At 43.3% G+C, this 243,793-nt stretch overlaps 1 protein-coding gene and 1 non-coding gene across 5 annotated transcripts; both read left to right on the forward strand.

Annotated features, from left to right (window-relative positions):
- Positions 1-58,786: 58,786 nt before the first annotated feature.
- Positions 58,787-58,942, forward strand: LOC117368738. Its single transcript, XR_004540989.1, has one exon.
- A 52,598-nt stretch (positions 58,943-111,540) lies between these two features.
- SEC14L1 (SEC14 like lipid binding 1) lies at positions 111,541-239,989 on the forward strand. Of its 4 annotated transcripts, none has more exons than XM_033960773.1 (18): positions 111,541-111,828; positions 111,999-112,060; positions 115,819-115,909; positions 176,232-176,381; positions 182,609-182,740; positions 187,935-188,063; positions 190,634-190,868; positions 194,860-194,969; positions 196,182-196,371; positions 201,556-201,644; positions 205,258-205,328; positions 210,141-210,312; positions 214,664-214,798; positions 215,828-215,962; positions 226,881-227,132; positions 230,861-231,039; positions 232,765-232,866; positions 239,757-239,989. In XM_033960773.1, the coding sequence occupies exons 3-18, from the start codon at positions 115,847-115,849 to the stop codon at positions 239,779-239,781; spliced, it is 2,169 nt and encodes a 722-aa protein (XP_033816664.1). In that variant the 5' UTR covers positions 111,541-111,828; positions 111,999-112,060; positions 115,819-115,846; the 3' UTR covers positions 239,782-239,989. The 4 variants fall into 4 exon arrangements, with proteins under 4 accessions (XP_033816664.1, XP_033816662.1, XP_033816663.1 ...); XM_033960771.1 differs by lacking the exon at positions 239,757-239,989 and adding an exon at positions 234,077-235,846; XM_033960772.1 differs by lacking the exons at positions 111,999-112,060; positions 239,757-239,989 and adding an exon at positions 234,077-235,846.
- The last annotated feature ends 3,804 nt before the right edge of the window (positions 239,990-243,793 follow it).

Consider the following 243,793-nt stretch of genomic DNA (forward strand, 5'->3'; position numbering starts at 1 on the left):
AGTCGGCGACGTGCAGGCCGCTGTGAACAGGAGCGGCAGCAGGACCATGAGCCCTCCTCCCGCCATCCACCGCCAGCGCCGCTCCTGTCGTCCGATGCACCTAACTGGCGCATACGCCTCAAGCCGCGGCCACGGACGGACACAGCACACATGAGGTCCCCACAGGAGATGAGGCGCCGCTGCTAACAGCCAAGGTAGGTGCTGGGAAGAAGGCTGGGGACTCACGCATGCGCACTCCTGCGACCACAGACCTACAGCACACGGAACAAGCAAATAGGAGTGCACATGCGCGAGTTAGCCTTTTATTATATAGGATTCTATACATGTTTGTTGCTGGAAACTACTTATATTGTGGGAGTGTGTGATGCAGTGGTTAGAGCCACAGCCTCAGCACCCTGCGGTTGTGGGTTCATATTCAACACTGTTCCTTGTGACCCTGGGCAAGTCACTTAATCCTCCATTGTCCCAGGTCCATTAGAAAGAGTGTGAGCCTGCCAGGACAGATAGGGGGAAAATGGTTGAGTACCTGAATGTACATCACTTAGATTATAAGTGGTATATAAATACTAAAAACAGATATTAAGTGGTCTATAAATGTTTTAAATAAATTTCCATTGCAGTTGTTTCATTTCCTTTGTGTCATGAGCTGTCTGGCATTTGTTTCCTGTGCTAAAGTATGCTACTGTGTTATCACATGCTAATGATGTTTTTAACATACTTGATTAGTAAATAGGCCCCGTTCCATAAAATGGGACTTAACATGATAATATACCGTATTCTTCGGTCTATAAGACACACCTATGAGTAGAGGAGGAAAAAACCAAGAAAAAAAAATTTGGTTCAGAATATTTTTTTTCTTGGTTTTTCCTCCTCTACACGTAGGTGCTTCTGGTGGTCTAGTGAGTCTGGTGCTGGAAGCCCGAAGCCCCCCCCCCCCCCCGGTACCTTTTTTAACTGGCAGTGGCCCAGCGTGACCTCCTGCTGGATGGCTGCCTTTCACATTGCAGAGCGGCGCATAACGCAATGCAGGACTGGGCAGGAAGCGCAAAGGTCACGCTCCTGCGTTATGCGCCGCTCTGCAACAAAAAAGGCAGCCATCCGTCAGGAGACCACGCTGGACCACCGCCAATTAAAAAAAGGGGGTGAGGGGAGGTGTATTCACTCCATGAGACGCACCCCCTTTTGGGGGGTTGTAAAAGTGCATCTTATGGAGCAAAAAATACGGTAATAGATGATGACAGAGAAAGACCTGCAGCATCCATCCAGTCTGCCCAACAGTATATGATACGAAAACATATAATGCCTGATCTTGGTTCTTGCCATTTTCAGGGTACAAATGATAGAAGTCCGCCTGGCACTGGCTTAATATTCAGCTACTGGAGTTGCCATTGAAGTTCGTTCCAGTCCAACCACATCTGTATAGCTATGATCAGGACACAGACCATAGAAGTCTTCCTGCCACTAGCCTTACTTTCTACCTACTGGATTTGCCACTTAAGACATAAGAACATAAGAAGTTGCCTCTGCTGAGGCAGACCAGAGGTCCATCTCACCTAGCGGTCCGCTCCCGCATTGGCCCATCAGACCTATTGCCTGAGCAGTGGTCCCTGACTATTTCTATAACTTACCTCTTACTCCTATCCCTATAACCTACCTCTACTCCTATCTGTACCCCTCAATCCCTTTGTCCTCTAGGAACCTATCCAAACCTTCTTTGAAGTCCTGTAACGTGCTCCTGCCTATCACAGCCTCCGGAAGCGCGTTTCATGTATCCACCACCCTCTGGGTGAAAAAGAACTTCTTAGCGTTTGTTCTAAACCTGTCCCCTTTCAATTTCTCCAAGTGTCCCCTTGTACTTGTGGTTCCCCATAATTTGAAAAATCTGTCCCTGTCTACTTTTTCTATGCCCTTCAGGATCTTGAAGGTTTCTATCATGTCTCCTCTAAGTCTCCGCTTCTCCAGGGAGAACAGCCCCAGCTTTTTCAGTCTGTCAGTATATGAGAGGTTTTCCATACCCTTAATTAGCTTAGTTGCTCTTCTCTGGACTCCCTCAAGTACTGCCATGTCCTTCTTGAGGTACGGCGACCAGTACTGGACACAGTATTCCAGATGCGGGCGCACCATTGCACGATACAGTGGCAGGATGACTTCCTTCGTCCTGGTCGTGATACCCTTCTTAATGATACCCAACATTTTGTTTGCTTTCCTTGAGGCTGTGGCGCACTGCGCCGATGCCTTCAATGTTGTGTCTACCATCACTCCCAGGTCTCTTTCAAGGTTACTTACCCCTAGCGGTGAACCCCCCATTTTGTAAGTGAACATCGGGTTCTTTTTCCCTACATGCATGACCTTGCATTTCCCTATGTTGAAGCTCATTTGCCACTTTTTGGCCCACTCTTCCAGTGTCGTCAGATCCTTTTGGAGATCTTCGCAGTCTTCCGTGGTTTTAACCCTGCTGTATAGTTTGGTGTCATCTGCAAATTTAATGACCTCACATTTTGTTCCCGCCTCCATGTCGTTAATAAATATATTGAACAGGAGCGGTCCCAGCACCGACCCCTGCAGAACTCCGCTCGTGACCCATTGCCAGTCTGAGTAATGGCCCTTTACTCCAACCCTAAGTTTCCTGTCTGCCAGCCAGTTTTTGATCCATCGGTAGACCTCCCCTTGCACCCCGTGTTTCCACAGCTTCTTAAGCAGTCGTTCGTGTGGTACCTTGTCGAAGGCTTTTTGGAAGTCAAGGTAAATGATGTCTATGGATTCCCCTTTATCCACCTGGCTGTTTACCCCCTCAAAGATGTACAATAAGTTTGTGAGGCATGACCTACCCTTGCAGAAGCCATGCTGACTCGACTTTAGCTGCCCATTGTTTTCGATGTGCTCACAGATGCTGTCCTTAATCAGCGCTTCCATCATCTTTCCCGGGACCGAGGTCAAGCTCACCGGCCTGTAGTTTCCTGGGTCACCCCTTGAACCCTTCTTGAAGATAGGCGTGACATTCGCTATTTTCCAGTCCTCCGGAACCTCTCCAGTTTTTAAGGATAGGTTGCGTATTTGTCGAAGTGGCTCTGCTATTTCATTCCTTAGTTCCTTGAGTACCCATGGGTGAATGCCATCCGGACCTGGCGATTTGTCGCTCTTTAGCCTGTCTATCTGCCTGAGGACGTCCACTCGGCTCACTTCTAGTTTGACCAGTTTATCATCCTGATCTCCATTTATGATCTCTTCGGGTTCCGGGATGTTGGTTGTGTCCTCCCTCGTGAAGACTGACGTGAAGACAACTAAGTTCTTTTGAATCCATCTCTTTCCATATAGGCATGCATTCTTCAATTCAGTTATTAGTTTCATCTCCTCAGTCTCACTTCCTATTTAAGGAACTGGAGCTCCCCATCCCTACCCCTTCTTTGCATGCTCTTCAAGAAAACAAAACAAAACACGTGGTCAGATCTGAGCTTTCCCCCAGTCCTGCCTCTCTTTTAAAAACATTGGAGGGTCCTGGGTTCGCCGGTCAACCTCCTATCCCACAGTAGTTAAAAAAAAAAAAAAAAAAGGTGATTGCAGGTACCCAGCTACCCCCCTCCCAACAGCCAGAAGTAGAATTCCCCCGTACATGCTTCTGGTTTGATATCTAGATCAGTGTTTATAATAATGCAATGTTAATCTATAATTGCTACACTGGCTGTATTCAGTGTAGCCTTAACAGATCAATGTTGAATTCCACTTTGTAAGCAAGTAAGCCAGAGGTCTGCTTTAGACTTGGCATGGGAAATTCTAGAGGATAATGAGGGGCAGTCAGAGAAAGAGGACTTGAGACGCAGCTGAATTTTATTTTAAGGACAGGTGGAAAGATGAACCGGGAGGCAGAGCCTTAGATTGGACTAATATTTTTATGATAGGCATCTTAAACGAAAGAATACATTTTATTTACAGGTGTACACCCCACTTAATTCTAGGTGGCTGCTTGTACAATTGGCTCCTATATAGCCAGTATGAAAATTGGTCACTGAAAGATGTGGACAGTCCAATGAACGGCAAGGGAGACGCCTATTCAACCATCGAGAGGATCTTTATTCCCAAATGCAGTCCCAACAAGGATCCGAGTTTCGGCGTAATCGAGACGCCTTCCTCAGGGAACACTCGTGTAAAACTCACGAAACTCGGATCTTTGTCGGGACTATGGGCTCCTTTTGCGAAGCGTTAGCGTTAGCGGCTTTATCGCACGCACATTTTTAGCGTGCGCAAACTCCCGCGCAAGCTGAAAAACTACCGCCTGCTCAAGAGGAGACGGTAGCGGCTGGCGTGGCCGGCAAATTAGCGCACGCTGTTACGCGCGTTAAACCGCTAACGCGGCTTCATAAAAGGAGCCCTATGTTTATGAATAAAGATCCTCTCGTTGGTTAAACAGACGTCTCCCTTGCCTTTCATTGCACTTGTCTGTATCTCAAGATGAGGTGGTGTTCTTCCTCTCTGTGCTCACTGAAAGATGTGACATGTTTTCTCACAGCTGTGCAGGGGATTTCCTGTTTATGCTGCTTTTAGGAATTCCAATAAGCCTAATCTATGAAATAGATTTCCTTCACAGGCACAGAATGAAAGAAAGCCCTTGAAAAATCAGGTGTCATGTATCTTGTGTCATTTGCAGTTAATATGCATTGGGCTTTTACAAATCTTTACGAGTCCTTTTAATTTCAATGTGGCAATACAAGTACTTCTTTGTGTGTTTGACAGGATAGGTCTTGCTTTATTGAAAGCACTTGTTTCTTTCATTCATCTCTTTACCCTAATAGGATCCGTGAGTGATTGATGTGGATCGGACTTCCTCTGGGAAGAGCTAATCACAGAATACATCGCACTTTCAGTCTTTCATGTTCTATCACCTCCGCTGCTCCATTTGTTCGTCTCTTCGTACTCAATCAGAAACTAAACAATTAGCTACGTGAATTCTTTGGACGTCCAACTTTAGCACAGAGAGGAGGGAAAACTAAAACACAAGATCTTCTTTTTCCCAGATGCACAGTGGTCCAGTTTATCTTGAGTTGGTTTTTTATTATTATTATTACTAGTCTTTAAGCCCGTTACATTAACGGGTGCTAGAATATATGTCTGTCTTTCTTTCTTTCTGTCTGTCTCCCTCCCACTGTCTTTCTTTCTTTCTCTCTCCCTCCAGTTGTCTTTCTTTCTGTCTCTCTCTCTCTGCACTCTGTGCAAGCATTTCCCTCCCCACCCTACTTCCCTGTGCAGCAGCAGCATTCCCTCCCGCTCCACTTCCCTGTGCAGCAGCAGCAGCGTTATTTCCGTCCCCCTCACTTCCCTGTGCAGCAGCCACAGAAGCATTCCCTCCCCTTCCATTTCCCTGTGCAGCAGCATTTTCCTCCCCCCATCCCATTTCCCTGTGCTGTGTGTGTGGAGATGTCAGGGGGATGTCGGGGGAATATGCCCTTTCTCCCACCTACCTTTTTTTTTATCATGCAACTGGCACAGAGTAAGTAAACAGCCACTCGCCACGTGTTGGAAATTGAACGTGCGCATGCGCTGAATTTTCTTTGCTTTACAATTCTCTGCCGGCCACTGGCACAGCTAAGCGTACATGCGCACTTCTATTCTCTGCCGGCCACGGAGCTACAGATCATGGATCACGCAGGTAGGAGTGCGCATGCGTGCTTAGCGTTTTATTATTAGTGATTAACTGCCTTTTAATGGAGAAATTCACCTAAAGTGGTTTGCATTACATTGAATAGTAATTAGATACTCTTGGGCATTTTCTCTATCTATCCCAGCAAGCTCACAATCTAACTGTGATAACTGAGGCAATAGAGGGTTGGGTGACTTGCTCAGGGTCTCAAGGAGCAGGCGGAGATTGAGCTTGCAGCCTCAGGGTGCTGAGGGAGCTGCTCTAACCACTAGACCACTCAATTCAGTAGCCCATAAGGCTGTGCATTTGTGAGTGCACATTTGGCTTGTTTGGACACCTGAAAAATTGTAAGTGCAAGAAAATTGCATGTGCATTCATATACCTATGATTTAACATGTATACAATCAACATGCGTGACAATGTTCTTGGATGCACAGAAGGCATGCTGAAAAAACATAAACATGTCAAATGAACCACAAAAATGCCAAAACTCTGAGTTTGATAATGCGAGGCAGGCCGGCCTAGCAAAAGCCCCGAGGCTGCCCGGGCTAGCGGATGCTGGACAGGGGGAGTAGGGAAGAGAGAAGGGGTATTACTGAACAGGGGAGGAGGTAAAAAGGAAGGGAGAAGGGCTACTGCTGGACAGGGGGGAGCAGTGAAGGGGTGTTGGTGGACAGGGGGGTAAAAGGAAGGGAGCAGGGCTACTATTGGACAGGGGGAGCAGGGAAGGGGTGCTGCTGGACAGGGGGAGGGAGAAGGAAGAGAGAAGGGCTACTTTTGGACAGGTGGAGCAGGGAAGGGGTGCTGCTGGACAGGGGGGAGGTAAAAGGAAGGGAGAAGGGCTACTGCTGGACAGGGGAAGCAGAGAAGGGGTGATACTGGACAGGGGGAGGGAGAAGGAAGGGAGAAGGGCTACTTTTGGACAGGTGGAGCAGGGAAGGGGTGCTGCTGGACAGGGGGGAGGTAAAAGGAAGGGAGAAGGGCTACTGCTGGACAGGGGAAGCAGAGAAGGGGTGATACTGGACAGGGGGAGGTAAAAGGAAGGGAAAAGGGCTACTGCTGGACAGGGGGAGCAGGGAAGGGGTAATACTGGACAGGGGGGAGGTAAAAGGAAGGGAGAAGGGCTGCTGCTGGACAGGGGTAGCAGGAAGCAAAGAAAGAAAGGACTCAGCGCCCCATTGTGCTAAAAGTTTACACATCTATTCTAGCACCCGTTAATGTAATGGGCTTAAACACTAGTATCCAATATATAGAGCCTCACAACCACTCCATACAACACACTTTCAATAGTGGAACGGTCCAATATACTGTATAATGTTTATTAAGAACTGGCTCACCCTTGCATTTCTCTCATACTTAGGACTCCTTTTACTAAGCTGCGATAGCGTTTATAGCGCACGCAGGATTTTAGCGCGCGCTAAACCCGTGACATGCGGCTAGAACTAATGCCAGCTCAATGCTGGCATTAAAGTCTAGCGCGTGCGGCAATTCAGCTTGCGCTAAAACCGCTATCGCAGCTTAGTAAAAGGAGCCCTTAGGAAAATGTTACATTTCAAAAAAACAGCACCATTCATACTTCTTTTGCAAAATGAAAGATGTGCCCGAGAAAAAGGTTGTCCAAAATCTATTGTCACAAAAATGTTCACACTGTAGGTGAGAGCTCTTTTCATCCAATCAAAATAGTAGTCCAATTTCAAAATGTAGTGTTCTTACAACATAACATGCATACTTCCACCATTGAATTTCAAAAGAATCAAAATGAAGTAATAGTGCCAGTAAAAAACAATGCTTTAAACTGGTTGAAATCACTAAGGTAATCTGGTCTATATAAATCAATGACCCAACAGAAGCGACCCTCCAGTGTGTGTAAACATGAAATGTTATGGAGGCTTAATGCCGCTATTGTTTCCTCATCGGAGATATGCTTGAGCACAAATGGAAGAAATAAAAATAAAAAAATAAGCTCATGAACGTATTGCCAGAGGATGTGGTAAGAGCAGTTAATGTAGCTGGTTTTTAAAAAAAGGTTTGGACAAGTTCCTGGAGGAAAAGTCTATAGTCTGCTACCATTTGGGTTTTTATCAGGTGCTTGTGACTTGGATTGGCCTCTGCAAAGATGGGATACTGAGCTAGGTGGACTATTGGTCTGACTCAGTAAGACTATTCTTATGTTCTTAAGTCAAATTTGTATGTAACTCAGATCATATAAGAATCTTTATGAACTGTACAGTATTTGTGTATATATGTACAGTTTATAGCCTCTCTTTCCCTACTTCCCCCATCCCGTACAGCAGACTCTCTGTCACCCTCCCTTCCCACCACCCCAGCCTGTGCAGAAGATTCTGTCTCTCCCTCCCTCCCTTCTTACCCCCAGCGCGTGCAGCAGATTCTGTCTCTTCCTCCTTCCCTTCTCATCCCCCAGCAAGTTTACCTTTTCTTCAGGTTGACGGCAGCAGATTCCACACACTGACCCAGAAACTTTCCCTCTGTCGTATTTGCATTTTGCGTCAGCGGGAAGGCTTCTGGGTCAGCCGTGCTAGCATGTAGTAGCCGCTGCCGGCAACTTAAAGAAAAGGTAAACGGGATGGGAAGATAGGAAGGGATGGAGACTGCCGCTTCAGGTCCTCACATTCGTAAGTTTGAGTCCGACATAAGTCAGATGTTTGTGTAGCGGGGAGTGCCTGTATACTGAAGTCACAAGCTCTCCATGTTCTGTCCAAATGGAAATAGCCAAAAATGTGATAGTGCTGCAAGAGCAACGCATCTCCAAATAAATGGCATCATGACAAGTGTTCAATTCAGACACAAAATCCCTCAAATGTTCCTCAGATCCCTTCCAGATTGGAAAAATATCATCTATGAAGCTCCACCACTGTGTCACCTGATTGTACCACCGAGAAACATAGGGCTCCTTTTACTAAGGTGCACTAGCGTTTTTTTGCGCACGCAGGAAGTTACCGTGCGCTACACCGCACGCTACGCTTCTAGAACTAACGCCTGCTCAATGCTGGCATTAAGGTCTAGCGCACGGCAATGTAGCGGGCGCTATTCCGCGCATTAAAGCCCTAGCGCGCCTTAGTGAAAGGAACCCATAAACGTGGCTCTCTTCAAAATAGATTAATTCAAGTTAATTACCAGCTTCTTCAGTTCATGCTTACAAAATTGTAAATTTAATTTGCTTATATATCCGCAGATTATATATATATGTGAATAAATATATCAACATATAAAAAGTGCTCAGTGTCTTATCTCTTGCATGCGAGCCACAATGAGATCATTTAGGGACCATCATCGCACTTTTAGGTCCCTTGTTATACATTATTTCTGAGATGAGAAAATTCAATATTTTGCACATCTGCACTTTTTGCACAATTTGGATATTTTTATTCACTAACTTTCATTGGAACAGCAAGCCTGCAGAGCCACAAGAGTTGACCATTCAAGACATACAAGATAAGTGCAATAATTTATTTAATAGTGCATAAGAGACAGTATTAGTACTTGTTAGATGGTCTTGCACTACAAGATCAGAAATAATGTATAACAAGGGACCTAAAAGTATGATGATGGTCCCTAAATGATCTCATTGTGGCTCGCATGCAAGAGATAAGACACTGAGCACTTTTTATATGTTGAAATATTTATTCACACACATATATATATATATATATAATCTGAGGATATATAAGCAAATTAAATTTACAATTTTGTAAGCATGAACTGAAGAAGCTGGTAATTAAGTTGAATTAATTTTAAAGCACTACCGGCAATTTAGAAATTTACACTCCTTTATATTTATAGTCTCTTCAAAATAGTCCATGAATAAAGTGGCAATAGAAGGTGAAAAGCTGCATCCATAGCCACCCTGAGCTTTTGCAAAACTTTTTTTTTAATCATTTTATCCTGGCATATCCCAGAACACAATTTATGTTCTGAGGGAAAATTTAGGGCCGTACAACCTAGTCTATCAATTTCAATAACAATAATGTAAGAGAAAGACTATACTGGGGATCATTCGACTGTAAACTCTTTTCAGGTACAGATAACAGAACAATTCCTCTCCAATTATTGCAGTCCAATAAATCTTCTTTCTTTCGCAGCTTTACAATTATACCTTTTTTCCCCATCATCTGATTTTTTTTTTTTTCTTTTTTCCAGGCTGTATTACACAATTGCAGTAGCTATTCTATCATTTGATTTGATCCTTTCTTTGGGTCCTGCACAGATGTTGTCTAATCCTGGCTATTTTCTGTTCCTCAGTCCCTTAATAGCTTTGATTTTCTCATCCATTGTAAATGGCCTGGTTTCTGTCTGCAGCAATGGGCTCATCTAATGCTGTTTCAGGCTTTGGGTGGTTTAGTATTTACTTAAATTGTTCTCTTTAATGTTGGACTTTTCTTTTTGCATCTGTAATGATTTTGTCACCTTTGGGGCATAGTTTATAGCAGTGGTCCCCAACCCTGTCCTGGAGGACCACCAGCCACTCGGGTTTTCGAGATAGGCCTGATAAATATGCATGAGGCAGATTTACATGCCTGTCACCTCCATTATATGCAAATCTGTCTCTTGCATATTTATTAGTGCTATCCCGAAAACCCGATTGCCTGGTGGTCCTCCAGGACAGGGTTGAGAACCACTGGTTTATAACATGGGCTACCATGAAGATGTGTTACTTCACGAGGTCTAGTTAATAATAACTAAATTGCACGCCTCAACAGTAGCCCATGATGACAACCTCTTCCCTTAATTAAAGAAAAAAGATTTGCCTCTAGATATCAAAATCAATGTTATATGTAATAAAGTGAGCCAAGCAGAGGACAATCAAACCATTGTGACATCACTGATGAGGTTGGTTCTCGTTCTAACTCAACGGTGCATGGTGAACATCTGTAGTTTTTCAACAATACTCATCCCGCCCTCACATTTTATTACTTCCCCAAGGTATCTCTCATGTGTCTAGTAGCCTATGTCAGGTGAAGTAGTCTTTGAACAGGACTGGCTTATCAGGCAAATTAAGCCAATTTAAAAAAATTGCACGTGGATTCCAAAGTTAGGTGTCACGAGGCATCCTTGTTTAGGGCACCTAGCGGTGTCTAATGCAGACATCCTATACAGAATCTGACCCTAATTGATTCATTAGCCAATTTAGTTATGCGCGCATCTCAATAGAATAGAATGCTAGGTATAATCAAGAAGGGTATTAAAACCAAAATGAAAGAAGTTATCCTGCCATTGTATCGGGCGATGGTGCGTCCGCATCTGGAGTACTGTGTCCAATATTGGTCGCTGTACCTTATGAAGGATATGGCGATACTCGAGAGGGTTCAGAGGAGAGCGACACGTTTGATAAAAGGTATGGAAAACCTTTCATACACTGAGAGATTGGAGAAACTGGGTCTCTTTTCCCTGGAGAAGAGGAGACTTAGAGGGGATATGATAGAGACTTACAAGATCATGAAGGGCATAGAGAGAGTAGAGAGGGACAGATTCTTCAATCTTTCAGAAAATAAAAGAACAAGAGGGCATTCCGAAAAGTTGAAAGGGGACAGATTCAAAACGAATGCTAGGAAGTTTTTCTTCACTCAACCTGTGGTGGACACCTGGAATGCGCTTCCAGAGGGCAGAGTACGGTACTGGGGTTCAAGAAAGGATTGGACAATTTCCTGTTGGAAAAGGGGATAGAGGGATATAGATAAAGGATTACTGCACAGATCCTGAACCTGTTGGGCCGCCGCGTGAGCGGACTGCTGGGCATGATGGACCTCAGGTCTGACCCAGCGGAGGCATTGCTTATGTTCTTATGTTCAAGATTGCGTGCAGTTTTACACACAGACATTTGTCTGTCATTTATAGAATCCGTGGGCATGTGTCTTTATGAATATCTTTATGTGGCATCTTTGAGCAACCAATGAGTTAATTATTTAGTTGACACAGCTGAACAAATCATGCTCTGTTAATTTTTTCAGTTGAATGATTTTTAGGCAGCTCAGCCTCCGGCAAGAACAAGCCGGGTTCAGGCCCAACAGATTCTGTGTAGATCAGATTTTCACATTGTGCAAAGTATTAGAAAAGGTTCTCAAGTATAAAATCCCAGTAGTTATAAATTTTGTGGGTTTAGAAAAAGCATTAGACAGTTATCAGCAGAGCTATCTTATGGAGTATTATGAAATCATGGCGCACCTGCCAAGTTCATCAGAGTTATCGAAAGGCTGCATGAGAACAGTAAATGCTGTGTCAGAATAAAGGATGGTTATACGAATAGGTTTAAAGAAGTAATTGGAGTCAGGCAAGGCTGTGTCTTGTCACCATTATTATTCTGCTTGGTCGTGGACTGGTTAGCAGAATGCAGTAGGAGTCAAAATTAGAGGAATCACGTGGGTTGACAATATGTGGTTAGAAGGCTTGGATTTTACAGATGATGTAGCATAGCTAGCAAGTCTGCTTCAGGCAATGTAGACCAAGACACATAAAATAATACATATTTGTGAACACATTGGATTAACTCTATCTAGAATAAAATGAAGTTTATGGTTATAAACATAGTAAATAAACCAGCAATAGCCTTATCTCAAAAAGGGTATAACGGAATTAGAAAAGTTTCAAAGAAGAGCGACCAAGATGATAAAGGAGATGGAACTCCTCCCATATGAGGAAAGGCTGAAGAGCTTGGGCTATTCAGCTTGGAGAAGAGACAGTTGAGGAGGGATATGATTGAGGTTTACAAAATCCTGAGTGGCGTAGAATGGGTACAAGTGAATCAATTCTTTACTCATCAAAAATTACGAAGACTAGGGGACACTTGATGAAGTTACAGGGAAATACTTTTAAAACCAATAGAAGGAAATATTTTTTCACTCAGAGAATAGTTAAGCTCTAGAACGCATTGCCAGAGGATGTAGTAACAGCAGTTAACGTAGCAGGTTTTAAAAAAGGTTTGGACAAGTTCCTGGAGGAAAAGTCCAGAGGCTACTATTGAGCATGGAATGTTACTACTATTTGGGTTTTTGCCAGGTACTTGTGACCTAGATTTGCTACTGTGAAAACAGAATACTGGGCTAGATGAACCATTGATCTGACCCAGTTTGGCAGTTCTTATATTATTAACTTTAAAAAGTGCCAGAATTCACCCTTAGGAAGTCTGGTAACAGAAGACAATACTAAAAAAGAAATTCAAATTAGAGTTGGTATAGTGCAGTGGTCTCAAACTCGCGGCCCGGGGCTTTCAGTATGTTTATCATAATCACAAAAGTAAAATAAAATAGTTTCTTGATCATATGTCTCATTAGCTATAAATTACAATATTATTATTAAGACTTAGCCAAAAGGAAAGATTTATAAACTATAAAGAGTTTTACCTCATGTAAAATTGTCATTTCTTTACCAAGACATTAATTATTTTTTTCTGAGGCCCTCCAAGTACTTACAAATCCAAAATGTGGCCCTGCAAAGGGTTTGAGTTTGAGACCACTGGTATAGTAGCATCAGGTGTGAACAGTAAATTAACAACTAAGGAAAGACTAGTGGGTCGATATTCAGCCATCAGGTATTGAGCATTTCGTTCACCACCAACAATGTTATTCCTGGATATTCAAAGCTGGGACCTGTGTAGGCTCCAGTTTTGTATATCCTGTTCTTTTTAAGTGGGCTAACACATGGAGAGGCATTTTGGATATGATGTCCAAATCCATGTTCGGACATTTGGCAGAAGACACCACAAATAATCCAGTAGCGAATATGCCCATTTTCAAAATTGCAAAACGTCTATCTTGTTTTTTTTCAAAAATGGCCATTTTTCAAATATGCATTTATTTTTTTAAAACCATTTTCGAAAACCAAACACAAAAAAACAACCCACCCAAAAGAAAAACACATAAAACAAGCCATTGGGATGTAGGAGGGGCCAACATGTTTAGTAGACTGGCCATACACATATTGCAGCAGAGCAGTGGGGCACCTTAAGAGGCACAAAAAAAGGTCCCAGCTACACATCTTACCATAGCCCCCTTGTATTGTATGATAAGCCCTCTAAAACCCACCAAATAACTACTGGACCCAACAGTACACCACAGCAAGAGCCCTTATACCTGCAGGTGTCACCTATATGATGGCACAGTAATAATAATAATAAGATAAATAATGAACTTTATTCTTATATACCGCCCTGCCATAAGTTCTGAGCGGTTAATATAAAAGACCACTGGACATTCAGTGGTGCATACAGACAATTGAAAAAAACCCATCAAATTTACCTGAGAATGAACGCTATGAGGCTCATAATCGAAAGAGAAAAATGTCCAAAAACCGGCCTACGTTGGCACTTGGACAATCATAAACGAAAGACGTCCAAGTGCCGATAATCGAAACGGGTTTTGGACGTGTGTACAAATGACCTAGGCCTTTCCAGTGCCGCTGAACGACCAGAGCTAAACGGGGCGTTTCAGGAAGAGTGTCGAGGGTGGGATTTGGGCGGGATGTGGGTCGTGCTAGACTTAGTCGTATTGAATGTATAACCAAAAGTTTTACAACATAGCCGGAACTTGGACGTTGTGACTTAGGCCATTTAAAACATGGTCTAAGTCACAAAAATCTATATAAAGTGACCAGATAAGCACTGCAAACACATTGTACAGACCCCCCTCCCACTACCCCAGTAATAACCGACCCCCCCCCATAAAAATTGTAATCACAACTTTAAATATCTGCCTCCAGAACATCAGCACCTGGCAGCCTGCCATAGGAAAGCCTAGTAGAGCTGCACAGAGGCAGCTTAAGTTGTCTTGGGGGTGGGTTAGGGACCCATGGAGAGGAGGACCCAGGCCCATAAGCCACTGTAATTAATGGTGAAACATGTGCACTCCCCCAAAAAAACCCTAACCCTTTTGTACTGCCATATAAGTAGCTCCTTCATCCATAAGGGCTATTGGGGTTGTAGACATGTAGGTATAATATGTTTTGGGAGTGTTTTGGGAGGCTCAGCATGACCTACAAGGGAGCTGTAGTGAGATGTTTATGGGGCACCCTTTTTGTGAATTTCATAGCAGTGCCCTATAAGGTAGCCCACTAGTCAGGTGCCATGTCTGGGTGTCCAGTCCATCACTTTGCTGACCACTCCCACGTCCAACAGGGCTTATTCTAGGCGTTTTTGACTTGGACGAATATTTGGATGAAAATGTGGTATAAAGATGGACGATTTAGCAGCTTGGACGATCAGACAGCTGGACGTATAGTTAGACGATTTTCAAAAATATATATATATTTTGGTCATATTTTTCGAAAATGTGTCCTAAGCTGTGTCTGACTTTAGACGACTTGCAACTTAGACGAAAACGGACTTAAACATTTCTTTCGATTATGCCCCTCCACATATTCAGCGAAGCATACAGACAGTTAAACGTTCATCAAGTTTCACAATTTTCAAATAATTTAGTTTTTAATACCTTCCTAAAAGGGTAATAAGACTCGGCTAAAGGAATAAGAGAGCTCAACCAAGCGTTCATTTTCCCTGCTTGGAAAGTAAGGGCTCCTTTTACTAAGGTGCACTAGCGTTTTTAGTGCACGCAGGATATTACCGTGTGCTACACAGCTAGAACTAATGCCAGCTCAATGCTGGCGTTAGCGTGTGGTGCACGCTATTCCGCGCATTAATGCCTTAACATAGCTTCGTAAAAAGAGCCCCAAGTTTTGGGTGGGCTCACATCTTCCACCATAAGTATACTAGTTACAGTGGGATAGGAGTCTGGGGGCTCTTCCCTGCCATCCACTGCACTGACCACCAGGTTACTTCAGAGACCTTCTCACTGCTCCACTAGAACTGCCCATAACATCTGAATCTGGCATACAGAGAGGTATGTACTTTTTTATTTTATTTTTTTTATTTCACTCAGCACTAGCGTTGGTGTTCAAGGTTATTCATCAGGGCATTCCTTGGTATCTAACACAAATAATGACACTCTATTGGTCGTTCGGGACCTTAAGGTCTGAGGGGGCGATCCGACTATCATTGACAGATTTTTTTTCAAAAGCGCATTATGAAAGTAAAAGAATATCTGCAATTTCTTTAGCAGGAGTGACTTTATGGAAGAATTTAATAGGACCATCGAGAGCACTTTAAGATCTTCAAAAATTTAAGAAAGTATTTAAATCTTCTCTATTAAAAAGTATTACAAGTACTAAACAGTATTCAAAAATACTCAATGGAAGCATTTAAATGATTATTGCTATTGATATGCATAGATAGCGATGTTAGGAATCTCTCTCTTTGACGAAACTAGTGTAGGTTTTGCTTGTTTGTATGATGACAAACTTCCCCTAAATGTTAAAAGTTGATGATTTAGAGAAATACTTTCCTCGTTTTTTTCTTTTTTTCTATTTTCGCATTATCTGATGCACCATTATTTTTACCTTATATTAGAAATCATTGGTGAACCGTGAATCACGTGTGTTTCTATGTTCTCATAGGTGAAGGTCGGTCAACGAAAGGCGGTAGAAGGAACCGCGTAGAAGGAACCGCGTTGACAAAAATTTGCCGAGAAGCACTAAAAAGTTAAAACAGTGGATTCAAACAAATACCTGTTTGGATGATCTCCTGGAGAAGCTCAGTTGTGAGTGAAACGGAGACGCTCTTTGAGCTGGTTACCACCTATGAAGGCGTCTCCGTTTCACTCACAACTGAGCTTCTCCAGAAGATCATCCAAACAGGTATTTGTTCGAATCCACCGTTTTAACTTTTTAGTGCTTCTCGGCAAACTTTTGTCAACGCGGTTCCTTCTACGCGGTTCCTTCTACCGCCTTTCGTTGACCGACCTTCACCTTTGAGAACATAGAAACACACATGATCTAGAATACCGTGTTATCCAGTCATCTCCATTGGGAACCTCAGGTACCTATGCTAAATAAGCTAAGTACATAGAAATGATAGAAAGCCTTTGGAACCCAGGAGTAGTGGCTAAATGATATGTAAGCCTTAATATCAAGATGGTGATTGTGATTGAATGACTAATACTCTATAAAAAATAAACAAAAAGAAAAATAAAGTTTGAATATAGTCAATATAGGGCAGTGGTCTCAAACTCGCGGCCCGGGGGCCACATGCGGCCTGCCAGATACTATTTTGAGGCCCTCAGTATGTTTATCATAATCACAAAAGTAAAATAAAACAGTTTCTTGATCATATGTCTCTTTAGTTATAAATTACAATATTATTAAGACTTAGCCAAAAGGAAAAAATTATAAACTATAAAGAGTTTTACCTCATGCAAAATTGTCATTTCTTTAATAAGACATTAACTATTTTTTCTGAAGCCCTCCGAGTACCTACAAATCCAAAAATGTTGCCCTGCAAAGGTTTTGAGTTTGAGACCGCTGGTATTGGGGTAGAAAAAAGAACCAATGACAGCCCATAATAGGCAGTTCTGACAAAGACAAGTTCTTAACACCAAACTGCGAGCACTTGAGGTTTCTACATCCCCATTAAAGTCATAGTCATACATATGAGAACAAAGAAACAGACATGATTCCTACAGTGTATGGCACTCTGTGTGGTCACACAGGTCACAAACCCCAAAAGCAAGCCTTAAGCAAAGACTAGTTATAAGGGATTCAACAGGTTCAGAACAAAAAATTCTGCATAGCACCTTATCTGCACCCATATAATTTACCACCCCACCCCACTCCCCTTTATGAAGCCACATTCACATTTTTGTTGCCAGCTACAGCAGTAAAAGTTCCGACGCTCATAGGAATTCTATGAGCGTTGGAGCTTTTATCGCCGTGGCCAGTGATAAAAAAAACACTAACGCAGCTTCATAAAAGTGTGTGTGGAGGGGAGTTAGTTTTAAAAAGTTATAACCCAGTTTTTAATTGACAGCAAGTAAGAACAAAGTGATAGAACAAATGAAGCCACCCTCATCTAAAACGGAGCAGTTTGGGGGGAAAAAAATGGAAGTTGAGTCAATTCTTTCAGACCTTCAGATGGTTACGCTCCCTGAACATATTAATATAAATTTTGCGGAAACTGATTTTAATGATGGCTTCACATGCATCAGTCAGGAGAGATATGAAGGTCTGCCTTTGCTAAGGACAGACTTTGCCACAGACAGCCATCTGCCTGGATGAGGAATGAATGGTCACCGAGGAACAGAACAGAGCGCTGTAGAATTAATACACTCTGGAGCAAGTGTTCTCCATAACTGGCCAACGCAAGACTTATTTTCAGCTGCTCCTGAGCAGACCATAATGGGGTTTAGTGTGAACATGAGGTTGCCCCTTGTGACCCACTCAAGAGGTGTCAGACATTCAGGCTGCCAAGCGGAATCAATTCTAAGTCATTTAACTCTGCTTAGCACAGTAATTTGCACAGAAGGGCAAAGTGCAAGCTACAAAGAGCAATGAGAAATTTCTTGGTGTCTTTTGAGTTTTAGTAATGTGAGGTGTAGGTTCTATGAGCATTAAAAATTCTCATTCGTTCCAAACAACTCAAACAGCCTTAGCACAGAGGGACCTCACTGCATGTTCATTACACTTGAGCCAAGCATCCAAAAGCCTCTGTGACCCCCAACACTACACAGGATGATGAGGGAATAATTTGAAATGCCTAATCTAGATATTTCTTATTATTAATATATTCAGTAGTGCTATACATATAGAGGGGCATAATCAAAAGATATGTCTAATTCCGATTTGGATATAGGCGCTCAATGTCCAAAGTCAGCAGCAGCAAAATGTCCATTCTCGAAAATTGCGTCCCAAATTTTATTAATTTTTTTTTTTTAATCGTCTATCTGTACGTCCAGGAAGTTGATCGTCCAGGTTGTCACTACGTCTATCTTTATACCACATTTTCGACCAAAAATTTGTCCAAGTCTGAAACATCCAGAACAAGAGTGTTTGGACTTGAGAGGGGCCAGCATTGTGATGGACTGGCCACCCAGACATGGCAAGAGAGCAGTGGGGCACCTTACAGAGCACTACTGTGAACTTCACAAAAAGTGTGCCAGATAAATATCTCATCAGAACTCCCTTATGGTGAGCCCCCCCAAAACCCACTATACCCACCTGTTTACAACCCCAATAGCCCTTATGGCTGCAGGTGGCACCTAAATGGCAGTACAGTACAGTTTGGGGGGGTTCTGGTGGGCTCACATGTTCCACCATAAATGTAGTAGTTAGAATGGCTTATGGACCTGGGACCTCCTCTCTATGGTTCACTAGCCCACCCCCCCAGACTATTTAAGAGACCTGTGTGAGGCTCTACTAGGCTTTCCTATATTAGGTGTTGATGTTCTGGAGGCAGGTATGTACGTTTTTATTCTGAACTTTGTGTGGGTGGGGTGACGGGGGGGGGATTCTTTACTATGTCCCTGCAGTGGTTATCTGGTCACTTTGGATACTTTCTTTGCACTTATACCTGCTTTTACATTGTCTAAGTCGCAATGTATAAATTTCGCCTAGGAAGTCTCGTCAAACATTCGATTATCCCTGCAGGACGACTAAGGGCTCCTTTTACTAAGCTGCGTTGAGGCATTAACGCACGGAATAGCGCGTGCTACATTGCCACACGCACTAGACGCTAACGCCAGCAAATCTACTCCATGCATATTCATTAGGGATATCCTGAAAACCCGACTGGCCTGGTGGTCCTCCAGGACAGGGATGAGAACCTCTGGTCTAAGTCACAAAAACCCACCTAAAGTCACTAGATAAGCACTGCAAACACATAAAACAGACCCCCACACACTACCCCAGTGATCACCGACCCCCCCCCCCCCATAAAAATATTAATCACACCTTTAAAATTCAGCCTCCAGACCATCGCCTGGCAGCCTGGCATAGGAAAGCCTAGTTGTCCAGCATAGAGGGGGGCTTAAGCTATCTTGGGGGTGGGTTAGGGACCCATAGAGAGGAGGACCCATGCCCATAAGCCCTTGTAATCACTGCATTGATACTTAAACATGTGCACTCCCCTATACACACTCACAACCCTTTTTTACTGGCATATAAGTGGCTCCTGCAGCCATAAGGACTATTAGGGTGGTAGATAAGTGGGTCTAGGGGATTCTGGAGGTGGTTCGGGGGCTCACCATGACCTATAAGGGAGGTTTAGTGAGGAGAAGACATGGCACCCTTTTTGTGAACTTCACAGCAGTACCCTGTAAAGTACCCCACTATTTAGGTGGCATGTCTGGGTGTTCAGTCCATCACTTTGCAAACCCCTCCCACGCCCAACAGGGCTTGTTCTAGGCGTTTTTGACTTGGACGAAAAGTTGGACGGAAATGTGGTATAAAGATGGACGATTTAGCGGCTTGAACAATCAGATCCCCAGGATGTATAATTAGACGATTTTCGAAACAAAAAACATTTTGGACGTATTTTTTGAAAATGTGTCCTAGGCTGTTTTGTACTTTGGACGACTTGCAACTTAGACGTCCCTTTCGATTATGCCCCTCCACATACAGAATTCAGTGGAAAATGTACAGGCACCAAATATCAGGGCCTCTTCATGTACGCACTTGCCAGTTAAGTTGCTGCAGTCACAAATGAAATCAGATACTCAATGCTGATCAGTGGTGTAGGGAGGTTAAATGGCGCCTGGGTCGGTGGCGCTGCCTTCCCTGCCCCCCCACTCATCTGCTCCTTCCCCGCTCCTTCCTGCCAAGTATGTGCACCCCTTTCTTTTCTTTATTACCTCTTTTATGTTCCCGGTGCGAGCAGCAACCCCAACGTGCCAGCGTCGGCTCTTCTTCTGATGTCACTTCCTAGGGATGGGTCCAGTAAGTGGCATCAGAGAAAGAGCCAATGCTGGCGAAGGCAGCAGGTTGGGATTGCTGCTCACGCCGGGAAAGTTAAAGAGATACAGGGGAAGGGAATGGGCGTGTGCACGTGGTAGCAGCAGAGAGGAGGATGGGTGCCGGCACCTGGGGAGGGCCAACCCTCCCCCCCTTACTAAGCCACTGATGCTGATCACTGGATGCAGCCAAGCATTGAATATCCAGTCTGACCGCCGAAGTCAGGCAGTCACCATGCAGCCCGACGCTGACTGAATATCAGGGGGTTGATATTCAATGGGACCTACATGTACATACCTGTCTTTGTAAAACAATGGGCAAACTCTACACATGCTCACTTCCACATATATTTGGGGGGAGGACAGACTATCTATCTAAAACGCGCCTCTGTGTGTTTCATTGTGCCATATAGTCAATATTTACAGTGACTGAATATCAAATTAAATTTGCTGATAACACATAGATGTTCAAAGTTATTAAATTGAAGGAGGATTGTGAAAAGTTGGGAGACTGAGCATCCAAGGGCAGATGGCGTTTCATGTGAGCAAGTGCCAAGTGATGCATGTGGGAAAGAGGAGCCCAAACTACAGCTGCGTGCTGCAGGGCTCCACATTAGGAGCCATCGCCCAGAGAAAGGACTTAGACGTCATCGTTGAGGATATGTTGGAACTCTCAGCTCAGTTAAGAATGTTCAAGGTTAAGAATTATCAGAAACGGAATGGAAAACAAAGATGAGAATGTTATACACTGCTCCCTCCGTATTCGCAGTTTTGATTATTCACGTTTTTTTTTTAGCTTGCTGGCTCTTCCCCCCAAATTATGTCAGCTTGCATAGAGAAATCGCCAATTCCAAGCATTTGCAGAGAAAATTGCAGATTCCCAGCACTTTCTTCACCGTGTTTTGCCTCTCCTTCAGGAACAGGCCAGGTCTCCCACCGCATTATTCGCGGTTTCACCATATTCACGATGGTTTCTAATAGGAAACCACGAATAACATATGAAAAAGTTACTTGCGGGTCTGTTAATCCCCTATCACAGCAAATACGGAAGGAGACGTGTAATGCCTTTGTATCATTCCGTGGTGTGGCTGCACCTTGAATAGAGTGTGCAGTTTTACTCACTGCATCTCAAAAAAGATATCGTGGAATTAGAATAGGTACAGGAAAAGGTGACAAAAATGCTAAAGGTGATGGGACAGCTCATCTAGAAAAGGCTAAAACATCTCCGTGGAGGTATGATAGAGGTCTATAAAATATTGAGTGGAGTGGAACAAGGTAAATGTGGATCACTTACTTACTCTTTCCAAAAATACTAGGTCTAGGGAACAAGCCATGAAGCTATTAAGTACTAGATTTAAAACAAATCAGAAAAAAAATGAAGTTAAGAGGTGATAGGCCCAGGAGTAAACTAAGAAAATACCTTTTTACAGAAAGTGTGATAGATGTGTGGAATAGTTTCCCAGAAGAAGTGGTGAAGACAGACTGTGTCTGAATTCAAGAAAGCATGGGACTAGCAAGGGGGATCTCTTAGGGAGAGGAGAGGAGATAGGGGATGTAGCAAATGGGTAGACTGGATGGGTCATTTGGCCTTTATCTGCCATCTTGTTTCTATGTTTCTAGATATATCTTCACTCAACGTGTAATTAAACTCTGGAATTTGTTGCCAAAGAATGTGATGAAAGCAGTTAGCTCAACAGGTTTTTAAAAAGGTTTGGATAATTTCCTAAAAGTAAAGTCCATGAGCCATTATTATGATGGACTTGGAAAAATTCATTGCTAGGATAAGCAGCATAAAATCTTGAAAGGTACTTGTGACCTGGATTGGCCACTGTTGGAAACAGGATACTGGGCTTGAAGGACTTCTCAGTGGCGTACCAAGGGTGGGGCAGGGGGGGCGGTCCGCTCCGGTTGCAGCCTTAGGTGGGGTGCACAGCCGGCCAGGTCCAGAAAATTCAGCGGTGAATGGTGTTGAAACAGCTCCTCCCTTTCTCTCTCCCTGCCCCTTACCTCCGTGGCACTCCGCCCCCCCCCCCCCGCCCGCTCGACAACAGGCCCAGTCCGACAAACCTCCCTGCCCTGTGGCCGCGAGTCTAAATTACCTTCTTACAGCATCTGGAGCATTGAAGCTGCGTGTGGCTGCCTAAAGGTAATCTCTGACGCAACCGGAAGTTGCATCAGAGACGACCTTTACGGCAGCCATATGCAACTACAATGCTCCGGCTGTTGTAAGAAGATAATTTAGACTCGCGGCCACAGGGCAGGGAGGTTTGTCGGACCGGGCCTGTTGTCGGGCGGGCGAGCGGGCGGGGGGGGGGGGGGGGGAAGCGCCACAAAGGTAAGGAGCAGGAAGGGAGAAAGGTAGGAAAGGTGGAGTGGAGAGGAAAAGACACTTAAGGGAAATGGGTAAAACAGAGGGGGAGAAGGACGTTGAAAGTACATGGGAAAGACAGAGGGGGGGAGAAGGACGCTGAAAGCACATGGGGAAGACAGAGGGGTGGAGAAGGACGCTGAAAGAACATGGGGAAGACGGGGAGAAGGATGCTGAAAGTACATGGGGAAGACAGAGGGGGGAGAAGGACGCTGAAAGCATATGGTGAAGACAGAGGGGGGAGAAGGACACTGACAGGACATGGGGAAGACAAGAGGGGAGAAGGACGCTGAAAGGACATGGGGAAGACAGAGGGGGGAGAAGGACCCTGAAAGCACATGGGGAAGACAGAGGGGGGAGAAGGACGCTGACAGGACATGGGGAAGACGGGGGGAGAAGGACGCTGAAATGAAATGGGGAAGAGAGAGTGGAGAGAAGATGCTGAAGGGAAATGGGGAAGATAGAGTGGGGAGAAGACACTGAAGGGAAATGGGGAAGAGAGAGTGGGGAGAAGACGCTGGCAGGGAAGAAGACAGAGATGCCAGACTATGGGGGGAGTGGAGGGAAGAAGATGGGTGCCAGACCAATTTGGAAGGGGGGAAAAAGGGAGAGGCACAGTAACAGAGCAAATGGAAAATGAAGAGAGACAGTGGATGGAAGGAATTGAATGAGAACATGAGGAAAGCAGAAACCAGGCAACAAAGGTAGAAAAAAAATTATATTTCTTTTTTTCTTTTTGCTTCAGGATAAAGTAGTATATTAGTTGTGTTGATAAAAATTTATAAACAAAGCCCTGCCAGCTGAACATCTCTTTCTCCAGTTCAGCAGCCAAAACTTTGATTTATAAGGAAGGAATAAGCTAAATATTGTAGTACTGAGGCTTGTAAGGATGCTGCGGGGACGGTGACGGGGCGGTGAATGGGATGGTGGTGACGGGGCGGTGAAGGGGACGGTGCAGTGACGGGGACAGATTTTTTTCCCCGTGTCTTTCTCTAGTGCTCATGTCAAAAGCTTCCCTCTGACTCAGCTTCCTGTTTCCGCTTTTGACTGAGCACTGCGTTGCCGATCTGAAGTTCTGTTGATACCAGGGGTAGAAGGAGGCCCATTGCCAATCTTAAGTGTCAGCGCGGGGGGGGAGGGGGGTTGCAGATCTTGTTGCCAAAATCGGAAAGGTGAGGAAGGGAAAAAGATGGGCCTGTGACGGATGGAGAGATTGAGAGAAGGGGGCAGATGATGGAAGTGGGGAGAAAGGGGAGAGAGAAGAGGGCAGATGATGGAAGTAGGGAGAAGGGGCAGATGATGGAAGTGGGGAGAAAGAAGAGGGCAGATGATGGGAGAAAAGGATTGAGTTAGGGAAATACTGGAGGGGGTGAGGGAAAGAGGTGGCAAGCTGTAGGTAGATAGTAAAAAAGGAAATTGATGAGAGGGTAGTAAGAACGTAATCTAGATGAATGCAGAAAATAAATTGAAAAGGAAAATGAGGGAAGAAAGGATTTGCAGAAGAGAGGTGTGGGAGAGGGAAGGAGAGGAGAGAGATGCCAGACCAATGGGGATGAAAGGAGAGATGAAAGGGGGAGGCATATAGTTTCTGGACAGGGCATAGAAGGAGAGAAGATGCCATATAGGGAGGGGCAGAGAGATGGCAGACAGTGGATGGAAGGAAGAGAGTAACAAGAAGATGAGGAAAGCAGAAACCAGAGAAGACAAAGGTAGAACAAAAATTTTTGATTTATTTATTGCTTTAGGAGACATGTGTCACTGTTTCTGTGGTGTTGCATTGTATGCAGAGTCCAGCTTCTTGCTGGTTCAATTTAACCTTTGTCTATGTATTTCTATTTTATCCCCCCTTTTACAAAACTGTGGAGCGTTTTTTAGCGCCAGCCGTGGTGGTAGCAGCTCTGATGCTCAGAATTCTATGAGCATCAGAGCTGTTACCACCGTGGCTAAAATCCACACTACAGTTTTGTAAAAGGGGGAAGGGTTAGTTTGTGATGACATATCCCATACTAGGCAAAGGTGTTTTCTGTGTTCTGTGTTCGAAAGACATGGTTTTCTGTTAGGATTGACAGTGTAGGATTGATCTGTACTAGTCTGGCTTGTTTAGTTTTACAATGGGTGAATTGATGTACTGCTCACTGCAATATGTAAGATGCTGCCTTTTCCTAGGTACTCATGTGTGACTAGTGGCTTGTTACTAAAAATCATGTTTTTCGTACAGATGGGGGGGGGTGCCAAAAAATGATGGGCCCCGGGTGTCACATATGCTAGGTACGCCACTGGGACCTCTGGTCTGTCCCAGGATGCAAACTCTTATGTTATTATCAATGTCTATATGTATTAAAAGCATCACTTATCGGGGCAAGTTCTGCTGAATTTATCTGAATAACTTTCCCACTCAGCTTCTTTTTAAATATGGACCTCCTGAAACTCACAAGGGAAAATGTATAATGACAGAGAGACCATGTGCTGTTAGCTCGAGGCAAATCTTAATTAACATCTGCCTCTTTAATTTCTCCTTCTCCCCTTCTTTCCTTATGACTGACCTCTTCCTTCTCCCTCCTTTCCTCTCTGTTTCTACTTGTCTTCATGCCTAAGCCACATTGTATAAACCTTCTGTTCCATTCAATGCTGACATCTCTAGATATTAAAAGCTAACACTGTGAAAAGAAGGATAAACATTTTTATTAATAAAAATATTTGCCCATGTTCAATGCCTTCCTGTTAGAACTCCCCAATGAGCATATCATCTTCTCTGGCAGCTTTGTACTGGCAGGTCACAGCTGCTACTCCGGGTATATTTTGTGTTTTGCTGCTGTTGCTTTTAACGCAGTTGTCTCTTGTTTGCATTCATGTCCCTTATGGAAATGCTAAATTATATCTAAAAAATACAAAGTCTAACCAAAAAGGATGACGGATAAAATTTTGTAACTGGTCACCCAGGTTTAGAGGCTGAGAAAACACCTATTTTAAGCCTGTTTACTAATTGCACAGTGATGCCTATGTGTCTTTGTAGAGTCCTAGGGACATGCTGGCAGAAATTACTGCTACATTCACCGATATTTATACCTCTTCAGAGCAAATGTTAGCATACAAAGGGATCCTTCTACTAAAGTGTGCTGAATTCTGAGCTTGGTGTGTGCTAACATAGCACAAAGCTCTATGGCTGCTGTACATTTCAACACCTTGCTTTCCTGGGTTGGGCCAGTGGTCCATTGGCCCAGTGTCCTGCTTCCAACAGTTTGGGTTGCAGGTGCCCGGAAGAACCCCACAGAGTCTCAAGATCCCCGAAGCCCATGTTGTGCATTTCAACACCTTAGTAATGTAGGGGTTGCTTTCCTGGGTTGGGTCAGTGGTTAGGAATGTAGGGGTTGCTTTTCTGGGTTGGGTCAGTGGTTAGGAATGTAGGGGTTGCTTTTCTGGGTTGGGACAGCGGACCACAGCCCAGGGTCCTGCTTCTAACAGTTTGGGTCGCAGGTGCCCAGCAGAACCCCACAGAGTAACAAGATCCCGGAACCCTATGGAGTAGCAAGATTCCATGCTATTGACCCCAGGGTAAGCACAGGTAAGGTGGCTTATGCGAGTATTCTATAAAGGGAGGAAGGGAGTGACCTACTGGTTAGAGCTGTTGCCCTAGCACCCCAAGGCCACAAGCTCAATCCCAGCCTGTCCCCCATGACCCTGGGTGTCACTCAATCCCTCCATTGTCACCTCAGTAACAACCATACAAAAATAGACAAATATACCCCCTCCCTTTTTACTAAACCACAATAGCAGTTTTTAGCGCAGGGAGCTGCGCTGAATGCCCAGGGCTGCTTTATACGCTCATAGGCTCCCTGTGCTAAAAACCGCTATTGTGGTTTAGTAAAAGGGGGCCATAGTGCAAAATATAGACAGCAGATATAAATTCAGACACATTTTGATCACTAAATTTAAAATAAAATCATTTTTTTCTACCTTGTCTGGTGATTTCATGAGTCTCTGGTTGCACTTTCTTCTTCTGACTGTGCATCCAATCTTTCTTCCCTTCTTTCAGCCTGTATGCTTCCTCTTCTCCAGACCTCATTCCCTCCCCCAACTTTTTCTTCCTCTCTCCCTGCCCTTTCTTTCTCCCTGCCTCCCTTTCTTTTTTTCTCTCTTCATGCCCCCTTTCTTTTTCTGATTCCCTTCTTTCCTTCTGTCTCCCTGCCTGCCCCCTTTCTTTCTTTCTCCCTGCCCTCCCACAAGCCATTGCCGCTGCCATCGGGGAACAGCACCCCAAGTCACCGCCATCGGGTAACATGCCCCAAAGCCGCTGCCGCCCTAAGCTCTCCTTCCCTGCATCTTCCCTGCATCGGGCTGACCAGAAATCCTCTCCCCGACGTCAATTCTGCCGTTGGAGAGGAAGTTCCGCCCAGCTAGGCAGCGATTGGCTGGCTCAAACTTCCTTTCCGACGGCAGAATTGATGTCGGGGATAAGCAGGCTGATCGGCCCGGTAGAATTTTCCGGACCTGGCCGGCTGTGCACCCCCCTTAAGGCTGCACCCAGGGCAGACCGTACCCCCCCCCAGCCCCCTCCTTGGTACGCCTTTGACTAGCCCACCCCACAGACTACTTAAGCCACCTCTGTGCAGCTCTACTAGGCTTTCCTATGCCAGGTCCTGATGTTTTGGAGGCAGGTATGTACTTTTTTATTCCGATTTTTATGGTGGGGGGGGTCAGTGATCATTGGGGGAGTGTGTGGAGGTCTGTGTCCCTGCAGTGATTATCTGGTCACTTTTGATACCTTCTGGGCATTTACACCTGTTTTAGAACATAAGAAGCGCCATCTCCGGATCCGACCTTTGGTCCATCAAGTCCTGCAATCCGCACACACGGAGGCCCTGCCAGGTGTACAACTGGCGTAATTTTTAATCACCCATATCCTTCTATGCCTCTCGTAAGGAGATGTACATCTAGTTTGCTTTTGAATCCTAGGACGGTCGATTCCGCAATAACCTCCTCTGGGAGGAACTCTCGTTAAACTTTCGATTATCACTGCAGGACGACTAAGTCTAGGTAGGCCCATATCCCATCTACCTCCCACCCTAACCATTCCTTCAAAAATGCCCCTTTTCACTCTGGGCATACAGCAGCAGGGAAAAGGCCTAAACTCCTTTTAAATACATCTAAAAACCGTTTTGATTATCGGCACTTTGATGACCTATCTTTTTGATTGTCCAAGTACCAATTTATGCAGGTTTTTAGACATATTTCCATTTCAATTATGAACCTCTGTGTGTATTTTCACACGCATATCCTCTGGGTAATGTTATTTTTTAAAAAAACGTTTTATGTGAGTTTATAAGATGATCCCTTTGGAAGGTTACTTTATAAGAAGGCGGCTAGGTCAAGAGGCCTAGCAGGCACCTATTTGGGTACTAAAGACAGTGTGCCTAGGTGTCTTTCTAATATACTAGAAATTTGGCCTTCAGTGCAATCATAGGCATTTACATCTGCTTTGTAATGTAGAGGAGTTGAATAAGTTATGGTGTTGGCGTATTGTCCTGAGTCATTATGCACTGGGAACTTCAACAGATGCCTTTCTAATGACAAAAATGGTTGTATCCCCTATCACTGAACCTCTGCCACATGTCTTGAGCACAGGCTTTGTATTCATCCACTGAAGTACACAACCTCCTTAGTTGCAAAAACTGGCCCGTGGCGGGGATAATGACTGTCATATTGCAGAAGATTGTTACTATCCGTGGGTTTATAGTAAAGGGTCCTGGTGAAGCCTGATTCACATACAGTAACGTTAATGTCCAAAAATGAAATACTGACACTGCTAGAACTTGGGGTGAATTTCAAATTAGGATCAAAGCCGTTCAGCCAATGAACAAAATTTGCAAACTCTTCAGCAGATCGTAACTAGACCAAAAAGATGTCATCATTAAAGTGTTTCCATAGATAGACATTTTTGAAGTGGTCTGGATATAAAAACTTCTCTCAAAGGCTGTGACATATAGACAGGCGATAGTGGGGGCCATCATTGCCCTCATCACTGTGCCTTTGGTTTGCATATAGTATTTGTCCGCAAACATGAAATAATATTTGGCCAGAGCAATTCGGGCTATAGTAACCAAGAACTCAACACGGACGGCCGAAAGCTCTAAATGGACAAGATGTTCATGGATGACTTCAAGGGCCTGCTGTTGGGGTAAGTTAGTATATAAGGCCATTATGTCTAAGGTAGCCAATAAGACCCCTGCAGGGATGGCATCACATCTCCTCAATGTGTTCAACATACAAGTAGAATCTTTAACATAAGACCGAGCGTGAGGAACCTTGGACTTCAAATGATGATCAATGAAGTCCGACAAGGGTTCTAACATTGATCTCATGCCGGAAACTATTAGCCTGCCAGGAGGATCCATAAGATTTTTGTGTATTTTAGGCACAAAATAAATGACAGGTATGGTGAGGTAATTTTGTTTTAAAAACCTGAACTCCCTCTCCATGATGGTCCGAGCTTCTAAAACCTGCACCAAAATAATGTGAATGTGTTCACTTATTTGTGCTGTAGGTTCCTCTTTGAATTCAACATAATACTAAGTATCCGATAGCTGGCGATAGGCCTCATACTCGTATTTATCAGCATCCAAAATCACATTGCCACCCCCTAAAATACACAAAAATCTTATGGACCCTCCTGGCTGCCCGATAGTTTCCGGCATGGGATCAGTGATCATCATTTGAAGTCCGAGGTCCTTCATGCCCGGTCTTATGCTAAAGATTGTACTTGTATGTTTTAACTCCTTGAGGAGATGTGATGCCGTCCCTGCAGGGGTCTTTTTGGCTACCTTAGACATAATGCCTTATATACCAACATACCCCAACAGAAGTCTTCCATGAACGTCTTGTCCATTTGGAGCTTTCGGCCGGCCGTGTTGAGTTCTTGGTTACTATAGGTACCGACTGAAGTCTCCATAACCATTGTTTGACTTGATTGGGTATTTTCAGTATTTTGAATGTAGGATGCAGCAGATTGTAACTACATGTTTTATTTTTTTCACAGACCTACCTTTTTGAACATCAAGTTTTCATGGGTTTTCCGAGGAAGCAGCCACGATACGCGTCAAAATCCAGACTGCGATTACATCTTGCAACCTGCTCAGATAAGTCTTCTGCATATATATTTGAATTTACTTTTTGGACTATTCATACACATGTTCCAGTGCAATGATTAAAGGACAAGACACAGACGTTCAAACATCTGGGCTTGTTCCATTGTATGGTCTGATACCGATACAATTCTGAGCACTGATGGAGAGGCATTGTTAGCACATGGTAACGACTTTGATAGCGAGGAAATAGGCACTTCTCTTTTGTTTCCTTTAAGCTATATTCAAGCTCCACCCCTGAGCCACCTCAGCACTAACTATTCAGTGCTGCAGCAGACGGTGGCAATATTCAAAGGCACAACCCATGCCTTAAGTATCGTTCAGTATTGGCAGATGGCCAGTTTAGCAGGGTTTTAACTGGGCAGAAGCCTCTCCTACCCAGTTAAACCCTTTTTGAAGATTGAATCCATAATACAGTGGTACCTCGGAATCCAAACGCCCCAGAACTCGAACGACTAGTTGGAATCCAAACTTTTTTTTGCAGTAAATTTTGTCTCGGAATCCGAACTCTGCTTTGGAATCCGAACGCCCTGCACATTGTATGTGTGTGTTTCTGCCCCAGAATCTGAATGCTGCTTTGGAATATTTGTTAATATTTTACCTTAAAATCCAGTGTATTTCCTGTTAAAATTTGAGTTTGTGGGACCCAGGAACGGATTAATCCAGTTTCTATTATTTTCAATGGGAAAAATTGTCTTGGAACTCAAACGCTTTGGAACTCGAACGGGGTTCTGGAACAGATTAAATTCGGATTCCAAGGTATCAATGTATTTTGCTTTGATGAGCTTTTGACTTTAGTTTCTTGGAGTGTACAGGTACATACATTATTTGTGGAGAATCACCGATAAAGGCATTTGTTTGTAACATGCCAACTGGAGTTCATGTACGTTTTTGACTTTTAGTTTTCTTCTCACTTAAATCTTGAGCTTTGCTTCCCCTAGCCATCACTGACTTAAGGGTTTTCCTATTTTCACCCCTAAAATCTTTTGTACTGGACCTCCAGGGTTACCCTTGCCTCCTAGTGAGGGGCTGGCTACAAATGTGAGCCTGCCGGGACAGACAGGGAAAAATGCTTGAGTACCTGAATAAACCCGGATAGTAAATAATATTTTCATTCATTATCAACCTACAAAAAATATGCCAGACATTGTAATAGCTGGAAATTTTGGTAACTATAGCAAAAAAGTTGGGGCCTATTTTATTTATTTATTTTTGATGTGCTCTACAGATATATGAAGCTTTGCAGAGTAGAGGTTTTCAATCAAATGAGAAAAACTTCACTTTTAGGCACTTGTTTTCTCATCTGGGGACAAGATATTTTGGAACTTGAGAGATTGCATCGCATCAACAAATTAACTAGAAAGATGGGAAAAAGCATGGAGAAAAATCATAAAAATAATTCATTTTTCTATACAAAACAGATTAAAGACAAAGAAACTCCATATCTGTATTTACTGTTTAAAGGACCTTTTGATTTTCAAATTCATGTAAACCGTTCTGAGCTCCCCTGGGAGAACGATACAGAAAACTGAATAAATAAATAAAATTTTACATAATGATAAACAACGAACCTAGTACAATAAAATTATAATCCAGAAACATAAGAATATTTGTTTGAGGCTCTTGCCTGGTTTCTTTGCCCTTGATCTCTGAAGTTATCATTCTGATTAGATAGTAAAAGTTCTCTTTTAATTGTGAAATAAGAGCTTGAAAGTGAGCGTGTTGTTGTAAGTACATCGTTGGTTGCTGAATAAGAGAATGTGTGAATTGCTCCATCCAACTGAGAATTTCTTATTTCTGGAACCTGATTGCCTTATGGTTATTTGCATTTAAGCTTATCAGTCAGTGTCTCTTTCACATCCTGTAATTCTATCCCATCATTTATTCGTTAGGCTAGTTTCTTAAAAATAAAAATAAAAAATCAAATCTGTAGTGCCATCTAGTGGCAGTTTGAAAACTTGTACTTTTGAAAGTAATCTGAGATGATTTACTGCCAGACCAGGAGTGTGTGATGTGTACAATGCAGGGGCAGAGGCAGTCATTCCTGCATCTCTAGAATTTAAGAGATTTGTTTTGAAAAAAAATGAATTGCTACATTCTAAAGGTCCAGATAACTGCCCCCGCAGATCAGATCCCTCGATGGACTCCTCAGCTTTGGGAAAGTAATAAAAACATACCTCTTCACCTAACCCCCTGTCCTTGACTGATGGATTACATAGAAATGTAAAATAGTACCAGAACTCAGTATGTGACATGTAAGGAAAACTTGGATTGTAAAATCTTGTACTGGCAAATCCAACCTTGTATGGCAAATCCAACCTGTAAACTATTCGTATGTCAATAAAGATAAAACTTGTACTGGAAAACATGCATTGTAAGGATAACTAGGGTAAACTGTAACCAGTAAACTGTATATTATGTATATTAGTATTATACCCCTAGTATGTATCTAGTTAGGATAAAAACTTGTGTCGTAAACTTGTAGTGAAAAATTATGGCAAATCGGATTATTCTTCCCAATGAGCATCACTTTGCATTTGTCCACATTAAATTTCATCTGCCACTTGGACACCCAGTCTTCCAATTTCCTAAGGTCTGCTTGCAATTCTTCACAATCCGCATGTGTTTTAACAACTTTGAACAGATCATTTATAAATAAGTTAAATAGCACCGGTCCCAATACAGACCCCTGTGGCACTCCACTGTTTACTCTCCTCCATTGAGAAAAAAGACCATTTAACCCTACCCTCTGTTTTCTATCCGATAACCAATTCCTAATCCACAACTGACCTTTGTCACTTATCCCATGACTCTTTAATTTTCTCAGGAGCCTCTCGTGAAGAACTTTATCAAAAGCTTTCTGAAAATCTAGATATACTAAATTAACTGGCTCACCTTTATCCATATGTTTATTCACACCTTCAAAAAAGTCCAGGGACAGGGAACTACTTTATGTACCTGAATATAACTCACCTTAAGGCACTACTGAATAGGTGTAAGCCAAACCCAATTCAATAAAGACAAAAAATTTGGTACTAAGCACATGAAAAGAGAGAGGTCTTCCCTCGCTGTGCAGATCTCTGTTTCAAAATATAATCAATGATTTGGCAGAAAGGATTTCCTTGTTAGGTTGTGGTATTGCTAAAGGGCAAAATCAGTGTGCAACTGAAAAGGGACTTTGAAAATGCAGACAGAAGTCACAATTGGAGAATTTTAGTGGTTACAGAGAACATAGAAGGTGATGATTCAATCAAATTTATAGAAATATTTCTGTCAAAATTACGGTTTTGCTGCTCGGAACCAACAGAGCCATGAGGCTACAAGAAAGAGGCGTTGCATAAATATATCCCTGATGCAGTGGGTTACAAGTCAGTCCCGCGAAACGTAGGCCTCGTTGGACGACTACAATTAAGTTTTAGCAACGGCGGCTACTTTGAAAAAGAGCATATCTAAATAGATTTAAGCTAAGTATAAGATACCACTACGTGAAGTATAAACCAGTTTAGTTAATGAATTTAAGCTTTGTAAGCATCTGATAAAATGAACTGAAATGAATTGCCATTAATTGAACTGAGATGAACGGTAATTATATAAATTGAGATGAACTGAAGTATTTTCTATAGTATTTTAAAAGCGACTATATGAATTGAGATGAACTGAAGCATTGTACATAGTATATCTAAAGCACTTTTGAAGCACTCTTAAGCACTTTAATATTAAGCACTTTATAATAACTTATAATCATTTTTATAGTATAAAATTGCGGAGTTCCCTGACGGTCCTGAGTAGTAGATTGGTAGGTGGATATTTAGCAATTTCCCAAAAGAACATGCAGCGTTTACAATTGATGCAAAATGCAGCGGTCAAACTGATCTTTGGGCTGAGGAAGTTTGACCATGTGACACCCTACTACCGGCGGCTGCATTGGCTGCCAATGGAGGCGCGCGTAAAGTTTAAATTTGCCTGCTTCTGCTTCAAAGCACTACACGGACTTGCCCCTAAATATATAACTGGCCTTTTCGTCTTCTCAGCCAACAGACACAAGAGAAGCTCACATTCCAACTTCGTTTCCCCCCCCAGTGAGAGGTTGTAAACTGAAAAAACACCATGAACATCTTCTCTCGCACCAAGCAGCATCATGGGGTAAAGACCTAGAACAATTGCTTTCGCCCACTACTTATGAGGAATTTAGGAAACGTCCGAAAACACACCTGTTCCTAAAGTATCTAAACAACTGATCCTCTCTTCTCTCTCTACCCTCTATAGCGATTAACTTGTTCTATTGATCACTCTCTCCTCAAAAATGGATTTCCTGTCCTATTAACCCTCTTTCTTCCTCCCCTCTTAAAGTCAATCAATTTGTACCTTTGCTTCATCTTTGTAAACCGCATAGAACTTCACGGTATTGCGGTATATAAGCTGTTATTATTATTATTATATTTATAGCTAAGATTGAAGAAGTTTTTTAGAAGATGTTTTAAAATTGTGATTTGAACAATAATTAATAGAATAAACTTGTAGTTGAAGGAGTAAAGTAATTTAAATTAATTAAATCAAATTAAATAATAAAGTTAGCTGGTAGGGAGGTGGGTTCCAAGCCTATGATGTTAAAAGGAGTGCAAGAAAAGATGGTTTCTTCTTCTTGAAGAAATCCCAAATATGGGAAAGATTAACTCCATGTTCTGAGGCTTGTCCCACAGTTTAAAATTTAAAATTGAAATATTAGAAGATCTGAATTGCAAGTCCACTAACCAATCTAATTTGTTTAATGGTTTCTGTCATATTTATATTGATCTACAAAATAACCATTCAACAGAAAGTTCTTTGTTGTATTGTCAAAATTACTGAACATTCAAGGGGGAACTTATCAACATGGGCAACCATTAAGATATAGTATTTTACTTTTAACCGAATTATTAATAGTGTGGTCTTATTGCATACAATGAGACCTGTACTAAAATAGCACGCGTTAGTGGTAAATTAATAATAACACGCTGTAACTGTAGTTCATATTGATAATGTCTCCTCACTCTATGAAGAACTCAGAGACTGAAGAGCACATGGAATGACTTCCGGCATTTTCTTTTAGATGTGTGAGAAATCAAGGATATCTTTCCCCACCAGTCCGATCATCAGACTGATTGCCAACCCAGGGTGGCAGGGTAGGGTCCCTATCCAATGACAGAGCTGCACACTAGGGGCCAAGACCAGTGATTCAGCCCTGCGCTAGAAGCTGAAACATCACAAGAGAATTCCAACTGGCCACCAGTATGTAACTATTATAATATGGGAAGGAAAGAAGATTTAGTTCTCATGCGATAACATCACATCACAGGAAAAAAAAATGTGTCTAGCAATGTGAGAGCAACTAAGAAAGTTGAAAGCAAGGTTCAGATTGTTTTATCCAGTCAGGATAAAAGTCGCTGTAAATAAGACTGAACACACTTGAGAATCCTGAAGAACTACAAGGTTATATTGATTCTTTCAGAAGACAAATGAAGACTCAATTTATATGCACAGAAAAAAAGAGATAAATGAGACAATGAGCTTTATGTATGGTTTTCCAGAGAAAGGAAAATGGTAAAACCAGAGGACATAATTTGAGGTTGAGGGGTGGTAGATTCAGGGGCAATGTTAGGAAATTCTACTTTACGGAGAGGGTGGTGGATGCCTGGAATGCGCTCCCGAGAGAGGTGGTGGAGAGTAAAACGGTGACTGAGTTCAAAGAAGCGTGGGATGAACACAGAAGATTTAGAATCAGAAAATAATATTAAAGATTGAACTAGGCCAGTTACTGGGCAGACTTGCACGGTCTGTGTCTGTGCATGGCCGTTTGGAGGAGGATGGGCAGGGGAGGGCTTCAATGGCTGGGAGGGTGTAGATGGGCTGGAGTAAGTCTTAACAGAGATTTCGGCAGTTGGAACCCAAGCACAGTACCGGGTAAAGCTTTGGATTCTCGCCCAGAAATAGCTAAGAAGAAAAAAAAAAAAAAAATTTAAATTGAATCAGGTTGGGCAGACTGGATGGACCATTCGGGTCTTTATCTGCCGTCATCTACTATGTTACTATGTTATGTTTTTCCATGTTGATTTTTTATTTGCACTGTTTTAAGAGTTGTTGGGACCGAGATGATAAAGGGGCTGGAACTCCTCTCGTATGAGGAAAGACTAAAGAAGTTGGGGCTCTTCAGCTTGGAAAAGAGACGGCTGACGGGAGATACGATTGAAGCCTACAAAATCCTGAGTGCAGTAGAATGGGTACAAGTGGATCCATTTTTTTTACTGCATCAGGACTTACAAAGACAAGGGGACACTCAGTGAAGTTACACAGTAATACTTTTCAAACTAATTTTCACTCAGAAAATAGTTAAGCTCTGGAACCCGTTGCCAGAGGATGTGGTAAGGGTGGTTAAAGTAGCTGGTTTTTAAAACAGGTCTGGACAAGTTCCTGCTGAAACAGACATGGGGGAAGCCACTACTTGCCCTGGATCAGTGGCATGGAATGCTGCTACTATTTGGGTTTTTGCCAGGTAGTTGTGACTTGAATTAGCCTCCATGAAGATGGGATACTGGGCTAGATGGACCATTGGTCTGATCCAGTACGGCTATTCTTATGTTCTTACCCCAGTTACTTTTAGTTGTTTCATGTGAAGCTACTATATTTTGAGAGATATGGGTCTGCAAGCAGATTTATTCCTATGAAATTTGAATGTCTGGCAGTTTTTCATATAACCTTAAGATTCACTACGTTGGGTCAGATCAAGCATTCATTGAGTCCAGCCTAGGTCACATGGATGAACCCAGCAGACTCTAATAAGGAATCTATTCTCAGTGGCTCACATATAGTTAGAGGTGGCAACTTTCTTTATTTTTGATAATAAACTTAATTATCATGATCACATTAGTAGTATTGTTAAAACTACCTTCTATAGGTTGCGTAAAATTCGATCTATTTCTAAATTCCTCTGTCCCAAAGCACTTAATATTCTTATTCACTCTCTGGTGATGTCTAAAATCGATTATTGCAATTCATTATTTACAGGAATTGCTTTACAAGAAATTAAACGATTACAAATAATTCAAAATGCGTCAATTAAATTAATAACAAAATCTAAAAAATTTGATCATGTGACACCACTCCTTAAAAAGGCTCATTGGCTTCCAGTCATTCATAGAATTACTCATAAATTATGTACAATTATTTTTAAAACATTAGAAAATAAGACTCCAGCATTTTTATTTAGGTTACTTATCCCATATTCAGTTAAAAGAACCTTACGATCTAGTGAACGGAACCTTTTATCAATTCCTTCGCTAAAAATTATTAGTACAAGAAGACAATTTATCTTCTCATGTACAGCACCCCAGATTTGGAATGCGCTTCCCATGTTTTTACGGGAGGAGAAGGTGTTTGGGAAATTTAAAAGCGAATTAAAAACCTTTCTGTTTAAAGATGCATTTGCAAATTAATTAAATTTTATTATAAAGTGTTATTTTAGTGAATTATTTTGCTTTTTCTTGTTTTTTCAACTTCCTTTTGTATTTTCCCTGTATGTTCTTTCTTTACTATAAAAAATGTATTTCATCCCCTCTTACCTTTTGTTTATATTATAATTAATTAAGTGTATGTAATGTTTTTGTTTCCTTATGAATGTATATTTTATTGTACATCGCTTAGAAATCCGATTAAGCGATTGAACAAGCCAACTAATAAACTTGAAACTTGAAACTTGAACCTCGACATCTAGCTGGCTAACAAATTTTGAGCCCTGACATACAGTGTGAAAATATCGTCTACAGATTTCTTTTGAAAGGGCACTGGGCAAGTGATGAATGTATTGCTGTAATCAAAGCTTATATAGAAACCTAGCATGCAGATACATCTTCTCATTTTAAATGTGAATTTTTCCAACACAAGGGGGCTCATTTTCAAAAAAGAAAACATGTCCAAAACGTGGCCTAAAGGGTCAGAAGGATGTTTTTCCTTGCCAAACCCTTCCAATTTGCTATTTTCAAAACATATGTTGCAAATAGATTTCTATGGTGCTTGTCTGCAGAGCATCTAAATCTTAAGGGGGTTTGGTAGAGGCATGGTTTGGGTGGGACTAGAATGGGTTTATGATCTGGAAATTTTTCTGCAATCAAACATTTTAGAAAATGTCCAGGGCACAATGTGAACGTTTAAGGCTAGACTTGTTTTAACAACAAGTACCAAAAAAGGTACCCATACTGATCAAATGACCACTGGAAGGATGAAAGCTTGATCCTCCCACAATCCTCCAGTGGTCACTGACCCCCTTCCATCCCCCCAATGATGTAAATGAAACATCAATACATACCTGCCTGTATGATAGGTTCTGATGTTATGGCCAGTTCTAGTAGAGCAGCAACCAGGTTCCTGGACTAGCCATAGAGATGGAGCTGGAATATGTGATGTGCTCTTTTCTTGACCCCAGTTCTCAGTGTACATGTCATAACACATAAAATTTCTAAGCTGAGTGCCGTTTATGGTTTATGGTTTTTATATCCCGCTTTATACAAAGTGGGTTCTAAAAACACATACATTAAAAAAAAAAAACCCACAAAATGTACACATTACAAATGCACATACATGCAAACACAATCTCTGCCCAGATTCCACTGCACCTGCATATAGATGAGACCTATGGCATAAGGTCTTTTGGTGTGGTGTGCAATTGGGTCCAGTAGGTTTGGGGTGGATTTTGGAAGGCTCACCATCACTATATGGAGGTTATGGTAAGATGTGTACCTGGGCCTTTTTATGTGAATTTCACTGCAGTGGCCCTAAGGTGCCCCACTGCTCTACTGGGATGTCATAAGAACATAAGAATTGCCGCTACTGGGTCAGACCAGTGGTCCATCGCGCCCAGCAGTCCACTCATGCGGCAGCCCCCAGGTCAAAGACCTATGCCCTAACCGAGACCAGCTCTACCTGCGTTCGTTCTGGTTCAGCATGAACTTGTCCAACTTTGTCTTGAATCCCTGGAGGATGTTTTCCCTTATAACAGACTCCGGAAGAGCATTCCAGTTCTCTACCACTCTCTGGGTGAAGAAGAACTTCCTTACGTTTGTACGGAATCTATCCCCTTTTAACTTCAGAGAGTGCCCTCTCGTTCTCTCTTCCTTGGAGAGGGTGAACAACCTGTCTTTATCTGCTAAGTCTATTCCCTTCATTATCTTGAATGTTTTGATCATGTCTCCTCTCAGTCTCCTCTTTTCAAGGAAGAATAGGCCCAGCTTCCCTAATCTCTCACTGTATGGCAACTCCTCCAGCCCCTTAACCATTTTAGTTGCTCTTCTCTGGACCCTTTCGAGTAGTACCGTGTCCTTCTTCGTGTACGTCAATAAGTGCTGGACGCAGTATTCCAGGTGAGGGCGCATCATGGCCTGGTACAGCGGCATGATAACCTTCTCTGAACTGTTTGTGATCCCCTTCTTAATCATTCCTAGCATTCTGTTCGCCCTTTTCACCGCTGCCACACATTGCGCAGACAGCTTCATTGACTTGTCAACCAGTACTCCCAGGTCTCTTTCCTGGGGGATCTCTCCAAATACCACCCTGGACATCTTGTATTCATGTATGGGATTTTTGATACCGACATGCATTATCTTACACTTATCCACGTTGAACCTCATTTGCCATGTCGCTGCCCGTTTCTCGAGCATAGTTATGTCGCATTGCAGATCTTCACAATCCCCCTGTGTCTTCACTACTCTGAATAACTTTGTATCGTTTGCAAATTTAATCACCTCACTCGTCGTACCCATTTCAAAATCGTTTATGAATATGTTGAAGAGCACGGGTCCAAGCACCAAGTCCTACGGCACCCCAATGGTGACATTCTTCCAGCCCGAGTGTTGTCCATTTACCCCCACTCTCTGTTTCCTATCCGCTAGCCAGTTTTTAATCCACGTGAGTATTTCACCCTTATTCCATGGCTCTCAATTTTTCGAAGTAGTTGTTCATGCGGAACCTTGTCGAACGCTTTCTGAAAATCCAGATATATAATGTCGACTGGGTCACATTTGTCTATCTGCCTGTTTACCCCCTCGAAGAAGTGCAGCAAGTTTGTCTGCTTAGCCAGTCTACTGAAAATGCTGGCCCCTCCTACATCCTAGTGGCTTGTTTTGTGTGGTTTCTTATGGATGGGGGGGTTCCAAATATGGTTCAAAAAGATAGACGCAATGAAGACAAGCACAACTGAGAAATGGCCATTTTCAAAACTAAAAGATGTTTTTCTGTTTCAAAATGGTCATGTTCGCTATTGGATTTTTGTGTGTGTTATACAAAACGTCCAACTTGAATTTAGATGTCATATCAAAAATGGGCTTCCATATAACTTTTATAAATAATATAGAGATGATGAAGCTGCAAAAATGCATGAATCAAGAATTGGGGATTTGGGGGAGCCTTTACTAACCACCAAAATTGCACTACCAGGCTCTAGAGCACAGGTGGGCAACGAGGGCTGCAATCAAGTCGGGTTTTCAGGATTTCCCCAATGAATTTGCATGCACTGCCTTCCATTGTATGCAAATGGATCTCATGCATGTTCATTGGGGAAATCCTGAAAATCCGACTGGATTGCGGCCCTCATTCCTCACCCCTGCATCTAGAGTCAAAGTTAATACAGTCTCCATTAAAACCAGTTAACTAAAACATCTGGAAGGAAAATGAATTGACGTAGAATAAAAATGTGAAATAAAAAATATCTGGAAATAAAGAAAAGGAATATGGATAACCATGACATGAATCTTCTGTACTTCTGGAATCCTATCATAATCTGTTCCACTTGTGTTCAAATCTTCACATAAAATAGGTTAATGAGATCAGTGTCCATGGTACTTAGCTAACTGCAGGTCTAAATTACCAGATCCTCTTTCTTTAAAAGCAACAAGCATGATCTTTACTTGACAGACCCACACAGATAAACCCTGTCAGTCTTCTGCAATAATTGGTTCCCCTGCTGTATCTCTCTTATCTGCAAGTTCAATACATCCTTAATTCATCTTAGGACTTGGTGCAGGATTCAGGGGAAGAAACAACAGACAGAAAACTACACAGCTGTCTTTGTAGTCAGTTTGAAATCAGTTTGCCAATTAATTTTTTTTTCTTTTCAAATGCAAATTGATATGGTGTTTTTGTCCGATAGCCGACCATCTACTTAGCCGTGGTTCAGCTGTGACATACTGATAACACTGTGTAAACACAAGGTCCGTAAAATTAAATAATATTGTTTTGGTACAAAAGCCCCTGCCGAGTTGGAGGCCAAAAGCACTGAAATGTCTCTTGCTTATTTTTGTTTACTGGCGCCTTGAGCGAATCAGACGGGGGAGCTGTCTGTAGTGCTGAATTTCTAAAAGGTCCTTTAAACCACTGTTCTTCAACCGCCGGTCCGCAGGGCCGGCAAGATTAAAATGACCATAGGTCCGTTTTCAGACCTCCTGTCCCGTTGTCCCCACACACAGCTTCGGGACACCGTCCCGAAGCTGTGCTCGGGGACAATGGGACAGGAGATCATTTCCTGTCCCTCCCTCCAATCACTGCCTAGCTGGCCCAGAACGTCCTCTCCGACGTCAGAATTGACGTCGGAAAGAAGACTTCCTGTTGGCTTTAGCAGCAGCGGCAGGGCGGTAAGAGCAGGGAAAAGGAAGGAGGGAGGCTTTTTTAATTTTGCGGGGCAGGGAGGGAAGGTGGTAGGCAGGCAAGCAGGCTGGCTTTGGCCAGAGAGGGAGGAAGAGAGGTAGACAGGCAGGCAGGCTGGCTTCGGGGGTGGGGGTGGGACAAAGTGTGGAAGGCAGTGAGAGAGTCATGGGAAGGAGGCACTGGGGGCATTAAAGACAGGAAGGGGCACTAAGGACATGGGAAGGAGGCACTGGGGGCACTAAAGACATGGGAAGGGGGCACTAATGACATAGGAAGGAAAGAGGGAGGGAATAGAAAGGGACAATTCTTGAGCCTGAGTGCAGAAAGAAAGAAAGAAAAGAAAGGATACACAGACAGAAGGAAACGCAACTAGAGACTCATGAAATCACCAGACAGCAAAGGTAGGAAAAATGATTTTATTTTCAATTTAGTGATCAAAACGTGTCAGTTTTGAGAATTTATATCTGCTGTTTATATTTTGCACTATATTTGTCTATTTTTCTATAGTTACTGAGGTGACCAAACTCGCGGAGATGGGACGGAAATGGGGTTTTTTAATTTTAGTCCTAGTAGTTTGCCGGTCCACAAAATAATTATTTTATTTCTGCCTGTCCACGGGTGTAAAAAGGTTGAAAAACACTGCTTTAAACAGTAAATACAGATATGGAGTTTCTTTGTCTTTAATCTGTTTTGTATAGAAAAATGAATTATTTTTATGATTTTTCTCCATGCTTTCCCATCATTCTAGTTGATGTATTGGAGTTTTAATTTTTTTGATGCGATGCAATCTCTCAAGTTCCAAAATAGCTTGTCCCCAGATAAGAAAACAACTGCCTAAAAGTGAAGTTTTTCTCATTTGATTGAAAACCTCTACTCTGCAAAGCTTCATATATCTGTAGAGCACATCAAAAATAAATAAATAAAATAGGCCCCAGCTTTTTTGCTATAGTTACCGAAATTTCCAGCTATTAGAATGTCTGGCATATTTTTGGTAGGTTGATAATGAATGAAAATATTATTTATTATCCGGGTTTATTTATTGAAAACTTCCAAGGACTGCCTAATTAATGGCAAGATGCAGCTGTGCCTTCTGCCTTTTTTCCTGTAACATTTGCTATTATTTCATCATGTAGTCTATGACAGTGGTTCCCAACCCTGTCCTGGAGGACCACCAGGCCAATCGGGTTTTCAGGCTAGCCCTAATGAATATGCACGGAGCAGATTTGCATGCCTGTCACTTCCATTATATGCAAATCTCTCATATGCATATTCATTAGGGCTAATCTGAAAACCCGATTGGCCTGGTGGTCCTAAAGGAAAGGGTTGGGAACCACTGGTCTATGATGATGTTACTCATGCCTGCAGACAGAATGTACAAGATGCAGGCTATGTTTATTATATCAAATACTAGTGTTTAAGCCTGTTACATTAACGGGTGCTAGAATATATGTCTGTCTGTCTTTCTTTCTTTCTTTCTGTCTCTCTCCCTGCCCCTGTCTCTTTTTTCCTCTCTTTCTGTCTCTCCCTCACGCTGTCTATCTTTCTTTCTGTCTGTCTCTCTCCCTGACCCCCTTTGTCTGTCTGTCTTTCTGTCTCTCTCCCTTCCTGCTGTCTTTCATTCTCATGTGCTGCCTGCCTGTCTTTCTGTCTCTCTCATTGGCCCCCCTGCCTGCCTTTCTTTGTCTTTCTCTGTGGCCCCCTTCTGTATCTCCCCCCCCACCAAGCAAACCAAGATTGCTCCCTGCCCCCCAGCACACCCCACCCCCCAAAGCAAAGCAAGTTTTCTCCCTGGCCCCTTTTCCCACTCCCCCACCCCCACTTTCCTGTGCAGCAGCAGCAGCATTTCCCTCCCACCCTTCCCTGTGCAGCAGCAGCATTTCCCTCCTCCCCCACTTCCCTGTGCAGCAGCAGCAGCATTCCTACATTCCCTCCCCCTGCATTTCCCTGTGCAACAGTAGCATTTCCCTCCCCCCACCCCACTTCCCTATGCTGCTGCAGCATTCCTTCCCCCTCCATTTCCTTGTGTAGTAGCAGCAGCAGCAGCATTTCCATCCCCTCCCCCACCCCAATTCCCTGTGCAGCAGCATTTCCCTCCCACCTTCCCTGTGCAGCAGCAGCATTTCCCTCCTCCCCCTACTTCCCTATGCAGCACCAGCAGCATTCCTACATTCCCTTCCCCCTCCATTTCCCTGTGCAGCAGCAGCATTTCCCTCCATCCACCCCACCTCCCTGTGCAGCAGCAGCATTTCCATCCCCTCTCCCACCCCACTTCTCTGTGCAGCAGCATGTTTGTTTCTGGCTAGCTCCCTTACCCTTTCCGATCCCCGCTTGCATCGCACAACACCCTCCTTTGCCACCGACGGTGACATGACTGCACGCCCCAGAAGCCTGAAGACGTCGGAAGCCGGGGCACGTGCGGCAAGAGGCTGCACACGCCCCAAATAGAATATGGCTATGGAACAGAAATCACAGCAGCAGGGATCACGCCGTTTTAACAGAGCATGCACGGGTAAGGTTTTATTATATAGGATAAATGCGGTTAAAGTTACGTTAGTCCCTCCGCATCTCTATACACATTTTTTAACTATCCTTTTAACCATTTTTATCTTTTAACAAATACATTTTTTCTTAGTATAGCTATATTTTTTAACTTATGGATATTTTATTTTTCAGTTTATTATCAATTCATATTGCGGTTTATTTCAATACCTTACTAACCCTGGTAGGTTTTCATTTTCATTAATACCTCATGTAATATTCCATTTGTGTTCACATCTTTTTCACATTCTCTTTGCATTTCTGTACGGCAGATAGCACTTTGCACAGATGCACTTTCAAGGGCCAGATTCACTAAATGCACTGATCATGTCCCGACCAGTTTGCAATCGTTCCCCGACCCGATTCACTAACCTTGTGGCCGATCCATCTCCCACCCGATCCGACCCACCCATGCAAATGAGGGGAAATTGCCTGTATAAGTAGGAAGGCAGCGATTCACTAAGCAGAAGAAACACTGATTGGGGTTGCCGATCTGAAAAAAAGCGACTGCTGAGGACTAGTCGCAACCGTCCTTGTCGACTCTCCTGCTCTCTGCCCCCCTGAAATCCTGCTCTCTGCCGCCAAATTATTCCCCGTATTTCTGCAAAAAGCGCAGTGCAGTGCGAGCCCGTGGTTTTAACCCGCAGGTTAAAAGTGTGTTCTGTTTTGGATGCAGCATGTTCTGTTCCATATCTGGCTAAAGCGTGTTCTGTTCTATTCCACTCAAGTAAACTGCAATCACCCCTCGCCCTTTATTTTGACCTCACTTGTGCCGAGAGCAAGCACATGCGCAGATCTAATCTAATCTAGTCTTCAATTTATATACTAGGTCATCTCCCAATGGAGCTTGACTCAGTTCACATGTAATTAAGACTAGAGTACATAAGAAGAAGTTTATGAGAGAAGTAAAAGCTGTATTATTATCATTTTGTTGATACTATAGTTAAGCTGTTTGCTGTTCACACAATATTTAGAGTTTTCAGGGCTTTACGAAATTGTTGTAGCTGGCCTATTAGAGTCAGGAAGTCCATTCCAAATCTCTACCAGCTTGAAGACTGACTAAGCTTCCCAGCAGATTTAAATCCTTTAAAGAAGGGGAAAGATAGCTTATATCTCTGTGTATTCCTTGTATCTACAGCATCCAGGATGGTTTGCGCATGCGTCACGACCGCTCTGCAGCGATCCGTGGGGTCACTGTGGGGCATGCATCCGATCACATTCATTTGCATGAGGACTCGTAGTGAATCGGTCGCCCTGCGAGACTTGCCCACGGATCACCCAACAACGGTGAGTTAGTGAATCTAGGCCATAGTTCTTCCTTCTCCTCTGAGTATCTACTGTAGTTCAATTAGGCTTTACTAGAACTGTAGTACCATGAGTCCTTGCAGCTACTTGGGGTGAGACTGTCACTACCTAGCACAGCTATCAGAGTGACAGTCCTCGGCCAGGGACCACAGGCTGCAGTTTCGCGTTTTGAAATCAAGCCCTGATCCCCCACATGGTTACACACATAAACAATATTGTCCGTAAGCCACTAGACCAGTCCCAAGGCACCGCAAGAGTTGACAGATTCATGAATCTTCTCTCTGCCTCACGATGCCTTTTGTCCTCTTTCTCTCTGCATTGTTCCCTCTTGATTTCTCTTATTATATTGCCTTATATTCTTTGTGTTTTCCCTGTCTGTGGTTTGCTGGCCGCAAAATGTTTGTTATTAACAGACTCACTCCGTTAACAACACATTGGTTAAAATAAGCTCCAAGGGCTAGGATGCATCTCTCATTGTATAAGAAGGGAAAATGGAATACATTTCAAATAGGTGATAAAGTGTTAGCTAGGAAGAGAGAGTTCCCAAAACAGAATTAGACTTCACAGGGCTCAGTTGTTATAATTTCTCTGAAGCTGTGTAGATAGGGCAGAACGATCCATCAGAAATGGTCTTGCCCGGAGCCTGGCCCCACGGGTAGGATTTGTACAGCAAATGATTATTTTGACAGCAAAACAATCTTGTAACAATTCAGCCCTAGCAAACCAAGGAAAGAAAAAAAAACAACCCACAGTCCAAAAATAAAAGAACTTGCGTATCCATCATCGTGCGAAAGAAATGCAGGTCAGCAGCTGAATGCTAGGCTAAGACGGTAATTGCCTAATAGCTGTTTAAATGTCGGTGGGGATGAACGTTGTTTAGCTGGAGAAAATAAGCTGTCAGGAGGGAAGCATGTTACAGAAAGAGGAAAAGAGAACGTGTTTACCTGACTATTCTCTGCACCCAGCAAATACAAAAGCAGCTACTGCTGCGTTGTTCAGTGTATAACAATAGATAAATGATCTACTAAAAATAAGTCATTGCAATAAACAATTCCTAGCAGTAGGAGAGTGCACATGCACAACGTTTAAACCTATCTGCCAGTAACTGTGCATCTACTTGTTGACTGCAGGTGGTTTCAGGGAGAGCTTCCCCACTGTGGCTTCAACAACTTGTGCCAGATTTGAGTGGTGGCAAGCCAAGACACTAAAGGATAAACTCTGCCGTCACCACCACCACCACCACCACCACCCCACACACACGCCTTGCTAATGGTTTATTTTATAGCATCCTCTGCTGCATACCATGAAAGGTAGTGAAATTATGATAAGGTAGGAGCCAGAACTAAAGCAATGAATAGGGAGAAGCATAACCAGAGAAAAGAACGTGAGAATGCTTCAACACAGGCTATTGATAGGATCTTACCTAGGACACTAAGGCCTAGATCAGGAGTGTCAAACTCAATCACATAAGGGGCCGAAGCCTAAAACGCAGGCTAAGTTGCGGGCCAAATATTTTATTGATACTTAGTTTTAGTAGAAGTATAGATCCTTCCTCATCCTCAGACACCTGTGGTGCGGTCAGGCACTTGTGTGGAGCGCCCTGCTCCAACTTAGCTTTTACACTGGGACTGGGCCCTTCGATCTGCAAATGGATACTGAGGCAGCGTGGTGAGGGGCTTGGAGCACCACTGGGACTGGGGCTGCACAGTCAGGCACTTAGATGCGGCACAGTCACTATGGGCCACATAAAATGGCCAGGTGGGCTGGATTTGGCCCCCCCCCCGGCCTTGTGTTTGACATGTGTGGCCTAGATGAATAAAAGTCAGTCGGTATTACCGACGGGATCGCTGTTGGCCGATTCACTGGTCAATTCCCCGACAGTGATCGAACGTGAATTCGCAGGCCTTGAGCATGCGCAGATGCTCAAGGCCCAGCAAGAAGAGGAGGCCGATCTTTGGGCACCGGCACCAACGCAAAGGACATGCCGGTGCCCAGATGACAGTAATCGCAGCGGGTGGGGGGGGGGGGTGACGAATCTCAGGGGGGATTGCCGGATCGCAGGGGGGGAGGGTGCTGGATTGCAGGGGGGGCCTTCGGGGGGAGCAATGCCGGTTCTCGTGGGGGGGGGGATAGAGCAGCGCCGCTGGCCTCGGGGGGGGGTGGGAAGTTGGCAGCGTTCCCGCTAAGCTGCGCTGGGGTGCGCTGGCGCACAAAATATTACCTCGCAGCGCACAAGTTTCTCGTCACAGCGCACACAGTGTAGAGCACAGTTCTTCAACCGCCGGTCCGCAAACAAAATCTTGCCGGTCCGCGAAGGATTCGGTCCCCGCCGCAACGAAAGGCCGGCGTCAGCTGACTTGCAACTTCCTGTTGCAGTCGCTGTGCCGGGACTCCTGCCTTCGCCGGGACTCCTGCCTTCCACCGCGTTTGCCTCCTGCCTTGTCTCCGCACCTCCAGACCAGCAGCGGCAGCTGTGTATGCTTTTAACTTCGGCACAGAGCTGCCCCTAATCAATAGTTTAGCGCGGTTTCATAAGGCAGCCTCGGGGCCTTTGCTAGGCCGGCCCACATCGCATCATCGAAGCGGGCCGGCTATCAAAGGCCCCGAGGCTGCCTCATGAAACCGCGCTAAACTATTGATTAGGGGCAGCTCTGTGCCGAAGTTAAAAGCATACACAGCTGCCGCTGCTGGTCTGAACTCTTGGGCCGCTGAAGGAGGGCAAAAAGCAGCTGTCCTGGAGGTTTCCCTTCCTCTCGCCTTTACAGGTTCCTTTTTTCCACCTTTTTTTTTTTCCTTCAAACGGCAACGGGCCCCAGCATCGACATCAATCAAGTAAGTTCCACTGTCAATCAAGCGGTTCTGCTCGGCCAAAGCTTCCCCTGTGACATGAGCCACCCTCAGGGGAAAGAAAGTGACCCACAAAGGTGAGGGGAAGGGGGGCAGATGATGGAAGTTGGGGGGGGGAGAGAGAGAGAGAGAGAGAAGGGGCAGATGATGGAATGGAGGAGATGAGAGAGAGAGAGAAGGGGACAGATGATGGAAGTGAGAAGAAGGGAGAGAGAGCAGAAGGCAGATGGATGTCAGTTGAGAGGGGAGAGCAGATGCTGAATGGAAGTGGGGAAAGAACACATACTGGATGGAAGGAGGAGATAAATAAAGGGGGAAGAAAATAGTAAGATAATGGAGGGGTGAGGGAAAGGGGTGACAAGCTGTGTGTAGACACAGTGAAAAGAGGGAAACGGGACTAAATAGTAAGAAAGAATTTAATTTAGATGGAGGCAGAAAATAGAGAAGGAAGACCAGAGAAGAAAAGGGAAGAGAGAGCAGAGAATGATCAGATCTGAGTGGAGGAAATGAGAAGAGAGATATGCTAAAAACCACAGGGGGGAGGGAAGGATAGAGATGCCAGACCATGAGGGGAACAGAAGGAAGATGATGGATGCTAGACCAAATTGGGGGGTGGGGGGGGGGCAGGAGGAGAGATGGCAGGGAAAGACAGACAGTGAATGGAAGGGGCAGATGCTGGACTGAAGAGACAGAGAAGGTTATCATGCTGCTGTACCGGGCCATGGTACGCCCTCACCTGGAGTACTGCGTCCAGCACTGGTACCTTAAGAAGGACACGGTACTACTCGAAAGGATCCAGAGAAGAGCAACTAAAATGGTTAAGGGGCTGGAGGAGTTGCCGTACAGCGAAAGATTAGAGAAACTGGGCCTCTTCTCCCTTGAGCAGAGGAGATTGAGAGGGGACATGATAGAAACATTCAAGGTACTGAAGGGAATAGACTTAGTAGCTAAGGCAGGGAGAACGAGAGGGCACTCTCTAAAGTTGAAAGGGGATAGATTCCATACAAACGTAAGGAAGTTCTGTGGTAGAAAGCAACATATTTATTTGGCTCATAACTTGCTGGCGCCCGATATTTTTAGCTCACAGTGAAAAAAGTTTGCTCACAACACCCGCCCACTTAGAGGGAACACTGGACTGGGAACATATCAATGCGAGTTTCCATTATTTCCTGTGGGGAAACTCGCTTTGATAAATGAGCATTTTGGATTACGAGCATGCTCCTGGAACGGATTATGCTCGTAATCCAAGGTACCACTGTATATTTATAATATTTATACTTTTAATTCGCATATTTATACTCACATTCACATATCTTATATAATAAAACCCTAAGCGCGCATGCGCACTTAGGGTTTCGTGTTCCCTGCCGCCGTGTTTTCTGATCCCTGGCCACATTCTATTTTAGAACGTGGCGGCAGGGAACACTCTGGCCACTCCCCTCCTCCCGCCCTCACTCACCAACTCTCCCTGCCTGTGTCCTGGCCGCCCCGATTGCCCTCCGTGGCCGTATTCAGCGGCTTGATGCGCTGTGGAGCGGCTCTGGCAGCGGCTGCTGGGAGGAGGGCTTCGAGCCACTGAAGCCTCTCCCCAAAGCGCAGCAGAGGGTCGGCCGCTGCTTCCTTGAGGATCGCGGCCAGCTATACCAAACTTTGCAGGCCGCACAGCACCTCAGTATAATGTTTCCTCTGACGTACGCGATCGCATCAGAGGGAACATGCTACAGAAGTGCAGAGCGGCCTGCGAGGTTCGCAAAAGCCGTCCGCGATGCTCACAAGGCTACATGCTGGACCGGAGTAGCAGGGAAGAGGTGCTGCTGACCTGAGAAGCAGGGAAGAGGAACCGGGGGAGCAGGAAGAGGTGCTGCTGACCGGGGAGCAGAGAAGATGGACCGGGGGAGCAGGGAAGAAGTGCTGTTGACCTGGGAAGCAGGGAAGAGGGACCAGGGGAGCAGGGAAGAGGTGCTGCTGACCTGAGAAGCAGGGAAGAGGAACCAGGGGAGCAGGGAAGAGGTGCTGCTGACCTGAGAAGCAGGGAAGAGGAACCGGGGGAGCAGGGAAGAGGTGCTGCTGACCGGGGGAGCAGGGAAGAGGTGCTGCTGACCAGGGGAGTAGGGAAGAGGGACCGGGGCAGCAGGGAAGAGTTGCTGCTGACCGGGGGAGCAGGGAAGAGGAACCGAGGGAGCAGGGAAGAGGTGCTGCTGACCGGGGGAGCAGGGAAGAGGTGCTGCTGACCTGGGAAGCAGGGAAGAGGGACCGGGGGAGCAGGGAAGAGGTGCTGCTGACCTGGGAAGCAGGGAAGAGGAACCGGGGGAGCAGGGAAGAGGTGCTGCTGACCGGGGAAGCAGAGAAGAGGAACCTGGGGAGCAGGGAAGAGGTGCTGTTGGATTGGGGGGGGGGGGGGTAAAAATGGGTTTGGAGCTGAGGCTGAAATAGGGGACATGTGAGAGGAGGCTTTACTAGCACCTGTTAATGTAATGGGCTTAAACATTATATATATTTATGTTTCTATATGCATATTCATATCTTTATATGCAATTCATTATAATTATGTCATTTATTCTGTTCCTGATGTAGGCAGATATAAAGTATGGAAAATCTTAATCTTTTTTAAATTTGAAATATTTCATCTTTTATATAAAGTTCATTTATCAAAGTCCTTCACTGATATGTTTAAAAACATATTCTTAATATGTGTTCATGTTTTTTCATTCATTTCAGCAATTCCCATTTCTTCTCCTCTCCTGATATATGGAATGTTCCATTAATTAGGGTCCGTTTTAATTTCTGTAATGCAATTCATACTTTTCCTTTATGTTCTTTTTTGATGTTTATCCTTTTTCTAGTAATCCTCCTTCTTTCTAGCAATCCACCTAACTTTTAATATGTGTTTGAAACAATTCACTTTTACTAGAATTCACTTACTTCAGTTCTGCTAGCTTCCTTTTCCCCCCTCTTTTTTTGTTTTGTGGCACAATCCACCAATCAGATCACATATTTAATTGCTCCTCCTTCAAATGCAGGTCCTTTTCCATTGCAAATGCAAGCAGTGTCTCACTTCCGGCTCACCACACACTTGGTAAGTGATTTTCACTCGTTTTTTACTTTGGTTTTTATTTTGGCTTCTGTTCTGTTTAAACATGCACAGCTCTTTTACACTGCACTTTTCAAGGATGTCATGGGTCTTTGATTTCTTCTAGATTTCGTTTTTCTCAGCTTTCATTTTTCCTCTAACTTTCACTGATGTCTTCCATATTGTTTACGGGCTGACCCCCTTTTGGGTTTTTTCTCTTAATTAGCAGTATTCAGCTATGCATTTTTATATCCCTTATCTGTTTTTTTAGTGTTATTTAGTAATGTGCAGCATGGTTCCTTTTCTGAGCCCATCTCCCACTATCACTTTTCTGTGGCTTCTTCTCACCGTTTTTCTTTCAATCACAGTTCACTGGGTATGCTAACTTGCATGGCTTTTGACCTGTTAGTTTTTCAATTAGGTTTTCAATTTAGACTCTTTATTGGAAGCTCTCACCCCCTCTTTTTTACTGCTTGGTCCCCTTTTTCTATCATCTGTATCTGTTTTTGGGTTTTAAAACATTCTACATAGCTTTTTTTAAAAGCATGCTACATGGCTTTGCTAATATGCTTAATCTTAAACTTGGCAGTAGTATAGAGTTTTATATATGGTTTTAACTCCTGAAATTTTAAATTCAATATTATTTTAGTTTTCCATGTACTCACCTTTATAGGACCCCCAGGGTATGTATTCTTCATTCATTTTTTGTCCTATATAGTTCCCTTTGTGTCTTTCTAGCTTGTTTAAACACACGTATTCACTGATCATTTGTTTAGCATGGTCTTCGCACGTCCACCATTTTTATAATACAATTAAGTTTTTCACTTCACTCTGCATTTTGCATAGACTCAAATATTTTCTGTTTTCACATATTTATGATATTTATCACTTTTTTCACCAACTCATTTTTATCAGTGCCATTTACATCACTGTGTCCTTTATCACATATCTTTCATACTCTTTGCATGTCAGATATCATTCACAGTTTCACATTTTATCACCACTACTATTCATAACTTACATGCATTCTTAATGTACCCCTCATTATTTATAGGACCCATGAAGAAGACTTTTTGTCAAAACGCGGACCATGTTGGGTCCTGTATCCCTAGCGGACTAGGTCCTTTAAGGCTCTTATGTGGATGATTTACTTTTAAGTGGATGGAATTATTTTATGTGGATGATTTCAGTGTACCTTTGGAACTTTGACACTTACAAATAAAGTCCATTTAGGAATATATCACTCCACAGAGGTTTTTTTTGTTTTCTCTGGATAATCATGATGTCAGCCACTGAAGCCTAAGAGAGCAGTTATATCTCATTATCCCAGGACAAGCAGACAGCATATGCTCTACATGTGGGTGACATCATCCATGGAGCCCCATCGCAGACAGCTTTTCAAGCAAACTTGATTGAAGCTCTCAAGCTTGCTAGTGCTACACCATTCATGCGTGTGCCTTCCCGCTCCACTAGAGGGCGCATCCCCTACTCGTGGTCTTCAGTTCTTAGTTTTCCGCGAAGCCAGAAAGCCCTGTCTCTCTTTTCTGCATTTTTTCTAAGTGCCTTTCTATCACCACGGCTTCTTTGTTTTAGTTCGGGAGTCGCTGTGCGGTTGCTTCTTGGTTTTTCTACTGCTCTTGTGTTTTGTTGTTTTTTTTTTTCTTTCGACTTGGTGACCAGGGGCTCCCGGTTTGCCGTGGCCGCGGCTGTTTCTTCCTTATGTCCTGGCCTCTTACTGGGTTTAAGAAGTGCACGCAGTGCGGTCGGGTTATTTCGATCACAGACCCGCACCGCTGCTGTATCCTGTGCCTAGGAGCTGATCAACCGACAGACTCTTGTCCTCGTTGTGCCACTCTTCAGTCTCGGGCTCTTCGGCATCGGGCCAGGATTGCAGAGCTCTTCACCATGAAGGCTGATTCCGCTTCGGCCCCGGTCTCGACCTCAACCTCGGCCTCGGTCTCGATGTCGGCCTCGAAGACCTCGGCCCTGAGCAAGTCTCCCTCGACCTCGGCGGCCTCGGCCTCAAAGACCTCAGCTCCGGGTAAGTCTCCTCTTCCTCCTTCAGGTTCAGTTCAGCTACCGAAGAAGCCTCCCTCGGAGTCTCTGGCCATCCAGGCGATGAGTGTAGTCCCGCCGGCCTCGATGAAACCACCGTCTAAGACCTCTAAGCATGCTTCCACCTTAAGGGAATACTCTTCCTCGAGGTCGCCCTCGGTGGAACGCACTGCTGCACCTTTCCGGCCAAATTTGGTCTCAGTGCCGATGTTCGAGGAGGTACTGAAGGCGATCATTTCCTCGGAGCTTTTCTCTGCTTTGGCTCAGCTTGCTCCGGCCTCGACCTCGCGCGTTGTAGACCAGCCTGAGTGTCGAGTCGAGGTTTCTCGGGGCAAGGTACGTCGGTCTCGGCGTCTGTCCTTGTCTGACTCCTCGCCCCTTCTGTCGAGGCAGGTTTCACCCTCGAGCCGGCCTCGGTTGAGGCACTGGTCGAGGCGTGTCTCGCCTTCATCCCGGCGGCTTGCGAAGCATCCCCGAAACTCCTCCAAGGCGGGATAGGTCTCCGGGTCCTCGCACTATGGGGTCCATTAAAACCTTGGATCTCACGTTGTCCAACCCAAGTCTGCTGAGGTCTCCTGTCTGGTCCGGGGCTCCGCTCCACGAGGTGCCGGTCTCGGGTGGTCCTGCCTTTTTTTCCCGAGGCTTGTCTTCGTGCAGGGGATCTCTGGGGTGGCTTCATCGGGCCTCGGTGGCCCGGACCCCGGGGTTCACCCCTCCGGGGACTTCTAAGCACATGCTCTCGTCCACCCCACCCTCCTCCTCCCCGTTCTTTTAGCAGGGCTTCCTTGGCGTCCATGCTTGTGGATACTGATATGCCAGCGCAGTATTCCAGGGAGGCTTCCCCCTCCTTTTCGGCGACCTTGCGGTCTCGTTCGATCACCCCCCCTTGAAGGGCCGTCTGAGAGCAGGCCCTCGTCCTTTACTAGATTTATTCAGGTCATGGGGAAGGTGTTACATTTGGACCTCCAGTCAGATTCCAAGTATACCAAGGAATATTTGGAGGAGATGGAACTTCCCTGCCCCCCTCGGGAGTCCTTGAGGCTCCCCTTGAATCCGGTCTTACAACAGACTTTCTTTCGCAATCTGGAGACTCCTTATGCTATCCCAGCCATTCCATCTAAAATGGAGTCTTGGTACCGTATAGTGCCCTGTAAAGGGTGAGAAGGCTCAGCTTTCCCACCAGTCTTTGGTGGTGGAGTCTACCCTCAAGAAGTCTCACCCTTCCAAGGTGTATGTGGCTGTCCTGCCGGGCCAGGAAGGCCAGACTATGGATAAGTTTAGGAGACGCCTATATCAGAACTTCATGATGGCGAACAGGGTCCTGAATTACAACTTTACTTTTATGTCCTATCTCAAGTTGTGTATTAAATTCCTTCCCTCTTTCGAGGACGATTTGCCTGTCCAGCGCCGTGCAGAGTTTCGCAGGCTTGTGGATACTCTGTCGCAGCTTCGGCTGTACATGTTTCAAGCTTCCTATGATGCGTTTGAACTCTCCTCAAGGGTCTCGGCCTTCGCGGTAGCCATGCGTCGTCTGGCATGGCTCTGCGTCGTTGATATGGACCCTAACCTGCAGGACTGGTTGGCCAATCTCCCATGCTTGGGAAACGAGCTGTTCGATGATTCCATCGAGGCTGCCACAAAACGCCTCTCCGAGCATGAACGCTCCTTTGCTTTCTTGGTCCGGGCTAAGGCAAAGGCCTCTCCGCCCAAGTCTTACAGGCTGCCTCCCCGGCGCTATCCGCAGAAATCAATGCCAACGTTTTCTTGCCCTCCTCCTCGGCATCCGCAGCAGCAGAGGGCACCTCCTAAGACTCAGACCCCTGTGGCGGCTAAGCTGACGCCGTCTTTTTGACTGGCCCGATGGGAGGGGGCTGGCCTCCTCCGCCCTGGGTCTTTCCCCTCTTCCTATCGGGGGACATCTCCATGCCTTTTACTATCGTTGGGCAATGATCACTGCAGATGCTTGGGTTCTCTCCGTCATCCGAGAGGGGTACTCCCTAAATTTCAGGGCTTTACCGCCGGACAGGCCTCCAGGAGAGCCTCTTTCCAACTGGGCGCAGCTTCCCCTACTTCTTTGGGACGCGCAGGCCCTCCTTCGCCTTCGGGCGGTGGAGGAGGTTCCCCCTTGTCAACGGGGCTCCGGAGTTTATTCCTGGTACTTCTTGGTTCCCAAAAAGACCGGGAACCTCCGCCCTATCCTGGATCTCCGGAAGCTGAACAAGTTCCTAGTTCGGGAAAAGTTCCGCATGCTCTTGCTTCCCATTTTGTATCTCTTGATGGACGCAGGGGACTGGTTGTGTTCCCTTAACCTGAAGAAAGCCTACACTCACATTCCGATCCACCCGGCTTCTCGATGGTTTCTTGGCTTTCAGGTGGGGGACCTTCATTAACAATATCAGGTCCTCCCGTTCGGGCTCGCCTCATCCCCACGGGTCTTCACGAAGTGCCTTGTGGTGGTGGTGGCGACCTTCCGGTCGCAGGGCCTTCAGGTTTTCCCGTACCTCGACAATTGGCTTATCAAAGCTCCGTCGAGGGAGGGGGTTATTTCAGCGACCCGTCAGACTATTCTCTTTCTTCAGCATCTGGGGTTCGAGGTAAACTTCCCCAAATCCAAGTTGTGCCCCTCTCAGTCTCTGCAGTTTATTGGGGCTGTGCTGGACACGGTTCGCCTCCGGTCTTCAGTCTCGGCCAAGCAGATGATGATCCTCTTGGGGCACATGGCCTCCACCGTTCATGTCACGCCGTTTGCCAGGTTACATCCTCAGTAGACTCTGGCGTCTCAGTGGCGGCAGGATTGGGATCCTGCTTCTCAGCACATTGCGGTGACTCCTTCCTTGAAACGCTCGCTCCGTTGGTGGGCCAGCTCTTTCAATCTGTCCAGAGGTTTGCTCTTTCTTGTGCCCCCGCCTCAGAAGGTTCTGACGACGGACTCCTCAGCGTATGCCTGGGGAGCGCACCTCAACGGCCTTTGGACTCAGGGTCTTTGGTCGAGTGCGGACCGTCGCTGCCACATCAACCTTCTGGAGCTCCGGGCCATTTACAATGCCGTGGTGGCTTTTTGTCATTTGCTTCAGGATCGGGTGGTCCTGGTGCGCATGGACAACCAGATGGCAATGTATTATGTGAACAAACAGGGGGTACGGGGTCCCTCTCTCTCTGCAGGGAAGCCCTTCGTCTTTGGCAGTGGGCGTTGCGCCACAACATCTTTCTTCGTGCAGTGTATATCCAGGGCGAGCAAAATTGTCTGGCGGACAAGTTGAGTTGCCTTCTTCAGCTGCACGAATGGTCACTCCATTCTCGCACTCTGCGTCAGGTGTTTGTTCGGTGGGGAACTCCGCAGATAGATCTGTTCGCTTCACCCCTCAATCACAAGTTGCCTCAATTCTGCTCGAGGATGTACTCCCCGGATCGTCTCGAGGCAGATGCTTTCCTTCTCGATTGGTCGGGCAGGTTCCTCTATGCGTTTCCTCCCTTTCCTCTGATTCTAAGGACGCTGGCACACCTCAAGTCGGTGCACGCCACCATGATTTTGATTGCTCCTCGGCAGCCGTGGTTCTCCCTTCTTCAACTCAGTGTCAGGGAGCCTCTGCTTCTACCTGTCTTCATTTCTCTGCCATCTCAGAGTCGGGGTTCGCTGCTGCATCCCAATCTGCAATCTCTGCACTTGATGGCTTGGTTCCATTCCACCTGACTCCTTCCCTTGAGTTGTCTCGGTCGGTACAAGATGTCCTGGATGCTTCTCGGAAGGCTTCTACTAGGCAGTGTTATTCTCAGAAGTGGTCTAGATTCATCGTGTGGTGTGTTTCCCGACGCGTTGAGCCTCTGTCTGCCTCCTTGTCCGCGGTACTGGATTACTTACTGCATTTGTCTCGATCTGGCCTCAAAACAACTTCTATTAGAGTCCATCTCTGTGTGATTGCTGCCTTTCATCGGCAGCTCGAAGGGAAATTGCTCTCGGTCCATCCGCTGGTTTCCCGCTTCATGAGGGGCCTCTTGAATATCCATCCTCATCTCAAGCCTCCCCCGGTGGTTTGGGATCTTAATGTGGTTCTCGCTCAATTGATGAAACCTCCATTTGAACTCCTGGATAGGGCCCATCTGAAGTTCCCGACTTGGAAGGTGATGTTCCTGATTGCTCTCACGTCTGCTCGCAGGATCAGTGAGCTGCAGGCTCTGATTGCGGACCCCCCTTTTACTGTCTTTCATCATGACAAGGTGGTCCTGCGTACTCATCCTAAGTTCTTGCCGAAGATGGTTTCGGATTTCCACCTTAATCAGTCTATTGTCCTTCCGGTGTTTTTTCCTAAGCCCCATTCTCACTCTGGGGAAATGGTGCTTCACACTCTTGACTGTAAGCGGGCGTTGGCTTTCTACCTACATCGTACCCAGTCTCATCGGAGGGATCCTCAACTATTCTTATCCTTTGATCCTAATCGGTTGGGACGTCCTGTTTCCAAGCGCACCTTGTCCAACTGGTTAGCTGCTTGTATTTCTTTATGCTACGCTCAGGCTGGTCTCTTGCTGCACGGTCGGGTCACGGGGCATAAAGTCTGGGCGATGGCGGCGTCTGTCGCTTTCCTCAGGTCCACGCCTATTGAGGAGATCTGCAAGGCCACCACTTGGTCTTCGGTTCATACCTTCACCTCTCACTATTGTCTGGATGTTTTTTCCAGATGTGACGGCCATTTTGGTCAGTCGGTTTTGCGTAATCTGTTTTCATAAATTGCCAACTTTCCCTCCATCCCATTTTTGGTTAGCTTGTAGGTCACCCACATGTAGAGAATATGCTGCCTGCTTGTCCTGGGATAAAGCACAGTTACTTACCATAACAGGTGTTATCCAGGAACAGCAGGCAGATATTCTCGCAACCCTCCCACCTCCCCGGGTTGGCTTCTTTGCTAGCTATCTGAACTGAAGACCACGAGAAGGGGATGCGCCCTCTAGTGGAGCAGAAAGGCACACGCATGCATGGTGCAGCACTAGCAAGCTTGAGAGCTTCAATCAAGTTTGCTTGAAAAGCTGTCCGCGACGAGGCTCCGTGGATGACGTCACCCACGTGTAGAGAATATCTGCCTGCTGTCCCTGGATAACACCTGTTACGGTAAGTAACTGTGCTTATTTGACATTGGCACAGGTTACGACTAGATAATACATTTAATTCATAATCGCCAAAAGAAAATGATTTGGTTTTCTTTTCAAGATGCCAGTGATGCATCTTATGGCCATGGGCATATTAAGGTGACTTCTTTGATTTACTACTAAACTTTGCCTGACCTGTGGGGGTATTTTTGTTTCATGTTTGTTTTTTTGAAATGTAGATCTGCCTTAGGTTTCGTTGTGGGTTTTCTAATGCAGGGAGATATTAGGGTGGTCAGTGTTCTTATGGTTGAGGTAATGGCTCCTGTGTGGCAGTACCTGGCAGCTTAGCCTTGACCTAGATTAATCTGTGGGCTTATTCCTTTGGGGAAGGCCCTTGCAGTAGCAGGTGTGAACATTCAAGCAGTAGTTTGATGATCATGTATGATACTGCACACACAACCTTTTTGGCTTTATGAAGATTAAGCTCAGGCCTTTTTTTCAGTGGCGTAAGTTATATTCAAGTATGATAGGAATTCTCCTGTCCCTGAAGGGCTTACTGTGTTTTCTGTTTGACACAATAGAGGATTAAGTAACTTCAGAAGAAAAAACGATCTCCAGATATGTGCAAAAAAATAGCAAACGGAGACCATTGTGCAAACGGCACACTGCAATAAACAAATTTATAAAACAATTCTGTATTCAAACAAACGGCAATCAGTTGCTGTAAAGGTCTTGATGTGGAATAGCCTGCATCAGGAGTCCCAATATTATTTGAAGCAACTCACAGGGTAGCTAGTAGTTCTTTTTCCAAAGTAGCTATAAGACAGAATCGGTCACATGTGAAAAATAAAAAAAAAGACCAAACAAGGTGAGCAAGGCTGATGCAAATTGTGGGTAGCATGGAGTCAGTCTTGCAAAAAAAAAAAAAAAAAAGTGAAATTTCTAAACCTTTGTTTCTAACCATTATAGGATTGCTCCACTTAGATCTTTTTTGTTTGGTTTGAATTAGGCAAGGGGGTTGGCAACCTTTTTAAAGCAAAGCGCCATTTAATCCTAAATGTTTGACCCAAGATTTACAAATAGCCGTAATGGGTAGAGAAGGGAGTTTGAAATATTTTAGGTCTCTCTTCCCTCCACAAGGTCTAATTTTCTGTCTTTTTTTCCCCCTGCAACCCTTCGCAGGGCTCTGCACATCTCGTCCGTCCCTCCTTCCTCTGACCCTCCCCCAATCTATAGCCAAGGCTCTCTCCTTTCTCCAGGCCCTGACCCTTTGATCTCCATCCCAACCCCATGATTCCCCAACCCCGCAAGGGCCTATCTAGATACCAGGTCCAGCGGGACAGGGTCTTCAGGACAGGAGCATAGCCCTCTCGTGGCATCTCAACCCCACAATGCCTCCACTCCACCATGTATAAATAGGCCCATCCCCGGTCCTACCAAAGTACCTGGTGGTCCAACAGAGGTCTTTGTGCAGCAGTGCAGCCCTCTGGCTCCTCCCTCCTCGCGTCTGACTTCTAAAATGGCTGCTGTGATCTTCCGTGGCTGCTTGCGGCACTTCTGTAGTACTGGGAGCTACTGCAAGAAATTGCAGCAACCGTGAGGAGGCAGGAACAATGCTGTTCTCTTACCACAAACACCCCCCATTGGATCACCAGATACTTTGATAGGTCGGGGGGGGAGCTATCTATATATGGGAGAAGAACCATAGTAGGCCTATTCTCAAATCTGTTACCAAATATTACTCAGCATCTAGAGTAAGGCGTAAACATTTGTCTTTGAATTTGTGTCTTAGCATTTCACACATTCTGCTGAATAAACCTTTTAGTCGTGTCCTGCAGTGATGCTGGTGCTGCTGGTTTGAGGTGGTTACCAGCATACTTTGAAGAATGAGGTCTTGGTATTGATGGGTCAAAAAAAATCGTGAGCATTTGAAGTTGTCCATGTTTGTTCTAAAGATCTGTGATCTTACTGGCAGGCTAGAATTCTATTTGATGGTATAGAGGGGTACAGATAAAACTGAGGTAGGTTATAGAAGTGGTCAGAAACCACTTCACAGGTCACGGACCTGATGGGCCGCCGCGGGAGCGGACCGCTGGGCAAGATGGACCTCGGTCTGACCCAGTGGAGGCAACTGCTTATGTTCTTATGTCTTCTGTGTTTTAATTAGAAAGCATACGTTTTGCCCTAAATATGCCATTCTTCTATATTTCTACCGCAGGAGCTGATAGGAGACCAACAGCAGGAAGAAAAGTTGGGCATTTAAAACTACAGAGGAACCAGTGCAAAAACTGCCATAAACTGTTGTATATTCTGCTTTCTTGTACAATAACCTCTGGAAGCTTCACAATAGGGTTGTGTAACTTTCAGCCTTGACTGCAGGGAACTCGCAATCAAATTCCAGCCCCTCCCTCTGTGGTCATATCCCCGTACACTCCCCTGGACTTCCAGTCTGGTTTCCTGCAGCCTAGCTGCAGGGTCATGTCTCTTCTGCTCGTGATTAATTTTCAATTTCTAGTCATTTTAATTTGTTTTTGTGCTGTGGATTCACCCTGCGGGAACATCCTTTGGCAGGAGATCGCAGACTTTTATATTTAGATTGTCTGCTTCTGGGGGATTACCTGTTAGTAAAACTGCAGGACAGATCGGGGATCGGGAGCTAACTCGCCCTGGGTTCATCCGCTAAGGGGAAGAGTGCAAGCTGTGCGGTTCCGTGGAGGCGGGATCGGGACCGGACTGCGTACCTTCCCTGTTCTAGAGGTCAGAATAGTCACTGACGGGGGTGACTGGGTAAATGAGGCAGTCAGAAGTGAAAAATCCAGTTTTCCCAGCTTCCTGAGTAATAGATCTCCTTCCTTGCTTGTTAGCTAGCCTGCTAGTTCTGTTAATTGCAACACAGCCACAGTGAGTACACTGTATGCATGTTTGTATTGGCGATTTGAGGGGGGGGGTTCTTCAAAAGTAGGTTTGGGGTGTTTTCCCTGCATGCTCTACCTGCCCCACCTCTAAAAATGCAAAATCGCCATTTTCCTGGGTTCCCTGAGTTTTTCCCAGGCTGTTTTAGGGCAAAATTGGCACCTGTGGTGGCCATCTTTGATTTTCTTTAAACTTTTTAAAAGTATATTTTGTGCACTTAGGAGCTTCGTTTTCGCACCAAACTTCTCAGATGGCCTCCTCAGGACATGATGGCATGAATTCTTGCCTTGTTTGCGGCAGATGGCTGGCGGTTTCGCAGCCGTATATCACGTACACTGCGAGGAGGCGAGGTGCGCGTGGATTCTGTGTTCCTTCTTCCGGGGAGGTCCCCCCTTGCCGCCTCCTTTTACTGGAGATGCGTTTGGCGTGACCGGTCCCCCTCAAAAAGGATGTGAGTGGCGATGCAAGAAATGCAAGCACAGTTCCAGGGGGCAGTCTCATACTTCTGCTAAGCACTCTAAACCTGAGCCACACAGAGCGGCCCTTGCCGCTGATGTATGTTTCCCACCTGAATTTGTAAATGTGATGCCGGGCTTTTCTGGTTAAAAAGGCTGTGCCTGCTTTTTCACTCAGAATCCAGTGCAGCAGATGGAATCTGTCCCCCTACCCCCCGGAATCCTGCTTCTCTCTATGTTCTTTTTCAGGAATGCCGGAGAGCAGATGAGTGGTCTCCGCCTTCACTTCTGCCTCGGTTTCTGTCCCTTTGTTGTCGTAGGTTTTTTTTTTCTGAAGTGCCCTCCGATGTTGCTATTCTAGAGGATCTTTAGGATCCCCCTGCCAGCGGGTCCCCAATTCTTGGGACTGCCCTGGCTGTGCGCAGGCTATTTAAGACTGGCCATTTCCTGACTTTGGTCCTAAGGTTCCTGAACCTGATTTCAGACCACTAGGAACAGGCTGAATGTTCCTTCATGAGTGATCAGCATCTGCTTCCTTTCCAGACAATCTATATTTGGCTCAGATTCTCTCAGAGGTATGGGAGTTCCCGGAGGGTCCTCTTACAGGTGCTAAAGACATGGTGCTTTTGTTTATTAAAACTTTTTACAATTCATTATGTTCTACAACTATACAAGGGTGAATTGAAAAGTTTCTGGCCTGACCAAGGAAGAACAAAATTAACATCACAATTCTATAGCCGTCCAGCAGATGGCGATGACAAACATCTCCAGTTAGTCAGTCTGATATCTAATTTTGTCTTTTTGAAGTGAACAACTGCTCTACTTTTTATTTAAAAAATGGACAAAAACTAAGTATCGCACCATTATAAAATTCCTCCATTTGAAGGGAAAATCGCCTACCCAAATTAATTCTGAGTTAGATGGTGATACGTCTCCCTCATTTTGATGTCATAATGGCTTCATTGTCCTCTACTTGGCTCGCTTATGCTACATTTTGATTTTTAGAGTAGCACAGTAGTTAAAGCTACAGCCTCAGCACCCTGAAATTGTGGGGTCAAACCCACACTGCTTGTGACCCTTCCCAAGTCACTTAACCCACATATATGCTATATATATATATATATATATATATATATATATATATATAAAACTCCTGTGCCATTGCATAAATTGAGGCCACTAGGACAGACGGCAAAAAATCATGTAAACTCTTCCGAGCTCCCCTAGAGGAACAGTATAGAAAATAGAATAGTGTACCTTGTAGGAGGTTGATTCTTTTTATTCATTCCCCTGTATGTGGCCTATAGTGGAGTCCTTGCTATGTGCGTGCTTGTATTAACATTTGAAGAAAAGAAAGCAACAAAGAATGTCATGTTCAACAGTGTAGTTGGCACTACCTGACTGTATCCTGTTTCAATGTTTCCTTCTTGTTCAACTGAAGAAGCAGTCCCTGGAGAGGGCGCAGGGGCCAGCCGCGATGACGAAGCAGGAGAGGAAGAGCCAGCAGCAGAGGAGTCAGCTGCCTCCGCCCAAACCCCTTCCCCTCACTCTCCTACCCCTCCTGTGGCTGACCCCATCCAACCTCCTTTCCTCTCTAAACCACCCCAGGACTAGCATGACCATCCTCAGAAGGGGGCATCCTCCATTCTCCCCCACCCTCTCTAGATGCCCCTGTCCCTGGAAACCTTCAGTTGGAGAGGAGGGAAGGACACGGAGGAAGCCATCTTAGTATTATTGGAGGAAATACAGTTATTGAGAAGGTGTGTGGACAGGCTGGAACATGCCTTCGGGAACCAGTCTGGTAACCAAAGGCATGCTTCTATCCAAGTGTCTGAGCCTCTCAATGACTGTGTCATTTGACCACCTCCTCTTTGAGGTAGCTCCAGCTGCTCTTAGGGTCACCTGCCCCTTCTCCTTCCTATTTTATTTTATATTGTATATAGTTAAAAAAAAATACTGTTAAAGTTCTAAATATTTTCTTATTAAAATTTTTTTTTACATTAGTTTATAGGTGTCCTGTGTGGTTTTCTCTGTCTGCCATCTTCAGTTTAGTGGACAGAGTGAAAGGGAGATACTTACACCTCCTGAACCCCTATCACTACATTACTACATCTGAAAGGGCCCTGGCCTTACTTTTGCAAATAAGCACAAGGTCACTGAGAAGCCTTTAAGATCTTTAGTGGTCTACATGATTCTAATACTTCCTAGCCACTCAAATCTATAATAATCACACTGTCCAGGAAAGCAGCATGCAAGTGTAACATTATGCAACTGTAGCTCGAGGAGATGGATCCCAGATACACTTGTAGGCAGTCAGACATATGATGCAGCGTAAGCTGCTCCTGGGTCCAAATGAGTGCCAGCCTACCTGAGGAAGGGGAGAATGTCACTTTGGTGCAATTGTAAAAGGTTTCATAAAGGGCTGCTCAGAGATAGTCAGGACACTGTCAGCTAGGAGAAATCAGGCTCTAGAAAAAGGAAAAGGATTGAGACATCTGGATTTTTCTTCCACTGAACAATAGAAGTAAGGAGGTCTCATATAGTAAAACGCTGATGTTTCTTCTTTTTAAAGCAGTGGAATTAAAAGCCAGATTTCATAGTATGTCCTCCTTTTTCTGGAACTATATGGTACCCACACCCCCAAACCTAAACAAAGCAACCTACATACACACACTGATTTGGTAGACCAGGTGTGTAACAAGGAAGGGATTCTGAATGGGGAAGGTTAGGAGAAGTGAGCAAAATGTCTCGGCCAAAGAGATTTCCCCAAAAAACAGCACAAACACACTGTAGTAGTGGGAAGCAGCTAATCACCTATGCACAAATATCAGGCATATGGAACAAGATTTGCCAATACCGCAGCAAGAGCTACATGACGAGGATGCCCTTGCATAGCCACGTCAGGAGGACAGTTGGTGTAGACCAGGGATCTCAAAAGTCCCTCCTTGAGGGCCGCAATCCAGTCAGGTTTTCAGGATTTCCCCACTGAATATGCATTGAAAGCAGTGCATGCACATAGATCTCATGCATATTCAGTGGGGAAATCCTGAAAACCCGACTGGATTGCGGCCCTCAAGGAGGGACTTTGAGACCCCTGGTGTAGACAGAGCCGTTGAAAAGGGACAAGAGGGGCAAGCATGTTAACACATTGGAGAAGTACCTCCAACTTGTCACACGGGCTAGAATTACCCTATCACTTCAGAAAAAGGAGGACAGATTGAGAAATTCAAGTTTTATATCTACTGCAAGCAAAGGAATTAAGAAGGACTTGTTCAGATATCTGGCCTTTGCAATTGAAAGCAAAGGAGGTTAAACCTCAGTCTCTCCTCCCTTTCCTGAAGCCATGTGTTAACCCTTTAATCTTGACCTGCTTAACTTAAATGAATAGTATGGGGTGGCACACTATGTATATATCAGTGTGGTGTAGTGGTTAGAGTAACAGCCTGAAGCTGTGGGTTCAAATATCACACTATCCCTTGTGACCCTGGCCAAGTTACTTTTAATCCTCCACTGTTCCAGGTACATTAGATAACTTGTGAGCTTGCCAGAACAGATCATGAAAATGTTTCAGCACCTGATTTATAACCTATTTTGAGCTACTTTGAGGGGATAGACATTATACTTAAATATCATAGTGCAGGAAAGAGCAGGACAGCATGTAGAAGCAACATACTGCTCTCTCAGGCCGTCAAGAACTGCACAACGATGATACCCTTGTGAAGCTCTTGGACATCTGAGCTAGAACAAGAGTGTGAAACATGTTAGCAATTTGGAAATGTATTTAATTCATAATAAGGGCTGCTCAGGGAAGACCATAGAGGGAAGTAATGACCATGCAGGTAGTATGAGCGACTCCCAAATGGAAGATTAGATTAGATGTTAGTAGATGTCTTTCAACTCCTCCAGTCCCGACTCCTCCAGAACTGCCCAAAGGCTTAAACTAGCCTTCCCCTCTCCACGCGGCATCCACTATTCAGGCAAACTGGGAAAATCCCTTCTCTTCAAAATCACAGGTCTTTGGAACGACCTCACCACCCTGCTGCGGAACCTGCGCTCCCTTCAGTTATTCCGCAAACAACTGATAACCTGGCTTTTCAGCAAATTGTAGCTCTATCCTTCCCCCCTTTCTCTCCCCCCTTCTACACATAAGTTCATGTAATCCTTTTTCTTCTCTACCCACTATTTTAAGTTCTTGTAAACGGTGTCAAGCTCCATTCTCATGGAGATGATGCGGTATATAAACTTAAGGTTTAGATTAGATTAGACAGGAGCAACATGAAAATTTGAGTGAAGGATATGTGGCGTAAGCAGACAACAAAGATTGCAATATAAAATGAGTCTTGGCTAGAAAATGTATATTAAAATATTGGATGATCCCTGATCCTCCGAGGTTTTGGCATTGGCGGAACCAATTACATCAGTTGGCCATTTGGGAAGCTAGAGATGCAGGAATGGTAAGAAAACGAAAGATGTTATTTATACAAATTTGGGACTCATATTTGCAAGATTTGCATCCTAAGGGTCGTAATGCGATTTTAAGTTGGATTTCTTAATTGGGCTTTTATTAAGTTAAATGAAGAGAGTAACATTGGGTAGAGAGTGCTATTGGATGAGTAGGGGTGGGTGTGGAGAGGGATGGTTAAGGTTTAAAATTATATAGATAAGTGGGGGGTTAAAGATTTTGGAATTTTTTTTTTTTTTAATGTATAATAATAATTGAAGCATTATTGATGTCTTTTGATGCTGTATTCAATTGCAAGTTTTGTACCCTAAGGGATGTAATGAGATTTTAAGTTAGATTTATTTATTTATGAGAATATCACTGGGTAGAGAGTACTGTTGAGTGGGTAATAATAATAACTTTATTCTTGTATACCGCCATACCCAGTGAGTTCTAGGCGGTTCACATTAGTTAAACAAGGATTACATGCGGTTAAGAATTGGTTGAACAGATTTACATTGATTGAATATAATTACATGTGTCGTTACATTAATTAAACATAGTTATGTGCAGTTAAGTAATAATTGAACAGAATTGCAGAGTTGGGTGTTAGTATGAGCAGGGATGCAGGCAGCAGAGAAGATGACATTGGGGAGAAGGATAAGGTGGGTCGGGGGGAGGGGGTAAGGCGAGGAGAAAGAAGAGGGGGTAGTGGGGATTCTTTGGGGAGGGGGCCTTTAAGTGTTGTGGCGTTGGAAGAGGTGTGTTTTGAGTAGTTTTCTAAAGCTGAGGTAGGTTGGAGCCTCGAAGATTAATTGGTAGGGGTGGGTATGGAGAGGGATGGTAAAGGTTCAAACTAATATAGATAAGTGGGGGGGTTTATTGATATTGGAATTTGTCTTTTATTATGTTTATTAATAATTGATGCAAATCGATGTCTTTTAATGCTGTATTTATTGTATTTGATGATATTTGCGTCAATAAAAACTGTTTGAATCTAATTCTCGCCTATTCTTCCTGGATTTGGTATTTGAGCTGCTAGCAAGAACTTGTATAGGTGCAAGCTGGTGTTCTAAGCCCAGTTATAGCAGACCTGCTCTGGCCTCTGGGATACACAATCGGGGCCATTAGCCACACTGAGGAGATAAGCATAGTCACCTGAATTCAGGAGAAAAGAGGCAAAATGTTAGAAACACACATATTGGAACATTGTTCAGTTCCATAGCAGCATCCTGCTGTATCCTCCAATGTTGCTGATGGCCTTGTATAATAATAATAATAACAGCTTATATACCGCAATACCGTGAAGTTCTATGCGGTTTACAAAGATTAAGCAAAGGTACAAATTGATTGACTTTAAGAGGGGAGGAAGAAAGAGGGTTAATAGGACAGGAAATCCATTTTTGAGGAGAGAGTGATCAATAGAACAAGTTAATCGCTATAGAGGGGAGAGAGAAGAGAGGATCAGTTGTCTAGATACTTTAGGAACAGGTGTGTTTTCAGACGTTTCCTAAATTCCTCATAAGTAGTGGGCGAAAGCAATTGTTCTAGGTCTTTACCCCATGATGCTGCTTGGTGCGAGAGAAGATGTTCATGGTGTTTTTTCAGTTTACAACCTCTCACTGGGGGGGGGGGGGGGAACGAAGTTGGAATGTGAGCTTCTCTCGTGTCTGTTGGAACTTTGTTCTCAATGAAGGCAGAAGCTATAAAACAGGAGAAGGCAAATGGAATGGAGAGAGTTGTGGAAGATATAGAGGACAAAGCAGGAATATCACAGCACACATCAACGTCTCAGCACTAAGAATCGACAGAAGCAGAAACGCACTGTTGCACTTCTAAAAAGAAGAGGCAGCTTCATCTGAGCCCTTTTATACTAAGGATGCCAAACAACAGATGCCAATTAGGCATCCATTAGGGGTTTCCTGCCAAAAAAACATGTAAACTGATTGGATGTCCTTTGGGTGTTTTCCCCTCAAACACCTGAGCTGAGGATCTAGTTTTAGTCACTGGCAACAGTTATCAATGAGTTCTTACACTGAAACGTTCCTCACCTGCTTAAGTCTATAGAGGTGCCAGTTATTTGACTCTGAAAGGAATTGCCTATGGCTCTATGGTTAAAGGCACTGCTTATAACTTCCAAATGTCATGGGTTCAAGTCTCAAGTATGGTTAGCACATGTTCGTGTCACTTAGGCATTTGTTAGGACTTTTCCTGCCACAAAACTTTAAAACTGATTGTGTCTTTTGCCAAACACACCTGGGCTGAGCCTTAAATCATCAATTTTCAGACCTTTTACATAGTCATTTCTCACCTGCTTGTTTTCTAAAGCAGCCCATTATCCTGACGCCCACCTCCCCTGCTCCCACACACGTACTTCAGGCAATGAACCCCACCCCCAATTCAAAAGCCAAGCTTGATTCACAAGTAGTCATTTCTCTGGGATACATATCGCAGGTCCTATGCTGTTTTCATACAGCTCAAACCTTTTTCCCTTTGTATATTGCATTAAAAAAAAAAAAAATGAATTCTTGACATAATAGCTGAAGCTCAGAGCAAATGGTATCTGATGTACAATTTTTACCTCATTGTGACATCATCAATATGCACCTACATGGCAGATTGTCGCATAAAAAGGAACATATGCAGGGGTATCTGACCATCCTTAGGATTTGAACCCCTGACCGTCAGAGGATGGAAGAAATGCCTTTAACTGATGAGCCACAGCTGCTTTTTAGTTAGGAGGTTGCTACCATGAGAGCTTAGGAGATCCTACCCATGTCAAGGTCAAAATTAATTTGCCTGGATACCGCAGAGTGCTGATAAAAATGGCAACGTCTACCATCCAAAACTCTCTTAGAGCAAATAGGTAGCTGTAAAAGTACTGGAGATGGGGGGGATATTTGCACCCATGACTTTTGGTCAATAAACACAGTGCTTTAAGCCACTGAGTTAGAGCTGCTTTCTTTCAGTTGCCTCTGAGATGATACATGAGATGATGATACCTTAGCAGGGCAGGAAAAGACACTTGCCTGGAGGCTGCTATGGCTCAATGCATAAAAGCCTTAGTCCCATCTTCCAAAGGTCATGAGTTTGAATCCCAAGAATGGTCAACTCCCAATTTTAATTGTAGCATTCTCCCTTCCAGGTACACCTTGATGATCTCACAATGAGGTCATTGTTAGAGAATGACACGGAGGCTTTTACCTGTTGTTAACCCGCCAAAACGGGAAGGGGGGGGGGGGGAAATGCTCACTGCAGGCACAGGGACAAGGCCATCCACCACCCCATGGAGCGCTGAATGACCTTATCCCTGCAGTTAAGGGAGGGAACTCACACAGCCCCCTCCTTCCTACCTACCGGCTGAATCTATCCGAGGAGAAGCTTCCGCCCACAGACACACACAACTGCAGGCAGGCTCGGCCGCCTTGAGCAAGTTACTATACTAACACACCATGAAGGTAAGAGGGAGGGATATTCTTGGTCCGCACGAGGGGTGCTGAAAGGCAGTGAGGTGGCAAGAGGAAAGGGTGGTGGTGGTGAGAAGACGCTGAAGGGAAATGGGGATGACAGAGTGGGGAGAAAACACTGAAAGGAAATGGGGAAGACAGAGTGGGCAGAAGACGTTGAAGGGAAATGGGGATGACAGAGTGGGGAGAAGACTCTGGAAGAGAAGAAGACAGAAATGCCAGACTATGGGGGGAGCGGAGGGAAGATGGGTGTCAGACTGTGGGGTGGGGGTGAAGGGAGAGGCACAGTAACAGAGCAAATGAAAGACGCAAAGAGAAGACAGACAGTGGATGGAAGGAATTGAATGAAAAGATGAAAGCAGAACCCAGACAACAAAGGTAGAAAAAAAAATTTCTATTTCTTTTTTTTTTTTTGCATTAGGATAAAGTAGTATATTAGTTGTGTTGATAAAAATTTATAAACAAAGCCCTGCCAGCTGAACATCTCTCTAGTTCAGCAGCCAAAACTTTGATTTATAAGGAAGGAATAAGCTAAATATTGCAGTACTGAGGTATGGATGCTGCGGGGATAGTCACGGGGACAGTTGAGGGGGGACAGTGGTTGCGGAGACGGGACGGGGACAAATTTTTTCCCCATGTCATTCTCTAGTCATTGTGAGCAAAATGTTAGAGCAGCTATTCTGAAAATATTTGCTAAATACAATATTTAAAATTGCCAAAACTTCCAGTTAATGACAAAAATGCGCCAACAATCCTGCGCAGAACTTATGTGCGCGGCCTTAACACAGTTCCTGTTAGCGCTCTGAGGGGGATTGTGGGGGGGACCCCCCACCCCCAGTAAACTTACAAGTGTTTGCGCTTCCGTTGAGGTGTGTGGGGGAGGGGGAAAACCCCATTACAGTGGAAACTGCCATTTTCCTTCATTTTTTGGGTATTCGGCAGTTTTCTGTGTAGGGGGGGTTCCCACACACCCCCAACGGGAGCGCAAACACCCCCCCCCCCTCAGAGCACTAACAGGAACTGTTTTAAGGTGGCGCGCATAAATCCTGCGCTGGATTGTCAGCGCAGTTTTGTACGGTTTGATGGGTCACGGGGTGGGGGGAGGTCAAATTTAGCCCTCATGTACCCACTCCTATTATAGAGCATGGATCAGCAAACACTTATTTTAATGTGACAATTGCCCTAAATCCTTTTCTTAGTTGTTTCTGCCTGTAGAGGGCGCAAACGTATCACCACACTTTTCAACCCTACTGTTCCATGTGGATAAACATACACTAGTAATTCACTTCAGAAATCAAGGTAATGTATGATGTAATCATTAACCACTTCTTTGTATCTAATTTTTCATCTTTTGATTTCCACAGATTCTAACCACTTCTCCAGTTTGCAGAGATGTACATTTTTGCACTATTCTAACCTCATCTACATTTCCATAGAATTGCACAGATTAAATGTAGGTCAGTTTGCTATTCATTTGATCTTGAAGCTGACTTCACAAGTCTTCATAACATTTATTGAAGCATTAATTATACCTGGAATACCTAATCCTAGAATAATTAACTTTCGCACTGAGAGGTAATGTCAACCCAGGATTAATGTGGAGCTTGCAGTCTGGAAGTCTATTAAGAGTGTAATAGTGATTTTGGATCATGTTCATATTTGATCTTGGTACTTTAGTAGAAGCAGGACCTTCTGTTGACTTACAATGGGCTGAATATTTTAAGAACCTCTTTGCCTCATAAGATTCCCCTCTGTCTCCTACATTGTTCAATCTTTATCTTGCTCCCCATGTGTTTCGTATTTCTTCTTTGGGGGTAAAATTATATAGCTATGCGTATGATATTATCATACTGATACCTGTAACAGCTTTCACAAATGACACCCTATCATTTATTCAATCAATCCTTGAGGTTGTTGAAATATGGATGAAGGATTTCAGGTTAAAGCTTAATCCAGATAAAACAAAATTTTTCTTGGCTTCTCCATCTGATTCGATCAAAGATGGCTCAGTAAGACTGAATGGCACAACTTATTCTATCTTGTCGATTGTAGAAATCTTGGGAATCTATTTTGATCGTAAACTCTCTTGATTTCCACATTAATTCTCTAGTTAGAAAATCTCATTTTTGTACTCTGTAAACTAAGAACAATTAAGTTGTACTTTGACTTTTTCTCATTTAGATTGCTGGTTTAATCTCAGTACATTGGATTATTGTAATGTGCTCTATCTTTCGATATCCAAGAAAAATCTAAAAAGGTGGCAGGTTATCCACAATACTGCAGTGCGTTTGATTTTTGGACTGAGAAGATCCGATCATGTGACGCAGTATTACCATAAACTGCATTGGTTGCCAATAGAGGCAAGAGCGATCTTTAAGTTCGGCTGTATATGTTTTAAGGCTCTCAGTGGGTTATTACCCAGTTATCTCATTTTAAATTTGCCAATAGAAAACATCTACGTGGTCTTCAGATCTTTGACTGTATATGTTTTAGCATATAGCGTATCAGGCAGCATTACGAGATAAACAAGTTAGTATACATCTTTCTATCTCTACTTCTTATCTGGCATTTAGAAAATCTATGAAGACTGATCTATTTGGCAAATATTTTGATTAATTAAATATGCTTATACTGTGTACACTTGTATTTTAATTTTTGTTAACCGCACAAAACCGCGAGGTAGCTGCGGTATATAAGAAATTTTAGATGAAATGTAGATATATCAATGCTTCCCAAGCTGTGAGTCACAACCCCAGATGGGTTCATAAAATCCTCATTTTGGGTCCCTCAGCGCATTGCCACCAAAGATAGAAAAGCTATCGTGGTCAATAAACACACAGTGTGGGCACTTGATGTGAGAGCTAGTAGGAAGTAGTTGCAATCTTTCTGCCCACTGCTATCAGTTAAATGCTACTCATTGCCAGTTCAAAATTATTATTCTTCAGCACAGCAATACCACCGTTCCAGCCATTCTCTTCCTCACCTCCAGAGCTATCCACTGCAGCTGCCAGACATTTCCTTGCCTCTGGCCCCACTGTCCTCCACCCCCAACCCCTTCATCCTATTCACAAGAGCATCTACTATGAAGGAAGAAATGAGCAGCTCTTTTCTGCTCCTTTCTCCTTTTTGATCAGGGATAACTCGATCTTGAAAAGTGGAATGGCAGTGGAGAGAGCCTAGGGAGGAGGAGAGACTGTCTTGGGCTGTGATGAGTATGGATAATTGGCCGAGTCTGGAGGGGATGTATGTAGGGCTTGAGGGAGAAAAAAATGAGCAAGGGACAGTGGGACAGTAAAAAAGCAATGGAGTTTGTGGAAAGGGAAAGAAGGGATGTATACAGAAAAGGGAGAGGAGTAAGCCTGATGGAGGATAAAGAGGAGATCTCTAGAGCAGGGTCAGCCCACGAGAGATGTAGGGCCATGTGCAGAGGCACCTTGTAAGATCTAATTTGTATTGGTAGGGGCTGAAAAGTAGGGCAATGTGTGAAAAGCACAGTTGTTAATGGTAGGGCAAGTTGTGATCCAGTAGAAGTGTAAGAGAAGGGGTGAACCTGGTTAGAGAGCAGAAGGGTGGTTGAACCGGGAACAGGGTTGTGGTGGTAGTTGAGAGAGAAGCTGAGCCTGAGAGAGCTGTCAGGGGGAAAGGGAGAGTAGTTGGATGAAGTAAAAAAAGAAAGTTCCCGTTCAGTGAGAGATTGGAGAAACTGGGCCTCTTCTTCCTTGAAAAGAGAAGACTGAGAGAGGACATGATCGAAACATTCAAAGATAATGAAGGGAATAGACTGGGTGTTTGATGAACATGCATACCATGGTTGTTATTGCTGTTGTATTTACTGTTGCTTAATAAAATAGATTTGAACATAAAGACAGGTTGTTCACCCTCTCCAAGGTAGAGAGAACGAGACGGCACTCTCTAAAGTTAAAAGGGGATAGATTCTGTACAAACTTAAGGAAGTTCTTCTTCACCCAGAGAGTGGTAGAAAACTGGAACGCTCTTCCGGAGTCTGTCATAGAGGAAAACACCCTCCAGGGATTCAAGACAAAGTTAGACAAGTTCCTGCTGAACCAGAACATACGCAGGTAGGGCTAGTCTCAGGGCGCTGGTCTTTGACCAGAGGGCCGCCGCATGAGCGGAATGTTGGGCACGATGGACCACTGGTCTGACCCAGCAGCGGCAATTCTTATGTTCTTAAAGTTGTGAGAGGGAGAGAGAGAAGTTGGGAAGAGGAAAGGGAGTGAGTTCAACACTGCATCCAATCACACGCTACCCATGAAAGTTATCCACCCACTAAAATCAGCTCACTCATGTATTGAACTGAAGCCCATCTACTCACACACACAGCCTTAATCCGGTCTCAAGATTTGCCCCTAATATAGATACTTTTCCCCCACCCACCTAAAAGAGACTGGCTGGTGGCTGTTACTGTGCTGCAGGAGTTTGAAAAGTGTTGTAAACCCGTGTCTTAGGCATTGTGAGAACATCAAATAAGTACTTTAAAAAGCAGAGGTTTGCATATGTATATATTCCTGAATTTTTAAGTAACAATTCATAAGAGATAGAAACATAGAAACCGACGGCAGAAAAGGGCCATAGCCCATCAAGTCTGCCCATTCTAAGGACCCACCCCTTGATTATACTGACCCACCCTCCTGCCTTTACACCCTTAGAGATCCCACGTGAATATCCCATTTATTTTTAAAATCTGACATGCTGTTGGCCTCAATCACCTGCAGTGGGAGTTCGTTCCAATGATCGACCACCCTTTCGGTGAAGAAATACTTTATGGAATCACCATGAAATTTCCCTTCCCTGATTTTTAGCGGATGCCCTCTAGTGAACGAGGGTCCTATAAGACGGAATATATCCTCTTCCACCTCGATACGGCCCGTGATATATTTAAATGTCTCAATCATGTCTCCTCTCTCTCTCCGTTCCTCAAGTGAGTACAGCTGCAATTTATTCAGCCTTTCTTCATACTGGAGATCCTTGAGCCCCGAGACCATCCTGGTGGCCATTCGCTGAACCGACTCAATTCTCAGCACATCTTTCCGGTAATGAGGTCTCCAGAATTGAACACAATATTCCAAATGAAGTCTCACCATGGATCTGTACAGCGGCATTATGACTTCTGGCATCCTGCTGACAAAACCTCTACGGATACAACCCATCATTTGCCTTGCCTTGGAGGAAGCCTTTTCCACTTGATTGGCAGTTTTCATGTCATCACTAATGATTACTCCTAAATCACGTTCTGGCGTGGTCCTAGCTAAGGTCTCACCATTTAGTGTGTAAGTTCTGCACGGATTTCTTGTACCCAGGCATTACTTTACATTTTTTAGCATTGAAGTTGAGCTGCCAAGTCGATGACCATTGTTCCAATAGTAGTAGGTCCTGCGTCATACTGTCAGGCAAAGTGCTTTTACCTTCTATGTTGCACAATTTGGCGTCGGTGGCGAACAATGATATTTTTCCTCTAGCCCTTGGGTCATATCACTTATGAATATGTTGAATAAGATCGGGCCCAAGACCTAGCCTTGTGGCACTCCAGATATTGCATGCATTTTCTCCATTGCATGCAAATCTCATGAATATTCATTGTGGATATCCTAAAAATCTAGATGGGGTGCTCTATACCAAGGGTGCGCAGTTCCTGTCCTCAAGAGCCAGAGCCAGGTCAGGTTTTCAGGATATCCTCAATAAATATGCATGAGATAGATTAGCATCTCGAGGCAGTGCATGCAAATCCATCTCATAAATATTCATTGTGGATATCTTGAAAACCTGACCTGGCTCCGGCTCTCGAGGACCAGAATTGCCTACCCCTGCTCTATACCAATTTTGCACATACCACTGCCTCAGAATGGCATAGATGTGCATGCATGCACTGAGAGACTAGCAAGAATGGCTGCAGGGTGAGTTTACAAGCTAAGACAAAAGTAGCAAATTCGTCATTCTTTTTTGTCATTCTCCTGGAGTGAAGAACAGAAGCAGCCCTCTAACAGAAAGACCCGGAGCCAGTGTGGTGCATGATTGGGCCTGTGACTGGAGACAGGATGGAAGGAAAAAGTAAGGAGCATGAAATAAGGGCAGAATTAGAAGTGATAGAGATGTGCATTCTACTGCAAATTTTAAATTGGATACTAAAAAGTACAACTGATGGGGGGGAAATATAGCTTTGTAGAATAAAGAGTTGTGTAAACATTTCAGTCGGTCAAAAATTGCATATAGTTATGACTGGGCTGAGCAGCTTTAAAAATTCTGGTGACCTTGTAATTTTCTCGGACTTCCCTGAGATTACAGCTCTACTAGCCTGTTTCCTCATAGGAAATCAAGATACAGAAACAATTGGCAAGGGGGTGTGAAAACTGAGCAGGGAGTCACTGGGGGATGAATAGCTCAGTTCTCTCTTAAGAAACAAAGGTGACAATCTTAGTTACACAGAGTTTGTACATAAATATTTAAACAAAACTTGGCAGGGCTGGAAGATCAGAAATGCATTTGATGGGAGAGTTTTCCCATCCAGATTTATAAGAACTGTAGTTAAGATCTATGCAGCACGGTTTTTTGTTTTTATTCCTGTTTGATTTTTCTTTGCTTGTTTTGCTATTTGCAAGAGAATTCATCAGCAATTGGATTTGGCTGGGTCAGCCGCTGGCAGCATGTAGTAAGAACCGCTGTCTGTGGCCTTTTTAAAAGAGATGCAGAGAGCAGATAGAGGTTTCACTGAATTATTGCAGGGAGGGGAGGCAGTACGTAGACATCTTGGAAGACCCTGGCCCGCTCCTAGAGGCACACCTAGCCAGTCAGATTAGCGAAGTTACTTACCTGTAACGGGAGTTCTCCGTGGACAGCAGGATAAGTCAGCCCCACTTTTGGTGACGTCATCTACGTTCCCAATTCGGAATTGCTCTCCCAGAGCTCAGGTGAGGCTTTAGGGAGCCTCATCTGAGCATGTGCAGGTAGCCTTATATATACCTGTGCTGTCCCTCACTAATCCAGTTTAGTTAATCCGCCCTTCCCAAACGGACGGATCACAGCTCTCCATTCAAAAAAAAAAAAAAAAAACCCCAAAAAACCCAGAAAGAAAGAAAAGAAGAAGAATGGCAAAAAAAAACCAAAAACAAAAAAACGAAAAGCCTGCAGGAAAACCGGGTTTCAAGAAGTGCCCAGACTGCAAACGAAAAATGAGCTCCTTGGACCCCCATGAGGTGTGTGCCCATTGCCTAGGAGAAGCACACCTCATGGCAGCCTGCCCTCAGTGCCTAAAAATGTCTCAGAGGGCTAGAAGAAATCTGCTCCAAAAGCTGCACACCATGGGGGAAGACCAGCGAAGGAAGAAGCAACCCCTGCTTACCTGCTGCCTCAGGAAGCCCAGCAAAAACAGAGTAGACTGCTCTATAATGAATATGCATGAAATAGATGCGTGGAGGACAACAAACAAGGGGAAAAATCCAACAGGAACTACAGCAAAACCAAGCGAAAAGCAAAAACAAAAAAACAACTGCAGACTATGTACAAGATGCAGGCACTGTTTATTTCAAACTCTAATGGTATATACAACCTTATTACCAACCGAGGGACCCGACACGGTCCGTGTTTTGGACAACAAACCTTCCTCAGGGGTCCGTGGTAGATAAGGTTTTGCAACAAACAGCATTAAAGGAAAAAACAAGTGCCCGAACGAGTGTAGTGCTGGATTGTAAAAAGCATTGCAATTTTAATGGAAAAGCCTTGGTAATAAGGTTGTATATACCATTAGAGTTTGAAATAAACAGTGCCTGCATCTTGTACATAGTCTGCAATTGTGTTTTGGTTTTTGCTGATAGATGCGTTGAGGGGCATAATCAAAAGAAATGTCTAAGTCTGATTTGAACATAGGGTGCTAGTCGCCCAAAGTTGGCAGCAGCAAAATGTTCATTCTTAAAAAATACGTCCCAAATTTTTTTTTTTTAAATCATCTATCTATACATCCAGGCGTTTGATCGTCCAGACTGCCACTACATCTATCTTTATATCACATTCTCGACCAAAAATTTGTCCAAGTCCTAAATGCCTAGTCCATTCGACGGGCCCACCGAGGTGCTGGAAGTGCCCCCTCCAGTTCCCCTGCAGCCCATCCTGCCCAATGACTCCTTGCCAGTGCCCACTCTAGTTCCAGTGGGCACCCGGCTGCACAACTTTTATTCAAAATGGGCAGAGATCACATCTGACCAGTGGGTTCTGGAGGTGATTCGGGACGGTTATACTCTGGAGTTTGCCTGTTCATTGCCAGATCACTTTCTTGCTTCTCCTTCTCAGGTGGCATGGAAGAAGCAGCCTTTCGCCAGACCCTCCAAAGATTGCTGGATCTCAAAGCAGTGGTTCCTGTGCTCCCTTGAGATTGTTGCACAGCAGGTACTCAATTTACTTTGTGGTGCCCAAGAAAGAGGGGACCTTTCAGCCCATCTTAGATTTAAAAGGGGTCAACAGGGCTCTCAAAGTCATTCTGGCAGTTCAGCCGGGGGAGTTTCTGACTTCTCTCGATCTGGCAGAGGCCTACTTGCATGTTCCTATCCGGGCCATGGGTCAGCACTATCAGTTCTGTGCACTTCTCTTTGGTCTGGCCATGGCGCCACGGACGTTCACCAAGGTTATGGTGGTTGTAGCGGTGGCGTTGTGCAAAGAGGGCATTCTAGTTCATCCCTACCTGGACAACTGGTGGTTTCGAGCGAAGTCGTACTGGGTCATGGCTTGGATGGTGGAGTTTTTGCAGTCGCTGGGCTGGGTGGTCAACCTTTCCAAGAGTCGGTTGGAACCTCTCTGCTCCTTGATGGTCCAGCATTTCATCAACATGTAGGATATTTTCATCAATAGGTATATTTGTAATAATTTTTTATATATTTTTCTTTTGTTTCTTCTTTGCTTTAGGCTACTTTTTATGGCTTTCTTATAATATGTGGCCTATGTATGAAACCAGGGCTGCTCTGAATCACTGCCACCACTGACAAATCTAAAGTATATTTTGTGATTTGGCATTGTGTTTATGGGCATTGACTAACTCCATACTTGCATTCTGGACTCCTGATGCAGGCTTACTTGCCAAAACACAACCGGTGCTGAGTCCAATGTTTGTTTATCCTATATTGGTTGCCAATAAAGTCTGGTTCATTTGAAGACCAGGTCCTCTCTGCTTCTTCTTTTTGGACTCCTTTCCAATTTATTTGCTTCCTCGCTTTGAATTTTATAGACCATCAAGGATTACAAGAAGTTCCAGCTTATTTACCTATCCTAAGCCAAATGGGGTCAGATATAAGACCTTTTTTGAAAGGACCTTAGCATTTCAGGCAGGCAAACTACAATGTTGACTCAGTGAATGTCTTCATCAAGCCATGTCGTATTGTTCTTTTCGAAAATTAGTAAAGAACATAAGAACATAAGTATTGCTCCTGTCGGGTCAGACCAGAGGTCCATCGTGCCCGGCAGTCCGCTCACGCGGCGGCCCCTAAGGTCCATGACCTGATAGTGCTCCTACCCTAAAACTCTCATACGCTTTTCGCTTAATGTCCTGTAGAGTAACCCTCTATCTGTACCCTGCAATCCCCTTCGCTTCCAGGAAGTTATCCAGTCCCTTTTTGAGCCCCAGTATTGTACTCTGTTCTATTACCTCATTTGGAAGTGCGTTCCAGGTGTCCACCACCCTCTGAGTGAAGAAGAACTTCCTTGCATTCATTTTGAATCTGTCCCCTCTCTGTTTTTCTGAATGACCTCTTGTTTTTGTTGTCCCCGCTAGTCTGAAGAATCTGCCCCTCTCCACCTTCTCTATGCCTTTCATGATTTTATAAGTCTGTATCATGTCTCCTCTCAGTCTCCGCTTTTCCAGGGTAAAGAGCCCCAGTTTGTCTAACCTTTCAGCATATGAAAGGTTCTCCATTCCTTTTATCATCATAGTTGCTCTCCTCTGGACCCTCTCAAGTATCGCTATGTCTTTCTTAAGGTACGGTGACCAGTATTGGATGCAGTATTCCAGATGTGGGCGCACCATTGCTTGATACAATGGCAGGATAACTTCCTTTGTTCTGGTAGTGATACCTTTTTTGATAATGCCCAACATTCTGTTCGCTTTCTTTGAGGCCGCTGCACATTGCGCCGCTGGCTTCATTGTTGTATCCACCAATACCCCCAGGTCTTTTTCTAGGCTGCCTTTCCCCAGCATCCTCCCTCCCATCGTATAGCTGTACATGGGGTTCCCTTTCCCTTTAATTCTGGTTTTATCCTATGATATGTATGTACTTTGCTTATTGTTCAGTTTCTTATGGTGTAAACCGCCTAGAACACTTGGGTAATGGCGGTATAAAATGGGGGGGAGATTGCTGGAAGACACCGGACTTGAGAGAGACTTGGGTGTGCTAGTGGATCCATCCATGAAACCATCCGCACAGTGTGCAGCAGCCTCGAAGAAAGCCAACAGGATGCTGGGCATCATCAAGAGGGGCATATCAACAAGGACGCGGGAAGTCATCATGCCGCTGTATCGAGCGATGGTGCGCCCACATCTGGAATACTGCGTTCAATATTGGTCGCCGCACCTCAAGAAGGACATGGCAGTTCTTGAGAGAGTCCAAAGGAGGGCAACGAAACTGGTAAGAGGGCTGGAAAACTGCCCATATGCTGAGAGGCTGGATAAACTGGGGTTCTTCTCTCTGGAAAAGAGGAGGCTCAGGGGGGATATGATAGAGACCTTCAAAATACTTAGGGGCATAGAGAGGGTGGACAGGGACAGGTTCTTCAGACTAAAAGGGACGACAGGTACGAGGGGGCACTCAGAGAAACTGAAGGGAGATAGGTTCAAATCAAATGCAAGGAAGTTTTTCTTCACCCAAAGGGTCGTGGACAAATGGAATGCGCTCCCGGAGGAAGTGATCCGGCAGAGTACAGTACAGGGATTCAAACAGGGATTGGACAGATTCCTGAGGGAAAAGGGGATCGTGGGGTACTGAGGGAGGTGCTGGGGTGTTGCATAAGTATAGACAGCTCACCAGGTCGTGCAGGTGCAATGCCGGAGGGTTAGGACATTGATGGGAAGATAGGACTTCGATGAGAAACCTAGGGGGCAAGGGGGCCCCTTCTGGTGATTAAGGCAGGTCATGACCTGTTGGGCCGCCGCGGGGGCGGACTGCTGGGCGGGATGGACCTCTGGTCTGACCCGGCAGAGGCACTGCTTATGTTCTTATGTTATGTTCTTATGTAAAAGAATAAATTTATTATTATTATTTTCTCTGTTTAGTATATTAAGTTTCGAAATAAACATAAATGCTTATAACTGAGCTACTATGAGTCCTTAAGACCCAATTTTGATTTATTGGTAAGACCATAAATCCAGGCAACCTACATAAACTATATTGACAGATTGACCAAAATAATTTGTGATGGCGATTGTAGCTGAATTTTACCTCTAAAATTTGTACTTCATTTTATACAGTTCAGTTTCTAGTGGATTTTTCCCACTTTGTTATGAAAATTCAACACAAAAGTACATGAATTTTGTTTTGTATATCTGGTAACTGATAGTTGTAGCACTAATCAGCACTGCTAGCCAGTAAGTACTCATTACCCATATTGCAATGGAGAATGTCAAGAATACACACTCAAATATTCTACCAATCCCAGTAAAAATCCATATTCACTGTTTGCATGCTGATCTAGTATCATAAATTCCTTTGAAATATTATTTTTCCTTTTGTTTTATTATGGTGAAAAAAAGGGAGACAGAATACCTGGCCCCTTTAATATACTTTTGTGATGGCCCCAAAATGGGCTTCTGGCTATGCCCCTGCCCTCAAGGCTATGCTCCTGCTCCAAGGCTGACAACCACACTATTTGAGGAGCTAGATGGCCCTGTGTATGGGTAGAGTTGAGGATGGTGTGCAGTATGTACAGTATATATAGTCTTGCATGCTCCACGTAGATTTTTCAGACTCTTAACAAGCATTTTATTAAAATACTACATCTAGCATTACCAGATTTTATGTTTATAAAATCTGGACCCAAGGCCCCGCCCCAAGCCTGTCCAGTTCCACCCAGCCCCTTTCCACCCACATCACGCCCCACCCACTCAAGTACTTGGAGCTGCATTGGGAGGGCATCTGCACATGTGCAGGTGTCACATGACATCAAGTGCATGCGCGTGACATTACCGTGATGCATCCGTGCGTGCGCAGATGCCCCCACCCCCGACGATGTCCCGCGCTGGTAGCTTTTCAAAACCCGGTTTTGAAATGCTGTCCGGACGCCAGGACATGACATGTCTGGGTAAATTTGGACATCTGGTTACCCTAACTACATCGGTACTTAATTGATAAGAAAACATAAACTTCATTCTTAAAACAATAAAACCAACAACAAAAAGAGAGTATTTCAAAGGAATTTATGCTATTGGACCTGGAGTTCTCATCCCAGTGCTTGGAACTAGAGAATGACACGGTGACAAAATTCATCACCGTTCCCGTCCCCGCGGATAACCACGGGAAACCATCTTCATGTCATTCTTTAAGGAGAGAGGGAAGAATCAGAGCATGAATGGGCCCAGCCACTGACCCTCAAGCCTTGCACTGAAGAATGCTGAGATTGAGCAGCAACATTCCAGAGCTGAGATTGTGATGTCATAATGCCTCATTCCACCAATGCCTAAGAACCAATCACATCAGTGATGTCACAATGGCTTCATTATCCTTGGCTCACATAAGAACATAAGAACATAAGCAGTGCCTCCGCCGGGTCAGACCATAGGTCCATCCTGCCCAGCAGTCCGCTCCCGCGGCGGCCCAAACAGGTCACGACCTGTCTGAATCACCAGAAGGGGCCCCTTTCCACCTTGGTTTCTCATTAAAGTCCTATCTTCCCATCAAAGTCCTCACCCTCTGGTCTTGCCCATGCACGACCTGGTTGGCTTTCTATACTTATTACCTGGTTAGCTTTCTATACTTGTGTTACATCCCAGCACCTCTCTCAGTATCCCATGATCCCTTTATCCCTCAGGAATCCATCCAATCCCTGTTAAAAATCAGAGTATGAATGGCCACAACCACTGACCCGCAGGCTTTGCTTTGAAGAATGCTGGTGTAGAAGGACAGAGGATGAAATAGACACTAAAAAATGACATGGGATTATTTACCGTGGTTATCCGCGGGGACAGGAACGGTGATGAATTTTGTCACCGTGTCATTCTCTACTTGGAACACACCTAACCAGTCAGGTTTTCAGGATACGCACAGTGAATATAAATGAGAGAATTTGCATAGAATGGAGGCAGTTCATGCAAATTTCTCTTATGTATATTCATTGTGGAGATCCTGAAAACCTGACTGGCTAGGTGCATCCCAAAGACTGGGTTGAGAACCCATGTACTCGACTATGAATGAGGAAGGGTCAGATTTATGTCAGGAACAGACATTAAAGAAAAAAATTACTATATATTTACCTATATAACATGACTCAAAAGTGCTTCCTTGTCCTGTAAGAATATTTCACTACCTTTATCACAGTTTTACAATTCCCAAGAAAACAGCTTGAAAGGAAATTTCAAATTACACCTCAAAAGAAGAAAGAAAGAAATAATTTCAATGCAAATGGACCCTTCTGACCCACAAAAAAAAAAAGAAAAAAAGAGGGAGCACAAAATAACAAAGGCAACCTTACAGTCAAAGAGAAGGAACAAATACATGCATGTAGGCAGATGGAACTTATGTTTGTGTTTTAATAAAACTGAATGTTCTCTCGGCGCAGTCAGCTAGCTGTTAATAACCTGCATTGCACCCAAGGAAGCCAAGTAGAAGCAGTAATTAGCACCAAACCCAGCAACAAAACACCTCAAGTAGCACTGACTCAAAAATGATTTGTTTTCCAAAGATAAGCAAGGTGCTGGCAAGAAAATATGCGGAAAATTCTGCAATGGTAGAAAGAACCAGTTAGTGCAGGTTCAGAAGGTTTTCACCTTTAATTTAGATTTCCTTTTTCACATCTGGAAATATCCTAAAGGTCTGGCCCGATAAATAAATTAGGGGCCCTTTTACCACTGCCATCGATTCACAGTCGGTATTAGTTTTTAATTTATATATGTTCAATAAATATAAAATATTTTAAAGCCATGGTTGAAGTTGTAAAAAAAAACATTGACTGCTGCGTTTATACACAGCATAGCGGAGGAGTCGTGAAGATAAGATGTTGATAATTCAGCCACGGGTATAGAAACATAGAAAACATAGAAAAATGACGGCAGAAAAGGGCCAAAGCCCATCAAGTTTGCCCACTCCATTGACCCTTCTCTTTGATTTTGCTCACCACCCCCTGCCCTCACCTCATTAGAGATCCCACATGAATATCCCATTTATTTTTGAAATCTAATACGCTGTTGGCCTCAATCACCTGCCGTGGGAGTTCATTCCAATGATCGACCACCCTCTCAGTGAAGAAATACTTTCTGGAGTCACCATGAAATTTCCCTCCCCTGATTTTCAGCGGATGCCCTCTGGTGGACGAAGGTCCTATAAGATGGAAGATATCCTCTTCCACCTCGATACGACCCGTGATATATTTAAATGTCTCGATCATGTCCCCTCTCTCTCTTCGTTCTTCAAGTGAGTACAGCTGCAATTTATTCAGCCTTACTTCATACGGAAGATCTTTGAGCCCCGAGACCATCCTGGTGGCCATCCGCTGAACTGACTCCATTCTCAGCACATCTTTCCGGTAATGTGGTCTCCAGAATTGAACACAATATTCCAAATGAGGTCTCACCATGGATCTGTACAGTGGCATTATGACCTCTGGCATCCTGTTGATAAAACCTCTACGGATACAACCCGTATACAGTTCAAAGTACGCCTTATTGCTGCGTTTAAATATCTTGGGCAATTTTATCCCTGTTCTTCAGATTTCTTTCTAAAGTAGAAACTATAGGCTCGGTCATATTAACGTTACCAGATAATTCTAACACATGACACTAAAGAGTTATAACTAAAGGAGTGATAAGATCACTCTTCCAAGCAGCCTAAACTTGAGAGTAGCAGCCTCACTGTCTCCAAAAACATGCCCAGTGTCTCTGATAGAAACCCTTCCTTCCAGAATTACTATGGGCGAGATTCACTAAGCAAACCGATCGTGTACCGCTCGGTTTGCGCTCACTTTCCTACAATAGCTCAATTCACTAACCTTCCTCCAGACCCCATCCGCACCCTATCCGATCTGCGCATGCAAATGAGTAAAAAGGCACGTACATTTCTTATTTTTCTTATGTACTTTAGTTTTTAATTAGTTCTTCCTTCTCCTATGTTTTCTGCTATGTACTCTAGTCTTAATTATTTGTGAACCGAGTCAATCTCCACTGGGATATAAACCAAAGATTAGATTAAGGCCTCGATTCATGAAACCATTTCATCCAAACCGACTGGCCTTTCCATTCCAAAAAGTTTCAACTGCTGAGGACCAGTCGCTTTACATCCTCGATGACTATTCCTGCCTAGCAACAGCCACGTGCATGTTAAGAACCCCATAAAAAATATATATATCTACCCCGCAAAAAAATCCAAAATATATCTAAACTTTAAATATATATAAACTTTCATGTACATAAGCGTTAGAAATATTTTTTTGGAATGCGCATAGCGAGCGCGGGAGTGAATCTCGGATTTGTAATGCGCAAGGCAAGAAAATCACGGATTAACCCCGTGCTCTCCTTGCGCATTGTACATTTCATATATCAATGCCAAATTTAAAAAAAAAAAAATCAAAAACAACTTTTAAGGGCCAGCTATCCCTCACCCCCTTCCTTCCAGCTAGATTGTCGCATGCATCTGACGTCACGGGGTCACCTTTGGTTGCTTCGTGCTTCATGGCAGAAAAAGCCGCACAGCCTCCTGGGATTCGAAGGCTGCATATAACAGCGTGTGATCCCAGTGCATTCAACTGCTGTTAACTGTTGTGCCTTCTAGCAACTTAATAGTTCTTTTCCTGAGAGAAATGTTCAGCTATTTGGAAGCGCGCAAAAAAATTCAAGATCGATCCGTAAAAAAGGACAAACTTGAAGAATTCCACAGCTCGCTCACAAACCTTCGATGCTATTTCTCCTTAAACCTCTCCAACAAATTTTTCAAAAAGCTACGGTCACAGCTTATACAGCTTGCAACAGCACTTAAGAAAAATAGCGGTTGGTAAAAAATAGTTCTTATATTGCATTTTGTACGACAACAATGCTTTGCAGTAGGCGCATTCGGAGCCCGCCAATGACGTCCGCAATTAAACACTGCCCCGTTTCTACGCAGTGAAGTCCTAAAGAGCTAGCGCATGCGTTATGTGCTCCAAAACCAACAAGGATATAGTGCGCACGCGCGTCGATCGATGTTACAGCGCGACGTGTGCACGAATGGGGGTGTGTTTACAATTTGATCATTTGCATGGACAAGCTTTACTGAATCAATTGGCCAGAATGACTCGGAAACGGATAGGACACGAATAGGATCGATTTGTGGACTTTAGTGAATCTAGCCCTATTTTCTTTAATGTCTGTACTTTTCAGGAAGCAGACTGAGGCTCTCCATATGCTCTGGTATAGCATTTCCTTCCTCTTCTGTTTCCCCTGCTATTAAGTAGACAGGCCAGCGGCAGTAAGCAGAAAAAGTTTTCAGTTTTCCTGAGCGTGACGCTGACAAAACGTGTATGCTGAAGAATCTCCCGATGAAGGTTCAATAACCAAAACACCAAAAGGGGACAGTAATGCTATCTGAGCCCAGGCGTCGGGAGTGAAAACATAGACAGCGCTGGAATCCTCTGGGATAGATAAGTGCAGTTTTACATGCTCTTAGTGCGATTTGCATTTTGTATGGAATGTTTTATATGTAATTAATTAAAAGAAATGTGTAGTAGATAAAACCGTGGAAATAGAGAGGTTGGGGGGGAGGAACAAATGATTAAAGTATTGGGAGTGGTGAAATGGGTTCTGAAATAGCTGTACACTATAAGAGGCCCCATGATCCCCTTCCCATGTAAGGTTTCTGATGTTCCTCTCCTTGGTTAGTTTCAGGTCTTAAGAACATAAGCAGTACCTCTGCTGGGTTAGACCAGAGGTCCATCATGCCCAGCAGTCCGCTCACGCGGCGGCCCATCAGGTCCAGGACCTGTATAGTAATCCTCAATCTATACCCTTCTATCCCCTTTTCCTTCAGGAAATCATCCAATCCCTTCTTGAACCCCAATGCCGTACTCTGTCCTATCACACCCTTATGAGTAACTCTAGTAAATAAGTATAAAAGACCCACTCAACCTCAGGGATGTTGACAAGAAGTTGTGAACACTGAATTCTTTAACCATTTTGGTATAGAAATTTGAAGACCAAGAAGTTCATGAAAGAACAATTGGAGTGCTTTCACTCCTTTTGAAGAAAAGAAGTGTATAACGGCTACCCTGGTATTCTTTCTGATGATATGCGATTTATGGGGTAGATGTATAATAGTTTGCTCTTTTTGAGTCTCCTATGTAATTTTTATAGATTAAGTAGAAACATGGCAGAATGAAGATTAGGAGAGGCATCACCAGTCAATTTGGGTGGATGTGACCAAGCTTCAGATGCCCCCCCCCCAAACAATACAGGGGTACATACATATGCCAACAGGTGAAACCACAAAAGAATCCATGGGTCCAACAAGGGATACAATAAGGGGCTTTTTTTTAAAGCAGTGTGGTGCAGTGATTAAAGCTACAGCCTTAGCACCCTGCGGTTGTGCTGCTCCTTGTGACCCTGAGCAAGTTACCGTACTTAATCCCCCCATTGCCCCAGGTACATTAGACAGATTGTGAGCCCACCAGGACAGACAGGGAAAAATGCTTGAGTACCTGAATAAATTCATGTAAGCCATTCTGAGCTCCCCTGGGAGAATGGTATAGTAAATTGAATAAATAGAATGAAAAGTTTCAGCCTCTGATAACCAGAGCTGCTATTGTGATGTCATAATGCCTCATTCAACCAGTGCCTAAGAGCCAACCTCATCAATGATGTCACAATGGCTCGATTGTCCTTTACTTGGCTCACTTTTACTACATTTTGATTTCTAGAGTGGCGCAGTGGTTAAAGCTACAGCCTCAACACCCTGAGGTTATGGGATCAAACCCACACTGCTCCTTGTGACACTGGGCAAGTCACTTATTCCTCCATTGCTCGAGGTACATTTGGTAGATTGTGAGTACACCAGGACAAACAGAGAAAAAGGCTTGAGTGCCTGAATAAATTAAACCGTTCTGAGCTCCCCTGGAAAAACGGTATAGAAACTGAATGATTAAAAACTTTGTCCTTTTTAAAGGTGGGGGGAAAAAGCCCCAAATACTTGGATCAGAAGAGCAAGGAACAAGAGCTAGGCAGTTTGCTGGTGCTCCAATGTAAAATATTTAATTTTTATGTATGATTTTTCTCTTTATTATTTAGCCACATCTTTTCATGGTAATTGCCGTATGAGTTTCTTCCTAACTTGCATTTTAGGATAAATTCAGCCCATCTGCAGGCTGTTCTTCCATCAGTTTGAAGCAGGCTTGGGGCTCAGGGCAATTGCCCTGGGTTTCACCTGCTAATTCTGGCCTTGGCTTGTGTCCTTTGGGTGACATTGCTCAATGTGCTCTTTCAATAGGGGAGGAACAGCGCAATGGTTAGGGCAGCAGGAACTAGGGAAGCTGGCATTCAAGTAACATAGAAACATAGAGTATGACGGCAGATAAGGGCCGGCGGCCCAACAAGTCTGCCCACTCAAGAACCCTCCCTCAACAAACCTGCCCACTCTAGAATCCCCTCTCCCACGAGAATCCATCTTTTAAGCATAACTCTGTAGCAACCCCATGTGTTTGTCCCATCGTCTCTTGAAGTCGAGCGCGTTGCTGGCCTCGACCACTTGGCATGGAAGACCAATCCATCGATCAATCACCCTTTCAGTGAAGAAGTATTTCCTGGTGTCACCATGAAATCTCTCCCCTTTAAGTTTTAGCGGATGCCCTCTTGTCGCCGTGGGACCTTTGAGAAAAAAGATTTCTTCCTCCACTTCAATGCGGCCCATGATGTATTTGAATGTTTCTATCATGTCCCCCCTTTCTCTGCGCTCTTCGAGAGAATATAAGCGCAGTTTGGCCAGACGTTCCTCATAAGGGAGATCTTTAAGTCCTGAGACCATCTTAGTGGCCATTCTCTGGATCGACTCCATTCTCTTCACATCCTTATGATAATGTGGCCTCCAGACCTGGACACAGTACTCCAGGTGAGGTCTCACCATGGATCTGTACAATGGTAGTATGACTTCAGGCTTTCAGCTGATGAAGCTCCTTCTTATGCAACCCAGCATTTGTCTAGCTTGTTTTCTGATACTTGGGTTAGTAATGTCACCTTCCATTGCCTCAGGCATAAATGTAAATTGTAAACTCTCTGGAGACAGGGAAATAACTGCTGTATCTGAGCTGTTACTCACCTTCAGCTCTTGTTTAGAAAGATGAGTAATTAAATGCCAATTTAAGAACTGTTTCCGCCATTTATTACAATTCAAACATTTCATCTGCCAGTAAGGGATGAGGGGAGAAAAGAAGCTACACCACATACCTCCTATTTACTCATACCCTAACATATCACAATACTGCTATTCCCTCCACATACACAAGCCCCTATTCCTGAATCTCGTCCATAGCAAACACTGCTTACCCCATTACTTTCTCAGTTACTCCTGCTCTTGACATCCACCTACACGTGCATCCTACCCCAGGCACCCTTCAATTTTCATACATACTCCCTACACCCTATTCTCCGTCCCCACTATCTTGGTCAACACAGTATGGTAGGGACCCATTGAGTTCATTGCTGGTTTCTTTTATAGTCCTTGAGCTCACATGCTTAGTTCAGGTCAAGCCTAATTGTTTGGGAATCTTTTTAATACTTCCATATTTACAAACATTCCCAAAGATGATGCATCCTAGTTATGTTTTGCAATAAGGTGATGGCATAGTTCTATGTTGTACATACTTTAAATTCTTTGGCTACGTGCATGGAGAAACAATGCTTTCACGTGAAACTCTTCAGGCAGGATGTGAGAGATTGATACAGGCAGTCCCCGGGTTAATAACGAGTTACATTTTTAAAGCTGCTCTTAAGTCAGATTTGTATGTAACTCAGAACTTGTAGATTTTAAGATTCTCGCTGCTTACCTCTGATCCCAGCCGACAAAAGGGCCATCTGCCCCTACCAATGTTTCCTCTAAGATACAACATGTACAACCACACACCATTCTTAATGTGGCCAGGCATCATTCCTGAATCTGCCGTAGGAGAAGTGCAGGAGTCTATGCCGTTGGAAATACTACTGAGTGAAATCAAAGGAAGCCACAACCGCGTTCTTAAGTTCAAGTCGTACTTAAGTCAGGTGTCTGTAACTCAGGGACTGCCTGTATATCAGTTTAAGCAGCCCCTATTGAGACTACTGTACCCCTATGCTGGAGTTTAATTGTCTATACAATTTATGTTCAAGGTATGAGAAGGAGGGAAACAAAATAGTGGCAGCTCTATGAATGCTTCAGTGAAATTCATCTAGTGACTTAGTTCTATAATACCAAATAAAATAAAACAAATTGGTAATTAGAACATTACCTTTGCTGAATGTATATAGTAGATGTGGAGGGGCATTTTTGATATGATGTCTAGGTCCGAGTTTGGATGTTTTGGTGTAGTGCATCCAAAAATTGGATAAAGAAGATGGTCATTTTCAAAACTGCAAAAATCTTTTTTTTTTCTAATGAACTTTCTAGACGTGTTCACCCTTAGTACATAAGAACATAAGAATTGCCGCTGCTGGGTCAGATTAGTGGTCTATCATGCCCAGCAGTCTGCTCACGTGGCGGTCCCCAGGTCAAAGACCAGCGCTCTAAATGAGTCCAGCCTCACCTGCGTACGTTCCAGTTTAGCAGGAACTTTTCCAATTTTATCTTGAATCCCTGGATGGTGTTTTCCCCTATAACAGCCACCGGAAGAGCATTCCAGTTGTCTACCACTCTCTGAGTGAAGAAGAACTTCCTTACGTTTGTACGGAATCTATCCCCTTTTAACTTTAGAGAGTGCCTTTCTTTCTTTTATAACCATTTTTGAAAAATAAAACATCCAAATGAAAAACGAGCTATTGACATGTAGGAGTGGCCAGCATATGTACTAGACTGGCCACACAGACATCCCTGTAGAGCAATGGGGTAACTTAGGGGTCGCTGCAGTGCACTTCACACAAAGGGTCCCACAGACATGGGAGAAGCCACTGCTTGTCTTTGATTGGTGGCAAGGAATGCTGCTCCTACGTGGGTTTTTGCCAGGCACTTGTGACCTGGATTGGCCTCAGTGAATACGGGCTACTGGGCTAGATGGTCTGATCCAGTAAGGCTATTCTTATGTACACATCCCACCATAACCCTCTTTTGGTGTATGGTGAGCCCTCCAAAATCTACCCCAAACCTATTGGACCACAACAATAGCCCTTATGCCTGCACTATGGGTACAGTGGGATTTCGGTGGGTTTTGGTAGTATCATACTCTTCACTACAAGTGTAGTAGTTATGGTGGGATATGAACCTCTGTCCCCTTCTCTAGAGTCCACTGCATTGACCACAAGGACCTACTTACTGTTGTTATAGGATTGGCCATAAAATCTGCGGCGGTCATACGAGCAGGTATGTACTGTTTCATTCACATCTTTGTGGGGTGGGAAGGGATCATTGACCACTGGAGGAGTGTGAGAGGGGGTCATGCTTCCATCCTTCCAGTGGTCATCTAGTCAGTTTGGGCACCTTTTTGACACTTATTTGTTTTTAAAACAGGTCTAGCCCCAAACATCCAAATTGTGCTCTGGATGTTCTTTGTGACAAGACCTGGAAGGTTGCAACAAGCTTGTGCCCTGGATGTTTCCTAAAGGGTTTGATTATGGCAGATAAACATTAAAAAAAAAAAAAAGGCAACACAGTAGTGGAGACAAAAACACCTAGATGGTCATTTTTTTGCTGTATTAGACGCACTTTAGCTGCTGCTACTACTATTCATGGGAGCCAACTTTGCAAAATGATCGGGGGTGCAAAACCCAATGGAAATTAGCCCTCTGTGGGCACAATTAAGGAGTTTGCTCAATATTGGGGGTGCTCAAGCAGCCACAACACCCACAGAGCTGGCTCCTATGCTACTACAACTTATCATTTCTATAGTGCTGCTAGACATATACAGCACTGTACATTAAACATGTAAGAGACAATCCCTGCTCAATAGAGCTTACAATCTAATTAAAACAGACAAACAAAATCTCTCTCATGCATATTCACCTAATGTAGCTTAGTAATAATAATAATAACTTTATTCTTGTATAGCGCATTACCATGGAAGTTCTATGCGGTTTACAGATGAAGAGACTGTACATTTACAGCGAAGTTACATTTTCGGCGATGCTACGTTTACATTTTTGGCGATGTTACATTTACGGTGAAGTTATTTTACAGCTAGGTTACATTTGCAGAGAAGTTACATTTGCTGTAAGTTACATAGAGCGGTGTTACATACAGCAGAGTTACCTACGGCGTAGATACAAACTGCAGTGTTCGATAAGGCAGAGCAGAGGCATTTGGTATGGGGAGTAACGAAGACAGGGTAATTAGTTGGATAGAGTGATCCATTTTGTTAAGCCATTTAGTGGCTGACAAGATTGGAGGAGTCGGAGAGTCTGGAGGGAAGTCGAGGTCAGAGGAGGAGGTCAAGGAAGAGGTGGGGAGAAGTTAGAGGAATTTGTCAAACAGGTAGGTTTTGATTGACTTCCTGAACACTTGGTAGGTGGGGGAATTGGAGATGAGGGCTGTGAGGCATTTGTTTCATTTGCCCGCTTGGAATGCTAGGGATCTGTCAAGAAATTTCTTGTAGAGGCAGCCCTTCAGGGAAGGATAGGAAAACAGGTAGGTGTTTCATGTATGAGAGGGGCCTGCAATTTCAAGATCAGACAGGTAGATTGGTGAAGAGCCTGCTAAGGTTTTGTAGCAGAGGCAGGTGAATTTAAAGTTGATTCTTGCCTCCACTGGCAGCCAGTGGAGTTTAGTGTAATAGGGGCTAACGTGGTCATATTTTTTGAGGCCGAAGATGAGGCAGCCGGCAGCATTTTGAACTATTCTTAAACGTTTGATGGGCATCTACATTTCTAAGGCCTGCAACTATGTTCTTAATAAAATAGACCCTAGAATGTGATGGCAGGAAAGACACTGTGGGGTCAATTCTATATATGGTACCAAAAAAAATGTTAGCACTATTCTATAAATCACTTCTGGAGTTAGGCACAGTTTATAAAATCACAGGTAGTACCAGTCCACATGACTAATATATAGGCACAACCAGTCACAAGCTAAGAAAAGGTACCAAGTCTTAGCGCATGCTTACTTGAGAAACGAGGCAACAATGCTGGTTGGACTCTGCTTCACACAGCAAGTGGTGGACGCTTGGAATGCTCTCCCGGAGGAGGTTGTGACAGAGACCACCATTCTGGGATTCAAGGGCAAGTTGGATGCACACCTTCTTGCAAATCACATTGAGGGATACGAGTGAACAAGGTGTCCATCAGGGAACACCTAGCTTAGCCTCCGCGTGTGCAGGTCGCCGGACAAGATGGACCTAAGGTCTGATCCGGTGAAGGCATTTCTTATGTTTTTATTGATCACATACATTTTGTTATTTGAAACGGTATATCTCTAGCAAATGAAATGAAAGATAGATGTGGTTTGCTGCATTTGAATCAACATCGTCTTGATTACTTAGCCAGCTGAATGACTCAGTTTCTAAGACTTGGTCCCTTTTCATGGATTATGACACATTTATGCCATGAAAACAGTGCGCCTAACTTTTGGGAATGCCCACAACCCACCCTTGCCCCTCCCAGGGCCATTCCTCCTTTTTGGTTCCACAGAGTAGAATTTATGCACCTCTCTTTATAGAATACACTTCTCCCTCCGTATTCGTGGGGGATGCGGGTGGACCATAGGTGCGAATATGGAAAAACTGTGAATAACTTTTTTAATGTTATTCATGGTTTTTAGAAAAAGCCTTCTGTTGTTATTATTGGAACCATGAATAACTTTTCTACAGCGATTTCTGGGCAGGCAAGCAGCGATTTCAGGGCAGGCATGCTGGGAAGAAGCCTTTCTCTATGGATGCTGGGAAGCAACGTTTTTCTCAGTGCACACCAGGAAGCAGTGAATTTGTGGGAAGAAAGCATGGTAGCAGCGATTTTTAGAGTGAATGGTAAGCGATACATTTTTTTATCAGTACAGTAAAAGGAAAAATAATTTAATGATGATGTAATTTTTAGGGGCGGAGTCAGCTTCCAAAAAATCGTCAATAAGTGAATCCGCAGATACGGAAACTGCGGATACAGAGGGAGAAGTATGCACCTAAAAAGATGCATGCTTAAATTCTAATTAGTTCCAGGAATTGTGGGTGACCAATTATCAGTGCTAATTAGCTCATTAATCAATTAAGTTGCACATGCAAATTGGGTGCATGCCCAAATTTGTGCACTTCACTCAAAGTGCCATATATATATAGAATCAGGGGCTGTTTATACAGTTTCATTCTTAGTGCAGTGCCAAAGATCTCAGTTGATATCCAGCTTTCTCATTTCTTCTTTGCAATGAGGCATCCTCTATGCTTATTCCATGCCTCTTTGAATTCTGTCACATTTTCTGCTAAGAAATATTTTAGGTTACACTTGCAAGTCACTGAACAATATCTGGGCGGAGAAATGGCAGATGAAGTTCAACGTGGAGAAATGCAAGGCAGTAAAAATAAGGAATACGAGTACAGAATGTCAGGTGCAACTCTGGGAAAGTGAACAAGAAAGGGATCTGGGTGTACTGATAGATAGGACCATGAAGCCGTCGGCACAATGCGCAGCAGCGGCAAATAAGGCAAATAGAATGTTGGGCATGATAAAGAAAGGAATCTCGAGTAGATCAGAGAAAGTTATAATGCCGCTTTATAGGGCAATGGTCAGACCCCACTTGGAATACTGCGTCCAACATTGGTCTCCCTATCTAAAGAAGGATATAAAACTGCTGGAGAGGGTGCAGAGACGAGCAACTAAACTAGTGAAGGGTATGGAAAAACTGGAATATGAGGATCGACTTAAAACACTGGGATTGTTCTCCCTTGAGAAAAGGAGACTGCGTGGGGATATGATCGAGACCTTCAAAATACTGAAAGGAATCGACAAAATAGAGCAGAGAAGATTATTTACATTGTCCAATTTGACACGGACAAGAGGACATGAAATGAAGCTAAGGGGGGACAAGTTCAGGACTAATATCAGGAAGTTCTGCTTCACACAGAGAGTGGTTGACATCTGGAATACTCTCCCAGGGGAGATTATTGCGGAATCGACAGTCCTAGGCTTCAAAAGCAAACTAGATGCATAGCTCCTTGAGAGAGGCATATAAAGATATGGTTGGCTATAAAATAAGCCAGGTGTATACCTAGCAGGGCCTCCGCGTTTGCGGATCGCCGGACTTGATGGACCGAAGGTCTGATCCGGAGATGGCGCTTCTTATGTTCTGCTTGTATCATATTATGTCTTTGGATGTTCTTAAATGTGTCTGCTATATTTACCTCTTCCCTCCTATGAGGTATGCAAAGTTAGACCCTTGAGTGTCAATTTGGGTTCTAGGTACAGGCTCTGCATCATTTTGGTACCATTCCCTGAACCACCTCGGGCTCTAGCTTTTTGCAGAAATGATCTATAAAACTGGCAGCAATACTCCAGATTTTTACCTTCTTTTTACAGCATGCCTCTCCCCATCTACAGTACCTCACAATCCCTTTGCCTCTGGCCGCACTGATTTGTCACTTTGTTTTTATTAATTTTGAGGTCATCAGATATGATCATTTCAAGTTCTCTATCCTACTTGGAGGAGCATTTTTGAATAAAAAGTCTAAGTCCAATTTGGACGTTTCCAGCTGAACATCCAAAATGGTAATTTTCGAATGGAAAACTGCTGCATGTCCAAACCTAATTTTTTTTTTTTTTTTTAAATCATCTACTTGGATGTCTTGACCACCGGATCATAGAGGCCACCAGAATGTCTAACTTTATACCCCATTTTCAATCAGAAAAATAGCCAGGTTGAAAACATCTTAATCCTGACCATTTGGATGTGGGTGGGGCCAGCATAGATGGGCTACATAGACATCCCAACAGAGCAATGGGACACATTAGAGGGCACTGCTGTGAACTTCACATAAAGGATGCCAGATGTATATCTCACCATAACTCCCTTATAATTTACGGTGAGTCCCCCCCCCCAAACCTACTATACCCTCCTGTGAATCACCCCAATAGCACTTATGGCTGCAGGTGGCTTTTTATGGCAGCAGAGTAGGGTTTGGGTGGGTTCACATGTTCTACCATAAATGTAGTGGTTTATGGACATGGGTCCTCCTCTCTATGGTTCATTAGGCCACCCACCAATCCAGTGGCATACCAAGGGGGGGAGTCTGCCCCGGGTGCACGACTTGGGGAGGTGCACAGCCGGCCAAGTCTGGGTCCTCCTGCCAGGTCCGGGTCCTCCTGCCCTTCCTTTCCCCCGGTCCGCGCCGCTGCAATCTTACCTCCCCGCTGCTGCTGCTAATCGCCGACAAGAAGTCTTCTTTCCGGCATCAATTCTGACGTTGGAGAGGACGTTCCGGGCCAGCCAGGCAGTGATTGACTGGCCCGGAACGTCCTCTCTGACATCAGAATTGATGCCGGAAAGAAGACTTCTTGTCGGCGATTAGCAGCAGCAGCGGGGAGGTAAGATTGCAGCGGCACGGACAGGGGGAAAGGAAGGAGAGAGGCGCTTTTTTTTTCACGGCAGGGAGAGAAGGATGTAGGCAGGCAAGCTGACTGGCTTTAGTACGGCAGGGAGGGAGCTAGGCAGGCAGGCTGGCTTTGGGGGTGGACAAAATCTAGAAGGTAGTGGGGGGACATTAGAAGAAGGCACTGGGGGCACCATGGACACAGGAAGGAGGCACTGGGAGCACCATGGACACAGGACGGAGGCACTGGGGGCACTAAGGACACAGGACAGAGGCACTGGGGGCACTAAGGACACAGAATGGGGGCACTGGGGGGCACTATGGACACAGGACGGGGGCACTGCGGGCACTATGGACACAGGACGGAGGCACTGGGGGCACTATGGACATGAGGAGGCACTGGGGGCACTAAGGACACAGGACGGAGGCACTGGGGGCACTAAGGACACAGGATGGGGGCACTGGGGGCACTATGGACACAGGACGGGGCACTGCGGGCACTATGGACACAGGACAGAGGCACTGGGGGCACTATGGACACAGGACGGAGGCACTGGGGGCACTAAGGACATGAGGAGGCACTGGGGGCACTAAGGACACAGGACGGAGGCACTGGGGGCACTAAGGACACGGGAAGGAAGGAGGGAGGGAATAGAAAGGGACAATTGTTGGGCCTGAGTGCAGAAAGAAAGAAATGAAAGAAAGGATACACAGTCAATTAATAGATGTCCCCTTTTGATGAAAAAAATAAATAAATGGTCACGTTACCTCTGACTTACTTTCTCTGCAGTAGAGTCGGCAGCCGTGCTGAGGTGCAGGAAGGTCCCGCGATGACTTATCTGCCGGCTCTGCTCCGGAAAAAGTAAGTAACATCAGAGGAGGTGGACCTGGCAGACGCAGTCATTGCGGGACTTTGCCACAATTCCCTGCGTCTGCCGTGTTCATCCCCTCCGACGTAACTTACTTCTTCTGGAGTAGAGCCAGCAGATGAGTCATCGCGGGACCTTCCAGCATGCGGCTGCTGAGTCCGCTCCAGAGCAATTATGTCAGAGTGGGGTGGACTGGCAGCCGGCAGCTACAGTCATCATGGGACCTTGCTGCATGAAGGAAGAGAAAGGAGCAGGATTGCTGGAATGGAAGAATGGTGGAGGGAAAGAAAGGGGGCAGGGTGGTATGGAAGGGTGGTGCTGATGGAATTCATGTACAGAGAAAGGGGAGAGACATAAGGGGGAAGGATATTGGAGGGAAAGAAAGGGGGCAGATGCTGATTGAAGAGGGGTGGATGGCAAGAGAAAGGGCAGACATTGGATGGTAGTGGGGAGTCTATGCTGGATGGAAGTGCAGATGGGAGAGATAAGGGAGCAAATGCAGGAAGGAAATGGGAAGAGAGAAAGAGGGGATCAGACGCTGGATGGAAGTGGACAGAGAGAGGAGAAGGTACTAGATGGAAGGGTTGGAGAAAGAGGGTACATGATGGAAGGATGGGATAAATAAAAGGAGGGCACATGATGGGGAGAAAAGGATTGAGTTAGGGAAACACTGGAGGGGTGAAGGAAAGAGGTGGCAAGCTTTAGGTAGACAGTAAAAAAGGACATTGATAAGAGGGTAGTAAGAACGTAATCTAGACAGATGCAGAAAATAAATTGAAAAGGAAAATGAGGGAAAAAAGGGAAAGGGATTGCTGAGGAGAGGTGTGGGAGAGGGAAGGAGAGGAGAGAGATGCCAGACCAATGTGGGTGAAAGGAGAGATGGAAGGGGAAGGCATACAGTTTCTGGAAGGGGCATAAAAGGAGAGAAGATGCCATATAGGGGAAGAGAGACGGCAGACAGTGGATGGAAGGAAGAGAGTTACAAGAAGATGAGGAAAGCAGAAACCACAGAAGACAAAGATAGAAAAAAATTTTCTATTTATTTATTGCTTTAGGAGACATGTGTCACTGTTTCTGTGGTGTTGCATTGTATGCAGAGTCCAGCTTCTTACTGGTTCAATTTAACCTTTGTCTATGTATTTCTATTTTATCCCCCCTTTTACAAAACTGTGGAGCGTTTTTTAGCGCCAGCCTTGGTGGTAGCAGCTCTGACGCTCAGAATTCTATGAGCATCAGAGCTGTCACTACCGTGGCTAAAATCCACACTACAGTTTTGTAAAAGGGGGAGGGGTTAGTTTGTGATTACATTACATACTAGGCAAAGGTGTTTTCTGTGTTTTGAGTATTCAAAAGACATGGTTTTCTGTTAGGGTTGACTGCAGGATTGATCTGTACTAGTCTGGCTTGTTTAGTTTTACAATGGGTGTATTGATGTTGTACTGCTCACTGCAGTATGTAAGATGCTGCCTTTTCCTAGGTACTCATGTGTGACGTGTGGCTTGTTACTAACAATTGTGTTTTTCATACAGATGGGGTGGGGGTGTCAAAAAATGATGGGCCCCGGGTGTCACATATGCTAGGTACGCCACTGCACCAATCTACTTAAGACACCTGTGTGCAGCTCTACTGGGCTTTCCCATACCAGATGCTGCTGTTTTAGAGACAGGTATGTACCTCTTTTTTAATCTCATTTTACAGTGGCAGAAGGGAGTCAGTGAGCACTGAGGGAGTGTGGGGGTGTCTTACCTTGATGCATGCAGTGGTCATGTGGTCAGTTTGGGCATCTTTGAGACACTTAGACCCTTCTAAAACAGGTTCCAAACGTATACGTTCCATTCAAGATGTCTTGCAAAATGTTTGATTATCGCTGTTTGATGATCTTTGATGATGTTTGATGATCTTTCACAGACACTACACTTGTGAGTCGGATGACTGCGGCTTCCTTGGGAGACCCTTGAGACAGCACAATCAGTGCGAAACATGTCGGGTCGGACTCCCAAGTCTAGCTGTGCATAGACGTTAAGTATACGATTTTATACAATTCACAATTGTCTATTTATTAAATTTATAAACTTATAAAAAACTAAATTAAACACAATCACAGCGCTAAAAACGATTTACCAATGATGAAGCACCACGTAAATCTCTCGCTTTAGAAAAGATTATTATTGCGGTGGAGTGGTGGGGCTGAGGTATTTCGAACAAGCCTATAGCTTTATTCTTGCTGTATCAACCCAGTCACTGTATATATTTACATATGATTATCGCTGCAAGACATCCATGTCTAACCCGGCCTTGAGACCACCCAAAGCCCGCCCATAACACACCTCCACCATGCCCATCTCGTGCTCTGGACATACAGATGCTGGAACACCTCGCTAGATGTATAGAAAGATGGTTTTGATTATTGGCACTTGGATGTCCTGGCAATTACGACGTCTAAGTGCCGATTTGAGATGCTTTTTGGATTATGTTTTTTGATTATGAGCCTGTTGTACTAATATCATTTTGAAAAATACTCACTTTTAGAATCATAGCAGACCCAGGTGTTGATAAAAATGCCATTTCTACCAAGTACAATGTTGTATTAGGAACTGTAGAGCCTGAACTGTCATTTTCATGGATCAGTCAGAATTTGGAGGTTATTTTAGAAGCTTCCACATCTGCATATGAAAATAGCAGGTTTACATATGTAAATAACCCAATGTATCTAAGTAGTGATTTTAGAAAAGCTATTGCTTCACGTGTCTATGGCACATAGCTTTCAAAGAGTTGTGGTTTGGATGAACAGGAAAAGTATGCCTGTATTTTATCCTATTTTGCAATGGAAATATCCCCATGCTTTGTAAAAATCCAGATGCTGGATTTGCATGTGTTCTGAGGCTCATGTGACACCTAACTGCTCATATGGTCCTATTAACCCTCTTTCTTCCTCCCCTCTTAAAGTCAATCAATTTGTACCTTTGCTTAATCTTTGTAAACCGCATAGAACTTCACAGTATTGTGGTATATAAGCTGTTATTATTATTATTATTATATGGTTCTGGGATTTGAAGAATGATAAAGAGCAATTGTGCTTGCCTCTCTAGCATTAAAAACAAAATCAAAAGTACAGTATCTAGAAGTGTATTGTGCTCCTTAATCAGTTCTTCTTGGATACCCAGTTTTGTAAAATCCAACATATACAGATGTAGGTTGCAAAATCACTGCTTATTCCTGTAATCACTAGCATTTATATGTTCAAAGGCTTGCACGATGGCATTCTGTTTGTAACACTGGGTTTTTGTTATTTTGGAAAATAGCTAGTCATGCTGGCTGTGCTGCAAAATAGATGTGTGTTTTTTTTTCTTTTTCTGCAGCTGTGGAAGTATTTTTACAAAATGCTCACTGCTTTGCAAGCCTTTTGTATAAATGTGCAGACTTGGATTTCCATTTTCCTACCTATATCATCTGTACAAAATTAGGCTTTTTTCATGTTGCTTTTGTTCCTGTCTTCAGGAGCCCCTCGTTAAATTACTTCATATCACATCATGTATGGACCCAGTTGTACCAAAGAGCTTTTTGGTTCACAGAGTGAAACAACCAGGTAATAGGAATTAATTATTGCTGCCTGTCTTGGTGACTTGGTGGTAGCTGGTGATAGGATTCAAGCAGACTATAATTCTGGGTGTCAGCCCCTCTCTCATATTCAATGTGAGCAATGTGTACACCTCTAGATATCATTTAATACAATTGCGCATCCGAGATCTATTTAGAGTAGCTATCAGTGAGGATAGCACATCACAGAAGAGTGAAATGAATGTTGCATACCTTTTATTTATTGGACTTCATCTATACCAGTCATGATTTTTATTGAGGGTTTTTTGTTGGGTTGTTGTTGTTGTTTTTGGGTGTTTTTTTTACATCCCCATGTGTTGCTTTTGTGCTTTCAGCAGAACAGAGAGGGATTTTGGATTTAGTTCATACTGTTTTTTAGCTGCATTTTTCCTGTTCCTAGAGGTATCACAATTTAAGTTTGTACCAAGGCAATGAAGAATTAAGTGGCTTGCCCAAGTTCATCACAAGTGGTAGTAGGATTGAACTGTTAGGCTATATTTAGCCTTAGGAAAAACAATACTCTAATTAATGTGAATTAAGGCATAGCTCTGCACAGTGGCCTATGACATAGGTTTTTGTTTTGTTTGTTTTAATTTTAATCAGAAGGTAGGTCTAGGACTTCAAACTCCCAGATATATGCATTAAATCAATGAATAGGCTTCAAAAAAAAAAAAAAGACAGCACAGACATAATAATAATAATTTTATTTCTTATATACCGCTATACCATAAGTTCAAAGCGGTTTACAACAAGATACATGCAATGAGAGGATGAGATGTTGACAACAAGATACATAAGTTCAAAGCAGTTTACAACAAGATACATGCAATGAGAAGATGAGATGTTTACAACAAGATACATACAATGAGGGTAAGAGGTATAATGGGAAGAGAAAAGAACTTTCAGGGATACAAAATTACAAATGGAAGAGACCCAAGGTGGTTTGAATCAAAAGGGTGTCTGTCAGAGATAAGGGCCACTTTTGATATGATGTCTAAGTCCGACTTTGGATATCTCCCGCCAGACAACCAAAAACCAGGGCAGCAAAATGACCATTTTCTAAACCTCAAGATGTACAGTTTTTTTGTTGGGGTTTTTTTTTTTTTAATGACCCATCTTGACGTCCTGGCCCTTAGGATTTTTATCTTTTTCACACATGTTTGATAATCAAAATGTCCACATGCAAAATGTCCAAAACAAGACCATTTGGACATGGGAGGGGCCAGCATTGTAACGGCCTGGCCACATAGACATCCCAATAGAACAATGGAAAATCTTAAGAGAGCACTGCTGTGAACTTCACATAAAGGGTGCCAGAAGTACATCTCATAACCCCCTTCTAATGTATGACGAGCTATCCAAAACTCCCCAAAAACCTACTATACTCACCTGTCTACCCCCACTAATATCCCTAACGGCTGCAGGTGTGCCCTGAAACCATCTCTCTCTCCCCCTTCCCCCTCCCTACTTCCATATTTGAACTTGATTGCTGATATCAGGGTATCCTGCAAACCTGACTGCCTGGGTTGGTTATTTATTTATTTATTTACTTACTTAATTTATTTTGTTTTCTATCCCATCCTCCCCAAAGAGCTCGAATGGGTTGCAGGTTAACATACATAATATGGAGTTAACAGGTTACAATTTGCCATAATTACAGTACAAGTTTTTTATCCTAACTTGACACATATTAGGGATCTAATACTAATATACTTAGAGGGACATAATCAAAAGATACGTCTAAGTCCGTTTTGGGCCTAAGTCGCTAGTCGCCTAATGTCGGACATGGGAAAAGGTCCATCACAGAATATAATTTTATTCCTCCAGTGATTTGTTTATCCATTTTAGAAAAATACATCCAAAATATATATATATATATATATATATTTATATATTTTATTTCATTTTCGAAAATCGCCTAACTGTATGTCCAGCCGTCTGATCATCCAGACTGATAAATCGTCCATCTTTATACCCCATTTTTGTCCAAAAATTCGTCCAAGTCAAAAACGCCTAGAAAAAAACCTTTTGAATGTAGGCAGGGTCAGCAAAGTGATGGACTGGACACCCAAACTTTGCACCAGAGTAGTGGGGTACCTTACGGGGGCACTGCTGTGAACTTCACAAAAAGGGTACCACATACACATCTCACCACAACACCCCCCAGAACTGACTAGACCCACCTGTCTACCACCCCAATAGCCCTTATGGCTGCAGGTGCCACTTATATGGCAGTACATAAGGGTTTGGGGGTTTTTATGGGGGATGCACATGTTTCACCATGCATGCAGTTGTTAGAGTGGCTTATGGGTCTGGGTCCTCCTTTCCATGGTTCGCTAACTAACCCCCCAGACTACTTAAGCCACTTCTGTGTAGCTCTACTAGGCTTTCCTATGCCAGGCTGCCAGGTGCTGATGTTCTGGAGGCAGATATGTAAAGTTTTTATTATGATTTTTATGGTGGGGGAGGGGGTCAGTGATCACTGGGGGAGTGTGTTGGGGTCTGTACTTTGTCCCTACAGTGGTTATCTGGTCACTTTGGATGCCTTCTTGTGACTTAGACCTGGTTTTAGATGGCCTAAGTCACAACGTCCAAGTTCCGTCTAGGCAGTGTTGTAAAACTTTTGGTTATACATGCAGTATGATTAAGTCTAGGATGGCCCACGTCCCGCCCAAATCCCACCCTCACCACTCCTCCAAAAAAGCCCCTTTTAGCTCAGGGCGTACTGCAGCACTGTGAAGGCCTAAGTCATTTTTAGATACGTCTAAAACCCGGTGCGATTATTGGCACTTGGACGACTTGTCTCACTGATCATCTAAGTGCCGATTTAGGCGGTTTTTAGATGTATTTCCATTTCGATTATGAGCCCCATAATATATAGGTTACAATTTGCCATTGTTACAGTGCAAGATTTTTCAATACAAGTTTTTATCCTAACATGGCACATACTGAAGATCTAGTACCAATATAAGAAACGCCTTCACCGGATCAGACCAAGGTCCATCTAGTCCGGCGATCCGCACACGCGGAGGCCCATTTAGATGCTCCTTTTTGGAGACCCGGATTTCCCGTATCCCTCAATATGATCTGCAAGAAGGTGTGCATCCAACTTGCGTTTGAAACCCAGCACAATATTTTCTGCCACAACCCCTGATCTACAGCAGGCAATATTCAGCACTAAGGACTGACAGAAGGCTCTTACAAAAAAGAGGTTCTTAGAAAAAGAGCTCTCATGGGGAGAAAGTGGTTGCGTTGAGAGGGCTCATTCATCAAAACAAAGAGAAGAGCTCATTTTTTTTTCACTCAGAGGAGACAATTATTAAACCACAACCAGCTATCAGTACAGGGACAGTAATATAGGACTGGGAAGTTCTCTGAAGAGTATCCTGCTGGCTTCAAAGGAAATTCCAGGCTGCTGATGTGGATGTGCTGCTGATTGACTGCATTCCTGTAACTACTGTTTTGTTTTGTTGTTTTTTAAAAAAAATATTTTTATATTAGTTACCACACGTGAACTTCCTGCCAACGTTAAAATAATTGCAGGAGTGCCTCAGGAAACCGTTTTAATTTTGGAACAATCCCAAAGCCTGTGGGGTTTGCTATTATAGGAGAGTTCCTGGAATCTCAAACCTGTACAGGCTCTGGAAATTCAGGAAACTCGTGAGCTTCAAAGCCTGTGAATTGGCCCTACCCCTCCCAGCTATGTCTTCTGTCACGCAAGACAATATAACTGATTATTCATGATATTCATGTCCTATTAAAATTTTACATATGTATCCCCACTACAAAAGGGGAATTTCTGGGGGCAGGTAAGATCAGATGGATCCCACCCAGTCTTGGGTTCATTCTGGAGGTGAGCGGGAAAGAGTGTTCCCTCAGGGCCCGAGCCTTCGCGAGAGAATTCTTTTCACATGAGCTGGTTCACAAATTATTTGGTAGTGATAAAATGATACGAAACAAAGGCTGTCTCCTGAGAATGAGAACAAGGGGCTCCTTTTCTTTCTGAAACACTCTTTATACCTTGAATCTCGTATCCTCTATTTCTTGTGGAACCAGATGGGCTACCTTCATCTTCTACCTCTTCACCACCAGGCCAGTATTTTTACAGGGACTGGAATAATGTATGTAAATTGTCATCTTCTCAAACAATATGAGAAAAATAGAAGGGCATTTTCAAAAGGCCATTCCAAGTCAGAATCGGATAATCCTTCTCATAACGTCCATAAAAATCCATCTCACAGCCATTTACAAACTGGAAATAATTGGGGTTTCCTGTTCAAAAAATGAACAGCCATTTTACAAACTGAAACGTCTAAATTATGGATACCAAAAAATCCAGGGACAAGAAAATCTGTCTGGCAGCATTTTAACCGAAATGGCCACACAGCCATCCTTCCAGAGCAGAGAGGTAATGTAGTATACTATAAACCAGGGCACACAGGTTCATATCCCCCTGCAACTCTTGATTTAAATGCTGAGCCCTCCAGGAACAGGGAGATAACTATTGTACACCACCTCAATAGCCTTCAGGCTTCAAAAATATTTAGGTACTGTAGGTATATGTCTTTTCCTGAAGGGCAGTATTCTGTTAGCATGATATTTCTGTGTAGCATTCTGTAATAATTTGGCTTATTCAGTTTTCTTGATAGTAAAAGGGGAGGGGAGACAGGGGTTTGTTGATCCTTGTATTATTTGCATTTATAAAATGACAATTGTACAGAATATTGTTTCTTTTTATACCTGAAAACTTGGCTCTTTTCAAAAATCTAACACTTCCTGCTTTTTGGTTCCCTGTCCCTCTTTATCTTCCTAGCTCCTTTCCTATAACCCTTTATTGTAGCTCCTTTTCAACCTAACCCTGTAAACTGTGCCGAGCTCTACGCTTGTGGAGATGGCGCGGTATACAAACCTAAGGTTTAGTTTAGTTTAATAAAATCCATTCAATATAAAATCATAAACATAGAAACTGACGGCAGAAAAGGGCCACGGCCCATCTAGTCTGCCAACACTAATGACCCACCCCCTAACTTCCTCTGTGAAGAGATCCCACGTGCCAATCCCATAACTGAGGCTTGTGCGGATGGGATCAGATGGTTTGCGGGGACAGGGTGGAAACAGGGTTTTTTAAAATTTCAGTCTTAGTAGTTTTCCGGTCCACAAAATAATTATTTTATTTCCACCGGTCCATAGGTGTAAAAAGGTTGAAGAATATACTGTGTCGACTTGAACCAGCATCAGATAGATCCAAGATGGCGATCTGAGAGCAGGACGCGCTGAGCTGCGTGTCCCAGGATCGTATTCGTTTGAATTTTCCTAGCGGTTTTTACTTACCGCGATGCCGAAGAGACGGGGCCGGAGTGCCGCTTCTGCCTCGCGGCGTCCTGGAGCCCCGGGTCTCGGAAACATACAGGATCTCCTGAGGCGCATGCAAGAGGCCACAGCGACGTCGGATGGCGGCCCGCAGAGGACACAGGGAGGCGAACCCGTTGTGGATACTCCTGGGCCCGATACCACGCTGAGCCCTGACGTTAGGGCACCGCCCCCGCAGCCCCAGACGACCAGCTCTCCCAGGGGCGGGGAAACCCCGGATTCAATGGTTTTCTCCTCTCCAGAGGCAAGGAAGGATTTACTGGAGAGCTTGGAGGTTGGGGCCCACTTTTCCAGGGCCCCCATGGAGATGTCTGGGGGAACACCATCTCAATCTGAGGGGGAAGGACAGAAGACTCCCCTCGAAGGACTTCAGGACGGTGAGCAATTTACACTTACACAAACTCCAATTGTACTGATTAAACCTGCAGTAGTGACTTTAGACTCTATTTGGGACTTAATGGCTGGTTTTGTTAAAAATATTACTCCTACATTTCAACAAATTGAAGAGAAAATTAAGGAACATGATAAGGAACTGAAGAACTTAAGAGAAGAAACAAATACTTCTAATTCATCAATTCAAAAAATAGAAAAAGAAATTGAATCATCGAAACAAATTCAAGAGATCTTAGTTAACCTAAGGAAGAAGATTGAAATGCTTGAGAATAACTCACGTAGCAATAATTTAAGGTTAATTAATTTTCCAAGACTCGAGTTAGTAACACCTAGAGATATGCTTAAGAGATATCTAATGGAAAATTTAGAGATATCCGAGGACTCATTACCACCATTTTCAAGGGTTTATTACTTGCCTGATAAAGAACAAAATCAACAACCAAAAGTAAAATCTTCAGATCAAGAACCTTTAAATATTTCACAGGTTTTAGAAACATCTGAGAAGGATTTAGCATCACCAGCCACTATGATTATCACCTTAGCTTTGCCAATTGACAAAACATGGTTGTTAAAACTTTACTTTAAAAATAGACAAAAAAGCTTTCTTGGTTATAAAATATTAATGTTCCCAGATCTGGCACGGGAGACGCAAAGGCGCCGCCGTGAATTTCTTCTTTTGAAACCTGGGGTTTTATCTTTGGGGGCAACTTTTTATTTGAGACATCCGTGTAAGTGTATTGTATATTATCGTACGTTTAAATATGTGTTTTTTGAACCATCACAACTGACTAACTTCGTGGCTATGTCTCGTCTGAATGTTAACAATCTTTGAGCCCTATAATTTAGATATTGTGACCCCTATCTCAATGCTATAGCTCTCAGTTTTCTGTTATTATTACTGTTCTTTTTTTTTTTTCTTCGCCAAGTTTCTTTAATTCTTGGATCTTAATTTGTGGACTTGAGCATAAATAGTATAATTGTTAACTTAGGAATTATATTACTATTGTATTTGATATCCATTCTATTCTTGCTTTCTGTACAAGTGTAATACTTGAAATTTAAGTTGAAAATAATAAAAATATAATAAAAAAAAAAAAGAATACTGTGTCCAGTTGAAGAAAACTGTGTCCAGTTTTGGTCGCCATATTAAGAAGGATATGGCTTTACTCGAGAGAGTTCAGAGAAGAGCGACACGTCTGATAAAAGGGATGGAAAACCTTTCATACGCTGAGAGATTGGAGAAACTGGGTCTCTTTTCCCTGGAGAAGAGGAGACTTAGAGGGGATATGATAGAGACTTATAAGATCATGAGGGGCATAGAGAGAGTAGAGAGGGACAGATTCTTCAAACTTTCAAAAAATAAAAGAACAAGAGGCCATTCGGAAAAGTTGAAAGGGGACAGATTCAATACAAATGCCAGGAAGTTCTTCTTTACCCAACGTGTGGTGGACACTTGGAATGCGCTTCCAGAGGACGTTATAGGGCAGAATACAGTACTGGGATTTAAGAGAGGATTGGACATTTTCCTGCTGGAAAAGGGAATAGAAGGGTATAAATAGAGGATTGCTGCTCAGGTCCTGGACCTGTTGGGCTGCCGCGTGAGCGGACTGCTGGGCAAGATGGACCTCAGGTCTGACCCAGCAGAGGCATTGCTTATGTTCTTATGTTCTAAAAGGTTCCAAATTTTTCTCAAAACATCTGTAGACTACAGGGAATATTTATGCAAGTTCCGTCTGTCAAGAAAGTTTCAAGTTTCAAGTTTATTAGAATTTTATATACCGCCTATCAAGGTTATCTAAGAGAAATGGACAATAAATTACAGTGCAAATAATAATGTGCAAAGGAACATAAGGTTAAAAAAGAGTCAAGGGTTTTGCTGAGGATATAAACCATTATTATGAAATGCAAGGGCATTCAGAACAAGTACAAAAGCCCTAAGACACATTATGTTTTTTATATATTCAATTAACAAGTCTTTATTGCTGTTTTTATAATGTATTGTAGCCAATGCATTGTACTTTGCAACATGCTACTTTTAAAAGCATTAGGTAATAGTTTTTACAAACACTAGGGCAAAAAATATCTGCTCGAGCTAAAGAAGCACTGCCTGGGCTTTGCAGTCCCCAGTTATGTCTAACACCAGCTCTAGCAGGATGCATATTTCAAATCTGATATATTCTAATCACAAAATAGAAAAAAAATTATTTTTTCTACCTTTTGTTGTCTCTGGTTTCTGCTTTCATCTTCTTTTCACTCTCTTCCTTCCAGCGTCTGCCCTCTCTGTCTCTTCAATCCAGCATCTGCCCCTTCCATCCACTGTCTGCCTAGGGACACTTAAACTCACCCAAGGTTGGATGTGGTTTCACCTGGAAGTGGCCTTAGGTGAGTTTAAGCAGCCCTAGGTGTCTTCCTAGGGCCACGATAGGTGCCTGAAATGCATGCCAGCAAAATGCAGCAAAGAAATCTCCCTGCCGTGATCAGCTGAGCAACCCTGGCAGGGAACCCTACTGCAAGCAGACTGGCAACAGGAATGCCCACTCCCTCCTGCCGCCACCCCCGAACCCTCCCACCCCACACACACTGTCTGCGGCAGGAGGGATGCCCACTCACATGATCCCCCCCAGAAACCACAATCTCCCAAACCTACACCCCCCCCATACCTTTATAAGCAAGGCCATCTGGAAGGATGCCTAGTCCTTCCAGCCGACAGGCCCGCCTCTTCAGAATGTCAGGCCTTCCCCTTCCCAGGGTCTAAAGCTCTGATTGGCCTAAGATCCATCCCATAGTAGGGGCTTTAGACACCTGGGCCAGCCGAAGTCTTAGAGATGCACTGGGAGTGACCTAAGACTCCGATTGGCCATATACCTAAAGCCACACAAATACCTTCTAGCAGGAGGCCCTATGGATCCTTGGAGCTAATGTGCAAAGCTTTAAAAAAAAAGCGGCCATGATGCAGGGTTCGCAGATATCTGTTTTAACTCCCACAGACTAGAGAATGACACAGTGACATAATTCATCACTGTCCCCATGGATAACCATGGTAAACCATTTCTATGTCATTCTTTAAGGAGAGAGGGAAGAATCAGAGTATGAATGGGCACAGCCACTGAACCTCAAGCCTTGCATTGAAGAATGCTAGTATAGAAGGACTGAGGTCGATATAGACCATTTATTTTTTCCCTCAAAACAAGGCAGGACCCTCCACGGATCCTTCCCCCTTCCCCCCCGGAACCCATTAAATATAGTGCAAAATATAGACAGCAGATATAAATTCTCAAAACTGACACATTTTAATCAGTAAATAAAATCATTTTTCCTACCATTGTTGTCTGGTGATTTCATGAGTCTCTGGTTGCACTTCCTTCTGACTGTGCATCCAATCTTTCTATCTCTCTGCCCCCCTTCTTTCTGTATTTCTTTCTCTCTCCCTACCCCCTCCTTTCTGTCTTTCTTTCTCTCCTGGCCCCCCAAGCCACCGCCTATTTCTCCAAACCACCACCGCACTAACATCATCATCGTGCAGCAAATGCACAAGCCTTCTCCCCAAAGTCATTTCTGCCGTCAAAGAGGAAGTTCCAGGCCAGACAGGCAGCGATTGGCTGGCCTGGAACTTCCTCTCCGACATCAAAATTGATGGGGAGGGGGGAAAGCTTGTGCAGTTGCTGCATGAAGATAATGTTAGTGCGGCGGTGACTTGGAGAAATAGGCAGCAGCGTCCCGTTTTTAGCTCGCCTGTCCCGCTCCTTCTGACAATTCGGTGGCCCGAAGCTGTGCGTGGGGACAATGGGACAGGCGAGCTAAAAACGGGACGTATGGTCACATTATATAGACACTAAAAAATGACATAGGATCGTTTCCTGCTGTTATAGAGGAAAACACCCTCCAAGGATTCAAGACAAAGTTAGACAAGTTTCTGCTGAACAAGAACATGCACTGGTAGGGCTAGTCTCAGTTAGGATGCTGGTCTTAGACCAGAGGGCCGCCGCTTGAGCGGACTGCTGGGCATGATGGACCACTGGTCTGACTCAGCAGTGGCAATTCTTATGTTCTTATACACAGGGACAGGAACAGTGGTGAATTTTGTCATTGTCTACCACTGACTTAATGGATCCATTATGATTTTTATGGGCGAGCGGTTAAGATCTGTGAGATCCGTGTTTTATCCCGTCCCGTCCTCATCTACACACTTATAGTGTTCCAGGCTTGTGCAGATGAGGACAGATCTTGCAGGGATGGGGAATAGTGTGACCATATGGCTCGAGAAAAAAGGGGAACGATTGAGACATCCGGGTTTTACTTCCATTGAAAGTAATGGAAGTAAGGAGAACAGATTGAGACATCTTGGTTGCTTTCAATTGAAGTAAAACCCGGATGTCTCAATCCGTCCCCTTTTTTCTGGAGCCATATGGTCACACTAGGGATAGAGATAGACAAATTTGTCCCTGTGTCATTCTCTACTAGTGTTGCCTAAGAGTACAGCCCGCCCCGAGCACCAAGTTTCTAGAAAGTAACCTAAAAATAATAATTATAATTACTGTACATACAAACTTTCTACTGCCTCTCCTCTTTCATTCACCCTAGGTCCTGGTTCCGTCTGCAGCAGCAGCGCCCCAGGGCCAGACGGCTCAGTTCCAAGAAGCCGTCAGCGGCCACCGCGCGCAGAACTCACTTAAAAAAACCTTGACGCCAGGCCGGGCCCACGTCACACGCCCTACGTCATACGTTCTGAGGCCGCGTTCCAGCCGCTTGCCCCTCCCCCTTTGCCCCGCTCCGCCGTCGCCTCTGTTCCGTCAGCTGCTGAGCAAACACCGTCTCCCTCGGGCAGAGGCGGCCGCTGTTACCCCGCAGCCACACACCCCCGGAGACGGCGTTCGGGGGGGAGGGGCGCCGGCGGCGACAGCTCCCTCTCTCTCTCGCTGCCCACTGCGGAAAGCCGGCTGCCGGCGGGGGGAGCGAGGCGCGATGGCGACCGGCTCCGCGACGCCTCTATGACAGAAAGGTGAGAGTGGGCGGACGCCTCTGTCCCTTCCCCCACACCCCCCCCTCGGCTCCCGAACGTCCTGGTCTTCGCGCGCTCGACCCGCTCTTCCCCCCCCCCCCCTCCTCCTCCTCCCCTCAGTTGGCATCGCTTCCGGCTCCGCTCTAACGCTCTCCCCTCCCCCCATTTAGATGGAGGACCTGAAGCTGTCCAGAGGAGGAGGAGCGCGCTCGCATCCGGAGGTCCCAGCAGGGTAAGTAGGCAGCGGAGTCGCCCCCCAATTTCCAACCGCTTTCCCCGTGACCCATGGCAACGCTCCCAAACTTTCTCTCTGAAGAATGAGCCTGTGCCCGGGCCATCGCTCACTTGTCCCCCATGCCCGGCGTCACTTTTCCAGGGCTTTGGCAGTGGATTCCCCTCCCCCCCCCACCCGGTGCGGGTCGTTTCTTTGTGGCCGGTGGGAAAGGAGGCGCCTCGTCCTTTTTCATTCACTGACAGCCAAGCCCGGTTGCGGCGGATCAGGCTGCCAACCCGGGGGGTGGTGAATAAATCATTCAAACCAGCAAAATTGGGGGGGGGGGGGAGCGGGGGTTGAAACACCCATCATTTTACTGTAATCTTTTTAAAGTGTGTTTTCATTTCACAATTTACATAGATAGCAGTTTTTTTAAAAAATAATATTTGTGCAGCGTTAGCTAGTTGGCTGCTTGCCAGAAATCTTTGTAGGGGATGCTTGCTTCTTTTTTCTATTTTTTCTTATTAATTTGATGAATCGCTTATCCATAATTTACTAAGCGAATTACAACGAGTTATAATAAACATATTAAAAAACAAACAAATAATATTAAGTAAAAAAGGGTAAAAAAAACCAGACTCATAAACAAACGTAACAGAAATACGAGAGGATAAAGGGGAAAAGTTACATCGTCAATGTTTAGAAAAAAGAGGAAAGAACCATTCAAGGAAAGACATAAGGAAGGATGGCTTGGCTACACGGCATAAATTATGTTTTTTTTAAAGACTAAAGGCATTTCTTTATTTGGTGTTTATAAATGTCACAAATCAGACTTGGAAATTGTATATTATTTCTATCATTCTTGACTATTGAAGTCCACTGAGACAAGCTGGAAGTGATTTAAAGGACATGTATGTTTGTTTCTGTTTGGGAGAAATAAGAATACAGTCGGGGGTTCTTTGTGAGACAGTAAACAGATGTTATTGCCCTACCTTTCACTGTTATGCCCGCAGTGTAATGTATCTTTAAAGGTTTTCAATATCTTTAAGTAAGAACTTTGAGCGAAGCTCTCCCTTTTAAATGAGCATAATTTCTTTGTGTTCTGATGTGCTTAATTTTGTTTCATAAATAGAAGCTAATTTATACATGGTGTGAAGGAAGCATGCAGTGAGCAACTTTTAGGTAAAGTAGCTATTTATGCCTGTGGGTACGCAGTACCTTTTCGGCTGTGCTTTTTCTGTAATTACAGATGTCATTCTTTATTTTCTAAAATAATTGGCAGGGCTCCCCCCCCCATAACATTCTTGACAGGTACAGTTAAGTTGACAAACAGTGCACTTCAGTAGCGCTGTTGGTTCCCAATAGCAGTGGCCAAGAATGTAAAAGTTTGCATTAACACATCCACATCAAAAACTTTAATATAGGAGTCATGCAAATGGGCTAATGATAGTGTGCACTGCCTTGTGGAGGGACTTGTGTTTGATTTCTGATTCGGGTTTTCTATCTGAAAGGTGGCTATTGAGGCAATTAATAAATAAATATTTCTTAGTTTATTAGCACTGAGGATACCGCCAATATCATTAGCCTCTAACAGGTAGATCTCATATAATGATGGTATCCAGTGGTTGGATCTAGGGCCCATGATCACAGGGCTCCAGAGGGAGTCTTGGTATATGTCCCTTGGTCATTTATCTGCTGACATTTATTATAGCAATAAAGACCTGCAAGGTTTGACCAGTCTGCCCAACAAGGTTTTCAAAGCTGAATCTGGCACTCTGATCAGGTGGCACAATGATTAAAGCTACATCCTTAGCACCCTGAAGTTGTGGGTTCAAACCCATGTTGCTCCTTGTGACCCTACATAAGTCACCCAATCCCTCCATTGCCCCAGATACATTAGATAGATTGTGAGCCCACCAGGACGGACAGGGAAAAATGCTTCAGTATCTGAATAAATTCATGTAGACTCTTCTGAACTCCCATGGGAGAACAGTATAGAAAATTGAATAAATAAATAAATTTAATACTGGTATACATGGATGCTCATTTTCAAAGCACATAGACTTACAAAGTTAGTTATGTTATTATGTAACTTTGTACATCTGTGTGCTTTGAAAATGAGTACCTTAATCTCTCTCCCTGCCAATTTTGGGGCCCATACCATTAAAGTCTGCCAGTTATATTGGGAAAGTGGAAACTTGAGAAAAAAAAAAAATCCTACCCCAAAAAAATCATTGGGTAGTTGTGAGTTAAGGCTTATGGTGCCAGACTCTAGCCTTTGTTCCAGTCCAGATCAGAAAAAGCTGCAAGATCCAAAAAGGAAAATCTGATAGGATGTCTCTTAAGATGAAGTTCTGAAGACATTGCTGTGGTGTTAAAAAGAGAATGCAAAATGTTTTTATAAAGATGTTGCTAACTGCCTCTGCAGCTCTTCCAAAATATGTTATCCCAAGGAGCAGGGGCTAAATCTGAGATTTAGAACTGGTTCTTTTGCATAATTGTATAAAGTACTGCTGTTCAGCTGTTAATCTGGTTCATCTTGCATGCAAGGCAAAACGTGTTTTTACTTTTGTAATTTTACCAAGGTTTTATGCTTGATACCAGAACCTTTAGTTAACACACTAACACATATCAAAACACTATTCATTCTTAGTTGATGGTGCCTATTTCCTACTTAGAGGGATTTACAGTATGTGCTGGAAAAAGATAAACCAGCTGATTTGGCATTTTACACTACTTAAGCCTCCTACTATATATGCTCAGCATGTGCACCGTTGATAAAGGTTTCCAGTAAGTCCCAAAAATTCTCTTTTGTATGCTTGAAACATTGTTTATCCTTAAGAACAAGATTTGGACTTGTCGTTTTGCTTCTTTATCTGTGCTTTTGCTTATAGTTTTTTGAATTGTCATCAAAGAATCTTTTCCTATAAAGTGTGCATTATGTGGCCTATATACAGAAAAAGTGTTGCATGTTGTTAGTAAATAGTTATCTTAGAGGCATTAAGGTTCCTAGTTACTAACAAGGAACCTTTATGCATTATTTTATTTTTGTGAAAACTTATTTAAATTAACTGCACTGGCTGCTCTATTTATATTCTTATTTATGATGATTTCTGATCTCAGATTCTATTTGATTTGCATTTTAGATTTACTTACCCTTTCCAAATCTTCTACTTGGTGTTGAGCTGTAGTCAGGTACCCAAATCATATCTGCCTAGGTAGGCTCACAATCTGATTTGTACCTGAGGCAACGGAGAGTGATGACCTTGCCCAAGGTTACACAGAGAATCAGTGAGGGAAATTGGATTTGAACCTTGATTTCCTTGGTTCTTCGTCCATGACTTTAATCAAAAACTACGAGAGAATGGAGGAATAACCTACTGATTATAATAATGTGGTAAAATTGAAGAGAACATTTTAGAAAGCTCTAAGATTAGTTGAGCAATTGTTGGCTTAATGATAGTGTTCAAGAAATTTAAAGCACATATATATTTTTTTTAATATGTTTAATCCTGCCTTGACTGCAGTCATTATAATGTGGCTGCAATAGGGTCATGTGGCAGTTCACTAATCCTCCATGCTGTACAGGTATTAACTCTTGGCCAAAATGACCACAATTATCCTCCATTTGAGTCTTAGCCAGAAGATTGAGTAAAATGATCACACATGGCATACTGTATGTTTGAGTGCTGAAAGGTATAAACTTGCATTGGTGACCAAAGACTATTGACTGAAAAGTCTTTCATGGTTTCTAATTTCCAGTGTCTGTGTTACAGGTTTGAAGAATACTAATAGACCTTCATCATGGTGCAGAAATACCAGTCACCCGTGAGGGTGTACAAACACCCATTTGAACTAATTATGGCTGTAAGTACTAGCTATTAAACTTGAATCTCCTGTCATACAGTATATGCTGTAATTTTTCTTCCCTGCAACCCCTCCCAAACATATGTGCAGCTTAGTCCTCCTTAAGCAATGAAAAGGCATTTCTGTAGGAGAAACAGGCTAAATAATACGGAAATTTTAAGAGTTTAATTTTATATGGGGGAGTTCATAACGTTTTTGATGATCTTCTTTAATAACTGGCCTTCTCCATTTAGAGACAATTATGTACTAATTTGCAGTATGTCATATGTTGGAAGCTTGCAGCTAGTAGCAGCATATCTCCATAACATATGGATTTTTGAGGAGTGGGAGGGTTCAGCATATACCGCTTTCTTTAGCAACTCTCCAGACCGGTACAGTTCACTGATGGGTAATAGCTTTTGGCTGTAATACAAGTAGCTGTGCTTCCCCCTAATATAGCAGTCTGTTCTCAGGTGTGGTAATCTGTTGATAGAACATAAAAATTGCCGCTGCTGGGTCAGACCAGTGATCCATCGTGCCCAGCAGACCCCTCCTGCAGCAGCCCTTAGGTCAAAGACCAGTGCCCTAACTGAGTCTAGCCTTACCTGCGTATGTTCTGGTTCAGCAGGAACTTGTCTTACTTTGTCTTGAATCCCTGTAGGGTGTTTTCCCCTATAACAGCCTCCGGAAGAGCATTCCAGATTTCTACCACTCTCTAGGTGAAGAACTTCCTTACATTTGTACGGAATCTATCTCCTTTTAACTTTAGAGAGTGCCCTCTCGTTCTCTCTACCTTGGAGAGAGTGAACAACCTGTTTTTATCTACCAAGTTTATTCCCTTCATTATCTTGAATGTTTCGATCATGTCCCCTCTCAGTCTCCTCTTTGGAAAGGAGAAGAGGCCCAGTTTCTCTAATCTCTCATGTATGGCAACTCCTCCAGCTCTTTAACCATTTTAGTTGCTCTTCTCTAGACCCTTTCGAGTAGTACTATGTCCTTCTTCATATACGGCGACCAGTGCTGGATGCAGTATTCCAGGTGGGGGCGTACCATGACCTGGTACAGCGGCATGATAACTTTCTCCAATCTGTTTGTGATCCCCTTCTTAATCATTCCTAGCATTCTGTTGGAAGTTGTTTAGTGGCCTTCTTAATCCCGTCTGGTGCCGGACTAAGCTTGGGGAGGGACCCTTTCGGGGGTCTGTCCGACCTCGGGGTTGTCACACTCGAGTCACGAGTTGAGTCACGAGTTGAGTCCCTCTCCCCATTTCCTCCACCTCCCTAAAATTTTTAAAGAGGTGCCTCAGCTGTAAGCCTTGCCACCAGTGGAATCTGTTCTGATAGAAAAAAAAGAAACCCTGAGGCAGTGCCAGTCTGAAGGGAGCCTTCAATTGTCTGTAATTGATTTTTTATTGTTAACCGGCACGGCATTTTTCTTTTAGCTAAGTCGCGTATTGCGCAAGCACTTTTAAAGGGAAAAAATACTCATTGTGCTCTAGATGTGAGGTCAGTGCGGCCAGCCTGTGCTCGTGGTGTCCTGGCTGCCACGAAGGGAAATCCTTGTCGGCCTCGAGTGCCGGCATCTAGGGATCCCCTTTTCGAGTGCCTTGTATACCAGCAGCTGATAGCAGGGAAGCCCGGACTTCCCTCACCGCCCACATAGGAATTCTCCCAGCCACCGACGGTCATGGAAATAAGGTTTCCCTTATCGCCGATGCTGCTAGGGACTTCCTTACCGCTGCTTCGACTTGCCTGCTTTAGCAGCTAGGACGGTTTAGGCTTCTCAGCCACTACAGGCCTCAGGGGTGTTTTTCTCAGCGGGCTTTGCTTTGTTTTTGGTAGGAAGCACCTCCATTTTGTCTCCAGGTTCAAGTGACTTTACCCCTGTATTGGAGAGACAGGGGTAAGGTTTCCGCTGTGTCCTCTTCTTTGGCAGTGATTCCCATTGGCCACCAGGGTTTTTTTCCCCCTGATTTTGTTTTAGCCTTATGCAAGGCTTATCTTCAGGTGGCCAAGGTTCCTGCTTCCACCCTGGGGGTCTCGGGAGGGGGGGTCCTCTGCATCCACTCTTGTTCGGCCCTTCCTCAGCGCCAGTTTCGTCCCAATCATCCAAGCGGCCGAGGGTCTCTTGTTATGATGATTTTTTGTAAAGGGAACAGTTTTTGCTTGATGAGGACCTGGACCCTTTAGTGGACCTCCAGGATCCTCTTGGTGGGTTGGATGCCGCTGGCAGTGGTTTTTCAGTTCTGCCAGCTGGCGAAGATGCGGCAGTGGTGCACATTTCTGCGGGAAGTCGGGTCATCATTTTGTCCTCTTAATGGGCCCTCATGAGGGGGACGGTGCTTCAAGGAGACTATCGTTTCCGCATACCTTCTTCAGAAGAAGCCTGTTCCGTAATTTCTCAAGGCTCATTCCACTCGGGGTCAGGCAGCTTCTTGGGCTGAGTCTTCTCTGGTGCCTCAAGTGGATATCTGTGAAGCCGCGGTTTGGTCTTCTCTGCATTCCTTTGTGCGACACTACCATGTGGACGTTCAGGTGCGTCGGAACACGATGATTAGTAAGCGTGTTCTGTTGGTGGCCCTCCGGGGGTCCCACCCATGATGGGTATTGCTTTGGACCGTCCCACCATTGAACTGTATCAGTCTGAAGAGGTGCTAATTAGGTTCTTACCTGCTAATTTTCTTTTTTTTTAGACTCTCCAGATTTGTATAGTCCCCACCCTGTCGGTCTGTCTTGTTTTTGCGGGGTTCACGTGAAGAGTGCGATATTTCTGCAGATTCTAGTATTTTTATAGGGTCGGAGAGATTAAAAAGAACAGCGGCTTTGGCTCAGCTGGCGAGCTGTGGGGATGTTTGCTGATGGGGCTTTTTTCTGTGCAATTTCCAACAGTCTTGTTCTATGTTAGTTGTTACTCCTGTTAGGAGTGTTGTTACTGTTATAATTAGCACTTCTTAGTTCTGCTTGGCTATTCGGCAGACTGCTATATTAGGGGAAGCACAGCTACTTGTATTGCAGCCAAAAAGTTTTTCTTAGTTTCCACCTGCTGGTCATGGTGAGCTTTTACTCATCAGTGAACCGTACCAGTCTGGAGAGTCTAAAAGAAAGAAAATTAGCAGGTAAGAACCTAATTTCTCCTTCAAAGGCCAAATGCATTATCTTAATAGTGTTTACACCTGTATCCCAGAGCTTTGTTTAGCAGGAGAATTGCATCCCCCTGACCTATTATATTTATTAACCCAGATGGTAATACTCTTCTGTAATTTTAGCTTGTGCAAGCTAGCGTGCAGACTAGTTAAGATATCTTTGGCATGCAAAATACCAATGTAATCCCTGAACCTATTTCCTCTTTTGCTTACGTAAATAATTTGCCCAGTTAAATTTGCTTACTTGAAGTGACTTTTACCACAAATTTAATATGTACAAGTTGTATTCTTGAGTATTTCGGCTAAAAAAGATGTCCTGTGTTCATTTTAATACCTGTGCCAAATTAAAGAATCAAAACGGGGACAAATTTTTCCCCGTCCTCGCAGGAACTCGGTTTCTTGAACCCGTCCCCATTAGTTTTGTCGTTGTCCCTTTCTCTGCCCCATTCTTGTAAGCTCTGTCATAACTACTGCTGCCCGATTCAGGAAAAAAAAAAATAGATTTGATTCAGCCTATTGAATCGATTATTTGATCCAGTTTTCCTGCCCAGTTGGGTATTTTTTTCAAACATCCTGGTGGGTTTATTTTATTGCCTCTTCACCCCTTTTATAGCCTCTTCACCCCCCTTTGCCCTCTCCTAACCACGCTGGTGCTGTGGTGTAAACAAAATAAACAAACAAAAAAGATTTTTCCTTTCTGTTAAATCCTAGCTCACGTTCACGGTCTAACATCACCTCTGCAGGATACACATTTCAAATCTGACACATTGTAATCACAAAATAGAAAATAAAATTATTTTTCTATCTTTTGTTGTCTGATCATTATTCAAATCATTTTGGACCCAGGCTCTGGTTGTCTTCTGATAACTCGCTTGCCAGGGTCTCCTGCCCACTTGTCGTTTTCTTCTTTCTCGGTGCTAACCATCAATCTTCCATCTCTGTCCTCCCCTTCTGTTTCCCTTCCCTCCCCCAGAGGTCTGGCATCTTTCCTTTTTTTCATCTCCATCCCCAGATCCACCTTTTCTCAACTACCCTTTCATCCAGCATGTCTCCCTCCTTTCCCACCACCCCAGGGTCCACAATCTCTCCCTTCCTCTTCCCAACTACCCTTCTATCCAGTATCTATATTCCCCCTCCACACCATCCCTTGTATCCTACTTCTCTCCCATTCTGTTCCTTCCCTCCTTAAATCCCATTGTCCACCATCTCTCTCCCTCTCCTCTGTTTTTAGACCCATTATTTCCCCCCCCCCCAGTCAGGCATATGCACGTCTTTTTGAACCCCCCTTCCCTCCCTCCCTCCGTGTACTTCTACACCAGGGGCCCTCTCCCCCGAAGGCCTGCACCCCCACCCAAAGACCTTTCCCCCCTTGAAGGCCTGCACCATCCCCCCCCTGAAGGCCTGCCTGACTGACACCCCCCCTAAGGCCTGCATCCCCCCCCAAAGACCTGCGTGTTTCCCCTTGGCCTCCTGCTCTTTCATTTTCCTAATTCCAGCAGTGGAGCACCCTGCAGAGAGGATGGCCGGTGCTAGCGATCTTTGCAGGCTGCCATCGATCTCCGGAGCTATCTTCCCTCTGCCGTGGTCCTTCCCCTCCTCTGACATCAGAGGTAGGATCGCGGCAGAGGAAACAATAGCTCCGGAGGCTGATGGCAACCTGCAAAGATCGCTAGCACTGGCGATCCTCTCTGCAGGTTGTTCCGCTGCTGGAATTAGGTAAATGGATACGCGGGAGGCCAGAGGGGAAGCCGGACACTGCAGCACTTTCTGACTGACCCTCCCCCCTCCCCCTCTAAAGCAGGAGTGGCCGGCCAGCAAGAGGCAGCTCTGCCGCTCCTGCTTGAGGGGGGAAGGACCAGTCACCGAATCGGGAGGCTGATTTTGATTTGAATCGTGAATCGGGCAGCATTAGTCATAACCACACAAGCCTCGAACACTTATGATTTTAAAGTGTTTGAGGCTTGTGCAGATGAGTACAGAGCTTGCAGGAATGGGGCTGGGACAGGAAAATTTGTCCCCGTGCCATTCTCTAACATAAATATTTTTTCCTAGGTTCAGTCTAATAGCTCAGAGGCAGTGCTGCACATTGGCTATGTATATGATTGGGATTTGCTTCCTGAACCTAGCTTCTCTTTATCCCAGGACAAGCAGGCAGGTATTCTCACTAGTGGGTGATGTCATCCGACGGAGCCATGATGCGGACGTCTCACAAGCATATTTGTTGCCCACACCGCGCATGCGTGAGTGCCTTCCGCCCGATGCACCGGGCGAGTCTCCTCGGTTCTTACTTTTCCGCGGAGCCGAGAAGTCTGTCTTCGACTCTCTGCGCGAAGTAACTTCACTTGTGCCTTCTAAGTCTGCGGTTTTGGTTTTTTTCCACTCATAATCGTTGATTTTCGTCGTGTTTTCTTGTTTGTTTTTTTTTAAAAAATTTTTTCCTTCCGTTCAACCGGGCAGGCCACGTGACAGCAGCACCGCGGCTTTGACCTAGCGGCGGAGCTTTTTCGGCCTATATCCCGGCCATCACCGGTTTTAAGAAGGCTGTTCAGGTCTGAAGCTACTATGAGCAAATGTGCACAGCCTAAGGCAGTGGTTCTCAAACCTGTCCTGTTTTATGATGGAGAACTGGACAGTACAAATGACAACTACCTTGGTTATGTGAAGCACTGTACAATCATAATGTGTACAGTGCTACATATGTCTGGTAGCAATATAGATATGATAATAGTAGTAGTATGTTCTATCTATTACCAGATTACAGTAAACTATAAATGGGAGTTTTAGTAACACCTTTGATGCAGGCAGAAATCACAAACTAAATGATTTAAAATGTAATATAATATAAAATATTATATTACATTTTACAATCATTTACCCAGTTTTGCAGATAAACTAGATATTTTTGCCAGCTGCTTCTTTGTACAGTCTTTGTTTCCACCATTTTCATGTTAGAAGTTCTGATTGACAAAGGTTTTTCTTTGTGGACTAACCAGAATGAATGGGCTAGTACAGTATTGTTTTTGGTAGTTTTGTAAATTATACATGGCTCTAGTCTTTTTTTCTTCAGATGTTTAAATGATGTCTCTTAAACTAAATTTTGTAAGTTTCTTTTGGAGTCAAGTACATTACCTTTCCTGTATGAGTTGGGTTTGTAATTAGTGAACTTTCCCATTGTTTAAGTGTATGTGTTTCATAGAGATTGAAGCCTGGAACTTTTTTTTTTTTTTAGATGCTCGGGGGAATTTCAGAAATGTTCTTTCCTTTTCTTTCCTGTTAATCATGTTTGTAATAGTTTGGCACAACTTTAGCATAAGCTCACAGGAATTTGATTGTGCTGAGATTGTTCATGAAGATCCTTTTGATGCAAAGTAGTAGCTCGGTTTGCCTTTTCAGTCTTTAAATATTGAGGGCAAAGCTGCCAGCTGTTCACAAACTCTTTGGTAGTTTTTGTTCTGACCTAGAGTACAGTGTGACAAATTGCGACAAATTGCAGATATGACACATTAAACAGAGCTGGGCTGATGCATGTGCAATTTATACAGGTAGTAAAGCCAGAAAATAGAATCTCTCTTTTTTGAGAGCATGAGATGATTATGTGCTTTTAATGTCAATTTGACTGCTTCTCATCCAGTAATTTACCTGTATTAGTGAAGAAAGAAGTCAGTAAAGTCTAATTTAACAAACTTACATGAAACTCTCAAGTTTAGAAATTATAATGACTCAGTGGTGTACCAAGGGTGAAAGGCACCCCTCCCCCACCCTCATCTCCGCCTGCCATATGCACCCCCCCCCTTCACTTTTCCGGTACCTATAGTTGAAGTTGTTGCTCACAGCATTCAACAACGTACTTCTCACGACCCCATCGGCTCTCCCTCTGATGTCACTTTTCTATGCACGGTACCCGGAAGTGACATCAGACGGACAGCTGATAGGGTTGCGAAGAGCATGTTGTTGACCACAGCGAACAACAACTTAAGCTAGAGGTATGGGGGAAGGTGGGATGCGCGCGTGGAGGGGAGGAATGGGAAGAGGAGGAGGGGTGCCGGCGCCTCCACCAACATGGCATTCAGGGCGGACCGTCCCCCTTGTCCCCCCTTACTATGCCACTGTAATGACTTTCATTTCTCATTGACTTTTTTTTGCACATTGACTGAACATGCATTTGGACTTACAGAAGCTGACCTACTGGATAATGTCAAAACAAATGAATGTCTATGAAATAATCTACCCAGACTTTACAGTTTATTTCCTCACTTGTACATCACTTTTAAATGCTTGAAAATACACAACAATCTTTATTTTATTTACTGTTATGGTCATTCCAACAGAAATCTGGTTTAGACCAGTGATTCCCAAATCTGTCTAGGGGGAACTCCACACAGTTGAGTTATCAGTATATGCACAAAGAATATGAATGAGAGATCTAACATAAGAACATAAGAACATAAGAAGCGCCATCTCCGGATCAGACCTTCGGTCCATCAAGTCCGGCGATCCGCACACGCGGAGGCCCTGCCAGGTATACACCTGGCTTATTTTATAGCCAACCATATCTTTATATGCCTCTCTCAAGGAGATATGCATCTAGTTTGCTTTTGAAGCCTAGGACTGTCGATTCTGCAATAATCTCTCCTGGGAGAGTATTCCAGATGTCAACCACTCTCTGTGTGAAGCAGAACTTCCTGATATTAGTCCTGAACTTGTCCCCCCTTAGCTTCATTTCATGTCCTCTTGTCCGTGTCAAATTGGACAATGTAAATAATCTCTGCTCTATTTTGTCGATTCCTTTCAGTATTTTGAAGGTCTCGATCATATCCCCACGCAGTCTCCTCTTCTCAAGGGAGAACAATCCCAGTGTTTTAAGTCGATCCTCATATTCCAGTTTCTCCATACCCTTCACCAGTTTAGTCGCTCGTCTCTGCACCCTCTCCAGCAGTTTTATATCTTTCTTTAGGTAGGGAGACCAATGTTGGACACAGTATTCCAAGTGGGGTCTGACCATTGCCCTATAAAGCGGCATTATAACTTTCTCCGATCTACTTGAGATTCCTTTCTTTATCATGCCCAACATTCTATTTGCCTTCTTTGCCGCTGCCGCGCATTGTGCCGACGGCTTCAGGGTCCTATCTATCAGTACACCCAGATCCCTTTCTTGTTCACTTTTTCCCAGAGTTGCACCTGACATTCTGTACTCGTATTCCTTATTTTTACTGCCTAAATGCATTACCTTGCATTTCTCCACGTTGAACTTCATCTGCCATTTCTCCGCCCACTTTTCTAACCGACACAAATCTCTCTGGAGTTCCTCACTGTCCTCCTGCGATCTGATTGCCCGGCAGAGTTTTGTGTCGTCTGCAAACTTGATGATCTCACTGGATGTTCCGTTTTCCAGGTCATTGATATAAATATTAAAAAGGATCGGCCCAAGTACCGAGCCCTGGGGTACACCACTAGTCACTTTCTCCCAGTCGGAGAACTTCCCATTAATGCCCACTCTCTGCTTCCTGTTATCCAGCCATTTGCCTATCCATCTTTGTATATCTCCCTCTATGCCATGGCTTTGTAGTTTCCTGAGAAGTCTTTCGTGTGGGACTTTGTCAAATGCTTTCTGGAAGTCCAAGTATATTATGTCCACCGGCTTTCCACTATCAATTTGCTTGTTTACGGTCTCAAAGAATTGGAGTAAATTCGTCAAACACGATTTCGCTTTCCTGAATCCATGTTGACTGGGTTTCATCAAGTCGTGTGTGTCCAAGTGCTGAACTATGCTATCCTTGATCAGTGATTCAATCATCTTGCCGGGGACAGACGTAAGACTCACAGGTCTATAGTTGCCCGGTTCTCCTCTTGATCCTTTCTTGAAAATTGGCGTGACGTTCGCTTTCCTCCAGTCGTCTGGTATCTGACCAGTTCTGATTGACAGGTTTGCAAGTTTTTGCAATAACTCTCCAATTTCAACCTTCAATTCCTTCAAAACTCTCGGGTGAATTTCATCCGGTCCAGGGGATTTGTCACTTTTAAGTTTGTCGATCTGGTAGTATATCTGATCTAAGTTCACTTCAAATGTGGTGAGGCTGTCCTCTATTTCTCCTGTAAACAGTTTCTCCGCTTCAGGTATTGTTGAGGTGTCCTCCTTTGTAAAGACGGACGCAAAGAAGGAATTTAGTTTGTCTGCGATTTGTTTATCTTCCTTGATGTACCCTTTTCTTCCCTTGTCGTCCAGGGGTCCCACTGCCTCTTTTGCAGGTTTTTTCCCTTTCACGTATCTAAAGAAGGGCTTGAAGTTTTTGGCCTCCCGGGCTATTTTTTCCTCATAGTCCTGTTTTGCTTCCCTCACCGCCTTGTGACATTTCTTCTGTTCATCTTTATGTTTGTTCCAGGCTTCGGTTGTCTTCGTGCATTTCCATTTTTTGAAAGAGTCCTTCTTTTCTTTTATGGCTTCCTTCACCTGTATGGTAAGCCATGCCGGTTCTCCTTTGCTTTTAGTTCTCCGATCTTTGGAAATCCTCGGAATGTAGAGATCTTGTGCTTCTGCAATAGTATTTTTCAATAGGCACCATGCCTGATCTACTGTTTCAAGTTTGTCCACCATCTTCTCGAGTCGTTTTGTTACCATGGCTCTCATGCAATCGTATTTACCCTTTTTAAAGTTTAAGGTGGTGGTTAAGGTTTTGGCATGTTTCCCTTTCCCGATGTCAAGTTTAAAGTTGATTACATTGTGATCACTCGTTCCCAGTGGAACCATGACTTCTACTTCTGTTATCGGTCCGGTGAGACCATTTAGGACCAAGTCCAAGGTGGCGTCGCCTCTTGTCGGCTCTTTTATCATTTGCTCCAGGAAGCAATCCCCTAGCACCTCCAGGAATTTGGCCTCCTTGCCGCAGTTGGAGGCTCCTAGTTTCCAGTCTATTCCTGGGAAATTGAAGTCTCCCAATATAACTACAACCGACAACAGCCCCGGTCTGACAAACCTCCCTGCCCTTAACCGCGAATCTAAATTACCTTCTTACAGCTGCTGTAAGAAGGTAATTTAGATTTGCGGCTACAGGGCAGGGAGGATTGTCGGACCCGGGCTGTTGTCGGTCGGGGAAGTGCCACAAAAGTAAGGGGACCTGGCCGGCTGTGCTGCAGGCAGGGCGGGGCGGACCGCCCCCCTCCCTTGGTAGCCACTCGAACCGCGAGGCTACTCTCCTCCTTACCTGCCCTGCCTGCAGCACAGAGCCGAACGGAAGTCTTCCCGACATCAACGCTGACGTCGGAGGGAGGGAGGGCTTTGTTTAAGCTTTGTTTAAGCCCTCCCTCCCCTCCGACGTCAGCGCTGACGTCGGGAAGACTTCCGTTCGGCTCTGTGCTGCAAGCAGAGAAGGTAGAGAGAAGAAGAGCTGCGCGACTGAGTACATCCAGCCCCGCAGGAGCCCCGCGACCCTCAGAGGCGTCCCCATGGGATCCCCGCGACCCTCGGGGGCGTCCCCACAGGATCCCCGTGACCCGAAGGGGGAACCCGCGGGATGCCTGCGGGTCCCGCGGGATTCCCGTCGTCCCCGTTCCCGTGCAGCTCTCTAGTCTGCACTGGTGGCAGCTATGTTTTGCACAGAGAAAAATCATGTTGGCACATCCAGTGTTGCATGTGCTGGAATGCTATTCTGTGAACAATAGTTTTTGAAATATGACACATACAACTCTTTCTCCACAATAACTGATCCCTAGAGCTGATAATCACTAGCTTTTAACTCTGTTAAGTTCACTCATTCTGTACCATCTTTTAATCATTGTAAACCGAATAGAACTTCACGGTCCTGCGGTATATAAATTGTTATTATTATTATTAACCCTGGAAAATCATACAGATCTATTGTTCAAGAAATGCATATTGGTCCTATGGAAGCTCCGCACCATCAAAAAATTCTTTGACGAATCATCTTTTCATTTAATAGTACAATCATCCATCTTGAATACCCTGGATTACTGTAATATTATATACCTAGGAGCTTATAAAAAGACACTTAATAAGCTGAGATTAATTCAGAACACTGCGGTCCGCCTAATCTTTGGTTTGAAAAAATCTGAACACATTACCCCTTATTTTCAGAAACTTCACTGGTTGCCTGTGGAATCTAGAGTTCTCTTCAAATTTGCCTGCATTAGCTACAAAGCTGTTTTGGGGATGCTCCCAGCTTACCTTGCCTCTCAGTTCTCTCTAAACTGTTCTAATAAGAGCACCCACAGAACAAACCTATTTAATTATCTTCCCCCCTTTGATAGAATGCTAACATTCCAGGCAGCTAAATCAAACGCATGGCTTGTAAAACCCATACTAGAGGCCACTTCTTACGTTGACTTCAGAAAAATACTGAAGACACATCTGTTTGACAAGTTTTTAAAATTTCAATCATGTTCCTCCAACCTCATTATCAATTCCCAACAGCCGTCCACATCTTAATTTACGCCACTGTTCCAACTTTTAGACTTTAGATCTAATCGATGTACTCTCAACTGTAATTGTATTCCAGTCTGAACGTTTTTACCTTGTACCATTTGCTTGTTTCTATCCTGTATCAGACTGAATGTTTTGTTCTAATTTGTATTTCATTCTTTGACTGTATGTTTCTTTACTGTAAACCGCTTTAAACTTCTGGTATAGCGGTATGTGCTGGAATGCTATTCTACAGCATTCCAGCACATACACAGATAACATGCATATAATTTGGTGTCAATACTTTTTTTTTTTTTTTGTAATACCAATACTATTTGTCAAAAGTTCAGCCCTTTACTTTTTGTCCCAGCATACTACCTCCTCAGCTTGTGCTCATTCTCTTCGGTGAAGTCAGAAAAAATTGCAGGTCTTTAATGCATACAGTAAGAGAAGAAATAGGCATGGAATTCCCATTAGCACTAACTGCATAAAATTATCTTGTTCTTAACTCCTCTTCAGACTTTACATTAAAGCCCCAGTGTCAGAAAACCCTGCTCTCAGAGAGCCTTCTGGTCTTCTGCACACTTCTCTCTTTCTGTGTTGGATAGATGATACTATCATTACCACAGGATTTAAATGAACAGTGAGCTGTGCAAATTTAGCACACAGTTCATGTGCAAAACTTTAACATTGGGTGCCCATATTAAGCTGCATACAAAGCCTAACGTGCTTTTACATCAGTTGCTCAGTTGTGCCTGAGGCATTGGTGAGTAAAAGAATTAGCCCAAGGTCAAACAGAACATCAGTGGAAACAGCAGGATTTGAACCCTGGCTTTCCTAGTTTTCAGTCTGCTGCTCTAACCATTAGGCTGCTAACTTGGGTTCAAATTTCATGGGGTCATATAGACTGCAGGGCTGGTGACTCCACATTTATAAATCACAGGGTAAGTGGAACACTCCTGACAGGGATAAAAAAGGTGATGATGGTCCCCTTGCATATTGTAGCGAGATTACCCAGTTGGAGTAACTGCAACTCATAATTGGCAGCATGATGGTTAGCCTTTTATTAGAAAAAAAAATCCAGCATTTTTGTGAGCAAGATAGTGTAAGGAGACTATTTGTACAGATACTTGAAGGTGCAAATTTAGCCTTGGCCAGGAAGTTGATACCCAGTGGCTACCAGGAAGCATTAAAGTATCTCGGGTTTAACAAACTTTGTTCACATACATCTGAGAGGATCATTTAGAGATTGTGAGTAGTGTGAAAGGTGGGCCAAGGTGTTATACTTGGTTTGGTATTACCAGTAGTCGATGCATTTATATAGGAGGATTAATGGAAAGAAGAATAGTCTCTGTGTCTGCCATAAAGGCAAGGGAAGTTTTGAAATCAGGATGTGGGTGAACAAAAGGAAATTTAGACAGGTACGTGAATGTTTATTATGTTGTAATGTGCTGAGTGTGTAACTTATTTTTTTTACTAAAGTATAAGTAAAATATTGATGCATCATTATTGTGGCTTATCCTCCGATAACATTCTCAAAGCACAGTGATCTCATAGCAGCAGCCTATTCATTTTCTAGGTGATATAGGATAATGGACAGCCATCCTAGCTTCTGAATGCTGTAACTTGATCATGGGTAGTATGCTTTTCTTATGAACTCTGTCAATATCTTCACACCTTTGTAGTTAACTCTTTGGGCAATAAGAAATGTGTACATGTTCTTCAAATACACGTTTCTTGGCACTCTTAACACATTGATCTTTTGTAGGGAAAAAGAGTTGTATATAAATCTTATTAACTTAGGAACCCAGTAGACCAGAAAAACTGTGGCCCAAATTTAAACCTGATTTTTAAAGAGATGCCTTTTGGTATAGAAACATAAAAATAAAGGCCAAATGACCCATCTAGTCTGCCCATCCACAGCATCCACTATCTCCTCTCCCTAAGAGATCCCATGTGACTGTCCCAAGCTTTCTTGAATTTATACAGTCTTTGTTTCCACCAACTCTATTATTCCACACATCTACCTCCATTTCTGTAAGAATTTCTTTAGGTTACCACTGAGCCTATCACCTCTTAATTTCATCCTATGCCCCCTCATTCCAAACTTTTCTTTCATTTGGAAAAAGACTCACCTGTACATTAATGCCACAGAAATATTCCCCTCTCCTGCTTTTCTTCCAGAGTATACATATAAGTTCTGGGTTTGATAATTTAAAAAATATATTTATCCCAGGACAAGCAGGCAGCATATTCTTGACTGATGGGTGATGGCACCGACGGAGCCCCGGTACGGACACTTTTAGAGTGATTGCACTCTAAGAACTTGGAAAGTTCTAGAGACCGCACCGCGCATGCGCGAGTGCCTTCCCGCCCGACCCCGACGCGCGGTCCCTCAGTTTCTTAGTTTCCGCGGAGCTAAGAAGTCGCATTTTCAACGGCTGTTGAAATATTTTTTTCATTCGCCTTCCCGCTCGCGTAAACTTTCTCGGGTTCTTTTTGCCCTTCCTTTTTTCTTTCTTTTAAAAAAAAAAAAAAAAATTTTCTCTTGTTTTTGTCAAGTTTCTTGATTTGACCCGGCGGGGCCTACTGCCATCATCGAGGCCTCGGCCTTCGATTTGGCAGAAGCCGTTTTTACGTTCATGCCCCCCCAGCCCGGGTTCAAGAAGTGCCAGCGGTGTGCACGGCCTATTTCCCTGACAGACCCGCACAACTGGTGCCTTCAGTGTCTGGGTCCAGAACATCAGGCCTCTACCTGCACCCGCTGTGCCACTTTGAAAAAGCGGACTCTCAAAAATCGAGAGATACAGCAGAAACTGCTTTTCGGCACCGACATGTCCGACCCCGCGTCTTCGGCGCCGGTCTCGGTACCTGTTTCGTCGGCACCCACCTCATCGACGCCACGCGATACCGCGTCGACGTCGCAGCATGCAGGTAAGCCGGCTAAGAAGCCTTCCCCGCTGGAACGTCCTCCGGTCTCCATTGCAGAGAGTCCAATCCTGCCGACTGTGAGGCGCCAGCGGAAGCGCTCCGCCCCTATTGAGGTGAGTCCCTCGACATCGGGCTCCTCATCTCCGGGGCGTCGAGCGGCACCGCAGGTACCGCAGAAGAAAAAAGCGGTACCGGTGCCCTCCCTTGATGATCGCATTGCGGCCATCTTGCAGGTACAGCTGAAGGAACAGCTCAAACAACTCCTTCCAGCTCTCCTGACACCGAGCCTTCCGGTATCGGTCCCCACTGAGCCACCGGTACCGATCGTGGAACAGCCAGTATTGTCACCAACCACTCCTTCGGTACCGGTACACTTGACCTCATCGACATCGATGCCTGTCCTTGCACCGGAGTCTAGGTCTCATCACCAATCGGTACAGACATCGGCTCCGGTGCGACCGATAACATCGCCCGGTACCGCGTCGGTGAGGTCGGGTAAGTCGGTACAGAAGTCCCGACACCGAGAACCATCCACCCCTGAGTCTCGGGACCGTGGTCCCCATGTTCGAGACCCTGATCTGTGGGGCGACTCTGAAGAACCTCTTCAGTCAGAAGGGGAGTGTTCATCAGAGGAAGACGAGCCTGTTCTGCAGGATATTTCCTCCAAACCTGATTCCACCTCTTTCTCTTCTTTTTTAAGAGATATGTGTGAATCTCTTTCCATTCCTTTGGAGGCTGAGTCTAAAAAGTCCAAAGCTTTTTTGGACGCTCTTGATTTTGACCAGCCTCCAAAGGAATTCTTGAAACTCCCTTTACATGACATCCTGAGGGAGACCTTTTACAAGAATCTGGAGACTCCTCTTACTATCCCGGGAGCTCCTCGCAAATTGGATTCCCTTTATAAAGTAATCCCCATTCCTGGTTTTGATAAACCACAACTCTCTCATGAGTCTCTTCTTGTAGAATCTACCCTCAAGAAGTCCTTGGGAGCTAGTGTCTATGCCTCTGTCCCTCCTGGCAGAGAGGGTAAAGCCATGGACAAATTCGGTAAGCGACTTTACCAGAATGCGATGCTTGCTAATCGTTCTGGTAACTATGCTTTTCATTTTTCATTTTATTTAAAGCATCTCCTTACCACCATGGCTTCCTTTGAGCAGTACCTTCCTGTGGGGAATCGTGAGGCTTTCCATCAGTGCTCTTCAGCTCTTTTCCAGCTCAGAAAATTCATGGTAAGGTCTATATATGACACTTTTGAGCTTACCTCTAGAGCAACAGCCATATCTGTAGCCATGCGCCGTTTGGCTTGGCTCAGAGTCTCTGAGCTTGATGTTAATCATCAAGACCGGTTGGCTAATGCCCCATGTTTAGGGGATGAGCTGTTCGGAGATTCTATGGACTCAACGACCCAGAAGCTCTCGGCTCATGAAACCCGCTGGGATACCCTTCTTAAGACCAAGAAGAAACCTCCACCTTCACGGCCATTCAGACAGCAAACGGCCTATCAGCGGCGTTTTGTGGCTCGTCCCTTACAGCCTTCCACTCAGCAACCTAGGAGGCAGCGTCAACAGCAGCGGCAAACACCTAGGCCTCAGCAGCAACAACAAGCTAAGCCGCCTCCTCCACAAAAATCGACTCAGCCCTTTTGACTTGATCCTCGAGGGCATAGCCAGCGTTCAACCATCTCCTCTCCTCCCTCAACCGATAGGAGGATGTCTATCTTTCTTTCTCAGCCGGTGGGAAGTTATCACTTCGGACCAGTGGGTCCTCAACATCATCCGCCACGGCTACTCTCTCAACTTTCACACCCTTCCGGGCCAAAGTCTACCAAAAGAGTCTGCTTTGCACACTCCTCAATCTGCCCTCCTTTGTCAGGAGGTTCAGTCCCTCCTGCTTCTGAACGCCATAGAGGAAGTTCCTCTGGACCAAAGAGGGCAAGGATTTTACTCCCGGTATTTTCTAGTCCCCAAGAAAACAGGAGACCTCAGACCAATTCTAGATCTGCGAGATCTCAACAAATGTTTGGTCAAAGAAAAATTCAAGATGCTATCTCTAGCTACGCTTTATCCTCTCCTCGATCACAACGACTGGCTATGCTCTCTCGATCTCAAAGAGGCCTACACTCACATTCCAATTCATCCGGCCTCCAGACAGTACCTTCGCTTCATGATCAATCACTGTCATTACCAATACAGAGTGCTCCCCTTCGGTCTTGCCTCCTCTCCAAGAGTGTTCACAAAATGTCTGGTAGTGGTGGCAGCGTTTCTCCGCTCCCACCACCTTCAGGTTTTTCCCTACCTGGACGATTGGTTAATCAAGGCCATTTCATCTCAGACTGTTCTTCTGGCCACCAACCAGACCATCTTATTTCTACAACTAATGGGGTTCGAAATCAATATACCCAAGTCTCACCTTCTGCCTACACGGAGACTTCAATTCATTGGAGCGGTACTGGACACGGTCCAGATGAGAGCCTTCTTGCCGGACAACCGTCTTCACAACCTCCAATTACTCTGTCAGCAGGTTCTGTCCCAGCACTCCATTTCTGCAAAGCAGATGATGATTCTCTTGGGTCACATGGCCTCCACAGTTCATGTCACACCCCTGGCACGACTTCACCTGCGCACTCCTCAATGGACCCTGGCTCTCCAGTGGTCTCAAGCGACAGACTCTTGCTCACGACACATATCTGTGACATCGTCTCTTCGTCAGTCTCTGCAATGGTGGTTGATATCCTCAAATCTCTCCAGGGGCCTTCTGTTCCATCTGCCTCCTCATCATCTGGTCATCACCACCGACGCCTCCCCTTATGCATGGGGAGCTCATCTGAACGAGTTCCAAACTCAGGGCCTTTGGACTCCTCAGGAAAAGAAGCATCACATCAATTTCCTGGAACTCAGGGCAATGTTCTATGCCCTCAAGGCCTTCCAACACCTTCTATTTCCGCAAGTCCTTCTAATTTGCACAGACAACCAGGTGGCTATGTACTACATCAACAAGCAAGGGGGAACGGGCTCTCGCCTCTTATGCAAGGAAGCCCAGAGAATCTGGTCTTGGGCATCCTCGTGCCGCTTATTCCTGAAAGCGATTTACATTCAGGGAGAACAGAACTACTTAGCGGACAAGCTCAGCAGAGTTCTCCAACCCCACGAATGGACTCTCGACCCATCGACTCTACAGTCCATCTTCGCACAATGGGGCACTCCTCAGGTGGACCTTTTTGCAGCTCCTCACAATCATCAGCTGCCCCAATTCTGCTCCAGACTTTACTCTCCTCACCGTCTGGCAGCGGATGCGTTTCTTCTGGATTGGTCCAATCTGTTCCTTTATGCTTTCCCTCCTCTGCCTCTCATGCTTCGGACCTTGTTCAAATTAAAGAGGGAACGAGCCACCATGATCCTGATTGCACCACGGTGGCCCAGACAGCATTGGTTCTCCCTTCTACTTCAACTCAGTTCCAGGGATCCATTTCTACTTCCACTGTTTCCATCTCTGCTTACACAAGATCAGGAAACCCTCCTCCATCCCAACCTGCAATCTCTACACCTGACAGCTTGGTATCTCTCGGGCTGACTTCAACTGATCTTTTGTTATCTCAGCCTGTTCGCTCCATCTTGGATGCCTCCAGGAAACCAGCCACTCTGCAATGTTACTATCAAAAGTGGACGAGGTTTTCTTCTTGGTGTCTCCTACATCATCATGACCCCAAGTCTCTTGCTGTGGAACCTCTATTGGATTATCTGCTTTCTCTGTCTACTTCTGGTCTCAAGTCTACTTCCATCAGAGTTCATCTCAGTGCCATTACGGCTTTTCATGAGCCAGTCCAGGGGAAACTCCTTTCAGCTCATCCCCTGGTCTCCAGATTCATGCGAGGTCTTTTCAATCTGAAACCACCTCTCAAAGCACCTCCGGTGATCTGGGATCTGAACGTGGTTCTTTCCGCCTTGATGAAGCCTCCATTTGAACCCTTGGCTACTGCCTCTTTCAAGTTTCTCACTTGGAAGGTACTTTTTCTTATTGCTCTCACCTCTGCCAGGAGGGTCAGTGAGCTACATGCACTAGTTTCTGATCCACCTTTCACTGTCTTTCATCACGACAAGGTGGTTCTACGTACACATCCAAAGTTTCTCCCTAAGGTTGTTTCTGAGTTCCATATCAACCAATCTATTGTACTTCCTGTTTTTTTCCCTAAACCTCACTCTCATTCCGGGGAACAGGCTCTTCATACTTTGGATTGTAAGCGGGCTTTAGCTTACTATTTAGACCGTACTAAGCCCCACAGATCATCTCCCCAACTTTTTTTGTCCTTTGATCCGAATAAATTGGGACGTCCTGTTTCTAAACGTACGCTATCTAATTGGCTTGCTGCGTGCATTTCATTCTGCTATGCTCAGTCCGGACTGACGCTGGAAGGTTCTGTCACGGCGCATAGAATTAGAGCTATGGCAGCATCTGTAGCTTTCCTCCGTTCCACGCCCATTGAGGAAATATGCAAAGCTGCTACGTGGTCCTCAGTCCATACTTTTACATCTCATTATTGTCTGGATGCTTTCTCCAGACGGGATGGACATTTCGGCCAATCTGTTTTGCAAAATTTGTTTTCCTAATGGCCAACCTTCCCTCCATCCCTCTTTTTGTTAGCTTGGAGGTCACCCATCAGTCAAGAATATGCTGCCTGCTTGTCCTGGGATAAAGCACAGTTACTTACCGTAACAGGTGTTATCCAGGGACAGCAGGCAGATATTCTTGCGTCCCACCCACCTCCCCGGGTTGGCTTCTTAGCTGGCTTATCTTAACTGAGGGACCGCGCGTCGGGGTCGGGCGGGAAGGCACTCGCGCATGCGCGGTGCGGTCTCTAGAACTTTCCAAGTTCTTAGAGTGCAATCACTCTAAAAGTGTCCGTACCGGGGCTCCGTCGGTGCCGTCACCCATCAGTCAAGAATATCTGCCTGCTGTCCCTGGATAACACCTGTTACGGTAAGTAACTGTGCTATACTGTATATTTAATATATACTGTATATTTAATATATACTGTATATTTGATAATTTAAAAAATATATACTGTATACTTAATATATACTTATATTTAATATATACTGTATATATACTTAATATATATACTATATATACTTAATATATACTGTAATATATACTGTATATTTAATATATACTGTATATTTGATAATTTAAAAAATATATACTGTATACCCCAATACATTCGTAATGAAAAAGATATTTGAATATTTAAACATTTTTTTAAATCTTATTTATTTAGAGATGCCTTCAATGTTTAAAGCATGGCATGTTCATAATTGCTGAGATTTTACCTCCCATTATCTATTGTTATTTCCACTATTCTACCCCAATCGAAAATTGTAACTTTTATCCTTTCCTTCCCAACTATATGTTTGTTCAAGTTAAAAGTTTGTTGTTAGATTGTGAACCTCTTTTTACTTTACTATATTTTTGTTATGTACATCGCTTAGTGATTATAATAGGCGATTAATCAAATTTTGCTAATAAACTTGAATAAACTTGATATGTAAATATTCAATAAACTTACATACTGCAACGTGACAATCAGGCTCGAGGAATGGGCATCGACATGGCAGATGAGGTTCAACGTGGATAAGTGTAAAGTGATGCATGTCGGTAACAAAAATCTCATGCACGAATACAGGATGTCCGAGGCGGTACTTGGAGAGACCTCCCAGGAAAGGGATTTGGGCGTTCTGATCGACAAGTCGATGAAACCGTCCACGTAATGTGTGGCGGCAGCAAAAAGGGTAAACAGAATGCTAGGAATGATAAAGAAGGGGATCATGAACAGATCAGAGAAGGTTATCATGCCGCTGTACCGGGCCATGGTGTGCCCTCATTTGGAGTACTGCGTCCAGCACTGGTCGCCGTACATAAAGAAGGACACGGTACTACTTGAAAGGGTCCAGCGAAGAGCGACTAAGATGGTTAAGGGGTTGGAGGAGCTGCCTTACAACGAAAGATTAGAGAAACTGGGCCTCTTCTCCCTCGAACAGAGGAGATTGAGAGGGGACACGATCTAAACATTCAAGGTACTGAAGGGGATAGGCTTAGTAGATAAGGACAGGTTGTTCACCCTCTCCAAGGTAGGGAGAACGAAAGGGCACTCTCTAAAGTTGAAAGGGGATAGATTCCGTATAAATGTAAGGAAGTTCTTCTTCAACCAGAGAGTGGTAGAAAGCTGGAACGCTCTTCCGGAGGCTGTTATAGGGGAAAACACTCTTCAGGGATTCAAGACAAAGTTAGACAAGTTCCTGCTGAACAAGAACGTGCGCTGTTAGGGCTAGTCTCGATTAGGGTGCTGGTCTTTGACCAGAGGGCCGCCACTTGAGCGGACTGCTGGGCATGATGGACCACTGGTCTGACCCAGCAGCAGCAATTCTTATGTTCTTAATATAACAAGTCAAGTCTGACATATTCATAAAATAAATATAAGAGAAAATAGACAATTACTGATGTATGAATTTGAATTAATTAGGCTTAAATCCAGTAGTACATAAGCAGAATGACAGCTTGTAAAGCCAATCTGTGCTTTAATACAATGCAGCAGATCTGAAGCATATTAATTAGTTTCAAGATTTTGGCTACAGTATTTTGTTATTAACCTCTCACTGATGACTATTAGATTTGAAAGGATGTGAGAAATCCTATTTATCGTTATAACTCTTTCCCATGAAATCAAGGTATCCTTTTATATGTGAAAAAGAATGATGGATCAGAAAAATGCAGCAGGCTTTGCTCATCTAGACTTTAATAAGACTTTTGACACTGAGTGCCTGGGAGTAAGACTAAGAGCTCCTTTTACTAAGGTGCACTAGCGTTTTTAGTGCACGCACAAGATTAGCGCACACTAGCCAAAAAATTACCGCTTGCTTAAAAGAAGGCAGTAGCGGCTAGCGCGCACTAAAACCGCTAGCGTGCCTTTGTAAAAGAAGCCCTAAGTTGTTGTTTTTTTTTGTTTTGTTTTCTTTTTTATGTTCAAATAATTTTTCTTGAGCCAAAAGGGAATAACAGATACAGAAGATATAGCCAAAGAAACGGGGCTCAGCATGAACAATTTTCACATGAGATCACCCCTCCACCCCCCTTCTGGAGTCCCCGACCACAAGAAACGTATGAAATGAAATGAAATACTGGAAAGCAAAAAAACAAAAAATGCAGTACAACAAAATCAACAATTCAAAATATGACTCCTGGCCAGGAATGTTATCATGTTCCAGAAGGGCTCCCAGGTCGCTTGAAAACACGATCACCGCAGATTATAAAGGTCAGGGACACCCCAGTGCTCCCAAGAGCAGGGTAATCATCTCAATCCTCCACAACGAAATAGATGGGGCATCCACCTCCAGCCATTTAAGTAAAATATATTTTAAAGCAACCAAAATAGACCATCTAAGAAAAGAACTTGTTCCTTGCTATCTGGGGTGATGTGTCGGAAATGCCCCAAACAGAATTAAAGGAGAATGTCGAATAGTTATCTTCCAAATGTTTCCATTAAAGATGAAGACAGTCCAGAAACCCTGTATGGCAGGTAAACACCAAAATATGTGGCCCAAGCTAGCATCAAAGTGTCCACATTTATCACAAGCTGTTGTTGGTCAAAACGTAACATGGTATGCCTGTCTAGGAGAGACATAGAGACGATATATCGGTTCATAGACAACGGCGCGAAAGACAAAAGCGCGCGCCGACAATTGAGCGCAGCGCGCGCGCCGCACCACTCTAAATTACAGTTTTTAGGTGCTCCGACGGGGGGGGGTTCTGTTGGGGAACCCCCCCAGTTTACTTAATAGACATCACGCCGGCGTTATGGGGGGTTTGGGGGGTTGTAACCCTCCACATTTTACTGTAAACTGAACTTTTTCCCTAAAAACAGGAAAAAGTGAAGTTTTCAGTAAAATGTGGGGGGTTACAACCCCCCACACCCCCCACAACGCCCCCACAATGCGGCGCGATGTCTATTAAGTAAAGTGGGGGGGGTTCCCCCCACGCCCCCCCCGTCGGAGCACTAAAAACAGTAATTTAGAGCGGCGTGGCGGGGCGCGCTGCGTTCAGTTGTCTGGGCGCGCCTTTGTCCCGGCGCGCTTTTGACCTGACACCGATATATCAACTTGTAGTGCAATTCCCAGAAATACATATTTTTCCTCAAAGAGGGTAGTTTAGTTATAGCATTCAGTATAATATCAGGCAAAACTGGATGAGCTTGTGGGCAGGCTCCCGAGGAGGTGGGGGGGCTGCGGAGAAAGAGGGAGGCTGTACACAGCTTTATGCTCCCTTTACTTAATGTGGGTGAGTGGGGTCATGTGTCCTTTTTTTTTTTTTAATCACAAATATGGAAACCCTACCTCTGAGCAGTGCCTAAAAAAATAACCAGAATTTCTTAGATTATTTTCTGCCTTTAGAACTGGAGATGGGTCTGAGAAGGATGCAGCATGCTTGAGAGATGGTGTGGATTGCCCTAGACAAACTGAATAACCACAGCATCTCAAATAATAATAATTCAGAAGAAAATTGTAGATAATAAGTATGAACAAAGGCTTACAATTTACAACACCTGGTATTTTCAGGTAGTCACTTATCCATCTAATATCCAGGCCTGAAACTTGGGAATAAATATTGACTTAGTGGCCAAGTCTTACTTTGTACAATTTGCATATTTAGTTCATGCTTACAGCAGGGGATTATTTCTATGTGGTATGCTGTTTCCTGTTTTTGTGGTTGATCCTTAAATACCCTCAAGCTGTCAGTTCCCTTGTTACCAGCTGCTGCTACTTGGTTTGCTTTTCTCTTTCTCTCTTCTCTCTCTGTCCTTTCATTTATAGTCACTCAATACTAGCAGAAGGCACACTGCCAGATTTAATGCTGTTTTTAAGAGTCCACAGAAACCTAATGGAATGAAGTTCGACTGCGTCTATTTAAATGCAAATTATAGCAAAAAGAAATATCTTCAGTGGACCCAAATTGAGGGCAGCAAGTCCCAAATCTTTTAGTCATTTTAAATTTTAGCACTAATCATGTGGAAGCATGTTTATACATCCCCTACCCCCCCCCCCCCAATCTTTTCTCCTCTCCTCTAATGTGGCTAAAGATCTGGTGATGTGATTTTTGAAGGAGAAGAATATAAACTAGAATATTTTCCTGACGTCATACAACTAAACACATGACCCTGGTAACTGAATGTGAGTGGAATATATCGGGATTTGCAGAAAGGAGAGACTGTTTCTTTTCAAAAGGATATATGTAGAATGAGCAGACTAGTTTTCAATCTTGTTTTGCTGTTGAACAAAACAAGTGTTGCACATGAATTACCATTTAAGTCCAAATCATTACTGATGGGAAATGCAATCTCTGGTTTTCAGCGTTCTTATAGATTTCTGCAATAATAAAATAAAACCTCTTCCTTGTATATGGAATTCTGAGGAACACCCTAGGAACAATGCTGATGTTCACACTCAGTGAGGCACAAGTAGGAGTGTAAATAGCTGTTTCCTGTTGTAAGCTTTTTCTTTGCTATGTGTATTGTCTTAGATTTATAAAAAAAAAAAAAAAAAAAAGACACCACCTTTTTGGTTCATTTTAATAATATTAATTATCAGATGTTAAATATATTATGGTCCTTATTTTAGAACCTGTATTTAATTTACAAATGTTGAAAACTCCGTTTTTGAAAACCTGGATTTACATGTGTAAATCTGCAATACATATAAACAACAAGGGCAGGATTTGGGTAGGACCAGAATAGGACCAAAAAATACATGTCTACTCTCTATCAGAAGTTAAATGTACGTCTTTGCTAACTGTGATAAATATTGGGATTTACATCTGTTCCCAGTACATATAGATCTTGTAAAAAAGCTCATTTGGACAGTACTGTACAGGAAGGCTTAGGGGAGGTCACGTCCCCCCACCAAAAAAAAATAAAATTGTGCTAAGGATTGAGTCTCTGTACATGAGAGAGCATTTTGATGTTTATCCAAAACTAGGGAATATCACATTTGTATGTCGCCTCTTAATCTTCTAGATTCTGAAATGCCAATTTATACATAAAAGTGCTGACACGTAGATGTATACATTGCCTAGTTGGCTCTGTTGATGATTTAGACATTGACATTTTTAAAATGGTAGCTTCTGTCACATGTAATCAGTGCAAAAGCATGCATTCCTGCATGTCTTTAGAAGAGACTCTACATTGGTAAATCCTCAAGAATTTGAGATGCCCCAACTCGAATAGCTCCATTTTGATTTCTACATTCTATCTGAAATAGATCTGTATGTATAGCAAGTTTCATTTTATCAATGGGAACTATAATACATAGCACTATGTGCTACTACGTTACTACTTTGTGTATTCTGGCACAATGGATATCCTCTGTGCAGCATAAATTTGATTTTCTATTCCAAATGCATTGAGAAATGCATATTTAGCCTGCTTTCAGAAGGAAAGAAAATAGTTGTTTGAGAGCACTGTGTTTGTTCCCTTCCCCATCGGGGAACTCTCACGTTCGACGTGAACTCTCAGGCCTTGAGCATGCGCACATGCTCAAGGCCCAGCACAGGAGGCAGATCTTCAGGCACCGGCACCAACGCACAGGACATGTCGGTGCCGGTGCTGCTGCAGAGGGTTCGGGTGGGTTGGGGGGACCTCAGGTCGCGGTGGGGGGGTGTCCGATGGCGGCAGGGGGGTGCCGGATCGTGGGGGGGGGGGGCGCTCACAAATCGAGGTGCGCTCGGTTTCTGAGGCGCCGATTTTGCGAATGTTTTCCTCGTCTTGCAAAACACTCGCAAACCGGTGCACTCGTAAACTGAGGTACCACTGTATTAATTACCCTGATGCATTTGTGGCATTGTGAGAAGGATTAACAAACAACTCTACATCAGTTTACTTAGCCACTCTCTACTTTAGGAATTGTAAATAAAATCTTTTTATAATGCTGATTTACATTCAAGAGACAACTGCTTGAATGGAAGAAAGGCTATACAAAATATATTAAATCATAACATCCAAAATAGAGCGAGTAATGAAATTATCTAAAGTTATGTAGCATAGCATATAGGTTATGACTGGGAAGACAGAGCTGGAAAAAAAGGATACAGTGGACTACAGTATATCTATCCTTCAAAGAAGAGAACTGGAAAGAAAGAAACAAAGGGGAAAAAGAGTTAAGGAGAAAAAAACACTATCAAGCAACAATAAACATTTTTTGAATAGCAGTTGGTATACTTGCTTCAGGTGATAATATAAATGCATTAGAGACTTACCCCCTCTTTTTCTAAGGTGCGCTAGCCGATTTAGCGCATGCTAAATGCTAACGCATCCATAGAATATAATGGACATGTTAGCGTTTAGCAAGTGCTAATATTTAGCGTGTACTAAATTAGCTAGCACGTTTTAGTAAGAGGACTCCTTAGCTAACTGAAATTTGTGTAACTGCTTATGGTCAGGAGCAGTATAGGGAAAAATGAAGGGCCTAGCTATAGGTGTGGTGGCAGCAACAGTTTGTGAGGAAGCATGGTAGTTGTATATGCACATGCTTTGAATAAAGTGTCCTACTGGTTGGAGGAGGGGACTGACAACAAGAGAAGCTGGACAAGTTATTTTCATCCTTCATCAGCTTTGGAATAAACTAAACATACCAAGGATGGACTAGCCCAGGGGTCTCAAAGTCCCTCCTTGAGGGTCGCAATCCAGTCGGGTTTTCAGGATTTCAAATGAATATGCATGAGATCTATGTGCATAAACTGCTTTCAATGCATATTTATTGGGGGAAATCCTGAAAACCTGACTGGATTGCGGCCGTCAAGGAGGGACTTTGAGATCCCTGGACTAGCCCAAATATGAGGGACATTCAATAATTTATATACCTGAGTATGAAAGAAAGTAGCAAGCATGTTGCGATATGTCTCAAGGTTACTCATGCACAGTTGCGGCTCAGAGTGAGTCTAACACTCCAACAGACAGGATGTCAGGAGAGTCCTCATATGAATCAAGTAAGAAACTGCTAGATTTAGAAAGAATGTCACTAGCAAAAAGTGCACAACCTACTTTTCAAGGCATGTTTTGAAAATAATGCAGAGCAAGCACAGTGAAACCTGTATTTAGTGTCTGCCAGCAGGAATGAGGATTCTTGTGTGTGTGGTTATATAAGTACAATTTTAACTGGAATTTTTGGTGGTATTGATAATACCCTTTAAACTCTCCTCAGAAAAATGCCTTCCATATTTTCCAGTGTTGGCTGAAGTAGCTTTTTTTTTTTTTGTAAGGCTAAATGTTAAAAATGTAATGCTGTTAGGTCCTTTCCTGGCAACCTTTCTAAACTCTGGAGATACTTTTAAAATACTAGGACTAGGGGACATGTGATGAAGCTACTATGTAGTAGATTTAAAACAAACTGGAGAAAATATTTCTTCATACAACATATAATTAAACTCTGGAATATGGTGAAATCAGTTAGCTTAGTGAGGTTTATAAAAGGTTTGGACAGTTTCCTAAAAGAGAAGACCATAGGTCATTATTAAGATGGCTTGGGGAATCCACTGCTTATTCCTAGGATAAGCAGCATAGAATCTGTTTTGCTACTTAGAATCTAGCCAGGTGCTTGGGACCTGGATAGGCCACTGTTGGGAACAGGATACTGGGCTTGATGGACCTTCAGTCAGTCCCAGTTGGGCAGTTCTTATGTTCTTATGGTACTTACAAAAATGAAAAGGCAAAACCTAATGAGAGGCTGAACTTGTTGAGCTATAAAACCCACAAAGAAAATACAGTGGTGCCTCACACAACGAACTTAATCCGTTCCAGGAGCAAGTTTGTTATGTGAAACGTTCGTTGTGTGAAACGCGTTTTCCCATAACAATACATGTTAAAAAAAATAATTCGTTCTGTAGCATAAAATATGCTAAGATGACATAAAAAAAGATAAATTTTTGGTTATTATTTTTATTTAGATACATCTAAAAACATAATTGTTTTTTAAAACAACACACATTTTTTAAATTTAAAGACAGACTAAGTAGAGTCTAATTTTACAGTGAGAGGGCAGAGTCTCAGCGGCAAAAACTGGGACTTAACTGTTCATTTTTTTTTTTTTTCTACCGTGTTTCCCCGATGATAAGGCAGGGCCATCTAATAAGACAGCCCCCCCTTTTTAGAAAAAAATGTAAAATAAGGCACCCCCCCGCAAATAAGCCACCCACCGATACCTGCGCTTACCCGAATCGGGTGGTACGGTGGGTGACTCCGTGTAGTCCCTGGCACCCCCGACACGATCGGGGCAAGAGGGAGCTCAAGCCCTCTTGCCCCCCCGACTCCCCGACACGATCGGGGCAAGAGGGAGCTCAAGCCCTCTTGCCCCCCCCCGACTCCCCGACACGATCGGGGCAAGAGGGAGCTCAAGCCCTCTTGCCCCCCCGACTCCCCGACACGATCGGGGCAAGAGGGAGCTCAAGCCCTCTTGCCCCCCCGACTCCCCGACACGATCGGGGCAAAAGGGAGCTCAAGCCCTCTTGCCCCCCCGACTCCCCGACACGATCGGGGCAAAAGGGAGCCCAAGCCCTCTTGCCCCGCCGATTCCCCAACTCCCCGACAATATCGGGCCAGGAGGGAGCCCAAGTCCTCCTGGCCACGGCGACCCCCTAACCCCACCCTGCACTACATTACGGGCAGGAGGGATCCCAGGCCCTCCTGCCCTCGACGCAAACCCCCCCTCCCCCCAACGACCGCCCCCCCCCAAGAACCTCCGACCGACCCCCAGCCGACCCGCGACCCCCCTGGCCGACCCCCACGACACCCCCAACCCCCTTCCCCGTACCTTTCTGTAGTTGGCCGGACAGACGGGAGCCAAACCCGCCTGTCCGGCAGGCAGCCATCGACGGAATGAGGCCGGATTGGCCCATCCGTCCCAAAGCTCCGCCTACTGGTGGGGCCTAAGGCGCCTGGGCCAATCAGAATAGGCCCGGGAGCCTTAGGTCCCTCCTGGGGGCAGGGCCTGAGGCACATGGTCGGGTTGGGCCCATGTGCCTCAGGCCCCGCCCCCAGGAGGGACCTAAGGCTCCCGGGCCTATTCTGATTGGCCCAGGCGCCTTAGGCCCCACCAGTAGGCGGAGCTTTGGGACGGATGGGCCAATCCGGCCTCATTCCGTCGATGGCTGCCTGCCGGACAGGCGGGTTTGGCTCCCGTCTGTCCGGCCAACTACAGAAAGGTACGGGGAAGGGGGTTGGGGGTGTCGTGGGGGTCGGCCAGGGGGGTCGCGGGTCGGCTGGGGGTCGGTCGGAGGTTCTTGGGGGGGGGCGGTCGTTGGGGGGAGGGGGGGTTTGCGTCGAGGGCAGGAGGGCCTGGGATCCCTCCTGCCCGTAATGTAGTGCAGGGTGGGGTTAGGGGGTCGCCGTGGCCAGGAGGACTTGGGCTCCCTCCTGGCCCGATATTGTCGGGGAGTTGGGGAATCGGCGGGGCAAGAGGGCTTGGGCTCCCTTTTGCCCCGATCGTGTCGGGGAATCGGCGGGGCAAGAGGGCTTGGGCTCCCTTTTGCCCCGATCGTGTCGGGGAGTCGGGGGGGCAAGAGGGCTTGAGCTCCCTCTTGCCCCGATCGTGTCGGGGAGTCGGGGGGGGCAAGAGGGCTTGAGCTCCCTCTTGCCCCGATCGTGTCGGGGAGTCGGGGGGGGCAAGAGGGCTTGAGCTCCCTCTTGCCCCGATCGTGTCGGGGAGTCGGGGGGGCAAGAGGGAACCAGGCGGAGAGAGGGCAGTTAAGCGCAGTGCCTGCGCGGAAGGATGCAGCTCGGGCGACTTCGTTGTGTGAAACGAAGTTCGTTGTACGGATCAAGACATAAAGTTCGTTGTGCGCAGCGTTCGCTGTGCGAGGCGTCCGTTATGCGAGGCACCACTGTAATTGATCATTTATAAGTGAAACCTCAGTGTGAAGGAGCCTAGCAATCTGAGGGCGTGATACGGTTGTCATTGACAGACTTCTCAAAAGTGCACTATGAGAATACAAGATACTCTGCTATTTCCATCATAGGAGTAACTTTGTGGAATAAATTAACTGGTCTACTAAGAGCTCGCATAGATAATGTGACCATTTATTTTTTTTCCTCAAAATGGGACATCTACTAATTTTCAGTCCCGCCCTAGCTCTGCCCCCAAATTCTTCCATTCAGTTTTCATATACACACAATATCTTCTTAATTCATAATGGTAACCATAAAATTAAAAAAACACAAAGCACACTGTATGCAGAGAAAATATTCATTATCATTCATATTCAGGTTTTTTTTTCAAAGAGGTCAAGACAGATGACTTTAAAATATGCAATGTCACCTCAGTAACAACTTTAGAAAAATAGACAAATATAGTGGAAAATATAGAGAGCATATATAAATTCTCAAAACTGACACATTTTGATCACTAAATTGAAAATAAAATAATTTTTCTTACCTTTGTTGTCTGGTGAGTCTCTGGTTGCACTTCCTTCTGACTGCATCTTTTCTTTTTCTTTCTTTGCCCCCAAGCCACCACCACCAACTTTTTCTTTCTTTCTTTTTCTCTCCCTGCCTCCCCCCCATGCAGCCACTGACGCTGACACTTTCTCCCTGCTTCCCCGACACCAACGCAGCAACAGGGCCAGGCTAGGCATGTGCAGCGACTGCACAACGGCCGCCCCTCAAGCCTTCCCCCTGTGTCAATTCTGACGTTGGAGAGGAAGTTTGGGCCAGCCAAATAGCGATTGGCTGGCCTGGAACTTCCTCTCCGACGTCAGAATTGACGTTGGGGGGAAGGCTTGAGGGGCGGCTGTTGTGCAGTCGCTGCACATGCCTAGCCTGGCCCTGTTGCTGCGTTGGTGTGGGCCGGCTGTTGCTGCAGCGGTGGCGGGGAAGCAGGAAGATCACTTAGCTTCACACCATCATCGGGTTCTCTTGTGTATATGTGTATGTATATGTATATATATCTATATATGTACAGTGGTGCCTCACACAACGAACTTAATTGGTTCCAGGAGCAAGTTTGTTATGTGAAACGTTCGTTATGTGAAACGCGTTTTCCCATAAGAATACATGTAAAAAAAAATAATTCGTTCTGCAGCATAAAATATGCTAAGATGACATAAAAAAAGATAAATTTTTGGTTATTATTTTTATTTAGATACATCTAAAAACATAATTGTTTTTTAAAACAACACACATTTTTTAAATTTAAAGACAGACTAAGTAGAGTCTAATTTTACAGTGAGAGAGGGCAGAGTCTCAGCGGCAAAAACTGGGACTTAACTGTTCATTTTTTTTTTTTTTCTACCGTGTTTCCCCGTTAAGGCAGGGCCATCAAATAAGACAGCCCCCCTTTTTAGAAAAAAATGTAAAATAAGGCACCCCCCCGCAAATAAGCCACCCACCGATACCTGCGCTTACCCGAATCGGGTGGTACGGTGGGTGACTCCGTGTGGTCCCTGGCACCCCCGACACGATCGGGGCAAGAGGGAGCTCAAGCCCTCTTGCCCCCCGACTCCCCGACACGATCGGGGCAAGAGGGAGCTCAAGCCCTCTTGCCCCCCCCGACTCCCCGACACGATCGGGGCAAGAGGGAGCTCAAGCCCTCTTGCCCCCCCCGACTCCCCGACACGATCGGGGCAAGAGGGAGCTCAAGCCCTCTTGCCCCCCGACTCCCCGACACGATCGGGGCAAAAGGGAGCCCAAGCCCTCTTGCCCCGCCGATTCCCCAACTCCCCGACAATATCGGGCCAGGAGGGAGCCCAAGTCCTCCTGGCCACGGCGACCCCCTAACCCCACCCTGCACTACATTACGGGCAGGAGGGATCCCAGGCCCTCCTGCCCTCGACGCAAACCCCCCTCCCCCCAACGACCGCCCCCCCCAAGAACCTCCGACCGCCCTCCCAGCCGACCCGCGACCCCCCTGGCCGACCCCACGACACCCCCATCCCCCTTCCCCGTACCTTTCTGTAGTTGGCCGGACAGACGGGAGCCAAACCCGCCTGTCCGGCAGGCAGCCATCGACGGAATGAGGCCGGATTGGCCCATCCGTCCCAAAGCTCCGCCTACTGGTGGGGCCTAAGGCGCCTGGGCCAATCAGAATAGGCCCGGGAGCCTTAGGTCCCTCCTGGGGGCAGGGCCTGAGGCACATGGTCGGGTTGGGCCCATGTGCCTCAGGCCCCGCCCCCAGGAGGGACCTAAGGCTCCCGGGCCTATTCTGATTGGCCCAGGCGCCTTAGGCCCCACCAGTAGGCGGAGCTTTGGGACGGATGGGCCAATCGGGCCAGGAGGGAGCCCAAGTCCTCCTGGCCACGGCGACCCCCTAACCCCACCCTGCACTACATTACGGGCAGGAGGGATCCCAGGCCCTCCTGCCCTCGACGCAAACCCCCCTCCCCCCAACGACCGCCCCCCCCAAGAACCTCCGACCGCCCTCCCAGCCGACCCGCGACCCCCCTGGCCGACCCCCACGACACCCCCATCCCCCTTCCCCGTACCTTTCTGTAGTTGGCCGGACAGACGGGAGCCAAACCCGCCTGTCCGGCAGGCAGCCATCGACGGAATGAGGCCGGATTGGCCCATCCGTCCCAAAGCTCCGCCTACTGGTGGGGCCTAAGGCGCCTGGGCCAATCAGAATAGGCCCGGGAGCCTTAGGTCCCTCCTGGGGGCAGGGCCTGAGGCACATGGTCGGGTTGGGCCCATGTGCCTCAGGCCCCGCCCCCAGGAGGGACCTAAGGCTCCCGGGCCTATTCTGATTGGCCCAGGCGCCTTAGGCCCCACCAGTAGGCGGAGCTTTGGGACGGATGGGCCAATCCGGCCTCATTCCGTCGATGGCTGCCTGCCGGACAGGCGGGTTTGGCTCCCGTCTGTCCGGCCAACTACAGAAAGGTACGGGGAAGGGGGTTGGGGGTGTCGTGGGGGTCGGCCAGGGGGGTCGCGGGTCGGCTGGGGGTCGGTCGGAGGTTCTTGGGGGGGGGCGGTCGTTGGGGGGAGGGGGGGTTTGCGTCGAGGGCAGGAGGGCCTGGGATCCCTCCTGCCCGTAATGTAGTGCAGGGTGGGGTTAGGGGGTCGCCGTGGCCAGGAGGACTTGGGCTCCCTCCTGGCCCGATATTGTCGGGGAGTTGGGGAATCGGCGGGGCAAGAGGGCTTGGGCTCCCTTTTGCCCCGATCGTGTCGGGGAATCGGCGGGGCAAGAGGGCTTGGGCTCCCTTTTGCCCCGATCGTGTCGGGGAGTCGGGGGGGCAAGAGGGCTTGAGCTCCCTCTTGCCCCGATCGTGTCGGGGAGTCGGGGGGGGGAAGAGGGCTTGAGCTCCCTCTTGCCCCGATCGTGTCGGGGAGTCGGGGGGGGCAAGAGGGCTTGAGCTCCCTCTTGCCCCGATCGTGTCGGGGAGTCGGGGGGGCAAGAGGGAACCAGGCGGAGAGAGGGCAGTTAAGCGCAGTGCCTGCGCGGAAGGATGCAGCTCGGGCGACTTCGTTGTGTGAAACGAAGTTCGTTGTACGGATCAAGACATAAAGTTCGTTGTGCGCAGCGTTCGCTGTGCGAGGCGTCCGTTATGCGAGGCACCACTGTAATTGATCATTTATAAGTGAAACCTCAGTGTGAAGGAGCCTAGCAATCTGAGGGCGTGATACGGTTGTCATTGACAGACTTCTCAAAAGTGCACTATGAGAATACAAGATACTCTGCTATTTCCATCATAGGAGTAACTTTGTGGAATAAATTAACTGGTCTACTAAGAGCTCGCATAGATAATGTGACCATTTATTTTTTTTCCTCAAAATGGGACATCTACTAATTTTCAGTCCCGCCCTAGCTCTGCCCCCAAATTCTTCCATTCAGTTTTCATATACACACAATATCTTCTTAATTCATAATGGTAACCATAAAATTAAAAAAACACAAAGCACACTGTATGCAGAGAAAATATTCATTATCATTCATATTCAGGTTTTTTTTCAAAGAGGTCAAGACAGATGACTTTAAAATATGCAATGTCACCTCAGTAACAACTTTAGAAAAATAGACAAATATAGTGGAAAATATAGAGAGCATATATAAATTCTCAAAACTGACACATTTTGATCACTAAATTGAAAATAAAATAATTTTTCTTACCTTTGTTGTCTGGTGAGTCTCTGGTTGCACTTCCTTCTGACTGCATCTTTTCTTTTTCTTTCTTTGCCCCCAAGCCACCACCACCAACTTTTTCTTTCTTTCTTTTTCTCTCCCTGCCTCCCCCCCATGCAGCCACTGACGCTGACACTTTCTCCCTGCTTCCCCGACACCAACGCAGCAACAGGGCCAGGCTAGGCATGTGCAGCGACTGCACAACGGCCGCCCCTCAAGCCTTCCCCCTGTGTCAATTCTGACGTTGGAGAGGAAGTTTGGGCCAGCCAAATAGCGATTGGCTGGCCTGGAACTTCCTCTCCGACGTCAGAATTGACGTTGGGGGGAAGGCTTGAGGGGCGGCTGTTGTGCAGTCGCTGCACATGCCTAGCCTGGCCCTGTTGCTGCGTTGGTGTGGGCCGGCTGTTGCTGCAGCGGTGGCGGGGAAGCAGGAAGATCACTTAGCTTCACACCATCATCGGGTTCTCTTGTGTATATGTGTATGTATATGTATATATATCTATATATGTACAGTGGTGCCTCACACAACGAACTTAATTGGTTCCAGGAGCAAGTTTGTTATGTGAAACGTTCGTTATGTGAAACGCGTTTTCCCATAAGAATACATGTAAAAAAAAATAATTCGTTCTGCAGCATAAAATATGCTAAGATGACATAAAAAAAGATAAATTTTTGGTTATTATTTTTATTTAGATACATCTAAAAACATAATTGTTTTTTAAAACAACACACATTTTTTAAATTTAAAGACAGACTAAGTAGAGTCTAATTTTACAGTGAGAGAGGGCAGAGTCTCAGCGGCAAAAACTGGGACTTAACTGTTCATTTTTTTTTTTTTCTACCGTGTTTCCCCGTTAAGGCAGGGCCATCAAATAAGACAGCCCCCCTTTTTAGAAAAAAATGTAAAATAAGGCACCCCCCCGCAAATAAGCCACCCACCGATACCTGCGCTTACCCGAATCGGGTGGTACGGTGGGTGACTCCGTGTGGTCCCTGGCACCCCCGACACGATCGGGGCAAGAGGGAGCTCAAGCCCTCTTGCCCCCCCCGACTCCCCGACACGATCGGGGCAAGAGGGAGCTCAAGCACATGGTCGGGTTGGGCCCATGTGCCTCAGGCCCCGCCCCCAGGAGGGACCTAAGGCTCCCGGGCCTATTCTGATTGGCCCAGGCGCCTTAGGCCCCACCAGTAGGCGGAGCTTTGGGACGGATGGGCCAATCCGGCCTCATTCCGTCGATGGCTGCCTGCCGGACAGGCGGGTTTGGCTCCCGTCTGTCCGGCCAACTACAGAAAGGTACGGGGAAGGGGGTTGGGGGTGTCGTGGGGGTCGGCCAGGGGGGTCGCGGGTCGGCTGGGAGGGCGGTCAGAGGTTCTTGGGGGGGGGCAGTCGTTGGGGGGAGGGGGGTTTGCGTCGAGGGCAGGAGGGCCTGGGATCCCTCCTGCCCGTAATGTAGTGCAGGGTGGGGTTAGGGGGTCGCCGTGGCCAGGAGGACTTGGGCTCCCTCCTGGCCCGATATTGTCGGGGAGTTGGGGAATCGGCGGGGCAAGAGGGCTTGGGCTCCCTTTTGCCCCGATCGTGTCGGGGAGTCGGGGGGCAAGAGGGCTTGAGCTCCCTCTTGCCCCGATCGTGTCGGGGAGTCGGGGGGGCAAGAGGGAGCCAGGCGGAGAGAGGGCAGTTAAGCAGTGCCTGCGCGGAAGGATGCAGCTCGGGCGACTTCGTTGTGTGAAACGAAGTTCGTTGTACGGATCAAGACATAAAGTTCGTTGTGCGCAGCGTTCGCTGTGCGAGGCGTCCGTTATGCGAGGCACCACTGTATATGTATATATATATGTATATATATACATACACACCACGTGAGGTAAAATGATTGACTTACTGTGAGTTCAACAAGGCACGTAATATAATGTTTGACGAACCCCTGTATTTCAAATCCATTGATATCAAATGCTGTTCAACCAGGCTTGGTTTCAAGGAACTGAACCCCTTCCTCTGGAACATAGCATTATTGTAATAAATTGAAAAACAAATAACGCCAAGCTCAGCTTCGTTGCTCGTTACTGGCAGAATAAGGGCTATCTACAGTACCTACTAGAGTTCAGATGCTGCTGGCACATTTCACTATTCCTTCTGCTTTCGCATCTTACTGCTGGGTATTCTAATCATAGAGTAATCCTAAAGTATCACCAAGCCATTCCTAAAATATTCCTATATGGGGGAGAGTGTGGCACAGTGGTTAAAGCTACAACCTCAGCACCCTGCTCCTTGTGACCCTGGGCAAGTCATTTAATCCCCCCATTGCCCCAGGTATATTAGATAGATTGTGAGCCCACCAGAATAGACAGGGGAAAATGCTCGAGTACCTGAATAAATTCATGTAAACCATTCTGAGCTCGCCTGGAAGAATGGTATAGAAAATTGAATAAATTAAAAATAATTAAAATTAAATTATCTTATGCTGTTTCATTGAGAGACTTGATTTTATACAGCAGTCTGATGACATCACACTGAGCGAGACTTCTGAGAGTGGTTTCAGTATTTCTGTGCTCCTGGGTATCCCAGCGGATTCCCCTCTCTCACTAGCAGTGCAACAGAACCCAAACAGTAGATAGCAGTCCTTCCAGAGAGAGAGAGTTGTTAACAAGTCACTGTGGTAACGATGTACTATATAAACAAATATCTTAAGTTCATTCAGTCATAGACAACAATTTATGTACCTCTAACAACTAGACTACATTTGTCAACCTAAGAAATGCTATTAAAATGGCTCTCTTCCTTAAGTGGGTCACCTTCCAAGGAAAATGAGAACCAGAGGTTTTTGTCCTTTCACTGTTTCTATTCTTAAAGTATTCTATTTTTGTTTTTAAATGTGCTGTCCCCTTCTTCCTGGTTGTTCTATTTGTAGTTTGTAAGTGAGAGCAGCATTTATTTGTTTTTAAAATTTATATACAATTTATATGTAGACAGTTTCCATATAAAACATACATAGCATAAAATTTACATTGCAAAAAGCTGTTTTCATGACTTTTTTGCCCACTTCCATCTATTGCCTGTACAAATATAAATCTTTCCTTAATATGAAAACATACAAAAAACCTGCGTTTTCAATAGTTTTTAAAATTTCAATCTGTCAGCACATTACAATACAAAAATTTCAATCTATGATGCCATGAAGCCAATTTATTTTGTGTGTGGAGGTATCTACTGAGATTGTTAGGTACCTAATACTACAAATTAACATTAAAGTATCTTTTGAGTAGTTTAAAATAAGATTCTAGAGTGACAAGACACATTATTTCTGAATCTTCGGATAGTTGATCTATTCCCATGAGAATTCTATTAGAGAGCCTCATTAACATTTGCTTCGCCTCCCATCTGTCTGTGCTGTCCTCTAATTCCTTAACTGTCTCTATAAGCGAGATGGTAAGAGCCTGTTTTTCTGTCAGGTGTTTATTTTTCCATTAAATTGTGAGGCTTTTCTGTGCTGCAGAGGATCCCATTTTTGGAACATCTCTGGATGCAGGAGAGCGCAGACTTGTTTGAGGCAGAAGTTTTTCAGGTAAGCTGTTTGCAGCTTCATCACAAACAGCCCCCCAGCATAACACAGAGAGTAACAGGCTGACAGCCTTCAATCAGAATTGGGGGGGGGGGGATTGTGTTTTGGGATTAGAGCCAGGGTCCTCCACCTTTAAAATCCCTAAATCACTAGTTTTTGTACCCCAGCTCTCATGGGCCATTTTTGGCACTAAAATCGCTGCCTTGGCAGCCATCTTGAATTTACCAGTTTGAAAACAAAAGCCTCTATCTGCTTCAAAACACCTCAATTTTGATCAAAATCAGGTGTGATGGGCTCCTCAGGCCGAGATACCTTGGATTCATGCCATATTTGCACTGGATAGCAATCTGAGGATCGTCCCATGTGCTACACAATGCATGGAAGTGAACGGGAACTTCTTGCTTAGCCTCCTCTAGTCTCTTGGAGGGTGTTAGTGCCCAGATGGTGCGAGGGCAAGGCAAAAAGTCCAGGTTTGAACTGTGGAACAGGAGTTCAGGAACATTCGCAGGGGCCGTTGGAATGTCCTGAACAGGGGTTCCCCCCCCTGAATTCATCAATAAGATGTTTGAAGCTTAAATGATTAACAAGGGCCACATGGAACCCTCAGGAATTGTGGCCATGTTGGCACTAGGGGTTTCTTCCCCCTTAGAGCTCAATTCCACTGCATCAGTGCAAGATGTGGAGGTCCAGTCTGAGGAGGACTGGGACGACGAGGGCTTTATATCAATGCCTTTACTTTCCCAGTCTGGGTCCTCAGTAGCAGGAGATGCTGCTTCATGTCTAGGGGGGCTGGATCAGGTGGAGGCCCTTGATCTCGGAGAGAACCTGACTGTTCACAGTCTGTTTAACAGGCTCCAGCAGATACTCAATATACTTCATAGTGCCCAAAAGAGGCTAGGAAGACTGGAGGCTGTCAACGAGGCCCTCAAGATATCACTTTTATGAATGGAGACAGTGAGGTTGGTAATTGATTCGATGGTGCCTGGAGAATTTCTCACCTCACTGAATTTCACATGCCTTATTTGCACATTCCTATTTTTCTGGAGCAAAGGAAGTTCTTGCAATTCCATGTGCTTCCAGTTTGCGCCCTTACTCTTCAGGCTGGTCACGGTGCCATGCAGCTTCACTAAAGTGATGTTGGTAGTTGCAGCACACCTATGCAGAGCAGGTATACAAGTACATCTATATCTGGATGATTGGCTAATAAGAGCCCAATCCAAAGGCAGAATGGCTGTCCAAAAAGTAATTTGGTCACTGCTGAGGCTGGGCTGGGTGGTCAACTTTTGGAAAAGCTACTTGGAGCCAACGCAGATCTTGGAGTATCTGGGAGTCCGGTTCAACACAGGGGAGAACAAGGTGTTCCTCCCAGAAGCCTGCAGACAGAGGCTCCTGTGGCAGATATGGGAGTTTTGGAGTGAGACAGCTCCAATGGCCTGGCATTACTTGCAGGTGCTGGGAACAGTGGTTGCGACCATGGATGTGGCTCCCTGGGCAAAGGCACACTTTTTTCTGCTCCAGGATGCACTCCTCTCCTAGTGGTGTCCACATAGGGATGTGCTGCAGCAGCAGCAGCAACTACATTGGATGGCAGAAGCTTGTCGCAGTTTGGCCTGGTGGTTGGAGCCTCAGTCTCTAACCAGAGGAGTTCCCCTTTGCATCTCCACATGGGTGATCCTGACGACTGATGCCAGCCTATACAGCTGGGGTGCACATTGCAAAGGGCATCCGGTTAAGGGACGCTGGTCCCCTTATCAGAGGAAGTGGTCAATCAACTGCTTGGAACTTCGAGCCATCCACCTGGTGCTTCAGGCATTCAAGAGCACGCTGCAGAACAAAGTGGTACAAGTTTTCTTGGACAACGCAACAGTGGTAGCCTATGTTAATCTCCAGCAGGCACCGAGTGCTCCTCTATGCTTGGAAGCCCAGATGCTGTTTCAGTGGATGGAGTCCCATCTCTTAGCAAGCGGATTTCCTCAGCTGGAAGACTCTGGATCTCGGGGAGTAGTCACTGTCTCAGGAAGCCTTCAACTGCATTGTGAGTCATGGAGGCACCTGACTTTTGATCTAATGGCATCGGCAGCCAACAAGAAAGTGGTTCAGTTCTTCAGTCAAAAGATTCAAACCAGGAAGTGAAGGGTTGGAACCCTGGTGCAGCCTTGGCTGAAGGCAGGACTTCTTTACGTCTTCCTTCCATGACCCATGTTAGGCAGACTTCTGCGCAGGTTCATAACACACCAAGGGCTAGTAATTCAGTGACTGAAACGTAGCCTGCAACCTCCCTCCCTGCTTTCCTTTTGCCGTGGTCTGCCCCAATGACGCAACTTCCTTTTCCTGCTTGGGCAGACCGTGGCAAAAGGAAACATGGAGGGAGGCCGCAGGCTGCATTTCAGAGTCGCTGCCGCAGCCACCAATTCCCTTCAACTAAAATGGATGAGAAGTTTAACGAAGAGTGATGGCAACGTCGGACTGGTACACTTAGAAGATCTGGTCCGTCTGCAAAGGGACCAAGGTCTTGGTCTTCCATGTCATCCGAGACTGCTCACTTAGATCCCAGTTGCCCTGGAGGATCAAGAACGCTTTGGTCTTACGGCATGGTCCATTCCACTAGAAACATGGCTTCCTCATGAGCAGAATCTTCAGTGGTATCTCTAGAAGAAATCTGTAGAGTGGCCACTTAGTCATCTCTTCATATGTTCACAAAAGTTTACAGGGTGGACATAGCAGCCAAAAAATGACTCCGCATTCAGAGCATCCATTCTGTCAGCAGGCTCATCTGTCTCACCCTAGACTCTGAAGACTGCTTTGATACATCCCGAAGGTTCAGGAATAATGTGTTTGTCATAAGAACATGCCTTACTGGGTCAGACCAGTGGTCCATCAAGCCCAGTAGCCCGTTCTCATGGTGGCCATTCCAGGTCACTAGTACCTGGCCAAAACCCAAGAAGTAGCATTATTCCATGCTAGTTTGAACAGTTTAGTGTCTTTGTACTAGAAGGAAAGATTAAATTCTTACCTCAGTAATCTTTCTAGTAGACCAACACATTATTCCTGAAGCCTGGCCTGTCAGATGTACATTTGCCTGCTTACTGCCTTGAATTTGCTAAAGAATCCGGGCATCTTATTTCTTTTATCCAGCATTGACAAGGATAAAGAACATAACTGCTGCTTTGAAGAGTCTAGGAAGCATCTGACAAATCTCTATACTCTTAGCACAGGTTGCATTCTGGTTGTTGACTTGTTTTCACCTTGTTATAATTGCAAATGGTTAAGTTTTGATTTATTGGCTATATGTTAATGATATGAGCAGAACAGATATGTTTCTCGGGGGAAGTCCCCATATCCCTCCCTATTTTGTTTCCTCCCCAGGGCTGACCATCTGCTTTAATATGAACTGAGGAATTGGAGGACAGCCCAAAGAGATGGGAGGTGGAGCAAAAGAATACTAATGATGCTGTCTACAAGAATTCTCGCAGAAATAGATTGACTACCCGAAGGTTTAGGAATAATGTGTCTTTCTACTAGAAAGAAGATTACCGAGGCAAGAACTTAATCTTTCAATGCATTTTCTCCTGGCTAATTTATATTGTTGAAGGGTTGGGAAATGTTCAGGAATGAATGGGAATGCTATAAATCATAGACTGTGAATGCTGAATATCTATTATCCCTTCTTTCCTGTTCTATAAATACTTATCAAATTGCTCATGCTTTAATTATACTAATCAAAGACCCCGAAATGAGAACATTTTAAATGCTTTCAGTCAAATTATTTATTTCCAGTGGAGCTTGAATTGAGTCACAGAACCGTTACGACACATTTTAACAAGTTTTAGAATCTATTTATGATAAATGTATTTGTAGACCTAAGGGAACAGATTAGGGCATAATAACCAGAATGTGTCTGTTACCTTAGACATTTAGGGGTGGGGAAGGGAGTATTTGTTAAGTTATCTCACAGTATTGCCATTATTATTTCACATAGATACTGCAGGGTCTTTTGTCTAAAATGGGACCTGCGGCAGATAACATTGAATAACTGTTTTCAAAAGTTACAAATACAGAATATTGAATCTTTTTCTTTAAAGTTGTGATCATTATATTAATTGTGATTTTCAGTTTAATGCTTAGGCAGCTTTGTGGTCAGGAAGTATGCAATGATAGTGCCATGTGTAAATAGATGTGGCTATAAAAATTACTTTTCTAAAGAGAGCACATAGTGTACTGTATATACTCGAATATAAGATGAGATTTTTTGGGCCAAAAAATGGCCCAAAAATGGGGGTCTCATCTTATATTCGGGTCAGCATCCACCAGCCTCCTTCCGGACTTATTGCAAGCCTCTGCCGGCCTGCCCGTATGACCTGGTGGGCCGGGGCTGGAGGGATGCCTCTCGTCTACTGTCTCGGCCAACTCTGATAATTTTTTTACCTCCCACCACCCGTGTACCTTTTTGAATCCCTGGTGGTCCAGCAGTGTACCGGGCAGGAGCAAACTTTCCACGCTCCTGCCCCATGCTGAGCCCCTCTAAATGGCGAGTTCTTGCGGTCCAGTGATATACCGGGCAGGAGTGAGCCTTTTACATTTCTGCCTGGTGCTGAGCTGCTTGCTGAATGGCTGCCACCAGTTCTCGTGGGACTCGTGAGAACTGGCGGCAGTTATTCAGGAAGCATCTCGGGGCCTGGCAGAAGCACAAAAAGCTCGCTCATGCCCGGTACACCACTGGGCTGCGAGAGCTCAAGGCAGCCATTCAGAAGGACTCAGCATGGGGTGGGAGTACAGAAAGTTTGCTCCTGCCTGGTACAGTGCTGGACCGCCAGAGATTCCAAAAGGTATTTGGGGGGGAGGCGGGAGAGAGGTAAAAAAATTTGTCAGTCAGCTGGGACAGGAGACGAGAGAGATCCCTCCTGTCCCAGCCTACCACAGGACCACCAGGTCATATGGCAGTCTCAGTGGAGGCCTGCAGGACATTGGGAGAGAGGTGGGACAGGGTGCATAGCCTGGCAGGGAGGGATGGGGGCTGGGTGCAGATCCTGGCAGGGCAGGGCACATGAATGTTAACCTTCCTGATTTATATTTGAATCAACTTTTTTTCCTCCTTTTTTGAGGGAAAAAAGGGTACCTCAACTTATATTCGGATCGTCTTATATTCAAGTATATATTGTAATTTAGCACTTCAAAAAGGTGGGTTGGAGCTTTTTACTATGTTGATGTTTTCTTGTGGGGGTAACGCTTTTGTCTATATTAGAAACATAGAAATAGACGGCAGATAAGGGCCACGGCCCATCTAGTCTGCCCACCCCAATGACTCTCCCCTACCTTTCTCTGTGAATAGATCCCATGTGTCTATCTCATTTGGCCTTAAAATCAGGCATGCTGCTGGCCTCAATAACCTGAAGTGGAAGACTATTCCAGCGATCAACCACCCTTTCAGTGAAAAAGAATTTCCTGGTGTCCCTGTGCAGTTTCCCACCCCTGATTTTCCACAGATGCCCCCTTGTTGCCGCAGGACCCTTGAAAAAGAAGATATCTTCTTCCACCTTGATGCGGCCCGTGAGATACTTGAATGTCTCGATCATGTCACCCCTCTCTCTGCGTTCCTCGAGTGAGTACAGCTGCAACTTATCCAGCCGTTCCTCGTACGGGAGATCCTTGAGTCCCAAGACCATCCGGGTGGCCATTCTCTGGACCGACTCCAGTCTCAGCACATCCTTACGGTAATGCGGCCTCCAGAATTGCACACAGTATTCCAGGTGGAGCCTCACCATGGATCTATACAATGGCATAATGACCTCAGGCTTACGGCTGACGAAACTCCTGCGTATGCAACCTATGATTTGCCTTGCCTTGGATGAAGCTTGCTCCACTTGATTGGCAGTCGTCATGTTCTCACTGACGATCACCCCTAAGTCTCGTTCTACTTCAGTTCTTGTTAGGATCTCGCCATTAAGGGTGTAAGTCTTGCATGGATTTTGGCTGCCCAGGTGCATGACTTTGCATTTTTTGGCATTGAAGCTGAGTTGCCAGGACCTAGACCAGCGCTCCAGTAGGAGTAGGTTGTGCATCATGTTGTCGGACATTGAATTTATGTCTGTTGTTTTTTTTTGTTTTTTTTTTTTGTTTATTATTTATGTCTGTTGTGCTTTTGCCCACTACATTGCTTAGTTTGGCGTCATCGGCGAATAATGTTATTTTACCTCACAGCCCTTCTGCCAAGTCTCGATGTTGAATAGGATCGGGCCCAGGACCGAGCCCTGCGGCACTCCACTGATTACCTCCGTCATTTCGGAGGGGGTGCCGTTCACCACTACCCTCTGAAGCCTACCTCCAAGCCAGTTCCCAACCCATTTCGTCAATGTATCGCCCAATCCTATAGAACTCATCTTGCTCAGCAACCTGCGGTGTGATACGCTATCGAATGCTTTACTGAAGTCCAGGTATACAATGTCCAAGGACTCCCCAACATCCAGCTTCCTCGTCACCCAATCAAAGAAGCTGATCAGGTTGGATTGGCAGGATCTCCCCTTAGTAATTCCATGTTGACGGGGATCCCGTAGATTCTCCTCGTTCAGGATCGTATCCAATTGGCATTTGATTAGAGTTTCCATTAGTTTGCACACTATTGATGTGAGACTCACCGGTCTGTAGTTTGCTGTCTCCATCTTGGAGCCTTTCTTGTGGAGTGGAATGACGTTAGCCGTCTTCCAGTCCAACGGGACATTACCCGTACTAAGGGAGAGATTGAAGAGCGCAGATAGCGGTTCCGCCAAGACATCACACAACTCCCTGAGCACCCTGGGGTGTAGGTTGTCAGGCCCCATTGCCTTGTTAACCTTAAGCTTTGACAGCTCGCAGTAGACACCGCTGGGTGTAAACTCGAAATTACTAAACGGGTCATCTGCGTCAACCCTTGTCTGTAGCTGAGGGCCAAGTCCTGGCACCTCGCGGGTGAAGACTGAGCAGAAGTATTCATTTAACAGTTGAGCTTTTTCTGAGTCCGCTTCTACATAGTCTCCGTCTGGTTTCCTAAGGCGTACTATCCCGCCTGAGTTCTTATTTCTGTCACTGATATACCTGAAGAAGGATTTATCTCCTTTCTGGATGTTCTTCGCTAGAGACTCCTCCATGTGGAATTTGGCCTCCCTAACTGCTGTTTTTACGGCTTTTTTACTTGGCCAGATAGACTTCCCTAGAGTCCTGTTTCCCTGATTGTTTGTAAGAGATGAATGCTTTTTTCTTCTCCTTGATGAGGTCCATAATCTCCACAGAGAACCACTGTGGCTTATTGTTCCTTCGCCGTTTACTTACTGATTTAACATAGCGGTTTGTTGCTTCTTGTATGGTGGCTTTCAAAGTCGACCACATTTCTTCCACGTTATCGGTTTCTGCTTGGCTTTGTAGCGCCTGGTGAACGAAGTCTCCCATTTCTTTGAAGACTTCGCTCACCAGGCACTACAAAGCCAAGCAGAAACCGATAACGTGGAAGAAATGTGGTCGACTTTGAAAGCCACCATACAAGAAGCAACAAACCACTATGTTAAATCAGTAAGTAAACTACCACAATATAGTTCATCAAACTAGATATTTTAGCTCCATACAGCTATGGCGGAAGTAGACCTCAGACATGCTGGATGCCCTTTTTGACCTCTAAACAGTCTGTATTGAATTTATAGGCTCTGTTTAGTTTTTCCTCAAAAGTTTGCTTATTTTGACCTCTTCAAGTAGAAATGGGAAATCTTTGTAGTAGAATTTTCCAGTGATTTCAAACCTTAATTATTCAGTGATTTCAAACAAAAAAATGGTGCACTTGGAAATACATGGTAATAAAGTATTTGGAAGCGTGTAGTATATATATATTTTGCTAATTTCTGCATTTACTGAGAGCACTTGCACTTTACTTTTTTTTTTTCTTGTTAAAAGTCCATTGTACAATATCCCTGAATGATTCCGTACTTGAAAGTGAGATTATGAGAGTTGAAGGGGAAGGAGGGAGGGTGCTAATGGCTGGAGCATAATGCTCTGTACAGCTGTTACCTAAATTTAGCTTCACTAGCTCTTGCTGAAGGGGAAGGTGATTGTTCTATATTTATAGCAATTAATTTAATAGAAAAAGAAAACTTGATTGTGATGGACTGCATTGTGCCTTGTGTGTTGTCATTTTTGTCTAAGGGGCCTATTTTAATTAAAGGTTTTCTCCCATTGTGTGTCTATAAGGAAAAGTGTTTAGTAGGGTCCTTAGATTGCTGCCCATTGCTTGTGAGAGAGCATCATTGGTAATTGCTTTTGGAAACATTTACCTAAACTTCAGAAGCAATCCATCATTTTTTTAAGCAGCATGTGGACCCTTTAACCAAACTATGGTAAAAAGTGGCCTTAGCGTATCCGTACATAGGTCATTCTTGCTTTCTAAGGCCTTTTCTTTTTTTGCAAGGGTAAAATGGCTGATTTTTCTATTTTCTGTATTAATGGCCATGTACTGATTTTTCCATTAACACATGGCTTTTAGTGCATGAGCTCTTTTGCCACCTATTTTATAGGCAGTGAGGCCTAAATTCTCAAAACGACACGTAAGTTAGGTGGTGGTAGGTGCCCTACGTATTTCTAATCAGTGCAGTAATTGACCGTGTTTAAAAACAGAGTAATTAGAAAAAAAAAATGTAGGAAATGGCGCTGTGATTGCTTTTACAGAGGCACCTATGAACATATAAGGTCAAAGCTGGCATGGTTAATGCTGGAAACAACCTTGGGTGCCTCCATAGACGTAATTCACGTCAAACATAGGCATTGGAAGTGTAAGCCTTCAAAACTCTGGACTATGTTTCTGGAGCCTATGTTTGACAGTGGACACGATTCTACAAATGGTGTCATTGCAAGACTGACATGTGACTGGTGCCATTTTTGGAGGCACCGGCAGAGAACGGCACCATTTATAGACTCACCCGCTAAACACAAGCTAAAATCTGTTTTACTACTTGGAATCTAGCTAGTTACTTGGAACCTGGGTTGGCCACTGTTGGAAACAGAATACTGAGCTTGATGGACCTTTGGTCTGTCCCAATATGGCAATTCTTATGCACTAACAATTAGCACAGAGCACATACTCACTCTCAGCCCCCGACCCCAGCACTACAAAATAAAGCTTATTTTTTAGGGCATGGGTGCAGCTATGGTGATAGCAAAATTACCATGGGATACCTTGGTGCACACTTTGGTAAGTCATTTTTTACATTTTTTTTTTTAGCTGTGGTCAGCACACATTAGTGCTTACCATAGCTTAGTAAAAGGACTCCTATTGTTATTTATTTTAAATATGTATGTCTTTAGTATTGTATCACAATTTTTTATTTTATTTTTGCTTGCTTTTTAAACACCAGACCAACATAGTAGTCATACTGTCACACTCGTTTCACTATTTTTAATTTCAGGAGACTGTTTCAGAAAACATAATGCTCCTGAGCTTTTAATATTGTACTATTTTTATTTTACAACCTTTGCTGCAATGAGTTTTCATATTTAAAAGTAAACGGGGTTATTTAACAAGCCAATTAAATTTAAGAATAAAGGTTCTGGTAGCAAATTTTTCCCAAGAGATACTATTCCATATCAGTAAAGCTACTAAAATTCAGACTCCATCTCAAGCTTGTCTTTCCTTACTTCTCTGTATCTGTATTTGCAGAAAGCTTTACGATGCTTTATATTTACATGGCTTATAATTTAATTAAAAGTAATTGATTTAAAATTAGATTATCATACAATAAAAATATCCTTTGCAGTTTTTAAAAAAAGCACCAGCTTTGATGAAAGGCAGTATAAATGCATATTGTATTATGGAGTTTACAGTATCACTGGACACAAATCAAATGTTGCCTTTGATCCATTTTGGGGCAAAAAAATTGATGCTCAAACTGGCCCTCTGTTGAAAAAAAAGTATTTGCTGTGGTTTGTAATTTTTCCCTCCACTTCATTGGTTGGTTCTCTCTTTTTTGTGATCCACACTGAATCCAGTGGCAGATAGTATGGAATACAAGAGTCTAAATTGAATAATTATTGTAGATATGCTATGAACCTAACTGGTTGATGGTGTGTCTTCCCCTCCCCCTTCCCCTGAACATGTTTAGGAACTTAAAATTTCTCCTTCATTATATTTTTCATGTTAACTTATCAGCCGTGCCTACCATTATAGAAGGTATTAAATATAGTTTCTTTTGGGCTATGGTTTCTTAGCAGTTTGCTTTTTACATATTTGGAGACCAAGGACATTGGAGTTTCTTTAATTAGGCGACTAAATTGCAACTGTCTATGGCAAGGATAAGTATAAACAAATGGGGATAAAATTAGAACAATCTTCCAATAATATCAAGTATTAATGTTCCCTCTAAGGACTGAGTTCATGTGAGTAAAAATTTTTTTTCTCAAGCAAAGACTGAAGGCTCCTTTTACAAAGGTGCGCTAGCTACAATGCCGCGTGTGCTAACCCTGTGTTACACTGAAAATACTAACTCCAGCTCTATGGAGGCGTTAGCGTCTAGCGCGCGCTAAAACTGCTAGTGCACCTTTGTAAAAGGAGCCCTGAGTTAATGTGAGCAAAAATTTTCCATTGCATTACCCTGTAAGTATTATGCACACTGTATGTTACAAATTAAGAATTACAAATATAAATTAAAAAATTATTTTTATTGAAAGAACTTCAAACATTTTTCAGTTAGCTCTCATAAGCCAACACCTCCTTCCCCAGGTTAAGACAGAAAGCTGTCCTGACCTGAGAAAGGAGGTTTTGGTCTCTGACAGTTGGCCAAAAATGTATTAAAATTAGTTTAATGAAAAGATATCATCTTAATTCTATTTTTAATGTGTATTTATTATCCTTTGTAAACACGTGCACCACACCACTTTATCCTAAACTAAAAATAAAATTATTTTTTCTACCTTTATGTTCTTGCCATTCACTTCTCTGGTTTCTGCTTTCCTCCGTCTTGTCTCTTTCCAGGATTTTTCTCTCCTCCTTTTCCTTTCAGCTTTCTTAAATTTATTTTTCCTCCTCTATGTTCAGATTTAACTCATTCTTACTATCTCATCTTCAAGTTCCCTCTCTTTTATGGTCTGCCAGCAGCTTTCCATCTTTTCACCCTGTTTCTCCTATTTTACTTCCCTTAGCCCCCGTCTTTCACTAACAGCCCTCTTTCTCTTCCCCTTCTATATTGTTTGCCCCCTGTAGCTGCCCTTTCTTTCCCCTTCCATCATTATCTCCCTCTTTTTTGTCTCTCCAAATATATGCTCATTTCTCTCCCCTCTTCCGTCTTGCATCTAACCCCTTCTATACATTGTCTGCTTCCTCTTCCCTCTTCCATCCAGCATCTCCACACACTCCACTTCCATCAGAATCTCCTTCCTCTGTCTTCCCCCTTCCATACATTCTGCCCCTTCTCTCCTCTTTCACTTCCCCTTTCCATCATCTCCCTCCTGTGTCTCCCCTCTTCTATCCAGGTTTCTATCCTCCTCCTATACAGTTTATTCCCGCTCCCCTTCCATCAATATTTCCATCCTCTTTGTATCTTTCCCCTTCCATATGACATTTGCTCCCTCTCTCCCCCTCACCTTCCATCCATCATCTCCCCTTTCGCTTCCTCTGTTCCATCATCTCCCTCCTCTCTGTACCCCCCTCCCCAACATCTGCCCTCTCTCTCCCTTGTTCTATAGAATCCATCTTCCCACTTCTATACAAAATCTACCCCCTCTCTACCCCATCCCAAACCATTTCTACCAGCTTCTGCCCCCTGTCTCCTACCCAACTCACATCTACCAGTGCCTTCCCCCTCTCTCTCCCCAAACCCACATCCACCAGATTGTGTACCTCTCTCTCTCCCACCCAACATCCACCAGCATTTGCCCCCTTGCATCCCCACCACTGCTTCTGCTTTTCCAAAGCAGCAGCAACAGCAAACAGAAACAAACCAACTTTGGGACTTTCCCATACATATCCGCAGCTGCCGACTTTGCCCCGGAAGAAGAAATGATGTTGGGGAGGGCGGGTCGCAACCGCAGATATGTATGGGAAGGTCCCACAATCAATTTGTTTCAGTTTGCCAAAGATTGAGTGTTACCGTAGGGGTGTTGGTCTTGACTCCACTGGCTGCGTGGAGGGTCTGAATGGCTGTGTGACTCCCTTTTAAAAGGTGTGCAGCCACACAGCTTAGAGCAGGGGTGTCAAAGTCCCTCCTCGAGGGCCGCAATCCAATACCACCCTTTGCTTGAAACCTCCCTCTCCCAACTTACTCGACTCCACAAAGGACAGTAACATTTGCCCTGGCCTCAGAATCCCCACGCTTATGCGCACCAGAAGTCATCCCTCCAAAAAAAAACCCTCGAAGAGTCAATCATGCCTCTTTAAAGCCTGTCCCCCCTACCAATCTTCTCAACCATGCCTCTAACTCTCTCACGCCAGTCCCGACTCTTTATTGCAATGCCAGATCCGCATGCAACAAGACTCAAATTTTGAAGGACCTACTTGAGGATCTTAACCCTGGATTCTTGTGCATCACGGAATCATAGATTGAAAAAGACGACTTATTTACACAAAATGATCTCTGTTCCCATGGTTACCAAGCCCTCTTCTCCCCCAGAACTAACCAAAAAGGAGGTGGCCTGGCACTCCTCTACAAATCATTCTTCGATGTCCAGTTCCTCGAAAAGAGTAGCCACACCTCACTAAAATATATGCTAGCTTCAGTCAACGATGAACTCCACTCTCATCCACTTGGCATCCTGCTACTATATCGTCCACCAACCCCTTGGAACAAATCCTCCGAGCTAGTCCTCGAGACCATAACAAACGCCTTTCTTAAATTTCAAAGATTATTGATCATTGGGGATATTAATCTCCACCTAGACGACATCACCAACAAGAATACGACTGAATTCAATAACTTCCTCACCTCTCTAGGTTCACCTCCACTGCTTCCTTTCCAACCCATGAAAAGGGGCACACATTAGATATCATCAGCTTCCTCAATCTTACCGATTACAAAACTTTAGTCGATGACACCCGCTGGGAACACCTCCCTTGGTCCGACCACTTCCTAGGGGCTTTTTGTCTCGCTATTTTCATGTCGCACCTTGAGGCCCCACCCCGTATCTCAAATTCCATTACTTTCCGCAAAAAAATTGCAAGCGAATTGTTCTGGACCAAATTTCTCAATCAATTCTCCTCCACTCCTATGCTTGCAAATCCAGAAACCAATTGGCACAACTGGGTCACCCTCTCCGAGACCACCTACCACTCCCTCGCCTCACTATCCACTAAAACTGTCTCCTACTCCTGTAAGGCCCCTTGGTACCTTCCATATCACAGAGAATTGAAGCAGAAATGTCAAGCACTGCAGCACAAATGGAAAAAATCTAAATCCCCTACAGACAAACAGTCCTGGAGGGTCAATATTAAGTTCTACAATATAGTACTAAAAAAAGCAAGGAAAAACTTATACGGTGATAAAATCTCCAGATCCAACAACCAGAGTAGTGCACTGTTTAACATCTGGTGCTCCTTAACCTCTAAAAACGACTCCATCATGCCCTCCTCCTCTCCATCAGCTGACGATCTAGCAAAATTCTTGAACGAAAAGGTCGCTACCTTAAGATGCTCCTTCCCACCAGCAGTCTCTTACAACTCCCTGGTGCCCTACGACTCCAACCCTACCCTAACTGTCTCCAACCCTATCCCAGCTGACAGATCCTGGACTGCCTTTCAGCATGTATCCGAATCCAAGGTCTCTAAACTCTGCTTCAAACTGAAAGCCTGCAACTGCACCTTGGACCCATTCCCTCCTACCTATATGAGAAAATTCCCACTTAGGCCATCGCATCTCTTACCAAACTTATAAACTCTGCCCTACTTTCAGGCCTATTTTCTGCAAAAATGGGACATATTGCCCTGTCCCCACTACTGAAAAAAGCTGACCTAGACCCCTCCTCATCTTCCAACTACCGCCCAGTAGCAAATATTCCCCTCCTGACCAAGATGCTAGAGTCCATCATATCTACCCAACTCTCATCCTGTTTAGAGAGATTCTCCATTCTCCTTCCTTACCAATATGACTTTAGACCCAACTTCAGCACCGAATCCCTATTGGCCTCATTAACCTCAAAGGTTCAACAAATTTATTCTCGTAATAAGTTTGCTGTTCTTCTACAATTCAACCTTTCTGCAGCATTTGACGTTGTCCATCATGATATTCTTATTTTCCAACTTTCTGAGATTGGCATTAACTCTACAGTCTTAGACTGGTTCTCGAAATTCTTATGCTACTCTTACACTGTTAATATGAATGGCACCTCATCCTCTCCTTGGAAACCGAATTGTGGAGTGCCGCAGGGATCACCTTTATCCCCTATTCTCTTCAACATCTATATGTCCTCCCTGAAACTCCTCCATCTTTCCCCCCTGGAAACACTTTACACTTATGCTGATGACATCATTGTCCTCCTCGAGACTTGACTCGAACCTCACCAACCTCTCTGAGAACATATCCTCATGTATAACAAACCTCCAATCCTGGGCCCTCACCGTACAAATGAAACTAAACGAGTCCAAAACAAAACTACTTTGGCTCGGCCCAAAATTAGATCAGCTACCCACCCTCATCCCACTGTCCTCTGGCACCACACTGCAGCTTAAGTTCTCCAGCAAAGTTCTGGGCATCATCATTGACTCTACACTATCCATCAACGACCACCTCAACTCCTTGGTAAAAAAAAATGCTTTTTCAGCCTTCACATACTGAGGAAAGCGAGATCCTGCTTCTATCAACAACACTTTGCTGTCCTCGTACAATCCATCATCCTTTCCAGATTGGACTATTATAACTCCATCTACTTAAGCCTAACAAAGAAAAGCCTTCAAAGACTTCAGCGGATTCAGAATACCACGGCTAAACTAATCTTTGCAAAAAGTAAATTTGACCATGTCTCCCCACTCCTGTCCAAACTTCACTGGCTTCCAGTAGTCTCTAGGGTCCACTTTAAATGCGCTTGCCTAACTTTCAAGATCCTACACAGCATCCTTCCTCCCCTTATACCACTATCTTGGAATTCCTCGAATCCTAACATCACCAGATCCACCCAAAAATTCAAACTATCCTTCCCCTCATTAAAAGGCATATCCCATCCAAGAAAACTAGGGACATACCTCTTCTTCAGAATCACAAAGCTCTGGAACAACCTTTCTACCCCACTTCTGAATCTGGGCGCCCTCCAACTTTTCCGAAAACATCTGAAAACGTAGCTATTCTCAAAAATGTAATATGTCCTCCTCTTTGTTATAGTAAGTCCCTCTAAACTTTCTCTATACTGTCCTGTAACCCTCATTGGAGTTTCTTCTCTACACCATTTCCTGTAAACCGTGCCGAGCTCTACGATTGTGGAGATGATGCGGTATACAAAGTTAAGGTTTAGTTTAGTTTAGTTTAGTCAGGGTTTCAGGATTTCCCCAATGATTATGCATGAGATCTATTTGCATGCACTGCTTTCATTGTATGCTAATAGATCTCATGCATATTCATTGTGGAAATCCTGAAAACCCGACTGGATTGCGGCCCTCGAGGATGGACTTTGACACCCCTGGCTTAGAGGGAGCATTGCCGGGTATTATCAAAGGATTTTAGATGAGTAGCTGTCTGTGTAAGATTTGTGAGCATATTTACTTAAGAGACAAAACTTATCCCTAAACAGTGTTTCCAGTCAAATGTAATCACCTGCCATCTCACAGTATCCCTCTTTTCTTGAGGGAAAATAGTAATATAATGTTCATTATATCAAAACCTTTTCCATGGAATGCTCTTTTACAGCAAATTGTAAAGAAATGGAAAACTAAAGTGGTTTTTGTCAAAGTGGCACTGAAGATAAAGTAGAAATAAGCTGATGTAATTGGAAAGGGGTTGGGGAGGTGGAGGTGGAGGAAAGATTAAATGAAATAAAGTATGCTATAAGGAGAAAGCTATTGTGTATTAAACATGTGAACAAAAGTGAATCTACTTGTGGGTGGACCATTAAGGGTTTTGGTTAAAATGGAATATATATTTAAAATGTTTTAAAATGTGCTGTAAATGCTTCAATTGTTCTGAGAGCAGGCTTTTATTTCCTTCCCACACTTGAACTGCTATGCAGTTAATGAAAAGTGGCCTGTTGGAAAGTTCTGAGTCAGGGGTATGCAGTTATTCCTGGAAGACACAACCAGGCCAAGTTTTAAGGATTATCCCTAATGAATATACATGAGAGATTTGTATGCAGTGGAAATAGTATGCATGCAAATCTTCCATGCATATATATTAAGGATATCCTGAAAACCTAATCAGTTTGCAATCCGTGAAGACTGAACTTGCGAATCTCTGGTCTACATTTTTTTTTAAAGTACTGTATGTGTATATAATGAACAAGGGCATTCAGTATTGAAAGGAATTTCTGTTGTTGTGAATCTTTGGAATGATTGACTGAATTCCATCTGAGAACTCTAGTTATTGGTGTGTGGCATTATTCTGTTCATTATTTTCCTCTGAGATTGATAAGGTTGGTTTAAAGGTGACAAAATTTTTGTTTAGCATCTTGGTTTTGCCGATATCATCAATCAGGAACCTATCCAAGATAGAAAAGAGGAAGGAGTGGCCTAGTGGTTAGAGCTACAGCCTTGGCACGCTGAGGTTGTGGATTCAAGCCCCATGCTGCTCCTTGTGACCCTGGGCAAGTCACTCAATCCTCCATTTCCCCAGGTATGTTAGATAGATTGTGAGCCCTCCGGGACAGATAGGAACAAATGACTTGAGTATCTGACTGTTAACCACTTAGACAATTAATAGGCGGTATATAAATAAAGAAATAAAAGATTATTTGCATATACAATGCAGAACCAATGAAAGTTTTCTAGTACTTGAAGGCAACATTCTGGTGTCCATATTGGTCTTTTTGTTTGTTTGTTTTTTGATTTCTCTTCTTTCCAAATATTTGCTTGAGGAGAATTACATAGAGATACAATAGATATTTTCCTTCCAAAGAGGGCATAATCAAAGGGGCTTGTTTGTTTAGGGTTTGCTCTGATTTTGTGTTTATGGGATGAATGCTTAGTAAACACGGATCAGTTGATAAGTGGAATAGAGCAGTGTTCTTCAACCGCCGGTCCGCAGAAATTTTCTGCTGGTCCACAGGGCAGAAGACAGTGTTCTTGCCGCTGGTCCACGGTGCAATCAATGTGGCATCTTTGGACCGGCTTCCTGAGTGCTGCAGTGCACAATGCCGTGGGAAAAGGCTCCTATGCGCGGCCTGCATCTGAACCGGAAGCCTTCTCTCTGACGTTGCACATCAGAGGGAGGGCTTCCAAGTGAGGCACGGGACGCGTGCGAGGAGCCACTGCCCACAGCTTTGTGCAATGCAGCACTCAGGGATCCGGCCCGAAGACGCCATGTTGATCGCACCATGGACCGGCCTGAAGATAAATACGGGGAGCAGGCCAGAAGGCAAGGCACAGTATGGAGGGAGAGAGGCAACAATTGTAGGGGGGAATGCTTTTATATTTTTTTTAGTGATTCATTTGCATCTGCTGTCTGTTCAGAGAGAAATGCATTTGTTTCTTTTGCTCTGGGGTTGTACTGCTTGAAGAGACTTGCTTACGGTTTGTTTTTGTTTGTGAATATTAGTACTTTTAGGTTAAAAGTTAAAAGTGGTGCATATCACACAGTATTTGCATGTAGTTATCTGTTTTCTGGTAGGAATGAATGTTGAAAAGCATACAGTTTGCTTTGTGCATTTTAATTTTATGGTTAATCATTATGTATTGTTAATATGATTATATTGTGTGTGTGTATATATGAAAAATGAATGGGAAAAAATGGTGTTATAATTAGTACTATTATGGGGGCGGGGTCTGGGGCAGAGAATGAATGGAGATGGGCACGACTTAGCCCAGTGTTCTTCAACTGCCGGTCCGCAGACCAGTGCCGGTCCACAAAATAATTATTTTATTTCCGCCAGTCCATAGGTGTCAAAAGGTTGAAGAACACTGGAATAGAGGATTATGTCAATTGCCCAAGATCATAAGAAATATGAGTGGGAGAATCACCTTAGCTTCTCTAGTACAGTACTTAGCGTTTTGCTCTAAAGATAAAATCAATTATATTTAAACAATGAGTTTAGAAAATTTTGATCAGTGAAACAAAGCAGTTGGTTTTCTTGCTCCCAGATAAACAAAATGCTTGATAGCTATCCTGTATGCATAGCTGAGTGTGCCTGTTACACCTGTTCTACTAAGCCATTAAAGATTGTATGCTAGTCTTAATCATCTGGAATCTGTAATTGATATCAAGTAAATTGAGAAGAGTGAACAAAAACCATAGCAACCTAACCAAATATTTATTTATTATTTGAGATAGCAAGACAGAGCTAATGAACCTGTAGAAATAAGGGAACAGACAGATGATGAATAGACTTGCCTAGGAGGTTAAAGACTTGGAGAAAAAATGCAAAAGAAAACACTAATTTAAAAAAAAAATCTTTTCTTATAGAATGCAAATATTTATTGTGCTTATGGATGGAGAAAATAAAAGTTCAAGCACATTTGGTTCTGTTATTGTCTCAATACCCTTTGAGCAAATAACTTTTATAGAAGACACAGGGCTGAGTAACAGCCTCATCAAAAACAAATGACACACATTATTGTCAGGCTTGTGTAGTTCTGTTAATGAGGTCTCATGAAGGGGATTTTTAACATTTACTAGCATCTGAAATGCATCTCTTATTTTATGAGACGCTTTCTACATTTTGCTGGTCTGTTTGCTTTGTTCTTATTGCCTGTGAAATCAATGTTTGTTTTTAATTTTGAGCTTACATTTTCCTCTAGGTTATTGGTTATGTGCTGCCTCTGAAGTTACTATATACAAGAAATGTTATTCCAGAGCCCACAAATACAAGCATTCCTTTTACCAGTATTAACCTAAGTGAATCTTCTAGATACAAAATTTCTCAATTTTCTAGGATATTCCTTTTCAGCAGACAGCTATAGTTGTCCATTTCCAAGATTTCATAATTTGAATCTGTTCCTTCACTAAAACAGTTGGGGGTTGATATTCAAAGCAATTCAGCCAGCTGGACTGGTTAAAATCATTTGTTTGGGACTGTCTGCTGATTTTCTGTGGCAGTTAACTAGTTAATGCCACTGACTATCAATACAGAGTGCTAAACTCAAAGCTGGCTATTATGTGGGAGTCTGGGGGCAGAGTTAGAACTTAACCACGTAGGTTTAGCAGTTAAATTGGGCTGCATAAAAGTCAGTCCTGTCTTTAAGTGCTGTTATTCTGCAGTTAAAAGTGGTGCATATCACACTTAACTGCAAAAGAAAGAACCAACCACATAATCCTGGATATTCAGTTCCGGTGCCTGGACATGGCCTGATATTGAATATCGAAATATAATGCCAGTGGCAGCTAAAAACAATGCTCAGTGTTGCTGGCTGAATATTGACCCATTAATGTTTAAGGCCTGGATGCTCTAAACATAATTGCTAATACCAACTGGATCGCTGTTGGCCAATTCTCTGGCTGATTGTGGAAGAGCAATTCATGTACCAAAAAGATTGCATGCAAATGATTCGTGCAGAGGTTTGTCGAAATCTCCGTCTCTCTTGTCCGATTGATCGGTGTAAGAGCAACTCTCACACATGTGCAAAGCCGGCAAAGGGAAGCCCCAAAAGCAGCCTCCTGCCATTCCGCTGTTCAGGGCAGGAAACCTTTTTTTTTTTTTTTTTTTAATGGACAGATGTTGTGCTTGTGTAAACATCCCCAAATATCCCAGCACTGGGAACCAACCAACCCCCCCCACCCTGCAGCAGCAAAAATGGCAGAAGGGATGCCCACACCCTCCTGCCAACAGAGTTCCCCCCCCCCCGAATCATCCCCCTACCCTCCCCCTTCCTCCTGAAAAAGGGCAGGAGGGATTCCCACTTCCTCCTCCCACTGGATGCTCCCCCGAACCTTCACTCCCTGAATCCCCCCCCCAGTACATTTTGATAGATGTTGGAAGCTGGAGGGAACTATGGTCCCATTCAGCTCCGAGGCACTCCCGTCAAAAATGATGAGCCTTCCTCTCTCTGGTGCACCATGTGATGCATGGGGAATAGCCTAAGGCCCTGATTAGTTCAGACACCTAAGGCCCCTCCCCTCTGAGCAAATCAGGACCTTAGGCCCCTTTCTGTGCATCACATGGGATACAGAAGGAGGAGCCTAAGGCCCTGATTGACTCAGACACCTAAAGTCCCTCCCAAGGGCCTTAGGCGTCTGAGCCAATCAGGGCCTTAAGCTCCTCCCCGTGCATCACATGGTGCACTGGGGAGGAGAAGGCCCTGATGGGTGGGCTTGGAACTGGAGGGACTGTGCTTCCCTCCAGCTCCTAACATCTACAAAATGTATTGGGGAGGGGGGTTCGGGGAGTGGGTTTGAGGGAGTATCCAGTGGCATACTGGAAGGAGTGGGCATCCCTTCTGCCTTTTTTATTTTTTTAGGGTAGGAAGGGGGGAGGATAGAGGATATTTCAGATGAGAACTCACCTCCCTCTCGTATTATCCCCTCTTTGGATTGCTTTTTTTTTATATTGATGGATTTCTAACCCCCTACCCTCTTGTTCAAGTAAATCATGTTAGTCTCTTGTCCCTTTTTAGTGCTGTACTTGTTTAAAGTTTTATTATGTAAAACCGCCTAGAAGTATGATAGGCAGTATATTAAATTTTTAAGAAACTTGAAACTAGGTAGAATTCTATCTACCTTTCTAGACAGACTGGATAGGCCATTCTGGTCTTTATCAGCAATCATGTAAGATTTGGTTCACCATATTTAGTGTAGAATCAATTTACTCAAAACCTATAATGAAATAGATGTTAATATTTATTTATTATTTATTTATTTATTTAAAAAATTTGTAGACCCCTTACATCTAAGCGGTTTCCATAAAAACATACATAGTATTCAAACAAATAACATATCATGACCATTACATCAAAAATTAACCTCTCACTTTTCTAAACTAGTAATATCATCACAAAGTCAGGTCATTCCCTCCTTGTCTTTCACATACAATCAAATGGCTCTTGCTATAACCATAACATTGGAACAACGCATGTCAAAAACAATATCGAAATCCTGTTTCTCATTTTCTTTCCATTTCACGTGATCTTATTCCTCCCAACTTGATGAAATTAGGTCAAATTCCTCCCATCATATATCACAAATAATTATTCACAGGATCCAAAATAAGTACCTTACTGTCTGCGATTTCTTTATTTTTTATTTATCTGGGTCTTGTTTTCTTTTTCACCTTTTTTTATTGGGGGTGGGGGGGAGGTAGCAAAGCAATGTTTTTCCTCCTTTTGGTCCAGCTCTATTGGAACCGGCCTGTACTAGGGCCATAGTGCCATGATCTTTCTTTTGAAACCATTTGGATATTTCCCCTTTAACCCAGACGTTATTATGGTAACTCTTTGGTAGGGGGCCACAGTCCACAGCTCCCAGTCTGAAATCTAGTATGTGGTTTTCTTGAATCTAGGCAGTAGGTGTGACTATCATATAGAAACTGATGGCTTATGCCCCTGGTTTTCAGTGAGCTGTAAATACTATCTTCATGGAATCCCTAGCTGGCTGAAGAAGTACAAGCAGAACTTAGGAGCCAGCAAATTTCCCACTTAGTCACTGGTCCATCCCATATATATAATGAATGTGTGTGTATCAGAATATTTGTTCCTGCATTTTTAGCAGCATGAGACAGATTTTAGAAGAACCGAGTTTGGAGAGGTTTCCAACTAAGATGAAGTGCTATTTTAAAGTGTACTTAATATAGGTTTCTCACATTTTTTGTTTTTCAAAGGAGTCGTTCTGCATACCCTCAGTCCTTGCCCACAGGAGAAAGAGTTTAGCAGTCCATTACTTGCATCTGAAAACATTAGTAAGCATAATAGCTCTTTCTAGGCTAGAATAATGTGGTATTTAAAATCTTGAAAATGTACAACACTTGTAGTTTCATTACAAAGTTATTTTCAAATCTTCCACAACCTATGTGAGTAATTGTCTAGGATGCCTACTTTTTTTTAGAGGAAAAGTAGTTCCCTGGAAAAATATAATGGACATTCCAATGACAAACTTGGAGAGAAAAAAAAAATATTTTCCAGCCAAACTCAAATCAGTTACCTAGGAAATGTCAGAAATAGTTGGAAAAATTACATCAGAAGCCCCTCCAGATATTTGCAAGCACACCACTATCGGAAAAATGTTGTGCTGCATCAAAATTAATTTAAAATCCTCATTTTATACTCCCCTTCCAGACTTTTTAATGCTATAGTAGTAGTAGTAATATATTTATGTACTTTTATATACTTCAGGATTGTTTAATGTGTTATATTTATCATTTTTAGCTCTGTTGTAATTATTTTCTATATTTCTCTATGTTATATTTACATAGTAACATAGGAATATAGTAGATGATGGCAGATAAAGACCCAAATGGTCCATCCAGTCTGCCCAACTTGATTCAATTTACATTTTTTAATTTTTTCTTCTTAGCTATTTCTGGGCAAGAATCCAAAGCTCTACCCGGTACTGTGAGTTTCAAGTTTCAAGTTGCTTGGGTTCCTATTGCCGAAATCTCTGTTAAAATCTACTCCAGCCCATCTACACCCTCCCAGCCAAATGCTAATCAGCAGGCCAGAAGGGGATATTCAGCTGCACTTAACCAAGCAGTGCTGCTGAATATCTCTTTTGACCACTGCAGCACTGTCCAATTAATGCTAGAGTGATCTATCCATGGAGTCAGGGTAAACCTGGGATATGCAGACTCTAATGATACCTAACCAGGCAGATAGGACTGCACATAAAGCAGCCTATCTTTTCCCAGTTAGGTATGCAGATACTGGCATTGAATATCAGCCAACACCTGTATCTATCACTGATCCAGGTATTCAGTGTTCGTGCTTGAATATGGCCTACATTAAATATCTGGGTCTAATTCAGCTTCAGCTCTCAGCATCTTTAAAATCAGGTGAACACAGAAGGCTGAGTATCTTAGATGCTTGCATATTTTTTCAATGTTGGTTTTATTTAATTGACGTGAGTATTTTTGTCTTGGATTCAGTGATTATTTCTTATCTTTACAGGCATATGAAAGACGGTTTCCCACTTGCCCGCTAATTCCAATGTTTGTGGCCAGTGACATTGTGAATGAATTCATGAGCGAGGATGAGGCTATTTACATTGTTGAAAGGCGCTGTAAATTGGATGTAGATGCCCCAAGATTATTGAAGAAGGTAACTAATAAAAGCAGATTACTAACATTGGAGGCATGTCTAGAAACATGAAGAAAAGATTTTGATATTAGGTGTAGAGAGATTTTATAGTATATTTTTTTAACTTTTATAGAGTGCCAAAATCATTTACGCATCCTTTTACTAAAGTGTGATAAGTTTTGTTTTGTTTTTTGGGAGGGGTGGTGGATTTTTTTGGCCCATATGGCACCTTAACTGCAACACTTAAGCCTAAAGCTTGTGTGGTAAGTGTTAGGGACATGTCCAGCATTTTCCCTGTATTTAGCAAACTGGGAAGACACTTAGAGCTAGATTCACTAAGGACACCGATCGTGTCCCTGACCAGTTAGTGACCTCTTTGCAACCAATTTTCCTTCGATCCGATTCACTAACCTCTGTGCCGATCATCCCCCGATCTGATCCACGCATGCAAATGAGGGGAAATGGCATGTAAAGTAGACAGGCAGCAATTCACTAACAAAAAACTGGAACACCAACTGGGCTGGCCAATCAAGAAACAAGCGACTGCTGGGGACCAGTCCTTTCTGACTGCATCTCCTGTTCTCTCCTGCTGTCTGCCCCAAATCTCCTGCTCTCTGCCCTGATCGCTGCCCTGCTCTGTATAGTGTACCTTTATTTATGATCTAATCACTCTGCTCTCCACATATCAGAACATCAAGCAGCCTCCGCACAAGGGAACAGGACCAAACACAAGAGAGCTACAGTCAGACACTGCAGATGGTCTGCGGATGCATCGGGATTGCTGGAGAGCGATCCTTGTGGTTGGTTGGGAGCGTAATTCCAATAACCCTCATGTGCATGAGGGCGATTTGTGAATCAGCCCCCCAGCCACGGATTAGATTGAATCGCTCACGGATTGGATCCAATCAATGGCCTTACTGAATCTAGCCCTTAATGGAGGGGCCTAGGTAGACAGTGCAGGTTTATCTGTGTTATCTGCCTAAGCATGTAACATGATCTCATCACAGATGAGCAACTACATAAATGCCAACAGCAGTTCAACCCAACCCAACTCCCCCTCTTCCACCCAATGGCATAGTAAGAGGGGACAGTCTTCCTAATGGCACGGCACCCCTCCACCTCCTCCCTCTCCCCCATTGCTACACACACCCCTTGCCTTCCCTCGTACCTTTTTTACTTCCCCGGCAGGAGGTTGCTGCCTGCTGCCCACATCGGCACTCTCTCTAATGGTGACTTCTGGGACTTGTGCCCAGGAAGTGACATCAAAGGGCGAGCCGACACTGACGTGGGCATGTTGCTCATGCCAGAGAAGTTAAAAAGGGAAGGGGGCGTGCATACAGCAGGAGGGAGAGGGGTGCCACTCACCCTTACTATGCCTCCGCCCCCAACCTCCAGATCTTATCAACCAGTCATCTAGTGGAATGGGAAGGCTGACCGCTCCCCCAGTGGAAGTACCACAAGACTACTGCTAGAGCAGGGGTCTCAAAGTCCCTCCTTGAGGGCCGCAATCCAGTCGGGTTTTCAGGATTTCCCCAATGAATATGCATGAGATCTATGTGCATGCACTGCTTTCAATGCATATTCATTGGGGAAATTCTAAAAACCCAACTGGATTGCGGCTCTCAAGGAGGGACTTTGAGATCCCTGTGCTAGAGCATTCCACGCCCATCTTAATTCACTAAATGACCAGGGACATCCCTAGTTAAGTCCACAGGGCTAGAGGATGGGTGGAAGAGGCCAAAAGGGTTGGGTTGGAGTCAAGTGGAGGGGGGGTGGTAGTGGAATTGTAATTTGTGGCATCAGAGCAAAGTGAGCTCAGATTGGGGGTGTTTCTTTTGGAGGACCAGATCTGGTAATGGTTTTTCTGTCGAGGGGAGTTCAAGGTCCTCCCCTGTAGGGCTGTGGCTGCACTGCTGGTAACACAGCTTCATTTAACATGACCTTTTGAGATATTGGTAAGTACCTGTGCTACCAACAGTCATGAAAGTGATCATAAGTAACCTATGTGCTAGCTATCACTGGTGGCCATGCCTCTTCTCAGCCCCTTTCTGCGTAGCTGTTCTAATCAACTTATTGGAGCTTAATTAAAAGGCTCTGTAAAATCTCCCATGGTGTTTAACAAACCATTTTCAAAAATGTTATTTTATAGAGCAGTTTCAAGGGAGAGTCCATTAAAAAAAAAGTTTGTAGAAGGAGACACTTTTCTGTTCATTCCTTTCCCTGTGTAAGAGGCATGTTTCTTAAATGAAGTCAAGGTGCTCAATAGATCATCTAGTTTGGTCATTGATTCTGAGAGAGATACTAACATCAAAGCACTCGTGACTAATTAGAAGGGACTTTCAGTAACATCACTTATCTGAGGACAAACAGGCAGTATATTCTCACATGTGGGTGACGTCATCTACTGAACCCAGCACAGATAGTCAAAAAATGTACTGTCACATTAAATCTTTAAGACCACCCATACTGCATGCATGTTGGTGCCTTCCCACCCAACATTGGCACGCGGGATCATCAGTTTTCTGTGCTGAGAAACTGTTCTTAGAGTTTCTCTAAACGCATCAAACTTGTACTTTTTTGTGCCGCCTTGTTTCAAATTTTTCCTTCATTTTAGTCATATTTTTGTATTTAAATTCTTTTTCTACCATTTGGTTTAAAAATTTTGGTGGTATTTTTTTTTTGTTTGTTTTGGGTTTTTTTTACCAACTTTTTGTTTTGGATCTTTGGGCACTTTTCAGCCTCTTTTCAAGCTGAGAGCGAAAACATTTTTCCAGGTTACCATCTTCTTGACCTCATGTTGGCGGTTTTTCCATCAATGTCCAAAGCTCCTAATGGCTTCAAATGGTGTACTCTGTGCCACAGGACCATTTCAGGTACAGACCCACATAACTGGTGTGTCCAGTGCCTAGGTTCTGACCACTGAGACATATCTTGCACGCTCTGCTCTCAGTTGCAGAAAAGGTCACTTAAAGCTAGGAAGTTGCAATATGAGAAACTTTTCAGGTCAACTTTGTGTACATCTACTATGGCTGGAGAGACTGCTCTACTTCGAACCAGTTCAGCATCGACACAGTCATGGACAGCATCAGTGACCTGTTCCACCTCTTCATCATCAGTGATACCTTCCTTGGGGGAACCTTTGAAGAAAACTAATATGCATAAATACATTTCCCCCTCCAAGCATGCATTGGCATAGTCTCAGGCATCTTCTCTGTCGATACACTCTAAATGTCGACGCATTGATGCCAGATCACCATCACTACAGTTGGTGTCTACTCTGAGGTGTGCCTCAACATCAAGGTTCCCAAAACCTCGACATCAAATGCAGCCTGTGCCTACTGTACCCTTGTCAACATCTGTACCAGCGCTAACTGTGCAGGAGCAGAGAGAGCTGTTGCAGAGAGAGCTAGCTGGGATACTGCAGATGCACTCAGTGCAGATACCTGCTTCAGCTCCCCCAGTCTCAGCCCATTCCGAGCAACTACCAAAGGCTTCATCAACGGACCAATCTCAGACATGAAACCGTTGAGGATCTCGAACAATAAAACATGCCTCAACTTCCAGAGATCACAGTTCTTTGTTACGTTCTCGACACGCCTTTCGATGTTCGCATTAATGCTCTCCTCAACATTCATCTCTACACTCCCCGACACTTGCCTCAACATTCTCAAACTGCATGACCTGACATCAAAGCTTATGATTCAAACTTGTGTCATTGCTCTTCTTCTGATTATTCTGACTTATCTGCAGAGGAGTCCCATGGCATACCTTCAGATCCTTGTCCTCCACCTCCTCGTAGAAGGTCCTCATCAGAAAGTCTGTCATTCACTAAATTTATCAGACAGATGGGGCAAGAACGCAATAAATATGGAAACAGAACTTCATGCAGAAGCTATCCAAATCTGGTCCTGGGCAATCCCTCACAACATATTTTTATAAGCAGTTTACCTAGTGTGGAAGCAAAACATCTTATGGACAAACTGAGCAGACTCTTACAACCTCAAGAATGGTCACGCAACTCATTCATATTGCGTCAGATATTCTCACATTGAAGAACCGCAGAAATGGACCTTTTTGCATCCCCCTACAACCATAAGCTTCCAACCTTCTGATCTAGAAATCTAGAATGTACACTCCAGATCGTCTGAGGTCGTGCCTTCTTGCTTGACTGGGGGGAGGGGTAAGTATTTTTTTTGTTTTTTGTTTTTTTTTTATGCTTTCTCTCCAGTTCCTCTAGTTGGCAGGACTCTACTTAAACTTCACCAAGAACAGGCCACCATGATTCTCATAGCACCTCGGTGACTACATCAACCGTGGTTCCCTTTTCTGTTACAACTCAGCTTAAAGGGACCCATCACACTTCAGATCTCTCCAACATTGCTTACACAGAGCAAGGGTTGGCTCCTTCATTCCAGTCTTCACTCATTTAGCTCTCACAACATGGTATCTCTCTCCCACCGACTAGATGCTTCCACACTATCTGCACCAGTGTCAGCTATCATTGAGGCTTCTAGAAAACCTTCCATAGGTGGGCTCACTTCACAGTTTGGTGTAATCTCCACTCACTAGACTCGATCACTTGTCCTCTTACATCTGTTCTAGATTATCTCCTGCACCTTTCTAACTCTGGTCTCAAAACTACTTCAGTCAGAGTTCATCTCGTTGCTATTAGTGCTTTTCATACCCCACTAGACAAGAAACCGTTATCTGTATATCCTTTAGTTTCCAGAATCATGAAAGGTCTTTACCATACCTAACCACTTCTCAAGCCTCCACCTGTATGCCTTGGATCTTCATGTTGTACTTTCCACTCTAATGAAGTCCCTCTTTGAGTCACTTTCGATGTCATCTCTCAAGTACCTTACTTGGAAAGTAGTCTTCCTCATCTCTCTTAGTTTGCATGCCAAGTCATTGAGCTTTCAAGCACTAGTATCTGATCCATCCTATACAACATTCTACCACAACAGGGAGTTCTTCATGCTCAACCAAAGTTCCTACTGAAAGTTATCCTAGAATTTCATTTGAACCAGTCTATAGTCCTCCCTGCCTTATTTCCCAAACCACATTCCCACCCTGGTGAAGCAGCACTCCATATGTTGGACTGTAAATGTGCTCTTACTTATTACTTGGATTGAACCAAACCTCACATAACTTCCACTCAGCTGTTCCTGCTCTTTGATCCAAACAAACTTGGAGCTCCTGTCACCAAGAGAACCATCTGCACAAGGCTAGCAGACTGTATCTCATTTTGCTATGCTTGGACTGGGCTGACGCTTCAAGACCATGTCATTGCACATAAAGATCAAGCAATGATTTTAGTAGCTCATCCATGTTCCACTCCCATTGGGAACATCTGTAAAGCAGGCACCAGGTCCTCCATTCATACCTTCACATCCCACTATTGTTTTAGAGAATCATTCCAGATGGGATAGTCAGTTCGGACAAGCAGTTCTACAAATTTATTCTCCACTCAGATGCCAACTTCCCTCCAACCCAATTGGTTTTGCCAGGCTCAAGGTAGTTATCAATAACTCTCTTCTCAGATTCATGATCCTGGCAGCTAGGGAGGCCCATATGTAAGAATATACTGTCTGCTTGTCCTCAGATAAAGTATAGTTACTCACCTGTAGCAGCTATTATCCAAGGACAGCAGATAGATATTCTCACAACCTTCCCTCCTTACTGAACTGAAGGCTCTGCAAGCTGATGTTGGGCGGGAAGACTCTAGCACACACGTGGTCCTAAAGATTTAAAATAGTAGTACACTTTTTGACTGTGCTGGGTTCCGTGGATGACATCACCCACAAATGAGAATATCTGCCTGCTGTCCTTGGATAACACCTGCTACAGGTGAGTAACTATGCTTTATCTCCTCTTTTGCTTCTGCACTATAGTTGAATTACGTCCTTTCACATTTTTAGGGTGGGTAATTCATCAGTTTTGGCACCCTAAAAATTTACAAGAAAACCATTTGTATCACAAGGCTTGTAAAATGGATAAGCTCACTTGGCATGTAAACTTACATTTTTGAATGTTTGCTTTAAAGTTGTTAGAATCCTGCGCTATTTTAGTGTTAGCATTGGCACTTGGGTAAATCTGATCAGTGAATACTTTTTGAAATATTTAGATAATACGTTTAGCTCTTTTAGGTCTTTTTCCTGAGACAGTAAACAATAAAAAAAAGCCTTAGTATATTAGCTCTTTGAAACTTACTTATGGAATCAAAATTGATAGGATTAATTTATCAGATTGCAGGAGTAGATTTTGTTTACTTCATCCAGAAGAATTCCTTGAACAGACGAGAACGGACTTTACATATAGATGCTCGTAATGACACCTTCTCAAACAGGGTTGTTATCACTGAGCACTGCTGCTATTCGGTGAGTATTACTAATTATGTCATATTTTATACCATCTTTTCATTTAATTTTTATATTTGTATGTAAAGAATCTACTTGTTTACTTTGGGACATCTGCCTTTAGCTTGTTATAGCAAGGTTTTTATTGTAATCACACTTTCTTCCTTGCTCTTTTGGTGCTAGAATCTGATATTTTGAGCTGTCATTTGCAGCTACCTGTGATTTTTTTTCCTTTCCATCTCACTTAGCTCTTGTTACTGGAGTGACCGATCTTGGTCAGGCACCATAGGCTTCCATTGTGGTTCTTATGATACGCTATTGTGAGATAACTGAGAATGCCCCTAGGGCCATGAATTCTGCCTCTGCAATGTGCCCAGATGGCCTAAGAAATGAAAGACTTGACCCAGGATTCACCTACAACCTCTGCTGACCCAGTAGTACATCATTTATAATTTTAATATGCTCATCTGCAGATTTCTGGGAGTAGCCTTTTTAGAAAAACAAGTTAGAAATGATATCTTATGCACTGATTGAATAACATATTAAAGAATTATTAAAAATAATTTTAGATTGTAATTGTATGTTAAGGCAGGACTAGTCTCTTGTGGTTTTGTTTTTAATGATCAATGCCATGCTAAACTAATGGGCTCAATTCCCCCATTTATTTTACAAAAGGCTCTGCTGTATATGATGCCTTTTGTAAAATAGGTATAAGAATGTATAGAAGTACACAGTATAGCCGTATTGTCATTTGTGCCCACTGACATAGGGTCTCATAATCTGTTTGAGCACTTCTGGTGTTTCAAAATCAAAACATATTTATATAAAAAGAGGGCATTTGAAACCTAGGTACTTCAGAAATATGAATGTAGCCATCTCCAAACAAGTCTTCGTTACCCATTATGTTCAGAATTTCCTCTCAAGTAGAAGAGACTGAATAGTATTTTGTTTATGAAGGTAAAGAGAGTCACAAGGATATAAAATTATTTGGCACTCGGAATCCAGCATAGCAACACAAAAACTTAAAAACTCACACATGTTCTGTAAAATATTGATTGCTGCTCATGTTCAGAACACCTGTTTGCCATTTAAGGGGGAAGTTATCAACACAGGCTACCTTTAAAGATGGGTTATTGTACCTCAGGTCGTGCTATTTTAGCACAGGGTCCCACTGTATGCAATGAGAACCTGTGCTCAAATAGCACAACTTGTGGTAAAATAGCCCAACTTAATGGTAGCCTGTGAAGAGCACAAAAGACACCAGAAAGAATGTCATCGAGAGGTCAAGAAAGCAAAGAGAGAATATGAAGAAAGACTGGCAGGAGAAGCAAGAAACTTCAAACCCTTCTTCAGGTATGTGAAAGGGAAACAACCAGCCAGAGAGGAAGTGGGACCACTGGACGACGGAGACAGGAAAGGAGCGATAAAGGAGGAAAAAGAGATAGCTGACAGGTTAAACAAATTCTTCTCGTCAGTCTTCACCCGAGGTGATTATAAATGGAGAACACGATGAAAGGCTGGTACAACTAAAGGTAAGCAAAGAGGATGTCCTCAGACAGATAGACAGACTAAAGAGCGACAAATCACCAGGCCCGGACGGCATCCACCCAAGGGTACTAAAAGAACTGAGAAACGAAATAGCAGAGACACTTCGCCAAATATGTAACCTCTCCCTAAAACCTGGGGAGATCCCAGAGGACTGGAAAATAGCAAATGTCACGCCCATCTTTAAGAAGGGATCAAGGGGTGACCCGGGAAACTACAGGCCTGTGAGTTTGACCTCGGTTCCAGGGAAGATGATGGAAGCAATGGTAAAGGACACAATCTGCGAACACATAGAAAACAATGGACAGCTGAAGGCGAGCCAGCATGGCTTCTGCAAGAGAAGGTCATGCCTCACGAACTTGCTGTACTTCTTTGAGGGAATAAACAGCCAGATGGATAAGGGGGAATCCATAGACATCATTTACCTTGACTTCCAAAAAGCCTTCGACAAGGTACCTCACGAACGGCTACTTAAAAAGCTGTGGAACCACGGGGTGCAAGGGGATATCTACCGATGGATCAAACACTGGTTGGCAGGCAGGAAACAGAGGGTTGGAGTAAAAGGCCAATACTCAGACTGGCAATGGGTCACGAGCGGAGTTCCACAGGGGTCGGTACTGGGACCTCTACTGTTCAATAGATTTATTAATGATCTGGAGGCAGGGACAAAATGTGAGGTTATCAAATTTGCAGATGACACCAAACTCTGCAGCAGGGTTAGAAACACGGAAGACTGTGAAGACCTGCAAAGGGACCTAACGAGACTGGAAGACTGGGCAAAAAAGTGGCAAATGAGTTTTAACGTAGAGAAATGCAAGGTCATGCATGTAGGGAAAAAGAACCCGATGTTCAGCTACAAAATGGGGGGAACACTTCTAGGGGTGAGTAACCATGAAAGGGACCTGGGGGTGATGGTCGACACATCACTGAAACCATCGGCGCAATGTGCGACAGCCTTAAAGAAAGCAAACAGAATGCTGGGCATCATCAAAAAGGGTATCACAACCAGGACGAAGGAAGTCATCATGCCGCTGTATCGCGCAATGGTGCGCCCGCACCTGGAGTACTGTGTTCAATACTGGTCGCCGTACCTCAAGAAGGACATGGCGATACTCGAGGGAGTGCAGAGGAGGGCGACTAAACTGATAAAAGGTATGGAAAATTTTTCATACGCTGACAAGTTAAAAATGCTGGGGCTGTTCTCCCTGGAGAAGAGGAGACTTAGAGGGGACATGATAGAAACCTTCAAAATCCTTAAGGGCATAGAGAAAGTGAACAAGGACAGATTCTTCAAACTGTGGGGAGCCACAAGCACTAGGGGTCACTCGGAGAAATTGAAAGGGGACAGGTTTAGAACAAATGCTAGGAAGTTCTTTTTTACCCAGAGGGTGGTGGACACATGGAACGCGCTTCCGGAGAATGTGATAGGCCAGAACACTGTACAGGGGTTCAAGGAGGGGTTGGATATGTTCCTGGAGGATAAGGGGATAGAGGGGTACAGATATAACTTGAGGTAGGTTATAGAAGTTGTCAGAAACCACTTCACAGGTCGCGGACCTGATGGGCCGCCGCGGGAGCGGACCGCTGGGCGAGGTGGACCTCGGTCTGACCCAATGGAAGCAACTTCTTATGTTCTTATGTTCTCCTCCCAAAGAATTGTGCTGAAAGAGGTAAACAAGGTTTGTAGGAGTATGTTGTACAACAGTGTATCACAAACTGTGTGCCTCCTGAGATTTCAGGTGTGCTACGGCACACTGGGGAGGATGAGAGGTGCCGGCTTACTGCCTCGTGGTGAGAAGCATGTCTTGTAGGCAATTAGCCGGCACTGGCACCCCCCACTGCCATCTCAGGGTCCGTCTGGAGGGCCTTTGCACATGTGCAGACATTGTCATGATGACATTACACATGTGCATAACACAATCTACTGATAACGATTCCAGACTACAAAACGTTCAGAAAAGAAATAAAGACTCTACTTTTCAAGAATTTCCTGAAATTGACTTAAGCACCTCCCCATTTCCCCAAAGCAACTTGATCTACTCTTTATCTCCCCTGGAAATTGCTAGATATCGTCTTTTGTAATCTGCCTTGAACCGCAAGGTAAAGTAATCATCTGAACCGCAAGGTAAATGTAATGTAATCATCACAGTGACGTCCACACACTTCTGGATGCCTCAAACTGCGACCACTACGTTTAGTGTGCCACAGCTCAAGAAAGTTTGCGGGACATTGTACAGCATATTTAGGAACAGGAGCGTAGCTTAACAGAGCTGAGTGAATGTGATATTTTGACATGGGTTACAGTGAAATAGTTCCATGCTTATTTTCTAGCAAGCTCACAAACAGATGCAGCTACCTCCACTATTGCAGCTTTCATCCTTCACATATAAAAAAATCCATTATCCAAGCCACACAGTACCACCACATCTAAAATAGTCTCCAAGAATACTGCTTCATCCCTTAAAACACCCAAAGAAAACTTACTACACTATAAGAACAAGAAAACCATAGACAGGATCCCCTTGATAGTGACATACAATCCAGAGCTGGAAAAACTAAGAAATTATAAGAGATCTACAACCATTACTCTAGGAAGATAAATTACTAAAAGAAATATTCCCAGCTCCACCTGTGCTGGCCTTCCGTCAGCTATCTAATTTGAAACAAAAATTGGTAAAAAGCAAGCTCCCCACACAAACCCATGAAGAAGAGAATGGCACACAACCTTGTGGTGTGACAAACTGCATGCACATCTCAAAGGATCCCACAGTCACTCATATGGCAAAAACATTCAGCATAAAGGGATCCTTCACATGTTCATCTTTTAATGTAGTATAAGTGCAAAGAGGCATGTTACATTGGTGAAACAAGCTAAATGCTAAAGACCAGAATCATCCTACAAAGATGCCAAATTAAGAATTGCAATACCAAACAGGATGTCACCTCTGTCGGACAACACTTTGGAAAAACTGACCACTGCACCAATGATTTTATGGTGAGAATACTAAAAGGGAACTTTAAGACAATCCAAGAACATAAAACCTTTAAAATCAAAATGAATCCAACTGTGCTTGGTAATTTGGTTAAATTCTTATTTTTTTTCCTTAAAATCCAACTTCCCTTGGAAGTGATTGATCTCCTCCCTCTCTGATGTGGACTTTATTCATTAGTTTGGTATATTATATTACTTATTTATCTTTATTAGATTATTATATTTCCTTTCAAGTGATGTATTTTGAACTTGTAAAAGAATATATATATATATATATATATATATGTATGTATGTATGAAATCAAAATGAGATACGGTAATTTGACACCTACCAGACAGGACTAAACAGAGATCTGGGCTTTCTTTCCCACTATAGAGACATTTAAAACTGCTCTTCCACCTTTCTGTCTCCTGCCCTCCCTTCCTCCCTATCCCTGAAATACTTTCATGCTTTCCATATACTGATATTTGTCAACATTTGCTTATTTCTGATCTGAAGAAGAAGGGTTACCTTCAAAAGCTCATCATAAAATGCATTGAGTTAGTCCAATAAAGAAGATATCACCTTATTTCCTTTGGGGGTTTTTTGTTTTTGGTTTTATTTCTTTATATTACTCTACAACATTTGGATGGTAACTAAATGAAATAGTGAATGTGTTGCCTCTCCCCTCTTGGCAGGTTCACCCTGATAATGAAGACTGGACGTGCTTTGAACAGTCTGCAAGTCTGGATATCAAATCCTTCTTTGGCTTTGAAAGCACAGTAGAGAAGATTGCGATGAAGCAATATACCAGCAACATTAAAAAGGTTAAATGAGAGAAGATCCACATCTGAGGATATATATAATCTTACTTTGAGGCACAGATTTATGAGAGAGCTAGTTCTGTGATTTTCAAAACAAGTCTACTTGCTATTTATTGAAATAAATTTTGAAACTTAATACAGTCAAGCCCAAATAGAAATCAGAACGCTAAGCAGCTAAGATATATACTGTATATAAAGGGCTAATGGGGGAATCCATTGATGCATTTCTTTAGTGTGAAAGTCTTTAAAAAGCATAGGAAAATCTGTAGTTCATAGGGCCCCTTTATGCTTCGAAGCCCATTCAGTTCCTGTGGGCTTCAGTGCATTTGCCACGGGAGAATCACCACCATGGCTTTGTAAAAGGAGCCCATATTTCTTATAAAAGGCTTTGCACCGTTGTGTGTTTTTCACATTATGCTGTCTAAAATATACAATTCAAAATACATCAAAATAAAAGTTTGTTTTACTGATCTACAAAACTTTTTTTTATAATTTCATTGTAAAACTTATAGAAATATTCAAAAAGTAACAAGAAAGGCACTGTATGTTAAAGGAGAATCCTCTATAGATCACCTAAAGCTAGGCACTGGGATAATGCATACTTAGGGCTCCTTTTACAAAGGCGCGTTAGGGGTTTAACGTGCGTAATAGCGCGCGCTAAACCACTGGACATGCTAGCCACTACCGCCTCCTCTTGAGCAGGCGGTAGTTTTTCGGCTAGCGCAGGGGTAGCACATGATTAAATGTCGTACGCGCTAAAGCCGCTAACGCGGCCTCGTAAAAGGAGCCCTTAGTGTGAATCCTATGTTAGCAATTGCGTGTGCATTGAATATAAAGTGTTATAAAGTACCAACTTAAGTCCACAGTTAACATGCCTAACTGCAGATGAAAGCACTTATGGTTATTTTTATTTGATGGTACTGCCTTTACAGATATCAAAACAGTATACATTGAATAGTAATCAGGTACTCAAGCATTTTTATCTGTCCTGGCTGACTCACAATCTATTACTAGGCCATTTCTCTTACAATAGCTCAGTGGCTAACGTGAATGTTCACACATAACTTTTTGTATTCTATAACTTGTGTTGACATGTCCCAACCCACATGTGTCCTTCTCAGGTCTCATCCCCCCCCCCTTTTTTTTTTGCATTTTTGTGCTTGGATTTTGCATGCACAGTTTATAGAATACTGAGGGCTAGATGCATTAAACACGGTCACCAAGACCATGCGAGTTGCTGTTGGCATACAGAGGGAGGAGCCTAAGACCCTGATTGGCTTGACTAAGCCAATCAGAGCATCAGTTGGATGGCTGTTTTTAATATTAATACCCTCATTTGCATGCCAAAATCAGTGAATGAGCGATCGCACAGAAAACCACCTGATGAGCCAATTTGTTCATTGGGTTGGCAAATGTGCAGCGGCGGCAAAAAGGGCAAACAGAATGCTAGGAATGATAAAGAAGGGGATCATGAACAGATCAGAGAAGGTTATCATGCCGCTGTACCGGGCCATGGTGCGCCCTCACCTAGAGCACTGGTCGCGGTACATGGAGAAGGACACGGTACTACTCGAAAGAGTCCAGAGAAGAGCGACTAAGATGGTTAAGGGATTGGAGGAGCTGCCTTACAGTGAAAGAGAAACTGGGCCTTTTCTCCTTCGAACAGAGGAGATTGAGGGGGACATGATGGATACATTCAAGGTACTGAAAGGGATAGACTTAGTAGATAAGGGCAGGTTGTTCACCCTCTCCAAGGTAGGGAGAACGAGAGGGCACTCTCTAAAATTGAAAGGGGAGAGATTCCGTATAAATGTAAGGAAGTTCTTCTTCACCCAGAGAGTGGTAGAAAACTGGAACGCTCTTCTGGAGTCTGTCATAGGGGAAAACACCCTCCAGGGATTCAAATAGGGGAAAACATCCTCCAGGGATTCAAAACAAAGTTAGACAAGTTCCTGCTGAACAAGAACGTATCCTGATAGGGCTAGTCTCAGTCAGGGCACTGGTCTTTTGACTAGAGGGCCGCTGTGTGAGCGGACTGCTGGGCATTATTGGCTACCGGTCTGACCCAGCAGCGGCAATTCTTATGTTCTTATGTCACTAAACCAGTCAAACCAGTTTAGCAACGATCGATAGACAATCGGAGACTTCAGAGCATCTGACCCTGATTCAGGACAGTTACACACATAACTGCTGATTAGTGCCATTTGGCAGCAGTTAACACCAATTATAACCAATAATTTATTGTTAATGCCAATTAGCAGCTTGTTGATCAAGTTATGCACACAAGTTAATAGAATTAGGGAAGGTAAAGCTGCTGTTTTGTTTAGCAGAAATATGAATTTTTCCTCATAGCTGGTAGTACTACTTTTGAAAATCTGTGCATGTGTACATATTTCTAAAGCAGCACTTGTAAATGCTGTCTAAAATACTTTTGAAGTTGAGCTAAGATTTATTTATTTGCTTTAAACATTCTTCCTTAGTTTTCATTTTGCATCAGTATTCTGTTTAGGTCATCTTTACAGATCCCTGTTGCACTAAACACAAGCTCACTCTAAAATACTTATTTGTTCCAGGGGAAAGAAATCATTGAGTATTACTTGAAGCAGATGGAAGAAGAAGGTATAACTTTCCTACCGCGCTGGACACCTTCTACTGCGCATTCTTCAGAGATTAGCGCTTCAAGCTCAGGAAGGCCTGTGTCCCCAGCTTTAAACATCCCAGTTACAGCCAGCAAGGAAGGCATAAACTGTAAGGATATTGTGAATGCTTCTGGCAGCCCAACCGAGGCCACAACTGGAACACCAGATGGTACGGATTCTGAAAAGCTGTTGGCTAAATGAAATGAATTGTTCATATAGTGATAAGCTAACATAAACGTGATCCTAAAGCTGGCCTGTGTCTGGTCAATGAAAATGTTGAGGCTTTTAACTCCAAAGTCTTTTTTTTACTTGAGACTACAATGGCAGAAGCTCTTATACATATGAACACGTTGTCAAGGCTTGTTTTTTTTTATGCTGGAATAGATTGAAAGAAAAATTTGACTATTTAAAACTGTTACTATTCTTTTCAACCCAATGGAAGTTGGAAATAATTATTTAAAAGGGGTTGAAAATATCTGGGGGAAAAGTAACTGAAAATTTATCATAATAGGTGAAACATGGCATGAGGGGAAAACTGGTAAAACAGCACAGCAGGTTCAAAAATGGACCAAACCATAGTGGGGTTCCAGAGAAAGAAGCTCCCCCAAATAATGGCCTACCAATATTTTGTGAGAGAAAGAGTTCAACTACTGTAGCATAGAAAAATTAATAGAAAGGGATGAAATTGGCATGTGGAAAAGAACAGTAAAAAGACATTGCGTTCAAGAATGAACAAACATGGACTGGGGTTCCAGAGAAATGAGCTAGCCTACCATCCATCCCCCAGCATTGAAATTTAGATTCAGAAGCAGTATAAAAGGTACAATTTGCTGCTGTTCCAAACTGCCCTGTTTCCTAAAACTATCCCCCCACATACACATAACAGCTACACAGTGCAGACTGCCCCATCCCTAAAAACTACACCTTTCAAAAACTGCTTCACCACCCTGCAAACTGCCTTGTCCCCAAAAACTAACCCCTGCATCCGCCCCCACATAACCAAAAAACTATTCCTCCAACTTCCCTGCTGCCCATCCCCCAAAATCTAAACTGCCCTCAACTGACTCAATACCCCTTAATGCACAGTTATCTCTATATGCCATCATAGGGCCAGATTAAGCTACTTAGGCCCTGTGAGAAGTTCTCAAGACTCGGGAAATTTGGATTACCAATGGTCTGGCTTTTTTCAGAAATTAGCAGAATTTTACATTAATGATCAGAAGGTAGAAGAGTGGGTAATAATATCTGGGCATTTTTCTGCATTTGAAACCTTTATCTGTATTTCTCTAGTACCTTCTCCCCCTCCCTCACCCCCCATCTAGTTTGTGAGTGGGTCTACCTTGCCTGCTTCCTTCCTAACTAACTAGTAAGTAGGAGCCAACCAGTGTGAAGGCAGAGGACTGGAAGACAGCTCTAATCAAAGGAGAGGATGTGATGTGATGTGATGTGATGTGGAAGTGGAAGTTTCTGTGCTTTAGAAGTAAAATTTCTGCATGTGGCAGAGAGCAGAAAAATTAACCCCCCCTCCCCAAAAATGCCCCAGTTCATTTCCATGGGAGAAACAGTTCCAACACTACACTATACATACCCTATAACATACTGATAAGGAGTTTTATTTTTCAAATTGCCTTCCCCTCTCATCTCCTCTTGAGCACACAAGCAAGCATGTATAACACACATCAACACAAATGCACAGACCTACAAACGTACCCACACAGTCTTACATGCAAAGGGGTTGGAAAGAATCTCATTGGCCATGCTCTGTATGCTTTTTCCACTTGTAACCTGGGAAATGCTGGAAGAATACATTCGATGAGATTTATTTGTTTCACTATTCTTGGTTTGCAGTTCAGTTCATAACTTTGGCTGCTGAAGCAGCTAGGAATTCCAATTTACAGTTTATGTAGATTATTTATTTATTTTTACTATATTAGCCTTTTTGCTTTTCTAAAACTATACTGGTTTCCTGTTTACCTGTGAAATGCACTGTATTCTCATCTTTATTGCTTGAACTTGTCTGGCTATCCTATGACAGCAGCTATTTTGAACACTGCTTCAACTGAGGTGACTAAACAAAAGCGAACTCTGGCTGCAAAAGGTCAAAGCAACAAATGTCAAACATTTTTGAGTCATTATAGTGGTAGATCAACACATGAAAAATGTGTAAATAGTAGAAACAAGAGATAAATATACACATTCACTTTAGTTCTGTAAAATTTAAATGGTATCTGATCGATGGTAGGGAAAAACAAGGGTTAAGAGCAGCAAAAAAACAGTAAAACTTCTTTGCAATGGAATACAGAATTAAAGCGGATTAGAAATTTTAAAAAAAATCATTCATAAGCAGAAATCATTATCAAACTATTGTCTGTTAGCATCCGGGAACTTTCTAAAAAAAATTTTTTTTAACTATTCAATGACTTGACTTGATGAAGAAACATGACTTCTAAGAAAGTGGGTTAAACATCTTATGAAATCATACAACAGCTGCAAGAGTTTCATTTTGACAACTTATTTGGTATTACTAAAGAAGCATAAACATCTGGAGCTCAGAACTCACAAGAGACCGTGCTGCTCTTATGACTGACTCGCCTTACATGACCTTGTCAGTAAAAGAATCGATCATAAAAATGTTTAAAATTTGGATTCAAAATATCTGAAAATCTTGTCTGGTAGTGCTAATTGGTTTAAAGCAGATTGGTTATTTGATGCTGCACTCAAGTTTCCCAAACATTTTCAGTGCATTACATATTCATGCATTATAGAAACAAAGTTTCTCCAAGTGTAAATACTTTGCTGAATTCTCATTTGTGATTACAATCTGGTCACATTTGTCAAGCTTTGAATCTGGTTGCCAAGTGGCTATCAACTGCCAACAATTTGCATCAACTGTTTTTTTATTTTTCAAGGTGTAGTCACTCTGTACAATTGTTTATTAATAAGCTTTCTAATTTTTTTCATTTTTTTTTCTTATGGAGCAAATTCTTCAATATTGTGTAAGGTAAGAGTGCATCTGATAAAGTGGATTCTTGCCCTCAAAATTTTATATTTTAATAAACAGGTTAGTCAAGTAGTGTTCTACCAGGATTTTTGCAATATATCACTATACCAACTACAACACAATTTTCATATTTTAAGGTACGGAACATTCAGAGGTGATACCAAGATTTTTGTTATTTTCCAGAATAAGGAACTGTTTTGTAGTGGTTCATCTTTTTGGACACTTTAAATGCAGTGTTATTTTAGCAGCAGGCAGTCTAGGAAAATTACCAGTGAAGATAGTTGGACTCTAACTTGTCTTCTGTGTGTTAGTAATGCAAAGGCCTCACTGCGAAGTTCTCAGCCCACCTACCAACGTCCTAAATTCAGAGCATTATTTTGCCACTATAGCAGTTCTTAATTCGTTGTCAATTTGCAGAAACAAAATTTTATATTTTGGTATTTTTTCAGATCATTGATTGAACCATATCCACGTCATTTTCTTCTTGGTTGGGTTGAGAACTTTTCAGTATAGCCAAGATGTAAAGTTTTTACCTTTTCAGCATATCTGCACTTAGGGCATAGTTTCTTTTGACAGGCAGTTTGAATCTTACTTTTAGGTGTCTTGAACTTTTGCTACAGAGACTTCTGGATAGCAGGGATATTTAATTCAGGAAGTTGTTACCTTTACTCTTTTAGAATATAGCAGTAAGCTCTTCGAGTTCACAGCTGTTTTCTATGAAAGATTATTCTTATCCCTTGAGTTCATTTTCTGTTTTATTTACCAGTATCTGTACAAAGATATGCTTTTTCAACGATTTATAGGATCCATCCACTTCCCCTGAGGAGTTGTACATTCTTTTCTAGCACAGTCCTGGCTTGTGCTTTCTTGGCATCCAGATTCTGGAGCATTGGAATTCTAGTTTTGGAAGCTCCTCTTAGGTAGCATTTGACCAGCTGCTATAACCCATTAGTGTGAATCCACACAAAATGCTGCCTTTAACCAGCAGTTATTTAAGATAGGTGCTTATGCTGGGGAAAAAAAAGCCAGTAGGAATTACTGCTGCAACAGACATTAAACTCTGTTGCTCTTCTTGCACTGCCTACGATGAAAGAAAAAAAAAAAAAACAAGATAGCAATCCTATCTGTAGTATTTATGATTGTACTGTATATTTTATAGATAAGTTAGATGCAGACTACATCAAGCGCTATCTGGGTGATCTAACACCACTGCAGGAAAGCTGTCTCATCAGACTACGACAGTGGCTCCAGGAGACACATAAGGGCAAAGTAAGTAGCTTTATTTTCCTATGTATTCAAATTCTCAATGCTTTTAGAGGCTGCCTTTATTTAACATCAAAAGAAAATATCTTTGATAAAGAAAAATAACAATATCCAATTAGGAAATAATAACACTCATTACTTGTACAACTACTATGATAGTAGACCACAATTAAGGAGAGAGAATCAAGCATAGTCAAGGGTAGTTGATTTTCAAAGAAAAAGGAGACGTTAGATAGATTGTGAGCCCACCGGGACAGATAGGGAAAATGCTTGAGTACCTGATTGTAAAACCGCTTAGATAACCTTGATAGGCGGTATATAAAAAAAAAAAAAACCTAAACCTAATATCAGTTTACTCATAAATACAGAGCAAATCGGTTGTATCGTTACTATACAGTCTGGACGGTGATATCAGTAGGCATCTGTGGGGTTATGGAAGCCGCTTTACCCTCCAGGAAAAATTGTAATTGATTAGGTTCATAAAAACATATCTATTTGCTTGATAGTTAATACAAAATTAACATTTACATGGAAAGCGCAGCTGAAAGGTAGCTCCTAAACACAATACTGATTGACGTAACATTAGAAATTTTTTACGATGCAATTGCGTCCATTTGGAAACATCAGGAAATATAGCTACTTTTGAACCTTAAAATTCAACATTCTCAGTCCTAAAGAATAGATGAAGAACAAAGATCACAAGAAGTGTAGCCCTTACAGAAGTTTCAGATTGTGAGGATTCAAGAATATCTGTTATATCTAATTCTGTCAATTGATTTTCCAAGTCCTGCTTTGTTCCCTTAGGAATATTTAAATAATATATTTTCTGTAGGGAAGGGGCATTGATGTCTCTGGATACTTTAAGAATGAAGTTAGAAACTGTTGAAAAAGTTCCTTGGAGCTCTTGGTCATTTACCTAAAGGAAATAGGGTGTTGTGTAGGAAAATGAGTCTCTTGGCTAGAAAATGTATATTACAATATTGGACAATCCCTGATCCTCCGAGGTTTTGGCATTGGCGGAATCAATTACATCAGTTGGCCATTTGGGAAGCTAGAGAGGCTGGAATTATAAGAAAGCGAAAGATGTTATTTTTACAAGTTTGGGATTCATATTTGCATAATAGATTATATCATTCTGTGTAGCTCAGTGTATAAAGAAGCCAAGTTTTCTTGGAATCACAAGTCACCTGATTTTAATTTTTATATAAATATCTGTAGATCCCCAAGGATGAACATATTTTACGATTTTTGCGAGCTCGGGACTTCAACATTGACAAGGCTCGGGAGATCCTCTGCCAGTCATTAACATGGCGTAAACAGCATCAAGTGGACTACCTCCTAGAGACATGGAACCCTCCCCAAGTATTACAGGATTACTACGCAGGAGGCTGGCATCACCATGATAAAGGTTTAGTAAAGTCCTTATATTTTGCACAAGAGAGCGCTTTCAAATCTGTGTATAAATTACTTTTAAATTGGTATTGGTAAGAGGCACAGCTAGTTTTTGTTTGCTTTGTTATCATAATGTATGTTGCCATTTGCCACATTCTAGCCAGCATGGCTGCACCAACATGAGTTGTTTATGCATGTTGAAATGAAATATGTTTTTACAGGGTAAAAAACCAGCCTTGTTTTTGTGAACTTTTATTGCAGAATTATTATATAATTACTGGGCATTTCATATGTACGCTTGTTTGTGTTAGATCCCCAGTTCTTTAATTAAAGCCCACAGAATATATAAAAACACAGTAAGTTTGTACCTCCACAGAGAGCTTACAGTCCAAGTGGGTACTTGAGGCAGTAGGGCTTAGTGACTTTAGCAGTGTTGATAGCAGAAGCAAGATTTTTGATCAGAGCAGTTTGACACTTTGGTGCCCGCTAGTGCATGCAGAAAGAACCCCATTTTACATAGAGCTTAGAGATTTGGAATTGAGATGTGCAGGTCAGGATATGCTCAGTTTGGTGGTAGCTTAGTATAAGGTGTGCAAATCCATAACCTTTTCTATAATATCTATAAGAATGTACATGGGTATTCTCTCTTCCACATACTAACAGCTACGTTTTACAGATATACATGCTGAAAAAAAATGGTATGAACCTGGCAATTCCCATTTTGGACGTAGACATAAACCTCATGGAATTAAGGAGAATGACGCCCTTAATCCTTTGTATAGCGCCGTGGCCAAAATGAGCACTTTTTGAATGGAGTGGCCTAGTGGTTAGAGCAGCTTCCTCAGCACCCTGAGGTTGTGAGTTTGATTCCCACTGTAGCTCCTTGTGACTCTGGGCAAGTGACTTTAACACTTCATTGCCCCAGGTACAAATATCTGAAATATGTAAACCGCTTTGATTTTGATTGTAATCACCTAGGAAAAAACAGTATATCAATGATTTTTATTTTAATTTGTATTTTTGGTAGGTTAGTTGATTGGTGGAATAGAAATTTTTAAAATAAATAAACAATCTCAATCTCCTTTACTTTTGTAAAATCAATTCATGCCTTTGAGCTTTGTAAAAGCTGATGTGGAAAAAATGGGGACTATAGGTATAGAATTTAGTCTCGCCCAAACCACACACCCTTAAAATCTTTGTGTGGTGTAAGTAGCAGCTTATCTGTGAATATGTTTTCTAAAATAACAGCCTAACTGGAATGAAGCACCTTAAATTAATAATGTTTGGTATGGTGCATTAATCTGACTGCAATTTGCCTTGAACCTGCTCTGAAAATATACGAGCTAAATTCAAATACAGTGCTCACCCGCAAATTTGTGGTCTGTGATTCGCGGTCCCGGTCATTTGCGGTATTTTCCGACCACGAATGACTGGGGAGGAGAGGGCAGCCGGAGTGCCTGCGAGTGAAGGAAATCACTTGCGGTGTGCTCCAACCGCCTCTTCCTGTGTTAAAGTCGGGCCTCATCAATCAGGAGCTGCATGTCAAAGCAGCTATTGATTGGTGAGGCTCGGCTTTAGTACAGGAAGAGGAGGTCGGAGCATACCACAAGTGATTTCCTTCACTCGCCGGCGCTCCAGCTGCCCTCTCCTGCCACTCCGGCTGCCCTCTCCTGCCTCCCCTGCTAAACGTATTTGCGTTTTTTCAACATTCCTCGAATATCAGGGGAGTAATGTAAATAAAATGAATGGAGTGTTGACAAGAGAGTTCTTTGTCTAAAGCCAGCTTTATCTAAAGAAAACAATATTTTCATTATGAATTTCTTAGCATAGTGATCTCTGTGAGCCTTTAAAAATTCTTTTAGCATGATCAAAGACTTAAATGAATGTACAGTACCTGTTTCCAAAGGTACTCCCACAGAGCAGCAGTGCTTAGGCTTGTTTTAAGGCTAGTGAGGAATTTTGAATCTTTTATCCTTTTATCCATATTAAGAACATTCCTGTCTGTATTGTTCCAAAATAGTTCTGAAAGTTTAACCTTTTACTAATTACATGCTACTTAAATACTTATAACAGAGATATTTTAGTCTTGATTTAGCTCTGAATTGAAAAAGAAGGCTTGGATTGTATAATGTTGCCAGGATTTTTATTGCAATGAAACCTGTATAATTAAAGGTAGCTGTGTCATATATGTCCTAACATAGTAACACACCTGTATTATTAGCATGACAATGGAAATGCTTGAACATAAAAACAAATTATTTAAAGAAAGGACATATTTGCCTCTGTTCCATTAAAACTAATGGAAGGAGGTTTGCCTTAATGAAGTGATTAGAGCTCGCAGAAGCTGGATAGCATATATCAAGTTAGTTCACGTAAAAGTTTTCTGCTGAACTTTAGTTCTGTGTATCGGTACCAGACATTAAAAAAAATATTATTGTTTTTTGTTGTTTTTTTTTTTATAAATCTTTATTCATTTTCAAATCAAACAACAAGTGCATAAAAATGAATTATAATGATAATTACAATATAGCACTATACTATATTATTGTTTTTTAAAAATCCAGTGGTCATAACATTTCATGGAATTCTGTCTCAGCACCTTCCATTATTCTTATTTTCCCCTTTTTCTGTTAAAGGCAGCCTGTAGCTAGGAAGTGTGCTGTGAGGACCTGTTATCCTGCTTGTTCTAAATGAAAACAGTTACATGTAGAGGATATTCTTCATGAAAGCAAGATGCAAGTCTTTACATCCCACCTGCTTCCCCAAGGAGTTGTATTCTACTCTTAACTTCATTATTAGATTGAGGTCATCCCACGCAAAAGGAAGTGGTACATGCACAGTAAAGCTGCACAAAAGATTCTAGTCTCATTGACACTTGATGTATATGTTAAAATGAATAAAGATTTGGAAAAAAAAGAAACTAGTGTACTTTCCTATGTGGGGTTCAGTCAGTGTTGCTCTTGCTATGAGGACTTGTATCCTACTGTTCTTGCAGAACACATGCTACAGGCAAGTAACTTGCTTTTATACAGTATTGGAGCAATTCTATAAGTGAGCGCTTCAATGCTACTTGGTGAGAGCCTATTCTGTAACAGTATCTGTATGTCCAGATTCCGTTACTAAAATAGTAATGTAACCTATGTTAGCATGGCTAACATTTATTCGTACGCAATAACATCAGCCATAGACCTGGCATAACTGAATTCACATAAATGCAGTAAGGACTCGTTTAATGTGCAATTCGGTAAGTTGCATGGGTAAGTGGCAGCTCAGCCTATACATCTCCCATGCCCAAGCCATCTCACATTTACATGCTATGCCACTTATGCACATTTCTACAGAATAGCACTTAGGGGTCCTTTTATCAAGCCGCGCTAGCGGGGTTAGCACGTCTGACATTTCATCATGCGCTAACCCCCGCGGCCAGCTAAAAAACTAATGTCTGCTCAATGCAGGCATTAGCGGCTAGCGCGGCTGGCGGTTTAACACACGGTATTACGCGTGTTAAACCCCTACCGCAGCTTGATAAAAGGACCCCTTCTACTTATGTGCATAAGTGTGCACTTACCCATGAAAAGGCTGGTAGTCTTTACATTTACAGGTGCATATAGCACACATATGCAGGCACCCAGTTATAGAATTTCCCTTTTTGTGTAGGTGCACGTTGTTGGTGAGGCTGTACTTGCTTTCAGTTTGGGAGGTCTTATTTTGCTAAAGATATAAAAAGACTCGAAGCAGTTCAGAGCCAAGATGGTATAAGATCTGTTCCAGAAGACCTAAGAGAAGAGATTCGAAGAGCTAAAATTGTATACCCTAGAGAAACGAGGATGGTGTGATACAGATGTTTCCTTCCAAATATTAATGAACAAACAAATCTTTTCAAAGACATAGAAGACACAGACACAGAAATGAAACTGCAAGAGCTTAAGCTTAAAAGTAGCCTCAGGAAATATCTTTTAGCAGAAAGGATGGTGAATGCCTGGAATGTTTTCCTAGTGGAGGTGGTTGGCACAAAAACAGCAATAGGCATGGGATAAACACAGAGGATCCCTGTATAGGAAGAGTATGGGATCAAAATAAATTATACAGATAGGGGTCTGGAGGGAGGCCTAGTCACCCATACTTTGCACAGAGCTGCATGCTCTGCATAGAGTGGTAGATACAACTCAGCCTACCTTGCTGGGCAGACTAAATACCAACATTGTGGTCTTTATCTGTGTCTACCACTGTGCTAGGTGTTCCCAGGAGATCAGCACTTATGCATGTATTTTATAGAATGCACATACAAGCACTGTTTTCTTACTGGCATATACATATGCAGTTACTCCTGCCTTGGAGCAGGTGTACTTTCATGTGGAGCTTTCAGATATAAAACAGCCTAGGTTGCCTTTATAAAACAGGTGCAGCAAATTTGCCTCTGTGCTTTCGCAACCCTTTTAAAAAAAAAAAAATCCCAGATTTGTATCCTGCATTGTATATTATAATATTTTACCTCCATTTCTCTGAATGCCTTTAATATGATTTTTTTGTTTGTTTTTTTCTGTGTCTGTGTGATTACTGGTATATATAATTTTGTTCTTCTGACAGTTTCTCCTAAACATTTATATTTTCAACTCATTCAATTCAGAGTTAGAGTTGGGATCTACATACATAATCTGGTGATTGCATGGCGATTGGCCATGTACTGGGATGCTGAATCTGACCTCTAGGTGTCATCCTTAAAAGAATGACAAAAAGCATGCCTAGTTCCAGCTGATCTGAGAAGAAGAAGAAATGAGCTTGGCATTTGAACTAAAGACCTTTTGCATAGCTACTGAGCTGCAACTGTGTCTATATCAGCAGCCAGTTTGAGTCGGCTTCCGTGGAGGAAATTTCCAGAACGAATATGGGCATCTGACCATATATTTCATATTGCAATACTATTTAGAAAGATACTTCAGTACGACAGTAGCTTGGCCAGTCCATCATTTCTTTAAGGATCAAAATCCAGCTCCAAGTCCCCCATCGCTCTTCATTTCCAGATTGTCTTTTAATAAATGTCTGGTTGTCTTTTCGTGTGATTTTTGATTATAGTGCAATAAAAACAACTTGATATGGATTATGAATGGTTTTGGGATTGCTGTTTTTTTACAATTGAAGAACTTACATATTGACTACAAAGAGAGCCTTTTTTATTAATAGTGCTGAATTTTGTTTTCAGATGGCCGTCCACTTTATGTGCTTAGACTGGGACAGATGGACACCAAAGGGCTGGTAAGGGCTCTGGGAGAAGAGTCTCTTCTTCGCCATGTAAGTTCTAAAATCCATCCTGAGCCAATATAACACTTGCAAGGAAACGTGAAATAAAATATTTATATTTGCTTCACTATAAGTTCCCTATGTTACTCTGCTTCTTATTTATACTGGGGACCATTATGAAGAGTCAAATCTTTTCTCTCCACATCTCCAAATGGGAATTTTGTTTGATCAGTGAAAATGCTTTAGGTAGGTAGTGAGGCTCCAAGCTAACTGATGTTTGTCATATGGCTTTAGTCTTTGAGGTAGCATATTACACAATATTTTTTTATTTTATTTTTGTTATTTATATACTGCCTATTAATTGTCTAAGCAGTTTACATCCCCTATCTGTCCTGGTGGACTCACAATCTATCTAAAGTACCTGCAGCAGTGGAGGATTGAGTGACTTGCCCAGGGGCACAGAGAACAGCATGGGGCTTGAACCCACAACCTCAGGGTGCTGAAGCTGTACCTCTAACCAGTAGGCCACTCCTTTTGATGTTGAGCTATGTATGTAGTTTTCATTATCTTTATCCATATGTGCTTAAAAACTCCAAAGCTGTGATCTAAAGTTTTTGGAGATGAAAAGGGAGGGAAGATTTTTCTATTACTACTAATTACTTCTAAAGCCTGCAGGCATACACAGAACTATACAGACACACATAACAGGTACTCCATTCTCCATGAATGAACACATTATAGAAAGTTCAAGATTTAGAGCTTGCCACCAGCAATTAAACAACCTCACATCTCTCTGCTGAAATTAGATAACTTATTAAACCTGTAACAGCAGCATCAAGAAATTGAAAATACATTAGCTATAGCTGTCACAGCTGGATATGGTGCACAAGCTAGGGACATTTACTATGAATCTGCCTTTGAGGTACAAATTAAGCTAAAGGACTAGCCTGAGTGCAGGATATTAAGGGAAATTCATGGATAGTGCAATATGGATTATGAATGGTTTTTGGAGTGTCATGGGATAGGTGGCAAAGTTCATTTGTGGATTAGGAATTGGTTATTAGATAGAAAACAGAGGGTAGGGTTAAATGGTCATTTTTCTCAATGGAGGCGAGTAAACAGTGGAGTGCCACAGGGGTCTGTACTGGGACCAGTGCTATTTAACTTATTTATAAATGATCTGGAAATTGGAACGACGAGTGAGGTGACTAAATTTGCAGATAACACTAAACTGTTCAAAGTTGTTAAAAATGCATGCAGATTGTGAAAAATTGCAGGCGGAGCTTAGGAAATTGGAAGACTAGGCATCCAAATGGCAGATGAAATTTAATGTGGACAAATGCAAAGTGATGCACATTGGGAAGAATAACCTGAAATTTCAATCATATCTCCCCTCAGCCATCTCTTTTCCAAGCTGAAGAGCCCTAACTTCTTTAGTCTTTCTTCATACAAGAGGAATTCCATCCCCTATATCATCTTGGTCGCTCTTCTTTGAACTTTTTCTAGTGCCACTATATCCTTTTTGAGATAAGGAGACCAGAACTGAATGCAATACTCTAGGTGAGGTCGCATCATTGAGCGATACAGTGGCATTTTAACATTCGTAGTCTTGTCTACCATCCCTTTTCTAATAATTCCTAGCATCTTGTTTGCTTTCTTGACTGCTGCTGCTGCACATTGGGACGAAGGTTTCAGCGTATTGTCCAAGATGACACCCAGAACTTTTTATTGAGCGCTGACCCCCAAGGTGGACCCTAGCATCCGGTAACTATGATTTGGATTATTCTTCCCAATGTGCATCACTTTGCATTTGTCCACATTAAATTTCATTTGCCATTTGAATGCCCAGTCTTCCTGCAGTCCTTCATAGGAGAAAGAGAAGAGAGTTAAATGATTCTACCCCACACCATCCTGTGCAGAACAGGTACCCCTAGGCATTTCTATATGGTACCTGCCACCAGAAATGGGCCTAAAACAACTTATCCCTTCAAATTCAGCTTTGCAGTATTGTTCAAAATCAGATAGGCTACACACAAACCATCTTTTTATTGGACTTATTCATAGCAGCCTTGGATGTATAGAATTGTGATAAGCATTCAGGTACTGTGAACAAAGTGGCTACCTGAAACAATGAGAGAGGAAGTGACTTGCCCAAGGTCACAAGGGGTGTTAATAACAGAAATGAAATTTTAACCCTGGTTCCCAGCCTATTGTGCTAAATACTAGTTTATTTCTTCTGTAAAAGCTTTAAGAAAATATTAAGCCAGCACACAAAGAAAATAGCTTTTCTTCATCTAAACAGTCCAAAATGTATCCAATTGGCATAAAGGCCAATTCCAAGGTCATTGGCTTCATCCTTTTAGTTGCTCATTTCAAATATTTAATTCTAGACCAACCCTCTACTAAGTCTGTCTTGACTGGATTGTAAGTTCCAATGTGTTGATTGTACTGTGTATCTGTATAGTGTTGAGTATAATTTGAAGTGCTGTAGAAATTAATAGCTAATGGGAAATCTGAATTAGCAGAAGATTTTTACTTTATCTAATTTAACCAATGATCCATCAATGTGGAGAAGAGCTCTGCAGAACAGTTTTTGATGGGAAAGGTGTCTAATATACAAGATTTTGTTTTAAATTGTCATAATAGAGGAGTGGATGTGTTGGAAAGATCTAGGATCTGATATAATCTCTTTTTAAAGTAAGACTATCTGCAGGCTTTCTATCATCTGTAATGTGCATAAGAGGCTAGAATCCAGTATTTCAAACAGGGAGATCTATGTGTTTCCACAAAATATGTCCAGAATGTTATAAAATGTTACTGGTTCAAGAGAGTTTTTGCAATGTGATTTATCTAGAATTAATTGCATATGTAATAGTGACACCTTAGGGCTCCTTTTACTAAGCTGCGATATCAGTTAATTTCCGCTCACGCTAGACCTTAACACCAGCATTGAGCTGCCGTTAGTTCTAGCTGCATAGTGCGGGTTTAGCGTGCGCTAAAAACGCTATCGCAGCTTAGTAAAAGAAGCCCTTAGAATTCTATGCAGGTGTATTGGCACAAAAAGTGATCATAGATAGGCATATGATTATGTGCTGCAAATGAGAGCAGTTTTCTAGGCATTTTTCAGCCTGAATGACTAGATAGCAATGTCCATGTAAAGTCAAACCACATAGGGCTTCTTTTATGAAGGTGCGCTAAGCGTTTTAGCGCATGCACCAGATTAGCATGTGCTAGCTGAAAATCTACCGCCTGCTCAAAAGGAGGCATAGCGACTAGCACGCGCGTTAAGGCCCTAGCACGGCTTTGTAAAAGGAGTCTGTAATGTCAGTGGCATATATAGAAAAATCAAGGAAAGAAAACAGAAATGGTTCTACAGGTAGAAGAGTGTTCTAATAGATGTGTACAATCATAGAGAAAACTGCATTATTAGTAGATTAAAAGATATAGTACATGACTATATAAGTTGGTATTTTCAGATGGGATTGCAGTCTACTAAGATTCTAGACTGATTTGAGCAGGAAAATGTTTACTCACCTAGAACACAATTCATCTTCTAAGAAGACTGCATCTAAAAGCTGATTGGTTGAGCAAAAATAATTCAGAATACTCACTCTCTAACCATGGGGAAAGTGCAAGTCTTTGGTAACAAACATTTCTTTGACAGGTGCTCTCCATAAATGAGGAAGGACTGAGACGCTGTGAAGAAAATACCAAAGTATTTGGTCGGCCAATTAGGTAAATCCACCATATTATGTTTTTTAAAAAATGACAGCAAGACAAATGGGGCCATTTTTTACTGCTAGTTCCAAACAGTTGGAAAAAGGGAAGAACAATTTCTTCCCTGTCTTTCTTGCAAGGGGGTACTCTGTCTTATTGAATCACAATAGCTGATCCCACAATTCTAACGCATGAAAGAATTACAGGTCAATAACAGTAAAGGTCACATAAAACATAGTTGACAGTAAACATTTTTTGTGCTGCTTGTGTTTAAAATAATAACAATAAAGTACTGCTTAATTGCTGTTGTATCTAATGTTCCTAATGGTTGTACCTTTGTTCCATTTGATCAGGAAATCCACATTAGAGAATGTCATGGGGAAAAAGTCCCTGCCCCATCCCCGCGACTACTATCCCTGCAGCATCCATATAAGCCTCAGTACTGCAATATTTAGCTTATTCCTTCCTTATAAATCAATGCTCTGGCTGCTGAACAAGAGAAAGATATTCAGCTGGCAGAGCTTTGTTTATAAATTTTTATCAACACAACTAATATACTACTTTGTCCTAAAGCAAAAAAAAAAGAAATATAAATTTTTTTTTATATCTTTGTTGTCTGGTTTCTGCTTTCCTCATCTTTTCATTCAATTCCTTCCATCCACTGTCTGTCTTCTCTCTGCATCTTCCATTTGCTCTGTTATTGTGCCTCTCCCTTCACCCCTCCCCCAATTGGTCTAGCACCCATCTTCTTCCCTCCACTCTCCCTCCACTCTCTGTCTTCTTCCCTTCCAGTGTCTTCTCTCCACTCTCTGTTCCCCATTTCCCTTCAGCATCTTGTCCCCATTCTATCTTTGGGATCAATTCCTTTTGTTTTTTCCCCATTCTATCTTCTCCATTTCCCTTCAGTGTCTTCTCCCCACTCTGTCTTCCCCATTTCCTTTCAGCGTCTTGTCCCCACTCTGTCGTCCCCATTTCCCTTCAGCGTCTTGTCCCCACTCTGTCGTCCCCATTTCCCTTCAGCGTCTTGTCCCCACTCTGTCGTCCCCATTTCCCTTCAGCGTCTTGTCCCTACTCTCTGTTCCCCATTTCCTTTCAGCATCTGTTCCTCTCCACCCTCCTTCAGCGTCTGTTCCTTTCCACTCCACCACCATCCTTCCACCACCACCCTTTGCCTCTCGCCACCTCACCACCCTTCAGCACCTCTAGCACAGTCTTAGCATCTCCCTCCCTCCCCCTTACCTTCGCGGTGCGTTTTAAGTTTAGAGAGCAACTTGCTCAAGCCGCCAGTCTGCCTGCAACTTCTGGTTGCATCAGAGGAGAAGCTTCCGCCCACAGATGCACGCGACTGCAGGCAGACTCTGGCGGCTTGAGCAAGTTGCTCTCTAAACTTAAAATATGCCGCGAAGGTAAGGGGGAGGGAGATACAGAAGATAGGTTCAGCCGATAAAGGAGGGAGAGAGAGGGCCGCATGCAATCGGTGACCGCACACATTCCCTCCCTTAACTGCGGGGACAAGGCTATTTACCACTCCACAGGGCAGTGGATGGCCATGTCCCCAATCCGCAGTGAGCACTTTTTCCCCCCTCACCATTTCGGCGGGTTACCCGCGGGTAACAGCCGCCGTGTCATTTTCTAATGCACATGAAAAGGAATATAGTTTTAAGTTTGAACTTTTAATTCAGAGTATAGTAAAAGCGAAATGAATTCTAGTGGTATTTCTATCTTTACCTCCTTTCTTTTTAACTAGTACAGTACATCACCAAAACCTACTATATATAAAATATGACAAAATCTGGCTTTCGGTTGGGAGTCTAGAACAGAACAGCATAATCTGCTTTACGTGCCAATATGACTGGTCCCTGGTGGGTTCCAATACCAATTGCTTGAGACGTGCACCCTTTATGGAGTTTAATATTCTTTTGCTGCTACCCGTAGTCGTGGAGAGTGTGTTCCAATCTGCATCTGGCATGTTGAAGTCTCCTAGCATTACTGAGTCCCCGCGCAGTGTGATATTCTCTATGTCCTCGATTAATTCCATGTCTTTGTCCTCCTGTTGCCTGGGAGGTCTATATATCACACCAAGGTATAGGCATTTTTCATTCCCTCTGGCCAGATTCACCCAGAGGGATTCCCCAGTGTATCTAACATCTGTGATTCTGGTGGTTTTGATGCTTTCCTTAGTGTATAGCACTACTCCTCCTCCCAATTTACCCACTCGGTCGCAACGAAATAGGTTGTACCCTGGTATAACCATATCCCACCCATGCGATTCCGTGAACCAGGTTTCAGATATCGCTATCACGTCAAGATCGGCGTTTGTTATCTCAGTCTCTAATTCTAGAATCTTATTGCCCAAGCTGTGTGCATTAATATACATAGCCCTCCATATCTGTAAAGAGTTTACCTTATTAGTTAGTGTGGCTCCTGAAAACTCAGTGATATTTCTCCCTGACTTATTGTGGGTATCATTGGTACTTACCTTAGACTTGGTAGTGTGAGTGCGACTTGCCTCCTCAGGGTGGTTTCTTACTGCTCTGGGATATAAGTATGTACCCTCCCCCAACTTACCTAGTTTAAAGCCCTATGGAGTAGGCGGGCCAGTCGATGTCCAAATACGTTTCTACCTCTTCTGGTTAGGTGGAGTCCGTCTGGTCCTTGTAGTCCCTGGAGCGTCTCGCCGTGGTTTAGGAATCCAAAGTTCATTTCTATGCACCATTCTCGGAGCCATTCGTTAGTCCGTCGAATACGCTCTTCTCTGGCTCTGCCTTTGTCTCTCACTGGAAGGATTGACGAAAAGACCACCTGGGCTCCTATCTGCTTCAATTTCTTTCCCAGCACTCCAAAATCTCTGGGGATGTTCTCTGTGGTATTCCTAGCAGTGTCGTTTGTGCCTACATGAATGAGAAACATGGGAAAATGATCATTAGGTTTTAGAATTTTGTCTAGGTTAGTGGTAATATCCTGGATCCTGGCTCCAGGGAGACAGCAGACCTCTCTTGACTGCAAATTAGGCCTGCAAATCGGTCCCTCGGTGCCCCTTAGCATGGAGTCACCAATGACTACCACTCTTCGTTCCTTCCGAGGGGGCCAGTCTACGAGCTCTGGATTTGACGTTGTCAGCTGGGTATCTTCATGAGTCTCTTCTGCTATTTCCTCGGTGCTTCCATCCTGTAAGATCTGATATCTATTTCTTAGAGTTAGCTGTGGTATTGATGAACGGCTATCCTGTTGAAGAGAAAAAGAAGAAGAAGAGAGTGAGAATGAGGTGGGTTTGTTTTGCTTGCCCGTAGAGGAGGTTACCAATTACCAGGGGCCAGCATCTCTAATCATCTCCTGTACTCCAATCGTTGTGTTTAGTGCTGTAGGTTTGGGTGTGTCGAGGATAGACCTGTCGTGGGTTCTCTCTGTGATGTGTGACAGTTCCAGGATGGCGTCGTCGATGAAGGCCTCGTCGTCCCTTATGCTCCTCAGGCGCGTTACCTCCTCCCTGAGGCTCAGTAGTTCCTGCAAGATATCCTTGCCTAGGGTTCCCAGCTCCTCTGTCTGTGTAGAGACTGTAGTGCTCTTTGAGAGGGGGGGAAGGTCTCGGTCTGCACTGAGACCTCTGCCCTCTGAACCATGTTGCCCTCTTGCCTTCTGTGTACAGACCTCGACCGTCCCCTGGGTCCCTCCGGATGCTGGAGTGTCGATCTTGATGGTAGCTTTGGTACTCCGTGTCCTCCCTGCCATTTCCAAGTTAGAGGAATTTAGTCCTGTAAAGAGAAAGGTTGAGACGTCAGAGAGTATGTAATGAGAAAGATGAAGATAGAGATATTAAAGATATCAGAAAGTTATAGTTTTTTAAAAAAAAAATATATATAGGGTCTGAGAGGTTCAAGGAGGATTAATTATCTGGCTGAGAGTGTAAGAAAGTGTATGGGTGTGAGAAGAAAGGATTAACTATCTGGCTGAGGGTGTAAGAAAGTGTATGGGTGTGAGAAGAAAGGAGGAAGAGTGTGATTGATTTAGATTAGGCCCTTTTCAAGGCCATTCGCAAAGGCGCTCTCGCTAAGGCGAGCGCCGAACGGCTGCGCGCCGTTGGCCCGCCTCCTTTTATGGAGGGGCCCGGCACCTACTGCTGATGCGGTGGGGGTGGGCGGGGCTACTCGCCGCTACCCCGAAGCTGTGCTGGATGTTTGCCGCTCGCCTTCGCGCTTCTTTAGCCCTCTCCTGCTCTCTCCTGCCTCGGGTGCTGCTTGCAAGTCTCCCTCGTGTGCTGCTTGCAAGTCTCCCTTTCCTTCAGCAGTGGCCTGACCGTCGGCTCGCCTCCTTTTATGGAGGGGCCCGGCGCCTACTGCTGATGCGGTGGGGGTGGGTGGGGCTACTTGCCGCTACCCCGAAGCTGTGCTGGATGTTTGCTGCTCGCCTTCGCGCTTCTTTAGCCCTCTCCTGCCTCGGGTGCTGCTTGCAAGTCTCCCTCGTGTGCTGCTTGCAAGTCTCCCTCTCCTTCACCTGAGAACACCTGAGAGTTTGGCCAAAATTAGAAAGAAAGACTCTGCAACAAGTTCACTCTTACTTCAGACATCTTTAGGCTCTGAAAGCAGATATGCTGGGTTCTGTCAGGGATGATGTCACTACTGGTATGGATGCATGATCCTACTGTCTGAAGAGAATCTATGTTACAGATATATACCTTCACAATAAATACTGAAGCAACTAAAGTTTTATTATGATTAATAGGAGTTTTAAGACCTGGATTAATTATAAATAATGTGCATTTCTGCTTAAAATGTGCTATAGAAGCACCATTTTGGGATTTACAAAGTCTGCTGCTTTATATCCTTCACACAGCTCTTGGACTTGCTTGGTGGATCTTGAAGGTTTGAACATGAGGCATTTATGGAGACCTGGGGTGAAAGCCTTGCTTAGGATCATTGAAGTAGTTGAAGCTAATTACCCAGAGACACTCGGCCGCCTTCTTATCCTTCGAGCTCCCAGAGTCTTCCCTGTCCTTTGGACACTAGTAAGTTTTTGTATGGATGTTGAATACCTTAATTCAGGTATATTTTGCACAGACATAATAACAGAATAGACAGTATGATATTCTAGATAGTGTTGGCAGCAATGAGAGAAAGATATTACTGGGCACCTTCCAAGCCCGGGAGGGTCCAGCAGCATGGAATCTGTCTTGTTCAGAGCCTCCCTGTGCTCGATACCCTTACTTGAAAAGGAGGTATGGGGATTCTAGAGGAAAATCTTTGCTGGGTAAGGTTGAGGAGCAGGAGTTTGGGAACTGGCTTTTTATGTTTCTTGATCCCCTCCTGTCTGTGTGCAAGACAGTCCTCAGCTCATGACTGGCAGGAAGGGAAACTTTTTCACTCCCAGTGCAGCAAACTGCTGCGGATTACCATGCCACTGTGCTCTTTTTTTTTCCAGTTAGCACATATTTTATATTGCCACAGTAATTTTCAAGCTATTAGTTTACCACATCAGAAGCACCTGCTGTAGAATGTGAACTGAAGCTTAGCATGCAGATGTTCTATTGCATCAAAACCTCAGCTTATTCATTACAGCTACAGAACTCAGAGGGAAGCCAGGCACCTTGGACTGCTCTGGAAGCCTGGAATCATGTTCCTTAAGTCCAACCACTAGGTGTCACCGTTGCATAATAGTTGAGATCCCCTACATTCTTAGGAGCCGTGACTGCTGCTTCTGCAGTATTCCCAACCCCATCTGGCTGAAGAAATGAGACATGACTGAAGAATCAAACCCAGCCCTTGCTGTATGGCAGCACACAGCATTGGCTGAAAAAAATGAGTGCATTGTAAAACTATCTAACTTTCTGGTAATTATTTTACATGAGACATTCTGAATACAGTTTTACTTAGTCATAGCAATGAAATAGGGAATGCATATTTTGTATCCCTTGTTCAGTTGAGCCTGATCATTCTATCAGCATGATAGATTAGACCCAGGGAAGAATAGAGACTATAATAGTGACTGAATTAACTAGCTGAAAAGCAGTTCTAAGGGTAAACCTTGGAGGCAGCCCTTGAGCTGGCCAGGATACCTCTGAGCTACAAAGGAGTACCATCGAAAAAGAAGAGTTCATCAGTGACACTAAAAGCAAATGGAAATAAAAGCAGTATTTATAGTAACATAGTTGAAATTAAGTTTAAGTTCATGTCAAGATAGGGATGCAGAAATGAGAGAAGAGAGGCTGTTGCAAGGGAATCCAATGATGAAAGATCAGTATCAAGGGCTGATGGGTCTACATATATAATTAGAAGACAAAAGGTTAGCAAAATTAATGTCAAACATAAAAAGAACAAAACAAGGGACAGTGAATCTTATTTAATTGCCTTTAAACCTAGACGGTGCTCAGATTCCACGAATGGAACAGAAATTCTCAAAACAGGGGACAAACCCCTAAAAGAGATTTTCAGAGTCTATCACTGCCCCAGCTTCTTAAGGTAGAGAGGTAGTTAAAATATATATCATAGTGACACCAATGTGTAGATAAAGTGAAACTTAACTTGAATGTTCATACAGCATAAACCGGCAAGGTTCTAACGCGTTTCGCCAGAATGGCTTCTTCAGAGAACCTGCTAGCGCTGAATGTAGCTCCAGTCTTTAATTCTTTCTCTCAGATGACCCGTAACTTTTCACTTCCTGTCCCTACAAGTTAAGTTTCACTTTATTGCACTTATCATATAATTTAAACTACAAAAAAAAGGAAGAAAAAAATTTTCTACACATTGGTGTCACTATGATATATATTTTAACTACCTCTCTACCTTAAGAAGTTGGTGCAGTGATAGGCTCTGAAAATCTCTTTTAGGGGTTTGTCCCCTGTTTTGAGAATTTCTGTTCCATTTGTGGAATCTGAGCACCGTCTAGGTTTAAAGGCAATTAAATAAGATTCACTGTCCCTTGTTTTGTTCTGTTTTGATTTATTCCTTTTGGGACATTGCTTTTGTACTTTTACCCAGTTGTTATATTGGGAAACATAAAAAGATAACCCAAAAAAATTGCCATGGCTCTACAGACTAAGGAAGCCAATAAGATCCATAAGATCAATAAACATCTTAAAATCCAGAGTGGGCATGGATCTTAATGTAAGGCAATACTATAATGGTAATGCACACTCGATATGAAAAAATAAGATCAAAAATCCAAAAAATAATAATTCACTATACTGTATTATCTCAAAGATGGAAAAAATGTATTGGCAGACAAGAATATTCACCATTCTAAAGTTTAAAAAAAAATTAAAAATTGCTGTAAAGGAATCTGATTGCAGCACTGATATTTGAAAAAAGGCACATTCCAAGAGTTATTCAATTAAGTAAACATGACAAGAGGATTTCTAAAGCATAGCTAATTGCTAAACCCCACTGTGTCAGTTGTAAAAATGGCCATAGCAATGTGCAGGAGTAAAGATTGACATTTTATCACTCAAATAGCAATCTACCACATGCTCAAGCATTATGTAAGAGAGCATAGATTTGTATTTTTTTTTTTAAAAAACCAAGACCTTGATAAAAATGTTAAGAGAAAAACACCTTATCAGTAATGAACCATTTAATTGATGGAGTGGACAATATCTGCCAGCATTAGAAAGAATAATTTCCACCAGCTCACAAAACAACTGACAGCAACTTATACACAATATGGGGGCTCATAATCAAAATATCCAGACGTCCAAAAACCCACCTAAGTTGGCACTTGGACGTCCTAATCGTCACGATGTACAAGTGCCAATTTTCAAAACCAACATTCTGGACGTCCAGTAGGACTTTTAAACTGCTGTGCGTCCAGAGCACAAAGGGAGCATGTTGGGAGGAGTGTTTGGATGGGCTCTGGACAGGCTTAAACTTAGACATCCTGCAGGGATAATCAAATGTTTTGGCAGACGTCCTGGATAAAAATTATACATTTTGAGTTAGACCTGTTTTAAAAGAGCATAAATGTTAAAAAGTACCCAAAGTGACCACATAACCACTATAGAGATAAAGACCCCAGACACACTTCCCCAGAGCTTACTGACCCCCCTCACACCCCAAAAATATCAGAATACAAAATTACATACCTGTGTCTAGAACAGCAACACCTGGTATAGGAGAGCCTAGTAGACCTACACACAGGTGTCTTTTGTAGCCTGGTGTGAGCTAATGAACCATAAAGAGTAAACTCCATCCACTACATTTATGGTGGAAAGTGTGAGCCCACCAAAAGCCATTCAAAACCTACTTTACTGCCATATTAGTGACACCTGCAGCCTTAAAGGCTATTGGGGTGGTAGACAGGTGGATACTATAGGTTTTGGAGGAGTTTGGTAGGACTCACCTTACACTAAAAAGGGGTTCTGGTGAAATATGTACTTGGTACCCTTTATGGGAAATTCACAGCATGCCCTCTAAGATGCTTCACTGCCCTGTTGGAATGTCTGCATGGCCAGTCTATTAAGATGCTGATCCCTCCCATGTCTAAATGGGCTTGATTTGGACATTTTGAACTTGGATGTTTTTGTAATCAAAAGTAACCAAAATACTTGGATGTCCTAATAGGTAATTTTAAAAAATCCTATACAATGCTGGAATACAGTCAATGGCCATTTTTACAAACAACAGTGTAAGTAGAGCCCAACTGAAACCAATTTTGCAACCAAAATTGACCAGTTTGTTTCGGCAAAAACCAAAACAGAGACGCTTGGTTTCAGCCAAAAATACACTAGCATTTTCGACTAAAACCTAAACTCGTATTTTGGGCTGGTTTTAGTGCCAAATTCAAAACTGAAATTTTGGTTGTCTTCTGTGAATTTGGTCATTTAGCTCTGCTTTAGAAATCTTGATATTCTGTTTAGTTAACTTGAACAACTCTTGAAATGGGATTTTTTTTAAAGTGTCAGTATTGCAGCCATAGATTCCTTCACAGCTGTTTAAAAAAAAAAAAAATTAACCTTTAGAATAACAGCTTTCTGCCTTATATATTTTTCCATATTTAAGATAATATAATTATGGCTAAGTTGCAATTAGTTTTATGTTGTATGTACTTGATAGTAAACATTTTTGATACTCTTTTTTATCTTTGGAAAATAATTTACTGCTTAATCGCTGTTTGTTCCATAATGATCAGGAGATCCACATAAATAAAAAGAAATACTTTTTTTAATTTTAATATTTAATGTGTAATATAGCTAAACAGCCAACAAAATTTAGTGATATTTCCACTTAAAACATAATTACCTCTGTATCTTCAATTAGTATATCGCCAATTAGTATATCGCCAGAACATATAAAAAAATTGGCTTTCAGTTGAGAGTCTAGAACTAAGTAGCATAATCTGCTTTATTGTTCTCCTTCTCCTTTCAGGTTAGTCCATTCATAGATGATAACACCAGAAAGAAATTCTTAATATATGCTGGAAATGACTATCAAGGACCTGGGGGACTAGTGGATTATATTGATAAAGAAATTATCCCTGATTTCCTTGGTGGAGAATGCCTGGTAAGAGATGGATGTTATATGTTAGCAAAACCAGTATAATTTCAATCTTCTAGAACAGAACACAATCTTTGTTTCTCTGTGCTACATATTTGCATCTGTAAATTCTTTTTGCAATTTTGAGATTATTTTTTTTTTTTAATATGCTAAATCTATATCAAATGTTTGGATAAGCACCATTCTGTTTAAGAATCATCATATAATTGCAATTTAAATTAGACTTTTTTTTTTTTTCCTGTTGACCTAAAATTGCATGCACGTGTTGCTGTGATGAATGCACCTCTTAGCAACTCCAACCATTATGGCTATGAGGTTAAGAATAAAATTCCACATGTTGCTGTGATGAATGCACCTCTTAGCAACTCCCACCATTATGGCTACGAGGTTAAGAATAAAATAGGAATAAAAGTAAAGGGCTGAATAGAACCAAGAAAAGGTTAAGATTCATATAAACCACAAATTCTATTTGTTAAAAATGTAACAATTAGTTATTCATAGATCCTGGTCACTACGTACCTCATAGATATGAGCAGCTTAGGTTCTTTAAGATCTGCATCATACTTGTATGGATTGGCTTCTGTCAGAGACAGGATGCTGGGCTTGATGGATCTTTGGTTTGAACCAAATGGCATGTTGTAGTTTCTTATCTTAGGAGTCCTGTTACTAAGCTGCAGTAAACACTAGCGTGTGTTTTTATTTTTTAGTGCAGGGAGTATGTTTGGAGGCGGAGAGTAGGCGTGCACTAAGCTAATTGGTTAGCACGTAGGCATTGGTATGCACTGACCAATTAGTGCAGAAGCCCCTATGGCTTACAATATAGGCGTCGGTAAGGGCTCATGTGCTAATTTGGAAATTAGCACATGGCCATTAATGGGAAACAGAAATTGTGGCCATTGTACTGCTGCACTAAAAGTGGGCTCTGCACTTAGGGGACCTTTTAGCGCAGCTTAGTAAAAGGGCCCCTTAGATTCAAATATTTAAATTTTGCATTCCCATTGTGGTTCATGTTTAATGCTGTGATTCCAATTTCAGTGCGATGTCCCAGAGGGTGGGCTGGTTCCTAAGTCTCTCTACAGGACACCAGAGGAGCTGGAAAATGATGACATCAAACTGTGGACAGAGACTATTTATCAGTCAGCGAGCATCTTCAAGGGATCTCCTCATGAGGTACACATATGTAAACTCTACATTTTTAGGGCCACCTTTAAGAGAAGGCGGCACATAATTGCATTTTGTAGGTAGGAATAATTAAAACCACACAAGAAAAGAAAGTTATACAAAGATGATGGTAGATAAATGACCTGTCCAGTTGCCCACTTTGGGTAGAGGTACACATAAATTTCAATATGTATCCCAATTTTAACTTCCCTCCCCTCTTCCATGCCTTTTCCATGACCTCACAGCTGATTTTCTACAAGTTGCCCATCAGCATCTGTCCCACCTATGCTCAGAATCTGTTAATGATGGCTGCTGCCCTCAACACCATCACTGATAGGGCATTTCAGGCCTTGCCACCTCCAAGACTAATAGCTAAAGCAAAACTCAGGCCATCTCCTGCATCTTTATTACCAAGCTTTGTAATAATCCTGACAGCTGCAAAGATAAATAAGGCTGTCCCCTTAATTCTATAAAAAGTGCCAAAAATTGCCCGTGCAAATTTGATCACATCCAAATTGTGTATGCAGTTTAATTGAATAGCAAGCTTATTAGCGCCAATAATTGGCATTTTTTAACTAGCAATTATTGGCATTAATAGAATCAAGGGTTATGTGTGTACATTTAGGCGCCAGATCTGTTCCCAAATTTTACACAAAAGTTAAAAAAGGGGACACAGCAATGGGCAGATCATGTTTGTTTCTTTAAATTACATGCATAATTACAGAATTAGGGCCTATGTGTGTTTTTGTTGGTGCAAATGGCCACGCCTAAATTTAATTGCAGTTCCCGGGTGTAAGCGCTAGTCTATAAACTCTGCCTAACTTGAAGATCGATTTGTAGACTAGCACTTTTTTCAGTGCCACTATATAGAATTTATCCCTGTATGTAAAGTATAAATTAAAACAATAAACCAACAAACAAAATCCACCACTGTTGTCTCCATGCTTATTGAAGTTTGGATTAGAGAATGACATGGTGACAGAATTCATCACCATTCCTATCCCTGTGGATAACTGTGAGAAACCATAGTGTCTATCTCAACCTCCATCCTTCTATACCAGTATTCTTTAATGCAAGGCTTGAGGGTCAGTGGCTGTGTCCTTTCATGCTCTGATTCTTCCCTCTCTCTTTAAAGAATGACATGGGGATGGTTTCTCGCAGTTATCCATGGGGACGGGAACAGTGATGACTTCTATCACCATGTCCTGTTCTAGTTTGGATTTCAGTCTTGCCTGCTCCAATTGGATCCCTTAAGTGCTTTCTTGGAGGCCTAGTGCAATCATACTATTCCTGTGCAGGCTTGTTACCCAATCCACCAGGCAGGTTACCACCATGCTACTACTTTTTTGACTTAGAAATTTCTTCCTGCTTTGTATTTACTTCCATCTCTGTCAGAACCAGGACTGGGATCTAGTCTTGTGTGCTTCATTCACAACTCATTGGGATTTATTTCCCTTATTTTTTTGTATTCTCCTCCCCCTGCTCACTGGTCATTTGTGATGGTCTTGAAATTGTAGGGCCTGAATCTGACAAGGTATCACCTTTAATGTTATGTCTCATCACCACTCCTTCCACTTCTGAGGGCGAGCACCCTCAGCTGACTGCGGAGTGAAAGACGTGGCCCACAGATCAGATCAGAGATCTTCTGTGTGAAAATGCATAGAACATTGCTGCTGGAATCAGTGGGCCAGTCCTTCCCCACTATTTCACTACCATCTTCTTTGCTGTTAGGTATCTTATACACTTTTCCTGTGGTGGTTTTGTTTTTTAATCTGTTGTCTCCTTGATCTCCAGGAGTCCATTCTATGTATCCACCACCCGGCATGGAGAAATATTTTCAAATGTTTGATTATTACTCATAAGGATAGTTAGTTAATAACTAGGGAGCAAACAATAGAACTAATCAAACCCAAACCAAATGTTTGCTTTTTGGCAGGATTAGAGATAATTACAAAACACTCCATACTAACATACTGTGTTAAACAGCATACCTCAGCATATCATCCAGCATTATGCGACTCAAAGGCCACAATGCACTGCAGTGCAATGCCTGCTTATTATCACGGGCAATCCTTTAAATCAGGAGGGAAACAAAGAACTGTTTAAAAAAAAACCCTCCTAAAAGACTATGGAGAAAAAAAAAAACAAAAACTCCAATATAGAGCAATACTGTGTAAAGATCTCTAATTTCAAAATTCAAGAGTCTCCCAAATTGATAAATTCAAACCAGATATTACATATCTTGAAATGACTACAATTAAAGTACTTAGCTAAATTACATGAGGTGACTGCAATATCCCAACCCCAGTTCTTAAACAGACGGAGGTGCAGTACACAAGCCTCTCATGATTACGAGCAGTCTTTCATATCGACTTCACAAGAACAGTTCCACAGCCATAAAAATACAGTACTTGAAATAACTCCAGAAAGGTTCCAAACCCTCAACAAGGCCAAATTGTTTCACAGAGACGCTGCTTCAGGAGGCAGAATTCATACCGGTAGTAGTGAATAAGATGGCAACCGGAGCTTAAACGCCAACTCACTCTCTCCTGTTGCCATCTTGTGCACTGCTACTGGTAGGAGTTCCACCTTCTAAAGCATTGTCTTTGTGAAACAAGTGACCCTTGTCAAGAGTTTGGAACCTTTCTGAAGTTATTTCAAGTGTGTTCACAGCTGTGGAACTTTTCTTGTGAAGTCGATAAAGATTGCTCGTAACATTGAGAGGTTTCTGTACCGCGCCACCTCCTGCTGAAGAGCTGGGGTTGGGAAATTGCTGTCATCTCATATGATTTACCACTTGTGATGTTTGTGGAAATATTGCTGCTACAAAAACAGGTTTAAATTTTAGTCTTACTATTTTGGCATGATCTGGGTTTGTTGGAAACAGGCAGTATCCAGGTTGCTAGCAGGGATTATAAAGTGTCTCCTTTTACCACATTTGTTCAATAACTATTTAGCCACTGACCATCAAAGAAAAGTCTCTCAACTTTTCTACGCTATACTTAATCTCTGGTTCAGAGTTCATCCAGAGACCATTTTGATAGTATGCATCAACTTGATTCCATTGGTCTACCTAATTAGAAATACTAACTTGCAACTTGTTTGTTAACCTTTGTTAAATTGTTCTTTATATAGATGTTTTAAGTTTAATAAAATGGTTACATCTGCAAGTAGTTTGTCGGCCTTGTTACCCCATTAATATGCAGTGTAATAGGAAGGGGAAGGGAAGCTATAAATGCTTTTGGTTTGCAGAAAGACTTCCAGGGAATTACTGCTGTCTCTTTATGAGTGAGTAAATAAAAGCTGTTCCCAGGTTTTACTGCTAGGAGAGATGGACAGCTAGGAGCCTTTCACAGAAAATCAAATGTTTTTGCTATAGACAAGCTATGGAATCTTGTTCACTCTATTAAACCTTAAACAAACTCTGTCTAATGTGCTAGTGCCTTCCAAATGAAATAGGGATTTATTTTTTTCTATTAAGCATAATATTTCTCTCAATACTTAAACTGTCCCCTTCATGTATCTAAACAAAACTGTTAAATAAAACACATTTTATAGAATTGTGAATATGATTCAAATAGCTGTGACCCAGATAAGAGAAGAATCCTTAAATATCAAATGGGAAGTAAAATATCCAACAGTCCAGAATAGGAAGAGAGCAAGTGAGAAAGCAAAGAGACCTAGCAAGAAAATCGCATAGTCTTAACAAGACACAGAGCCCCATTTTGCCTATACCATATTTTTCGTTCTATAAGACACACTTTTTTCCCCCAAAAAAAGTGGATGGAAATAAGGGTGCATCTTATAGAGCGAATACTAACTAACCACCCCCCCACACACCTTAATTTCTTTGGCGGTCCAGCACTGTAGGACAGGAGTTTTCAGCCTCCTGCCCTTCCATCCGGCTTTCTCCCCAGAGGCAGCGGCAAGAAGGCAGGCACAAGTTTTTTGCTTCCTGCCTTGCTCCGTGAATAGCGGTCCAGCGCTGTAGCCTCCTGCCCCTCTCCCCTGCTTTCTCTCCCCGAGCAGCAGTGGCAGAGCAACAACCAGGCAGGTGCGAGTTTTTTGTTTCCTACCTTGTCCCGCGCCGCTCTGTGAATGGCTGTCCCAGTTCTTGCCTGCCTGCTTGCTTCGGATTTGGGGGCCTTATTGGGGGGTGGGGTGGGGCCCTGTCACTAGGCCTGCCTACCTGTCACTAGGCTGATAGGCCTGCCTGGCTGCCTGCCTGTCACTAGGCCGCTAGGCTTGACTGACTGCCACTAGGCCAGCCTGCCCTGTCCTGGCCTACCACTAGACTATCAGAGGGGGGGGACAAGGTACAGAGCCTGGCAGGAAGGGGGACAGGGTGCAGAGCCTGGCAAGGAGTGTGGGGTTGGGTGCAGAGCCTGGCAGGGAGAATTTGGTTCAGAATGGATTTTTTTTCTTGTTTTCCTCCTCTAAATCTTGGGTGCGTCTTATGGTCAGAAAAATATGGTATATAACAAAAAGATCAGAATTGGCTAGGTCAGGAAATGTTCTGTTCTGGCATATTTAGAAAAGGCTCTGCAGAGCCTTTTTTGAGAGAGATGCAGTAGTGCACATACATCTGCCAGCTTATTCAGTAGGAGCAGCCATTTAACCAATGAACAACAGGAATCTGGCAGCTTCCACTTGGAGGTGTTGGCACAGACATATGGACTTGGCAAGTTTGTGTCTTCCGCACTTGTGATGCTTCTCCCATGTGTAACCTGCCCCAGTTTTACAAACCTGCAAATCTAAGTGCCACCAATTTAGTGAGACCACAGTTTTAACATGCTCTCATTTTGAAGGTGGACATTATCTACATGGGATTAATGAGAATAACTCTTGTAATCCTTCATGTAAACTCCTGGCTGAGACAAGCTCTTTTTAAATCCTATACGTGCTTTTGAGCAGGTGTAATTTTGAACATGGAACTTTCCCCATACACATGTATTCCCTTAAATGGGAATACATGTGAAGATTTTAGTTTTTCCTAAGAAAAGCCCCCTTAATTTCTATGTGGTTTGGATATCCATATGTAAATAGCAGCTTTCTGAAATTGATATTTACCATTGCATGCGATATTCATGTGTAAATAGTGCTATTTGCATATGGATATATTTCTAAAGTAATGACTTGTATGTATGGGTGCCAATATAAACCAATTTTGCCTTTAACAACAGAAAAGCTAGAGGATCAGTTTTCAGAAGAATCACTAGAGATGTGGGGTAACCTTTCATAACAATATGTTAGCTGAACAAAAATAAAAGTCCTTCCTAGATATTTCCCAGAATAATTCAGGAGTAATTTAAACACAAAGAGTATTCCCTCAAGGTACTTAATCTGTGTGGATTAAAATAAATTATTTTTCTAACATGAATTACCAAGAATAAATTAAGAAAGGTCCTAATTTTGTAACTCTAAAAGAGAATAAGAAAGCCTCAAAATAGTCTGTCCAGAGCGCAAACCATGGTAGCTCTGTTTGATGTCTCTTAAAGATGTCTCAAGTTGGCTTAGGTTAAATCCCAGAGGGAGAGTCAGCCTATCTAGCCCCCCCCATCTGGTGGATTCACTGAAGAAAGAGCATTAGGGACAAAATGAGCTTCAGATATAACTAGAAAAAAATTAAGGAGCAATTTTGGAATAAGGAAATCATTTCAATCTATCAGGGGAAATTTTGGAGAATGCAGATTTTCTACTTTGAGATGGTTTTCCAAATTCTCCACCTTAGATTGTAATAATGGATTGCCCTTAACAAAGGCCCAATTAGTAGCCTCCAGGTCTTCCATTCTTTTGTACAGTTACCTGAGCAGGATGCTCCTCCAGTAGAAGTTTCGTCAGCCGAAAGCCTGAAGTCATAATGCCGTTGTACAGGGCCATGGTGAGACCTCATCTGGAGTACTGTGTGCAATTCTGGAGGCCACATTACTGTAAAGATGTGCGCAGAATTGAATCGGTTCAGCGGACGGCCACCAGGATGATCTCGGGGCTCAAGGGTCTCTCGTACGAAGAGAGACTGAACAAATTGCAGCTCTACACTCTCGAGGAACGTAGGGAGAGGGGAGACATGATCGAAACATTTAAGTACCTCACGGGACGTGTCGAAGTGGAAGATGATATTTTCTCGGCCACAAGAGGGCACCCGCTCAAACTCGGGGGCGGAAAATTTCATGGCGATACCAGAAAGTATTTCTTCACAGAGAGAGTGGTTGATCATTGGAACAAGCTTCCAGTGCAGGTGATCGAGGCAAACAGCGTGCCAGACTTTAAGAATAAATGGGATACTCATGTGGGATCCCTACAAGGGTCAAGATAAGGAAATTGGGTCATTAGGGCATAGACAGGGGGTGGGTAAGCAGAGTGGGCAGACTTGATGGGCTGTAGCCCTTTTCTGCCGTCATCTTCTATGTTTCTATGTTTACTTTATCTTGGATTGAAAACTTTGGCATAGGTGCTAAACATCCTGATAGGAAAGCTTCCAAGCAGAGTATAAGCTTCCATAGTTTGATACTGGAAACCCTCAGGGCTGAGGGAAGAATAAAATACCTCTTCCTAACTCCATTCCTAGATGGACACACCCTGAGGAAGTCTTACCATCCTGTCTACTTTTGAAGTTCCAATATTCATATCTCCCTCTTGTGTAACTATGTGGGTAGCTTACATACATAAGTACATACATAAGAAACGCCTTCACAGGATCAGACCTTAGGTCCATCTAGTCCGGTGACCCGCACACGCGGAGGCCAAGCTAGGTGCTCCCTGATGGAGACCTTGATTACCCGTATCCCTCAATGTGATTTGCAAGAAGGTGTGAATCCAACTTGCACTTGAATCCCAGAATGGTAGTCACCGTCACAACCTCCTCCGGGAGAGCATTCCAAGCGTCCACCACTCGATGTGCGAAACAGAACTTCCTGACATTTGTCCTGGACCTGGCGCCCCTCAGTTTCAGTCCATGACCTCTTGTTCGTGTCACATTTGACAATGTGAATAATGATGTTTCTTGCTCTATTTTGTCGAATCCTTTTAGTATTTTAAAAGTCTCTATCATATCCCCTCGCAGTCTCCTCTTTTCGAGGGTGAACAGTCCCAGTTTTCCTTTCTCTTCACTAGCAACCTTATCAATAAGAGACAGAGGCCACACAATTTCCATCTATAGGATGAGGTAGTGGGAGTGATATAAGTTCAACTTCTGGGCCCCCACATTGACATTTTGTAAGAAGCTCTCCATAGCAGCCAGTCATCCTCTTTCGATTTGGAAACAGAGGCAAGGTGTCCACTGTGAAGATTCAGCCATGTGAGGAATATGGAAAGGGTTGCCCTCTCTCCTCACTGATAAACAACAACTGGGAAGTGGAGTTGGTGTAGGGGGAATGTCTTCTAAGGGTGAGATGGCTAAACTAAGGGAGAAGATGTATATCAGTGCACATTAAAGTTGTACTGTAAAAGGGTGTCGTGGGTAGGATGCCTGAGGCAGTGGCACAAGGAAAGTGCCTGAGGCAGGGAGTATATGTTCACTTAATTCAGGTACTTGTCAAACAGGAAAAAAAAACCAAAAAAAATGTCAGTTCCACAAGACCACAAATGCACTCATGTAAGCAGGAATGGTTGAGCAAAGTAAAAAGACTTCAGTCTTGAATTTAATCCTAGGAATGTCTGCCCGGAGACAGTAGGCAAAGAAAAATGCTGACACTGATGTAATTTCAAAACAGGGGGATGGGGGGATGTTATAAATTTCTTTTTAAAGGTTAATCATTACATATAATATTTATATGATATTTTTGATTGAAATATTTAAGGGAAGGGTGGGTGGGGAGGGATTAATTTATATATTTAGGATGACATTAGTAAGAAATTCAAGTGATGTATTTATTTTTTATGATGTAATATTGTGTACTTGTTGTAAGATGATAAAATGAATAAAGAATTGGGAAAAAAAAACAGATGATGGCAGGGGTTAGAATGGTCAGCAGATTCTGAAGTGAGAGCGATGGTAACTCTCAAAGCAATGCAGAACAAGACAGTTGTGAATATAAGAAGGAGTACCTGTCTGAAAGAGCCCTGTGAGTAATGGCAGGGATGCAGGGTTTAAGTGGGTGGGCATAGGGTGAAATCTGAGGTGGCTGAACAGGTAAGGCAAACACTGACTTGATTTCAGAAGTGTTGCCAATCTTGTTCTTCAGCTACTCTCTCCAGCTCAAGCTTGTACTCCTGCTACTGCATGCAGCTGTTATCATGAGACGTGGCCCTGAAGCAGCAGATTAAGTACTAAAGAATTTCTCTGGCTGCTGGTCCAGATGGAGTATGAATAATTGAAGAACAAGATCATAATGCTGTTAAATTGAAGTATTATGTGTGCTTCCCTGAAAAATTTCCATTTGAGCCAACTTCCTCTGCAGATTATGGATTTCTATGCCCCAATGGTTACTTGGGTACTATGCCTCTGGGTTATAGGGATCTAATGACTAAACACAAGGAGGCTTCCAAAGGGATGATATACGGGGTTCTCAGGGCCCCTCTTATAGGGGAACAAATTGTTTCATCTTACTTTCTTACCAACAGGTCATAGACATCAGTTGGTCCTTTAGCTTTGCTCTTGTTTGTTCCCACAACTATCCTGCTCCAAACTCCAAAAGAACTTGAGAAAAACAGGAAAGTTAATTCTCAGTACTCCCAATTCGGTACTCCTTCCAAATGCTCTGGTTGTTTTCTTTTTATTTTTTTAACAGTAGTGTCAGCCTGATGACTTCAACTGGGGAGGGAAGACAGTCACTCTTTTATAAACTAGGGGACTGTCAGCAACTTCTCTAATTATAGAGGTAAGGGTGAAAATGACCCTAGCTAAAGGGATAGATATACTACTACTACTGCTAATCATTTCTACAGTGCTATTAGACATACACAGCACTGTACATCAAAACATAGAAGAGACAGTCCCTGCTCAAAAGAGCTTACAGTCTAGTCAAGACAAACTGGACAAGAAGGTACATCAATACACAATGCTCATGTGGGGGAATTATGGTGCTTAGCAGGTGATTTGGAGTTTGGAATTGAAAGCATCTTCAAAGAAGTGAGCTTTGAGTCTGAATTTTGAATACTGCCAGATGTACAGAGTCAGGCAGTTTGTTCCAGGCATACGGTGCAGCAAAGTAGAAGGAACGGAGTCTGGAGTTGGCCGTAGAGGAGAAGGGTACAGATAGAGACTTATCGAATGAGCGGAGTGCCCGGGTGGGGGTGTAATTCGCTTTCTACTTGCTCTGACACTTTCTGTTCCCTTGCTTTTCTCTTAGGACTCGATTCTCAAAAATTTGCATTAAAATCCGATGGACCACTGTTGCAGCTGTTATTGTAGCAATTTAAAAAAAGCAAGTCATTAACCAAAAAACACTCATGCAAATGAGGTTGGTGGAGAGTAGTGAAAACTCACTAAATTTGCATGTTCCCATCGCTGGTGATAGCGATGAGCACATGCGCAGAATAAATGCAAAAGCAAACCCCGAAAAACAACAAATTGAGCTGCCGAAGTCAAGTACCCCCCCCCCCCCAACAGCGATAGAGATGCCTACTGCCTCCCGCCGCCAAGCAACGCACCCACACCCCAGGCAGCGGGAGAGTTGCCCACTCCCTCATACCACCATGTAATCCCCCCCCAACACCCCCCATACCCCTTACCTTGCTTACAATGGCTGTCCATAGGGATGCCCACTCCCTTCAGCCAGGAGGCCCATCTCTTCAAAATGGCAGTCCTTCCCCTCCCCAGTGCATCCTGGGATGCACCAAGGAGGGGGCTTAAGGCTCTGATTGGCCCAGGTTATTTATGGCTCCTCCTATGGGGGGGAGTTTTGCAGGGGGGGGTTGCGTGACGGTGGGAGAAAGTGGATATCTCTCCTGCTGCTGGGGGGTGTCAGGAGTGCGTTGTTTGGTGATGGGAGGGAGTAGGCATCTCTCTCGCTGCTGGGGTGGGTGTTGGGGATGGTGCTGCTTGGCAGTGGGAGAGAGTGGGCATCTCTCCTGCTGTGGGGTGTTAGCCGGGGGGGGGGCATTGCTTGGTGGGAGGAGGGAGTGGGCATCTATTCCGCTGCGGGGGAGGGAGCGTTTCTTGGCAGGAAGGAGTGGGCATCTCTCCTGCTGCCGGGGAGAGGGGTTAGCAGTGTTGGGTAATTGTGCAACATGGCAGGAGAGAGTGGCCATCTCTCCTGCTGATCTTCAATTTGGGGTTGGTTTTTTTTAAAATTTATTTTAATTTGGGGATGAGGGTGGCCTGAGCTGTCAAACCTTACTTTCCTGTCAGTGCGTGAGCCAATCAGCGCTCAGGCACTGATCAGAAAGTAAGGCAACAACAGCTCAGACCTGTCTGCAAATTTTGGCCACAAATGTAGCGCAACGAGGTTAGATAATCACTCAGTGATTTATAGAGAATCGCTCGGAGTGATCATTTTAATATTAATGGCCTCATTGTACTACATTTGCATGGCAGTATCTGAGACTACTAGAAAATTTGGAAAATACCTCTGTAAACCGTTTTGATAATCCACCGCTAAAATACATGCATACTAAATCAGCTGGAACCAGTTTAGGGAGAACGTTAAAGGAAGATTTTAGTTTTGAAAATCTGCCCCTCAGTCTTTTGAGAACCACCAAGGGATCAAGTTTTCAAAATAAGCATGAGAGAGATTTGCATGCTTGTTTGTCCCATATTAATTCATTAAGGATGACCTGACCTGTTGTTCTATTCTGTTTTTCTCTCTCTCTAGAACTCTTCATATTAACATTCATGTCTGCCCCATCATGTCATTTTAACAATTTGAATAAAAAGAAATTCATATGAAATGGGGTTGACTGACTTAAGCAAGCACTATATTTTAACTATACTGTGCATAGCGCAATGCCACATTTGATTTAAAATGTTTCTTTTCTTCTGCTGCAGATTTTGATCCAGATTGTGGAAGCTTCTTCTGTAATCACATGGGATTTTGATGTGTGCAAAGGTGACATCGTGTTTAACATCTTTCACTCCAAGAGAGCTCCACAGCCTCCTAAAAAGGACACCTTAGCTACTCACAGCATTACGTCACTTGGTGGCAATAACGTGCAACTCATAGACAAAGCATGGCAGCTTGGGCGGGACTACAGCATGGTAGAATCGCCCCTAATCTGCAAAGAAGGAGAAAGTGTGCAGGTAAGCTTGCTAGGAGCACAGCAGCCCTGTTTCATTTAAATGAGCTATAATTTATCTTACAGTAAAATGTTTGTACAGAATCTCCTTTGTAATTGGATGCATGACCAGTGTTAGATACGATGGGGCCCAGAGCAGACACTAGGGAGGGGGTCCCCAAGCTTGCTTTGCAGGCTATACCGCTTTCAACTTCAGGAAGGCTTGGCACACCCTGTGACAAGGGGGTCTAGGGCACTTGCCCTGGTTCGACACTCTTAATGCTGACCCTGGTTAGATGGTACAGTAGTTTGGTACCTATGTGGCATAAATGCTCATGAGCTGAGTCTCTCATTTGAAAGGCAGCTTTGAAATGAGGGGGTAAAAGATGAAGTGAAGGGGTAATAGGCTCAGGAGGAATCTAAGGAAATACTTTTTTTACAGAAAGAGTGGTAGTTGCATGGAACAGTCTTCCAGAAGAGGCGGTGGAGACAGAGACTGTGTCTGAATTCAAGAAAGCGTGGGATAGGCAGTTGGGATCTCTTAGAGAGAGGAAGAAATAATGGTTACTGCGGATGTGCAGACTGGTTGGGCCATTTGGCCTTTATCTGCCATCATGTTTCTATGTTTCTATCTCCTCATTGTTTTTCACTATCTCCTGGTAATTTTTCTATACTTAATACAACAAAGATCATGGGAACTGTACTATTTGTAGTAGGGGTTCTGGTTTTGAAAGCCATTATAGATGTTAATAAATTGGGTTCTACGGTAATAAATCAATATTAAAACACAGGTGTAGCCATCCATAGAAGTGATTGCCTAGCAGTGCTTGAACACCTAATAGTTTTTCTGTGGAAATAAACAGATTTGCCTCTCAATAGTACTGCTGTTTTAAATTCATTCAAATACTAAGCTTGGTAAGGATATTAGTGAGTCACTTAATTTTTAACACAGGGTAGGCCAAAAGTAGATATACAGCAGTGTATCACAAACTGTGTGCCTCCTGAAATTTCAGGTGCGCCGCGAGACGCTGGGGAGAAGGAGAGGCACTGGTGCCGGCTGACTGCCTACAGGACGTGCCTCTCGGCACATCCTGTAAGCAGCCAGCTGGCACCAGTGCTCCTCCTTTCTGCGCGTCTTCCCTGCCAGCACCCCCACAGCGGCTCAAGCCCTTCTGGAGGGCCTTCACGCATGTGCAGACATCATCATGATGATGTCACACACTTCCAGGATGTCTCGAGCTGTGGCCACAATGTTTAGTGTGCTGCAGCTCAACAAAGTTTGCAGGACACTAATAGTATACAGTTGACTCCACCTAAGTGCACGCCGGTTAAGCGCACGCTTCGGTTATCTGCAGCCTACCACCATGGTCCCGTTTTTTTACATTAAAATCAATGTACGTAAACTCTGGATAATTGCAATTCTGATAAGCACACAATCCGCGTATGCCCCACCTCTATTCGTTCACATTACGTTCACTCCGGTTAAAAGCAATCACATTCCCACTTTGATGAGCCACATGTTTCGGATCAGCAGTCTAGGCCTGGCCAAGTGTTCGAACTTTTGAAACTGCACCATGGCGTCTCGTGGAGAGAAATCTTTGTCTTTGGCTGAACGTGTCCAACACGCTGGTCAAAAGTCATTGTCTGGCTGAACGTGTCGATGTCTTAAAGAGACGTGACCAACAGGAGAGTCAGGTCTCTATTGCAAAACATTACAGCATTCATCCTAGACAGATTTCTCATATTCACAAAAATAAAGCAAGCTATATTGAAAGGCTAGCAAAATAACAGCAATCCTACCAGGAAACGGAAAAGAATTGGGAAGGCTGGAGACATTGAACAGGCGTTGTTGCGATGGTTTGCTGAAGCTAGAAGTCGTTAACTGCCAATCAGTGGACCTCTGCTAATGGAGAAAGCACAGCTATTCAAAGAACTGGGCGTAGAAGACTTCAAAGTAATAAATGGATGGCTGGACAGGTGGAAGGTTCGTAACAACATAAAATTTAAGAAGCAGCATGGCAAAAAACAAGACGCGGATGAGTTTGGTTCAGAAAGATGGGTCATGGAAGTGTTGCCATCAGTCATTTGTGGATATGAACCATGCGATGTTTTCAACGCCGATGAGACGGGCCTGTACTGGCGTGCCATCCCTGATGGAACATTGGCTTTCAAACACAGCTAAACTGTTGGCTTCAAGGTGCAAAATGAATGATTGACATTGCTGCTCAGTTGCAATATGGACGGTAGTGAAAAGCTCAAGCCACTGGTGATTGGGAAGAATCGAAATCCTCAGTGCTTCAAAAACATTACCAATGCCTGCCTGTTGAATATGAAAGCAACAAAAATGCATGGATGATGGCGACACTGTGGATTGAATGGTTGCAGAAGCTTGACAATCTAATGAGAAGGCATAGGAGGCACATTGTAATGCTGTGTGCAGCACACAGCAATGACATAAGACATCAAACTCATGTTTCTGCCACCAAACACGACCTCTTTGACCCAACCAATGGACAAGGGAATAATCGCCAACTTCAAACATCATTACAGGTCACTAATCTTAAGATATGTGATGGCAGTGATTGATGCAAGTTGCTGAGCTCGTGAGAAAAATGACAGTGCTCAACTCTCTTCACATGGTACGGGAGGCGTGGAGTCGAATCTCATCATCCACAATTTCAAATTGCTATCGACAGGCAATCTTCGTTCACACATCTGATGAGACAACTGAAGCTGACATGTCATCCATTGAACTCCCAGTTGGATTCTCGCCACAAGAGTTTGAGCTGTATGTCGCAGTTGACAACGATGTGCCCACATCATCTGACAGCACTAATTCTGATATCTGTACAGTCATAAAAGACACTGCAGACAACCAAGAGTCTGATTAGGATGGAGATACTACTGCGGTCATCACGACTAATGAAACACCTGCAGAGATTGTTTCCTTCTCGGACACGCTGTGTCGCGACTATGGACAGTTTTACAGCATCAGTAGTCAGATACACAGCCTGAATCGTGCAATCTGCGTGCAGAAAACAATGACTGATTATTTCAGTAGAAAGTTGGTATAAAAAAAGGTTTAGAAAGGTTGCTTTAGACAGATCAGTACTGTTTCTAAAACTGAACTGTTGAATTGTTTACGGTGTGTTTTTTGCTGAATAAAAGTTTTATTGCATTTGACTACAGCGTGTTGTGGTTTTTCATGACTAAAAATTGCACACTCTGTTTAAGCGCATGTCGTGGTCCGGTCCGGTCCGGAGGCCTTGCACTTAAGCGAAGTCGACTGTACAGTATTTATTCATTTATTTCTTTTTATTTTACAGGTGTCATGAATAACATTTGTGTGAACTTTTTGTTGGTTACATCGTTTCGCTTTTTCTTGATTATCATTTGGTATTGTATTATACCTGCACAATAAAAAGAAAATATGAATAAATACTGTATACCTACTTGTGGCCCACCCTGTATATGAGAAGATTTGCTGCATTTTAAAGAACATATGAAACCATCTGAGCTAATCAGCATGAGTCTTTACCCATCCTCCCCAAGCCTTAACTGGAAAACTTATGGACATGTTACATGTTTGACACCTTTGTGTTCATAACAGAAAAGTATCATCTTTACTCTTTGTTTATGACATCCATTCCCCTCCTTCATTCATTCATGTGTCCACTTGCTGAATATGCAAGATAATTTCAATTTCTGCTTGTGGGAATTTCTGAGACACTGCTTTGTCTCTTTTGTTTGCAGGGATCCCATGTTACCCGATGGCCAGGGTTTTATATCCTGCAATGGAAATTTCATAGCATGCCTGCCTGTGCAACCACAAGCCTACCCCGGGTAGATGATGTACTCGCCTCTCTGCAAGTTTCTTCTCACAAATGTAAAGTAATGTACTACACAGAAGTAATTGGGTCTGAGGATTTCAGGTAAGGAGAGCAGCACTGCTCTCTCCATTTTTTTAATTTCTTACACTGCTTTTTGTATTTCTTGTAAATAAGCAGAAAACACTTACTGTACAATAAAAAGCCTAATTGGACCATAGGACCTAAACCCAAATGACAGCCGGTTCTATCAGAAAAGAGACTATATTCTGCGCTGCAGAAGTCATGTTTTTTGGTCTAAATTTATGGATGCAACTAGCTATTTCAAAGTACAATTATTTCCCAAATCTGATCTTCATTAATCACCCCCCCTTTACGAACCTGCGTCAGAGCTAATACTGTGGAGGCTGGTGAATAAAAACTTAACATGGCTTTGTAAAAAGAGGGGGGGGGGGGATAAGTTTTACACCTCATGGAATATGTAGTCTAAAGCAGTTAGGAAAAAAAATTAATTTTATGGACATCAGTAAAAAAAAAAAAAAAAAGGAACAACACCATGAGCTTGCATTCATAGATGTTAATGGGGCAGAGGTGCAATAATCAGAAAAAAGGGGTAAGATCTAACCAATAACCCGTATAGGGGCATAATTTGGAATACTATGATTTGTTTGGATGCTATATTTCAGTACAGAATAAAGAGGTTAGATGTGGTCAAGGGCAAAGCAACCAAAATGGTGTGGTACCTACACCCCAGAACACATGAGAAGAGATTTGAGGACCTAAATAGTCATACCCTGGGAAAGAAGGTGAGACAAGAGAAATAGGATGGAGATCTTTAAACATTTAAAAGGTAAAAAGCACTAGCAAACCTTTACTAAAGGAGGGAAGCTATGGAACTTGAACATGATATGATGATGTGCAAGGAGAATGAAAACAATATCAAGAAGTGGGGGGGGGGGGGTTCACGGAGAGGATGGTAGTGGTTGATTGTCCTTCTGAGTAAGATTTGTAGAGACTGTGACTGAATTCAGAAAGGACTGGGATACACAAAATGGAAACCAAGAAATCAGTACCTATGCTCAAAACACTGGAATGGCTTTTTTTGCATTTCTAAGAAGTCAAAGATAGGTCACTTTGGTCTTATTTGACAGTACAGTATATACTATTTTGATTGATTTTTGGACTGAAAAGGTCCAATCACATATTACAGTATTATTATAGATTGCACTAGTTGTCAATAGAGGTAAGAGTGATTTTCAAATTTGGTTGTATATGTGTTAAGGCCTTGAATGGGTTATTACCAAGCTACCTTCTTCATCACTTTAAATTTGCCAATAGGAAACAGCTACGCAAATTAGAAATATATCTATTTCTAATTCATATCTGGCCTTCAGAAAATCTCTGAAAACATACTTGTTTAGCAAATACTTTGATTAATCTATTGTAATCAAACTGTAAATGTTCAGTATTCATATCTTTTGTTAACTGCACAGAACCGTGAGGTAGCTGCGGTATAAAAGAATCTTTGTTATGTTGTTTTTGATGGCTTTTTATTTGATTTGAATGGAAGAAACATATGAACATAATAGAACATTCACTGTAAGTTAGAAGAATTGGTTTGATGTTAGCATCCATGAAATAACTCATTATTTGAAAGTTTGCTGTTATAGCCACAGATAGTTTCACAATGTAACTAGTATTTTAAATGACATTATGTATTTCTAAACTATCTGCTGCTGTTTTAACCTTGTTCAATCAGTTTTTTAGCAATCCATTTTCTAGATATATAAGTTAAGTAACATGGCATTGCTTTTCTTTCACCTATCTCAGGGGCTCTATGACCAGCTTGGAATCGAGCCATAGTGGATTCTCTCAGCTCAGTGCTGCCACCACCTCTTCAAGCCAGTCTCACTCCAGCTCCATGGTCTCCAGGTAGTGCTACAGCAGCATCAATAATAGCCCAATTCATATAAGCAGTGGATGAGCTAGCAGGAGCCATCTTTGCTGAATCCATTGTGGCGTCAACAACACCAAAGCAAGGCACTGAAAAGGCCTGCTTCCATTGAAAATATAGCAATCTCGTATTTAGCTATTCGATAACTGGAATCCAATTTAATATACTCAACAACCTTATACTTCCAGTATTGTCATTTAAGTTAAGTACTTCACTAAAATGAATCATTTATGAATATCAGAAGAATTACATATGAAATAAATGGTAAAAAATAATTAAAAAACAACTAATATAAATTTGATCCAATGAAGATCGGGTTCAGTGATTTGTTTCACGGGAACCATTGGGGTAGTTTGACCTTCTGAGGATCGTTACCATCCTTAATACCATTGAAAACATAGCATTTAATGTTTTTGACATGGGTGGGAGGGGTTGACGGTTTTTGTGTTTGAGGATTTTGAGGTGGTGGGTTTTTGGTTTGGTTTTTTTCTTTTAACCCTAGTATAAACTCATTTTCTTTTACTCAGTAGTGATAGATTTTTATAAAGCATGCATGTATAAAACTGTGATGAAATGCAAAACAGAACTCTTTAGAAGAGGAATGTATCGTGTCAGTTAATTTAAAAAACAGATTTTCCTCTGTAAAAAAGCTAAACATTTAGCACCAAACATTAACCCCATCATCATTTGTGGGACTTTTTTTTTTTCTTCACTTTATTCCTTGCATGGAGGGGTTCCCAGTTTGTGTTTTTGTTATGTTTTGTGATAACCAGATCTATATAATAAAATTAACAATCATTTCTCATCCAGCACTTCATCACTAACTAACAAATCTTTAAAAAGTTTTTTGTTTTTTTTTAACTGGAGATGGGTGACTGAATGTTGACACCATAAATTGGCATCTCTGTCTCCTAGCATGAGCAAGGTGTTTTTTTTTCTTTTTTCATGTTTAAGTATCTTTGACCTGCATTTTTTTGGCTACCCCGGTATGCTTGTCTTAAATGGAGGCTGTGAGGCCCTTTTGCAAACAACCCATGGTCAGGACTTACTGTTTATCATTGTGCTGGCAAAGCTTGACTTTTGGCATGAAGGGGTTAAAAGTATATTTTTAGCCCTTGAGCCATGACCAATGTATAAATTTTGTTTTGTTTTGTTTTGTTTTTTTTTGTCTTATTGTGTATTTTACAGTGAGCCCCTACAAATAGCTGAACATGGGCTTGCCCTTGCCACACCTAGCCCTGACCCGAAGGCTGGTCCAGATGGGGTCCTCAGGTTCTCCCAAGCCCCTTCCTTCTGGGGCCACCATTTTTCTACTCTATACACCTTACGCCCTCTTCCCTTCCTTAAGTGGCCACCATCTTGGCGCCTTTCCTCCGTGCGGGAGGGTGGGGCAGTACTCTCCTCTGAGATTGAGGCCACTTCCACACCATGACACCATCTCCCTACAGTCGTGCCTGAATTCCACCAGCCCTTGGGGAGCAGGACTCTCAAGTGGCTGGCCAAAGACCCTAAGCTACCTCTACATAGCCGGGCTGGACCAGATTGTTAGGGGGGGAAAAATACAGGACACAGTCCATTGATGGACACCGTGCTGAAATGTACATTATTCAGGAATACTCATATTGATATCCAACCAGCAGTGAGATGCAAGAAACAAGCTTGAAATCTGAGCACAACTGTCAATCACTATTATCTGTGGCCAAAAGTTTCAACAGGGAGCATTGTTCAAATATTCAAATGGAAGAACATATGCTGCCCCTCGCACCTCCTGACAAAACACTAATAAGCTGAAGACTTACAGGCTTCTTCAAGGACTGCAATAAACGTCTGTCTGTTAAAACTTGCTATTATAATATATTCTGATGCTATCAGGAAAAAGGGCTTTTATGCTGGAGCAAATATCCACTGAGAACTTTCAAACAGATTTTCCTTAGCTAGAATTTTTATGGGATTTGTTTGCAATTATGGACACAGTGTTTGGAGATACTTGTCTGTGAAGGAGCACTTGATCTCGGAACCCAGCCTCTCCTCCCTCTGGATGCTGCAGCGATGGTGTCGAAACACGATACCCTTCATTTATCGTCTGTTGCTATGGAAGCCATACACTCAATGTTAACTCTGCTGTAGGCTCAAGGATAAAGTGCTTGTTTATGTATTAAAGTATCTTTGATCATTTGCAAAAGGGAGCTGTGGAAGATGTAAATGGTAAATGCTTATCAAATATGAGGTCAAATAATGTCTTTAATATGACCTATTTATAGGGCTGTGTACATTTTAGTGCATTTAAATAATATTCATCAAAAAACTTGCCATAGAACCCTTTTGGTTTCTTCCCGAGCTGGTTCTTGTAGGCTGTGGTGAGGTTCAGTTGAAGAGTGTTGCCCTTGTAAAAGGTTTTGTTAATATCTTGCTGGTAGCAAAAGGCAGTATGGCCAGAATCTGCAGAAAGCGGTATCCTGCTGTTTTGTGTTTAGTTTTGTTCTTAAAACAGTTTTAATGTACAGTATTTTTATGTCTAAAGCATTACATAATCCTAGACTAAACTTCTGAAAGACTTGTTAAATTATGAAAAAATCTTGTTGCAAACTTGTTCTCTGAGGTGATAAGCTCGCGTTGAAATCACATTTTGCAAAGGAATCCAATGCCAATGTTTCTTGCACTGTATTATCAAGAGAGTTTGTTCTGGGAACAGCTTCTTTAAGGAGATCACTGTGCAAAGGAGTAATTTTGTTCTTGAAGCACAAAGTGTAAAACTGCAGCCTTGAATTAAAGATCACCAGCATGAGGGTTTAGCTAAGAAAAATGGTAAAGAGCACACATTGAACTAAAAGTGAGGCTTGTTAGATCACTAGATGGAAAATAAAATCGCATGCCCTACTTTTGATAAACTGATTTTGATATATCTTGTAGTCTGTTTTAAAATGTGCACTAATCTTTGGAATAAAACTATAGCCACTATTGCTAGTCCTCTTGGTTCAGACTCTTATCACATAGTAGATTTGTAACATTCTGCCATCTCTGAGTGCTGGTGAGGCTTGAGGGAGGGTGATATACTTTAAGCCCAGAGAAGGGGGAAAAAGACAGCAGGGACTCCTGGCTAGAGAATGACATGGAGACAAATTTTCCCCTGTCCCCCACAGGAATTCATTTTCCCATCCCCGCTAGTTCTTTTCCTGTCCCTACCCCATTTCTGCAAACTCCGTCCTCATCTGCCCAAGCCTCAAACACTTTAAGATCATAAGTGTTCGAGTCCTGTGCGGTTAAGACAGAGCTTACAGGAATGGGGCAAGAACAAGGACAGTGGAAAAACTCACAGGGACGGGGAAATTGAGTTCCCACGGGAACAGGGAAAAAAATTGTCCCTGTGTCATTCTCTACTCCTTGCCACACGGTAGCTCTGTAGAGATTTCCCTCCAGCACTCTTGACAGTCACCTTGTAGAGAATGACATAGTGACAAAATTCATTACCTGTGGATTACTGTGGGACACCATCTCCATGTCATTTTTTTAAAGAGAGGGGGAAGAATTATGAATGGGTACAACCATCAAGCCTTGCATTGAAGAATGCTGGTGTAGAAGGTTGGACATTGAGATAGACACTAAAGATTGTTTCCTGTGGTTATCTGCGTGGACGGGAATGGTGATGATTTTGTCACCATTTCATTCTCTAGCCTGGGCAGGAGGATGTACAAACATATGAGTAGACAAGTAGGTTCAAAGATGAAATACCTATGACCATAAATTTGCAACTCCTTCCAGTACTTTTTTTTGTCATTAGTTAGCTTCTTCGACATATTTTCAGTTTCCTCTTAGGTTTGCTTTTGCAATTTGACTATACTGGGGTCAAATTTGCAGTGTTTTATTAGCCTCTGTCAGGTTACTAGTGCATGCATCACTCTTCACATGGTGTGCTGCAAAATTATATAAAATACATAGAATAACTTGTATGGTGTTCATGACCAAAATAGCTTCATTACTTTCTTTATGCAGGTAAAACTGATGATATAAATGCAATGTTGTGGATATAAAGTAAAATGTGTACATACAGAGAAGCAAAATGAAATTGAAACTCATAGATCTCCTTACTTATTTGAAGTCTGTGACAGTGCTTCACCGTGAAGGTATCAGTTGTGTAAAAGTAGTAATGCACACATACATAGAAACAATTCTGTCACTATGCATCATAGAGAATATTACAGTGGAACAACTATGATCTTTGTATTAATTTCCTGGCTTCTGTAGGTTTTGTGGGCCAGAGCCAGCTTACATCCACCATTATACACCTACAATCATACTTCCTCAGCCTCTCGGTCATGGGGTTGGGAGCAGGGTCAGGCCCGTAATGCTTATTTTACCTAGGTTATAATGGCAAAAAAAGAAGACATTCAAAAATACGTTTGCAAGTTTGGCCTATTCACAAGAAACTTGTGAATGGGGAGATGACTGGGAATACACGGACATGGCCTTAAGAATAAATGTCTAGAAAAAGTGCATTTAAAAATGTTTCAAAATCGGGGACCATCTTTTATGCATGTGGCTCCTAAGATTTATAGAGCTAGATCCCTGGTCACAGTAGCCAAATTTGACCTTCAAAGTGCTGGAATTCAACCAACAGTCTACTATTATACCAAAAAGGTTAATAGTATTTTAATAAGACTTAATTTGTGCTCCTATCAATAATAAATATTTGCCATGTTCTAGGTATAAGGGCTTTTTTATATAAATATAGACTTTATTCTCCTTGATCTGATCCATCATGTTAACCCTTTGGTGTTAGAAATCCAGGTCTTTTCAGCTTGTTGTTTTGGGGTTTTTTCTATCCTGATACATCCAACTTCCATCATCGGGATTCACTTAAGTAGTACTGTAGTGCCAACTCACACAGGTATAAAATAGCAGCAGCATCTCCACAGATGTTTTCAGGGAAAAGGCAACTCAAGAAAACTACGGTGGCCTTTTGGATTGCTGGAAAATGGCCCATGAAGTGCAAGTATGTTAACTTGCTCCTTTGGGGGGGGGGGTGAATCTAGAGTTTAAAGCACATAAGGTCCCAACTAACAAGAGCTATTTTAGGAGTAGTAACTCTTAATCCAATCCTGCAACAGATAACTCTTAATCTCTTAGCCTGCAGTGTCATAGATTGCATTCATTGGCTCTAAGGTCTTGCCTTTTGCTCAGAATAAATGGATGAGTCAGGCATAGAAAAGCAAACGGTCAGACTGTCTTGTGATTTTACTAGTTAACTTTAAGAGATGCTATTTATCTTGATGTTGGGGAGTGGCTATCGAGTACTGAATTAAACTAAAACATTGGTTCTGATTTCATACTTTCAAACTGTATGGATTTCAACCAGAAGGCATGCCCTTTTGCTTGAAAGAGAAAGTAACAAGACCTAAAGTCAGATACTTAGTCGGTTTCTCCCTTCTTATCTGTGAGAAAAATGCTTAGTCCATGCAGTCCTTCATCTAATAAAAATACTAATAGTTAAATATGCAGTGCTAGAATCATCTTGGTTTTCCTCCACTGTGCTATCGACATTTTGCTTTCATCTTTACAATCAGCACTGACTTATTTGTCATTTTCCTATCCCTTAACCACTGCTATTTCTTCTCCCACTTTTTTTGGCTATTTAGTGGTTACATATCAAATTCTGTAAATGTTTTGTAAACATATTACCTCACTCTGGTAATAGTAATAAAAAATAGTCTTTAAAAGATTTTTTAAATTGTTACTAATAAATGTGAACCTGGATAAGCGTGTGGTCTATGTTTTGGGGGTTATTTTAGAAAGATGTGACTTATTGCACATAGCCCTAGCAGCACACTGGGGAAAGGAGCCACCCCTCGTCATTATGCCTGTTCTGTCTACAGAAACTGAATTATTAACTAAGAAAAAAACTGCTCCAGATTTGTGAGAATTGGGGATATTAAACTTTGGTGGTCTTAGTTTTGATGAGGACCAGAGCAAACATTTTCTAAGAGTTATGTCTACTAAAATGCATTCAACCCTAAAAAGTGCTTAGCACGCACAAAAAACGCTTACCACAAAATGTCATGAAGTGTTTTGTGATAAGCTGTTTGTGTATGCTAAGCACACAGTATGTACTTTTTTGTGTTACTTTTCTGGAAGGGGGTGTCAGGGCAGAGAATGGATATTCAACTAGCCTATTCTGAATATCATGCACTAAGATTGCAAGATAGTGGGGTCTAGAAATTTAAAATAAAAATAACTAGTTAATGCATGCTTAAGGCAAGAGCCTATAGTGTCTCCTAAATACGAGGTGGTAAGTGCTCCCCTATCAGTTATTTTCAGGTTGCATGCACTAATGCGAGCATTAACACACAATCTGAAAGATACAGGGCTTAGTCTGCAGTCCAGTGTTAGTGCATATTAAGCCCAGTTGCTAATGCAGTTTAGTAGACATAACACTTAAGTTACTGAGAACCTGATTCTCAAAACTTACCGTTCCCTTAACAATGGTTGCTAAACCAGTTCCAGCTGGTATCACATGGTAATATTTTACTGACTCATTATCAGAATGGCTCATTGTCGTCTTTTCCGAGCTTTCTAGCAGTCTCTGACTCTGCCATGCAAATGTACAATGAGGTCATTTAATATTAAAATGGGCTCATTAATATTTAAAGGAGCACTCCAGGTGATTCTCTATCCTCTCTGAGTGATTCCCTAACCTCGTCCCACATTTGCGGGAAAAAGTTTGCTGCAGTACTCTGAGACTTCTCCCTATTGAAGGAGTTCTTCCACCCCTACTTCCATTTAATGTAACTTCCCCCTATGTTGTTACATAGGCCTCGTATTGTAATTGCTTCCCCTTGCATGAAAGACTAAATGAATTCTTTGGTCTTTACAGAAGAAGATATAAGAGATCTACCTGACCCAGAAATGGTTTTCAAAGGTGATGATGCAGAGGAACTGAAAGAAATCTCAGTGAACCTGAAAGATGTATTAAACCAAATGCACAAATTAAAGAGTAATAAATCACCTGGACTGGATGATATACATGAAATAACTCTACATGAAATTTATGATCTGCTGTTAGTGCTCTGTAACCTGCCTGTCATTAAATCATCTGTAATATCTGAAGATTGGAAGGTAGCCAATGTTATGCCAATTTTTAAAAGGGTTCCAGGGCAGAATTTGGAAATTACAGACCAGTAAGCCTGACTTCAGTGCTGGACAAAATCGTGGAAACAATTATAAAAAAATAAAATTGTGGAACACGGAGGCAAACATTTAATAGGACAGAGTCAGCATAAGTTCAACCAAGGGATGTCTTTTCTCACCAGTTTGCTTTACTTCTTTGAAGGTGTGAATAAGCATGGATAAAGATGAGCCAGTTGATGTAGTGTATCTAGATTTTCAGAAAGCTTTTGACAAAGTTCCTCTTGAGAGTCTCTTGAGAAAATAGAGTCATTGGATAGGAGGTAGTGTTCAGTTGTAGATTAGGGATTGGTTATTGGACAGAAAACAGAGCAGGGTTAAATGGCCATTTTTCTCAGTGGAGCTGGGTAAATAGTGGAGTGTCCACAGAGATCTGTACTGGGACTGGTGCTATTTAACTTATTTATAAATAATCTGTAAATCGGAACGAGTGAGGTAATTAAATTTGCAGATGACACTGAACTGTTCATAGTTAAAACGCACGCAGACTGAAAAATTGCAAGCAAGCCTTAGGACAGGGGTAGGGAACTCCGGTCCTCGAGAGCTGTATGCCAGTTGGGTTTTCAGGATTTCCCCAATGAATATGTATGAGATCTATTTGCATGCACTGCTTTCAGTGCATATTCATTAGGGAAATCCTGAAAACCCAACTGGAATATGGCTTTCGAGGACTGGAGTTCCCTACCCCTGCCTTAGGAGATTGGAAGATTGGACATCCAAATGGTAGATGAAATTTGGAGCCTCTTCTATTAAACTGCTAGCAGTTTCTAACACAGGGAGCCGCACTGCTCCCAAAGCTTATAGAGTTCCTGTGAGCATCGGGAGCAGCACAGGCCATTCAGCATGGCTCTCTGTGCTAAAAACTGCTAGCGCAGTTTAATAGAAGAGGGGTTAATGTGGACAAATGCAAAATGATGCACTGAGGGAAGAATAACCCAAATTATAGTTACCAGATGCTAGGGTCCACCTTGGGGTCAACGTCCAAGAAAGAAATCTGGGTGTTTTTGTAGATAATATACTGAAACCTCTTGAATGTGCAGCGGCAGCCAAAAAATCAAACAGGTTGCTAAGAATTATTAGAAAAGGTATGATAAGATTAAAAATGTTTTAATGCCTCTCTCGCTTCATGGTGCAACCTCACCTTGAGTATTGTGTTCAGTTCTGGTTGCCTTATCTCAAGATGATAAAGGGGATAAAACTATTTGTAAGTGGAAAGACGAAAGAGGCTAGGGCTCTTCAGTTTGGCAAAGAGATGACTGAAGGGTGATATGATTAGTCTACAAAATCCTGAGTGATGTAGAACTGGTACAAGTGCATTGATGTCTAGGGGACACTCGAAGTTACAGTGAAATACTTTTTGAATCAATAGGAGGAAATATTTTTTCACTCAGAGAATAGTTAAGCTCCTGAATATATGGTCAGAGAATGTGGTAAAAGCAGTTAATGTAGCTGGTTTAAAAAAAAGATTTGGGCAATTCCTGGGAAAAGTCTATAGTCTGTTATTGAGACAGACATGGGGGAAGTCACTGCTTGTCCTGGATCAGTAGCATGGAATATTCCAGTTCCGGGTCAGCAGCGTGCAAAAGCCACTGTGCACTGTCCTGGCAAACAAGTGTGGCTGGCACTGAAGATAAGGAGCAGCCAAGCTGGAAGGAAGACGGTGTCCGACGGTTGAGGTAACTGCCTGGGATTCCTGGCTGACCAGAAAGGCTTCCCTCTGATGTCAGCTCTGACATCTGAGGGAAGCTCTCCAGTTGGTTTCAGTGACGGGGGGGTCTAGTATGAGTGTGGGGGACTGCTGAACTCACAGTGATAGGGAGGTAGGGTGTCAGGAGGCTGCAAGTGCAAGGAAAGCTGCCAGTGCTGATCTGAAGGGGAAGGAAGGGAGGCAACTTGGCAGATTCTTTACTGCAGGGACAAGGCTATTCACTGCCCCACGGGTGAATGGCCTTGTACCTGTGGCAACCAGTTAATTATTCCCCCTGTTCCAGCAGGTTACCCACAGGTAACCACGGATAACAGTCTCTGTGTCATTCTCTACTAAACACATAAGTGCTCTATCTGGATAGCAGTGGTTATTTCATTCAACTTTATAATGATCTGACTATATTCAGCCACCAACAACCAAGAATAACAGAGATGGCCAAGAAATTGGAGAAGAATGATACAAGATCAATCTATGAAATGGAACCTATATTGAAAAACAATGATTTGGCATGGCCATGTTTCTATTAATACCTGCAGCTTTAAACCATGTAGGTATTTGGAGAGTGGTTGAATTTTGCTGGTTATTTAACAATGAAAATATGTGAAATATTTAAATTTCAGGAAAAAAATGACTGCAAGGTTTAATATTGACCTAATTTTAAATTACCTGGATTTTTTTCAGAAGTAAACACTAGGTGGCGATATAATTCTCTGACTCTTTTAGAAGTCACTGTTCAACAATGCCAAGAATACATGAAATCAAATGAGAATGTTTCATAATACACCTCATTCCCAGCTCTTAGGAACAGAATAATAAAGCACTCATGGAGGAGAGTGTGGTGTAGAGGTTACAGTTAAAGCCTCAGCACCCTGAGGTTGTGGGTTCAAACCCCAGGCTGTTCCTTTTACCCTGGACAAATCACTTCATCCTCCACTACCCCAGATTACATAAATTGTGAGCCTGCCAGGACAGAGAGGGAACATGCTTAAGTACTTGTATGTAAACCACTTTGAATATTGTTGTAAAACTACAAAAAGTGGTATACAAGTTCCAACCCCTTCCATTTCCTTTTGATCAGAGGATGTGGATATTTTTAACACAACCTTGACATTCTCAATATGTACCCAGGTACCAGATTGTCAATTAAAACGTCTGCTTTTGGCAGCCTAGGATCTGTGCTGGGGCTTCCTGTAGATTTGAATCTACCACCTGGCGAAGATGGAACAAGTGGCCTTAATCACTGAGCCAGGTCAACTGGTTTATAGTCAGCACTCTTTGACATGTGGAATGCCTTACAGTATAGCTGTCACTGCGTAAAAAAGATTTTCCCTCTGGACAAAGGAAACTGCAGAGTGCAGATGCAAACAACAAAGTCCTTGCTATCCACAACCCCCCAATCTCTTATGCAGGAAAAAAAAGTTGGGAAAATACAGGGTGGATTATAGTTTTAAAAAAGGGACCAAGTAGCACACATCTTTTTTTAAAAAATTTTATTTTATTTAGTATTTATACTTAGCTTATAACTTCAGTGCAGCATGAATAGGGTTACCAGATTTTCTAAACGGAGAATCCAGACTCCCTAGGCCTGCCCAGTTCCACCCATCCCTGCCCTGACAGGAGTGCTAAGTGCTCTGATGCTCATAGGAAGGAGTGTTGGAGCATTTAGCGTTCCAGGCCACAGTAGAAACCTCTAACACAACTTAGTAAAAGGTGTGGGGGAGGGGGGATGTATTTTTATCAATATATCATTGCAGAGTGTGAAAACATAAATGTTATAGCTATAATACCCAGAAATTTGCTCCATTAAGCAAAAATAGCAGAGTTAAAGAAAAACAGAGCTTTCTTTGTATAATCAGTGGAAATGGGCCCCAGCATGGGCTTTACAACAATTTTAAAAATGATTTTCTGATCAAGCACAATCAAATTCATGCGAAAAACTTCAATTTGCATAGTTTTCCCCAAATTTAATTTTTTTTCTGGATAACCCTAAGATACATTAAAATGAGGTCACTTTTCTG

The sequence above is a fragment of the Geotrypetes seraphini genome, chromosome 10 (assembly GCF_902459505.1).
Source record: "Geotrypetes seraphini chromosome 10, aGeoSer1.1, whole genome shotgun sequence".
Lineage (NCBI taxonomy): Eukaryota > Metazoa > Chordata > Amphibia > Gymnophiona > Dermophiidae > Geotrypetes > Geotrypetes seraphini.

What these genes read in the sequence shown, in the direction of transcription:
- SEC14L1 (XM_033960771.1), top strand. Translation starts at nt 115,847, where the DNA reads ATGGTGCAGAAATACCAGTCACCCGTGAGGGTGTACAAACACCCATTT. An exon ending in CATTTGAACTAATTATGGCT is followed by an intron (nt 115,910 to 176,231) that starts GTAAGTACTAGC and finishes TTATCTTTACAG; the next exon opens with GCATATGAAAGACGGTTTCC. An exon ending in CCCCAAGATTATTGAAGAAG is followed by an intron (nt 176,382 to 182,608) that starts GTAACTAATAAA and finishes TTAATTTATCAG; the next exon opens with ATTGCAGGAGTAGATTTTGT.